The sequence below is a fragment of the Mesoplodon mirus genome, assembly GCF_964341445.2.
Source record: "Mesoplodon mirus genome assembly, chromosome: 5".
Taxonomy (NCBI): Eukaryota; Metazoa; Chordata; class Mammalia; order Artiodactyla; family Ziphiidae; genus Mesoplodon; species Mesoplodon mirus.
Genome location: NC_138980.1, coordinates 36,121,624 through 36,366,292, shown reverse-complemented (window position 1 = coordinate 36,366,292; position 244,669 = coordinate 36,121,624). Strand labels below are relative to the sequence as shown.

The window sequence follows — 244,669 nt, the reverse complement described above, 5'->3', positions numbered from 1 at the left end:
AAAGAATGTATGTTCTGTCCAAACACTAAGAGCCCATCGCCAAAAAAAGGACCATGAATTAGACCATGAAAAAAAAAAAAAAAGTTCAGGCTTCACTCACTAGCCACCATGCAATAAAATTATAAATCAGTGATGACATGTAGCTCCTCAAATTTACACAGGTGGAAGTGTTAAATGTGTTAAAGATAAGCCATATGTAAATTACAAAGCATTTAGAACGGAATAAGACAACTGCAAATTAAAACCTTTGGGATGTAACCAAAAATGTACTCAGAGGTAAATTCAAAGTTGTAAGTGCATTTATGGAGGGAGGGAGATCACTGCATATAAATGAAATATGTAGTCAAAGTACTCAGGGAAAATACGTAGCCTTATATGAATTTATGAGGAAAATAACTGAAAATAAACTAGTTAAGCTTTCAACTCAAGCACCCACAAAAGGACAAATAAACCCAAGGAAAGTCAAGGGAAAACATTAAGAAAATCTGAAATTAATGAAATGGGAAACTACAGTAACAATAACAAAATAATATAAAAAGCTGGATCTTTGGAAACACCCATAAAAGAGGAAAACCTTTGGCAAGAAGACAGCACAAATAAATGTTAAGGATGACAGAGGAACCAACAATTCTTACAAGGGAAATATTTTAAAGGATGAGCATATACTACATATATACAACTTTATACCACTAACTGTATAAATGATAAAATTGGAAAAAATCTAAGAAAACCAAGTCATTAAAAAGTGAATAACCTTCAAGAACATGGAAATGATGGTCAAAGATCTAGCCGCCGTACCAGACACCTTCCCAGATGGTTTTCCAGGTGAGTTTTGCCAAATCTTCAAGAAAAAGATGATTTGAATCTTTTATAAGCTATGTCAGCTTACAGAGGGAAAAAAAGAGATAGTACTCAAACTGTACAGGACAAGCCAAGAAAAAAAAATCTATCCCACTCATGTGCCTAGATTCAAAAAGGCTAAGAAAATACTAGCAATGCAAATCTAGCATCTCTTCAAAAGAATAGGATGTTATGACTCAATAGGGAAGGATTTATGGAATGCAAGGATGGTTTAACATTAGAAAGCCCACTCAGGGTTTCCCTGGTGGCACAGTGGTTGAGAGTCCGCCTGCCGATGCAGGGGACACGGGTTTGTGCCCCGATCTGGGAAGATCCCACATGCCGCTGAGTGGCTGGGCCCGTGAGCCATGGCCGCTGAGCCTGCGCGTCCGGAGCCTGTGCTCCGCAACGGGAGAGGCCACAACAGTGAGAGGTCCACATACCGCCAAAAAAAAAAAAAAAAACCCACTCAAACTAAAGTTAGAATAAATTGCTACCTTGGAGAGCAAATTGACAGTATCTAGTAAGCTGAAAATGTACATAATCTTTCGACTTAACAATTCCACTCCTACACATCTTACAGAGACTTGTCTTGGGCAGATATGGCCAAGGAGACATGTAGAGGTTTGTCCATAGTGGAATTATTTGTTTTTTTTTTTAAAAAGGACACTATAATACATTTTTATTATAAACAAAAAATAAATTTAAAACCTGGAAATAATATTTTTATTTTATAAAGGATTGGAATCAACTTAAATATCCACCAGCAGGAAGGGGGTGTGGAGAAAAGGGAACATTCCTACACTGCTGGTGGGAATGTAAACTGGTGCAGCCACTATGGAAAAACAGTATGGAGGTTCTTCAAAAAACTAAAAATAGAGTTGGCATATGATCCAGCAATCCCACTCCTGGGCATATACCCAGACAAAACTATAATTCGAAAAAATCATTCACCCCTATGCTCATAGCTGTACTAATTACAATAGCCAAGACATGGAAACAACCTAAATGTCCATCAACAGATGAATGGATAAAAAAGATGTGATACACACACACAAACCTAAATGTCCATCAACAGATGAATGGATAAAAAAGATGTGATACACACACACACACACACACACACAATCTAGAATATTACTCAGCCATAAAAAAGTGAAATAATGCCATTTGCAGCAACATGGATGGACCTAGAGATTGTCATCCTATGTGAAGTAAATCAGAAAGAGAAAGACATACTGTATGATATCACTTATATGTGCAATCTAAAATATAACACAGGGACTTCCCTGATAGTGCAGTGGTGAAGAATCTACGTGCCAATGCAGGGGACATAGGTTTGAGCCCTGGTCCGGGAAGATCCCACATGCCGCAGAGCAACTAAGCCTGTGCACCACAACTACTGAAGCCTGAGTGCCTAGAGCCTGTGCTCTGCAACAAGAGAACCCACCACAATGAGAAGCTCACACACTGCAACAAAGAGTAGCCCCTGCTCGCCACAAATAGAGAAGGGGTGCGTGCAACAAAAAAGACCCAACACAGCCAAAAATAAATAAATAAATAAATTGTAAAAATAAAATATAACAGGAGTGAACATGTCTGTGAAACAGAAACAAACTCACAGATGTAGAGAACAGGCCTGTGGTTGCCAAGGGGCAGGGGGGTGGAGGAGGGAAGGATTGGGAGTTTGGGATTAGCAGATGAAAACTATTATATATAGAATGGATAACAAGGTCCTACTGTATAGCACAGGGAATTATATTTAATATCCTGTGATACACCATAGTGGAAAAGGAAATGAAAAAGAATATATATATATAATAACTAAATCACTTTGCTCTACAGCAGAAATTAACACAACATTGCAAATCAAACTATACTCCAATAAAATTTTTTAAACATATCCACTAGCAGGAGAATGTATAAAAAACTCTTATTTGGTCATACAATGAAATACTATACAGCAATGAACACGAAGCAATTGGAACTCTGCACCACAATATAAACAAATCTCAAATACACTAAGCAAAAACAAGCAAGCCACAGGAAGAAAAGTTAGTGTAACTCCATTATAGAACATATTAAAACACATAAAGCAAGTATATATTAGAGAGAAATGCATAACCGGCAAATATATAAAAACTCATCTATATGGCAATACTACTCAAAGCAATCTACAGATCAATGCAATACCTATCAATATCCCAATGATGATTTTTTTTTGCAGAAATGGCAAAGCTAATCCTCAAATTTATATGGAAGTGCAGAGAAATCTGAAGAGTCAAAAGAGCCTTGAAAAGGGACAATAAAGTTGGAAGACTCACACTTCCCGATTTCAAAATTTACTACAAAGCTACAGTAATCAAAACACTGTGATAAAGCATAAGGATAGACATACAGATCAATGGAACAGAAATGACAATCCAGAAATCAACCCATACATCTGTGACCAACTGATTTTTGACCAGGGTGCCAAGACCATTCAATGAAAAAGGAAAAGTCTCTTCAGCTAATGGTGCTGGGACAACTGCAAATCCACATGCAAAAAATGAAACTTTACCCCACCTCACACAATATATGAAAATTAACTCAAAATGGATCAAAGACCTAAATGTAAAAGAGTTAAAACTATAAAACTCTTAGAAAAACTCATCTGTAAACAAATTCAGGGTAATTGTTCCCTCTGGGCAGGAGTAAGTGGAATGCATTCAGCAAAGGGTACACATGTATATCCAACTCAATGTATATGTTTTAATTTTTAACTTGGGTGTTAAGGATATGGCATCCATGATATCATTATATCACTTTTGTGTATCTGCAATAAGAAAATAATAAATCAATCCATAGAAAAAAGAAATATCACCCCAAAGCATTTGATTTAAAAAAAATAAACCACTGTTCCTTAATTTGATAAAGTAATTGACAATGCTGAAACTTTAGAACAAAAGTGGGCAAACAGTTTAGGTTTTGCAGGCCAGAAGGTCTCTGTTGCAACTACTCAGCTGGGCTGCTACAGCACACATGCAGCCCTAGACAAAACAAATGGGTGTGGCTCTGTTTCAATAAAACTTTATTTTTTAAAACAGGTAGTGAACTGGATTTGGCCCACAAGCCAGAGTGAGCTAGTCTCTGATCTAGAAACATATCCAGTGAACTTGGAAATGATTCAAGGAATTCAATTATCATAACAATCATTTCATATAATACTAGGGACCCCAGCCAGTGCAAAAAGACAAGAGCAAGAAATGAGTTACAAGTATGAATGGAAAACGACAAAGCTTTCATTACTGCAAGAAATATGACTGCCTACCAGACAACGTGAACGAATCATCTTAAACTGTACTATAAGTAAGAAGAAAATCCAACAAAATACCAGTTAACAAAGCCACCAGAAAAAGTCATTGGCCTGGGCTTTCCTGATGGCGCAGTGGTTGAGAGTCTGCCTGCCGATGCGTGGGACCCAGGTTCGTGCCCCAGTCCGGGAAGATCCCACATGCCACGGAGCAGCTAGGCCTGTGAGCCATGGCCACTGAGCCTTTGTGTCTGGAGCCTGTGCTCCACAACGGGAGAGGCCACAACAGTGAGAGGCCCGCATACCGTAAAAAAAAAAAAAAAAAAAAAAAAAAAAGTCATTGGCCTGGGACTTCCCTGGTGGCGCAGTGGTTAAGAATCCGCGTGCCAATACAGGGGACACGGGTTCGAGACCTGGTCCGGGAAGATCCCACATGCCGCAGAGCAACAAAGCCTGTGTGCCACAGCTACTGAGCCTGCACTCTAGAGCCTGCGAACCACAACTACTTAGCCGCATGCCACAACTACTGAAGCCCGCACGCCTAGAGCCTGCGCACCGCAACAAAACCCACCTCAATGAGGAGCCTGTGCACCGCAATGAAGTGTAGCCCCCACTCCCCACAACTAGAGAAAGCCCATGCACAGCAACAAAGACCCAACACAGCCAAAAAAAAAAAAAATTAATGGGTGAAAAGGATTAAAAATAGGGTATTTGCATAGTCTCAAAGTATCTCCACACATGTTATTTTTTTAATTACAAAGGGGAAAACAGTAACTTTACCATAGAGAAATCTGACCTACAGGACCTTAACCAAGTTATCAAGGTCAAGGCCCCCAGTGATGAGACATATCAACATCATATGCCTCCTGATACAGCGACTGAGAAGGACACAACATCACTTTTGTGACATTCTTGCCCCCAAATGCATAACCTCAATCTAATCATGAGAAAACAGACAAATTCAGCTTGAGGGACTTTCTACAAAATAACTGACCAGTACCCTTTCAGGTATGCAAGAACATAAAAGACAAAGAATGAGAATCTTATCTATCACTTAGGGAATATGATGACTAAATGCAACATGGGTCCTGGATTGATTATGGACCAGAAAAAGAACTTGAGAGTCAAAACTGCTTACATTTGGGGGCTTCCCTGGTGGCGCAGTGGTTAAGAATCCGCCTGCCAATGCAGGCGACACAGGTTCGAGCCCTGGTGTGGGAAGAGCCCACATGCCGCGGAGCAACTAAGCCCGTGTGCCACAACTACTGAGCCTGCTGTGCTCTAGAGCCAGTGAGCCACAACTACTGAGCCCATGAGCCACAACTACTGGGCCCCACGTGCCACAGCTACTGAAGCCCAAGTGCCTAGAGCCCATGCTCCACAACAAGAGAAGCCACCGCAATGAGAAGCCCGCGCACCGCAATGAAGAGTAGCCCCTGCTCGCCGCAACTAGAGAAAGCCCGTGGGCAACAATGGAGACCCAATGCAGCCACAAATAAATAAATAAATAATTTTTTTTTTTTAACTGCTTACATCTGAATAAGGTCTGTAAGTCAGTTGCTAGTGTTGTATCAATGTTAATTTCCTGGTTTTAATAAATGTACTGTGGTTATATAAGATGCTAACATTAGGAGAAGCTGGGTAAAGGTTACACAGGAATTTTTGCAACTTCTATGTGGGTCTAAATTTCAAAATAAGAAGTTATAATAATTTTTTAAAGTCATCAGCCAGTTGTACTATCAGCAATAACCAATTAGAAACTGTAAATTAAAAAAGACACTACATCATAATGGTGATTGCCAGGGGCTGGGAGGTGGGGAGAATGGGGAATTAGTGTTTATTAGGGTCAGAATTTCAGATTTACAAGATGAAAAGAGTTATGGGGATGTGCATATATTTCATGCCACTGAGCTGTACACTTTTTCTGAGATGCACACTTTAAAATTATTACAATGGTAAATTTTATGTTATTTTAACACAATAAGAAAAGAAAGATTGTAAATGAGGTCATATGAGGCTATCAGCTTCCACCTGGTTCCCTTGAGACATTCACTTCTTGGAAGCATCTTCTCAGGATGCTCTCTTGGATCCCCACCATACTGTGAGGAAGCCCAAGCCACACAGAGAGGCCACATATAGCTGCCCTGGTCTGCAGTCCTAGCCTCCTAGCTCAGGTCCCAGAGGTCATGTAATGGAAACAAGTCATCCCCACAACTCTTGGTCCAAATGACTGACCCATGAGCATAACAAAATGACTGATGCTTACAACAGGAGGTTGGGGGTGGAGGTTGTACAGCAATATAAACTAGAACAGAGGGCAAAGACCAGACTAGGATGAAAGATGAGTGAAAGAGAACTTTAGTTCTTATAACAATTCTGTTTTTTTTTTTGTTTTTTTTTTTTCTTTTTGCGGTATGCGGGCCTCTCACTGTTGTGGCCTCTCCCGTTGCGGAGCACAGGCTCCGGATGCGCAGGCCCAGCGGCCATGGCTCACGGGCCCAGCCGCTCCGCGGCATATGGGATCCTCCCAGACCGGGGCACGAACCCGTATCCCCTGCATTGGCAGGCGGACTCTCAACCACTGCGCCACCAGGGAGGCCCAACAATTCTGTTTTTATGATGGAAAATGCATTTATATAGTAATTGTGATTAAAATGAATTAAAAAAAAAATAAAGCCCTTCCATCCACTATCAGGTATTAGAGCTAAGGCTCATCGTGGGCTGACAGCAGCAGCCTGCAAACATGAGAGCACAGCTAAATCTTGCTTACTATGCCATCTCCCCTGGGGTCCCTGTCACAATCATAGAAAAACAGCTCCTGTTTATTGAGTGGTAACTGTGGTGTTTTTACACCACAGTGACAAAGTAGTACCATCACCCCCTTTTTGCAGATGAGAAAACTGAGGCACAGAGAGGTTAAGTAACGTGCCCAAGGTTACACAGCCTGAAAAATGGCAGGGCCAGGAATTGAACAAACATTGCACTGGGAACTGGATATTTAAGAATGCATAAGATATAACCCCTGCCTTCATAGGTTTGTTGCCAAGTTGGGGAGACAGACCCATAAACAGGACATTTCTGTTCTTTTCTGCCAGGTGGAATACATGGGGTCAATGGGTACATAGATGGGAGGGTGGTCAGGAAAGTCTTCCCAGAGGTCAAGGCGAGAAGGATTTTAATTTCTTCACTGTGGAGAGGAAAGGTTCCTGGAAGAAGGCACAACTCACGCAAGGACCAGTCAGAGAGCATGGCATTTGAAAACAGCATGGCAGATGCAACACATTTTGATTGATGTGAGGGGCCCAGACAGGCTCATAATGGGCCCTCCCCTCCAAAGGATAGTTTTAATGTTCATACACCCCGGCCGGGGTCTGGGGGAGCTGGACACAGACTCCTAGAGGAGGAAGAGGACTGGTGGCTGTGCCCTTGACTGACAGCTGTTATCCCAGCAATTCCGCTCAGGCCCAACTTGCAGGCTCCTCCACCAGATGAATCTTTGGGAGATAATAGAGCCATCTTGAGCCAGCTCCAGGGTGTGTCAACCTTCCCCCGCTATTCCATAGACTACAAACAGCTGCTTCTGGAGTGAGGGAAGTACTGCCAGGATGATTTGCCCCACCCACTTGGAGACTGCCCTTGCTCAAGCTTTTGTCCAGCCAGCTGAATCTTTCTTCTGGTTCTATACTGAGTTAAACCAGCTGGTTATGGGCTGAATTGTGTCCTTGCAAAGTCATACGTTGAAGTCCTAACCCCACAGGACCTCAGAATGTGGCTCTTTGGAGATACTGTCTTTAAAGAGGGGATTAGGTTAAAAATGAGGTTATTATGGTGGGCCCTACTCTAGTATGACTGGTGTCCATATAAGAAGAGGAGATGGAGAGCTAATCAATTAATTCGGTAAAGTAGCATGATACAAAAATTAATGCACAGAAATCTCCGGCATTCCTGTACACTAATGATGAAAAATCTGAAAGTGAAATCAAGAAAACACTCCCATTTACCATTGCAACAAAAAGAATAAAATATCTAGGAATAAACCTACCTAAGGAGACAAAATACCTGTATGCAGAAAATTATAAGACACTGATGAAAGAAATTAAAGATGATACAAATAGATGGAGAGATATACCATGTTCCTGGATTGGAAGAATCAATATTGTGAAAATGACTCTACTATCCAAAGCAATCTACAGATTCAATGCAATCCCTATCAAACTACCACTGGCATTTTTCACAGAACTACAACAAAAAATTTCAAAATTTGTTTGGAAAAACAAAAGACTCCGAATAGCCAAAGTAATCTTGAGAATGAAAAATGGAGCTGGAGGAATCAGGCTCCCTGACTTCAGACTATACTACAAAGCTACAGTAATCAAGACAGTGTGGTACTGGCACAAAAATAGAAAGATGGATCAATGGAACAGGATAGAAAGCTCAGAGATAAACCCACGCACATATGGTCAACTTATCTTTGATAAAGGAGGCAGGAATGTACAGTGGAGAAAGGACAGCCTCTTCAATAAGTGGTGCTGGGAAAACTGGGCAGGGACATGTAAAAGTATGAGATTAGATCATTCCCTAATACCATACACAAAAATAAGCTCAAAATGGATTAAAGACCTAAATGTAAGGCCAGAAACTATCAAACTCTTAGAGGAAAACATAGGCAGAACACTCTATGACATAAATCACAGCAAGATCCTTTTGAACCCACCTCCTAGAGAAATGGAAATAAAAACAAAGATAAACAAATGGGACCTAATGAAACTTCAAAGCTTTTGCACAGCAAAGGAAACCATAAACAAGACCAAAAGACAACCCTCAGAATGGGAGAAAATATTTGCAAATGAAGCAATTGACAAAGGATTAATCTCCAAAATTTATAAGCAGCTCATGCACTCAATAACAAAAAAACAAACAACCCAATCCAAAAATGGGCAGAAGACTTAAATAGGCATTTCTCCAAAGAAGATATACAGACTGCCAACAAACACATGAAAGAATGCTCAACATCATTAATCATTAGAGAAATGCAAATCAAAACTACAATGAGATATCATCTCACACCAGTCAGAATGGCCATCATCAAGAAATCTAGAAACAATAAATGCTGGAGAGGGTGTGGAGAAAAGGGAACCCTCTTGCACTGCTGGTGGGAATGTGAATTGGTACAGCCACTATGGAGAACAGTATGGAGGTTCCTTAAAAAACTACAAATAGAACTACCATATGACCCAGCAATCCCACTACTAGGCATATACCCTGAGAAAACCGTAACTCAAAAAGAGACATGTACCAAAATGTTCATTGCAGCTCTATTCACAATAGCCTGGAGATGGAAACAACCTAAGTGTCCATCATCGGATGAATGGATAAAGAAGATGTGGCACATATATACAATGGAATATTACTCAGTAATAAAAAGAAATGAAACTGAGCTATTTGTAATGAGGTGGATAGACCTAGAGTCTGTCATACAGAGTGAAGTAAGTCAGAAAGAGAAAGACAAATACCGTATGCTAACACATATATATGGAATTTAAGAAAAAAAAATGTCAGGAAGAACCTAGGGGTAAAACAGGAATAAAGACACAGACCTACTTGAGAATGGACTTGAGGATATGGGGAGGGGGAAGGGTAAGCTGTGACAAAGAGAGAGGCATGGACATATATACAGTACCAAACGTAAGGTAGATAGATAGTGGGAAGCAGCCGCATAGCACAGGGAGATCAGCTCGGTGCTTTGTGACCGCCTGGAGGGGTGGGATAGGGAGGGTGGGAGGGAGGGAGACGCAGGAGGGAGGGGATGTGGGAACAGATGTGTATGTATGACTGATTTACTTTGTTATAAAGCAGAAACTAATAATAAAAAAAAAAAAAAAGAAGAAGAGGAGATGGGCTTCCCTGGTGGCGCAGTGGTTGAGAGTCCACCTGCCGATGCAGGGGACACGGGTTCGTGCCCCAGTCCGGGAGGATCCCACATGCCGCGGAGCGGCTGGGCCCGTGAGCCATGGCCGCTGAGCCTGCGTGTCCAGAGCCTGTGCTCCGCAACGGGAGAGGCCACAACAGTGAGAGGCCCGCGAACCGCAAAAAAAAAAAAAAATATATATATATATATAAATAAATAAAAATTAAAAAAAGAAGAGGAAATTAGGACAGGGGTCCCCAACCCCCAGGCCACGGACCAGTACCAGTCCACGGCCTGTTAGGAACTGGGCCACACAGCAGAAGGTGCACAGCGGGTGAGCAAGCAAAGCTTCATCTGCTGCTCCCCATTGCTCCCCATTGCTCTCATTACTGTCTGAACCATCCCCCCCACCTCCACACTCCACCCCACCACCCACCCCATCCATGGAAAAATTGTCTTCCACGAACCTGGTCCCTGGTGCCCAAAAGGTTGGGGACCACTGGATTAGGATACAGACCCACACAGAGGGATGACCATGTGAGGACACAGGGAGAAGACAGCCATCTGCAAGCCAAGGAGAGAAGCAGCAGAGGGAACCAACCCTGCCAACAGCTTGATCTTGGACTTCCAGCCTCCAGACTGTGAGACAATAAATGTCTATTATTTAAGCTGCCCCATCACTGGGGCTTTGCTACAGCAGCACAAGCAAACCAGTGTACCTGGTTTCCCAAGTTTGGGAACCAAAGCACAGAAGGGAAGTAGAATCTGTGGGAAGGGGGATGATTTTAGATGGCCCAGGGAATGGCACTAGATACCTTTGAATTGAAAATAAGGACATTCTGTTTTAATTCTCTCTTAATTCTACTGTTCAGATCCAGGCAAAAAGACACAGTTGAGTGTTACTTATCACAACCACCTCACCTCTTGCTAACCTCCTCTTATCTTTTTTAAAAATTGAGGTATAATTTACACACCATCAAAGTCCAAATATTAAGTGTACAGTTGGATGAATGTTTATATCTACTTACCCACCCAGATCAAGATAATTAGAATGTTTCCAGCTTGCTATATAGTCTGTATGTGCCCCCTCCCTTGGTATACTGAACCCCACCCCAATGTGATGGTATGTGGAGGTGGAGCCTTTAGGAGGTGATTATATCATGAGGGTGGAACCCTCGTGTAGGGGATTAGTGCCCTTAAAAAGGAGACCCCAAGGGCTTCCCTGGTGGCGCAGTGGTTGAGAATCTGCCTGCCAATGCAGGGGGTACGGGTTCGAGCCCTGGTCTGGGAGGATCCCACATGCCGCGGAGCAACTGGGCCTGTGAGCCACAACTACTGAGCCTGCGTGTCTGGAGCCTGTGCTCTGCAACAAGAGAGGCCGCAACAGTGAGAGGCCCGCACACTGCGATGAAGAGTGGCCCCCACTCGCCGCAACTAGAGAAAGCCCTCGCACAGAAACGAAGACCCAATACAGCCAAAAAAAAAAAAAAAAAAAAAGGAGACCCCAGAGAGCTCCCTCGCTCCTTCTATCATATGAGGACACAGTGAGAGGATGGCCATCTATGAACCAGGAGGTAGGTTCTCACCAGGCACCAGTTCTGCCAGTGCCTTGATCTTGGACTTCCAGTCTTTTCTTTGGGCCATGACCAGGGAATCCTGTCTCCCTTGCCACCCCCATATCCAGCCCCTCACCACATCCTTCATCCCATGACTCTCCATCCCCACTCCTCCCTGGTAACTGCTCCTGCTTCCTGTTCCCAGCCTGCACCTCCTCCTGTACTTTATCCATGCAAAAGTCAGAATGATCTTTTAAAAACTGATTATATTTCTCTGTTGCTAGAATGTCAGCTTTAGGAGAGTAAGGATTTTGCTCTGATTTGACCACTGCTGATGTCAAGCGGCTGGTATACTAGTAGGAGCCTTGATCTTGGACTCCCACCCTCTAGAACTTTGAGGAATAAATGCCTGTTGTTTATAAGCCACCCAGCCTCTGGTATTCTGTGAGACAGCACTATCCCCAAGAAGGTTCCCTCACACCCCCTCCCAGGCAACGCTCCCACCCCAGGAAGAATGGCTGTTCTGATTTACATCACCATAAATTAGTCTTTCCTGTTCTTGAGATTCATAGAAATGAAATCATGTAGCACATTCTCCTTGGGGTCTGGCTTCTTTCTTTAGCATGCAGTTGTGTGTTGTTCTTATTATGTGATTCCTTCTTTTTTCTATTCATCATTGTAGTATCATCCAGAATAGTTTCACCATCCTAAAAACCCCATGCACTCCACCTATTCACCCCTCTTCATCTAACTCCCAGTAACCACTGATCTTCTTACTGTCTCCACAGTTTTGCCTTTTCTAGAATGTCCTATAGTTGGAATCACAGTGTATGTAGCCTTTTCAGATTGGTTTCTTTCACTTAGTAACGTGCATTTAAGGTTCCTCCATGTCTTTCCATGGCTTGATAGCTCATTTCTTTCTAGCACCGAATAACATTCCATTGTCTGGATGTCCCATTTATCCATTCACCAATTGAAGGACAACTTGGTAGCTTCAAGTTTTGGCAATTATGAACAAAGCTGCTATAAACATCCATGTGCAATTTTTTTGTGGACATACATTTTCAACTCATTCGGATAAATACCGAGGAACACGATGGATGGATCATGCAGTTGAGTATGTTTAGTTTTGTAACCTGCGTTCCAAAATGTCTGGAGCATTTTGCATTCCCACCAGCAATGAGTGAGAGTTTCTGTTGCTCCACATCCTCACCAGCATTTGGTGTTATCAGTGTTTTGGATTTTGGCCATTTCAATGGGTGTGTGGTGATACCTCATTGTGCATTTGATATGCATTTCCCTGATGACGTACAATGTGGAGCATCTTTTCATGTGCTGATTTGCCATCTGTGTATTTTCTTTGATGAGGTGTCTGTTCGGGTCTTTGGCCCAATTTTTAATTGGATTGTTTGTTTTCTTACTGTTTTTTCCCCCCCACATCTTTACTGAGGTATAATTGACAAATAAAGATTGTATATATTTAAGGTTACAACAGTGATGTTCTGATACAAGTTGCATTGTGAAATAATTACAACAATCAAGCTAATTTACATATCCAGCCCCTCACATGGTTACTTTTTCTTGTGTGTGGTGAGAACATTTGAACTTTGCTAAGAGGGTAAATCTTAAGTATCTGATACACTACTACTAATTATATTTGCCACTCTGTACATTAGATCCACAGAACCTATTCATCCTTAATGACTGAAACTTTGTACCCCTTCACCAGTATCTCCCCATCCCCCTCCCTGCCCCTGGCCCTGGCCACCACCATTCTACTCTGCTTTTGAGTTCAACTTTTTTTTTTTTATAAGTGAGATCATACAGTATTTGTCTTTCTGTGACTGGCTTATTTCATTCAGCATAATGCCCTCAAAGTCCATCCATATTGTTCCAGGGATCTGGAGCAAGATGGCAGAGTAGAAGGACCTTGAGCTCACCTTCTCTCATGAACACACCAAAATCACAACTAACTGCTGAACAACCATCAATAAGAAAAAGACCGGAACCATCCATGTTGTTCCAAATGGCAGGATATCCTTCCTTTTTAAGGTTGAATAATATTCCATTGTACTTATACACCACATTGTCTTTATCCATTCATCCATGATGGACACTTAGGTTGTTTCCATGCCTTGGTTATTGTAAATAATGCTGCAATGAACACTGGGGTGCAGATATCTCTTCAAGATCCTGTTTTTATTTTATTTCAATACATACCCACTTAGGATTGCTGGATCATAAGGTAGTTTTATTTTAATTTTTTTTGAGGAACCTCCATATTGTTTTCTATGGTGGCTGCAACCAATTGACATTCCCACCAACAGTGCACAAGGGTTCCCCTTTCTCCTCATCCTGGCCAACACTTGTTATCTCTTGGCTTTTTGATAATAGCTATTCTGATAGGTTTGAGGTGATATCTCATGGTTTAAATTTGCATTTCCCTGCTGACTAGTCATGTTGAGTGCCTTTTCATGTACCTGTTGGCCATGAGAAATGTCTATTCAGGTCCTTTGCCCATTTTTAAAGCGGGTTATTTAGGGGTTTTTGCTACTGAGCTAAGTTCCTCATATATTTTGGATATTAACCCATCAGATATATTTTTGGCAAATATTTTCTCCAATCCCATAGGTGGTTGCTTCACTCTGTTGATTAGTTCCTTCACTGGGTAAAAGCTTTTTAGTCTGATATAATCCCACTTGTCTATTTTTGCTTTTGGGGTCATATGGAAAAAAATCATCACCTAGACCAATGTCAAGAAGATTTTCCCCGGTGTTTCCTTCTGGTCTCTTACAATTTCAGGTCTTGTATTTAAGTTTTTAATCCATTTTGAGATGATTTTTATATGTGCTGTGAGATAAGAGTCCCATTTCATTCTTCTGCATTTGGACATCCAGCTTCCCAAAAACATTTATTGAAAAAACTGTCCTCTCCCCATTCTGTGTTATTAGCTCCCCTGTCAAAGATGAGTTAAGTCATTGTTGCGTGGACTTACTTCTGGGCTCTCCATTCCTTTATTTATTTATTATTATTATTATTTTTTTGCATTGTGCAGCATGTGGGATCTTAGTTCCTGAACAGGGATCAAACCAGTGCCCCGTGCAATGGAAGCACGGAGTCTTAACCACTGGACCACCAGGGAAGTCCCTGGGCTCTCCATTCTGTTCCATTGGTCTTTATGTCTGTTTTTATGCCAGTACCATATTGTTTTGATTACTGTAACTTTGTAATACAGTTTGAAATCATGAAGTGTGATATCTCCACCTTTGTTCTTCTGGTTCAAGATTGCTTCATTATTCAGGGTTTTTTGTGATTCCATATAAATATTAGGATTGTTTTTCCTATTTCTGAGAAAGATGCCACTGGAATTTTGATAGAGATTGCATTGAATCTATAGGTCATTTTAGGTAATATGGACATTTTAACAATATTAGTTCTTTTTTTAAAAAATAAATTTATTTATTTATTTTGGGCTGCATTGGGTCTCTGTTGCTGTGTGCAGGCTTTCTCTAGCTGCGGCGAGTGGGGGATACTCTTCATTGTGTTGGCAGGCAGATTCTTAACCACTGCACCACCAGAGAAGTCCCAGGACTATTTTAAACAGAGATGACAAAAGTGGGCACCCTTGTCTTGTTCCTGATCTTAGAGGAAAAGCTTTCAGCTTGTCACCATTGAGTCTGAGGTGAGCTTATTGTTGAGTTTTAAGAGTTCTTTGTATATTCTGGATAACAGTTCTTGATCAGCTGTGTCTTTTGCAAATATATTCTCCCATATATGTATTTTCCTGATGATTGTCTCATAAACAGACACAATTTGTGGCTCTTTAAGTCAGCTTATGAATTAGAAGGAGAAGGGAGTTGGTGGGTCGGAAAAGAGCTGCCCAGACCCCTAAACTTCGGAGGAACATTCTGCCGAATGAAGTTGAACGCGAGGACCAGCCTGGAGACAAAAATTGTTCTTTTGAAAAATATTTCAAAAGCCATTTTCTTCACCTGCTCGGCCTTTAACCACTGAATTCATTAAAATCCAGAAGAAAGAGGGGAAAGGAAGCTGGTGAATTCTAATTTTCTCTTTGCATTTCAATCAGGGCAAACAACAGGCGTCTGCAGCCAGAGGGCTTCAGGCGAGGCTGTCCCCACCCCCGCACTGCCCCAAGCAGAGAGCAGAGCTGGACCCTACAAAGGAAGGAATGAGGCCGCTCCATCTCAGAGTTTTGTTTGCACGGAGCAGCAGGGCCTCCTCCCTCTCTAGCCCTTTTAGAAAGGGGCTCCGGCTGAATGAGCCTCTTGAATAGCAAACCTTGCTGTCTTGGGGCCCTGCTGATGGTTCCCAGTCCTGGGAGGACTGGGTTGGCTTAACTCCCTCCCTCCCACCCACCCTCGGAGCCCTCACAATGGACACCAGGCAGAAGAGCACCCGAGAGCTGGGGGCACTTGCAAGTTGCATCCTCTCTCGGAGCCCAGTGGCTTTATCAACTAGATCTGAGCCCTCTCTGCAGTGACTTCCTACCTCCAATGTCCCTCTAGGCTTATAATAAACCCATGAGAACCACAGTGAGTGAACCCACACTACATACACTAGGACGGCTAACTTAAAAAAGAAAAATACAATAACAAGCATCGACGAGGATGGGGAGAAATTGGAGCCTTCATACGCTATTGGTGGGATATGAAAACGTGCAGCTACTTAGGAGAACAGTTTGGAAGTTCCTCCAAAGGTTAAACGTAGAGTTATCATAGAATCTAGCAATTCTCCTAGGTATCTACCCTAGAGAACTGAAAACATACGTTTGCACAAAAACGTATATGGAAATGTTTATAGCAGCATGATTCACAACAGCCAAAGGTGGAAATAACCATAATGTCCATCAATGCCAAATGGATAAACAAAATGTGGATAAACATACAATGCAGCATTATTCAGACATGAAAAGGAGAGAAGCACTGACACTCACTACGACATGGATAAACCTCGAAAACACGATGCTCAATGAGAGAAGCCAGACACATAAGGCCACACAGTGTGTGATTCCATTGATGGGAAACGTCCAGAACAGACAAATCCACAGAGACAGGAAGTGGATTCGTGGTTATCAGGGGCTGGGGAGAGGGAATGGGGACAGAGTTCCCTTTTGGGGTAATGAGAATATTCTGAAATCAGATACTGGTGATAGTTGCACAACTCTGTGACTATACTGAAAACCACTGAATTGTATAAAGCAGTGAGTTTTAGGCTATGTAATTAACTCAATTTTTTAAAAAATTATTTAATTTATTTATTTGGCTGCACCTGGTCTTAGTTGTGGTATGTGGGATCTTGTTCCCCGACCAGGGATCGAACCCAGGCCCCCTGCATTGGGAGCACAGAGCCTTAGCCACTGGACCATCAGAGAAGTCCCAGTAATTAACTCAATTTAAAAAACCTTTTTTTCTAGGGGTAAGACAGGAATAAAGACACAGACCTACTAGAGCATGGACTTGAGGATATGGGGAGGGGGAAGGGTAAGCTGTGACAAAGCGAAAGAGAGGCATGGACATATATACACTACCAAACGTAAAATAGACGGCTAGTGGGAAGCAGCCACGTAGCACAGGGAGATCAGCTCGGTGCTTTGTGACCGCCTGGAGGGGTGGGATAGGGAGGGTGGGAGGGAGGGAGACGCAAGAGGGAAGAGATATAGGAACATATGTATATGTATAGCTGATTCACTTTGTTATAAAGCAGAAACTAACACACCATTGTAAAGCAATTATACTCCAATAAAGATGTAAAAAAAAAACCCCAAAAAAACCTTTTTTTTAAAGACAAATACCATATGATATCACTTACATGTGGAATCTAAAATATGACACAAATGAATATATCTGTGAAACAGAAACAGATGCACAGACATAGAGAACAGACTTGTGGTTGCCAAGGGGGAGGAAGGGTGGGGAAGGGATGGATTGGGAGTTTGGGATTAGCAGATGCAAATTATTGTATATAGGATGGATAAACAAAAAGGTCCTACTGTATAGCACAGGAAACTATATTCAATATCCTGTGATAAACCATAATGGAAAAGAATATGAAAAAGAATGTATATATATGTATAACTGAGTCACTTTAATGTACAGCAGAAATTAACACAACATTGTAAGTCAACTATACTCCAATAAAACTACAAAAAAAGGGAATTCTCTGGTGGTCCAGTGGTTAGGACTCAGCACTTTCAGCACAATCACTGCTGAGGCCCTGGGTTCAATCCCTGGTCAGGGAGCTAGGATCCCACAAGCTGTGAGCAATGCAGCCAAAAAAGAAAAAAAAAAAAAATCACTTTTTTTAACCTTCAGGGCCTCCTGAGGCAAACTCCTAACTCTCGGCCTTCCTCCAGCCCCTCTTCCTGTCCCACCTCGGGGCCTTTGCCCAAGCTGTTCCCTCTGTCTGGCGTGCTCCTCTCTGGCCTGTCCGGCCCCATACCCCACACGCATCCTTCAGCTCCCAGCTCAAACTTCTTCCAGAAGTCTTCACCGACCCCCCAGACCAGGTCGAGCCCCCTTAAACCATCCTCCTAACTCGCTGTTCCTTCCCAGTGGTGATCACAGTTGTGATTTTATATTTCGGTGTGTGGTTATTTATTGAACGTTGACCTCCCCCTACTAGATCGTGAGGTGCCTAAAGGCAGGGATCTGGTCTCTCTTGGTCACTGCCGGGTCCTCAGCACCCAGCAGAGGCCTGGCACATAGTAGTTGCACAATAAGTATCTGTTGAATAGGCGAATGAATTGTTACTGAACGGACTTTGGGTCCACTCGCCTGTGCACAGCAAAGCCAGTCTACTGGGTTTTGGTTGAAACTGGCAGGACTCTGCAGGGCCCTCCTGTGTACAAAATCCCCTCTGTGTCCCCTGCTTCTTGTTTGGGAAAGCTCTAGTCTCCTAGGCTTTCCCTGAGTTCCAAAGAGCTGGCACAGCAGTTATTAATTAGGGAAGTGAGGGGATGCAGAAACAAAGGAAAAACAGTCAAGCAAGAAAAGTAATAATAGCTTAAACAATACTTCAGTGATAAAACAGTCTTAGTTTCTCCTCAAGGGATATACATAACAACCTGACACAATATCTTTGAGTTGTTTTGCAGAAACTAAGACCCCCACTCAGGTGGAGGATGGTGACTACATGCTGACCACAAGCACTAGACCCCAGACTGGTTGGAACCAGAAGGCTGATGACTGAAATTCCTGAAACATCACCCTGTTACCTCACCACCAACCAATCAGAAGAAGGTCCACAAGCTGATCATACACACCACAACCCACACCCCTAATGTTGCCTTTAAAAGCCCTTCCCCGAAAGCCACCGGGGAGTTCGGGTCTTTTGAGCATGAACTGCCCATTCTCCTCACTTGGCACCTACAATAAACACTGTACTCTCCTTGCCTCACCATGTTACCAAACTGACCATGGGTCCATTTGCCCGCCACACAGCAATGCCAATCTACTGACACCGGGTTGTGGCCCACAGCCAGCAAGGAACTGAGGCCCTCAGTCCCACAGCCCGTGAGGACTGAATCCTGCCAAGAGCCATGGAGGAAGCTTGGAAGCAGCTCCTTGCCAGTTGAGCCTTTAGATGAGGTGGCGGCCCCTGACCAACACCTTGTTATAACCTGTAAGACCCTCAAGCAGGGCACCTACTTGAGCTGCACCCAGAGTCCTGCCCACAGAGATTGTGAGATAAGAAATATTGTTTTTCAAGCTGTTAAGTTCTGGGATTACTGGTTATGCAGCAATAGCTGACTGATACACTGATCACAGTGTCAGATGCACAGAAGGGGGCTCAATGGTTTTGATTATTCCTGTCATTGTGGCAGTGATGAGCCCACTCTTGAGGAAAAGATGTTCTGACTGGGGATTCCAGACCACCACCACCCTCCACCACAACCCTCCCTTCAAAGAGCCTGCAGCAAGTCCCACAGCAGAGTCGTCATTTGGGGCCTAAGCAGTCATGTTTAATTGCACCTGGCTTCCATTTCAGGGAGCCTCTCGCTGCATGTGGCTTCAGGGTGCCATGATGCCCTCTTTTAGTGAAGGATCTGGTCCTCCCCTGACCCCGTACAAAGGTGTGTGAGGAGCAGTCCTGGGTTGAGGCTGGGTCACCCTCTCCTGGGGCTTTGAAACTGAAACAGGTGACAGGAGGGGAGGGAGACATCATGAGGCCATGCAGCAAACCTGACTGCCCCTTATTTCCATTCTGTAAGTCCCCCTCCAAAATCCTGTGAGATATAAGCCCATCCTAATCACAGGGCTCAGCGACCAGGAGACAGAAGCCAAGTGGACCCTAAATATTCCTGCACCGTGGGGCTGCAAGTGGCTCTGAGGGAGGCAGGGGGCCCTAAAGGATCCCAATCTGCAGAGAAGAAAGGGCATCCCCTGCACCAGCACCAGCCAGTCCCAAGTCCAAGAGGCTGGCTCAGAGCGGAATTGGACACAACGTCCTGCTATTACACTGTATTTTCTCATCTTGAACCCTCCTCCTTCAGCCTCCTACATTTATTTTTTTCTAAATTGACGTTACTATTGCACCAGCATAAAAACAACCCCTAATTGTGGCCCAGGCTTTTTTTTTTTTTTTTTAAATAATCTAAATAATGTTTTGGATTTTTTTTTTAAGTGGGAAGAAAAAAACTAATTACATCTTTGAAGGAGGAAAATCATAAATCACGGAGCTACAGTGACAACATGGGGGACTCAGGCCAGGACCACAAGACGGCAACAACTTCTTATCTCATTACAGTTTAATTAAGAATTATGTTTGAGCATCTTCTGTTTCATTATCATCGGGCCCAGCTTACTTCTAATCTTTTTTTTACCCGGCGTACAGGAGGGTCTGGTCCAAGATGCGCGCTAATGAATTTACAATTCTCTCTTTGGGGAACTTTAATAAAATTAGCCCGTGAAGAAGATGAACACAGATATGGTAAACTTCTGGAGGGAACATTTGCTTTCAATTACAGGAGTTCTGGAGTAAAGGGCCAAGGGGGTCCCCAGGGGGACTGTGGAAGCAGAAGGAAGGATGCCAGCGGGCCCTGCTGTGTGATCCGGGCCACACTTCACTCCCCTGGCAGAGGAAGGTCTGCACTCATGAGTTTCCCTGTAGACTGAGCATCTGCTGTATACCAGGCCCCAGGCTGGGTGCCCCAGATACACTGAGGCACCTTTGGGAAGCAGGCAGATGAGACAAACACTATATCAGGTACAAATAATTGTATAAATATAGCTATGAGAATTTCTCCAAAGGCGAGCACAGGAAGGATGCAGGAAGCTGGAACAGGGGGTTCAAACTGGATGGGGGCATCAGGAGAGGCTTCTGGAGGAGGTGGCATTTAAGCTGAGACCCAAAGGATGAACTGGAGTTGGCCAGGAGAAAGGGGGGTGGAAGGTGCTCCAGGGAAAGGCCTTCAAGGTGGAAGGGGCTTGGTGCCTTTGAAGAATTTGGGGGTGAAGAGTGTGGCGTGGAACAAGGTCCAAGAGGTGAAGGCAAGGGATGCTGGACCTTGAAACTGACACTGAGGAGTCTTTCCTAAGAAGAATAGGGGGCCTTGGAAGATGTCCACACCCTCGTGCTCATCTCAACATGCCAAAGGCTGCTGCATGTAAATCCCGGACGCTGCTGTGGGATTTTTCTCTGGCTGCCAGAGCAAGCTCAGCCCTGTGCAGGGTGAGCCTGGGTGTAGGGAGTTTACTGGCCCCCACCTGAAGCTCGCCTCTCATTCACCCCTCACTCACAAGGACAGTAGGATTTGGTAGATCAATTCCCCAGCTCCCTCGTCCTTTAGGTAGGACAACTCAGATTGTTCCCTGTACTGTCTCCAGGGACCCCAGTGGGACTGAGCCCCAGTTACCCATAGCTGTCATCTACTTATGCATGCATCCTGTATTGGCTCCATTCCCTCCCATCTAAGTTCTCCACCTCTCCCAGGGCTTCCTGGGATCACCTCCTACTTGCTCAGTACTTTATGTAGGAATATTACTCAGCCATAAAAAAGAATGAAATAATGCCATTTGCAGCAACTTGGATGGACCTAGAGATTATTATACTAAGTGAAATAAGTCAGACAAAGACAAATATCATATGATAGCACTTATATGTGGAATCTAAAAAATGATACAAATGAACTTACTTACAAAACAGAAACAGACTCATAGACATAGAAAACAAACTTACATTACCAAAGGGGAAAGGGGGGAGGGATAAATTAGGAGTTCGGGATTAACAGATACACACTACTATATATAAAAGAGATAAACTACAAGGACCTAGGGACTTCCCTGGCCGTCCAGTGGTTAGGACTCCATGCTTCCACTGTAGGGGGCATGGGTTTCATCCCTGGCTGGTGAACTAAGGTCCCACATGCCATGTGGCATGGTGCCCCCCCAAAAAATATTCATTCAGGGACAGTATGAGAAAGGAATATTAAAACAACAACAAGGACCTACTGTATAGCACAGGGAACTATATTCAGTAACTTGTAGTAACCTATAATGGAAAATCTGAATATATATATCTGAATATGTATATATTAATATATATATGAATCACTGTGCTGTATACCAGAAACACAAGACTGTAAATCAACTATACTTCAACTAAAACAAATTAAAGCCATAATGAGATACCTCTTCATCCTCACTAGAAAAGCACTATATATATATATATATTTTTTTTTTGGCTGCATTGGGTCCTCATTGCTGAGTGCTGGCTTTCTTCTAGTTGTGGCGAGCGGGGGCTACTCTTCGTTGCGGTGCACGGGCTTCTCACTGTGGTGGCTTCTCTTGTTGCAGAGCACAGGCTCTAGGCATGCAGGATTCAGTAGTTGTGGCACGCAGGCTCCAGTCGTTGTGGCTCGCAGGCCCTAGGGCACAGGTTCAGTAGTTGTGGTGCACAGGTTTAGTTGCTCCACGGTATGTGGGATCTTCCTGGACCAGGGCTTGAACCCGTGTCCCCTGCACTGGCAGGCTGATTCTTAACCACTGCACCACCAGGGAAGTCCCAAAAAGCACTATTTCCTAGAACTTTCTGCAGTGATGGAAATGGTCTCTATCTGTGCTGTTCAATACAGTAGCTTCTAGCTACACATGGCCATTGAACACATGAAACATGACCAGCATGACTGAAGAGCTGGATTTTCAATTCTATTTCATTTGAATTAATTTGTATTTATTTATTTATTTTTTAAGATGTTGGGGGTAGGAGTTTATTAATTAATTTATTTATTTTTGCTGCGTTGGGTCTTCGTTTTTGAGCGAGGGCTTTCTCTAGTTGTGGTAAGCGGGGGCCACTCTTCATCGTGGTGCACAGGCCTCTCACTATCGCAGCCTCTCCCATTGCGGAGCACAGGCTCCAGACGCACAGGCTCAGTAGTTGTGGCTCACGGGCCTAGTTGCTCCACGGCATGTGGGATCCTCCCAGACCAGGGCTCGAACCCGCGTCCCCTGCATTAGCAGGCAGACTCTCAACCACTGCGCCACCAGGGAAGCCCCTCATTTGAATTAATTGAATTTAAATAGTCACATGTGAGCACAGGGAATGGAGTCAATAGTTTATAGTAACTTTGTATGGAATATACTCTATAAAGATATCAAATTACTATGTGGTACACCTGAAACCAATATAGTATTTTAGGTCAACCATACTTCAATTAAAAATAAATAAATAGGTACTTCCCTGGTGGCACAGTGGTTAAGAATCTGCCTGCCAATGCAGGGGACACGGGCTTGAGCCCTGGTCCAGGAAGATCCCACATGTCGCGGAGCAACAAAGCCCATGCACCACAACTACTGAGCCTGCATTCTAGAGCCGGCAAGCCACAACTACTGCGCCCGTGTGCCACAACTACTGAGGCCTCAAGCCATAACTACTGAGCCTGCATGCCACAACTACTGAAGCCCATGTTCCACAACAAGAGAAGCCACCGCAATGAGAAGCCCGCACACTGTGACGAAGAGTAGCCCCCACTGGCTGCAACTAGAGAAAGTCCACGTGCAGAAACAAAGACCCAACACAGCCAAAAAATAAATAAATAAAAAGACACATTGAAGATATGCACTCTTTACTGTATGGAAAGCCTCAGTTAATTTTTTTTGTTTTTGGAAAAAGAGAATGATCTGATACCAAAAAAGCACATGAAAACATGTTCAGCATCATTAGACATTAGGGAAACGTAAACTAAAACCACAATGAGATACCATCACATGTATTAGAAGAGCTAAAACAGAAAATGGTGACGATACCAGATGCTAGGGAGGCTGCAGGAGAACTGGATCTCTCACTTGTTACTGGTGGGGATGTAAAATGGTAGAGCGACTTTGGACCTTGGATTGGCAATTCTTTAAAAACCAAACATGTAGCTGCCATACAACTTGACAAATGCATTCCTGGGCATTTATCCCAGAGCAATGAAAACATATGTTCATACAAAAAAGTGTACACAAATATTCATAACAGCTCCACTCATAAGAGCAAAATACTGGAAACCAAATGTCCTTCAGTGATTGAATGGGTGAACAAATGTTGGCAAACCAATACCTGGACTATTACTCAGCCATAAAAAGGGAAAAACTGGTCGATACACACAGCAACCTGCACAGACCTCAGGGCAGTCATGCAGAGCAAAGACAGTCGATCACGGAAGGTTATGTGGTGTCTGATTTCATTTATACAATATTCTCAAAATGACAAAGCCAAAGAGATGGAGAGCAGATTAGTGTTTCCTGGGGGCAGGGGAGCACAGGTGGGGTTAATACAAAGAACTAGCATGAGAATATGACCCAGCAATCCCACTCCTGGGCATTGACCCAGAGAAAACTATAATTCGAAAAGATACATGCACCCCTATGTTCAGAGCAAGACTGTTCACAATAGCCAAGACATGGAAACAACCTAAATGTCCATCGACAGATGAATGGATAAAGAAGATGTGGTACATATATACAATGGAATATTACTCAGCCATAAAAAAGAATGAAATAATGCCATTTGCAGCAACATGGATGGACCTAGAGATTCTCATACTAAGTGAAGTCAGAAGGAGAAAGACAAATACCATATGATATCACTTACATGTGGAATCTAAAATATGACACAAATGAACTTATCTATGAAACAGAAATAGACTCACACACATAGAGAACAGCCAAGGGGGAGAGGGGATGGGGAAGGGAAGGATTGGGAGTTTGGTGTTAGTAGATGCAAACTATTATATAGGATGGATAAACAACAAGGTCCTAGGGACTTTCCTGGTGGCGCAGTGGTTACGAATCCACCTGCCAGTGCAGGGGACGGGTTCGAGCCCTGGTCCAGGAAGATTCCACATGCCGCAGAGCAACTAAGCCCATGAGCCACAACTACTGAAGCCCATGCGCCTAGAGTCCATGCTCCACAACGAGAGAAGCCACCACAATAAGAAGCTCGCGCAATGCAATGAAGAGTAGCCCCCACTCACCGCAACTAGAGAAAGCCCGCGTGCAGCAACAGAGACCCAATGCAGCCAAAAAAAACACAAGGTCCTACTGTATAGCACAGTGAATTATATTCAATATCCTGTGATAAACCATAATGGAAAAGAATATGAAAAGAATATATATATGTATAAATGAGTCACTTTGCTGTACAGCAGAAATTAACACAATATTGTCAATCAACTATACTTCCATAAAATTAAAAAAAAAAGAAATAGCATGAGAGAATTGTTTTGTGGAGATGGAGAAGTAGAAGTCCTGGATCTTGACAGTGTTGATGGGTACAAAAATCCATCTATGGAATAAAACTGCATACACACACACACACACACACACACACACAGGTCAGAAAAACAATGAAATCTGAATATCATCATCTAATTAACAGTACTATCCCAATGTCAATTTCTTGGATTTGATATTGCCCTAGAGCCATAAAAGATGTCAGCACTGGGGGAAGCTGGGTGAAGGGTACACAGGACTCTATGTACTATTTTTGCAACTTCCTGCCCATCTATAATTATTATTAAAAAAAAAGGTAAAAACCCAAAAGATTAGATCTGATTAGCAATGGGTTAAGAGACAGAGGCTCTTGGCAAGACTAATAGAACCTCACGTGTGTGTGTGTGTGTGTGTGTGTGTGTGTGTGTGTGTGCAAAAAGCCTCTGTGATTATTAGCACCATAAAATCAAAGAGGCAGAGAGAGGTGTGTGTCATTCAGGGTGCAATATGTTGGGAGAAAAATATGCCAAAATTGTCCCCAACAGTTGATGGTTTCTTTTACTTTACTTAAAGATTCGCACATAGCTGCAAGACTAAAACTGTATGGACCACAGGATAAAATAAACAAATTGCATATTTTGTTTTTTAAGATAAATTCCTCAGTGAATGCTTGCAATTATGTGCTTCAAATTCTGGCACCTGATTTGTGTGGATGTTCTGTCTGGTGGTTGGTAGCATCTTGGATCCTATATTGCTTAGGAAGGCTCAGAGCTCCAGGGGCTGGGAGCTTTCCAACTTGTCCTAGTCGGCTTGAGCTGCCATAACAAAATACCATCGACTGGGTGGCTTAATTCCTCACAGTTTTGGAGGCTGGAAGTCCGAGATCAGGGTGCCAGCATGGTTGGGTTCTGGCAAGAGCCCTCTCCCTGGCTTGCAGATGGCCTCTTTCTTGCTGTGTCCTCACATGGCCCAGAGAGAGAGAGAGCTCTGGTCCCTTCAGCTCCTTAGAAGGACACTAATCCCATCATGGGGGCATCACCCTCATAACCTCATCCAAACCCAATTACCTCTAAAAGGCTCCACCTCCAAATACCATTACACTGGGGATTAGGGTTTCAAAATAGGGATTCAGGGGTTGGGGATGGACATATTCAGTCCATGGCAGAATTCACCCTGAAATAGAATCACAAGCCCACATTCCCCCACCCTCTTCCAAGGGCTGTCCCTGGGGCCCAGGAAACCACCTCTGAAAACAAAAACAAAGCAAAACAAAACAAAACAAAAAAACCCTGGGATGTGGGGCGTCCAGGACAAGCCTGAATGGAGATCAAAGCTGCTCTGAGGGCTTCCCTGGTGGCACAGTGGTTAAGAATCCGCCTGCCAATGCAGGGGACACGGGTTTGAGCCCTGGTCCAGGAAGATCCCACATGCCTCAGAGCAACTAAGCCCGTGCGCAACAGCTGCTGAGACTGCGCTCTAGAGGCCGCGAGCCACAACTACTGAGCCCACATGCCACAACTACTGAAGCCCGCATGCCTAGAGCCTGTGCTCTGCATGCAACAGAAGCCACTGCAATGAGAAGCCCGTGCAACGCAACGAAGAGTAGCCCCAACTCATCGCAACTAGAGAAAGACCCATGCACAGCAACGAAGACTCAATGCAGCCAAAATTAATTAATTAATTAATTAATTTTAAAAAAAAGTTTAAAAAAACAAAGCTGCTCTGAGTACAGAGAAATTGGATCTCATGTTCTGTTGGTGAGAATGTATAATGGTACAGCTCCTGTGGGACACAGCTTGGCAGTTTCTTAAAACACAAAACACTTACCATACGATCCAGCAATTGTACTCCTGGGCATTTATCCCAGAGAAATAAAAACTTATGTCCTTGCAAAAACCTGGACATGAGTGTTTGATGCTGCTTTATTCGTAATAGACAAAAACTGGGAACAACCCCGATGTCCTGCAACAGGGATTCACCTGTTAAGCAAACCATGGTCCATCCACACCAGGGAATACTACTCAGTAAAGAAAAGGCACAGACGCTTAGATGAACCTCAAGGGCATTACTATGAGTAAAAACAGCAATCTCAAAGCACAACGTACTGTACTGTTGCTATACAACATTCTTGAAATAACCAAAATTATAGAGATGGAGGAGAGATCTTTGAGGATATGGAACAGATTTGTATCCAGATGGTGGTTACAAGAGTCAACACACGTGTGTGATACAATTGCACAGAATGAGACACAATGTACCCATGTCAGTTTCCTGGTTTGGATATTATACTAAGGGTGGGTTATGTAAGATACATATAATCATATACATAATTGTATACCGTTTCTCTCTGTACAATCTTGGCAACTTCCTTTGGATCTAGAATCATTCCAAAATAAAAAGTTAAAAAAAAAAAAAAAGAATGGGCTGAGGTCTGTGGTCTTATATATGACAAATCTTCCCAGCAGCAAAGACTCACCCGAGATCACATGACTCCCTAGGAGACCCCAAGCACTAAGAGTGAGGCAGCTCGGGGACCTCTGCAGAAGCCACTGCCCCATCTGCTCATAATTGGCGCACGGCACTTCAAGAGTTAGGAACCGACGCCTCCTGCATTGCCCGTGACCCTGGCAGAAGCTGTATTGAAACAATCAGCCTTACCAACCACAGGGCGAGCAGAAGCACAATCTATATTCGCTGGTTGTTCTCACCATGCTCCGGGTCCCCGGAGAGCGGCCACAAGGCACAAGTGTGCAGTGTGATGGGGGCAGAGTGATGGGCACCTCCAATGATTCGCGCGTGCTGGGCCCAGACACACGGAGACCGTGGACCACTTGCCTGAAACCCTATTCTGGCAAGTCTTGCCTCCAGGCCTTTGGTCGGGCTGGTCCTTCTGCCTGACAGCCCTTCTCCTGTCCTGCCAAGCCTTTTCTGGCTTGCATCCTGGTCTACAGATGCATCTTCCTCTAAGGATTTCAGATTACCCTCGCACAGTCAATCAACACACCCACAGATTGAGAGCTAAGCAGTGAACACAGCTGTCCTTGACAACCAGGGCACACAGAGGGAAGGGTACATAACACAGCAAAATCAGGGGGCAGGGCAGGCTTCCTGGAGGAGGTGACCTCCAATTGAGAGCCAAAGGAGAAACAGGAGAGAGGTAGGTAAAGATGAGGGGCCCAGCTTCCCAGGCAGAGGGAAGAGCAAGTGCAAAGGTCCGGAGGAGGTGAGTTTCGGGGCCTGCAAGTCTTGCCTGGAGTGTAAAAGCAGAGAAACAGGGAGGTGATGCCACCCAGATGGTGACATAGTTCATTCCCGACTTTGCTCCCTGTCACAAGAACAACAACTAACAGCTATTCATGGACAAGGAACCACTGAGAATATCCTAGAACATGCAGTTAAGGTTGAGCATCTCCTGCGCCACAGAGACCAAGACAGGCTGCATCAGAGGGTAAGAGAAGCAGCGGCATACAAACCGCATTTCCTCTCCCCCCAGCCGGCGCAGTACCAACCGAGCGGTCTCCTCCAGTGGGCTCAGAGAGCCCAGGGTGGACATCCAGCTCCCCCAGCGTTGTGGGTTGCTTCTTGGGAGCCCCCGCTTTGGTCTCGCCCCCACGGAGAGTGCAGGGGCATCTTCAGGGCTTGACCACGGGGAATAGGACCAAGATGGAGAAGGGGGAGGGGCTTGCAACAATCAGCCCTGGGATCTTGGCAAACAGAGTTCCTACCTGCGGCGTCCAAGTAGTCATCTCAGCCAGCAGCTTTGCTCATCTGCAGAACCAGGATGGTGACAGTGTGACCAGGGAACTTGGCAGGATGCAGGTCTGCCTCATGTGGACCCTCAAAGGAGGAGCCCTGCGGGCCCCGAAGCCTCGTCTGGCCCCCTCCTGCTCAGGCAGGGACGCTAATTTAGAGCCCCGCCCACCCCTGCGTGGTGCTGGGGCTGGGGCCCTGTGGACCAGTAGGCCTGACTGGTAACAGCTGGGGGCTGTGAAGCCCAGCAAGGCTGGAGGGGAGGGTCTGGTAGGCAGAGCTGATGGTCTGCAGAGCAAAGCCAGTGGCCCCGTACATACATACAAGGGAACCACCATAACACTATAGGTGGATATCTCAACAAAAACTTTTCAAGCCAGGAGAGAATGGGATGACAGATTCAAAATATTGAAAGAAAAAAAAAAAAGTCAACCAAGAATTCTGTATCCGGCAAAGCTGTCCTTCAGAAATGAAGAAGAGAGAAAGACCCCCCAAAATGGACAACAGCTGCCTTACAAGAAATGTTAAAAGGAGTTAAGTGGCAACAAAAGATACTAATGAACATCATTAAAACATAAGGAGGTAGCATAAAACTCACTGGTAATGGTAAAAATATGGTCAAAGATTCTGTGATATGGTAAGGCTGTAAAAAGTTGAGTTTAAAAATTAAAAAGCAAACGTAAAAAAGGAATCACAACTATAATAATCTTTTATTGGATACACAATATAAAAAATATGTAAACTGTAACTTGAAAGGTGAAGGGGAAAGTAAAAGTAAAAGCTTAGGAATGCTATCGAGGTTCAGTTATTTTCAGTTTAAAAGTAGCTGTTACAATTTGAAGACACTTTATGTAAGCCTTGTGGTAATGAAAGGGGAAAAACCTGTAGTAGTTACACACAAGAACCGGATAAAGAAATCAAAGCATATTGATACCAAGGCCTCAAAACACACAAAAAGACAGCTGGATAAGAAGCAAGATCTAAAAAAAAGCTAGAAAACGATGAACAAAATGGCAATAGTAAGTCCTTACCTGTCAATAACGATTTTAAACAGAAATGGATTAAAAGCAGAGAGGTGGGGGGCACGGGAAGGCCAATAGGGACCAGATGCTGAAGGCCCTTTTAAGCCATGTTCATAATATAAATAGTTTGGACTTTATCCTGGGGGCAATGGAGAGCCAAGGAAGGTTATTGAGTAATGGAGGGGCACTACCAGCTCTGTGATTTCGATGGATCTCTGTCACTCTTGGGTTGTGGTGCACACGCTTGACAAGGGGTTCAAGATACAGCAGCATCTCTGGCTGCTTCAAGCTCTGATCGCCTCACCCCACCTGACACAGTGGTATCTTTGTACCTTTGACACCACTCTCCCCAGAGAACTCCTGTCCTCCAAAGCCTGGTTCCATCAGCAGCTCCCCAACCAGCCTTCTTGGGTCCCCACTGCAGCCCGCTCTGGCCTCCCCAAGCTCTGACCCCAAAGGACTAGAGGTGTCTGGTTCTAGCTTGATCTCCCCCAATCTGGGGGCTCCACAGAAGCCAGCCTGAGGCCCCAATTTCAACCAGCACAGGAAGGACATAGGAGGACATGGTTATATAACTATTGCATAAAGAAATGACTGACCAGAAGTTTGCCTATTATTGTGTGAGCCAAGGAGGAGAACATTGGCTTTGTGACCTTGGGCACAGCTCTTGACCTCTCTGAGCCTCAGAGCATGAAGGAGGCCCGCCCATTGGGGGTCAGCAAACATTTTTTGTAAAGAGCCAGAGAATAAATATTTTAGGCTTGATGGGCCAGAGGGTCTCTGTCACAACTCCTCAGCAATGTCCCTGTCATTTGAAGATAGCCACAGATAATACACAAATGAACGGGCATGGCCGTGTTTCAGTAAAACTTTATTTATGGCACAAAAATGGGAATTTCATACAATTGTCATGTGGGTGATGTATTTAGCCACCTCTTGGTTTTTAAAAATTCATTTAAGAATGTAAAAACAGGACTTGCCTGGCAGTTCGGTGGTTAAGACTCCGCACTTCCAATGCAAGGGGCGTGGTTTCGTTCCCTGGTCGGGGAACTAAGATCCCACATGCCAAGGGGCACGGCAAAAAAAAAAAAAATGTAAAAACACCCTTAGTCCCCAGGCCACACAAAAACAGGCTGGTGGGCCAGGGTTTGCCAACCCCTGTTCTACTTCTTTGGCTGGTGGTAACCCAGGTGTCTCTCTCTCTATGCAAAACCATCAAGTTGTACTCTTAAGGTTGTAGCATCATTTTAGAGTTAAGTGATAACTCAATTTGTAAAAGCAAAAGGGAAAAATAAATGCGGGTAATTCTACGGGGATTTTCTAGAAAAACAAACAAGGAACAAGGCCAAATTTCATTCGAACTGAGATTCCATCTTCGTGAAAACAGTCTCAAGACAGTGACTGCATCTCCCTGGGGACATGCGGACATCTGTCAACACACAGAGAACAGTGTGTAGGAGGGCCCCCCGCCAAAATGTGATAGGGTCTGACCTCTGAGAGGAGGGTCCTGGCTGAGGAAACAGGCAGGAGGTGGAGAAAGATTTAGCTTTATGCCTCGTGTTCAGTGGCATATTTGCATTTGATGTGTGCAATTAAAAATGAATACAGACCCAAGACAATTGAAAACATACATTCATTCATAAACTTGCCCACAAAAAGGAGAGGAGCCCTGACACTCGCTACCACGTGGATGGACCCTGAGAACACGATGCTCAGTGAGAGAAGCCAGACACAGGATACACAGTGTGTGATTCCATTGATGGGAAATGTCCAGAACAGGCAAATCCACAGAAGTGGAGAGTGGATTCGTGGTTGTCAGGGGCTGGGGGAGGGGGAAAGGGGATGATGCTAAATGGGGACAGGGTTTCTTTCTGGGGTGATAAAATATTTTGGAATTAGAGGCGATGGCTGCACAACCTTGTAAATACAATAAAAGCCACTGAACTGTACACTTTAAAAGGCTGAACTTGCTGACATGTGACATATCCCCATATAAACTCTAAAAGGAAAATGGTGAAATCAGAATAAGGCTTGTGCCTGAGTTAACTATAGGATGCCAATTTGGTTTGGATAAGGTAGAACAGCTGTGTAAAATAGGATTCTAGGGGAGCTTGGGTGAAGGGGACATAGGACTTCTCTGTACTATTTTTGGTAACTTCTTTTGTCTTAAGCTATTTCAAAATAAAAGGTAGTAAGAATTATTATTATTATGGAAATAGATCTGAGACTCGGCCAGGTCTGCCTGTTCCCTGGAACAGCCTCTGGGCAGCTGAGGGTGAACCAGATCAGGAGGACAAATGGCCCCCAGACACGCCCCGCTCACCTTGCCAACCCCACCCCCTGCCAGGAACAGAGGACCCAGGACCTTAAAATGGATACACTCAGACACGCAGCAAACACCTTCTAATTCAACAGCCCGAATGGCATGAGGAGATTATTAGTTTTCTGTAACATTTGATTCAATTAATTAGTTCCCAAATATCAGCCTATCCAGGCAAGCAAAGGCAAACAGAGATAAATCCCAGCCCGGCCTTGCTTCATCTTTTAAAGGCAATTAACTCTTCATTATTAGCTTTTAATTAGGGAGTAATAATGGCCTCATTAATACACTTTATTATACTTGTCACCAGGCAGCTGTTCGGAATGGATTCTGTTATCAGATGGTTGTGACCCTGGTGTCAATATGTTTAATCCAGCGGAGGCAGGAGTTTGAGGGCTGCCCTCCACCCCTTTCCTGGGGGAAGCAGGGCTAGTCCATCAGCCCCACCTAGTTTTATCATCGTGGCCCTTCAGGGGATTCACAGGGTCTCCTGACTTCCACTCTGGGCTGATCCTAACATTTCCCCACTCAGAATCCTTCCAGAGATCCCAGTCCTCTTCCAGCAAAATGCAGAAAAGCCCAGCTCCTCCCTGGGGCAAGCTCCCTCTGTCTCCTCCCGCTCTCCCATCACTCACCCTGTTCCAGCCACACTGGTGGCTGTGAATGTCCCTTGCCCGCCCATGCATTGTCCCTCCTCTGCTCTGCAATTAGATACAAGGTTAATCATTACAACTTTCTTTGCAAGAGCTCCATGCTGGAAACCCCAGCTGGAGAAGGTTCAGTAAGAAGCAGTGAAAGCTGAGAATAATAGTCTCATGAAATACCCACAAGCAGCTGTGGGTATGAATGAATTCACGTGGCTTCACTTGCAATCACATATGTCCACTGACTGGTGAGCATACAAAACAAACTGTGGTCCAGCCCTGCGTGGAATACTATACAGCTACGAAAAAGGAACTCCCTGCTGAAACACACAATGAGGGTGAATCTCAAGTGCACTGTGCTGAGACAAAGAAGCCAGACACACATGGCTACATTCTGCAGGATTCTGTTTACAGAAAGTTCTAGAACAGGTCACACTAATCTAGAGGAGTAGAAAACAGATCAACAGTTGCCTTGGAGCTTGGAGGGTGATAAGGCAATATTGTGGAGGGAGGGAGATGTTCTATATCATGTTTTGGGTGGTGGTTATTCATGAGGATGCATTTGCCAAACTTACAGAACTGTTAGAGTGAAGATATGTTTATGGTATGTAAATGATGGCTTAATAAAAAAAGTTTTTTTTAATTGTATCAGTGTCTTGGAAGTGGTTCATTGAGGTGTAAAAGCTGTGCTAAAATCGTAAGGTAAATACCTAGAAATATCCTGTTAGCATGAGTGGTAGTTACAGGTCAGCCCAAATAGGAAACAGAGAATCTGTATGTGCCGGGACTCATCAAGTTGTGAGCATGAGGACTTCTCACAAGCACTGAAAAGAGTGTGAATGGAAAGTACAGCAATCGATTGGCATTTATTAGCTCTGTGGTCACTCGAGCCCTGTTCCTGGTGTCAACAGTTAGGAAATGCTCTTGAAAGATGACGTGGCGCCCCTAGCAATCTGAGCCGCAAAAAAAAAATAACAGAACAGGACGAAATACTTTTCAAACAAAACTCAGTGACCTTTGGGCTCAACCAAACGTTTTTATCCCACTCTCAAACTTGAGCAAAATAAGGCAATTATTGTTGTGAACTGGTTGTTAAACACAGCCATTATGAAAAATAAAATTATATAAACTTCCAATGAAATAAATTGTATTAAAAACAAAGCAATAAATATTCAAAACTCATCACTTGCTACTTATTTTACTGTATTTTGCTATCATCTATGTTCTTCAGGTTTTTTATATTTATTGTATCTGGTGGAAATACTATATAATGGTGGGCTACTGTGCTTCTTTTTATGATTCTGCAATCAGTGACATCAGGTTGCTAGCTTGGATTCAACCATGGTGACAGTATTTACACCCTGTAAATAAGCAAATACTACCAATCCAAAGAATGAATGAATGAATGAAGGATGTCAAGGACGTCTCTCAGCCTCTCTCTTGTAAAATGGCTGCTGTGGCTCTGGCCATCACGCCCACATTCCATATGGGAGGAAGAGGTAAGAGGAATGGGAAAAAAGGGCAGCACCAGCCTTGACTGTCCCTTTCACGAGGAAGTAAAAAACTTCTCCAGAATTCCCTATGTCTCATTGCCCAGAACCATGTCATATGACCATATATAGCTGCAAGGGAGGCTGGGAAGGCAAGTACTTTGATTTCCCAGCCTTTAATGTAAAGGAGGAGGACAAGGGAGAAGCAGTTGGGGATGTCTGCTGGGTTTTTCTACCAACAGCATCTGCCTTGTTTAATCACTAAAACCTTTTTCTCTAAGGAAGGATCTTTACAATTAAGCATTTCTTTGTGAGCCACAGGGTAGCCAGGGGAAGGCGAGGTGGGGTGGGTACTCAAGGGCCACCAGCTTGGGGGACAACCAGGAGGAGCCATGGCTACATAAATATGTGGTTGCTCATAAACTACAAATTCCACACAGCTTTATATAGCAAAAACAGCCAGTAGCAGTGACTTGCCTTCTCATGGGGACACAGCAATGAAAATGATTATGAAACCAGTCCCATCACCCTCTTCAAGCTGAGCAGCAGCGACAAGACTTTGTCCACTGAAGGATGCAGGCATTCCTGGGAAAAAGTGCTCACATGCATTTTTGAAACATGCGTATTGAGATATTTCTCTGCAACACTGATCATGCTGCCCACGTCTGCGGCTGTTATTTCAGACGGCTGCTCACCAGGAGTGTGGCCAGGAGGTGTTCAGCCCCTCGGGAAGCCCGGGGCAATCCCTTTGGGGCTGCCATTCCTAACTCTGAGAACAAATTTGGGGTTTCTTAAGAAAACGGAGCTCCGTCACCAGAGGTCTGAGCCTTCAGTGATGATTTTCTTTTCCTGCTGGAGAAGAAGATGGATGATTCATCATGGGGGTATATTTTAAAACCATATCGAAACACTTCAGCAGAAACAAATGTGGGATTCTTTGCAGTGTTAACGCAACCAAACTTGGGGTGTGGAGTGTGTGGTCCTTCCCCAAATGGCAAGGACCAGTTTTCCAGCCTGCAGTGATGGACAGGGGTCTTTGGCAAGACATGCCTGCATTTCCCCAGTCCTAGTTTGAGCTGATGTCCAGCCACCAGCCATTTGCTGACAGTCTCACTACTCAGTAATTATGGGCTTGGTTCTTCTAATTTCACAGAATCAAATAAGAGAAGGGTAAGCCTGTGGGTGTGGCCCCTGACCCACAGCTCAGCCAGTGACGTGGGGCTGGGTGGCTACAGCATGGTGAAAGACTGAACATCAAATCAGCCCTCTCGCTGGCAGGAAATGGTCATCAGGGAATTTTAAAATACTGTGTTTCAAGACAGTTCTGACAAAAGGCTTTTAATCATCTGAAAGGATGTTCAACCTGACTCATTATAAAAGGAATAAATGTTAAGGCCATGATCAGATATAGCTTTTTACTGATCCGATAGATGGGGATCACAGGCTAGGTGAGAGCTTTCATCCTGGAAGGTATGGGGAGGAGGCATCCTCCTCCAACGCACGTCGGGGTGCACAAGGTATTGGGTGGGGGTCATCTGGCTGCAGGAATTAAAAGTAAAATGACAGAAGCTTCCACCCATCAGTCCTCCCCTCCCCACCCCCGTTTTTAGATATTTATTCTAGAGAAACATGCACACATGAATAATAACAAAACTGCTTTGCTATAGCATAGTTCATAATTGGGAAAAATTGGAAATAACCTCCGAGTCCATCAATAGGGTATTGATTAAACAAATTAACAGTCCATCTGCACTACGGAATATTTTTACCAATTTACCAAAGAACAGCGCAATTCTTTGTGTAAAAATGTGGACCCTTCTCCAACCAGGCATTCATGCCCCTGCTCTACCCTAACTGCCCCTTTTCAGGGTCAGCAGGGACCCCCACGCTGTTAAACCCAAAGAATGGTCATTCTGATTCCACCTGGTCCAGCCCCCATCATTACCTATCTGGACCAGCTCACTTGCCTCCACCCTGGTTCCAGGCTCCTGCCCTGGCCACCTACAGTCTGTTCTCCCCGCCACAGCCACCAGAGGGAGCTTGTGGGCACCTGAATAAGGTCCTGCCCCTCCTTTGCCCCAGCCCTCCAGGACTCCCACCTTCCTGGGGGTAAGCACCCGAGTCCTCCCCATGGCCCACAAGGCCCTGCATGACCTGCCCCGTCCCCTCCCTGCCCTCTCCTCCTCCCTCTCTCCCCCTCGCTCACTCTGCTCCAGATACACGGGCCTCCTCACTGTCCCTCCAATGAACCAGGTATGGTCCTGCCCCAGGGCCTTTGCACAGGCTATGCCCTGCAATGGAAGTTCTCTTCCCCTAGATGTACACCTGACTCACTCCCTCACTTCCTTCAGGTCTTTGCTCAAATGTCACCTTCTCAGTGAGACTCTGAACATTCTATTTAAAATAGTAACCTGACTCTCCACCCTCATCTCTCTTACTTTCTTTTCTTTATGTAGCATTTATAGTCTTCTAACCTGTTCCATAGTTTGGTTATTCACACTATCTGCCTCTCCTGAGAGGCAGTGAGCTCCCATGGACAGGAATTTTTTTGCCTATCTTCTTCCCCAGTGTAGCCCGAGCACGCAGAACAGAGCCAGGACAGCAAAGGCCCTCTGCCAGCATTTGCTGAGTGACTGAATGTAAACAGTTTGAATGTAAACTTTCACCCCTACATTAATTAATCAGAATTCATCTGTAAAGAAGAGCTGTCCCTTCTCCTCCAGTCCATTTATGTTTTAATTCAGTTACTTATAGCAGTTTGGATATTTATTTTATTCTATTAGGTTATAATCCAATACTATCATTTATTTTATTGTTCAAACTCTTCTAGTGTTGGTTATTGGGAGTGGCTTTGGTTTGGGTTCTGTGTCCCATATATATATAAATTTTTTTTTTAGTATTTCCTTCCTTTCTGGCAACTCAAGATGCACCAGACTTGTGTTTTCCCTGCCCCAGGCATAAAGTTAATGGCTTCTCCAAGGAGCTCTGGTTCCTTTTTTTAGAGAATGGTACTTAGAAACCAAAGTCCAGGTGCCAGGTGTGCTCGTTGCTATTGGGGCATCAGAGTATCCAAGCATACACACACACCTATATTTCCTTCTGTGTCTAACTGTACTATCTGACTCTATCTATCTATCTATCTGTCTATCTAATCTTTCTCCCTATATTGAGGACCATGAATTAATACTGGGACTTCTGATTCCAGCCTAGCACAAGGTTTGTTCTAGTTTCCCATCTTCTTGACTTACTTGTAATTGCTTTCTCTGACTGAAAGGAACCTGGCTCTCATCACATACAATTTATTTACTCATTTGTTCAACCCCGGGATTCAGATAAATGAGCTACAGCATAGCTTACCTGGGAGAACCAGTTTCTACTGGAATACAGTATGCGTGTATAGGTATCTTTGTTTCTAGCCTAACAGTATCCAGGCAAAACACTGTTTTCCAAGCTACTTTGATCAGCTCCTTTCTCTCTACCTCTGCCTTCATTTATAGCACAGTTGGGTTCATGTGTTACTGTTTTCCATTTTGGGGTTCTCACCACATCCTGGTTGACATTAGTTAGTTATTGTTTGGGGTATGTGAAACAGGACTGTGATTGTAAGAGTCAGAGCTATTTCAAAAAGGTGTACTCAGAGCGAGTCACCCCCTCTTCACTCCAGCTACTATGTTCCCCTTCCCCCCTCATTCTTTTATACCCTCTCCCACCAGCCCTTGTAGGTCACCAACCATGTTCTTCAGGACCCATCTGCCTGTCAGGCCCTAGGCCGAGCATGGGGGTTGCTGATGGGACTGAGACTGTATCCTTATGCTCACGGGGCTCACGATCAAGTAGGGGGATGGTCATGGGACCAGAGAGCTACAGCAGGGGTCCCTGGGGCTGTGGTGGGGGAGGAGACTGGAGTGGCTTGCCTGGGGCCTCCCCCCAACAAAATACTCTCACACCCTACTTCCCGGAACCTGTGACTATGACCTTCTTTGGGAAAAGTGTCTTTGCAGACGTAACTAAGTCAAGGGTTCTGAGGTGATGAGGCGGTCCTGGATTCCCCAGGTGGCCCTAAATCCAGCGACTGGTGTGCTTGTACGAGAAAGGCTGAGGGACATCGGAGACAGAGAAAAGACACAGACACACAGAGAGATGGCCATGTGAAGACATAGGGTGGAGGGATGCGGCCACAGCCAAGGGACACCTGGGGCAACCAGAAGCTGGAAGAGGCAGGAAGGATTCTCCCCTGGAGCATCCGGAGAGAGCGTGACCCTGTGACAGCTTGGTCTCGGACTTCCAACCTCCTCCAGGACAGGAAGGAATAAATGTCTGCTGTTTTAAGCCACCAGTTAATGGTCCTTTGAAACTAACCTGGGGGCAACAGAGCAGTTAAGTGTTCTGGGGCCAGTGGAGGCCACCTGGAAGAGGAGGGAGGGAGGCTGTCTTGCCTGGGAGGCCCCTCCCCATCCCCCAGAAGCTGCTGGGTGGGGAGCCATCTGTCCCCGTCACCTCAGGGAGACGCCAGGCACCCTAACACTCACTTCTCCCAGCCCCGCCTCCGCTGGCCACTGTGTCACCCCTCAGGCTGGCCGTCCGTGGCAGCAAATAATTCTTATTTTCTCCATTAAGGGAGCAAAAGCACTAAGTAAATCTAACCCATAGATAATGCTCCCTGGCACGGGTGCCGGAGCTCCGAGGTGAGTCTCCAAGCCCAGCCCAGAGCTGCAGGGCTCTCTGAGCCTGGCTTCCAGGCCTTGGGGTCTTTGGGAGATTTTCTCCCTGGTGGTGTTCTCGGGGCTGTGACTCTGTGTCCCTGAGCAGCCTCGCTGGGGCGGGGGGGCGGGGCAGCCAGGATGGGTGGCCAGGAGAGTGGGGGAGGGACAGCTGGTGACGGGGAGATGGGGCAGCAGGCACGCAGAGTCCAGCACCGTCATAAAAGCCGTGAATCGTGACAGCGGGGGTTAGAGCCAGGACTCGCAGACTGCAGGGGCCAAGGGAGGCCTAAATTCGCTGTCCTTCTCTGCATTGGGGTGACCTGAGGGGGTGGGGGCAGCCTAAGGGGTTGAACACAGTGGGTGTTTGGTCCTCCTGCCAGCAATCAGCAGGATGAGCAGAGATGCTCCAGGTGTGGAGGGCACAGCCCCCAGGGGATGAATGACGATTGGATAGAAGGGCCCAGGCCAAAGTCCCTTTCTTCCCACCAAGCTCTTTGTGGGGTGGGGGTGGGGGGAGGTTCACTAGGTACAGAAGGAGCCTCTGAGGGACAAGGTGGATCTGGGCACTGAGGGATGCCCCATGAGAGAATGATTCTGTCGTAGGAACAGAGTGGGTATATGGAGGCTGTCACCTCTCACTGGCTCTAAGTCTGAAATGAGCACAGTTTTTTTCTGTAAAGGGCCAAATACTCTATGTCTAGCTTTTGGGCTGCCAGGTGGTCTCTGCTGCTACTGCTCAGCCCTCCCCTGTAGAGCAAAAGCCACCATAGATGGTACTCAATGAATGGGTGTGCCTGTGCCAATAAAACTTTATTTATAAAAACAAGTGGCGGACCGGATTTGGACTGAGGGCTGTAGGTTGCGGGGGCCTTGCCCTAAGAGGCTGCGGTCTTCAACACCACGCACCCCTGGCCCAAATCTGATCGACCTCCCTTGAGGGGTCGGGTCTAAACATCACCTCTTTAGGATCCTGACATTCCATCTGACAGGTCTCTGAGACCACGGCTTACCCTCTGTCTCTGCCCTCCTTCTTGTCCGTTAGGACACGTGTGAAAGCTGCATATATGGTCCCTTACATTTCCATCGTTTGCCTGCTTTCCTGAACTCTAAATTCCAGAGAAGCAGTGACCGTGTGCCCCTCTTCCTCAGCCACCTTCCAGGTCCTGGCACAGGGCGGTTGATATTTGCCACCTGATAAATGACTCAAACTCCAGTGCTGGGCACAGAGCCCAGCACCACATGGACCCCACCGCTCCATGTGGCCGCACGGTTGGGGATCCAGCCTGGTGTCTTAGCCCTGGCCTCAGTCCACGATGGCCTGTCCCAAACTGCCTCCCCATTTTATGACGTTTCAGAGAGCGCTGGGAACAGCGGGCCATCTACAGCCCTGCTGAGATCACCTGGGCCAGCCACTTGCACTGCTGTTGTCTGTGGCCCCCTCCTTGGGGCTGAGGACCGACCATGTCCGCCAGGCCCCAGGCAGGCTCAGAAGATGCTGACTCACCTGGTCAATGTCACAGAGAATCCCCCGTAGCAATGGGGAAACTGAGTCCCGGTGGCTCTGTTGAGGGCGCTGGAAGCAGCATCTCTATGAAAGGGGGTCTGGGAAGTGGGGTGATGGTGGCAATGACTGGATGGAGATTTCAGGACACAGCACCCTGAAGAACATCCGTTCTGCAGAAGAAAAACCGAGGCCCAGGGGGGCGCCCTGTCCACAGCCCCATGCTCCTGACTTCCCCCACGTCACTGTCTTGCACAGACACTCCAGGGCCCACCTGTCCAGTAAGTATATCCCCTGGGTGCTGATGTCTCCTAAAGGCCCTCCTCTGGCCCTTGGCCCCATGTCCAGCCATGTACCTTCATATGGGGGGGGGGAATCGTGCTCAAAGCTGAGCTCCTGGCCTCTCCCCAGCCCGAGCCTACCCATCCCAGGTCATGGCAAAGGCCATCTATCCAGATGCTCAGCGCAGCCCCCTCTGCCCTGGTCCCCAGCTCCCACCTCACCACACAGTCTGTCCTCCTCTCAGTAGCCAGAGGGCACCTGTGAGCAACTAAGTCAGGCCCCGCCCCTCCTCCTCGGCCCACAGCCCTCCAGGGTCCCACCTCCCTGGGGGTGAAAACCACAAGTCCTCCCCGTGGCCCACAAGGCCCTGCACAGCCTGCCCCGTCCCCTCCCTGCCCTCCCCTCCTCCCTCTCTCCCCCTCACTCACTCTGCTCCAGACACACAGGCCTCCTGGCTGTTCCTCCAAACAGTCAGGCACGGTGCTGCCCCAGAGCCTCTGCACAGGCTGTGCCCCAAGAAGTCCCCATGGCTCAACCTCTCATCTCCTTCAGGACACCCCGTTCTCCATATCACAGCTGACATCCCATTTTACGTACTAACTCTCCCACTGGTGACACACCTACTGCTGTATCCCCAGTATTGGCTGGACAAGCGCCACGGTCATGAATACGGGGGTCCCAGCCTCACCCCACTGTGGGAGACCCCACTGTCTCGCATATGCCCAGTGGCCGCCCACCACAAGATACGCTCCCCAGCTCAGATGTCACAAGAACTGGGTTGAGGCTGGGAGGGCTGGGGGAGAGGGTGGCCACAGGCCCCTGACAAGCAAGGGGTGGGTCAGACGAAGAGGGTCCCTGACTGCCTCTGATGCGGGGGGTCTGTGTGGAGTCAAGCTTCAGATGTCCAGCTCAAGAAGGAAACTTCTTCCACCCTGGAGGCGGGGAGCAGGGGCTGCGGCGCCAGGCCGCGTGCCCCCCCACCCCGGCCCCCGCCTCCAGGGAGGCTCCACACCTGTTCCATCCTGGAGGGGGCGACCGGAGCCCACCCCTGCTGGAGACCGCCGACCGCCAACCGCCATCCCGGCGCCCACTCAGAAAAGAAGACACTGCAACGACCTGGAGCTGTAATTCGCAGTGCTCACGAGCCTTTAATTCATTATGAACCTAGAGGCAGGGGAATTAGGCAAAAATACAGCGCGCATCCTTAATCTCGGGTAGGAAAAAAACAGGGTGGGTGGGTTTGTTTTTTGCTTTCGCACACAGACACGGATGTATCTTCGTGGGGGAAGTGTGCGTTCCCCTTTGCTGTGAGACCATCTGTCTGCAAGAGTTGTCTGGGAACCCACGACCGACGGACGGGGTGCGACCCAGAGCGGCCACAGGGCCCGGCCCACCGCCCAACCCAGGGCCGCAGGGGCGTCTGCCCGCTTCTTTTTATTCTCTTTACAATATAAATAGCATTTTCAAACTACATATGAACACAGTGACAGCGCCCCGGGGCAGGGGCTGCTGCATGCAGAGGAAACCCCGACATTCCGCCGACTCCCCTGGCACCTCCCGCCCCGCCCGCCCCTCCAGGGCACCTGCCCCCTCCCCATCAAGGAAGTTGTTCTCCGCTCCCCTTACATAGTTCTCTCTGGCCTGGCAACCATTGGAGCCTCTTTTTTAAAATTAAAAAAATTCTATACAAGCAAATGATGCCCTCAATCCCTCTACAGGGGACAGCGGGGCAGCTGAGAGGCGGGGTGCTAAGAAGCACGTTTTTGCCTGGAAACTCAACCCACAACCCTTACGAGGCAGATTTCCTCTGAGCTGAAAGCGATTCCCTCTCGTGCTCTCTCCTGGACACACAAATCCACGCGTCACGGAGAGGATACAGGATGTGCCAGCCCCTCGGGTTCCGGGGAAGACCCCCTGCACACCTGGGCCACAGCCGGACCCCCTGAGGGCCACCCACCCAAGGCCTCAGCTGGGGGATGGGTCTCCCGAGGGGAAGAAGCAGAAGATGGAGCCACCAGAGGAGAGAGCGTTTATTTTGCAAAAGGCCACGCAGACAAGGGGCAGGCCACCCAGGGAGCTGCCGGTCTCCTCCTGTTGGGCGCTGGCGGCGGTGCCAGCCACCCGGACCTTCTCGATCTCACGATCGGGAGAGAGTGAGTGACCAGGCGCCACCGTCCGGGATCCCTGGGCGCCCCCAGGCCTCACCGCAGCTACAGTGCATCCCCGCCACTCACAGACCAGCGAGACCAGAAAACACAACAAACAAAAAGACGAGCTGCTTTCATCTCCCGCAGCAATCTTGGTTCTGAGAAAAAGGACATTTTGTTTTGTTGTTTTTAAAGCCACAAATCTAGAAAACAACTTTGGGGCTTGTTTTTCCTTTTCTTTCCTTTTTTTCTTGCATTTTTTTTAAACAATAGGTATTTATAGAAAGAACCTCACAAAGGTGATTTATGTACAGAAGTCACAATCTCAAAGGCTGCTCAGGAGGCAGGCAATGCAGTAGCACCTTTTCGAGAAGAAGAGCTTACGTGGTTTACGAATCTGGGTCGAGGGGGTGGCGCGTGCCCCCGCCGGCCCCCCAGAGCCCACGTGGCCCTGCTCCCTGAGTCCGGGGGCGCATGTGGCGTCCTGCTCGCTCCTGTCGCCGAGGTAGCCTCTCGGGCCACGGAGGCGAGGACAGGGATTCACAGCAAGCAAATGCCTGGGCCCGCCGCGCCTGCCTTGCTGGGCCAAGGGGTCGCCGGGCGGCCGGCTGTCCTAGAACGGGGCTCCAGGCCAGCACTGCGCCTGCAGGAGGCTCTCCATGAAGGCCGGGTAGTCCGGGTTCCGCCCCGAGTTCTCCACAGCGCGAGGGGTGCCCACCCGCGGGCGCTTGGCGGCCTTCACCTCTTCTCCCGAGAAGACATTTTCCTGCGGGGCCCCCGTGCTGACCGACTGCAGGAGATCAGACGGCACTGGGGTTAGTGCGGATGGGGTGCTGCGGCCTGAAGGTCTGTGTCCACCCCCAGAGTCCTGTGTTGAAGCCCTACCCTGCCACAGTGTGATGGTATCAGGAGGTGATGAGGTCATGAGGGTGCAGCCCTTGTGAATGGGATCAGTGCCCTTATAAAGGGATCCCAGAGAGCTCTCTCTCGCTCTCTCTCTCTCCACCATGTGAGCACACCAGAAGGCAGGTGTCTGTAAGCCAGGATCCGGCCCTCACCAGGCGCCGAATCTGCTGATACCTTGATCTTGGACTTCCAGCCTCCAGGACTCCAAGGTATCTGCTGATACCTTGATCTTGGACTTCCAGCCTCCAGGAGAGATAGTTTGTTGTGTAAGTTCCAGTCTGTGATATTTTGTTATCACAGCCAGAACAGATTGAAATATAGGCTCCACTCGGGGGCCTGGCTGGAGGAGATGCCTGCCCTGATGGGGGTCAAGGGCCCTGGGCTGCTGACCCTCAGCCAATGACAATGTTCTGAGAAACAACGCTCACTGGGGATGGCCCAGTCCTGCCTCTGCCTGGACCCCCCACCCTGTGAGTGAGCCCCCCATCAGGCAGAGGAGGGGCCCTAAGCTCCCAGTCACTGGCCCCCTAGCAGGACGGGCGCCCTGCCATCCACAGAGTGCAGGAGGCAAGGCCAGGCTGCACACAGGCCACTCGTCTGCCTGGCAGCTCCTGTCCGTCCCCCAAGGGAACCTGGCATCTGAGACCCCCACCAGCTCTGACTCAGCTCTTCCACCCATGGCCATGGCGCCCAATCCTCAAAACCTTGGATTAAACACAAAAGAAAGAAGACAGTGAAAGGCTGTGAGAAGAGGCCAGTCTCCCCCGTTCCTTTGTGCATCACCGACCTGCAGCTCAGATCCATGTGCAGGCGCTTCTGTCTCCTCCTCACCGGCTGGGCTGACCCTCCCGCCCCAGAACAGGCAAAGGCCGAGGCAGGAGGTCAAGGCCACCTGGACGGTTCACTCTCCCAGGCAGCAGCGCTCACCCCCACCCCCAGCCACTTACCAGCCGGGACCGGACCCTCTTGGGGAGCTCCTCGTCCAGGGTGAAGATGTCACCACGCTTCACCGTCAGCTGGGACCCATCCTCGAACTCCACCTGCCAAGGGGACACAGTTCAGCTTGCTGGCTGCTCAGCCTGGCCTGGCTGAGGCCCGACACCCGCACTCTCACGGCCTGCTTGCCAGACAAGCCACGGGAAATAGCACAGGGTCAGCAGCTGTCATCTTTCTCGCTGGGATACGGGTGGTTTCTCTTCAAAGATTCCACCCTTTTCAATAATTTCTTTTCCACAATCATGGTGAGAAACTCACAACCGACTTGGTTTTTAAAAAAAAACAAGGGCACTGAACTGTACGCTTAAAAATCGGTAAAACAGTAAATTTTGTGTTAGGTATGTTCTACCACACACACACATACACACACACAAATCGGGAAGACACCTCCAAAGGGGATAATACTGGACAGCTGGACAACCTTCCAGCTTGTGCTGACCTTCTCAGTTAGCGGGCAAACGCCATCATCCCCAGCAGGGCCTGGTCGAGGGCCCCGCCCCAGCCCATCCCTGTACCTGGTAGACAGGACCCCCTCACCTGGTAGATGTGACTGGTCACAGAAGAAATGAACTTGGCCCTGTAGATGTTGCCATCAGTCCACCGGAGCTCAACAAACTCGCCCTCGGGTGGGGGACCCAGCCGGGCACAGTCTCTACTCTGTGGAAGGAAGGACGGGCGGGGGGTAAGGGGCGCCCTCGGCCTCGGTCACCACGCTCGCCTGGGCTAAGAAAGGTCCCATTTGGTAGATTTTGCCGCCAGGAGGAAGGCAGTGCTCTCAGCTTGAACTATCAAGGTGAGCTGTGGGCAGGTGCCCAGGCCAGGGGTGCCATGACCACCACAGCCCTGGGGAATCGCCCACCTGCAGGCGTATCTAGACTGGCCTGGCTCTCTGCTGTTTCTACAGAAACAGGTGGCACTTTCCAGCAGGGGCCCTACAGCCTGGACCTGTCCAGCAGGGACAATGGTGACCCTGGATGCAGGGGACCTCTGTGAGGGATCCGGCCACCTCCCTTCCTAAGGGCAACGCTTGCCCTGCGCCTGCGCCCGCCCCTCGCCCTACCCACCGCCCCTGGCCCCGCCCCCTTCAGCCCTGCGCTGCTCACGGTGATGCTCTCTGGGTACAGGTTATCGCTGTAGGACCCGTCGTCAAAGTTCACTTCGTAGAAGGTCTGCGTGGTGGTGCCGATGACGCGGCACCGGTAGTAAAGCCCGTTGCGGTTCTTGGTGATGACCACCTGCCCTAAGGACACGGCCCTCAGGATCTGGACCTGGAGGCGGAGGGGGTGTTAGAACACAGCGGGGCGGGTGGGCGGGCAGGGGAACAGGGCGGAGGGCAGGCAGGCACTCACAGTGTGACCCCCCGACTTGTGCTTGAAGCAGGTGATGGAGACAACGTAGGGCCAGTCGTCTGGCTCCATGAGGACGCCAGCGGCGTGGGCGCAGGTCACGTGGAAGGAGGTGGAGCAGTGCTCGCAGGAGCACTGGATGCAGGCGCCCGACACCTTCTTCATCCGCTTCCGGCAGTACACACATTTCTGCGGGGACACGGCGGTGGGAATGGGGCTCTGGCCAGTGCCTCTGCCCCCGCCCCCTGGGGCTGGGAGGCCTCTGACCAGGCCCCCAGGTCTGTCTCCGGAGAGTGACTCTGAGACCCAGGGCTGGAGTGCAGAGGCCCGGCAGCCGGCCTTGAGTGGAGGCATCCTGGGAGAGTCTTGACCGCGATGTAGAGCCCCCCCCAAAACCACCCCAGGCCCACCAACCCGGCCTGCAGCTGCCCCCCAGGAGCACTTCCATGACTGGAATAGGCACCAACAATCACACAGTGAAACGTGATTCATCCATGAAAAGGAGAGAAGCACTGACACTCGCTACAACGTGGATGGACCCTGAGAACACGATGCTCAGTGAGAGAAGCCAGACACAGAAGGACACACAGGGTGTGATTCCACTGATGGGAAACATCCAGAACAAGCAGATAGATCCACAGAGACAGCCAGTGCATTAGGGGTTGTCAGGGGCTGAGGGAGGGAGATGGCAGCCACCCAATAGGGAGGGGGTTTCTTTCTGGGGTGATGGAATGTTCTAGAACTAGATAGAGGTGACGGTTGCCTAACTGTGAATGTAGTAAAAGGAAAATGTTCCCTTTAAAATGGGGGATTTTTTTAAAAGAAAATAAATAAATAAAATGGGGGATTTTATCTTAATTTTGAATGAAAGTCGCTGCAGTGTAACCCTTCATAAGGAGGGGCAGAGGGCCCACGCCGTGGGAACGCCCCGCCTGGGCAACCTGCTCTGCTGGGCGTCAGCTCCCAGGCTGCGGATGCTGCACCCATGGCCACGCCCTGCCACCACTCAGCAACCACCAGCCCGTCACTCTGGGCATTTAATAAGCGGGCCTTTACCGCTTTGTAAACCGCATTCAAAAGCCAGAGAAGCCCCACAGCAAAGGCGCCGCAGGAGTGCTGCCCGGCGACGATCGATGGCAATGATATCTCATTATCAGGCCGTCAATGCCCGATTCTCCGGCCCGCCCGCGGGGACAGGTGCAGAAGCACAATACCACCCTTGAGGGCTGGGCTCTGCGTGGCTCCACGGGGAGCGGAAGGTGGAGCACAGCCGCCCTGGAGACTGGGCCGCGACCCCACAGCCGAGGCCCAGGAGAAACCCGACAGCCCGGCCTGACATGCAGCTCGTTCAAGCCAGCCTCCGGTGGCAGCTCATTATTCTGAGTTTCCACGTCATGAGGAATACAGGCCAGGCCCCCATCGGGCCATTTGTCAAGGGCTGAGCTCAGGGCTGCCTTAAGGGTGAGTCCTGTGTCTAGGACTCCCTCACTGGAGGCAGTGAGGTGGGGGTGGGGGTGGGGGGTGGTACATGGTGGGGTGTGGACATCGGTGGAGAACAGCGGCCAGCGGGAGGCCAAGGGCTACGGCTGGGTGTGCCATCAGCCATGGAGGCCGCAAGACACCATGTCCTATGTCTCCGGCCTCCCCTCTTCCCCACCGGCCCCTGCCGTCATCCCTCACTGCCTGCCTGCCTGCCAGCCCACCCTCCCTCCCATCAGGCTGTGACACCAGCCTCTACACCTCAAGGCAGGGCCAACGAGAGGGCAGAGCTGGTTCAAGGCACCTGCCCCGGCAGCCTCGCCTCCACCGGCCCTCACAACCTGACGTGGCTTGGTGAGGGGGTAAGCACAAGGTTCCGGCCGCCGGCAGGCTGGGGCCACCCCCGCTCACCAGGACCAGTGGCCAGGGAGTCACGGGGACAGAAAGTTGGGCAGATGACCAGGTGTGACTGTCCCCGAGCCTGCGGCCTGCACATGGCCCCGGGAAGGCAGGCGGGCGGGTGGCCAGGCACGCAGGAGTTAACCGCTGGCTTCCTTGCGAGGCTCCATTAGGCGATACAAGCAAGCCTCGTGTAAAAGGATTTTTAATTCATCGTTACAAGTGCTGGTAATGAAGAGGCTGCAAGCTGGAAATGTCAGATGATCCATAAAGCATCTGAGAGGGAGGATCTATCACGGCACAGCGCACCGCACCATCATTCCACCTGAATAATGAGGCCTTTTCCGCCTGCGCTCCTGGAGGAATCACCCGCAGGCGCCAGCCTCTTCCTAACGCCCGTCCTCGCTGGGTGGGGCTGGCGCTGGCCCCAGTGCCCCGTCTCCTGACCAAGCCCCGTCCGTCCCCTCCCACACGGCTCCAGCTGGCTGCCCCCTCAGCCCTGCCCGGGGGCCCCGCACCTGTGGGCTCCGCGGTCGGTGTCTCTGTGCCTTCACTGGGACTCCCCGCTGGGTTCAGTGGCCGCAGCCCCATTTCTTTGCCTCCTGCCCACTAGAGGCCTGGAGGAGTGTCACTAGCCAGGCCTGCCCCAGGCAGCTGGGAAATAAACCAAGCAGGACAAGCAGCCAGGATGCTGTCCATACTCCTGGCCAAGGACCCAGCTCCCAGATGCCACAAGACACATCCCATCACCCACATGTCCCCCACACGGCCACCTGCAAACTCACAGGTGATGATGACCTGGAGCACACGCTGGTGCTCAGATGGCACGATTAGCGCTTTCTGTTGTGGCCCAGTTGATGCCCCCCACACAGGGGACTGCTAGCAGCCCCATTTTATGGAGGGGAAGGCTGAGGCACAGAGAGGTCAAGGAATCTGTCCAGAGTCACACAGCTGGCTGGTGGCCGAGCTGGGAAGGGAAGCCAGTGTTTGTTCACTGTCTGCCTACTGCCCACTGAGCCAAAGGCTCTCCCAGATGGGGGAGGGGTGTGTGTGTTACCAGCAAGAGCAGGAGGCGTGAGCCTTGCAAGACCACATCTGCCCACGGATGGCCGTGCTCCTTAGAGGGGCCAGTGATGGTACTCCTACAACTTAGGAGCAAAAAAGACACCAGCCCAGTTCAAAAATGGGCAAAGGACTTGAATAGACATTTCCCTAAAGAAAACATAGAGATGGGGCTTCCCTGGTGGCGCAGTGGTTAAGAATCCGCCTGCCAATGCAGGGGACACGGCTTCGAGCGCTGTCTGAGAAGATCCCACATGCCGTAGAGCAACTAAGCCCGTGCGCCACAACTACTGAGCCTGCCCTCTAGAGCCCGCGAGCCACAACTACTGAGCTTGCATACCACAACTACTGAGGCCCACGTACCTAGAGCCCGTGCTCCGCAACAAGAAGCCCGCACACCACAATGAAGAGCAGCCCCCGCTCGCTGCAGCTAGAGAAAGCCCGTGCGCAGCAACGAAGACCCAACGCAGCCAAAAATAAATTAATTAAAAAAAAAAAAAGAAAGAAGACATACAGATGGCCAACAGGTACATGAACAGATGTCAACATCGCTAATCATCAGGGAAATGCAAATCAAAACCACCTGTTAGAATGTCTATCCTCAAGAAGACAAGAGATATTGTTGAGGACAGAAAGAAAAGGAAACCCACGTGCACTGTTGGTGGGAATGTAAATTGGTGCAGCTGCTATGGAGAACAGTATGGTGGTTCCTCAAAAAATTAAGAATAGAACTACCATATCATCTGGCAATTTCACTCCTGGGTTTTTGTCTGAAGGAAACAAAATCACTATCTTGAAAAGACACCTGCACCCCCATGTTCACTGCAGCATCGTTTACAATAGCCAAGAACTGGAAGCAACCTAAGTGTCCCTCGACAGAAAATGGATACAGAAGATGTGGTGTAGAAATACAATGGAATATTACTCAGCTATGAAAAAGAAGGAAATCCTGCCATTTGCAGCAATATGGATGGATGTTGAGGACGTTATGCTCAGTGAAAAAAGCCAGACGCAGAAGGGCCCATGCTGCGTGATTCCACTTCCACGAGGCATAGGAAACAAACTCACAGAAGCAGAGAGCAGAGTGATGGTCGCAAGGGTGGAGGAGGGGAAATAGGGAGCTGCCATTTAACGTGTGAGAGTTTCAGTCAGGGCTGATGAAGACATTCTAGAGCCCTGTTCTATGACCACTGTAACTGGATTGGGTACTTCAAATTCTGTTTGGCAGCATATCGCAGGTTAGGCAGGAAAGAACTGGGCAGAGTGTGAGTGGCTTCCTCTGTGTGAAAAGCTGGAAATAGAGGCGGGGAGGGGAGCCTTGCTTTTCTCCGGGTACCCCCACGGCTATTCAAAGAGTAACGGCTGGCCAAACTGAAATCATAACTTCTGGCTCCCTGGCAGCTACCCTGCATCCCTGGGGCGTAGGGACTCCAGGGTCCCTACCAGCTTCCACCGCTGCTCGGGGATGGCGCTGATGTCCACGGGGTGGCGCTCCATCACGTTCAGGAACCGCACTTCCGGGACGGCGATGGCGCAGATCACGTGGATCCACCTGGGAGGGGCGGAACAGGTGGGGTCAGGGGTCACAGGGTGCACTCCGTCCCCTTGGGGTCATCTCACGATTGTACGCACCGGCTGGCCAGGCCGAGGGGACCTCATCAGCTCCTGCCGGTCCTGCCCCCGCGCCAAATCGCCCCTCAGGACCCCCCAGGAGGAGAGTCCCTTCTAACCCACCTCCTGTCAGTCGTCATCTGCAGGGCGCCTCCCCGGAGGTTGCACAGGCAGCACTCCTACAGGGACCAGACAACAGCTAGGTGAGGGGTGTGCAGGGCGGCGCCGCCCGCCTGCTGCTCCGGGACCGGCTCCGTCCCCCGCCCACGGTCCTTACATTTCAGACTAGCGGCCACAGGAAGCGATGGGCCGAGAGTGCGTCGGGCTCCACCCGAGACCCAGGGAGGTGAGGCCGCCAGCCCAAGGTCACCCTGCGGGATGGGGCGAGCCCGGGGCCCAGGACAGGCTCCCCCACGGGCCGCGCCGGCTTTCAGAGCACCACCCCAGCTGCAGGGGCGAGTTACCGCAGTCCAGGCGTGGGCCGCGCACCGGGAACACGTCCAGCCCTCGTTGACCAGCTCAGGGCGGATGCCGTAGCAACCTGGAAGACAGGGGCCGGCGCATCTGTCACTGCGGCTGCCTGCGGGCTGCACGGGGACCCCCCGGCGGGGGAAGGGCGGCTGCGGCACTGAGGGTAATTGTGCTCACCAACCGCTCTACCTCAATGCGGGCCACTGCACGCAGAGCCGGAGAAAGTCTGGAAACGGACGCGGGGAAGGAGAGCTGGCCCCCAAGCGGGAGCCCTGCCGGGTCTGGAGACTCAGCCTGGCCTTCGCCCCCCACCCCAGTCTGGGAGGCTCGCCCAGGCTCTTCTGAGCTGAGAGAGAGAGGAAGGTGGCCGAGCGGTGGTGTGAGATGCAAGGTGGGCCTCGGGGAGCCCGGAGTTCAGAGCAGCAGAGCTGGGCCCAGAGTCCACTGTTTCCGAAAGCGCAGTCGGAGGCTCTGGGTTACCAAGGTGTTGGCTTTGGGATGTGGTCCGGATTTACAGTCGCGGAGGGGGCATGGGGGAGGGGGCATGGAGGAGGGGCGGAGGACCGTGCCCCGGAGCGAGGGCAGAAGGCACAGCCTGCCCTAGGACCCTGCCTCACCCGGGGTCACTGCCCAGCAGTCCTGCGGGGACCCTGAGCCAGCTGGGGCTCGCTGCCTACCAAACGGGCTCTGTGGGCTAGAGGGGCCATTGGCCAGTGCTGAGAGGTCCCTGGGGGAAGGACAGGGAGAAAGCAAGGCAGCAGGAAGGGGGCGACCCGAGGGATAGCAAGGTACCCGAGAGCCCGCACCTGGCCCCCTGCTCCATCCCCTGGGGCCCTCAGCCAAGGTCAGGCCTGGGGGTGTCCCCCTCTGTCTGGCTCAAGGAAGATGCCTGTGCTGAGGATTCTGCCTCCCAAGGGCAATGAGGGAGGCTCCTCTCCCCCTGCGTGGCTGGACCTCAGGCCCCTCGAGAGCGGCAGGGTGGTGGGCTCAGCTGCTGCCCACCCCCTCCCCCCAACCCCGACCCCGGGGGGCCCGTCTGCCCAGGAGCATGTCTCACAGCCAGGCCCGGCCGGGCAGAGCAGACGGGCTCCCAGCCAAGAGACAGACTGAGCTCCGGGCAGGCCTCTGCAGGGCGGGCGCCGGACAGAGATGTACACACGCAAAATTAAGCGGCTCCAGGAAGCTTTCTCCCTGTCCTGGGATCTTAATCTCACATTCGCTGCCCCCTCCCACCCAAGAAGGGGACAGACATGCATCTTCCTGTCTCAGGCTATGGTTGGGCTTTCAGGGTTTGGGGGAGGGTAGTCACTGATGGCAGAGATAAATCAGACCCCTGGACCACTCTAGAACCTCAGCTCTACCATCAGTTCCAACTCCAGCCCCAAAGCGCGGAGTTTAAAAGCGTCACGGCCCCTGACGGGTACCTGATCTCCTGCTGCCTCCCAGGCCCTGGGCGGGGAGGGCAGGCCTTGGTGGAACCTCCCAGAAGGAGGCTGACCAGGACCAGGACACCTGCCCCCAAAGGTCAAGACCCCCACCCCATGACGCCAGGTCCCGCTATAGGCCCGAAGCAGCAGCCAGAGGAAGGGGCTTCCCTGCCCCGCAGACACGAGGGTGGCCGTCTCGGGAGGGTGAAGCGGGGCTGTGTGTGGCGGACCCCTCGGCTCTCCCCCCTCCAGCACTCACTGGCATGGACCTGCAGGCAGCACTTAGCACAGGAGATCAGCAGGCTGGTCCCGTCGTCGCCGATATAGGAATTGGCGGGGAGCGGCTCTGTGTTTTCCCCGCTGGAGGTGAAGCACATCTCGGGGATCAGCGGCCGCGTCTTCTGACCGCTTTTGGAAGGCGGTGTGGCTGAGGGGCCCTCCCCGAGGGAGGCCTGGGGAGTCTCCCTCTCGGTCTGTAGGGACTGCAGGAGGGGGGCCGCCATCATCAGTGGAGAGCCCAGCATGGGGCAGGCGGGGACCCCTGACATCCTTGACTCTATCCTCTGCTCCTCCGTCCCCAAGCAGCACACCCCGGGCTGCTGTTTGCCGCACTAGCACCCCTACCAGGACACCTGCAACTGCCCCACCATGGGTGTCCCTGACGTACCCTCCCAGCCCCCAACCCTGCTTCAGAAGCCCCCGAGAGATCCTCCCCAAAGGCAGTCAGACCCTGTCCCCCCCACCCACAAGCCCTCCCACTTAGGGTTACTTGCAGACACAGCACAGACACTGCCCTGCTGCCCTCATCCCTCTCGCCTTCATCCCACTGCCCCTGGCTCGCTCTGCTCCGGCCACGAGGGCCTCCTCGCTGTTCCTCCCAAACGCCAGGCATGGTCCTGCCCCGGGGCCTTTGCATGTGCCGTTTCACTGCCTGGGGCGCTCAGATCTCTGCTCACATAACCAGCGGCCCCCAGGCCTTCCTTGCTCTGTCTGTCCTCGTGGTCCTGACCATCACCTGATGCCGTGTTATCTGTGTATCTATGTGGGGCGTTCTCTCCACCTGTGACTCGCATGTGCCCCATGATGGCTGTACCCCAGTCCCCCCAAATCCAATCAGATGAAGAGACTGCGGTGAAAACATCCTGCCCATGGCACCGGGATCCAGCAACCCTGGGCCTGTCACAGGGTGGTGGGGCTCCCAGACGAGCCTCCCCAGCACCCAGAGTGACGGAAGGACTCTGACCGACTCAGGTCATAAGGAAAGAGGCCACCAGAGACCACTGGCCTGATGCACTGTGTGTGTGTGGTGGTGGGGCCCTGGGGCGCCCCACCTGGCAACTTGGATTAGGGGACCGGATGGTTTCCAAACAGGCAGAGTATCCAGCCACAGCCCTTCCCATGATATGGGACAAGCGAAGTCTGGTCCCCAACTCTGAGGGCTCCAGACTGCGGAAACGGCAGCCCCACAAGGCCCGCTGATACTGTTGACGTGATTAAGCTGAGTCACAATACTTCACTTAGCAACCGGGATTAAGGAGATTCGCCTCTTAAGCCAGTGTTCCCAGCGCTGACTTCCAGCGGCGCTGAGGAGGCGCGTGCCTAGAGAAGACATCTGGACGTTTCGTCTTACTTGTTTCCACGACCAGATGTTGGCTCACTTAGGGACCACAGGTCCTGGCAGCTCTGAGTGGCAGGGCCCTCGAGATGGGTGTGCCGCCCTCAGCACAGGGCACAGAGCTCAGCTAGCTCAGCTAATACGTGGAAGATGCCAGGCACTAGGCTGGAAGCCGGGGACCCCAAAACAAGTGAGACCCAGCCCTGTCCTCCAAGGGCTGATAAACAGAGGGCAGGGGCAAGAGCAGAGGCGGGTGGGGGAAGCTGGGGGGCATGCTGGAGTCGGCTTGGGATAGCAGGTCCAGGAAGGCTTCCTGGAAGAGGTGGCAGCTGGGTGGAATCAAAGAGTGAACAGAAATCCATCTGGCAAGGGAGAGGCCTGGGTGGGTGTGTGGGAGATGCTGGGGGACAGCACGGAGCGTGCTATGTGTGCGTGCAGATATCACAGGAGAGGGTGGCTGTGGGGCATGTGGAGAGGCTGGAGGCCGTGGTGAGCCTGGCGGGCTTTCCAGCTGGGCCATGCGTGGCTGTGATGAGGTGCTAACAGGAAGGGCAGGAGGCAGGCAGTGGTCAGGGTTAGGGGAGGGGGACACAGCATGGAACAGGTTAAGGAGGAAACCGGGAGGACCTGGCGGTGGATGGTACAGGGCAGAGTGCGGGGAAAGGCCACGATCACAACTTGGAAACTCAGGACAGAGCTGGGGGCCGCGTGGTGCCAGGCCATGCGTGGGTCTTCGCCCAGCTCCAGCCCCCCACCGCCAGCCCCTGTTCACCACGCAGGCGCCTACTCGGGCCCACCCCCGGGCCCCCTGCCTGCGCTGCCCCCTGGGCTGAGCTGAGGGCCTCTCAGAGGACAGCCATCTGAGATGCTTCCTTGCACTCTCATCCTCTTTGAGGCACATTGATAAATTACCTTCCACTGAAACGCAGACCCTGGGCTCTCTCCCCGCAGCCCTCACAGGGGCCTTCCGTCAGGCTCTCTACCGAGCCCACTGTGGCTCCAACAGCAAATGGGTTCTTGGTCCCCATCACCCTCCCTTCAGGGGGAAGGGATTCCCTTCAGGCAGAGCGAGCCCTGGTGCCATCGGGAGCAGGCAGACGCTGCCCAGCCCGGCATGGCCCGGGGGTCCCTCAGCACCGGCTCACCTGGCTGTACGGGTAGAAGAGGGTGCAGATGGCACAGTAGGGCTCCGTCAGGGCGGCCGCCGCGTTGAACTTCCTCTCGGCCTGGAAGCTGGCCGCCTTGTTCTTCCACTGCAGGGACAGCAGAGACCTCAAGGCCTCGGGGTCACCCACGTCCTCGTCCCCGGAGAAAGGGAAGGCTTCTGGAGTAAAGCGGGAGGGAGGAGGAGCTTCAGCACCCAGGACCCCACCCCACCCAGTGCGTGCTCCAGGGGATGGGTCCCCACTTCTCGGCCCCTGAGCCCTTCCACAGGGAGGTGCCCTGGCCCCCCTCTGCTCAGGGCTGATCCCATCTGGGGACAGGAGATGGGATGGTCAGGCCCTGGCAGATCAGGCACAGACTCCCCTGGGAGTCGGGCGGGGGCACTGTTGCCCCAATGTCCTGTAAGATGGAGGGCACTGACAGATGTCCCTCCCATTACCTGTCACCGGGCTGGCCTCCACCGGCCTCGACTCCCAGCTCACTGTCCCCAATCCCCCACATCCCATTCCTGCACTTCCTGAGGACACAGGGGTGCCACCTGCCCTGGCATCAACGTCAGCGGTCCCCAGGAACCTGCCCAAGGAGCGGGGTCCTCATCCCTGGGGCCCCAACCTTCCCAGGAGCTGGGCCAGCATGGCTGGTACCACAGCCGTCCCAGCTATAAGGCCAGAGGCTGCCTCAATGCACGGGGACCCTGGGGCCGCATCTGATCTCCAGAGAGGCCCCTCCTGCTCCCAGAGCTCCAGCCCGAGACCCGCTTCTAGAACCCTCCACGTCCTCGCCCTCAAATTAGTTTCAGAATTAAAGAAGCCACCCAGGCGCTTTTCACATTCCACGTGCGTCTCAAACGGAAGGCTGAAGCGGAAGACGATAAATGGGCTTAGCAGGATTTCTGCAGATAAGACAATCACTCCGACTTTCAGCCGAGTGTTAAATAGAAGCTTCTCCGTCTCTGCCCCTCCAGCTCCAGTGCCACCGCCTCTTATTCCAACTTCTCCCAGGCGCACGCTGGGTTCAGGCAGGGAGGGTCACTTCTGTTGGGACTGGCCGCTCCCCAGTCCGGCGCCGACTTTCCCTGCGGGCAGCTTGGCCTCAGGTCAGAGATCAGAGCCCGGAGCATCGTGAGTCACAGGTGTCTGCGGGGTGACGGCCAAGAGCGAGGTTTCCTCTGTTCTCGAAGCAGCTTCTCCCACTTCGGGGCCACGCAGCCCTGTCTCCAAGGACGGGTGCAGGGACCGCAGGGCCAGGACGTCTCTGCTGGAAATGGACTTGGAAATGGGCCAGCTCCAGGCCCCATGCTGCTCCGTGATCCTCTAACCCTGAATCCGTTTCTCAAGCCTCTCCCTGGGGGATGCGGCCAGCACCTCTACCATCGTTCGTTGCTGCCCTCTGGAAACGCTCTGCACCAGGCAACCAGGCATCCGAACAGATCCCGAGGCTGTGAGAGGATGAGGTGTGGTCCTCGCTCACCTGGAGGGCCAGGAAGGGACACAAACGCACAAGGGCCACAGCAAGTGTGCTGGGGGTCGTGGGCAGGAGCCTCTGCTGACGGCATCTTCTCAGTTCTCACAGGATAAGGAGGGGGCAGAGGTTACCACGGAGACTGTGAAAGCATCGCACCAGGAGCTCTGGGTGACAACTGGCCTCGGCGCTCCTGGCATTCCCAGCACCCACCGTGTGCCTGGCACCAGGCCACACGCTTTACAGGCCTCAGCCCCGTGCACCTCCCTGGCAGGACCCCTTGAGGGGGCCAGAAGACCCCATTTTACAGATGGGAAAACCGAGTCACAGAAAGGCAAATGGCACCACGGTCCCCGGCTCTGGGCAGTGGGCTAGGGTGTGAGCCCAGGTGGCTGCACCTGCCCCTCAGAGGCCCCACTGGACATCTGAGGCCCTGGGCCCAGTAGAGCAAGCGTCCCTGGGGAAATGGAGCAAACAAGGGCAGGGCAGAGGCCTGGGGGCAGCCAGGCCTGACCTCGGGAGCTGTGGGCTGGGCAGGGGCACCTCGGCCCCACGGCATTTGGGGAGAGGGTCTGAGGCTGTGCCGGGGCTGGGTCTGCAGGCCCGACCTTGGCTGGGGGTGGCGGGAGTGAGCAGGCCGGGCGGGTGGCAGAGGAAGACAGGGCAGGGGCGCAGCAGAGCCAGGGGCAGCCTTGCTCACCCTCGTCACTCGAGGCCTCCTGCTTGACCACAGACAGCGGGGACCGGGTGGGTGGCCTGCCCAGAGGGTGGCGCCGGCTCTTCTTGATCTCCATCTTCAACTTGGAAAAGGTCGACGGAGCCTAAAACAGCACAGGAGGCCTCTGTGGGAGCAGCTCTGGGGCCAGAAGCAGAGGCGGTGGAGCCCAGCTCAGAGGGACCCCAGTGTCCTCAGTCAGGGGCAAAAGACCCCAGGAAGGGGGCAGCCAACACCCACAGTGGTTTCTTTTCTTTTCTTTTTTAATATTCATTTGTTTATTTGGCTGCGCCGGGTCCTCGTTGTGGCATATGGGATCTAGTTCCCTGACCAGGATCAAACCCGGGCCCCCTGCACTGGGAGCGCAGAGTCTTAACCACTGGACTGCCAGGAAAGTCCCCCCATAGTGTTTTCTAAACCACATACGTGCCACTGGCCTCTGGGACAGGATCCATAGGGGCCGTTTGGGACGAGCGGGGCCGTGGCCAGCACGTGGGGCAGGGGGACCCCTGGCCCCAGGGACCCTCGCCGGCACCCACTGCCCCCTACCTGCACCTCGCCGGCTCCACTTTCCTCCTCGGGACCCGTCAGCTCCATGGGGGCCACCTGCTCCTTCCAGGTGGGGCCCTTCTGGGCAAAATGCTCAGAGGCCTGCTGGCAGGACACGCGGCCCTTGTCGCCTGCCGCCGGGCCGGGCCGCGGCACCACGAACAGCATGGGGATGATGGGGCGTGGCTTCACCTCTGGCTCCTCGCTGGGCGCTTCGGGGGGCACCACGTTGAGGGGCGGTGGCAGGGGGTTCTGCTCGGCGGCCTCAGGGCCAGTGACCGGTGCCGGGATCTCCAGCAGGGGCACCTCCTCGGTGGGGAACTGGGTGGGCGGGGGCGGCGGCAGCTGGGGCATGAGCGGGTGGTGGAGGTGCGGAGGGCCATAGCTCTTCTTCTTCCGGTCACTCTTGGCCTTGGCTGGCCGCAGCTTGCCCCTCCCGTCCTCTGTGGGGGCAGAAGAGAGATGAGTCAGAGGCGGGGGCCGGGGCACCCCCTTCGAGCCCCCCCAGCCCGAGTGGGAGCCAGCTGCACTAGTTGAGGGCCCCCTCTGGGCCAGAGAGGCCTTCCCCCAAGGAACCCAGGCTTCGGGCAGTTGTCACTGCTGCCAGGTCCCCCTGCCAGGCAGCCGAGCCCTGGAGCAGCAGCACCCTGGCCTCAAGAGTCCTGCCACACGCTCAGAGCACCTTCTGGAATGAGCACGGGGCGTCGAGGCGAGCTGTCCGAAAGCAGCTGGGAAGAGACCAGCGCTGAACATCCTTTCTGAGGGGAGGGGGGAGGAGGCGGGATGCATTTTCTTTTCATGTGTCTGAGTTTCCTTTATTTCTACAGTAAATGCACACAGTTTGTGCAATTTTTAAAAAGCATAACCTTAAACAACAAACCATAAACAAGTGGTTCTACTTGTGTGAAACAGAAGTGCCAGAGGGGCCTGCAGGGCCCGGAAGACACGAGGGCCGGCACTGGGGGGCTTCCTGACAGGTGACAGGGTGGGGAGGGAGGTGGACAGGGAGTGTCTTCAGCAGCATTTTAATTCAGGACCACAGTGGGCATGCAGTTCATCAAATAAACGGAGATGGGCGGTGTGGTTGGAGGGGTCATGTCCTCCAAAGACGCCCACACTGTAGCCCCGGGACCTGTGCGTGCGGAGCCTGACATGGCAGCGGGGATCCTGCAGATGAGGTTGAGCTGAGGATCCTGAGGCGGACACCATGTACTAACAGGGATCCTTAAAAGCAGGAGATCCAGCTGGGGCCAGGGGAGCCGTGACTACGGAAGAAGCCAGACAGATGCTGCGCTGCTGGCTGTGAGGATGGAGGATGGGGCCGAGAGCCAGGGATGCGGCACCTCTAGAAGCTGGAAAAGGCAGGGAATGATTCTCCCCTGGAGCCTCCAGAGGAGCCAGCCCTGCCCATGACTGGATTTTAGTCCGGTGGGACCCATGTCAGACTCTTGACCCCTAAAAATGTCGGAGAATAAGACTGTTGCTTTCAGCCACTGGGTCTCTGTGGTCACATCACACAGCCACTAGGGATGCATGCGGGCGGGGGGCTCCACGAGGCCTGTTGTGCTCAGGGCGAGGTGTGCACGGCCTCAGGGATGCCCGCCCACAAGGACCAGCGGCCCAGAGCACAGCCTTCGGGCCTTCCCTGCCCACCTGGAGAATGGGCACACGAGCTCAGGCCCTCACTGCCTGTCCCGGGTCCCCACAGGCTCAGGACGTCACAGGAGGTGGCGTCACAGCTGAGGTGAGACAGCAGCTGATGCCCGCGGATGGACCGTGGTCACCCTACTGATGGTGCCCGCGAACCATCGGCTCCAGTGCGTCACAGTTTGGGTCTCTGAGGGCCGGGAAAGTAAGGACAACTCGCAGAAAAGCAGTGGTCCTTCTCCTGGCTAAACCTCTTACAACGTGACACGTGACAGGGTCTGGTGGGCCCCGCGGCATCCACATTTACCTCTTGCTATAAAAACCTGTCCGTGTTTCACCCCCGTCCCTCAGCCAAAGATAACGACACAGGTGGGATGATGCTCCCAAGGGCAAGGCCATCACTTAGTCCTTGACCGGCCCTGACCCAGGAAGGGGTCAAGCAAGGGCCCTCCCTCCCTTCCTCCAGGCAGACCCCCCGCCCTGAGCGCTAGGAGGGAGCCGACCCCCACCCGCGGCCCCCACTGGGCGAGTGCAGAGGCTTGAGCCAGCCTGGCCTTCGTGGAGGTGCCCCTCTGGCCGCTGCAGCCCGCAGGGTCCTGAGCAGGCAGCCGAGCTTTTCCAAGAGATTCTCAGAGGAGGGAGTGCTTGCCAGCGCCCCCCATGCCCTCTGGCCCTGACCCTTCCCAGGGCACGGGCGCAGTCAGGATCCCTCCTGTGCCTCTGCCCACCTGGAGGAGCCCAGCACGCTCCCCAGGAACCCCCAACTGCCAGCACCCCAGGAACAGTTATCCGGCTGAGGAAAGGAAAACGGGCATTCCGCAGACAAAGCTGCTTCTCCCCTACAGATGCTGGACTTGGATGGTCCTGGCCACTAAAGGTCACCTCCCCGTCCCAGGAGACGTGGGAGAGGGGAGATGGGGGGGCGTTGAAAGGTGGGGGGCCGATGGGGGGCGGGGAGAGGTGTGGGGGAAGCACTGCTCTAAGGTTTGGTGACAGCAGCCTGGCCCCAGGAGGTGGCCTCTAGGGCCCAGGAGATCAGGCTCTTTCCTGCCGCTTCTACTGATTTATAGAAATGGTGCTGAGGCGGCCCAGAGCCCCGTTCTGACACGGCAGCAGGGACTTCCGGAGAAATGGCTTCGTTCTCTAAGGAAATCCACTATGCCCTCCTCCCTGACAGCACAGCCACCTGAACGGAAGTCCAACGACGGCCTCCTGGGCCTCAGGACAGCAGAGCCTGCGAGCTGCCCCGGCTCCAGATGCTGCTGGGGAAGGACACGTCCCTGGCTCCTTCCTCACGGTCACTAGGCCCTGGGAAGCTGACGGGGGCGCACCCAGAGGACCCTGTTAGGGGACAAGCCCAAGGGCACTAGGGACGCTGGGGGGCCCGGGCCCTGTCTGTCCTCACGCCGTGGGGACCACCGGAGGCCTAGGGCAGGCAGGCCGCACTTGGAAAGCCTGTTGGTTGGCCCGCCTGAAGGAGCCTCGAAATGGAGCTGGAACGGTGGCTCAGACCCGAGCCGGAGCCCTCCCCAGCACACAGGGCCTCTCACCGCCCCCGGTGTGCAAGGGGATGCAGAATGGCAGGGACCCCCTCTGCCCCAGCAGGGTTGCTGAGGCCCATCTGGCACTTGTGTTTTGTGGGGAGGCTCAGCCAAGAACGCCCCCCCACTGCCGATGGATGTTACAGCCGCGCCAGCTTCTGGGGCCCCCGTGCCTCCTCTCCCACCAAAGTTCTCCCAGGGGAGAGCAGGGGGCGCAGGGCTGCTGCCTGGCTTAGGGACCCTGCCCTGCCTGGCCCAGCCAGCCCGCATCCATCCTGAGCAGAGCCCAGGCCAGGGGACTGTGGCATGAGTGTCAATGCCCCGCCCAGCCTGCTGCTCACCGCTGGGTGCAGCCGCCCCCCTGGGGTCTTGTCCTAAAGCTGTCAAAAAAGGCGCATGAGGGAAGGGGAAGTGACCCAGGGCGGCTGCACACCCATCCCCGGCCCTGCTCTGCCCTGCGGGGGACCACGTGCTCTGGGACCAGCCCTCCTGGGGCCCTGCCACTGCCCCTGCCACCGCCAGCTCCAGAGCTGCCAGAAGGGACAGTGGCCGTGCTTGGCCAGAGCTGGCCAGGGCCAGGCAGGAGGAGGGAGCCCCTGCGGTCCCAGCAAGCCAGGTGGACACGGGCTGCCTTCCCGCCGGGACCAGGGCTTGCCGTGCCGGAGGCTGCTGGTCCCATCCTGGGCCAGGCCACGGGGCAGCTGCTCTTGCAGACCCCTGGCAGCGGGAGCTGGTGGGACCCGGCAGCCAGGAGGGGAAGCAGCCCCCCACCGCCAGGCCAAGGGACCTGCAGCCAGTCGGGCCCCCTCCTGCCCCTGTAGAGTCCAGGCACCTGCATCCTGCCCGCCTCCGCCTACTCCAGTCAGGGGGCTTCCTACGTGAGCAGCGGCGGCAAGCACACACCCTCCCGACGCAAACCTAAAACAAAATGTCCTGTCCTCGTGCCCGAACGCCCCTCACACTCACAGCTCTGAGGGGCATGAAGCTGGCATTAAAGGGAGTGTAGAAACCACTTTAACATCTTCCACTCGTTCCCCAGACGTGTTTGCTGTCACCCCCGACTGTGAGCACTTATTTATTTGATGCGTTCAGAGCGATCTTCCTCCAAGGGCTCGAGGGACAGCCCCCGACCGGGACGCGTGGCTCCCCAGCTGTGGCAGCCTCCTTCTGTCCCCTGAAGGGACCCCTTCCCCTCTAGAGGGGCTGGTGTTCCAGGAGATGTCCCAACACCCCAACTCCTCCTTTCTTGGGAACCAGGCTCTGGAGTGGAACAGGGACGGGGTGTCTGGAAAAAGGAAGCAGCCAGCTGTGAGCAGAGACGCCTCCCTGGGAACATCCCCGCTCTGCCTGGGGTCCACAGCCACGTGACACTGAGCCCACCACAGAGCAAGGAGCCTGCAGCCCTTTTGGAGAAGCCCTGGGGGTCCTGGGCTGAGGCCCTGGAAGGGGGACAGAGTGGCTGCAGATGCCAGGAAGGAGGGCACGCATCCTGCAGGGTTTGGTCTACAGCAGCATGTTTTACTCTCAGTGGGCACAGAGACCACCTCCCACCCCGCCCCATTTAGGTACCAATCTGCTTAGAAAAGGGAAAACTGGAGAGGAACCGGGCCTTCGCCGTGCATGAGCCTGAGGCCAGCTCTTGGGATCCCGAGACACCGAGGCACAGTGTCCCTGTGACGGGGCCGGGTCCAAGCAGGAGGTGACGGGGCATGGGGGGTGCGGCTGTCTCTATAAACAGTCGATGGGTTTGGGCGAAGGTTCATTTTAACTCAATTCAATTAATGAAAAGAGAACCATTATTCCTTTGCTAAGCAGTTGGGTAAACAGGGCATCTACTCTTGTTGGCTGCCCTGCATCCAGCCTCAGGCCGGCGGCCCCTTGCGCCTGCTCGAGAGGGAGGAGACATGCCCGTGGTCGCAAGGCATCCTTCCCACCCTTCCCAGGAGGGGTCCCGCTAAAACCCTTGTCTCTCGGGACCGTCTGAACTGGTCGGCCCAGGAGCACCCGCCCTGGCTGGCCCCCGACGGGCTGACTCCACTCCTGGGAAAAGCCACTTCGGGCTGAAGCCAAGACCCTTGGGACGCGCGTCCTCCCACAGGCCCCGAGCGGGGTGTGCGTCCTCTCCTTTAACCCTCCAACATCCCCACTGGCCTGCCGAGGTGGCGTCCAGGGCCCGGGTCCCCAGATTTCAACCTGGACTCTTTATTTCCACCTGCTTTTTCTCCCACTTACCCCACCCCCATGAGAGCACCGATGCCCCCTGGCAACTTTGCAAGGTGCCACCTGGGGCGGCCCGGGTACAGAGCCCAGCCTGCTCCTGTCCCGCTCCACACAGCCCACCCTGGGGCAGGGCGGTCACCACCCCAGTCCTTGCCAGTCACACCAGGGGCTCCCGCCGAGTCTCCCAACCTCTTGGGCCAGAACCCCAACCTAGCCATGTCAACCACTGTCCTAACCTCCCTACAGCTTAGCTCCATGGCCTCTGGAGTCAGATGCAAACGCCTCACCTGTCGATGGGACTCGGGGCCCTGGATCCCGGAGCCCACGGCAGAGGGTCCATCATTCATTCACCCACCGCAGCCCATGCTCCGACTCGCCCCACGGAACTGGGGCCCGGAGCACTCACGACACAGGCACAGAGCCGGAAGGACCACGTGCCCCTCCCAGCTGCAGACCATCCACTCCGAGGGAGCCCCTCTTGGTTTTGGCACGTTTACTCTGTTACAGGCTAAACTGTGTCCCCCAGATTCCTATGTGGAAGTCCTAACCCCGGGGCCTCAGAATGCAGCCACATTTGGAAATAGTTATTGCTAATGTCATGAGTTAATAAGATGAGGTCATTAGGGTGGGCCCTCATCCAATGTGACCGGTGTCCTTCTGAAAGGCAAAATGCAGACAGACTGGCACACAGGGAGAGGCCGTGTGAGCGTGAAGGTGGCCGTCTACGAGCCAAGGAGAGAAGCCTGGAACAGACCCTCCCTCGTGGTCTCAGAAGGAACCAGCCTTGCCCACACCCTGACCTCGGACTTCCGGCCTCCAGACTGAGAGACAATGAACCTCGGTTCCTGAAGCCCTGAGTCGGGTACTTTGTCACACGGCAGACCCAGCAGACTCGGATGCTTCCCTAAACAGCCCAGTGTCTGCCTGGCGTGTTTTCTGAACTTTAAGTAAACGGGACATGGGGCGTGGGTGCCCGTGTGACATTCGGGGCTGCATGTGAGGGTCACCCCAGGGAAGAGCAGTGGCCTTCACTGCAGCCCAGGACAGTGTCCTTGCTCCTGCCTGCAGGCCGCTGGCCGGTCACATAGCCCTGACCTCTCCCGACCCCTCTTCCTCGGGCCTTGCTCCCTCCGGCTGCATCGAAATCAACATCCCCCAAGGCCGCTGGCCAGCACCTTTGCAGGGAGCCCCCCTAACACGTGCAGCCCCGTTTATGTTACAGCGCCTCCTTGTCTTTCAAAAACATCTCTTTATTTTCTCCATAAAGGTATTTTATTTTCTGTTACGTCTGTTCCAGCCTGCATCACCCTCTGGATGCTTTCATTATAGGTAGGATATTCTTCAAAACCATGTGTTCTGTGAACACCCGTACGTGACAAGTGTGGTGCGGCTCTGTGTGTCCAGCCCGTTTCGGGCAACTCCGCTAGCTCCCTGTGTCACTAGGCCTCAGCCTCTGGGTCCATTTCCACGGGGTGATCGTGCCTGCGCACAGACTGTGCCGACGCACACCCCCTCCCCGCCCCCCGCCGCCTGTGTCTTGCCTCCCCAGACTGTCCAGACCCTCCCGTGTGGAGCGGGCTGTTGCGTGATGCCCACCAGGCAAGTGGCATGCCAGGCTGTCTGGGACAGGCCAGCACGCAATTTACCCGGGAAACTTTCCAGTCTTCCCTGCCTCCAGCTCCTGGGGGCCTCCCGCAGGGACACTCCCCCTTCCAGCCCGTGGGGACATCAGGGGCATGCGCCTACCCCTCTCGGTGCCTGGTGGACAGTCACCTCAAATGCCACATCATCTGTGACACCAGCCACGAGCACCCCAGGGAGAGCCTGACCCCAAGCCGGGCAGAGCTGTGCTGGCTCACCTGCTCCAAGACACAGTCCCGAAGAGGAACCCTCCAGCAACCTACGGCCCGTGATGGGGGCCTGAGGTACTGCTGCCTGGCAATCTGCCACCAGCCCCCCCAGCCCCGCCCAGCCCCTCCTTTACACCTGGGGGGCAGCTGCTAGGTGCAAACGTGTGAGCAGCTGAAGCTGCAAATTAGGAAAATGAAACCAGCCATGGAAAAGAGAAAGGAGCACCATAAAACATGGGAGTGGGGAACGTTCAAACGCTCATGGAGTGATATTCTGCGACTAACGGGCCCCAGGCAGTGTAAAGGGTACGGTTCTGAGACACACCCACCATGGTGCCCAGATACATTTTTTTTGTTCAACGCCAGCCTGCAGGTGGGGCATCCCCACCGCAGGCACGTCCAGCATCTGGCTGCAAACAGCAGGCCATCCCCTTTCCCAACCGAGCAGAGAACACCTCTGTTACGGACTCAGTGTGTGCGTCCCCTCAAGTTCATGCTGAAGCCCAGCCCTCAGTGGGCTGGTTGGGAGGTGACTGGGTCATGAGGGTTGGGCCCTGGCTAAGGATCAGTGACCTTAGAGGCCAGAGGGCTCACTGGCTCTCTCTTCCCCCTGAGGACATAGTGACAGAGGGTCACATGCAAACCGGCAGGTGGGCCCTCGCCAGCACCAGGCCACACCAGCACCCTGATCTCCCAGCCTCCAGCACCGAGGAATAAAGCCCATTGTTTCAAGCTGCCCACCTGTGGATTCTGTTTCAGCAGCTGGATGGACTGGGACAGCCTCTCTTCAGTTTCTGGGAGAAGAGGGACTTCTCACAGCACTCCCAGAGTGCACATTTTTAGAAAACACCCTCCCTGCCCACAAGGCACATGGATCGGATTCTGAAAGCACGGGGCCTGGCCAGCATAGGCACCAAGCAGGACTGACCTTCGGAGCCCTCGGCTTCCCGGCCCTGCGGCAGCGGCTGGGATTCCTCCTCCTCCTCCTCGGGGTCGGCCTCTGGTGTGGCCTCCTCCTTCATGCCGCCACCAGCCTCCTCCAGGAGGGCCGTCCCAGCTGCCCCCTCGCCAGGAGACTTGGGGTCGTCCGGCTTGGGCTTCTTGGGCTGGCTCCGCTTCCGGTGAGACCTGGAGAGGGAGGCTCATCAGACGGGAGGCGAAACAACGGAGGGGAGAAGCCCTGGGCTGTGCGCCCTGTCCAGCAGACAGAGCCCCCCAGGAGGCCCAGGGAAGCGGGGGCCCTGGGTGGGGTTGGCTCCTGGGGGCAGGGGCGGTGGAGGGAGAGAGGCCTGGGGGAGGGGAGGGGACGGCAAGGGGGGTGTCAAGCGCGTGCCGATGGCAGCTGGAGATGGGATGGCGGGACGGACGGGCTCCAGGAGCCTCTGTGTGGTAGGGCGGGAGACACGGGGAGCGTGGGCTCAGATGGAAACAGCAGCTCGTGGAAAATGCCTGCGCGACAGACAAAAGGTGCACTTACGACAGCCCCGGCCTCCTGGTCTGCTCTTTCTTCCTCTCTAGACTTGGTTTCCTCTCCTCCTCAGTCTTTTTCCAGTGTCTGTTTTCTTTCAGACTAATTTGTCTAGAACGTAAACGTCAGGGGGTTTTTCTCTAGGACTTGTGTTAACTCCCTAGACGCTTCGCCACAGGGCCTCGCGGGGCCCCGGGATCTCCCTGCGTCCTCTCCACCTGCAGGAGCTCCGAGCCCAGAGCCCAGAGCCCGCGGCGGCCCCTTCTCTAAGCTGCGCCCCGGCCCCCCTCACCTCCTGCCCACGCCAGCCTCCAGGGCGGGGCCCCGGTCTCAGGGGCTGCGACAGTCCCCGGACAGGATGGAGGGCGGTCCTCAGGCCCCAAGTGAGAATCCCCGCTGAAGCTGAGCTGTGGCTTCTTAGTGAAAACAAGGGGGAATTGGGGTTAAAAAGGAAGAAAGGAAAGCGACAAAGGGAGGGGGGCTGCAGGTTAGTGGCCAGGGCACCCCTGCCAGGTCCTGGGGGGACGTCCTTGCCGGTTCCTGGAAACTTTCCAGGGAGGGGACAGTGCAGCTTTGAGACCTCAGGAGGTATGTGACTGGCCCGGGAGCTGATGCAGGGGCCAGGGCGGTGAAGAAGCTCAGCCTTGGGCAGGGGATACCAGGACAGCCACAGGCTCCGGGTCTCACAGCCGAGGGATTGTTTTGGAGAGAGCTGTTGGCGCTGGCCGTGGCTTCCCTCCCCCAGGGAGCTCTCCATGTGGCCCCAGTGGGGTCAGACACCAAGACCTTATAAGGAGACCCTACAGGGTCCCTGGCAGCCGCACCTCCAAGGACCAAGCACTCACCAAGGGGAAGCAGGGCTGTCTGACTGGGGACGGGTGGGCAGGGAGGCCCCGAGGGCTCCAGATGCCAGGACCCCCATCTCCTCCCAGGGGCGTCTGCAGCAGGACGCTGGGGCCTCACGGCTTCCTTGCTGCCTCCCTGCCCGACGCTGCTGGCCCCGGGGGTGCCTCCTTCTAACTGTCCCCTGACGCTAACCGCTAACCACTGCCTGTCCCTTGCTGCTCAGCTGCCTAACTCGAGGGCCCCTGGCTCTGTGCCCTGAGCCCAGGCAATGCCTGGTACACGACAAGCTCTACTTGATGTCTGCAGCATGAACCACCCTGATGACCAAAGGTGGAAAGCAGGGAGCATTCCGGGGAGGGCACGTCATGGGCAGAGGCATGGCATCACACACAGCATGGCGTGCAAGGGCGCACTGTGAGGGGGAAGGGTGCAGGAGGACAGGCGGGCGGGGACAGGGCGGGGGAGTCGGCAACAGATGGGGGCGGGAGGGGGCACGAAAGACTCAGGCCTCCCCGGGTACACTCTCCACACCGAGTGAGTTTGGGAAATGCCGGGTGCAGCCCCAACGCGGACACAGGCGGGAAGCTCCGGGCTTTTCCCCAGCTGTCATCCGGAGGCTTCTCTTGGGGTCTGGGAATGCTGCAGGGCCGGGTGCCCACAAGCAAACCCCCATGCTGGCCCCAGCACCCAGCAGAGGGGCACCCTCCTACCGCCAACTCACCTGGCCTCGGTTTCCTGTAGCGGCCTCGGTTTCCTGTAGCTGCCCCGCTCTTCACCCCCTCTCCAGCCCTCCCCCACCCCCACCAACCCGGAACTGGGTTCTGCCCCTACCCGCCTCAGGGTCCCCAGTGAGCCCAGGCCTTCCTCGGCTTCCGACACACCAGTGGGCTCAGAGCTCTGCCCCCAGCACCAAACCCCCAGCAGCCACCGGGCTGCACTAACGCAGGGACCCACCCCCACCCCCAAATGGGTGGAACTAGGGGCAGAGACGTAGGCGAAGGGACAGGCCCTACTGCAGAGGGGAAAGCGAGGTGAACGTCGGCATGCAAAGGAGAATCTGTTTTGTGAGAACATAAGCTGGGAAATAACACCGGGGGAATCTGGGGTTGACTTGCTGACAGCTGTGGGGAGCTGTGCGCACACCCTAATCGCAGTCTGGCTGTAACAGCATCCCCTGGGCCCACTTCCCAGATGCGATGCCTTCCCCTCTTTTAGCCATTTCTTCTTGTATTGACTTGCATGTGTCTCCTCACGCTGCTGCTGTTTTTTGGTTCTGGCTTCTCTGATGAGTTGCCAGCACAGACACTTAGACTGTGGCCATCCTGCCCACCTCAACCCCTCCTGGCTTCTCTGCCATTTTGGTTGTGGTGAGATTCTATATTACATTTTTCTGATCCTGTAAATATAGTTCATCCGTGAGCAACAGAGCTGCTCACACTGCATTCTTTGCTCGCTCCTTCTGGAGTCAGTAACTGGCCCCCTCTCTTAGACGCTTAGCTTTCCTGGTTATCTCCAAGATCTTGGTGTGGCCTCCTAGGCAGGGGTCACATGCTCCTCAATGACACCCCGAGGCCCTCCTCTTATCTTGAGACTGCCTTGGACTCTCCTGAGTTGGACCTGGTTTCCTTGATCCCATGTCTTCCTTGGTTGATGCCCTTGTTTAGCTGGAACACATCCTCCAGCAGCTTTCTCAGAAAGGACGGGGAACCTGGTACTTTGCTTGTCCAGAAAGATCTTTATTCCCTTCCCATACGAAGTTGGTAATTTGGCTCGGTATTTCTGGGCTGAAATGATTGCTTTCCTGACCTTTAAGACCCTTGTCCTTTGTCTATTAGCTTGTAGCATCATGATCGCCAAGTCCAGTGCTGTTTGGGCCCTGCTGACCTGTTTGTTCCAGAGGCTTTGCAATCTTCTGTTTAACCTGAGTTGTGAAAAGTCTGCATTCTAGATTTCCTCAAGCTGGCTCCCAACCCACCTCTTACATTTCTTTGCTCTCTTTAAAATTTTTTTTTTTTAAGTTGCGTTGGGTCTTCATTGCTGTGCATGGGCTCCCTCTAGTTGCAGCGAGTGGGGGCCACTCCTCGCCACAGTGCGCAGGCCTCTCACCGCGGCAGCCCCCCCTCGTTGTGGAGCACAGGCTCCAGGCGTGTGGACCTCAGCACTTGTGGCTTGCAGGCTCCAGGGCACAGGCTCAGTAGTTGTGGCGCACAACAAGGCACAGCCTCAGCAGTTGTGGCTCAGCTGTTCCGTGGCATGTGGGATCCTCCCGGACCAGGGAACGAACCCATGCCCCCTGCATTGGCAGGCAGACTCCGAACCACTGCATCACCAGCGAAGTCCTTTGCTCTCTTTTAAATGTCCAAGAGCCATCTCTTTGCTAAAAGCCTTTTTGTTTATACAGCAGGTTCTTCCATAAATGCCAAATCACCTGCCCTCTCGCAGAAGTTAGTTTTCTTCTGCTCACTGCATGGCCTCTCCTGTGGGGTCCCACTTTTCTTTTATTTGAGACTCTTTCACACTGAGTTTCCTCAGGGGTTTAGGGACCCCTGGCTGTGATGTACAAGGGACTAACATGTTCGCTGGTAGCTGTGTGTGAGCAGGGCTCCTAGAAGGGGAGTGGGCAGGTGGGAGCCCTGTCACTTCACGGGGGACCCCCGATATCACATGTGTGGCTTTGTTCCGTTGGGCCACTCTGACCCGGCCTGCGGTTGGGGATGTGAGGCTGGCAGGTCTGATCTCCCCAGCAGTAGGGCCAGCGCCTTCTACTGGGGGATAGGGTGGAGGAGGAGGCCCTGAGCTCAGCGATGCCTCCAGCACACCGCGGTCCCCACTCCAGCAGGCGCCCATGCCTGAGTCCCAGGCCTTGTGGCGTGAACCAGCCCGCTCCCCGTCTGCAGGTCCATGGACTCGAGTTTTCTCTGTGCTGTAAAGTCAGGTGTCACTTGCCCCTCTTTTCCTTCCTTCGGAGTCTGCCGATGCTGCTCGTCCCCTCTCCTCTTCCCTGCCCCTCCTTTACAGTCGTTTTCATGGCGTTTCAGAGCAGGGTGGACACAAACGTGCACTTTACCTGCCAGGCTTAACGGGATGTCACTTGGCGAAGATGACAAGAAACGAGTATTGGTACTGAGTCCAAATCCCTACATTGATATTTCCAAGATGGGAGCAGGTGTCCTTGAACCTCAGGTGGCAGGAGAGGCAGGGTGAGGGGGCTCACTGAGGGACCCAGGGCACACAACCCCTTGGGCATCCCAAGGCGGGGCTGTTGCCCAGAACTCTGACTCCCCAGGGGGGACTTGGGGCTTCCTGGCCAGGAGTCGCAGCCCCTTCCTCCAGCGTGCCCTGACCCATGGCAAGTAGGTGTGGCGTTCGGTGGGTTTTCTGGTGAAGTCACAGGGACAACAAGCTCCTGGGGCTGCAGGGGCTGGCAGGCCCCATAGTCATGGCCCCTTCTGAGCGGACAGGAGCTGCACTGGGGGAAAGGGCTCAGGAGCGCGGCAGGGTCAGGGTGGCTGGAAGGAGTGGGTTGGAGGTGCAGTCGTGTACAGTCCGGCCAGGGCATCAGGCACAGGGGGAGAGGGGAGACCAGACTGGCTCCTCGCAGGTCTAGGGGCAGCAGAGGGGGCAGGGATGTGCTCCCTGGCTCCTTGTTTCCACGATGACCGAGGATGGGAGGTGGAGAGGTGGTGAGCGGGAGCTGCTGGGCTGGGCGAGCAGGGATAGCGGGCTCTAGCCTCCTGCGTGGGCAGCTGGAGGTCCCGCCAGGGGGAGCAGCAGAAGCTGGGGAGGGACGGGGCGCCGTGGGTCCGGAGAGGAGCACGCTTCCCCTCCCCCACTTCCCTCTAAGCCCGGCTGCTCAGATGCTCTGCACAGGGTGCGTGTGAGTGTCCAGCAGAGCGCACACCTGCTGGAACACATGGGCAACGCGGAGCATTCCTTGAAGCTCTCCTTGAAAATAATCAGGAGCCGAGAAGAAAACACAGCCTGCATATGGAGGAAGGCTGCACATGGAGGAAGGCTGCTCAGGCAGGCAGGAGCAGGGGAGGGGAGCAAGGTGAAGACGCCAGCTGGGCAGGGGTCCCGCCTGGCGGCGATGGCGAGGGGGCCACGCGGCACGGACAAGAAGGTCACAGGTTACGGGCCCTGTTTGGCACGAGGCGGGGTCAGTTCACCTGACAAGACCTAGGCGTGGAAGGTAAATCCACGGGAGGGCGTCCTTTTCTCCCAAAGGAGCCAACACCTGCCTCTGCTCTGAGGTGACATCTGGGGCGGGGTACAGGGGGCCGTCAGGAAGGCTGGGCCCTCGAGGGGCGGGGGCCTGGCTGAGCCTGTCTGAGTGAGGACCAAGGAACAGATGCAGCATCCCAGAGGAGAAGGCAAGGCTGCACAGGGAAGGGGGCGTGGGAGGGTGCCCACAGCAGGCAGACGAGGAGCCCACCCCAATGCCAAGCCCTCGGGAAGGGACACTGGGAGATGTCTGGGGACATCTGTGGTCGTCTCACTGGGGGGCTGCTCCTGGCATCAAGTGGGCGGGGGTGGGGATGCTGCTCAACCCCCCACGGTGCCTGGGACAGCCGCCCACAGAGGATGTCAGCAGTGCCGAGGGGAGACCCTGGTCTAGGGACAGAGCCAGATTTGCCCCCATCCCGTATCTGGCAGGAGTCAAGGATGCTACTAGGCTGGTGCCACCCCTCCCCCCAAACCAACTCTCCAACAAGGGAGGCTCAGGGGAGCTGGCAGCCCTGGAGACAAGGCACAGCTGGGCGAGGACAGGTTGGCCACGTGGCCAGGAGAGAAAGTCACAAGGGACTCCTGAGGGCCACTGCCACTGGCGGTGGGTGGGGCGGGGGCAGCGGCTTCCAGCTTGGCATTGGGCCTCCAAATGTGAGTCCCCAGTCAGCCTCTTAAGAGAAAGCCCCCCACAACCAATGACTTTTTTAAAAAGTGGGGGAAGCAGCCTTATTTACATACTAAAGGCTTTAAAGAAAATTGCATCCTTGGGAACATGACTTAATTTGTTATTCAGTCCCAGGTCTGGCACACAGGGAGGGGAGGTGGGAGAGAGGGACTTTCCAGAAAGGACGCCTGCGGTGCAACATGACGAGGGGACAGGGAGGGGGTATGGGGCTCTTTGTGCACAGAAGGTTCCGGCCAAGACCCGGCGGCCGGGTCCCCGTCCTCTGGGCAGGCTCCTCTGACAGCCTCTAATCCCATTCCATCCTGGAATGAGGCCCCAGTCCTTGGCTGTCACTCTGTTGACCAATTAGTCTGAGCCATCACCAGTCAACCATTATGCAAATGCAGGATCACTCCGCTCCCTCCCTCGGGAAAGAGCGGGAAAGAGCGGGAGCTGCAGCGGATCAGCCTCACCAAGAAGGTGCTTTTCGTGAGGAACACACAGGAGAGCGGAAAGTCAAAAGGAGAGACAACAAAAGAAATCAGAAAAGAGAGACACCTTCACGCGGGCTGTCAGGAGCAGATGGGAAAGCACCCAGGAGCTGAGAGAACATTCTCAGAGAGGGGCCTCGGGTGGGGAAAACACAAGGATGAGGGCGCGCAGAAAGAAGAACAGGCCCAGCGGGGAGAAGTTTCTGGGCTGGGCGTGACCTCTTGGCCAGGATGATTTCTCCCAGTTTCTGCAGAGCGCTGGGGTGCCACCAAGGATGCACTGCCCAAGGAACACACTGGCCAAGGCCCCACCCCTCAGGGACCAGGTTCTGGGGGAGGCGCCGCCCTTGACCAATGGGGACAAGACCCGCCAGCAGTGACCAAGGGCTACAGATGGAAACCTCACCCGAGGCTCAGATCCGACTGCAGTCTGTTTGTGCCGCCCACAAGCTAAGCAGGATGTTTACGTTTTTAAATGGTTCAAAAGTTAAAAGAATAATAACATTTTGTGGCATGTGAAAATGATATGAAATTCCCCCTCCAGTGTCCATAGATAAAGTTTTATTGAGACTCGCCACGCTCATTGTTTACGGAATGTCTTACTGTCCAGGGCGACCGCCGTGGAGCCAAGTGCTCAAGGAAGAGCCTGCTGAGCCCTTGAAACCCTAACACCAACACGAGGATGCTCTGGGCCGCCCCGCCCGCTCCAGCCATACCCCAGGCCCAGCGAGGACCTGCCGACCGTTCCTTGGGCACCAAGAAGGAATCTGTTTGAACCCTGTCCACAGACAGCTCAGGCCCTGAGAGCCTGGACGTTTCCCAGAGAAAGAGCATGATGGAGTCGGACGCTTCCGAGGCCGCATGGCACTGCCCCTCACTCCCCAGCTCCGCCACCCACATCCCAGTGGCCTCGGCGCAGATGCCAAGAGGGGGCGGCCACTCTGCCCTCTCCTTCCCCGCCGGACACCAGGCAGCGGCTGGGCAGGGACCACGCTGGGTGGAAGGTGGGCCAGAAGGGGGGCCTCTGAGATGGAATGGGGTGGCAGAGGGCGTCCGGGGGACAGGTCTCTGTAGTCACCTCCGTGCCCGCGGATTCAAGCAACACGTTATCCAAGGCACCAGAACAAGCATCTACAGCAGAGGAGGGGGAGGAAGGACCCATGCAAAGGGGCAGGGGCGTGGCTCTCATGGTGGGAGCTCGGGGCCTGTGCCCCATGGCTCCTGCCATAGCTCAGAGTCAAGAAGGGCCACGCGGCCCCAGAAACGGGGCTCTCACACCGGGGATGGCGCGATAGTGAGCCGGAAGCCTGAGAGGGACGGTGTGTGGGGTCCTGAGAGGGCAGAAAGGGCCCACCTCCCAGGAGCTGGTAGACAAGGAGTGGGTGGGAGCCTGAGTCCCCTGACAACACAGGCAGCGATGGCAGTGGGTCCCCAACAGCCCGCGGAGGAAGTCAGGCCCGAGAAATACTCTGCCTCTGAAAGAGGGAGAAGTGGAGGAGGGAGAGGATGGGGAGGGGGAGGGATAGGAGAGGGGAGAGGGTGGGGGGGACAGCCTGCAGCCCGGCCAGCAGGGAGCCGTGGGCCGGGCTCGCTGGGTGGCTCACCTGCGGAGGAGCTTGGCCTTGAGCGAGGCCCGGGAGGCGCTCCAGGTGCTCAGCTCGGGGCTGCTCAGGGCCGTGGGCCGTGTGTGGTCCAGCACCGTGAGGTCCTTGCCCTGCTTCCACATCTCGTAGCGCTCCGGCTGCAGGATGCGCACAAAGACGTCCATGGAGATCTTGACCATGTCCTTCCGGCATGTGCACTGCGTGCGGGCAGGAGAAAGACCACTGAGCCCGCGGGCCAGTCACCCCACACCACGCAGGGTGCCTCGAGCCTACCTCATCCTCCCTAGAAATTCTCTCACGAGACAGGAAAGGGGGTCTTCTCATCCCGATGCGGGGGAAGGTGAGGCTGCTGCATCCCCCCAGTGGGAGCCTCTGGCCTCCCCAACGGAGTCGCAGCCCCCCACCTGACCGTGGTCCACCACAGTGCCCCCAGCCGCTCAGGAGCCGAGGCCACATGCTCTGAGCTTCGGCCGCCTCCAGTCAGTTCAAACCAAAATCTCCCTCCTGTCAGTTATGCGTACCCCCGACCAGGTAAAATGAACGTGGAATGTCTTCTAACAGCGGTAATTCCAAAGGTTAGTTAGGAAGAGGGAAAAAGCTGTCAGCCCCCAAAGAGCAAACAAGGAAACAAATGTGATCTGAAGAAGGTGCTCCCCCGCCGCCAAGTCCCTGCCTTGGGCTTTGGGAGAGGAGGCTGGGGACCCAGGAGACTCACTCAGCACCTGGCCCCAGGGCGGCCGGAACTCGCCTGAAGCCAATGCTGGCCTGGCTAGTAGAGTCCCTTGTGCCTGGGACCTTCAAGCGTGGGACAAACAAGCGTAATGAGGACGGGCTGAACTGGGGTCCTTCCTCCCCCTCCTCTGCTGTCTAGACCCTGAAGACGTCTCCACATGCAAACCCCGCATTCCGGGAGCCTGTCCCTCTATGCCACAGGGTCACGGTGGCCCCCAGGACTGGGCCCCGTGCAGAAGGCGCTGCAGCCGTCCCAGAGGAGTTGGGGGCCGGAGAAGCCAGGCAAGGGCTGCAGAAGCCAGGCTCGGGACGGCAAGCCCTCAGTCAAGGGGAAGAAATCAGACAGCCCTGGTGTCCTAGTTACCTGCGGGCTAAGGCCAAGAGCGAGAGGGAAGGAGAGACCGAGGGGACCACTGGTCTAGGGCAGGGCTAGCGAGCTGCCCACAAAGGACGAAGCAGGATAGATGCTTCCAGCTGTGCGGGTCACTGATCTCTGTTAACAATCTCTCAGCTCTGTCGTCACTTGGGAGCAGCAAGACGGACTCGTAAACAAATGGGTGTAGACGAGTGCAGATAAAACTTTATTTACAAAAAAGGCAGAGGGCCGGATGCGGCACAGGCTGAGGTTTGCCGGCTCTTGGTCTAGACTCTAGAGGACAAAGCAGCACCTGGCGGTGGGCAGCCACCTTCTGGGAGATGAGCTTCCCCAGGGATGGCTCCACGAGGGACCTCGGGGTGGGCCCGACCCTGGGGGGCCGAGCACGCCTCCCTCTGAAGGGGCACTGTCCTTGCCTCCTTAGGGGGACGAACCTGTCCTGAGCATTGCGACAGGAGGCCGCGGGGCAGTCACCCCTCAGAGACACCCGCACTGCAGCCCTTGCAGCTCTGACTCTAAACACCCCCCTGTCAGATAAACAGGCTTATCCCTTTTTACGCCGTTCCCCAAACCACAGCTTAAAAAGTGTCTCTGGATTTTTTTTTTCCAGGCTGCGTGTGTGTGTGTGTGTGTGCGCGCGTGCGTATGTATTTAGAATTGCGTATGCGTTCATTTTTCATCCCATGCAATTTCAAAGGACGTTATGAACGTGTCTCCGTTTTAAATGCACATCTCGCCTCTGTTTACAACCACCCGTCACTGCCACTTTCTCAAAGGAAATGAAGGAAGCGGAAGGAAAAGACTTAATCGAATGCAGCGATTATGTATCTTGCCCCCACGAGCCCCTCCCGACTTCCCTCAATTGGCTCAGAAACAGCGAGATATTTATGACCCGGAGCCTGAGGCTGCTGGGGGCGGGTCCCATGGCATCTCCTGCAGCCCCAGCGCCCCCATCCTGCCCGCCCCCAGGCCACATCCGGGAGCTCCGCTTGGGGACAGCAGTAGCCTGACCACACCAAGTGGGAGGGAATATTTATGACCCAGCGACTCCCCACAAACTCAATTCAGTTAATGAGAAACTGCGCAGCAGAGAAAGGCTGGCGGTGTGATTTGGCCGTGGATGGCGAGAGCACAGATGGCGCCTGGGTTCCAGATTCCTGGCTGGCTGCAGCCTCCCCAGCGTCGACACCAACGGCAGCTTAAGGCATTTGTATCAAGCGGCCTTGCAATTGCTTTTCCTTCAGTAATTAAAAAAAGCACCTGTGTGTACCGTGGAGGGGACGGAGGGGGCCCGGAGCACATTGCCTGTGTCCCGGAGCCCGGCCCGCGCCCCTCGCCCAGCCAGGGCACAGGGCTGGGAACACCCACCCTCACGTCTCCGTGGGGTTCTGGTTGTGGTGGGGTTTGTTGCTGGTGGGGACCAAGGTGTGGGGGGCATGGGCACCAGGGAGGAAACGGTGGGAAGAAGGCAAGGCCCCTTGGGTCGTGGGGGACAGGAGGGACAGCCCCCGTTTCAGGACACAGCAACAGTCACCTCCGTGGGCTAAGCAGCTGAGCACCACAGCCCCATCGCCTTGTTTCAGCTCACAGTTTGGCAAAAGAATTTGCTAAGACCAGCGAAAAGATCCGGCTATTTAAAAGCAACTTCCAGGGGCTGAGCACGCCAGACCGTCCCCACGGACCCTGCACCACTGTCTTCTGATCTGTGGCCCCTGCCCAGCAGAACTGCCCGCGCCGCTGTTTCACTTTGGGCCTGCGAGTAGGCACGGGGGCTCTGAGCTGCAGGGCCGTCCTGGAAATGGGGCTCAGGGAGGGCGGGAGGCCGGAGGCTTGGGGCACAACCCTCAGGGCAACGCCCAGGGAGGGACTGCGTCCTCCCCTCCAGCCCGGCGGGCTCCCAGACCTTCCTGAGGACCTGCTGGAGTCACTGCGGCTGTGTCTGCTGCTTGCTCTCCAGCTCCTGAGCTCAGCAGCCCCATCAGCCGGAGACCAGCCGCAGTGGGCTCTCCCCGGGACCCGGCCTGGCCATTAGTTCTGATGGGGAAACCGGGCTCGAAGGGGAGGGAGGAGGCCTGAGGGCCCCCTGCAGCCTGAGCGCACCCCGGGGCCCTCTGTACCTTCAAGACTCAGCCACCAGAACGGCGTGGGGCAGGGCTCGCGCTCCACGAGCAACTAGGTAATGAGGACGCTGAGCATCCTGCTCAAATCAGCCAAGGCGGGGTGGCTGGTGATCCCATTAGTGCCGAGGGAACATCTGGGGACAGAAGGAGTAAAGGAAGAGGCGGGGGGCTGGGGGGCGGACATGCACTGCGCATGGCCTGGGTCCCAGCACCAGCCTCTATGGATGCGAGACAGGCTGCGCTCTCTGTGGGTCCCCACCCTGGGCCTGCCCGCCTGGCTGGGGGTCGGCCTCCCGCCCACAGGGCTCTTGGCCCCCATTGGCTCAGCCCCACCCCCAGATTCTGGGCCTGGAACTGTGGTCTCCCCAGGTGATGCAAGCAGAGGGAGGTGGCACCCCGACACTCAGAGTAGAACTGGCTCTCTGACGCAGCCTCTCATCAAGGCGGGGCCTGACAGCCCCGAAAAGTGCACCTCAAAAAGCCCCTAACAGGGCACCTGGTGGAGCTGCTGGCGCCAAGTTAATTAACGAGGGAGGAACGAGCTGTTTAAAGTGACAGCGGAGAGGAGACACGAGCTCCGCCCCCGCCCCCCCCCAAGAAGAGGGGGGACAGGATGCCCCCCAGAAGGAGACACCAGTTGCCTGCCGAGCAAAAGGCTGGCAAGGAGGGCAAGGGTGCAGCCCTGACAAGCCACGGGCGAGCCAGCGAGGCCCTTTCCTCCCCTCCCAGGGATCCCACCCAAGGATGTGAGAAATCGAGACAAAGACCGTCTCTGCTTCATCACAGAGAGAAAAACGTGCGCATGCGCACACGCATGCACAGGCCTCAGGAAAACTTTAACCACAGGTCAACCTCTGTGGACCCCCTGGGTAGGTGACAAGAGCCACCCTACGGCCCTGTGCGGGGCTGGTGAACCTTGGTCCTAAGCACCAATTCAACTACAGAAACGGTCTTACAATGGATCTGTTTTCAGAAGAAATACAAAACTCACAGTCAAGAATACATTAAAGCCTCAACTGCGACCAAAAACCTTTAGGGAAAGTCAAGGTTATTCATCAAAACCAACCACGGGGGCTTTCCGGGTGGCGCAGTGGTTGAGAGTCCGCCTGCCGATGCAGGGGACACGGGTTCGTGCCCCGGTCCAGGAGGATCCCGCGTGCCGCGGAGCAGCTGCGCCCGTGAGCCATGGCCTCTGGGCTTGCGCGTCCGGAGCCTGTGCTCCGCAACACGAGAGGCCACAGCAGTGAGAGGCCCGCATACCGCAAAAAGAAAACCAAAACAACCACGGTTCTTTCAATGGGGGGAGGGGGGTGTCAAACAATTTTGTAGTATTTGTTTTTCTAAATCTCTTTACTGAGCAAGTATATCATTTAAGTTGGTTGGGGGTGGGCAGACTGTGAAATCTGGCCCGCCACCTGTTTTTATAAATAAAGTTTTATTGGCACACAGCCCAGCACACGGCCCTGCCCACGGCCACACTGGTGCTGCTACAGCAGAGCTGAGCAATTACACAGCAACTGGATGGCCCCCAAATCCACAAATATCCACTATCTTGTCCTTTACAGAGTTTGCCAAACCTTGATTAAGTCACAGAATAATTTTCACAAGGTATCTTGAAGCCCTGAGCCCCCCAGTGTGTCTGTATCTGCAGAGAAGGAATTAGGTGATGAAGGTTAAATGAGGTCATAGGGTGGAGCCCTAATCCTAGAGGACTAGTGTCCTTTTCAGAAGAGTAACAGAGACAGATCTGACCCCTGCCCCCGCTGCCCCCATGTGAGGACACAGCAGGAAGCTGGCGGTCCACATACCAGGACTAGAGTCCTCACAGGAAGCTGACCCCAGAGGCACCCTGATCTCATGCTCCCAGCCTCCAGAAGTGTGAGGAATAAATGCCTGTTGTTTAAGCCGCCCAGTCCCTGGTACCATATTTCTGCAGCCTGAGCCGACAGAAGACAGGTGTCAGCCTGGAAACTTACTGCAGTCCCGCTTTTTACTGAGCATAGCAAGCTGCACATCCCCACCACCTGCTGCCAGAATCTGACTCTCACCAGGTGCCAGGAAGCACCCAGAACCTGGCACACAGAGGCCTGGCCTTGGGCTCCACCTCCTCAAGGCTGCACCTGCTTTCACAGCTGCAGCCCAAGCCGACCACTCTCGGGGGAACGTGCCCCCCACCAGAACCCCTGGGGACCTGAGCAGTGGGCCTAGGCCAGCTATGAACACCCCCAGCCGGGCCAGGCCCGGACCCCACTTCAAAAGAGACTCGGGGGCCCAACAAAGGGACCAGCCCCATGCTGTCTGGGGTCGCCAAGTCTCCTTCCTACAGAGGTACCAGCTTCTAAACCCGAGCCACGGATCTCACACGTTGTGCCGGGGACGGCCATAGGTTTTCTGGTTTGTTTTGTTCTGTTTTGGCCATGCCGCAGCATGTGAGATCTTAGTTCCCTGACCAGGGATCGAACCCGTGCCCCCTGCAGTGGAAGCATGGAGTCTTAAACACTGGACTGCCAGGGAAGTCCCGGTTTTCCGTTTTAATGAACTCAGGCGCTCATAAATGGAGGAACGTGGTAATGAAGTTCCCTGAAATGACACCTAAGGAATGAAGGGGTCAGATCCTTGGTCACCTCGCCAGGGCCTATGGCAGGAGATGCAAAAGGGCCAGGCTTGGGGGTGACTTTCTCTTCTATTTTTTGTGGTGGTAGGTGTGCAGGTGGGCCCTTTTTCTTACTGAACACATCCCAATACGCTACACCTACCTGCAGTCACATGCTGTATGCAGCTCAGAGACACGTCTAAGATGTGGCCCAAGTTCCAGGTAGGATGGATATAAGACTTCCTAGAGCTTCCAAACAGCCTGGCCCGCAGTGGAAGCATACTTTAAGGGCTTCAATTTCCCAAGGTTTTAGTTGTTTAAAAAGAAAGGCACTGATCTTAGATTAGATCCAGCAACTGAAGCCATAAAATCCCAGAGCAAAATGGTTTCTCACTTTTAGCTCACAGAGTCTGTCTTCCACGGCTGAACCATTACATGCTCCGAGCTAATCAGGCTGAAGGGCTGTGGCCTCACGGCCCAGCGCCTGGCCCGGCCCTGCAGCAGCTGACAGTGAGATGGGGAGAAATAAACACACGCGAGGGGGCAGGAACATGGGGGCAGAGAAGGGCCACGCCCACCCGAGGTCCGCCCGAGCCTTCCTCTTGGCTGCCAGGAACAAGCACCTACTGTGTGCTCTTCAGGTCCTGCCCCTCCAGCTCCAGGCGCTCTTTACCCAGCTAAGGCCCTGGGGGGGGGGACCCTCCTCCCGCCTCCTCACACCCCAGTAACTGACCCTCATGGACTCGCCAGGGTCCCCAAGGACCCCGGTGTGCACATGGCTGTCCTACTGCAGTTCTGCACGAGGAGGGGGTGCAGAGAGGGAAGGGGGGAGAATACGGGGGGTGGGGGGGGAGAGAACAGACAGAGGCGGGTGGGAAGGAGGGGGCAGGGAGGGGTCGGGGGCAGCAGGAGCCTCACAGGGCAGCACCCCGGCCGCTGGGGCCTGGGCCATTACCCAGGGAGCCTCCTGTGACATAAATGCCAGCCTATGTGAGGCCCCACCCATGGCTTCATCCCATCACAGTCCCATACAGAAGGCTGAGGGTCCTGACAGCACCCGCCAGGGGCTCAATAAGACGCACACTTGTCACTTCCAAATGACGAATGGCGAGAGTTACAACCGTGGAGCTCAGGGACTCTGGGCCTAATCTGAGCACCCAGCCGGGAGCCGGGAGCCGGGAGGCTGTCGCCCGTGTTAGAAGACTGACACATCAAACCGGCGACATTCATGCCTGGGTCTCCCAGGACCCGATTCTAAGTTTGAAGAAAATGAGAAAACAGGGTAGGGCGGAGGTTTGTCGCTGGTTATCAAAGCAGGGGCCCCACGCAAAGACAACAGAGGTTTTTTCTCACCAAAGCATGAAAAAATAGAAATTAGAATGTCGCGGGGCTCAGGGCGGGTGGCCCCTGGGCCCAGGAGCGCTCGGCTCGAGCTGGGGGGCCCCTGGCAACCAGTGGACGGGCACCGGGTGCCCCACACCAAGGGTATGGGGCAGTGGCACCTCTCAGGGACTCCCGAATCCTCTGGGGAAGGAGCCTCGCAGCCTCTGAGCCCCCGGGCCCATTCCTCTGTTCCCCTCACCCACTCCCACTCATCCCCGGCCTTGATCCTTGGTGACATCCACCTCCACCTGCTGACCCTTCCAGGGGCCCACGGAGGCCCTCACCCTTGAGCCACCCCGCACCCATGGCTGCAGGGCAGGAGGACGGCACCGTGGGGACAGGCAAGCACCACGGGCCAGCTGTTTGGGGTCTAAATGGGGCTGCACACAGCTGCCACCTCCTCTTCTCCTGAAACCACAGCTCAGGGACTTGTAAGAAAGGCGCATCATCAAGCACAGGCCGAGGGAAAGGAGACAAAGAAATGCTCCCAGGCTGGACAGGGTGAGCGGCCAGCAAGGGGTGGGATGCAGGCGCAGGGGAGCTGGACCAGCAGAGAAACTGGCCACCACAGCCAACGCACACCCGGGTCCTCTGAAAATGGGGGGTTGGGGGCACTAAACTACGGAGGTCGGGGCGAGGGCCACGGGAAGATGCTAACCCCTGCTCCCCTACCCACCTTGCCCACATGGGGACGCCAGGCAGGGGGAGGATGTGGGCGCCACCCCCGGAACCAGGGGGAAGGGGTCACGTCCATACGGAACCTGGTGGCACAGGCTCCGGCCGCCCTCTGCACCCCCTTCCACATCCTCCCCCGAGGCAGGAGGCCGGGAAGCCCTTCCCTGCACAACCTGGCCAGTCCAAGGGGAGGGACCCAAAGATGCTGATATTGGGAGACCCCAGCCCCCCCTGGTCACCCCACAGCATAGCCTCAAGCGAAAAAGACCTGCCCTGTGTCCAGAGCTGCCACCAGCTTCAGAGTCCCAACCCACCATCACCCCCACCAAGTGTCACAGTCCCCACTCACAATCATTACTGCCAAGCTCCATAGCCCCCACTCATAATTATTAGTGTCAAGCATCTACTGTGGTCTGTGGAGACTGAAACAAATGGAAAATACAATGGGAAAGAAAAGACAAAGAAGCCAATTTCCAGAAGAGTTTAAAATACTCATTGATATCCTCAGAAATAAAAGACACGGCCTCGGGACTTCCCTGGCGGTCCAGTGGTTAAGACTCTGCACATCCACTGCAGGGGGTGTGGATTTGATCCCTGGCCAGGAACTAAGATCCCACATGCCGCACAGTGGGGGCCGAATAAATTAATTTTTGAAAAAAAGTTAAAAAAAAAAGACATGGCCTCATGAAACAAGAACAGAGTCTACAAAACAGAATATACAGAAGACAAAAAAGGGCAGACATTAAAAACACCCAGCAAAAAAAAAGCACTGATAGAAAGTCAAGGAATTCCCTCAGGAAACAGATAAAAAAGACAAGACAGGGAATTCCCTGATGGTCCAGCGGTTAGAACTCGGCGCTTCCACTGCCGGGGGCCCGGGTTCAATTCCTGGTCAGGGAACTAAGATCCTGTGGCAAAACAAAACAAAACAAAACAAAACAAGACAAAGCAGAAAAGAGGGAGGAAAAGATAAAGAAAGGGGATCATGGGATCTGAAAATCCACCTAAATGACAGGAGTTTGAAACAGAAGAGAGACTGGAAAGAAAGCCACCTATGAAGTAATTTAGGAAAATTTCCCAGAATCACTAGTTTCCAGGCCGAAAGGGCCCAAGGAATGTCAGGTGGCTAAAATCAGGCTCACACCAAGTACATAATAAAGAAACTTCAGAACACAAAGAGAGGATCTGAGGAGCTTCTTGAAGGGAGAAAGGCACATCACCTGCCCAGGGTCGGGAATCGGAAAACCAGCTGGCTTTCTGCCATAGCAGGGAATGAAGACCACAGGCGGGCCAGGCCCTCGAAGTTCTGAGGGAAAACCATCACCCAAGGAGATGTCGATACCCAGCCAAACTGTCAGCCCCTGTCCGCAGCAGAGATTTCTGGGAGAGCACCTCAAATTCCATGGTCAGCCTTTCCATTGAGGTGTTTTTCTCTTTTTTTGTTCCCTATTTTCAGACGTGGAAAGTCTCAGAAAATGTCATTGCCCTGCTCTTTTCTTGGAAGTCCCCAGAGGATGTGTCCCTCCAACACAAGGTCAGAGCAGGGCCTTTAAAGAGAAAGGGAGCGAATGCTCTATCACCCCACCATCCTCTTTGCTTCCCAGGAAGCGCCCAGATGCTGATGGCGCTGGAGTTGGTCCCACTGGATCCAGGGGCCCCTCTGCAAGCATTCTGCTACCTGTAAAGAAACTATCAACCCACTGGCTCAGGTATGAGCCCTGCGTCTTCCCTGGGAGGCAGGGCTGGGGCAAGATGTGAGAAAGTCATCATAACAGACCCTTCTAGGGGAAGAGGTCCAGCCTCATGCAATCAGGGTTTGAAATGAGCTAACGCCCGGAAAGCTCCCAGTACTGGAGCATCCCGATCATAAAGCAAGACCCCTCCCTCCTATTTCTCCGGCCCCTTCCCCTCCCACTCACCCGGACAGTGAAAGGCAGCTGGGCTGTTCTCTGTGTCTGATTCCCCAGCCTGTTACTCTATTCTCAATGCCTAAGGAATTATGCTTTACAAACCATAATAATCCCATGCAAAACTGAAATCACATAAAACGGTGTGCTTTGGGAAAGTGTGTGCTTTGGGAAAGAGACAAAATGAAAACCACGTTGAAAGCCAGACCTTCCTTTAACATCTCAGCTCAAAAGGAAAACTCGCCCAAATTCCAAGCCCAAACAGTGGGGAAAGGGGACTCCACTGACCACCCACCCCTCTCCCCGAGCAACCCTCCCCTCCCCCCCAACCCCGGCCTGTCCCCAGTGACCTTGAGGGCTCAGTCTGCGGGTCTCCCTGGGCGGGGCTTCAAACAAGATCCTCCGAAGGCACGGCCGGGGGCTCTTTGGGGAGCAAACACACAAAAACCTTCCACAGAGCCTAACAACTCCAGACTGACACCTGGGCCCCCCAGTGCCTGAGATGTAAGGAACGTGGAAGCCTGGGGAGTTGGGGGGACCCTCACCAGAGGAGAGCGAGGGCCCCCATCCCCTAGCAGCTGTTCACCCCCAGAGCCACACACACAGACAGAGCTCAGGACAGACTGCACGGTGGGCGCGCAGAGTCTGGGGAACAAAGGGCAGCAGATCCCCCCTCCCACCCCCGCTGTTCCCACTTTCTGGAGTCTCCTTCCGGGCCATCCCAACACACGATGCAGATGTCTTTTCCTCTCCAGAGAAGAGCCCCTCCAGTCACTGCTTACATGGTGCCTTCCCCAGAGATGCAGGGCGTAACCAGCCCCCGCACCCCTCTCGGGGGTGCACGGTGTTCCAGTGCCCAGATGGCCCATCCCGCACGTGGGCATTTAGGTTGTTTCTAGTCTCCTACTACCTGTTTAAGCACCCACATATATTAAGTTAATACAAACCTGGCTGCAGTGACCACTAACTTTGCTTCCCTCGGTTCCTGATGGACGTGACCTGCTTTTTCCTTTTCGTTCTACTTTCCTGACTGTTGAGTCCACAGTCTTCAAAACACCAATTCTGATAGAAAACCCCTCAACATCCTTACGGTTCTCCCCACCACAAGCTATGTGCACTCGGCTCAGGGTTCCCTCGGCCACTGGGCTGCAGGAGCCATCACAGAAGGGAGAGGAACTTCCACGGCTTCACTGACGACCAAAGTCACCCCCGACGCCAGGTACAGGAATGCCCCATCTCACGGAGGTGGAGAACTGGGGTCTGGGGCTGCAGCAGGAGCAGGAAGCCGGCAGCCCCAGGTCCCCCCAGATCCTCCGTGGAGGGTAAGACCCCTCCGCGCTGCCGGAAGCCGGGCGGGAAGGACCCTGGGGGCACTTTGCGAAGACTCACTGTGCAAACACTTACGACATGGGCGTTTCAGGAGGTATTCTCTGCCTCCATAAAATGTTTACCAGCCCCTACAAAAAGCTCGCTGGGGACCACTCCACGCAGCCTGGAACGCGAGCCTGCCTTTGCAGGCAACTGCCCTGCCCTCTTCCACCAGGGGCCAGTGGCTAGGGGTCTGGGGAACCTGCTGGAATCTGATTCCTAGGGGAATGCACACATTCTACGGTACATCTGTCGGGGGCAACCAGGCCCCCAGGATCCCCAGGTCGAGAAGCCCTGCTCCAGGCTGAGCAGGGCTGGTAGCTTCCTTGGAGTGCCCGTGTCACATCCCTGGCTCCTCTGCCCACCCCCCCACCCCTCCATCCCCAGGCCCCCTTCCCTCCCAGCAGGGCTCTGCCACACCCATCGCTCCCCCTCCCCTGCCCCCGTGCTCTGATCTGAGCCAAGGCACGTGGCACTGACGGCTGGTCACCCCAGCAAAGGTGGAAGTGTCACTGCTGGACCAACGACAATGCCAGGAACACCCTTGCTCCCCCTCGGGAACTGCACTCTACCCGGGGCCACTCGGCACACACAGGCAGCTGGGTACAGAGTACAAGGCCGGGAGGACCTGGAGCCTGGGGGGCTCATCTGCCATGCTTCCCCTGATTTAAACAGCACCAAGCTTTAGGAGACCACCTCTTCCTAAAAGGTTGAACAGACATTAGAGTTTGCTCATGTCAGATGGCAAAGCGGGACAGAGGAGGCACAGCAACCAGCCTGAAGACTATTAAACGGGGTTCACTGAGATCATCCCCAACAGCTTTGTGGCACCGACTCCCTGCCCTCGGGGCTCCTGCCTGCCCTGCTGTGTGCACCGGAGGAGGCCTCAGGATCGCAGACCCGATGTGGGGAGGCCGGGCCAGGCGCGGGCCTGTCTTCCAGCCCACGGCTCGCTTTGGCTGTGCCCCGAGTTGCAGACCCCCGAATGTTCACTGCCCGAGGCACCTCCACGAGGGGCTTCCTCGCACAGTGGAAACGTCCTACATCTATGTTGTCCCCGAGATCACCACCGGCCCACGTGGCTATGAACTAGCACTTGCTGGTGTGACTGAGGTACAGCACACGTAATTACTTCACTTTAACTAACTTATGGTTAAAGGGCTGTGCGGGCCGGTGGCTTCGTGCTGACAGCGCGGCCGGGCAGCCCCACATCCCTTCTACTGCCAGCCCCGCAGGCACTGCACCTAAAACCCAGACCCAAACCATCCCTTCCGTCCACCCCACTTTCTGCTCCTGGGTGTGGACTCACGCTCCTCCCCCACTGCTCCGCAGGGGGGAGGGCTCAACAGTGTCCCCCAATGCATGTCTGCCAGGGACCTCAGAATGAGACCTTATTTGGAAAGAGGGTCTCTGCAGACAAGTTGGCCGAGGTGAGGTCATGCTGGAGCAGGGTGGGTTCTAAATCCAGTGACCGAGGCCTTTGTAAGAAGAGGGCAAGCTGGACCCGGACATGGGGACAGGGTCACATGAAGATGGGCAGAGACTGGAGGGATGTGTCTACAAACCAGGGACACCAAGGATTACCGGCCACGCCAGAGGCTGGAAGGGGCAGGAAGGACCGTCCCCTGGAGCCTTCAGCCATGCCACACTTCCACGTCAGACTTCTGGCCTCCAGGGCAGGGCGGGGACGCCTTCCTGTTGCTTTCAGCACCCCTCCCCTGTTGATGGCATTTTGTGACCTGAATACACCAAGGTCTAGAACCACCCCGCCCCCTAAGAAGCCCCTGCTGGTTGACGCTGCCTGCCTGCCCGCCGTGCCCTTCGCGGTCTCCCTGGGTCGGAGCGCTCCTGGGCGTCCTGTCCCTCATCTGTGTCCTCCTCTGCACCTCGCCGACTTGTTCCCGTCTCCCAGCAACTTGCAGATGACCGGTGCTGAGCAGATGCTGATGTGGGAGCGACACGTGTGCTTCCTAGGGAACAATCCCGGGGCCGGGGGCGCTTCAGCCCACAAAGTGTTAAGCACCCAGAGACGGGGCAGAAACCACCCTCCCAGGAGCCTGCATCTGTCAGGACCAGAGCTGGCCCCCTGTTTCTGATGTAATTACCCGCACTGCAGCGGGGAACACGATAACAAACCAGTTCATTAGGAAATCCACTGGAAGCCCTTGGAAGTGCTTCATAAACAAAACCATTAGGCGCAGGGCTCCCGGGGCTCCCCCATCCTGGCTGGCGGAGCTGCTTCCCAGGGCTGGGCAAAGTCACAGGCCTTTGATCTGCAGGATGCTGCCCCCCTCCCCAAGGTCACTCTCTTTCTTCCTCCACATAAAGGAAGCCTCTTCCGTGGGGCACTGTGGCTGCAGCCCTGCAGCCTAGACAGTTCTCCCGCCTGCTGTGAAGGGCCCTCCCACCTCCCCCTCTGTGCGGAGGATGATGAACCCAGGCCCTAGGTGCCAGGCATTTCCCAAGGGTGCTCTGCCCGAGGGCCCCACCAGCCCCTCAGCCCTCTCCCTTCACCCACAGCCCCTCCTGCTGACCAGGACCCATGGAGTCCCTCTCCCTCTGTTCTCCAGGCTCCGAGGGGAGCCAGCCTGCCTGACCTCTGTAACAACCTCGTCATCCAAAGCCGCAAGGCGTTTTCCAGGCCAAGAAACAAACCCCATTCACAGGCAGGATAGCAGAAAAGCCCAGATTGAGACTGTGGACTCAACACATGTGGTGTAAGGAAAGTAGAACGAAAAGGGAAAAGCAGGTCACTGCCCTCTGGAGCGGACCCGCAGGTGGCATCCCCAGGCAACACGCGCTGGAGATTGTGGCAGGGCGAAGGTGACCCTCGAGGAACCTCGGCAGCCCAGGGCTCTCACCCAGGGGGAAGCCATTCCAGGGGACACTGGGCGATGTCTGGGGACACCTGTGGCTGTCACGCGAGGGGGTGGGGGGCTCCTGGCCTTGAGTGGGTGGGGCAGGGAGGCTGTTCCACACCCCGCAGCACCCAGGACGGCCCCCAGAGATGGTTCAGCCCCAGGGTCCACAGTGCCGAGGGGGAGAAACTCTGATGTGTGGATTTGAATCACAAGCTCCCAGTTCCACCAGGAAAAGCAGCAAAGCCATGCGACAAGGGGCAGCAGGCCCATCAGTGTGAGCGAGCCTGGCAGTGGCCAGCACCCTTCTCCCAGAGCTGTGTGGCCACGTGTCTGCCAGTGGGGACCCCACCAGGGAGGCGGCCGGGGGAAGCTGTACCGTGATGAGCGGGCAGCACCCCCTCCAGAGAGACTGAGGTGCGAGCACTCGCACTCTGTGCATTTCCAGGGCCCACCCTCTGGGCGGGAAGCCTGAACACAGTTGCCTGCCACCCAGGCAGACAACCCCAGGCGCGGGGACAGGAGGGGAAGTAGGAAGGAAGAGACAGGGGCTTTGGGCCGAGGGGGCTGGGATGCCTGCCCATCGCCCACCTGGGGAGAGCCGAGGTCGGCCACATGCTGAGCCACCGGCTCTCCAGAACCACGGCGGGCGCCAGCGCTCTGCGGATGCACTCAGAACCCGGAGAAGCCAGGGGAGCAGGGAAGACGCGACGGGCTGGTGTGTTCAGTTGCAGGGGAGGGGGAGGCCTGCAACTACGCTTGAGATTCTTTGCAAGCATTTCCCAAAGAGACAGACAGGAGGTTCATCAGCTGCAAAGTTGTATTGGAGTGGCTTGGGCCACGGGCAACTCCCACCAGCCCTCCCAGCCACAGCAGTGGGGAGCAGGGTGGCCTCTGAACCCCGGCCCGGGGGAAGTCCCTCCCCAAGGGGGCCCACCAAGCACTCAAGTCCTGTCCACGTCTGAGCTGGCAGGGGCCCCTCTCTCTGCTCCCAAGGCTGCTCCCCTAGACCTGTCCTCTAGGGTGTTTTCACTTGGGGGACACTGCCCCTAAGGGGGTGAAAACTCCTTCTTGGGGGCAGAAAAGCCTCACTGTCTTTGAACAGACATGTGGTGTATCCACGGTGTTAGAATCTCACAGAGGGGCAATGAGGAAGAAAGTGTAAAAGTGTTCTATGGGTGGGGGGGTGGGTGACAGTGAAAAAGAAGGCGGAAGAACGGCCTGCGACCCGCCCTCTAGACCAGGCTCTCATCCAGGACCTGCCCCAGGGGGCACCAGGCCACGACTGGGGAAGCGAAGGGGCTCCTGGCATTGGGAGGGGGTGGGCCCGGGGATGCCAATGCTCAGGCCGCACGAGGCTGCTGTGCCGTGGGGAGACCTTGCCTGAGACCCATCCCTCCAGATCCGGTGGCACCTGTTCTAGATGGTCCGAGTTTAAGCCAACACAAAACCGGGCCGGAAGGCAGAGCGATGGCACCGTGCTCTCCGCTCCGAGCCTCCCCGCTATGCGACTGTGTGCACCTGGGCTTGAAGCCGCTGCCAGGGACACAGTGACAGGAAGCTCTGGGGGAGGCTCCAGGGGAAGCACGTTTTATACGGCAATTGACTGCGAACCCCGCGCACCGGCCACCACCAGCGCCATAAATCAGGGAGCCAGCGAGGCGCAGCAGTGCGCAGGCTGGCACCGCGGAGGCAGGTGGGCCCAAGGAGCGTCCGGGCTGCAGCTCTGTTCCTGCCCTCCTCTGCCCGGCCCCCACCGTCACCCCACCTTCTGTCACCTCCCCCTGGGCTCCAAGTTAATCGCCCAGAGCAGGCGGCAGCATTACTGAACAGAAGGCACGCGTTCTGGAGCAGCGGAAACAGTTTAGTTCACATTTCACAGCAGTGAAGTTCAAGGTGGCCCAGGTGGAGCGGGGGGGGCGAGTTTCAGGAAAGGCCCCCCGCCCTGGATGCGGGAGTGGGGGGACGTGGGGGCTGCCCCTGGAAGCGGTGCATCTGGGGACGGGCCTCCCCGCCTTCCACGTTCAGCAGAAGCCATGGGGGCGCAGACTTTCCCGGAGGCTGAGGGCTGGCAGGCGGTGGCCCAGACAGCTGGCGGAAAACCAGCTAAGTGTGCCGGGCTTCCGGCCATTCAAGCCAGCTTCTAAATCTCTCTTGCTCCGTTTAATCCGAAGTCTTCTCCTGTACCCTGTGGGGTGGCCAGGACACCAGTGCGCCCTCAGTGGAGGAAAGAGGCCCTTGTCAGGCTTCACCCGGCGCCACCCAACCAGGGGAGCTGGGAGGGACTCGTGAGCTAATCCAACATGGCATGCGGTCTTACAGGACTCATTTGAGCTCAGACCTAAAAAGGCTGATGTGTGCACACTTTATTTTCTCCAGTGAAGCTGGAGCATCCCTCTGATCTCTCTGGCTAGTAATCCCACTACAAAGCTTGCCCGGCTGAGCACGTGCCCGGGGAATTCTGTTCTTGGAAACGGAGGCACAGGCCTCTGGAGGTGGCCCCTGCAGCCACAGCCGAGCCCCGGACACCCGCCTGGGGGAGGCCGCAAGCCTGCGAGACACGTGCGGATAGAGAGAGCATCTCCCAGAACCCCTGGCGGATTCATTTGACCTCTCTCTGGTCCTTGCAAGGTCACGAGGCCCAGAGTCAGAGCTTGATGCAGGCAAGAGCATCAGTAAAGCTGGAGAGAGACAGAGCGGGGTGGGGGAGCCCAGGGAGCGGGGATAGAGGGAGGGGACCGCTCAAAACAAAAGCAGCAGCATGTGACCAGAGGCAGGCGTGAGGATGCACATGGCCGGTCGGGGACTTGCCCACTGCCGGCTCTGATCTCAGGCCCTGTAGAGTCCTTGTTTTTAAGGTATCCCCAATTCTACCCCACAGACCTAATATTGACCAACATTTGGGCAAATCCCCCACCACACACACACACAATGGGATTATACATTCATGATCGAAAACCTAGCTTTTCCACCCAAAATGCCGTGCCCATCTTTCCACACCAATAAATAGTGAAACCATTTTTGTGGCTGCGTAATATTACACGGTTCACCCAGACCCCCAGCCATGGGTATAAATTTTCCACTGTGAAAATCAACGATGCGACGACTGTCCCCGTATGAGGAAGGCCTGAGGACCGGCAGAGAGAGACTCACGTGTCCCACTGACGGCAGACACCCTCCGGGAGCTGCCCCCACGGGTCCCCCCAGTGGCCCACAAAGGGGCCTCCCGGTTCCAAAACCCCTTTCCCAATGCTGTCTCCTGCTTCACAGGCTCCCTAGTGTTTGTGGACCAAGGAAGGGAGGTCTGCTTGGTGAGCATGGCATCCCCCGTGCACCCCGTGGACCCACCCACACCCTGTGCGCTGATAATCTGGTAATCCAGGCGGTAGGATTTCTTTAACAGCTTCACTGAGCTATAATTCGCATGCCCTACACTCCACCTCCACTCACAGAGCTGTGCATCCATTGCCACAATCCATTTTCGAACCTTTTCATCACCCCAAAAAGAAACCCTGTACCACTTAGCAGTCCTCCCCAGTGCCTGGCAACCACTAACCCACTGTCTCTGTGGATCTGCCGGTTGTGGACAATTCCCGTCGATGGAATCACACACTACGTGGCCTTCTGTGTCTGCTTCTCTCACTGAGCATCATGTGTTCGAGGTCCATCCACGGGGCAGCACCGTTCCGGACCAAGGGGGTGGGAATGGAAGGCCAAGTCGTGTGTGTTCTTCTTCCCACATCTCCGAAACTGGAGGATGAAGCCAGCAGGGAGTCCCCGCCCCCTCCTAGAGTCTGTAAAAGCCTCCATCTGCCATCCTGTCCCTATAGCTACCGCCTCCTCCTCTGAGGCCCAGAGCAGCTCTGCAGCCTCGCCCCTCGCCCTCCCCCCACAGACTCGGGCGGTCTCTGCCTGCCCAGGCCCCATGGGCTTGGGTTCTAATTCCTTCCACCGACCTCCACTCCGCATGGAGGCCCAGCCCCAGCTCCACTACCAGCTCCGCCATGTGTCCAGAAGCCCAGGAAGCAAGGGGCTCATCCACGTGCCATGGGGCTAGGGCCATGCGGTCCAGAACCCTTGGCGGGAGTCCAGGAGGAAGAAACGGGCAGCCCTGCCATCAGGGTGCGCTTTCCCAGGAGCTGCTGGGCGCTGGTTTGGGCGTGAGTGTGGATGCCGCCCAGCCCCGAGGATGCTCAGGGTCCACTCGGGACACGGCGCCCCTCCTACCCACGGGGGCAGGGGCCCAGCTCCCTTAAACCCCGAACGACCCCAGGATTGGGGGCCTCTCTGCCCACGGGCTTGGTAGAGAACTTCAGATTCCTCGGGGGCAGTGACCTCTCCAACATCTAGTTCCTAAAAGAGGACCAGTTCCTATAGAGCAGATACATCGACGCCCTGCAGAGTCCTGGTTCCCACAGCCCTGCTGTCGGCCCAGCCCCCCAACCCCTGCCCCGGAGAAGAGAGGCACATGGAGGTAACGTACCCACAGCCCCAGAGGTCCATCCCTCGCTCCCTGTTAAGCGCGGTTTCGCGGCTCTGGCAATAGCTAGCATCTGTCGTGCTTAAGGGACTCCAAACCCCGAGGCTGTGGACCACGGCCACGAAAACTGCCTTTCAGTAGGAAAAGGTGGCGGGCAGATGCGAGGTCTCGCACACATGCCCGAGGGAGAGGAACTAAACTGAGCTGACGAAGCCTCACTACCAGAGTCCACCAGAGTCCAAAAAGTACAGCCGTACTAACCAACCACCCTTTGCGCCGAAGAGAGAAAGGTCAGCCAGGGCCCTCAGCCGGGGCTGATCCTGTCCCCAGGAGGCACATGGCAATGCCTGGGGATGTCTGTGGCTGTCACACTGGGCATTGAGGGGGTGGGGCCAGGGAGTCTGCTCCACACCCCACAGCGCCCAGGACGGCCCCCCAGAGGGTGACCTGGTCCCAAGTGTCACAGCGCCGCAGGGGGTGGGAGTGAGGGTGGGGAGGGGGCCCTGGATTGGGCTGGGCCAGAGCCCGAGGGGCCAGGGCCATTTGCACCCAGAGCTCTGCTGGATCCTTATCCATTTCACCCCCTTTATAGGCGGGGATAGTCGCTGGCCAAGAGGAAGTCAGGGCCGCTCCCCCTGGCGCCGAGGCAGGGACACGGCGGGCGCCCCCTACTGCAGGTTGCGTCAGGCAGGGAGCAGGTGGCCACGAGGCTTTCCTCCCATGCACAGAGGACTGATGAGGGTTAGCGTCAGCGACGGGGAAGGAAGACCATCCCGGAGAAGAAACTCTCCCTCAACTTGACAGTGAACACAGAGCGCAGACTGCAAGTGGGACGAGCGTGCTGTGCTCAGCGGAGAGGGCGGGAGAGGGCAGCCGTCTGCAGCCTCTGTCGGGTAGACGGGGACCAGAGGTGCTCCCTCCAAGGGGCTCTGGCAAGAGGCCACAAGCCTATTTTCTCCAGAGTTTTAGAGCCAGGAGGATGCTGGGCGACCCTGTGGCCTGCAGGGCAGACCTGGGCCCGAGGGCTGGGCACCCTGCCCGCAGTGGGGAAGTTGGGTGGGCTCTGCAGGGGGCCGGCAGTGGCACATCGGCATTTGGCCTGGCCTGCCGGGCACCAAAGCCACCAGCGCCCTCACTGGACCCTCCGGAACCTCCAGAGACAGTGGCTGGGAGCCAACCTGCTGGGGGGAACAGCCCCTCAGATGCCGGAGACTCTGTGGGCTGCAAAGAAAAGAGCAAAGGAGGTGACCTTCAGCCCTGACGAGCTGGAGCCAGAGCGCCCGCACCCTCGATTCTCTAGACCAGGGACTGCAAACTTCCTAGTAAGGACCAAACGGCAAATATTTTCCACTTTGCAGGCCAGACGGTCCTGTTACAACTACTCAATTCCACCGCTGTAGGCAAGGAGCCCTGCAGGGCACGTCAACGAATGGGCGCATCTGTGCCAATAAAACTACTTATCAACGTGAAATGTGAGTTTCATCTAGTTTTCAATTGTCACACACTCTTCCTTTGATTTTTTTCTCCCCCAGCTCTTTAAAAATCTAAAAATCATTGTTTGCAGACCATACAAAAATAGCCGACCTGCCAGGTTTGGCCCGTGGGCCCCTGCTTGCCGACCCTGCTCTAGAAGAAAGAACAGGAACACCTGAAATTCACACAGGCTGGCGAGCGTGAGAGCTTAGCCTTTAATGCGTCAGCAGAGGGAGAGTGACAGAAACAGACGCTGCGGGGAGTGAGGGGCTCGCTGGGTGCCAGAAGAGGTAACGAACCAACAAGTACAGAAGTCTCTAGAATCTGGGAAGTGGACGTTCTCCCCCTTGGCTGCATTCTGAGGAATGTGCTGGAAGGGGATGCAGACGGGACGGGGGCACTCAGGCTGCAGGGAGAGGCCCCTGCTCAGCGGGAAGGGGCCCTGGGTCCCCCCGTGCCCCACCCCACCCCCCTCCCTTAAGTCCACAGGCCCAGCACCCCGGGACCCGAACAGTCCCCTGCCGTCAATGCCCTCAGCTTGTCACTTGCGAGGCCAGGCGCCCAGGCGGCCTCTCCAGCCCGGACTCGTTACGGGGGCAATGGAGCTTGGAGGTCGGGACCTGCTGTCCCGTTCCACCACCGAAAGGCCTGGAGGCTGACATCAGGTGGCAACCGACGGGTGGCCCTTGGCCAGTGGCCACTCCTGGCAGAAGCCGCCGGGCACCCCAGAACCCGGGCCGGCTCAGAGCAACGCTCATCACTTGTTCAGTAATTTCACGCTCCGCCGCCTGGCGATGTGAGCGTGGAGCCCCATCTAAGGCTGCGCTTCCCAAGTGCCACTTGTTTGTGAACACATGGCTGAACCCAAAATTGCTTTTAATATCCGGGAAACCCCCGCCGGCCCCGCAGCAGGGTCGGCTCCAGCAGCACCTCTGGGACCAGCCCTGGGCCACGCTGATAACTCAATCGCAGCCGCGGCTGGGTGGTCCCTGCGCACACAAAACTCCCTGCAAATATACCCCGGGAGGTGTAATTACCCCTGTGGATCTAAATGGACAATCCTGACGCCCCCGTCCCTCCTCTTGCAGCGAAGCCAGAGGCTCTGCCAAAGACAATCCCCCCACAGTTTCCTGAATTAAGTATAAAAAACCCAGCACTTTAAATCCCGGGGCGCCTCTCCAGTCTTCCTGGCTACAAAGCCCATTTCCTTTTCTCAACTGCACTGACACAGGGAAGTCACAGAAACAGATCATTAGAAAGACAGAGACGAGCCAGCCCGTCTAGACCGCGCTGCCCAGCGGAGATGTGACACAAAGCCACCTGTGAAGCTTAATTTTCTTCATCTTAATTTTTCACCCCATTCAAACGTGGAAAGAAGCAGGTGACATTTGCTTTAAGGATGGATCTTGTTTAACCCCACCTGTTCAAAAGCATCAGTCTGTAACCCCCCTGAACACCCCTGGTGTGGGGTTTCCTGCTCTTTGCCACGTGCCCTGCCGTGGGCTCGCAGTGTTGCACGCCACCGGCTCCCCTCCACTCCATCGGGCCACGGCTCCAGGCTGTGACACCCGATCGTCACGGCCTAGACCCTCTTTTGCAAGGGTCCAAGGTCTGGGAAACGCTGAACGAATCAGGATCCAGGCTCCAAGTCCTCCGGGTCCACACTGCCCCCACTTCCGGGCCTGGGAGAAACCCACCATCTGTCCCAACCCTGGGTCCTGACTCATGACGGCTGAGAAATTCCGCGTTGGAACCCCAGGGCTCTGGCTTGGGAGGCTGTTAAGAAGCCCAGCAGCAGAGGCCTCTCCTGTCCCATGACCCAAGTACCAGAGTGCATGCTTGTGAACAGCCGGGCCCCCTTTTGCAGTGGAGAGAAGGTTAAAGGGACTGAAACCTGAGAGCTGGGGCCGCTTGGTCTGAGCCTAGCTCAGAGCTGGGCAGAGCTCACCGGCTTCCTCCGCGGCACCCGTGGTACCAGTCCTGGGTAGAAGGCCCCTGGTCCCGGCAGCCAAGGAAGGGCTGGGCCTGCTGCCTGCCCGACAGCCCTCCTAGCATCTTCTCCCTCCCAGGGCCCTGCCCAGTGCTCAGCCGCTCCCTGGACTCGCCACTACGGGGCCTCATGCCCCCAAAGCTGCCCATCAAAACCACAGACAGGGGCTTCCCTGGTGGCGCAGTGGTTGAGAGTCCGCCTGCTGATGCAGGGGACACTGGTTCGTGCCCCGGTCCGGGAAGATCCCACATGCCACAGAGCGGCTGGGCGCGTGAGCCATGGCCCCTGAGCCTGCGCGTCTGGAGCCTGTGCTCCGCAACGGGAGGGGCCACAACAGTGAGAGGCCCGCATACCGCAAAAAAAAAAAAAAAAAACCACAGACAGGTGAGTGCAGGAGAAAAGGAACCTGAGAACAAGCGCTTGGCTCAGATGTCAAATCTGTTGACCAATAATCGGCCCTCTGGGACCAGAACGGCAAATTACTGAGGAAAATCAAAGGAGTGTTCCGGCCTTTTAGTGACCTCTGAATGTGGATGGCGAGGCAGCAAGAAGCCCTCAGGCTCGAGCGCAGGGTCTGCTCTACCAGGGTTCTGCACCCTCTCTCTCTCTCTCTCTCTCCCGCTGTCTTTCTTGCACCCCACAGCAGAAAAGCCCAGATGGGGAAGCTGGAGGGGGGCAAAGGCGCTGGGGCCCAAGGAGACCCCACGCCCGGCCAGGTGGCCTCCAAGGGGTCAACTAACAAGGAACAAATCTTCCCTGATCCGCAGACGATGGGGAACACACCTGGGGTCTGCCAGGAGGAGGGGAGACCCGACCCCAGGCCTGCCCAGACCCCCTTCCCCTGCCTCCAGGTGAGGAACATTCTGGGGACAAGTTTGCTGAGGATCCAGAAACAGACCCTGATGGAGAATCCGAGCCTCCGGTTGAATATAAACGGCTGCCGCCCAGGCCCTGGGCTGGGTGAGCACGTGGGGGCCAGCCCCGTTTAGACCCTTCCCCAGGGTCTGCGGGCACTCACCTGAGTGGCCACCTTGCCGTAATCAATCCACCGCAGGGTGGCAAAGTTGGTAGATTCCGCACAGTTGAATCCGTGGTTGAATCCGGCGTGGTAGCCGTAGGGGAACGTGATCATGAACTCCCCAGCTTCCTGCGTGATCTGAGGGGCAAGAGGCCAACAGGTGAGGGGCGAGGCCTGACCAGAAGCAACGCCCAACACAGGGCATCATGGGCTGATGGCAAAGCCACAAGAAGCCACCGAGGAGCACAGCAGGGGAACGTGGGCTTGAGGATGTCCCACCGAGTGCCAGGGAGCCTAACTTTAGGAGCCAAAGGAGTCGGCCAAGTGACAGGCTGTGGCCTGGTTCTCACATGGCTTGGAAAGTAGGTGAGGCGAGTGGCCAGGGCGGCAGCTGGGCTCCCAGCCCCGCCGCTCACTGAGACCCCGCCAGGCCCCGAGGGGACAGACAGTCTGCACTCTCCAGACAGGCGAGCAGCAATGCTAGGATTCTAGGTACTTCTCGTTTGGCGGCGGGGGGCGGGTCCTCCTGCTTTGCGGGTAGGTGGCCTGTTGAGCCTCCATCCACTGTGAGATGTTCCCACACGGCTCCAGGGCTGGCGAGGAGGGCCGGTCGGCACTGGCGGAGCTCAGAGCCCTTGGAGCCTTTGGAGCCCGTGGAGCCCAGGGTGGGTTCGAGTCAGCAGCACAGCGCCCGGCCCTCGTGTGAGGAAGGAGCAGGCCCACCTCCAAAACGTCCCCAGAAGCTGGCCTAAGCGGCCCCGCCACCGCGAGCAGGGAATCTGTCCACTACATCCCAAGACATGGGTCCCTCCAAGTGAGGGCAAAGAGACCAAAGTGACACGTCAGTGGGCCGGGAGGACTCGTGTCAAGGTCACGACACTGCAGGACGAGCGCGTGTTTCCAGGCCTATTCAAAATGGTCTGGACGGCCAGACTCTGGTCCGGCCTCTGCGACAGAGACCCCAAACCAAGAAGTTGGGCATGAGGGACCAGGGTGGGGGACCCACAGTGACGCCAGACAGAGGCTTCCAGAGGTGCCAGCCCGAGGCCTGGAGAAGGAGGCTGCAGCCTCCTCCCCGGGCCCCTCCCCACTCTGCACTGACTACCCCTGGCCATCAGCAAGCGCTCCAACAGACCAGTGTTCCGGAAGACGGATGACAAATAGCAGCGGCCACCATCCCTACTCGCCGTGTCCCGGGATGTGAGGCGGGGCTGTTGGACTAGAGGCTATGACACAGGAGTGACCCTCTGGGGTCAGGAGGGCCAGTCTTCTCCTAGGCTGAGCATGTGGTGCACATCAGGCTGTCTGGAGTTCTGAGGACGGGGCCCCAAACGCACCCGCCCCCCCGCCCCCTGATAACGTTTCTCTCTAGGGTTTCACAGACACGGACCGCACCGCCCATGCTCTGCGTCTGGCCTCTTCCGCTCGGCACATCCTCGGGGTTTATCCGTCCCACTGGGCACACCAGTCGTCTGCTCCTTTTCGTTCCTAAAGGGGTCTCCTGCTATGAGGATGTGTTGCTACGTGCTCATCTAGCCTCCTGTTCACAGGCCTGTGGCTGTTCCTGGTCTGAGGCTCTGTGAGCAGAGCTGGGGGCACCTGTGGATTCATCTTCTCCCGGCGGTTGCTTGCATTTCTCTGGAGTAAACAGACTCCGGAAGGGGCACCGTGGGGCCCCAAGAAACTGCCCAGCGGCTCTTCGCAGTGGCCGCCCGTTTGCACCCACGTGGTGGGAAGGGCGAGTTCCCCCTGCCCCCTCGGCGGCATATGGGGTATGGGGTATTCGCACACAGCGGCCCTGCGGGGTGGGCGTGATGCTCCGGCTCCCTCCCTGAGGTCTGTGGATGCCGCCCACCGCGTCCTGCCGGCGCCTGCGCACGCCTCCTTCTGCAAAGTGTGTCTGCTCAAGCCTTCTGCCCCACTTAGAGGCTCTTCAGCACTCTGTCACTGATTTGTAGTTTTCAGGGCCTGCTAATAACCCCAGAGAGAGGAGCAGAAATCGCTGGATTCATCTAAGTAACCAACGAGGAGTCAAACCCTGGCAGGGGAGGGTGGGTGGCGGGAGGTAGCGACCGGGGGTGGGGGGGGTGGAGGTGGGGAGACTTCCAGAAGCCAACCACAGAGTCAGAAATCAATCAAAACTGACGTAGCCTGGAGAAAAGCCAGTCCTTAAGAACACGGAGATATTTTTCTTTTCAAATAATGAATTGTACCCATCAAGGGAAGTCAGTGTGCATTAAGTTATATTTTTAAATTCCTGTCCAAGTGACAGCCAGCCGCGTGCGGGGATAAAGCGACGGCAGCAGACGTGGGAGGAGGGGACATGTAGTGTCCCCAGGGCCCAGCGGCCAGCATCCTCGTTCTCAGGAAGGGTCCCCTGGGCCAGCTTCTGCTGCAGGACTCGGAGCCTCGTCAAATGAGATAAATAAAATTCGGGTTTGGGGATGTGCTTTTAAATGCAATTACTGATGTTCTTATCCTACTTGAGCTGATTCTGTAAAGCGCTATCTCGCTTTCCAGAACGGCTTCGTGCGTGCACTGGCCTGCGTGAGCCTCAGGGACGCAGCAGGGTCCCCGTCACGGAGCTGGAGCCCCCGTGGGGAGAGGCACACTGAGGGCCTGGTCCCCCGCCCGATCCCGCCCATACATCAAGGCCCAGAACAGAAGATGTGCTCACTTAGAGCAACAAGAAGATTACGTCCCTGTCAGAAAATCTACATCCTGGTGGCTCCATTTCAAACCCACGGTGTCTGTCCTCCGTGTCACCACCGTCAACGTTATCCCGACAATAAATTAGAGGGCGCTTGGGATGACGGATAGGCCGTGACGCAAAGCAGTCAGTAGTGGAGGCAGCGCCAGCCCCAGACGCCAGTCACCAAGGAAGCCCGGCAGTCGGCTGCCTGTGCGAGCTCTCCAAGAATAAATGAGGAAGTCCGTGGCAGATCACAGAAAGACACACTTTTAATTATTAAAAAGCTCTGCTATCGATCTGCTTTTTCTTCTAGAAGTAAATACCATTACAAAGATTTATAAGCGGAGTGCGGGGCGTCACTCTGAAGGCCGCCAGGAATTCAGACGAGGGGCTCCATGTGTAGCCTGATGCCACAGGGCCTGGAGCCTGGTCCTGAGGCCGGCGGCCCACAGAGGGCTCCCTGCTGCTAGACAAGGGCCTTGGGACGAAGCTCTGCCTGGACCCCGTGGACAGCCGCTGTGGCTGCGGAGCCCGGCCTCTCTCCAGTCACCAGCAGCCCCTCCGGGCCAGGAGGCTGCCGCTGCCGCCTTTGGGTCACGCTCAGGCATTTCGTATACAGGCTGCAGGGCCACACGGGCACTGACCCAGGAGAACAAGGGTGCCCGCCAGCTGACTCCCGCGACCAGCATCCCTCTCCAGGGAGCACGACTCTGGAGAAGGTCCGCGGCAAAGGGACAGGAGAGCAAGCACCTCTCACTCCCGTGAGCAACGCCGCGACCTGTCTGCGAGGTTCCCGGCAAAGAATGACGTTCCAACCAGAAGACAGGGGCGGGGGCGGTGGGTGGGAAGAGGGAAGCATGAAAAGCTGCGTTTCTCAGAGCGAAATATCCCGCTACCTAATAAGCATGAGCAGCAGCTGCGGCCCCGACAGAAAGGCGGATCCCCGATCTGTGTGCTGATGCTGCAGGCGGTTTGACTGAAACGTCAGAACCATTTCTGACCTGCTGACGCCCTTGGCCAGAGAGAGGCATGAAGGTCCGCCCCCAGAACTCGCTCCTGCACCTGACGAAGCACTCTTCGGGGAAACCTGCAGAAGCCGGGTTCCCGGACAGTCCCCTCTGCCCCCTGCCCTCAGCGCCACGGCCCACACACCTGTCCGGTAAGTTCCGGCCGGGCACAGGCCTCTCGCCTGGACCCACGCAGGGACCGGGGCGCAGACTCTCCCGTCCAGGAGGGCTGTCTGCGGGGAAGGACTGGCCTGGAGTGACGACAGCTGGGCCCACTCCCGGGGCAGAGGCGGCCTGGCCCCGGTGCTCAGCCCCCACGCGCCTGCCCTCCGCAGGCAGTGGGGTCCCTGCCAACCCGGCTCCTAGCGCGGCCTCACCCCTCACAGCCCTACGCGGACCAGTGGAGCAGCCTCTGGAGCAGGAAACTGCATGAGTTCACGGCCTTCACACTGCGAGGGAGCCAGGCGTCTCATTTCTAAACAGGTATTTGCTCACTCAAAGGCGTCTGCCTGGGCACGGGTGGGCGGGAAGGGACTCCCACGGGGAGCGCCGGCTCCTCAGCGCTTCCTGCCAGGTCAGCAGGAGCTGCCCCGACCGTCCACTCCCCAGCCCAGCCTGCAGGACCTGCCGACATTTGGGTTTGGGCTGGAAGGAAAGTCAAGGCCCCTCCTGACTGCCCCTCTTCCATCCTCACTCCCCACCCTGGAAGAGCTGGAGGCTGATGGCCCGGCCCTGGCTTGCCATCGTCCTAGAACCTTCTCCAGGGTTAAGACGCCAGTTTCCTGGGGCACTCGTGGTCACCAGGGCACAGGCCCCAGAAGCCCCTCCACGAGCAGGTGGTCTGTGCCCAGCCCCTACGTACCCGGCTGAACGGGATCCCATACTTCTTGAGGATGATGGGCGAGATGAGGGTCATCTTGTGCCGAAGGAAAGCGTCACAGCCCTGGGAGCTCCCGGGGAAGAAGCCTAGAGCAGAGAAGACCAGCATCAGCCTGGCAGGACAGGGCGGGGCCTGCCCGGCGGGATGGGGCGGCGGGGCAGCCGGGACGCCTCTCTCCGGGCAGCCCTTTCCTCCGAGGCCCCGAGGGAACGAAACACACAGGGGACTGCGGGACGGGGTCCTGGGTGACAAGGCGCGCACCCACAGCACACACCCGCGGTCGCAGACAGGGTGCGGCTGCCTAGAGACCGCCGCCCACCCCAAGCTCCCCCAAGACAAAAGCTGCTACGTTGCTTCCACACGGTCACTCGGCCATGTGAGAGCGCAGCCCGGAGACAGGACAGGGGAGCTGCTGCTCTTGACCAGACACACGGTGACCATGAGGAGTGAGTGGGGTCCCCCGCCGCCCCCCAACACTGACGAGTCCGCAACAAAGAGGGGGGCTGCCTGAGTGGCGCAGGCTCTCCACCCACGTGGTCCTACCGCCACCAGGCAGGTGAGGACACGGAGGCCCGGGAGACAACCCGCCCACCCTCAGCCCCAGACACACGGGGCCAACGCAGGCCGCGCCCACAGCCCCTATGCTCTCTGCCCCACGATGCACCACGTAACTAATTTAAAACAGGGATAGCCTCTGCAAGCCTACAGAAAGCCCATCAGCTCTACCTGCCCAGAAACCGTGCTTCACTAACACAGTTCAGGGACGTTCCCAAATCACCTGTTGGCTGAAACTCAAGTCAATGACACGTGTGTCTTGTGGTTAAGGAAAAGCCTGTCCCAGGTTCTGCCCATGGCGGCCAGGCGCCTCCGCTCAAACCCGCACGGAGAGCGGGCACAGGACGGCTGCCACACGGCTCCTCGAGGTGTGGGATGAGTCCCCACGGCAGTGGCACCAGCACGCGCTCCCGAGCGGCCACCTCCCTCTGGGACTGATCCCCAGACGCAGGCAGCCCCAGGACCCTTCTGGAAGCCGATCCAGACCGGGCCCAGCCTCCAGGCCAGCGCGCACCCTCGAGGGGCTGCTGGTTAAAGAGGGCACGTGTGTGTGTATGCGTGCGTGTGTGTATGCACGTGTGCACCCGCGTGGTCCCACCCACACGACAAGGCTGGAGGAGGCTCCTAACCGCAAGGACACAACGGCAAGGCTCTGGAAGGTGCCAGGGATGACTGAATCCAGCAACTCCGCTCTGCACTAAAAGCATTTCAATGAGAGTTATGGCTGCCTGACGCCCGGCCCTCCGGCCTCTCCGCAGTTCCTCTTTTTAATGCACAGTTTAAGTGGCTCTCATTAAAACTCTAATAAAGAAGCACATTTTAAGTGATTAGCACCAATAACGCGCCAACACATTAGTGCTCTCCCTGTGGGCCGCACAACTCTCCCAGCGAGCCCATTCGGAGCACGGCTATTCATTTTCCGTATTAATCGCAAACCCGTTCCACCCATCTCAGTAATGGAGCCCCTGATGCACGCCCCCAAAAAGTTTGGAAGGGACGCCTAGGAGGGCAGTGAGTCACTTGCCCTGGAGCCTCCCCCATCCTTCCTCCAAGGAGGGGTGAGCAGTCCTGAGTGAGGGGGCTGCAGAGGAAGCAGGAGGCTCCTGCCACCCCTCCAGAGCTGACAGCCCCTTTCCTGAATTCCAGGAGCCACATGACTTAGTGAGTCTGGATTTTTCAAGAAGCAAGGACGGGGCAGCCTCCCTGCTAGCCGACTCTTCCTCTCCCAGCCCCGGCCACTAAGCCTCCTCAGATGCCCAGGAAGTGAGCCAGCATCCAGGTCCGGGCATCAGTAAGGACCCGGCAGCAGCCCCAGCTGCGGGAATGGAGCACAGGGCGAGCTCCAGGGAGAGAGGCTGTGGCACTGTCTGAGGTCGGCGGGGGGCCCCAGAGGATCCCGCATCCGGCCTCTCTAGTTGGCGCTCCAATCACCCAAAACTTTTCTAGTAGAAAAGGCATACTGAGGGAGAACAGCGGGCATGGCTAAGCGTGGTTCTGCAGGTATGGGGTGCTGAGCAGTGGCCCCCAAGACATCCATGTCCCGATCCCCTCAATCTGTGGAACGTCCCCTCAGTGGTAAGAAGAACTCTGCAGACGGGATAAAGTTCAGGCCCCTGAGATGGGGATGGGCCTGGACCACCCAGGGGGGCTGGTGTCATCCGGAGGGTCCTTATAAGAGGAGGCCAGAGGGAGACTCGACCACAGACCAGGGAGACAGAAATGAGAGCGATGCGGCCCCACGCCCAGGATGCAGCTCCTCCAAAAGCCATAGAAGCCAGGAACTGGGTTCTTCTCCGGGGCTTCCTGAAGGAGCCAGCCCTGCTGATGCCTTGATTTTAGCCCCTAGAGGCTCACTGTGGACTTCTGACCTCCAGAAGTGTAAGAAAATAAATCTGTGGCGTTTTTTAATTAGGTTTTTTTTGAGTAGTTTAAGGTTCACAGCAAAACTGAGAGGATGTGTGTTGTTTTAAGCCACTGGGTTTGTGGTAACTTGTTACATCAACAGGAAGCTAATACAATAGGAAAAGACATTTTTAATTTGCATTTTTAAAAACATAATGGGAAAAAAATTAATTTGGTTTTACTTTCGAGCTCAGTAAGTAAGTTAAATCGGCCTTTGCCATGCCCGCCTGCACTGGAATTTCTCCCGGGAGAAGCATGTTCCTGAGAGCGGCTCCAGACCTGTCCATGAGGTCAAGGTCCAAGTTTCCAACATAAAAGGTGACATGACGATGGCCTCTGCATAGGAACTGGGCCCGGGGGCATCTGCCCAACTCACCTGACGGCCTCCCTCCCACCTGGGACCTTGTCGACCCCGCCAACCCGCAGCGAGAATCTGCTGGGCAGAAAAGATGGGCCGTTCCCACCCCCAAGTCAAGTGCAGGCAGGGAGGCGCCCACAGAGGCCGGCAGCCGGCTGGCAGGGAGCCTCACCAACACCAGGCCATGGCTCCGGAAGGTTCCATGGCCACCTGGGGGTGCCGGCTGCCTACGGCTGCCACTGGGGTCGGGGTGGCCTGAGGCCCCGTGCTATCTGCACAGCAGACTCTCACCCTCACCCGGGTGCTGCCTGAGAAGGAGGGGCTGTTCTTGGCTGCACAGCGAGGGCCCACCCGCTGGGCCAGTGGGGTCTGTGAACGTCTGTCCAGGCACTGACAGCCGTCCGCACTCAGGACACGGGTCTCCATGGGGACAGGACAGGTTCGAGATGAGAGCGATGGGGGGCCACAGCCCGGCCCCCCATTGGGGCACACAGAGGCCTCCGCGCCCCCCAGCCTGGGTGTCTGGCTTGTCTCTAAGGATCCCATGCCCTGAGGGCCGGCCTTTACCCGGGTGGTCAGAGCCCCGGACGCAGCCCAGGAGCCTCTCCGACAAATCCTGTCAGCCCAAGAGGCCCTAGCGAGGGTCTCAATCCAGGTGGTGGAGGGAGCCCGGGTGACCCGACCCTGCACGGGATTAGCAGATGGCCCTGCAGTCCCCATGCGGCCGCACGGAACAGCTGCAGACCTCCGAACTGGACTTCTCGTGTTCTAGACTGAGCAAAGACTCCATAAAGACAGAAAAGTGTGGATGCAGCACCAGGTGCTGGGGGGCGGGGGGAGCACGGGCTGCCCCCAGCTGGCAAAGCCTGCCGTCCTGTCCCAAACTCTGGGCCAAGAGGCTAGAAAACAAGAGTGTTGAAGCGATGGCATCCGTGTGGCTTTCGTGAAGTGACAGACCCACAGTGGGGGTCCACGACCTGACCGCCAGGGAAGGGAGTGGAACACAGCCAGGACACCTGGAGCACATCACCCTCCGGGACACCGACCCCCAGACAATAGTGTGAAGCCAGGGAGGGAGAGGCTGCCAGCCCACCGCCCACCCTGGCCCCAGTGGGCCCCAGGCACCTACCGATTGCCAGACGCTCCAGGCGCTTGCCATGCTCTGGGGGGATGGCGTACCTACGAGAGAAGGGAGGCACGTCAGAGGGGAGAGTGGGTGGCCACTGCACAGCTGAGGGCCCCAGGAGACACGCGGGCCCGGCACAGGGCAGAGCTGGGCGGCTGTGGTCGGTGTAGGGGAGGGGCTGTCAGGGTCGGGGGATGCCACATGGATGGGAGGAGGGGTGAGGTGCAGGACCCAGGACTTGGGGGGCAGTGACACACCCTCAGAATGCCAGGAGTGGAGACATTCCCAGTGGCATGGTAGGGCCACTGTCCAGAGGAGGAGGGAGGGTGGTAAACTGTCCAACGGTACAGCTACTAGAGCATCCGAGTCCCGTCCCATCTGGGAGAAACTCCAGGATCCAGCAATCCTGCCCCCTGGGAACACTGGGCCACGTCTGACACATTTCTAGTTGTCACGACTGGGGGAGTGGTCCTGGCATCGAGGCAGGGGGGGAGGGATGCTGCTCCACGCCCCACAGCGCCCAGGATGCGCCCCAGTAGAGAATGACCCACCCGATGTCAGCAGTGCTGCAGGGGGCGGGGAGCATGCTCCAGAATAACAACGGCAGTCTCTGGAATTCTAGAACGAGTCCACAGCAGGATGTTCCCCACAGCTGCTCCCTCCTCCCCCACAGGGCAGGAAGCCAAATGGGGAGGGACACGGAACGTGGAAGATCGCCCAGGCTCGGTAGCTGGCTGAGTCCACTCCAGCTGAAAGGTTTATCGTTACTTTTAATAAAATAAAAGGGGACAAGGGTAGGAGATAAGGTGAACATTGTGCTGTCTCTAATCTAACAGGATAAAAATAATTAATTTCTGGGCATGTTTCAGGGCCCTGGAGGTGGCCATGGCACCTTTAATTCTGCTGTCGTCAGAGAGCTGCCCATTATCTGGACAAAGAGGAGGTGACTCTTTTTTAAATGGCCTTTTATCACTTACATAAAGATGATAAAAATTAATCCCAATCCAAAGCACCTCTGTGGGATTAACATCCCCCCACCAAACAGGGAAATGGAACATTCCGTCCCTTCTGGGAAGATGCCCGAGGACAGGAAGGAACTAACTTATGGCTCCAAGGCTGTGATGATTAATGCAATATCACCAGTCTACAATGCTGCTTTCACTTAATTACCGCCTGTAATTGGGAGTTGTAAAGATAAGATTAATTGAATCTGGTGGATGTTAAAAGTTTAATACATTGGAACGTGGCTCCTCTGTTATCGGAAAGTACAAACTGCAGGACGCTGGGCTGAGTGTTCAGAAGAGCAGCCCCTGGAGAGATTAGAAAGGACTCGTGGACGGGAAGCCGGCAGTCACGGGGGACGTCTGCACTCCGACAGCCAAGAGCACACTGCGCCTCCCACGGCTTGGAACGACCCGGCGACAGCCTGGGAGGTGCTGAGAAGCCCCTGTGCTCCCCCAGCCCACACCCAGGGACTCAGCAAGCTGAAAACCTCAGTCTTCAGGGGAAGGCGGGCAGAACTGGGGTCCTGGTCCTTAACGAAACAAGCGCTGAGCGTAGGCCGTCCATTCAAAGGAGGCAGGGAGGGCAGCAGAGGCTCCATCTGTGCAGTTTTAACGGCTCCCCGAGCTCCGCTGGCCTGCCAGCGATGTGGGCGGCAGGTGCCCATAGAGCCCCCTCCCTGCCACGGCCCTCCCCTCCAGGGCCCCAGGCAAGCCCAGAGCAATGAAGGCCCAGGTGAGCCGGCCTCCCAGCAGGGCTGACATTCACCACTGAAGGAAAGTCCCAGACCGAGGGGCCCCCATGGCAGAGCCATGCATAGTCTCCAGCCTGGGACCAGGGCGCGCTAACCTTGTTACAGCCCCGCCTGGCGTCACGCCACTGGGTCGGGGCATCCCTGACTCCCAGGCTTGGCTCTGGGAGGAAAAAAAAGAAGGCAAAGCAGCTCTTTAGGTTGAGCAGGGCTGCTCGCTAACTCTCGAAGTAGGCAAGCATCTGTCTGGCCATTAGTGAGCAGGTTCTGGGGCCGTAAAACAGAGTCGGTTTTATTGGTCGCCGATATGGAGGCAGTTTGTCTTGCTCCCTGGGAACTCCGTCCCCATCACAAGGTCAAACCTCACGGCCAAAATCAATCTGCTTTGCCCGCCTGCAACCCCAGGCAGCTGCTCTCTGGACGTGGCAGCCCGGGTCGCCTGGGCGGCAAAGGGTGCTTGCATGTTTCCTTGGACAGACGGCCCGCCCGGGTCCACATCCATCTCACGACTGGGCCGGTGCGAGGTTTCCCAGCTGGCGGTCAGCCCTGCCCAAGCCCACACAGAGCCCCCCTGGCTCCCCCATCCCACTCTCCGCCAGCACGAGGCTGGTTTCCCATGTGCCCTGCTACACAGTGGCCGTCTCCTTGGTCCACCAGCCCCCGCCTCCTCCTGGGCTGACCACATCCCACCCGCAGACGGCCCCCGTCACCATGCTCCTCCCCAGACACTGGGCTGTGGCTGGGTGCCTCCTGGTGGTCAACTCACTCCAGGCCAGCACAGAAGTCATGGCAGAAGAATCTGGACGTGTCGGATACAGGAACGGGCAGAGCCACTCCCAGAATCCAGGGAGGGATGGGAGGGACAACAGACCAGGGGCTTCAGGGGGCAGAGTCAGAAATGGGGGAAACCCCTTGGGGGAGTCTGCAGAGGGTCGGGCTGCCCACGCGGGGTCACACAGGTCCCTCCGGCCATAGCACACGAGCCCCAGTCCTGAGACTGGCCAGGCAGGCCCCTTTGGACCTTCTCCACGTATTTTACCAGCCCATCATGTGCGCCCCTCCCCCTGCCCTTTCTCTCCTCTGGTCAACATTTTACACAAAGCACTTCTGGATGACACTCAACCAGAAAGTCGTGGAAAATTCGGCACTGTCAGCTCGGTGTCCCTAGCAACCGCTCCAGGTGACCCCGCGGAGGCTGCAGCAGGATTGGACAGGCTCCATAACTCCGGGTTTAATGTTGTGGAATCGCCGAGGAGGCCGAGAGTGACGAATTCAGGCATCGTTTGCCAGACGCCTTTTTCAGAAAGGCAGTCGTCTGCAAATACCAGGGGCTTCGGCGAGAAAATAAAGCAATTTTAGATCCGCTATACAGCCCAGGAGGTAACGGCAGAGGACATGAGACGCATGCAAAGCCACACAATGGTAAAGAGACCGTCCCAGTCCAGCAGTTTCACTGTTCAAACGATCGGCTGACGGGAAGGCTTCCGGCAGTGACCAGAGTCCAGAGGCCACTTTCCAGAAGGAAGTGACCCCCTGGTCTGGGGAGAGATGGGCGGGCTGGCCCTGCCAGGTGGGCGTCTCCCAGCCTCTCCTTTCCAGGTTTCTTCTTTTACACTTGACGTCTGGAGTAGTGGATGTACCCCCTCCAATCACGGCCACCCCCAAAAAGGCAACGTGGAAACCCGCACACCTGGCATAGGTCAAGAGGGAGGCCTGGGGCCGGAGCGGCCAGTGATTGCGTCCAAGACCTGCGTCCTGACACGTGTGCAGGGGTCGGATGTGCTTACGGGGGGCCAGGGACGGACTGAGACTGGACGCTGGAGGGGTGCACCCCTGGCCAGAGTGGGGCGTCCCGTGGACCTTGCTGTGGCCAGGCCAGAGTCCAGTCAAGAAGCTCTGGAAGCCGGGGGCTGTGGGTGCTGGTTGGGCAGAGGCCTCAGTCCAGTGGGAGGGCAGCTCTTGGGCCCAGAGGCAGAGGTAGTTGAAAGGAAACACATCCTCTGCGGGCAGGCTCTCGCCTTGGGCAGGGGACAGGCTGCGTCCATCCTCCCAAGACGCTGACCCGGGAAAGGCTTCCTGTCTGCAGTGAAGGATGCTATTAATGGTGTCATTTTCTTGGTGTTTTGTTTATTCCCCTGGAATGGCTTGATGGATGTGAATAATTATCAGACTATAAAAGCCAGCAAATGTGCTATTTTCTATTGCTCTAAATCATCAAACAAATAAAGTGTGAAACAGCATTTTTGAATATAATTTTCCCCTCTAATGGCTTAGAATTATTATCAAGAACAATGAAAATAAATAAGCAAATGCCTTGTGAGTTAAAAATTAAATGAGTGTGTCAGGAAGAGGAACATGGGCCATCGTGGAGAGCAGGGACCTGCTCGGGGCCATTGGTTCTGCAGAAGCAGCAAGGGGCTTCAGGCCACACAGGAGCCCGGGCCTCTGGGTGTGGACTCCCACTGCCCAGTGCCCTCTGGCCCAGGGAGTGGGTGTCTGGGACCACCTCCCAGCGGGGAGGGCTGTGCTGAGTGAGGGGTGTTCACCACGGTACCTTGTGCCCAGCTGACCCCCGGGAGGTCCAGGGAGCCCGTGTACCATTGTCCTGGGACGGCCACATGAGACCTCGGGAGGCAAGGTGGGTGGGGCTGGCCGCTGCCCTCCCTCTCCCGGGCCAGGGACAGACAATGCCAGATGGGCCGCTGCCTCTCAGCCCAGCAAGAAAACCTGTGGTCCCAGGGCAAGTTGTCAAGACGAGGAACGGGACGCTCCAGTGGAAGGCGTCGCACCCCCAACGGGGCCCAGTTGCTCGGCTGGCCGGCCACCCTGGGCTACAGGACCCGTCAGAGTGGACGGAGTTCCCTGTGAGGAGGGCGCGTTGCCACGGTAACGAGGTAATTCCCACACGCTCCCGCCAGCTGCAAGGGTAATGAGAGGTGATGGGGTCCTGACTCTCAAACCCTGCTGCCCATCCCCAAGAGGCCCCCTTGGCCTCTGCCAGGGCCCTGCAGAACCGTTTTGCTCGGAGCCAGGTATGAAGCGCTATAATTCGGACTGTATCTGCTCCCCGAGATCTGTGTGACTCTCCCCCGGGTGACAAGAGCGCTCAGGATTTCTTCCATCGCCCAGCCTGACAGCTTCCAGCTTCCACCGGCACGAGGCTCGGCTCCCCGCCCTTCCTCTCTGCTGAGGAGAGCGTGCCAAGAGCAGGGGTCCAGCCAGGAGCCCTTTGGAAATGTCAGTTCAGCCCGACGCGAGTTGGAGGGTGAGGAAGTTAATTTCACAGTGTCTGCACAAGGCCGGGGCAGACAGGCCCCTCGCCGTTTAACATGCTATAATGACAGCGACGGAAACAAGAAGGCAGAGTCCACGGGAAGTGCCGAGACCACATGTCACGTTGGAGGCCACCTGGCACAAGTGAGCCGCCGGCACGGGCCCAGGAGGCCATGGCAGCTCCGAATGCCAGCGGCCCCCAGCGCCCTGTGTGCTGGGCATAGGGAAAAGCCGTTTTTTATTGCAATCCTCAAACACACGCCCTCTCTAGCCACGCGTCAGTGGGACAGTCCTGGCGCGGTGCCCCGTGGTCTGGGCAGCCAAGCAGAACGAGCTGGTCACGGAGCAGGCTTCCCCTCGCCCCCGAGTTGCCCAGGCGCCATCTCTGCACTGGTTAGAGATGAGCTGGGCCAGAGCAGCCTCTCACTCTGCTCCTCCGCAGTGAGGAGTGAAAGGGCCCAGAGAAGCACAGTCACAGGCGGTCTCCCCTAATGTGATCACCATGGAGACGAGCCACAACACGTCCAAGCACTGCAGGTGACTTTTACGTGCAGCATTTACATTAAATTCCAAACCATTCTGCATAAAAAATTCTTAGGACTGCCCTGGTGGCATGGTGGTTGGGAGTCCACCTGCCAATGCAAGGGACACGGGTTCGAGCCTTGGTCCAGGAAGATCCTATATGCTACGGAGCAACTAAGCCCATGCGCCACAGCTACTGAGCCTGCGAGCCACAACTAGAGCCAGCCCACGCATAGCAATGAAGACCCAAAGCAGCCAAAGATAATAAATTTAAAAAAAAAACTTTTTTTTAAAAAGAAATATATTTTAAAAAAATTCTTAGCCATCCAGGACTAGGAGGGACCTTCCCCGGTCACAGTTCAATGTGAGGCAGGAGAGGTACTCTGGAAAGCTGGGGGCAAGGCAATCCACAGCACCGCGCTGAAGACACTAGCCAGTGTAATAAGTCAAGAAAAAGATGGGGCTTCCCTGGTGGCGCAGTGGTTGGGAATCTGCCTGCCAATGCAGGGGACACGGGTTTGAGCCCTGGTCTGGGAAGATCCCACATGCCACGGAGCAACTAAGCCCGTGAGCCACAACTACTGAGCCTGCGCATCTGGAGCCTGTGCTCCGCAAAAAGAGAGGCCGCGACAATGAGAGGCCCGCGCACCGCGATGAAGAGTGGCCCCCGCTCACTGCAACTGGAGAAAGCCCTCGCACGGAGACGAAGACCCAACACAGCCAAAAATAAATAAATAATTAAAAAAAAAAAAAAAAAAAAAAAAAAAGAAAAAGATATAAGGGGAGTAACAATCAAAAGGGAGAGACAAACTTTTTCATGTCAAGTAATATAACCTTCTACCAGGGAAAACTAAGAGAATGAGCTGGTGAATTAAGAACTAAACAGTCCAGCGAGGATGCAGAATTAAAAAAAAAAAAAATCAACAGACAGCCAGGCTTCCTCTGCACCAGAAAGACATTCACAGAAGACTATAAAACCCACTAAGGTGAACCCTATCCCTTGTCTAGCGGTCCAGAGGCAGGAATTCCTCACCAAAAACGAAGGCAAACATAAACCTGGGCATGTACTGGCCACTGACACAATCGCAGAGTTTGGTCCAGAGATGGAAGTGCTCTCCGGGAGGCTGACACCGCCAGGAGATGCAGCCCCTCGGTGTCTCTGTCTGGAGTAGGACAGGGCAACAAATACACAGGCAGGCCTCGGAGTTGTGGTGGGCTCAGTTCCAGACCACCACAATAAAGTGAATACCACAATAAAGCGAGTCACACTAAGTTTTTGGTTTCCCAGTGCATAAAAAAAGTTACGTTCACGGTACTGTACTGTACCATAGTCCAACAGTGTGCAATAACAGCATTATGTCTAAAAAAAGAGTGCATATACCTTAATTTTAAAATGCTTTACTGCTATAAAGTGCTAACCATCATCTGACAAGGCAGGGTTGCCACAAACCTTCAATTTGTAAAAAATGAAGCATCTAAGAAGCACAATAAAACAAGGCGTACCTGTACAGCAAAAAGCCCCCTTGCCCCTGCCCACATCTTTCAGTAAAGGAGGTAACAGGTGTGACCGTGACATCGCCGGGTGACTCCAGGTACACACGTGGCAAGACTAGTTTGTCAGGTACGAGCAGGCCTCATCATGACAGTTCAAACGTGAAAGACGGACTACTAACAGTCATGCTGACGGCAGGGTCAAAGGGGGACGAGTGGTCACCCGGTACCAGGCTGGAGAAATAAAAGATGTTAGAAAAAGCAGACAGGCTCGCCCTTGAAACACGAGGGAGCAGGTCCAAAGGCCGGGCAGGACAGCCCTGGAACCACCAAGATATCCCACAGTCCCCTGCCCCACTGGGAGGGGAGGAAGAAGAGCTGTCACCTGCCCAGTTTGCCCGGGAGGGGAGGCTGCAGGGCACCTGGCCCGGGGGAAGGAGGGGAGACTGAGCCCTTCCCTAAATACTCAGGAGAGCAATCCAGCCTGGTGGGGTGGGTCCCCTCCGCGTCCCCCCACCCCGTGCACCCCCATCTGGCCACCACTGCACAAAGGAGCTCGACCTGGGTGGCATGGCTCCCTCCCTGAGAGCGACTGAAACTGCCTGACAGCAAAAGGATGCCTGCCCTGTTTCTATCAGGAAATCCCATCTCACCCTCCGAGGAGGCTGTTCCACAGGGGGCCGCCTCCCTCATTTATCCAAGTGCCGGGGCCCTTTATGTGACAGATACGAACACTTGCTGGGGAGATAGGATCAGCCCAGGACCAGGGTGGCTTGTCTCTAGGATAGAACCTTATTGAACTGCAGTGGTTTTATCTTTAATGGATCGTTTTACGGGACAATAGGTGATGGAATTTGGTATCTCACACCAGCAGTGTCAATGATTTCAAGTAATGACATTTTTATTGAAACGTGCAAGAGATAAACAAAGTTCAGGGAGCATCCACTCAGAGAAAATGGGGCGTCTCAGATGGGGATGCCGGCTGACGGGGATGCCAAAGGACCAGCCTGCTGGCAGGACCAGGAGCTCTGCAGCCAGAGGGGCCGCCCAGGCTTCTCAGGGGGCTGGGGAAGTGGGGACGCGCCCTGGGCTCCACACTTGCTCGCCCGCAGGCTGCCCCCACCTCCCCGAGGTTCCCAGGGAAACGGAGTGGGTGAGCATCCTGAAGGCCCCCCAGCTCTAGGGCCCGGTTCACGGGAGCCCATAAGCCCACTTTAATTAAGGAACAGACTTTACAAGGTGAGCAGTGTTGAGCTGCAATTAAATGCTGAAGTGGAGGTACCTGATCCCTGGCCCGGGTTTATTTCAGGCCCATGAATTCTTTTTGTTATAGACAGGACCAAAAATGCCAAGTCACTCGTGGGCTGGGGTTTGACGTTGCTTTTGAAGCTGTGGGGGGTCCTTCTCAGGTGAGGTTTTAAAAGGCAGGCGGGGGCTTCCCTGGTGGCGCAGAGGCTGGGAACCCGCCTGCCAATGCGGGGGACACGGGTTCGAGCCCTGGTCCAGGAAGTACCCACATGCCGCGGACCAACTAAGCCTGCGAGCCACAACTACTGAGCCTGCGCTCTAGAGCCCGCGAGCCACAACTACTGAAGCCCACGTGCCTCAAGCCCGCGCTCCGCAACAGGAGAAGCCACCGCACCACAACGAAGAGGAGCCCCCGCTCGCCACAACTAGAGAAAGCCCGCGCGCAGCAACGAGGACCCAATGCAGCCAAAAATAAATAAATGAATAAATTTTTTTAAAAAGGCAGGCGCCCATCAACATAATCAACGCAGCCTCTAGTGGGAGCTGGGGAAGGGCCTTGTGCTGCCAGCGGCGGGGTGGGGGGGTTGCGTGCAGGGGGTCGATTTGTGGGGATGCAGTGCTGGGAGCGCCCGGTGCTGCTGGTAAAGCCACCGCTACTTCCCCCTCTTCGAACTGGCCTCAATTTCCACCTGTAAGTTGAAGGGCAGGCAGCTCCCATTTCGCCCAGGACCCACGGCCTGCTTATGCTCCCCCGCCCCCGATTTGTTTCTGCTGAAACACACAGGAGGGCGGGAACAGGAAAGAACAGAGGGTGGTCCGCTGAGAGTGCACGAGCAAGACTTAAACAGCAGGGGCCACGCCGGGACATGGAGGCTAGCTGCGGGGAGCTGGGGAGGGTGGCTGGGAGTCCAGGTCTGCCCTCGGGCTGAGAGAGCCGGGGCAGCTTCAGTGCGGGGAGGCGCCAGGCCTATCAAATCACTTCCCGTGTCCTTGATGCTTTTGTGCTCATCAGCATGCACACCCACAGATGCGTGAGGCCGCTGAACCTCATGTGGACACACATTGACAATGGAGGCCCCCGGCGATTGGGAGGACAGGCCCGGAACTCTCCCTGCCCCACCAGAGGGGGCCCTGGGTGACCGTGACTTGCCCCTTAGCTATGGGACTGGCTCTGGAGAGCATTCAGGTGACGGCATCTTTACAAGCAGGTCCCGTGACCAGCAGTTCCAGTCTCCGCGTGTAAGACCATCAGGGTCTCAGCTGACTACCCAGAAGGTGAAGGGCACAGGGCCCTCGGGGTCACTCTCGGGGTGGCTCTGGGCCCTGGCGCTTTGAGAAGGGTTAAGCTCACACATAGGTTAAGCAGGGGAGAGCAAACAGACCAAGCTGGAGGGGAGCTGCTGCAAGAGGGCCTTCAGCACGTCTCATCCCGGGGATGAGCCTGCTGGTCCCCGCTCCCCAGCTCCCGCTGCCGTGCCCACGTGAGAGGAAAACACAGCCTTAGCCAGATTTTGAAGCAAAGCTAACAAAGACTCCCTCAACTCACAGATTTGCAGGAATCTCCCTTCTGGGGAGCTGAAATCGGCCGACAGCAACCTCTCCAATACGGGAGAGATCTGCCATGGAAACCAGACCCTGCACACAGAGCAGGAATCTACAGAACGATGGGGAGGGTGAGTGACTCCAGGCCAGGACCGCATTGGCCACAGACCCCCGATGCTTCAAGCAACCCCTCATCCAAACACAGCCAGTGGGAGGATCTCAAGATGGGAACAATGCCCGGCGAAGCCACTTCTCTCAGAAGAACTGACAGTTTCTTAGAGCGGTGGGATGGGGAAGGATTCTGGCGACCGGCCTGGCGCTCCAGACTGGAACCAGGAACGCCGGGGGGGCTGATTTGGCTCCTGCTGCCCTAAAGCAAAAGTCCTGCAGTCTCGCAAGCGGCCTGAGCCAGCAGAGCGCTATATCGTTCCAACCCCAAAGCGCCCACTTTGAACAAAAGACTCCAAAATGAAGGGCCATCTGCTCCTGCCAGACCAAGCCAGCAGGCTGTGTGACAGGCCAGCCACGCCTGCGGCCACGAGTAACACACAGACAGGAGATGACTGCGCCCACAGAGGCAGGCTGGCCTGCCCAGGCAGCGAGGGCTACCCCGACCTGCCTGCCCAGGGCTCCCACACCCATGCCCTGGACCTTCCCTCCCGCGGCTAACATCCCCCTGGAACGGTGGAGTAATTAGCGTCTCCCTGCTCCTGGCCTGGCCACCTGCCCTCCAGCGGAGCCCTCCATGGGCTGCCCTGCTGCCTCTCCTCCCACAGGTCTCAGCCCAGCGCCTTCCCTGCCTCCATCTCAGGGGTCCCGCTGCCGCGTGCCACCCACATGGCCCTCCATGCCCACTCGGGGGGCACACCATAAGCTCCTGCCCTGACACACGGTGTCTGGCCTGGAGTGGTTCACGCTGGGTCCAGAGCGGGCACTTGGCCAGGGTTTGAGCTGACCCATCTCCTTCTACAACCTTGAAGCCACCTTCGTCCATGGTAGCAAAGCTACGGCTCACCTGCCCCTTTCCAGCCCTCTGCCCCCGTACACGCAGTCAGACTACGTTTCCCAGGCTCCCGTGCCGGAAGGTGTGGCCACGTGACCTGGCGCTGGCCAATGAGATGTGGGCAGAAGCCACGGACCTGCCTCCCTGGCCCGCCCGTCAAAGTTTCGGGAAAACGGCCTCCCCCTGCCCCACCTAGACGCCTACGCCCAGGGTGACCTCAGAAGCCGTGCACTGAAGGTGGCTGAGCCTCTGGTGGCCTGGGTCCCTGGGTTTGTGCAGCATCTCCTCCATCTCCCACAAGAACCTGCCGGCTTTGATTTCAGCTCAGCAGGGCTTCGCTCAGTGATGTTTTGGGGACTCTAAGAAAAGGGTCCACCCTCTCCCACGCCTGCAAGCTCAGTCCACCTTTGCCAACTGGGACGCCCCCTGTCCCCACGGGGGAGCGCCTGCCTGGGCACGCACTCCCAGAACCCGCCGCCCCTTCTGATTTGCAGGAGGACACTCCGAGGGGCAGGGCGGAGCAGTGGTTAGGAATGCAGGCTCACACCCGTAGCCTGGGCCCAGCCCTACCACTCCCCAGCTCTGCGGTCTCAAACCACGGCCTCGCCAATCTGGTCCCACGTGTGAAGGAGGACGGCGTGGGGCAGTGGGCGAGACCAGGAGTCACTCCAAGCATAGCCTGGCACACAAGAAGCATCGGAACGTGGCCACTGCTACCACTATGTCTTCTCACATTGTCACACTGTCACGTACAGTGACAGATTCTTACACGAGCAGCAGGTAAAAGATGACACGATGTTTGCCCCAGCCCCAAACTGGAAACAGCCCAAATGTCCACCAACAGTGGAACAGATAAACAGGTGGAGGCGTGGTCACACAACAGAAAACGCTGCAGCGTGAAAATGGATAAACTATCACCACACACGGCAGGGACGAATCCTCCTCGCAGACAGAGCAGAAACGCAAGAGACAAATCAGTCCGTGTGCGTGGGGTTCAAACCCAGCCATCACTCAGCCGTGTCTCCCAGAGACACAGACACACAAAGAAAACGGCCCAGAGAAGCAGTGACACACGGGCCATCAGAAGCAGGAGGACGGTCCCAGCTCTGCGGGGTTGGGGGAACAGGGCCACAAAGGAAGGGGGCCCAGGACAGAAAACGAGGGGGTTCATTTCTCAGCAGCGTTGACTGGAGAGTCATTCGATAAACTGTATGTATGTATCCATCTTTCGGCCACATACAATATTTCACGTATTTTTCTGTACCATGTAACGTCTTAGGATAAAAACATTTACTGAAAAGGGAACACACCATGACAGACATAGTCCTCAGGTGCCCCTGAGGCTCACATCCCTGCTCTCGGTCATTCCAACATCCCTCTTGGTGCTGCTGGGAGGGGATCTAGCTGTTATAATTAAGGCCCCAAATCAGCAGATCCTATAATTGGTGGGTGGGCCTGACCTAATCTGGTGGGCCCTGGAAAGGCATCGGTCCCTAAGTCAGAGGGGCCAAGTATGAGGGGACCCTCGGTACCAAATGGACCTTCCCCAGAGCTCCGGGTATGGGTCCGGCCCGCCGACACTCCACTCTGCCTCTGAGGCCGTAAACCGAGGCCCCGGCAGGCCCATGCGGGGGCGCTGAGAGCCGGTCACCTCAAGCCATCTGTCTACGGGATCAGCTATGCAGCAGTGGAGAACTAAGACTGCCCAGCTGGAGGGAGGAGCAAAGAGATCAAAACTGTCTGACAGAAGGACGCCAGATCGTCCACATCTGTCCGATTTGGGTACTGGGCTGTTCTGTTCATTGTTCTCTTTCCTTTTAATTTGAAGTATTAAAAAAAAAAAAAAGAAAGAAAGAGTACACTCCAAAGAGGACAGTACAGAAAGGGGGGAGGTGTGACTTTCCAGTAGAGACACCTGAGCAGCACGACCTCAGCCAGGGGACCAAGGTCGACACCAGCAGTGATGAGCCCTGTTGACGGCAGGCACCCCGAGACAATGGACGAGATGGCCCCTCATGCGTGGTCCTCCTCCCGGCACCCAGAGCCCCAGCTGTGGGAGAAAAACACCAGACAAGTTCCCACTGAGGAAGATTCTACAAAATCTCTGACCACAGTCCTCCTCAAACCCATCAAGGGCATCAAGAACAAGGAAAGTCTGGGAACCCTCCTACACAGTTGGTGGGAATGTAAACTGGTGCAGTCACTATGGAAAACAGTATGGAGGTTCCTCAAAAAACTAAAAGTAGAACTACCATATGATCCTGCAATCCCACTCCTGGGCATATATCCAGAGAAAACTCTAATTCAAAAAGATACATGCACCCCTATGTTCATAGCAGCACTATTCACAATAGCCAGGACATGGAAACAATCTGAATATCCATCGACAGATGAATGGATAAAGAAGATGTGGTACATATACACAATGGAATATTACTCAGCCATACAAAAGAATGAAATAATGTCATTTTCAGCAACATGGACGCAACTAGACATTATCATACCAAGTTAAGTAAGTCAGAAAGATAAAGACATACCATACGCTATCACTTGTATGTGGAATCTAAAATACGACACAAATGAACTTATCTGTGAAACAAAAACAGACTCACAGACATAGAGAACAGACTGGTGGCTGCCGGGGGTGGGTGGGGGCGGGGAGGGAAAGATTGGGAGTTTGGGGTTAGCAGATGCAAACTATTACATATAGAATGGATAAACAACAAGGTCCTACTCTATAGCACAGGGAACTATATTCAATACCCTGTGATACACCATAGTGGAAAAGAATATGAAAAAGAGCATATATATGTATAACTGAATCACTTTGCTATACAGCAGAAAGTAACACAACATTGTAAATCAACCATACTTCAATAAAATAAATTTTAAAAAATTAAAAAGAACAAGGAAAGTCTGAGGAACCATCACAGCCCAGAGAAGCCTGAGGAGATGGGATGCCTGAATGTCACAGGGGACCTGGACAGGGTCCTGGGACAGAAGGGGACACCAGGGACAAACAAGGCAAACTGAATGAAGCAGGACCCTAGTCAACAAGAATGTACCCATAAGGTTCATTAACTGCAACAAATGTCCCAGCCTCATGTAAACTAATAAGGAGGCTGGGTGTGGGGTGCATGGGAACTCTCTGTACTGTCTTCTCAGTTTTGCTGTAAAATCTAAAACAGTTCTGAAAAATAAACTCTTTCAAAAAGAGAGAGAGGGAGTACACCACCAAAACAGTGGATAAACAGACCAGCCTGTGACAAACACAGAAGGAACAAGGAAACAGTGGACCGTTTGCACCAGGCACCCTCCGTCATGAACCCTCCCACCCCTGCTCACCAAGAAGCCAATTTCCAAATCCATCAGCTGCACTGCTGCCCGGCTGCCCAGGCTCACGGCAAGGCATGAGATCATTGGGAATATCAGCAGATCCCCCCACTCAGCCTCATCAGCTCTGGAGGAGAGCATATGGTGAGATTTTCCTTCGCAGAAGGCTGACCTTCCTCTGCCGAGCGTGATGTTAAAATCACTTTGCACTCCCTGAACAAACACCAACTGTGCCTGTCCCCGCCAGCACTGCGAGATTCAAGGAAGCAGCCTGCGGAACGGACCCTGCTGCCCGGTGAGCGGGAGCCCCTGGGGGAGCACTGGGATTCCCAGGTCTACGATCTGCCCCGAGCTGCACGCAGCACAGGTTGTCACCTGACGCAACTGTCTGGCTTTGCTGGGGCAGCACCAGGCTACTGAGTTTAGTGCGGGCGAGGCTGGCAAGAAGCAGTCAGATGTTTGGGCTGATCTGTGGTTCAAACCATGCTGTGTCACGCTGCACAAAAATCCTCTGAAGTTGCCTGTTGTCGCACCCGCCAGGTTAATTAATGATGCCATCCTATCCTCGTAGCCTGATGACACGATGCCCCAATTTGAGACTCCAGCATCAGGAGTTAATTTTCAAATGCCAAAGCCAGCTTCTGGTTTCAGATTTCCGGCACAATCCTGACAAGCAGAAAGGCTGGGCTGTTGGCATCGGGGACGACAGTGTGGTCCCGACAAGAGTGGACCGAGGGCTCTATGAGGAGGGCGGGGAGGGGTCCCGGGGTGGGGGGGTAGTAACACGGCTGTGCTTGCCATAAGCCCCTGGGTGCTCAGGCCCTCCTGGGCATGTGCTAAACCACTTCTCCCAGCGCTGCGCCAGCATCCCCGTGCTGCTGAGCTCCAGGGTGTGTGCGCGGCTGCAAAGCCCAGCTGGAAGAGACAGCTCCCGGCAGGGGCTCTAGGTCACCTCGCAGAACGCCAGGTCTCCAGTCTTCTGGGCATGGTCCCCGGGGGTGGTGGGCAGGACCCTGTGGAGGCCAGACTCACGAACTGCCTGAGTGAGAAGACACACTGTCCTTTCCTGACTAGATGCATGCATGTATGCTGCCACACACGCAACTCGAGTGCACAAGCGTGCACACTCCAGGGTGACCCGGCACCGAGGTCCCCCCGGGTCTGAGAGGGTTTCCAGGATGCGAGGCTTCCGGCTCCAAAGCTAGGAAAGTTGCGCTGGTCACCCTAACGCCAAGGTCACCATGCACCCTGGAAGGAGGCAGTGGGCACACGGGTCAGGCACACAGGGAATAAATGACAAGCAGGCCTGCTGCTGTGGCCAGAGCCACCATCAAAAGAGGTGACGGAGAAGGCGCCCCCTGCTGCCCACAGCCCTTTGCGTCAAACAGTGAGTGCACAGCGAGCTCCGGACCAAGGACCCACGAGCCGGGAAGACAGGCCTCGGCTGGTCGTGCTGTTTAGGACAACAGCCATCTTCTCTCAGAAGGAGGATCCTTCTGCAGAGACACGACCACCGCCATCATAAAACCTCCGACAAGCAGCTTCAGGCAAGGCTGCGTGGACTGAGGACAGACTCCGCCAGGGCTGCTAGGTCCAGTATCTCCGCAAACAGATTCAAGAAAGCTTGGGGCCTTGGACAGCAGGACCCTGCCACCTATCTGTTGTCTTTTAATAAACAGGGGTCCTAACACCTCTCTACTCTCTCTCTGGCAGTCTGCTCTCAGGAAGAGCTCTCTGCTCAAAAACATTCTTTTTGTTGCTGGATTTCTGGTCACCATGGCCCAGGAGGCAGGGCAGAGGAAGCAGGAGCCTGCTGGTTTCCCCAGTGTATTCACAAGGTACACACCGAGACTCCCTGCATCATCCCGGTGGGTCTCTTCCCCTGGCCCCCCAGGTGCTGCGGCCATGTGGAGCTGCTGAGCGAAGCTGCTTGGCTGAGCTGCGGCGCCTCTCTCCCCAGAGACTCAGGAGGAAAGGAGGCAGCGCCTCTATCTCACGCTGGCATCCTGTACAGGGATGGGGCGCAGTGCTGGGAAGCTAAGTTACCAAAGCCAATCTGTGCAGCCGTCACACTCCTACCAATCTCCACTCCAGATGGTGCCCAGCCAGCCCTCCCGCCACCGTGGGGCAAGGCGGGGCCGCACCTGAGTCAGGGAATGGCCCCTGCTCCCCGCCGTGCCAGGCTCTCAGAAGCCACGAGGTCACCCAGGGACCTCCTCCGGGAGTCACCAGCGCTCTCCACCACGGGCCTTCGGAGCTGCTGCCTGCGGTCGCTTTGCTCGGCTCCATCAATCACCAGAATTCCCAATTCTGCCACCGGGGACAAAGCAGAGGCCCTGGCAGCCGCCTGGCATTGTGGTCCAGCAGTGCCACCTGTAGCCAGAGCCAGGGAGCCTGTGGCCGGGAGGAGGGCGGGAGGCGCCTGTCCCCTGGGGCTCACTGGGGTGACTATTCAATACCGACAGGGAGCACGTCTGGGCAGTGGGCTGAAGCCGCCTGGGGTGGGCCTGCAGGGAGGTCCCGAGGGGCTGGGAGGGTGCCCATCAAGGGGGAAGGGAGCAGCCCAGCAGCCCCACCCCGCCCCCGAAGGAGCAATAGACCCCAGACCCCTGAATCCTGAGCCCAGCACGCCCAGCCTCTCTCCCAAGCTGCAGTCAGAGAGAGAGAGCAGGAAACACAGGAGCTGGGCCACATCTGCACACCAGCTCACGCCCCTCCTGTGCCCCACGGCAGGGGGCACATGCCCTCAAACGTGCACGTGCGCACACACACACATACCCATGCCCACGCATGCACACACACTCACACACGCGCAGGCACACCTCCGGAGTACCAAGTGCAGGCCGAGATGACTGCCTGCTGGGTGTCAAGTTTCCCGGCAGCAAAAGAAAGGCTGCCCGTTCCCTCTCCTGTGAAAGCCCCTGAGTGAAAATGCCGAAGAAAAACTGCAGGTGCAATGGAATCAAAAGGAGAAATTCTCAATGCACCCTGGTGCAGCGCTCAGGCTTCTTAAAGGTCAGGGAGGGAGCGAAGCTCTGGAAAAGGCTCCCCGGCCCCCTCACCAGCAGCCCCTCCACCGACTGCCCTCAGGGATCCACCCATCACACCCCAGGACCATCCACGAGCCAGGGGGGCTCCGTGCCCTTTGTGGGAGCACAATCCAAGAGACCCTATCTCCCCTGCCCCCGCCTTGGGGCACCTGACACCCAGGCCAACAGAAGCCAGAGGGTGGGAGGGGCTGGGGAAGCCGAGAGAAAACCAACTGCAGGACCTGCCTGATGGCCAAGGTCACGGCCCAGACAATCCCCACGGGGAACACTGTCTGTCCCATCCTGGGGCCCTCTGGTGGCATGTCCTCCACCCACCCGCATGTGGGCACACGGCAGTTGCTGCGTGTGGATAGAGCCCTGCATCTGGGCAACAGCGTGAAACGACCCCAGGTGGGTGTGTCACACGCTCATCTATGGATACAGTTCCTGGTGACAGGCTGCCCACAGGGACCCAAAGGGGCCGTACCAGGGGTGGGTATCGAGGGAGGCCCGGCAGACAGAGCAGCCCCGGGACGGCTGACCCAGCGCCACCCACGGGCTCCAGGGGGTCCTCTGGATGCTGAGCCCGGTGCCCTGCACCCAGGCCCGGCCCTGCGGGAGGAGGCACCCTGAACCAGGCAGAGCTGCTCTGCCTGCCTCCCCAGGCCCACGACCTCCTGGCCTCGATGACCAACCGTCCGGGCCGCTGCAAGGCTGGGTCTATTTTAAATACCCGTCTCTAAAGGGATCTGAAGCCCTCACGTGCTGCGGATATTCTTAGCCTTGCTGCCAGAGAGCGCCGCACAATGCCGGCCTTTCGGAGCAAATTCCATGCTTTTATCGACACAAGGCTGTGAGCGTCACTCTGACACACAAATCACACCACCAAAGTAGCAACAGACCCAGAAAGGCTCCAGAAGACGCCGTAAACCTGAGTAAGTTGACACTTTCCAAAAAAAAAGTGCTACTGAAATACCCCGAAATGGTTGCGATCAAGTTACTGCAGACACAAGAGCACGGTGTGATTCGGGAGACAGACGTGGGGACAGCTCTGCCAGAGACCCCGCCCCACAGGGCCCAGGGGAAGGCAGGGAGCAGGGGCACCACCTTCCCAGGGATCCTGAGTGGCTCCCTGCACCCCCAGCCCAGGGACAAGAGGACACCAAACCAGCCCCCGCACCCCACCCCTGCAGAGGTCCACGGTGACCCAAGAGGGAGTGCGGCCTCCACACAACGTAAACCTCCGTGCACGGGGGCTCCCAGGGGCTACGGGGTCGCTGTGCTCTCAGAACCCTGGTCTCCTGACAGCGTCCATCCCCACCCTGTGCCAGGCCCCTGCTGGTGATGGGGACATTGGGTGGAGGGGAGGGACACCGAGGGCCCTGCCCCATGGGGTCCGAGTCTGGCAGGGAAAGACTGACACCAACCTCAGACACGGCCAGCACGTGGTCACTCTGAAGGACGAGCATGGGGTGTCCTGCCAACATCTGGGGTCCCCACCCCAGTCCCGGGGAGAGAGCAGGAAGGGCTCCAGCACAGTGGCTCAGCTGAGCTGGCCGGGCACCAGGGGTGGGACAACAGGGCAGGTGGCGCGGAGCCCCTGCAGCCTCACTCGGGCATCATGAGGGACCCCCACGTGCAATCCCACCCCTTCACGACCAGAAACCGAGATCCAGGTCAAGTGCCTTCCGGAATGTTCCTCCCATAAGGAATCACCACTGTGGTCAATGTGACCCTTCTGGCTGCTTCCCCAGCACTCTCAGGAATCGGGTTGTGGGGCAGGGGGAGGCGGGTGGTGGGTGGATAGCAGGGGCCACCCGAGCAAACCAGGGGTGCAGCTCCGGGGGCAGGGGTGCTGCGGGCTGTCCTGGGGGACAGGCAAGCGAGGAGAGCAAGGCGCTGGCCCTGTCACCCGGGGGCTGCTGGTCCTCATGTTCCCAGCATCCTGTCTCTGGGGGACATTCCTCAAACCCAGTCCCACTGTCTTCCATCTGCCCTCGATCCCAGCCGCTTCTCAAGAGGCCCCCAGCCGCTCACTCCTCCCTGCCCCCCCAGGCCACGTGTCCCCAGAGAACACACTAGGGCCCCAGTCTCCCAAGGCCTCCCCATCCCCAGGCAGGCCTGCATCTGAAAGCTCAACCTTCCTTGCCCAGCAAGTGCGGGGACCCAGCAGGTGCGGGGACCCAGCAGCGGCTGCTTGCTTACTTTTTCTGTTTTCTTTCTTTCCTTTTTTTTTTAAGGAAAAGGTGGGTTTTCTCCCCTTCGGACCCCTCTGGCTGGGCGGCCCTGACCAAACCCAGGGCTAAGAGTTCCCACCGCCCAAGGGCAGAGGCTCCCTCACCCCCTGCTGCTGCTTCCAGGGGGCCTTCGGAATATCACTGCCACAGCCGCTCGGAGGAGTCTACAAAAGGATGAAAGAACCTGGGAAATTTCCAGCAGCCCACAGAGCCAAGCCAGAGGGAAGGGCGGGAGCGCCATCTAGCGGCCCTCGGGGCAGCCGCGCTGGGGCAGGGCTGGGACACGGCCACTCAGAGACCAGGGCAGACGTCCCTCCCACCACCACCCCACCCCATGAGACACGGCCCAGGCCAGCGAGCTGGGCCCAGCAGTGCGCATGCGCACACACACACACACGCACGCACACACACACAGGTACCTGACAAATACACACACACACAGATATCTGACACTCGTTGCACATTGGTACCTGATCCACACACATACATACGCTCATATGCATACTCAGACACACACACGTGTATACACTCACATACACTCATATACACTGACACACATTTGTATACACACATACACACAAACACACACACACATACATATACGTAGAAACATACACTCACACACCCCCTCGGACACTCACTCACACACACACACACACACACACACACACACACACACACACCCTCACACGCACGCATGCAGCCCCAGCCTGCGGCTCTATCTGCACAGGGAGCCTGAAGGCCACTCACCTGCACTCAGCCCGCCAGGCCCACGGGGAGGACGCTGCTGTGTGGAGTGGTGGGCAGAGCCCCCAGGGAAGGGGCAGGTCTACTGCACCCCACAGGTGTGGGCCTGGCGCAGAGCAAGGGCCCCTCCCACAAGGCCTGGACTGGGGCCTCCATGCAGTCCCGGCCCAGCCTTGCCGTGAGGAGTCGGGAGGGATGGGGCAGCCACGCAGTCACTGGGGCCTCCCGGGCAGCTTGGGGACAGCACCCTGACCAGGAAACCCCTCCACTCGGTGCGCAGGGCCACACTGCAGGCGTGAGGCTCAGGCCTTTGTTCAACCACCATCACCAAATACGTCAATCTCTCTCCAAATCTTTCCCCAAAGGCAAATACCTCCCCCACAGAGGTTCCAATGATCAAGGGCTCACGTAAAGCCACAGAAGGCCACAAAAGGGAGAGGAGTGGATTGAAAACAGGAAGCCCGTGGAATTGTAACAGGATCCCAGCAAACACACAAAGTAGCACCACGCGAAGGCCAGAGGGCCTGTGGCCAGCAGAATAACGGCCCCAAAGATGGCCATGGCCTAATCCCGAGACCTGTGGACATATCACCTCATGTGGCAAAGGGGACTTTGCAGAAGGGATTAAGTTAAGGTCCCTGAGACAGGGATGACCCTGGATTCCCCGGGGAGCCCGGTGTCATCACAGGGTCCCTCATAAGAGGAGGCGGGAGGGTCAGAGGCAGAGAGAGACGGGAGATGCTGCGCTGCTGGCCGTGAGGATGGAAGACGGGACTGCGAACCAGGGATGTGGCACCTCTAGAAGCTGGAAAAGGCGGGAACCGATGCTCCCCTGGAGCCCCCGGAGAGACCAGCCCTGCCCACACCCGGATTTAGCCCCGTGAGGCAGAGTCAGCCTCCTGGCTCCAGAACTGTCGGAGAATAAATGCGAGCTGAGTTAAAGCCACCAGATCTGCAGTCCTTTGTTACAGCATCCCTGGGAAACTCACACATGTCCCCAGCCTTCCCCGCCCATCTGAGTGGGGAACCGCTGCCAGACAGCGGGGCAGGGGCTTCACTCGGTCCACGGCAGAGGCGAGGAGAGGGTGGTCACACGGCCGACGGCCGACAGGGAGACCTGGCTTCCCACCCGGGTCTGCTGCTCAGAGGGCCTGCTCCCGCCCCGCAGCAAAGGGCCCCAGAATGTCCCTGTTGACTTAAGGGGGTAGGGGGCCCTCCCCCAGGCCGGCAGGCACAGGCTCAGCCACGTGGGGCTCAGCTCTCTGTTGGGACAAGGCAGGGGCGCCTTGGCCAGCGTCCGCCTGGGTCCCTGCTGGGTGGCCCCCCCCAATACAAAGGTGAGGGTTCACTGGCTGAGCTGAACACCTGTCTCTGCTCCCCTGAGCTGCGATGATTACTGTGACAACAGAACCTTCTAACAGCTGGGGAGAGGCAGGGCGATGCGAAGCCCCCAGCTCAGAAGTCTCTGCTGAAAACACAGCGAACAGGGGCCTCCCTGGGGGCGCGGTGGTTGGGAGTCCGCCTGCCGATGCAGGGGATATGGGTTTGTGCCCCGGTCCGGGAGGATCCCATATGCCGCGGAGCGGCTGGGCCCGTGGGCCATGGCCGCTGGGCCTGCGCGTCCGGAGCCTGTGCTCCGCAACGGGAGAGGCCACGACAGTGAGAGGCCCGCATACCGCAAAAAAAAAACAAGAAAACACAGCGAACAAAGACGGCCTCCTGCTGGCCCCCTGGCAGAAGCTGCGTGTCAGGGGAGTGCTCAGCTGGGAGATTCCAGAACACGACCACCTTGGCAATCTGACCCAGCCTGGGGGACCCGTTGCTCACAGAGTGCCCTGCAGGGCCCAGCATGCCCGCCCACACCCTGCAAACAGCTAACCCCATCCCCCAATCTGGGGGCCAAGAGGGAGGTGAGGGGAGGCTCAGGCACAAGGACGCCCGCTCCCCAGGCCCGCGGCCCTGGGAGGCGCTACCGGAAGCCTGGCAGCAGCCACGTTCAGTGTAAGGTGCTCTGAGCACAAACCACAAGCTCTGGGGATCTGGAAGCACGTTTCTGGGGGGCGTGTGTGCCCTCATCTAGCGGGGGCTGGGCCGGCGGAGCCCCCCACCCCGACCTCTGCCTGCCCCGCCCGACAGCCCCAGGTGCAGCCCCAGGAGCCACGTGCAAGGCCTCCCCCCCATCCCCACCCATCGGGCAGCCCTGCCCCCCTCAGCAGCGGCCGCCCCTCACCAGGACTTGGGCTCCCCGAAGTGCAGGTAGTTGATGCTGTACAGGTCCATGTCCTCCGTGTGCCAGGCGAAGGTGGTCTTCCACATGCCGAAGTACAGGTAGGGGGTGTTGACGCCCTCGATGATGGTGCCACACTCGCGCTCCACCATGTCCAGGATGGTCCGCAGGTTCCCGATGTTCCACTGGGCCACGTCCTGCATGGCGGCGAGCACACGGTCAGCCTGCCGGCCACCCCAGGCACCCAGCCTCCCCCACCGTCACTCGTCCCCAGACGCCGGCAGTGAGACACCTGCGTCATTCCCTCCGAGCCCGGGCCATGGTGTGACCCCTGCCCAGGGCCCAAACAGCATTCTGCCCCACACCTGCCTGCTTCCAAGCTTCGCCCACCCCAGGGTCCAAAACCCACCCTGGGCTGCGCACACCCCACAGGCACAGGCCCCCTGCCCCGGGCCAGGCGGTCAGGTGAGGCTTCCCTTGGATCCCACGTCGAGCTGTGCGTGAATCATGGGCGGGGAAGGCCACGCTGTGGCCATGGTTGGTGGTGAATAATTCACGTGCCTTGAAGTCAGTGACACAGAAGGAGGAAAAACATGCCGAGCGGGGCTCCCAGCAACGTGCCAGACAGGCCTTCCCGCACCTTCCCACAGCGGAGACAGGGACGGCACTCAGAGCCAGGCAAACCAGCGAGGGATCCCCACCCACCAGGCTCATCTATTCCTAACGCCACAAGCAAACAAACCTTATCTTGTCATAAGAGCTCGTAAAACATGCTTTCATTGACTTCCAGTGCCCGGGGAAGCCTCGGGGCTGCTGAGATGCTGCGTGCACGGCAGCGTTCCTGCATGCCCCAGATCCACCCAGTGCCACCCACCACATCCACGTTTTAGGCCCGACTTGGCAGGTCGGTCTTTGCAAGGTGAGCTGTGGCCAGAGCCCAGGACACGGAGGAGGGCCACGATCAGACCCCCACCGCGAGCACGAGAAGCCCAGGGTCGCCTCAAGTGGAAGATGCCCAAGACTGGGGGCACCAGCAACCAGTCGCCTCCCCAAAGCCCTGTCCATTTGCCACCCGCCCCCATCCAGCCCACATGGACAGGGGACCCGGGGTCTAGACTAAGCTGGGCGATAACTCATCATGGGCCAAGTCATTCTCTGCTCTGGGCCTCAGTTTCCCCTCAGTACAAGAAGACTGTTGTACTAGGTCAGGCACGGCAAACACATGGCGCCAAAGCCCCAAATCCTCTTCCAGAACCCAGGGCAGGCTCACCCACTGAGCTCTGCCTCGGCCCCGCTGAGCCTGCACTGGGCCTTGGAGCCCTTCGTGGGGCCGTCACTACAACCGTCGGCAGCACGGGAGAGCAAAGCCAGAGGTTCTCAAGGGACAAGCCTCCAATTTTTGAATTTTTATTTAAAAACAAAAATTTGGGGTCCTCAAGGGAATGAGAATATAAGCCATAGACTTGGAGAAAATATTTGTAAAACATAAACAACTGTTAACCAAAATATACAAAGAACTCTTAAAACTCAACAATGAGAAAGCGAACAATCCATATAAAAACTGGGCCAAAGACCTGAACAGACACTTCACCCAAGAAGATACACTGATGGCAAATCAGCACATGAAAAGACGCTCCACATCATCAGGGAAATGCATATCGAAACCACAATGAGGTACCACCACACACAGATAAGAATGGCCCAAATCCAGAACACTGACACCACCAAATGCTGGCGAGGATGTGGAGCAACAGGAACTCTCATTCATTGCTGGTGGGAATGCAAAATGCTCCAGCCACTCCGGAAGGCAGGTTACAAAACTAAACATACTCTTACCATACGCTGCAGCAATTACGCTCCTTGGTATTTACCCAAAGGAGTCGAACGAAAACTTATGTCCACACAAAAGTCTGCAATGGCTGTTTACAGCAGCCTTATTCGTAATTGCCCAATCTTGGAAGCAACCAAGATGTCCTTCAGTAGGTGAACGGTTAGATAAACCATGATATATCCAGACAATGGAATGTTATTCAGATCTAAAAAGACATGAGCTGTCAAGCCATGACAAGACACAGAGGACCCGTAAACATTGGGTTGGCCAAAAAGTTCGTTTGGGTTTTTCCGTAAGATGTTACATGTGACTAAGTGGAAAAAGCCAATCTGAAAAGATTATATACTGTATGATTCCAATTATAGGACATTCTGAAAAAAGGCAAAACTATGGAGACAGTAAAAAGATCAGTGGCTGCCAGGGCTTGGGGGAAGTGGAGTGATGAACAGCTGGAGCACAGAGGCTTTTTAGGGCAGTGACACTATTCTGTATGACACCGTTAATGGTGGATACTTGCCATTATACACTTGTCCAAAGCCATAGAAGGTATGACACCAAGAGTGAACCTGAATGTCAACTACGGACCCTGGGATCAGAGTCCCAGACAAGGGACTCAATGTAACAAACGCGCGGACAAGGCATCAATGTAGCAAACGCATGGCTCTGGTGGGGACGCTGACAGAGAGCGAGGCTGAGGGCGCAGGGGAGCAAAGCACGTATGGGGACTCTCTGTATCCTCCTCTCAATTGCGCCGTGAATCTGAAACTGCCCTAAAAAAGATACCTATTTAAAACGGTAACAACAATTATCATTATGACTATTGTTATTCAGGACCCCACCCAGCACCAAGACTACACGGTGGGGGAAAGAATAGCCTTTTCAATAAATAGTGTTGCAACAACTGGTTGTCCACATGAAAAAGAATGAACTTGGACTCCCTCTTCATACCATATAAAAAAACTAACTCAAAATGGACCATAGACCTAAATGTAAGAGCCAAAATTATAAAATTCTTCGAAGAAAACATAGGGGCAAATCTTCACGACCTTGGAATTGGCAAAGGACTCTTAAATAAGACACCCAAAGCACAAGAAATAAAAGAAAAAATAACAGAAAAATTGGACTTTATTAAAATAAAAACTGCCGCGCTTCAAAGAACACAACCAAGAAGGTAAAAAGACAACCCACAGAACGGGAGAAAATACTCACAAATCATTTATCAAGTAAGGGACTTGTATCCTGAATGCATGAAGAATTCTTACAACTCAATAATGAGAAGACAAATAACCCAATTAAATATGGGCAAAAGATCTGAATGGACATTTCTCCAAAGAAGATAAACAAATGGTCAATCAGCACATGAAAAGACCCTCGACATCATTACCACCAGGAAATGCAAATCAAAGCTACAATGAGATACTACTTCACACCCGCCAGGATGGCTAAAATAAAAAAATACAGAATATGACAAGTGTGGGTGAGGATATGGAAAAATCAGAACCCTCATGCTTGCCTGGTAGAAATGGAAAATGGGGCAGCTGCTTTGGAAAAAATCTGGCAGGTCCTCAAAAAGTTAAACACGGAGTTACCATGTGACCTGCAATTCACCCCTGGGTAGCTGTCCAAGAGAAATGAAAACACATGTCCACACACAGACTTGTAAGTGAATATTCAAAGCAACATTATTCCTAATAGCTAAAAAGTGGAAACAATCCAAATGTCCATCAACTGGTGAATGGATAAAGAATATACGGTCCATCCGTACAGTGGCATATTATTTGGCCATGAAAAGGAGAGAAGCACTGATACTCACTACAGCGTGAACAGACCCTGAGAACACGATGCTCAGTGAGGAAGCCAGACACAGAAGGACACACAGTGTGTGATTCCATTCATATGAAACGTCCAGAGCAGGCAAATCCACAGAGACAGACAGTGGGTTCGTCATTGTCAGGGGCTGAGGAGGCAGATGGGAGTGACTGCTAATGGGGATGGGGCTTCTTTTGGGGATGATAAGAATGTTCTAAAATTGACTGTGGTGATGGCTGTACAACTCCGTGAATATACAAAAAAACACTGAATTACACACTTTAAATGGGTAAATTGTATGGTATGTGAATTATATCTCAATAATGCTTTAAAAAAAACAGTAAGTCTGATAATCAACAAATAAATAAACCAATCCAACTAGCACTAACTTTCTAAAACTCTCCATGGAAAAGGACAGTTCATTTGACAATCAGGCGTCTGACTCCACACCCACCTGTACACGAGCACATGAACTTCAGTTATTCCATCCCATCAGGCTGCTGGGGTCTAATTCCCTTCACGATCCATAAACCGAGCAGCAGAGCCGCAAGCTGGGATCGGGCTGGCGGGTGGAGCTGGGCAACACCAACCCCCAGGCACCAAGGTCCACACTGTGGCCAAGTCAAGAGGACAGCTGGCCGAGGTCACAGGGCATAGCCAGCTGGGGCCACCGGTCAGACAGCCTAGATTCTAACACCTGCTTGGGACTGGACACAGGGAGTGGGACTCGGCAAGTTTCCCAGCCACGGAGCCTCGACGTCCCCGCTTGGAGTTGCGGGGAAATCGCCTGGTTCTCTAAGGACTAAACGTGGTGTTTAAAGAACAGAAGCGCAGGACTTCCCTGGTGGCGCAGGGGTTAAGAATCCTCCTGAAAATGCAGGGGACATGGGTTTGAGCCCTGGTCCGGGAAGATCCCACAAGCCTCGGGGCAACTAAGCCAGTGCACCACAACTACTGAGCCTGTGCTCTAGAGCCCGCAAGTCGCAACTACTGAGCCTGCAAGCCACAACTACTGAGCCTGTGTGCTGCAACTACTGAGCCCACACGCTGCAACTGCGCACCTAGAGCTCGTGCTCCGCAGTGAGAAGCCACCGCAATGAGAAGCCCGCACACCACAACCAAGAGTAGCCCCTGCTCACCACAACTGGAGAAAGCCCGTGCACAGCAACGAAGACCCAACGCAGCCAAAAATAAATTAATTAAATTAAATTTTAAAAAAAGAACAGAGGTGCCTTCCTGCCCAGGACCACGCCAGGCCCTGCCTGCAGAGGCCCAGGGGAAACAGCCCTCCTTGTGTTCAGAGACCAGACGTGTCCCCAGGGACACCCACCGCGGTCCTCCTGCCCGAGCAGCTTCCAGGAGGAGCCGCAAACACAATGAAACCAGAGAGGGTTGGAGGCCCAGCACTGATCCTGGGCTGCCAGGGAGGGTGGTCTGGGCCTCGGCGGCCTGGCGTGGGAAATGGGGGCCCTGGAGGTTGGCCCCTCTCCCCGGGCCTGGAGGCCCTCGAAGAAAGCAGAGAAGCAGGGGGAGCAGTAGACAGGCCGCAACGGGCTCCAGGAAGCCCTGGGGCCACAGCCCCGCCAGGCCCCCGTCAACCCGACCCAGGAACTTCTGCACTAGCCCAAGGGCGAGCTGGCCCACAGTGCTAAAACACACCTGTATAACCACAAAACCTGCCACGAACAAGGTGACCAATCCTGGCATTCAGAGGTGCGCAGCCGGGAGACGGCGAGGTGCGCCCAGGGGCGAGTGCCAGCGGGAGTCGACGGTTAGGGACCTGGGCTGCAGCGCGTGCGATAGGGCCTCTGCGGCCACGACCTCCGAGCAGGCGCAGCCCTGCTCCCAGGGGCTGCGTGCTCGCTGGGAGAAGGCCTGGCCTTGCAGGTCATCTGACCCTTTGGGATCAAGGCCAAGAATGTGAGCTCAGGGTCCGGGACACGCCCACTGAAGGACTGCCATGTGCCCGCCAGGCCCCATGTTATTGATGGGGAAACCGAGGCCCAGGAAGGAGGAAGCAGGACAGGGGCAAACTCGGTCTGGACCCCCGGGGCGAGGGCGTCTCCCTGTGGTTCTGGGGGCAGTGGGTGAGCTCACTTCGAGCTTGACCTGCATCTTCCAGGTAACAAACTAACGCCCTCGGCACCATGCACCACAAAGCGGACCCACTAGTGGAAGGTCCGGGCCCAGGTCAGCTGGGCTCCGTGAAGCCAGTGAAGCGAAACACTGGCAGCGACTGGTGTTGGGACCTGAGCGGCAGTCGTTTGCTTCCCACGCCTTTTGGGAATCACAAGCCGCCTCTTCTAACAGGCTCCTCCCCTGGGCACCAAGGAGGGTCCCAACCCTTCTCAGAGGGGGACTTTATTCCTGCCCCGACCTCCGTGCTGCCCTCAGGGGAGAAGGGCTGAGTGGACAAGAGTCTTCCCCCCAGATGACCTTCAGAGGAACGACCGGGGGCAGCACACAGGGAGGCAGAGGGGGCCCCCAGGGAGTGGAGAGGGCCAGGTCCTAGCCCAGGGCACCCCATGCAGCACACACCCAGGAGAGAGTCAGGCTTCGGAGCTTTGAAATTAACCCCAGTAGATCCAACCCAGGGTTATCCGAGGTCCCATAAATATTTATAAATTGTCCCCCGCAAAACACGATCCCACTCAAACCTCCCTCCGTTTGACACCAGCACCCTCGGGGACCTCGGCATCAAGCCTCGACCAGGGCCTGTCTTGCCCTTGGACAGGCCGTGGGCAGCAGAGGCCCAAAGGCCAAGGAGCGGGGTCCTGCCAGCCCAGCACAGGGACTGGACGTGAGTGGACCCAGGGGTGGCCTGGAGGGCTGAGAACTCGGGCTTCCAGGTTTCCAGGAAGATGGAGTGATAGAAACTTGAGAAGAAAAGCATTCAAACATCCGAGAATTCAGAGAGGCCCCTGGGAGAAGGGACAGAATGCTCGATGTCATCTTTTTAGAACCGCTTTGTGGCCAGGCCGCTAGGTCAGCGGCCGAGCGTGGAATCAGGGCAGGGGGGCAGCACTATGACCTGGCAGGGAAGATTCTACAAACCTCTGGCTTCTTCTTTTCATCCTAAGCTGGCACGTGCCTGCAACCAGAGCCCAAACAGAAGGCCCCGTGGAGCTTTCCGTGTCATCCCAGCCTCTGTGGTCCAAGATGGAGCCCGCTCGCCCCCCTCCACACCTCCACATCCACGGGGACACCTAGGGGCCTCAGTACTTACCTCATCGTACAAGGAGCCACTGATGTCAGCCCCATAGATGGGCGACACGAAGGTGAGGTTCTTCCAGTACTTGCGCTCCAGGTCATCGAAGTCCTGGTGCCGGGGGGTGCAGTACCTGGGGACAAACCGAGCGTGTGGGGCTCAGGGCACCTGCCGGACACACCAAGGGAAGGGCTCTGCTCAGATACCCGCCCTCCTGGCAAGGGCACGGCCCCGGAGCCCACGGATGAGCTGTGGTGACTGCCAGGCGGTGAGGTGAATGGACGGCGGGGGGGCAGCCCTGCCTGGAACGGTGCCCAGGGGTCCCGTCTCGCCAGCTATCGGGGCCCGGGGCCCCCAGGTCAGACCGCATGCCAGGGCCACGGGAGCCGGAGGAGGGACCTGGGTTTTGACTGTTCTTGTCTTCCTACCACCCTGCAGACACCGACAGGCACCGTGGTGGCCAGGGGCAGCGCAGGAGGGGACAGACAACGCCTGCCCTTACAGGACGCTTGTTTGAGAGAAAAGAGACTGCCAGAGATGCACAGATGATTTCAGCGACTGAGGGGGGCTGGGAGCTACACAGAACAGGGGGAGTGAACAGCGGTGCTGTGTGCCAGGGAGCGTGCCCGCGTGCCATGAGTGCCCACGACGCGCCTGTGAGCTCCCGGGAGTGTGTGTGCATGCCTGAGTGTGCCATGGCGAACCAGGCACTTGGGGAGACGTGCCAGGGAGCCCCTCTCTGGGGAGGTGCTGTCAGAGCCGAGACGTCCTGGGGGAGGGGGGAGGCGCTCTGGGGACGGGGGACACAGGCAGGCCCTGAAGGGCCAGCCCCGCAGCCAGCGCTGAGGGCAGCGTGAGGTGGACAGCACAGCCCTGGGTCGGGTGAGGGTCTGGATTTTGCCCCTAAGAACCGGGGGTGCTGAGGCCCACCCAGGGCACACAGAGAGGGATTTGTGGGGGCTGCGTGCGCCCCTCCCTCCGCACCCCGAGCTGGCATTTTGCCCGCCACGCCACCCAGGCCCGCGTACTTCTCGCTATTGGCCAGGCGTCGGTACTCCCCAACCGTCATGGCCTTCTTCTGGATGTTATACTGCGTGAAGAGGCCCGACTGGCCCGTCACCACCTGCTGGATGGGCGCCGGGATGACCACATCGTCAATGTCGTCGTACGTCTGCCGCGGCTTCCACTCCTTCGGGGGGATGATCTGCGAGACGGAGTGGGAGGGTGGTCAGCGGCGCCTCCCCTGGGCTCGGCCACTTGGGACTGGGTGAGGGGCAGGGAGAGCCTGGGGGCACCTAGCACCCCCTGTCCGTGTCACCAAGCTCCCAGGAGACCCGGAGCCAGGCCTATCTGGGCACCACGCAGCAGGGTGGGGGGCTGTGCCTGCCTCTGCACAGGGCCAGGGCCTGGAGAGGTGGGAGCGGCCCCAGAGGACGTGCGCGATCACAGAGTGAGCAGACGTGGGCAGGCTGGGCTGTGTGCGCCCCTCGGCCCAGGATGCACTCGCTGTGTCCCAGGGGCTCTGCTACCGCGCCCTCTGGCCACCATGTGCCCGGCTCGGGACTCCGCGCGGATGAGGCCCCAGAGCAGAGACCCTGGTGCCACAGTGCACACTCATTCCAGCGCCCTCGCTCCAGTGACACCTACTGGGGGCGATCGCAGCTCTAGGTGCTGAGGAGACATGGGCACACAAAGGACTCAGGCGAGGGTCTGAGTCCTGACTGGAGGGCGCAGGTGATAAATCCCGGCGAGAAGAAGGAAATTGTAGGACAGTAATAAGGGTAAAGCGGGGCTGGGTGAGCCACCCAGAGGCAGGAGGTGGGGGGCAGGCAGTGGGGGGTGACAATTCCAAGTGGGAGGAGGCCTGAGAAGGTCACACTGCAGCCCCCACCCCAGCAGGCACCACCACGCCCCTCCCCCAGCAGGTGGCGGCACCCCGGCCCACCCGCCCCACTCCAGGAGGGGACACGGAGGGCGCCACGGATGGGGATGGACCTCCCCCTCCACGTTTCCTCTCTGCCGGTCGGGGGTGACCTCTGCGCAAGCCCCACGGGCCTGGGTGGGTGTTTGCAAGCCCCGAACCTCCTTCCAGGGCGTCCAGTGGGCCACCCACCCAACAGCTCTGGGAAAAGGAACTAAACCAACCCGTTTTTGGTGCATCAGCCATGCACCCTGGGGTGGCCGAACCCTCTCCCGGCTCAGGGCCACCAGGGAAGCACACGGCGCTGAGGCCCGAGTTTGCCGACAGCTCGGGGGTGGCTAAGTCCACTCACCATCCCCAGGATCCCGCTGTCACATGGGTGCAAAGAAATGTTCTGCTTGGCGACGAAAACACTGACTCTCCAGTTGCCTGCTAAAAAGGGTGCTGCCCACCCACGACTAGCACGCATGGGGGTGTCCACCCACATAAATCAGTAACAACGACAGCAGCGACGATGAGAAAGTCAGCGCTCCTCACCCGGGCAGTCCCGCCCCACAAGGGACACTGGGTCATGTCTGGGGACGTCTGTGGTTGTCAGGACTTGGGGGGCTCCTGGCATCGAGGGGGTGGGGGCAGGGAGGCTGCTCCACACCCCACAGTGCCCAGGATGGCCCCCCAGAGAATGACCTGGCCCCCATGTCAGCAGTGCCAGCAGGACCATCATTTAGAGTTAGATGGGGACGAGCCCCCTCCCGGAAGACACAGCTGTTCAGTCACAATGCCATGGGCGCCTGGCGTGGCAACAGGGTGCTGGGCTCAGCCTGCCGGTCGACGGTTTTGTTAGCTTCGCAGTGAGAAATCTGAGGAGTCAGGTGATGAACTAAAACACTCAAGGCTAGAAATGCAAAAAATAAAAAGAAGAGAGGGGGACTTCCCCCGTGGTACAGTGGTTAAGACTCCACGCTCCCAATGCAGGGGGCCTGGGTTCAATCCCTGATCGGGGAACTAAGATCCCACATGCATGCTTCAACTAAGAGTTCGCATGCCACAACTAAGGAGCCCGCCTGCTGCAACTAAGACCCGGCACAACCAAATAAATGAATATTTAAAAAAAAAAAGAAAAGAAAAGGAGAAGAGGGCCCATGCCTCCAGGATACGGGATGTTCTTGCAGGGAAACGGGTGGTGGGGTGAGGGATCTGGGACCCCGAGCTGCTCTTTTAACTACGTGGCTGATGCCTCCTCGTTGCAGAAAAGCCTGAGTTTCCTCCTGGGGGAAAGCGCAGTGACCCTGCACCGGCTCCCCCGCCCCAAGTCTGTTGGAGAAACGCCTCCCTAACCAGGCTGTGGGATGAATGGACCACTCCTCAGCCCTCCGCTCTCAGGGGAGAGCCTTGGGCTCAGTCCTGTTCCCTCGGGCTCTGCTGTGTGACACCTGGACACTGGGGAGATGCTCCCGACAGACGCTCCCGACACCTGGCTCACACATGTGACCGCACTTTCCCAGGCACATGCTAAGCAGGTTCTGGAAAGGCGCATGAACAGAAGGCCACTGGTCTGGAACACGAAGCTTCTGGAAAAATCCCTCAGCAAAGCACCACGGCCTAACACCCTCAAGTCTCTGCAGAGCAGGATTTGAAAGGAGGCTCTCCAAGCAGAGGACACCTGAAGGACGCCCCCTAAAGGCCTGTGAGCATCCTGACTGCGTGGCCCTGGACGGACCCTGACTCGAAGCTCCTGGGGGGCAAGACTCAGCCAAGGCCAGGAGGATGGAGAGGCCACACACCCAAGGGAACGGCGTGACACCAGGGAGGTGGCCAGCTTGGCGGGCAGCTGGGGCAGGTGTGGGAGACCCTTCTAGAGGGAAGGAAGTGAGGGGCCAGCCTCTGCCTCCCAGAACCAGCTGGACCCAAAGCCATTCTGCTGGCAGCAGGCCTGGAGGCTAAGAAGAGCCAGGGCACCGCCTGGCAGCAGGGCACTGAGGGCACTGACGCCCCTTGACCCCTTCCCCAGGACCCTAAGCCATGCCCCTTCCTGGCTCCCTCCCTCCCCCAGCCCTTCCCAAGCAGCCTGAGGGGGAAGGAGCCCAGCTGGACACTGGTCCCAGAGCACACTCAGGGTGGGTGAGGAATGTGACCCGCCACCCCGATGGCCTCAGGGTGGGAGCCCCCGTACCCAGAGCCCCCTCAGCTCCGGGCCCTGGCCCAGCTGTGCCTGCTGAGTGTCCACCCTGACCTAGCTGCCCCGGGCCCGACAGAGCTTTTGTCGGGGGTCCATCAAATGTAGCTTTGATGAAAAAAGAAAGCTCAACACCACACACACACACACACACACACACACACACACACACACACACACACACACACAGAAGGGCGGTCAAGGCTGATGAGACCAGGGTGAGGGGGACCCCAGTGACTACAGAACTCATTCAGGCCAGCAGGACACTGTGTCCCTTCTCCAAAGAGGCTGGCAGCCCTCAGGGCTGACAGCCTGCGTCGGAAGGAACTGGGGGCACCGAGGGCCGTGGCACATGCCTCCCTGGACCCATCTGTCCCCACAGTGGCAGGGAGGCCCCAAGGGGCTAGAGGCACCTACACGCCGTCCCTGCCTGACGGGAGCAGGGATGCAGGTGCACGTGTGTGTGTCGGCGTGACTGTCCCCACAGGATCTCTCAGCGACAGCGGGGGAGCTGCTCCCAGGAGCCCCTGCCCACCCTCACCGTGCCCTTCCAGAGAGAACTGCCCTTGCCAGAGAGAAAACAGCAAAGAAAACACCACTTAAGAAGAGTGGAATGGAACATGCAAACAAAGGGCAGAGGGGGACTTGCCTGGTGGCGCAGTGGTTAAGAATCCGCCTGCCAATGCAGGGGACACGGGTTCGAGCCCTGGTCCGGGAAGATCCCACGTGCTGCAGAGCAACTAAGCCCGTGAGCCACAACTACTGAGCCCTCGTGCCACAACTACTGAAGCCCGCATGCCTGTGCTCCGTAATAAGAGAAGCCACTGCAAGGAGAAGCCCGCACACCTCAGCGAAGAGTAGCCCCCACTCGCCACAACTAGAGAAAAGCCCACGCGCAGCAACGAAGACCCAACACAGCCAAAAAAACCCACAAAGGGCAGAGTGAAAACGTGCCCTGAAAACATATGCCTCACAAAAACATCCAGTCCGAATGGTTTCCCATCGATCAAGTAAGTTAGCGGAAAACTGGTCCACGGGAATTAAAGGCTTAAAAGCAGAGGCATGGGGCTCAAAGGAAAGGCAGGAGCCGGAAAGGAGAAGAAAAGGGAAGGAACAGAGCCGGGGCGAGGACGTGCAGGGGAGACTCGGTCACGCCCCACGAGGCTGCACCCAAAGCAGCCCCAGGACAGAAGGTGCTGGAAACAGCCCGGAAGCCGGAGCCGGAGATGACAGAGGAGGAAGGAAAGGAGAGGGGCCAGGGGAAGTGGCAGGTGCTGCCAATGGAGCACTCCACGAGGTTACCAAGATTCCTGGCACAGGGGACAACTTGGATCCAAAAACAGAACTGGCGCTGCGTCCCGGCAAATGCGGAGTGAGGTGAGGGACAGGACACGTTCCAGATGAAGGGAGGGCCCCCCACGCCCAGCCCCACGGGCACCAGGCCTCAGAGTCCCCCGCACCGCCCCCAGCTGGGGCACCTGAGGGAAAGGGGCACCTGACAACCAACCCCAGCCAATCGGTCCAGCCCAGAGGGAGGCTCCGAACCTGCAAGAACCCAGGCCCGGGGCTTCCAGAGCCACAGACCTCGATGAGAAGGTTCTGCTGGGTGTGTGCTATCATGGGGCCCAAGGAACGAAAACCAAGGAGAGGGGACAGGAGGGACGATGTCGCAGACCCACCTCTCTCCTCATCTGCACAGCTGAGATTAAAGGCATGGATGTCACACAGCCAACCAAACCCGGCAGGGGAGGTGGGCAGAGGAAGGCCAGCACACCTGTCCCCTCACTGCAGACACCGTCTGGGGGACAGACCACCGTGACCCGCAGCCCAATACCACCCACCACCTGCTTCCGTCCAGCCACAGAGCTGACGCCGGCATTCTTTCTGTTTTTTTTTTTTTTTCATTTTTTGAAAAAAATTTTTAAAATTCTTTTTGACTTTTTAAAATTTTACTTATTTATTTATTTTTTGGCCACCCCACATGGCTTGTGGGATCCTAGTACCACAACCAGGGATCGAACCCAGGCCCTCGGCAGTGAAAGTGCAGAGCCCTCTCCACTAAACCACCAGGGAATTCCTTTTTAAAAAATTTTAAATGGTTGAGGGAAAATAACAAACGAAGACTTTCAGGACAGGTGAAAATTCTACGAAATGCATATTTCGGTGTCTATAAATCAGGTTTCATGTGCTCACAGCCATGGTTGTGGGGTTATGGGTCATCCCCCGCCGCAGAGCTGAGTGGTGGCCACAGACAGTCCAGCCCAAGAAGCTGAAAATATTTACTATCTGGCTCTTTGCAGAAAAGGCTTAGCGACCCCCAGCTTAAATAATAGAGGGCTGGGTATTAGATAAAGTGCCGGTCATACAGGAAGCAACTAGAAGAACCCAAATCAGGTGACGAATCTCCCAGATTATGTGGTGAGCAGACCCTCACACACACAGGTTCACGGGCACATGAAGAAACTCGGCACCTGTCCCCAAGGTCTGTTCCCCGCACAGAAGAGGCGTACGTAGGCAGGCATGCTATCTGCCGGTGTTCACACACGCACACACGCACGTGCACGTCCGTGTGTGATGCTCCATGAAAAGAGACACGAGGAATCAGTGCTGTGCCACTCCAGGCAGAGGAGCCGGGGTCAGGGTGGGTGAAGGGGGCACTCATTCTCCCTCCTACCCTGTCGCAATGCTTGAACTCGCTTCATACGTGCGCTACAGTCTCAAAAAAATGTGTTTAAGTAGGAATATAAAGGCAAAATGTAAGCCCTCCCCGGCACCGACTCCCCTGGGACCCCCCTGACAGGGTGAGACAGCTGCTGGTCCCACCATGATGCTCTGTGTCCCACCCAGGATCAGTGTCCTCGGGGACCCCGGTGCCCAGAACTGTGCCTGACTTGGGGAAAGAACATATGTTCATGGATAAATTAGGTCAGAGGGGCTCAATGAGCAGATTAATGGGTGCCTCTCGGGCCCCTTGCCCCTGGGTGGGCACAGGGCAGGGGCCAGGGAGAGCTGCACGGGGGCCTGGGGCATCACCCACCTTGGCCAGGCCCGCCCGGTGGGCCCCCTGGGACTCAATGTAGGCCACGTATTTGTTGAAGTCCTTAAACTCCTCCATCGTTGGGCGAAACGTCATGATTTTACAACTCGGGTTCTGGGCCCCGTGATCCTCGGACCCCATGGCTGCAGTGGAGAGACGGCCACACCTGCAAGGGAGACAAGAGAGCATCAGCACCTCCATCACCGCCATGGGCCGGTTCCCTTCTCCCCAGGAGGCGCCCAAACCACCCGGCCCCGAGGACAGAGGCCGTGCAGCCGAGCAGGGCCAAGGGGACCCTGGGGGCCACTGCATCACTCACTCTGGCACAAAAGACCAAATGACTGCAATGAATTACTAACAGAGGTAGCCCGTTCTAAGAGCCCATGCGATGCTGGAGGCCAGAGCACCCATTTCAAACAAGGGGCCTCGGAAATAAAACCTTTTCTTATCAGGGCCTCATCCAGATTCACTGGCATTGACCTCACAGCTGGAATCCAGAGGCAGAAGCATGGGAGGGGCTGGGAAGGTGAGTGAGGTCCTGTGTGTTTCCTCCTCAGGCGGGGCCGCCACAAGCAGGGGAGCAGTGTGTGGGTCCCTCCAGCACTGGCCCGGCTGCTGTCAGCGAACCCAGGCCCCAGTGACCCACGGGCTGCCCGAGGCCAGGACCTGGAACCAGGAGAGCAGGAGGTCCGGCCAGAGAGGCTCGTTTCCCGCCGTGTCACCCTGGGCTATAACCACACCTGGCCAATCCAGCACAGAGCGTGGCACAGAGCGTGGTGGGGATCAGGCTCCTCTAGGGGACAAGGCTGCAGGCTGGAGAGGCCCCCGCCCGTCCCAAGAGTTACGAGAGTTAGGGGGGCCCAGTGGGGTGGCTGGTGACCCACCCCAATGAGGAAGAGGCTTGGGGGACAGACTCTGGGGAAGGGTCCCTACTGGGACAAGAGGAGACCAGACTCCCTCCAGGACTGGAAAGAGGTCAGAACCCAAGTGCATGCAGACCCAGAACTTGGAGGACAATTAACCAAGGCCACCTCCCCCCACCCCAAAGTGAGCTGGGGAGTGAGAAAGGTAGGAAGCCCGCCAGACCGGGAAGTAGAGAGTTGGGGGGGGTCCATGTCGCCAAGACGCAGCCACTAGCTCCCCAAAGGCGCTCCCCCGGTGGGCGCTAGAGGGCAGCACGAGCCCGGGAACGGGAGCCGAGGCGAGCAGTTGCCTGGGACAGACCTGGAGGCCCAGGCAGATACTAGACCAGGTCCAGGTCCTGCCCTCAACCACCCCATGCCTGGGCGCACAGGGCAGCGGGGTCGGCAGCTAAGGCCACGCTCTGAAGGTCACACTCACGGCTGGACTGCTGAGGACCCCGGAGGTCCTGGCACACACGGGGTCACCACTGCATCCGGGCTGGGACCCCTGGGCCCCTCCGCCCTCTGCACAGGAACCTGTGTCACTCCTCCTCGCAGGGCAACCGAAGCCGCGGTCCACAGGACAGGCCACGGGTGCCCGGGACCGTGTGACAACAGCTCTGAGGGGGATCACAGGGAACCACCGAGGTCACACGGGTTTATAAAGGGGAAGGGTCATCACAAACCCCCCTGTGGACCAGCAGGCACCAGAGGGCCCAGGCCGCGGCCAGGCTGACCAGCCCTCGGGATGGACCACCACGCCGTCCCCCACCTGCTCCCCACCCCACAGCCGGGGCCTGGCGCCTGACTCCCCACCTGAGCCCCCAGAAGCCAGCTGCCCTCTCCCCTCCAGCCCAGACCCAGCCACACAGGGCTCACCCGGGGCCTCCTGAAGGAGCTCAAGGCCCCAGGGGGACAGGCCCAACCCCGATGATCTGGGAACATGGGTGTGGACCTGAGCTGGGCTAAGGGCTGTGGAGGGAGGCACAGGGGCGTAGGGAGGGAGGCCTCCCGGGGCAGGGACCTGGGACAGGACACAGCGGGGACAGGACAGACGACTGGCCACAGCCATCGCTCGCCAGCCTTCCTTGTGTGCCTGCCACCCGAGCCGCCCCGTCCTGTCAACCCCACCTCCCCACCCGCCCAGATTCCCTGCACCCATCGCCCCTGCCCGCACAGAGCAGCGGAGGGGGTCCCTGCTGCCCACCCATCTTGCATGGCCATCAAATCCGTCCTCTGAGGCCTGCAGCCGGAACACGATCACCAGGGTCTCAGCTCCTTGTCCCAAGCCCCCGACGGCCGGGCAAAGGGCCAGAGGCCAGCTCCGCAGCCCACCACAGATGGTGCCCAGATTCGGAAGCGGTGGACACATCAGCGCTTAACAGCCCCGGCCCTGTTCTCCACATTTTATGTGGGTGGTGTGTCCACTCTGCACAGTTCACGAGGGGGTGTCGCGTGCCTGGAAGCCCGGCTCTGCTGCGACCACGCCAGTCTCCCAACACACCGCCACCCGCTGTGGGTGACGGGCACCAGGACCACCCGCAACAGCAACTCTCCTCTTGGCCAGGCCGGTCCCAGCAGGGGAGGAGGACACAGGCTCCCCCTCAAGGCCAGCTGTGTCACCACGAGAGAAGCCCACCCTGCCACGAGTGCTGCCCCCTGCCCTCCCACAAGGCATTGTTGGTGGGAAATGAGGAGAGGCAGGACACCCGTCTCCCCCCAAGACCAGCCTGTCCTGGGCAGGGGCAGGGCAGCCCCGGGGTCCTGCCCACACGAGTTCTCTCGCCCATTAAACATAACTGCAGGAGCGCTTTTTCCATGGGGGGCAGGGGGAGCAAGCAGGTGATATGACAGCAGGTAGAGTTTCCTGCACTGCACCTGGCAAGATATGCTTCTCCAATCACCGCTGTCATCCAGATTCAGCTCAGCAGTGGATCATGTGCGATTTTCTTTTTCTTTTTTTTTTTTTGTCTTATTCGTGCCGGTTGCAGTAAAGTTTTTAGTAGGTAAATATAAAGAAGAAAATTAAAATGGTTTATAATCCCAACACTCCATAACCCTTGACACGTTTTTTGAAGGAGGGCAAATAAAAATCAGACGTGCACATACTTAAAAAATAACAAAAGGAATGTGCTCTTTACCAGACAGTGCCGCGCCCAAAATGCGAGGTTCTAACGACTTCATCGTAAAAAGACAAACAGCACAATTAAAAAGTGGGCCAACGACTTGAATAGACATTTCTCCAAAGAGAAGACTCAAACGGCCAGTAAGCACGTGAAAAGATGCTTGAGGCGATCAGCCATCAGAGGAATGCAAATCTAGAGTGACACACACCTCCCCCAACTGGGGCACCTAGAGTGAAAAAGCAGATAACAACAAGTGTTGGTGAGAAACTGGAACCCTGACTCCCACCTGGGGGGAACGTAAAATGGGGCAGCCCCCCAAAAAGTTAAACATGGAACTGACCACACAAGCCAGCAATCTCACTCCTAGGTATACACCCAAGAGAAATGAAAACATACGTCCACACAAAAACTTGTACACAAATGTTCACAGCAGCATGATTCACAACAGCCAAAAGGTGGAAACAACCCGAGTGTCCATCAAAAGATGATGGTACACAAACTGGTCCCTCCACACATGGGCACATCACTCAGCCACGGAAGGGAGAGAAGCCCTGACGTGATCACTACAACGTGGATGGACCCTGAGAACACGATGCTCAGCGAGAGAAGCCAGACACAGGAGGCCACCGTAGGCTAAGAGGTCTGGGTTTCTTTATGGAGTGATGGAAATGTTCCAAAGTTGATTGTGGTGAAGGCTGCAGGACTCTGAATTCGCTAAACACTTTGGAATCGTGCGCTGTAAGTGGGAGACCTGGTTGGCGGGTGGATTCTATCTCAATACAGCTGCTACCCCCAGAAAGGAAACAGAGATTAGGGTAGGGGAGGAAGAAAGAAGAAAGTTCTGCACTTGCCAAAAATAATAATAATAAATAAACAAAACCTCCGGCTGCCTGGCAGGGTGGGCGCCTGGAGCCTTCAACTCCTCAGCCCACAGAAGGGCTCCCCCAGAGCCAAGCCCCCACCCCATGAGAGACGGAGGACACCCCGCAGCCCAGCCACAGAGGAGGCGTCTGCTGGGTTCCTTCTCTAACAGGAAGTGCGGCCTCCAGAGACACTTGGTGGGTCCCTGTCCCTGCCCCCGCCCCGGCCCAGCCCTTGAAGCCTCTAACAGGAAAGAGAGCATCCCTTTCCCACTCCTGATTCTGAGGCTGAGAGCAGGCATGCCTATAGGCTGCAACCACTGAATTACACATTCTAAATGGATGGAACTGTCTGCTTTGTGAATTACCTCTCAATAAAGCGATGATTTTTCTCAAGTCCTGTGTTCGGGGAGGCCCTACAACGCCTTGGCCTTCCTGGCCTGATGCTCGCCCAGCCCTTGCAGCCCGCAGCCTGGGACCGATGAGCATGATCACGCGTGGAGGGGCGGTTCCCCAGCTGTCCTGGATGGCTCCTCCTCACCCAGAGACGGATGACAGGAGGGGTCCACCCGCTCTCTGGGTCCCAACGAATGAGTCCGGCCCAGAGAGGCCCTCCTGGGCTGCTGCACCGGCACCTCCCCCAGCGGCCTTCAAACTGGGGGACTCACGGGCTGGGCCGTTGGGGACACTGGCCACCCCCGTGGAGGCTACCATCCAACCTGTGCTGCAGCACGGTGACCAGGTGGGGGGTCTTTCCCGCCCCACCCTGACAGCTGCTCCTCTCGGGGGCAGAAGGCTCTTCAGATCTGGACTCCGGCCTGGGGCTGATGCCCGCCCGCCAGGAGCCCGACAGAGCGGGGTGCGCTGAGCCTGCGAGCCTCGGGGGGGGGGGGTGAGAGACACCCCAAGGCGTGGGTCTCCCACAGCCGGGTGCACTCTGTCTGTCCATCTGTGAGCCAGAATTCAGAAATAAGATGACTGGTAAAGGACGCCATTTCCCCAACAGGCAGCCTCATCTTCCTGACTGAGGGGCTCTGGGGACTAAGGGTTTCTGAGGTCCAATGGCAGATGTTTTCCAGAAACTGGATGGCTGGAATCTGCAACTCTGGGGTTCTGAAAAGAATACAGTATTCAACATGCGGGAAGGTGGGCTTCCCTGGTGGTGCGGTGGTTGAGAGTCCGCCCGCCGATGCAGGGGACACGGGTTCGTGCCCTGGTCTGGGAAGATCCCACATGCCGTGGAGCGGCTGGGCCCGTGAGCCATGGCCAAAAAAAAAAAAAAAATATGCGGGAAGGTACGTCCTCTGAAAAAAATGTCACCCTACTAAAAGCTTTACTCTGAGGGGTGCACTGTTTTTGAAAAGGATTCGGGGGCTCTCTGAGCACAGAGTGCCCTCAGTTCTTCTCTGCAGGGCCCGTGCCCCAGCCCCGGGGGGTGTCTCTCCCCCAGCTCTCTCCTCCCAGGCCCTCCCCTCCACCTGCCATCAGGTGAAGCCCCAAGCCTCCCCATGACTCCCAGCCAGCCCTCGGCCCTGCTCCCATCTCGGCCCAGTTCCTGCCACCACAGCCCAGTTCCCAACAGGAGACGATGACTGAGGGGCCCCTGAGCGGGCTCAGGCCCCAGGAGGAGCCAGCACCCCTCCACCAAGACTCAAGAGGAAACCCACCGTGAAGGCAGCACGAGAGCCCCCCAGCCCCTGTCCCCCGCCCCCGGGTGTGGGCCTGGCACTCCATCACCGTGTCCCGAGAGCAGCTCATCAGGTGCCCTCATACAGGGAAAAGCTTGGCGGTAGAACGTCCTCCACTTCCTCCTCCTCTGCTGGGAGCACCCCCTACGTCCCAGGTTCCCTGCAAGCTGGGCATGCTCCCTGATCACACAGAGCCTGAAGCCCAGGGGGCGCTCGGGGCAACTAGTGCTGCCCCACCGTACCCACCAGCCCCAGTGTCAGAGAACCCTTTGTCCCCCCTGCCCCCTGGCCTGTGGAGCCAGATCGGCATTGGGGGGGTCATCGTGCTGGCCCCACGGAGCAGGAGATCCCGGGCCGGGGGGAGCACAGGCTCCAGGAGCAGCCCACGAAGGACGCAAGGATGCCAGCCTTGATCTGGCTCCACCCCATGGAACTGGCTGGACTGAAACAGCCACAGTGACGAGAGGGACGAAGCAGGCAGAGAGCCCAGAGCCAGGAAGGCGGGAGGCCAAGGTCAGAAGGGCCAACTGAGAAATGTGAGGACAAGAGACGTGAGGAAGGCAGCTTGGCTGGACGGGGCTGTGTGGGCACGGGGTGGGGGTGGGGGGGCACGGATGCGTAGCCCCGCGCACAAGGCCAGGACCATGCTAACGTTTATCTGAGCGACGCCAACTCCGAAAGGCACAAAGGAAGAATCACCCGCAGCCCTGCACGTTCATTCCCTACTGCTGCCGAACGAATCTCCACAAACCTAGTGGCTGAAACAGCACAACTTTATCTTCAAGTTCTGGAGGCCAGGAGTCCCTCCCGGATCTCAAGTGGGCTGTGCTCTTTCTGGAGGTTTCCTGACTTTTCCAGCTTCTAGAGGCACGGCATCCCTGGCTCGAGGCCCCTTCCTGCATACTCACAGCATCTCCGGTCTCTCTCTGCCTCTCTTCTCTGACCACTGCTTCCATCACCACGTCCCCTTCTCTGACTCTGACCCCCCTGCCTCCCTCTTAGAAGGACCCCTGTGATGACACTGGACCGCCTGGCTAATCCAGGGTGAGCACCCATCTCCAGATCTTTAACTTCATCCCAGCTGCAGAGTCCCTCTCATGTCAGGGAGCATCTTCACAGGTTCCACAATTAGGGTGTGGGCACCTCAAGGAGCGCTGTTCCCTCTGCCTCAAAAGCCACGTGAAAAATCCATCACACAAAGAGATAAGTAACAGTCACCATGCCCCTCCCACCGGGGACCGCTGCTGTGAGATGCGTCCTGGAAAGACAAGCACATCTGCCTACTCGCTCAGACAAAAGCACAGTTTTAAGAAGAGGACAAAGGGGACCAAGCGATACCCAGTGGGCTGCAACATGACCCCCGCGTCCTCCCCACGACTCAGACATGCACAGCGCCCCAGAGCACAGAGCTTGGAGCCACCCTCTGGCCGCAGAGCTGACTCATGGGCACAGCCAGAGGGCCCAGTGATGCCAAAGCAGCCCTTTCTGGCCGCTCGCGCCCCAGACAACCTTGGCCTGCATCTTCACGTTGGTGCCAGTGCTCCCACGGGCCGACTCCCAGGTTAAGAGGCTCACACCTCGTCAGCCCCCAAGACACTCGGCTGAGCTGTGGGGAGGAGCCAGGAGGCGTGAACCGTAAGCTGGGCTGCATGATGGCCTGGGGAGCCCCCGGGAGCCCCATCCCCAGGAGGCCTGAGCATGGGAAGGGCAGGCCCTGGGAATCCCCAGGGGCCCGGCTCGGCCCCATCCCCCCACACCGCCAGAGCCCCTTCGCTAATCCCAGAGCAAGCGTGCGACACCTGGGGACCGCGACAATCAGGGCCACGCTTTCGGAAGATGCCACGGGGCCCACAACGCTGGCCACGGAAGCCTCAAGAAGCCACATGGGGCAAAGTCCCGTGAATATGGTGGTCTGAGTCACAACCTCGCGTGACTCTAAAATGACAGTGTCCTGGTTCAACACCCAATCCTTCCACCTAGGTACCCCCCAAACTGCAGAGAGAAAATGAATGAATAAATAGCAACATGTCCCCCGTGGTCGGGGGCCTTGCTCAAAACAGACGGAGGCAAACGAGGAACGTTTATCACGCCTCTCCTCCTAAAAACCGGCGCTAAGGCCACCTTCTTCTCTTGATCTTTAGTATACCTTTGAACTTTAAAGAAAAAAAGCTCTCTCTGTCACAACCCTCCCGGAGGAAGTGCCCACGGCGGGGCCGCCCACAGCCCATGACAGGGGCATCTTTTATTAGCCCGGAGACGTCACCTGTCTGTGCCCACAGATGCAAAACTGGGTGCTTTTTTCACCAAAAAAAAAAAAAAAGGCAGGAATAAGCTACCAGACCTGAAAAAACAGGCCAAGCAATATGTTGAGGAGGAAGAAATCCTTACAATGAAGTAAATGAGCGAAAAAGCAAAGAACCGGGAGGGTGGGGGGGCAGGAAGAAGGCTGGGTGAGAAGCCCACCCACAGCCTGGGTCGGCCTTGCACTCTCCCTCCCGCGTGGAGCTATTCTGCTTGGAACTGAACCCACGTGTCTCCAGCTCAGATCCTGCTCCTAACGAGACAGGGTGGAGCGGGACCTGCTGGCAGAGGCTTCTTCACACACACAGGAACCCAACCACGGCGGCCAGGAGCGTGAAAGGCGAAGCGTGGAGCCGCCATCTGACCCAGCCATCCCACCCCTAGGTGTCAACCCAAGGGAAACAAAACCACACGTCCACCAAGACACCTGAACGTTCACAGCAGCATCATTCATAAAACCCCAAAAGCGGAAACAACATGACCGCCCATCAACGGATGACAGATACACCAAAGGTGGTCCCTCCACACACGGGCACATCACTCAGCCATGAAAAGGAGAGAAGCCCTGACACTCGCTACCACGTGGATGGAGCCTGAGAACACGATGCTCAGTGAGAGAAGCCAGACGGAGGAGGACACACAGGGTGTGATTCCAATGATGGGAAACGTCCAGAACAGGCCGATCCACAGACACAGAGAGTGGATTCCTGGTTGTCAGGGCCTGAGGGAGGGAGAGGGAGTGCCTGCTTAATGTACAGTGGTTTGGGGGAGTTGATAATGGTGTTCTGGAGTTAGATGGAGTTAGATGGTGGGGTGGCGGCACAGCTCTGTGAACGTACTAAAAACCACTAAATTGCATACTTTATTTTAATTAATTAACTAATTAATTTGTCTACTCCACTGTGCAGCTTATGAGATCTTAGTTCCCTGACCAGGGATTGAACCTGTGCCCAAGGCAGTGAAAGTGCGGAGTCATAACCACTGGGCCGCCAGGGAATTCCCTGAATTGTATACTTTGAGGTGTGACCATTATGGCATGTAATTACATCTCTATAAAACTTAATTTTTTTGAAGTCCAAGGCAGCCTGTTTGGGACCTGCCAGACCGCAGTCAACCTGTCCCGTTTGTCACGAGCACCCTGATCTCTGCGAACGCCCGAGGCCTTTTGGGGAAGGTGTCCGTGACCTCACTCATTTCCGTCTCCCACTCTTCCCCCAGCCCAGAACATTCTCACACCTTCCAGGGCTGGCGCTCAGTTTCTCCAGCTATAAAATGGGTTGATAGAGGGAGATGATTAGCATCCTTGTCAGGGATTACTAAAAAGTTAACTGCAGAGGGCGAGCTACGTACGCAGAACGTGTCGTGCAGATGGGGATACAAAGAGGGTAACCGAGTTTCAGGGACTTGACTGTCTTGTAAGAAAGCATGAGCTTTAAGGGTAAAGCAACGCTTTGGGACACACAGTCAGAATTGACCATTTCTAAACCAGTCGACGAGGGCCTGGTCCACCCAGCCCCAGACAGTGACAAGCTGGCAGGGACTGGGGACGGCCCACCTTCTCTGTGCAGGACCACATGGTAAACGTTTGCAGCTTTGCAGGCACGAGGCCTCTGTCACAACCACGCAATTCCACCACCGTGAGGAGGAAGGTGCAAGTGAACAGAAGCAGCTCTGCGCCGATAAGGCTTTATTTACAAGAACACACAATGGGCCGAGTGGGCCGAGTGGTCCTCGGGCCGCAGCTTGCCGGCCCCGGACCCAGATGCCTGAAATCTCCCCTTTAAGGAACAAAACCTGCACTCCACCGCTTGTAAAGGGGAACCTGAGCTCCACGGCCCAATTCCTGGGTTTCTAAATCGTGGCAGAACAGACAACGCCACGTTCTAGTCCACACTGAGCCCTCATGAGCCTCGTGGCCCTGGGAGGAGGCTTCGTCCAAGGTCAACACTGAACACGAGCCCTTCTCGCCCAGCCAGCTTTCCTCGCTGTGGCCAAGAGCACGGGAACTGCTCGTCCCACACTGAGCGCCCCTCCACCCGGGTGCCCCTGCCCGTGGGTGCCAGCCACGAGGGGCTCAGGCTGCTCCCTCTTTTCTTACCAGTGACCCCCACCGGGCTACCTCCAGAGGCCACCTCTGTGAACCCTCTGTCCCTGGTTAATTAGAAAAGTCCAGGAGAAGGGGGACATCCTGGAGCTGAAACCCAGAAGCAGCTGGGTCATGGGATTCTTTTCAAAGCATTTAAAAATAATCCTCCAGGGTTTCCCTGGTGGTGCAGTGGTTAAGAACCCGCCTGCCAATGCAGGGGACACGGGTTCAAACCCTGGTCCGGGAAGATCTCACATGCCACGGAGCAACTAAGCCCGTGAGCCACAACTACTGGAGCCTGCGAGCCACAACTACTGAAGCCCGCGCACCTAGAGCCCGTGCTCCACAACAAGAGAAGCCACCGCAATGAGAAGCCCACGCACCGCAACAAAGAGTAGTCCCTGCTCGCCTCAACTAGAGAAAGCCCGCGCGCAGCAACAAAGACCCAATGCAACCAAAAATAATTAATTAATTAATTTTAAAAAATAATAATAATCCTCCATTTTTGAAGACCCTCCCCTCTCCCTGTGACTGATCATCATCTCCCGCAGGGTGTGAGGTGGGGTGAATATGCCCCTCGGTGAAGTCAGAAGTGGTGTCCTGCCCAGGGACACGATACAGATAGGGCAGCTCATCCTGGGCCATCCTGGAGTCCCCCCAAACCCACTATGGTTCTCAGGGCTTCTAGAAGTGAGGGGTAGGTGTTCAGATGCCGAGGGGCCAGAGTGCAGACGCGGAGAGAAGTCACATCCAGCAGAACCATGCTGAGGGGTCCAGGCTCCTCTAGGGGCATCTGGCCCCTGGACACCCCAGGAACTCAGAACCAAACAGGGCTACCTTCTCCACCAGCAGCCTTGGGGCCGAGGGCCCGCACACGTACTTACTGCAAGGTTCCTGGTACGCAGTGGGGAGCGAGGCTACAGGGAGATGGTCCAGTAACTGGCTTCTGTTAGGGTTTCTGTCAGGTTCCAGCAATGGCGATGGTTCCTAAAATGTGCAAAACAAAAGCACACTTAACTAAACCGATGGCCTGATTAAGTCTCAACTCCAAATTACACTCCTGGCAACAGCATGCAGCCCAGGGATGCCTCTGCCTCTGTCCCCGTGTGTTCAAATCCTCGCCACTTTCCAGGAACATGAAAACCCACAACCATGAGCACCTGCCCCACTAGAGCCTTTCAGTGACAGCCCATTTTTTTTTTTTTTTTTTTTTTTTTTGCTGTACGCGGGCCTCTCATTGCTGTGGCCTCTCCCGTTGCGGAGAACAGGCTCCGGACACACAGGCTCCGCGGCCATGGCTCGCGGGCCCAGCCGCTCCGCGGCATGTGGGATCTTCCGGGATCGGGGCACGAACCCGCGTCCCCTGCATCGGCAGGCGGACTCTCAACCACTGCGCCACCAGGGAAGCCCTGACAGCCCATTTTAAGCTCAGCTCCTAAGCATCAGTAGCTGAGGAAGCAAGAGCCTCCAAAAACAATCAAATCAGACCAGTGATGCTTCTGGAAACCTTAAGGTACAGGCACTCCTGGGAGGTTTACAAGAAGTTCTGCCTCTTCCAAACCCCCGCAGGCAGGGAAGGTGCCCCTCCAAAGAGGACAGTCAGACAGGAACTGCCGCGTGGTGACCGCCATGTACACCCCCAGGGGGCAGAGAGCACAGGGCAGAGCGCGGCAGGCGCCGTGCAGCTGAGACCCCACGGGGGGCAGGGTCCCCACCACGGCATTCACAGCCAGGCTCAGGGTCACTTGCTGAATGGACACAGGACAAGACTCTAAACGTGGGGTGTGGCCCCAGGGCCTCTGACAGTCTGGGCTCCAGCTGCCCCGACTCACTGGGCTCCCTGCCCCTACCTCCCAGACACCTGAGCTGAGCTGACGGCTCGGCGTCTGCCGGACCCTCCCTGCCCCTGTGCCTTTGCACATGCTGCCTGAAACTGGACTAGCTGCTGGGGGCCGACCTGGCTGCAGGGCAGCTCAGCCAGGGTGCCCTGGGGGTGTGGAACTTGGTCCTGCACACCTTCCCTAGCTCACCAGGAGCTTTAAATAGAACAAGTCCCACAAACTCCCTTTCAACAGGCAACGTGTGCTGACCTTTTCTATCTTTTTTTTTAATCAGGTTTTTAAAATTACTGGGCACGACCCACTACATTGATTTCACTGTCTTCTAACAGGTGCCAGCCCCTGGGCTGAAAGGCCACACCGAGCTGTGGAATGACCGGCCCTGGGGCATTCGCCTCTTCCTCTGGACCAGCTAAGCCGCCCGGGGCCACGTGTAGTCCCAAGGGCTCCTCGGCCGCTGCCACCTGCCCCGCTCTGCAGCCCCACCAGCCTGACAGCGACGAGAGCAGAAGTCCGGGGGTTTGATTACTCTGGCATGTCTCAACATGGCTGTGGCTGGTGGAAAAATGGCCCCCAAGGATGTCCCCATCCTAATCCCCGGGAGCTGTGACTATGCTCTCCTTGGTGGCAAGAGACTGCGGATGGGATGAAGTTAAGGATCTTTTTTTTCTACATCTTTTTTCTTCTTTTTTTTAGTCGCGCCGCACATGGGATCTTAGCTTCCCGACCAGGGATCGAACCCGGGCCCCCTGCACTGGAAGTGCGGAGTCTTATTCGCTGGCCCGCTGGGAAGTCCAAGTTAAGGATCTTGAGATGGAAGATGATCCTGGGTTATTAGGGGGCCCAGTGTCATCCCCAGAGTCCTTCTAAGAGGGAGGCGAGAGGGTAAGAGTCAGAGAAGAACTGATAACAGAGGCAGAGGTCAGAGCGATGTGCTCTGAAGACGGAGGAGGGGCCACCAGCCGAGGATGCGGCGCCTTAGAAGCTGGTCTTCCCTGGCGCCTCCAGGAGGATCAATCAGCCGTGCCCACACCTTGATCCTAGCCCAGTGAGACCCGTGTCGGACTTCTGGCCGCCAGGGCGGTGAGATGATAAATGCGCATTGTTTTAAGTCACTGAGTCTGTGGTCGTTTGTTACCGCAGCAAAGGGAGACTGATCCGGTAGTTTCCACGTACATCTACCCAATGACAGAGGAGAGGGACCTTCTCACCCCCACTGCCCGCAGGCCTCCCTGCTGAGAATACCTGGCCTGACTTTCACTCACATCTGATGGGGTCATGTGTCTCCCTGGTCACTTGTCACTACCTCTTTGCACACTGTCTCCCCAGATGGACGATGGGCCACCCCACACACAGCACGTGGTCTGCAAGGCAAAGACCACCCGAGCCTGTGGTCCTCGGCTGGACAGACCCCAGTCTGCTGCTGCCCATGGCTGTGGGGTCCTCCTGCCCTCGTGCTCTGGGGGATGACAGCAATGACCCCAAAATAGGAGGCTGGAAGCTCTGGGGCTGAGGTTAAGGCTCAGCCCTCAGGCCACAGCCAAGGCAAGGCCTCTGTCCACCCTGACCTATGTCCACACGGGGCTAGGTTCACCCGCTTCCCCTGCTCCCGCAAGGACTGAGGGCTCCCCGTAGCCAGTCTGTCACCACCCTGGAGGCCCTGAGACACCAGGGGCCTGGCCACAGCCCACTCGGCACAGGGCAGCCAGGGCTGAGGGATCAGGGGGCCCTTAAGTGTGGGCTGGGCACAGTGACTTCCTTTCAAGAGGGAGAGTATGGAAAGGGGGGAGGTGTGGCCTTCCAGTGGAGACACCTGAGCAGCACGACCTCAGCCAGGGGACCGAGGTCAACACCAGCAGTGATGAGTCCTGTTGACGGCAGGCACCCCGAGATGAAGGATGAGACGGCCCTTCACAGGTGGTCCTCCTCCCAGCACCCAGCGCCCCAGTGTAACTGTGAGAAAAACACCGGACAAGTTCCCACTGAGGGAGATTCTACAAAATCTCTGGCCACAGTCCTCCTCAAACCTGTCAGGGACGTCGAGAACAAGGAAAGTCTGAGGAACCGTCACAGCCCAGAGGACCCCGAGGAGACGAGACACCTGAATGTCATGGGGGTCCCAGACGGGGTCCTGGGACAGACGAGGACAACAGGGGCAAACAAGGCAAACTGAATGAAGCAGGACCCTAGTCAATGAGAATGTACTCATAAGGTTCACTGACTGCAACAAACGTACCTGCCTCGTGTAAAACAGAATAACAGGAGACTGGGTGTCGGGGTCAGGGGTGTAGGGAACTCTCCCTAGAACTCTCAATTTCTCTATAAATCTACAGCTGTTTAAACGATAAAGTGTATGTAATTTTTAAAAGGAAAACAAAACAGAAAGGCCCTGGTGCCTCCTGCTGCCCAGGCTGGCAGGGCTGGGCCGCTAGCCTGGTAGCGGTTCCCAGGAAAGCCGGGCGCTGAGAAGAGAACTCAGGGTGGCAGGGGGCGTCCAGCTGGAGTGAGGGGACAGACTGAGCGGCGACCCAAGGCCTCAGACACCACCACCCCAAAGAGGCACACTCTGACCATTTCTCCTTTAAAAAAGCGCCCTCTGACAATCAGATGATGTCGCTCTTCCGAGGTGCCTGCCCCACAGACGCTGATGGCTCCTCCACCCTCTGCAAAGGGCAGGCAGGTGGGCCGGGAAGAAGCAGCAGGAACAGGGGGAAAAGCCAGCTGTCTCCACACGCTGAGGCACCAGGAACTGCCACCGGCTGCTGGCACCTCTGGGACCGACCCCACAGGCCTGGCCTCCCCACCCCGGGCAGGGGTAGCTGGGCCCCTGGTCTTATCAGCTCTGGGCCACCTAGGGCTGGCCCTCGCGACGGGTCCACCCACACCACCCACACTGCCCACGGTGGCCCGGGAGCTGGGCCCAGGGTCCGAGAGGCAGAGAGCTGATGAGCATCTTCCGCCCACAAAGGCAGGGAGCCCTCGCCTGTGTGTGTTATCTGATCCAGGAGGGCTCAGCGCCCAACTCGGCCTGCTCCCCGCTGCTCCCAAGGTGAGCTGGAGCCCCTCGTGGGAGCAGGGAGGGCGGGGACTCCCAGGAGGACATGAGCGCAGTGAAGGGGCACCGGACGACCAAAGTGAGGACAGCGAGGACAACAAGATGAACAGTGACAGTCCCAACTACAAACCCACAGAGTACCATAAACACATGCCGGTCCTTACTGGTACGAAATTCAACATGTAATGTAAATGGGGGAGAAGGGATAGCTCTCTTCCACAAAAAATTCTAGATCATAATGCAGAAGGAGTGAGGGCAACATAAATGCACCGTGAGATCTGTACGGTAATCCCTGCTGCAGGAAAGATCCACCGCAGACGCTGAAACTGACAGGCAAATGTTTATGAGAAGCAGGTGTGCTGTCGCGAGGTCCCAGAGGAAGAACCCGCAACCTTCCGGCAGAGACTCCAAGCAGCTGCCACCTTAACGGAGGGGTGAAGGTTGACCCCACAGGCAAAGAGACATATCAGCACATCGCCCTGGGGCAGCCTCCCTCAAATGCATAACCTGCGTGTCACCATGAGAAACAAAGCCAAGGAGAGGGACACTACAAAACCCCCCACCAGGGCTCTCCGGAAGTGTCAAGGTCACGACACACAAGGAAAGACTAAGACACGGCCCCAGTCGGGAGGAGCCTAAGGAGCCTGACACCTGCACCGTGTGGTCCCATGTTGGGTCCTGGGCAGAAAAGGGGCTGAGACGGATACCCGGTGGGATCCTAATAAAATCTGTTGTTATTACTTCAGGTCATCCTTCTGCAGTTACGTTAGGCATTCCATTCGTACCAGGGGAACACGGCTGAAAGGTACATGGGAATTCTTTGTACTGTCTCGGCAACATTTCAATGCCTCTTAAATTATTTCAAAATAAAATATCAAAAGCAAAAAAAACTAAAACAAAACAAACAGAAAAACACAACAACCTCTATCTCCGTCCTCTGAAGTTCACTGCACAGCAGGTTTTAGCTGGAAGAGGAGAGTCTGGCTGTAAAAAGATCCAAACCGATAAGAAAAGAGAAGGCAAGTTGACGCCAGCCTGCAGTCCAGTTTCAGGACTGATTAAAGACCCGACCTGCTGAGCACAAGTTTCAGATGCTTCCTGTCTGAGAGACCTGAAGAGCTGACATTTTCATCAGTCTTTACAGACTGGGAAACAGCCTCTCGTTTACAAATATCTCACCAAATCCTCTGTATCCTCACAGACAACAAAATCCAACTGAGGAAGTGGCAATGGCTCAGCTAGGGAGGTGGCGGGCACCCTGGGTTGTCTGGATCCCAACCCCAGGAAGGCTCTGATCTCATCTCCTGGAAATGTAAGAACCATATCATTTTTCTTTAACGTCCACCCCAGAGACTAGATATAAAATAACTCGGGGTGACAAAGCTACAGGGATCAAGCCAATGTGGTCCTGGCCTCAGGATGTACAGAGAGCTCAATGGACAAGAGTGGGCAGTCCAGAAATAAACCTGCACATTTAAAGTTAGTTGGTTTTCAGTGAGGTTCCCGAGACTGTCCGAGGGGTAAAGAGCAGTCTTTACCACATGGCGCTGGCACAACTGGATGTCCACGTGCAAAAGAATAAAGCTGGACCCCTACCTCACACCAGGCAGAAATTAACTCAAAATTAACTCACATATCTGAATGTTAGAGCTAAACCTCTAAAACTCCTAGAAGAAAACACATGAATTAATCTTTGTGACCTGGGATTAGGCAACGGTTTCTAGATACAACACCACAAGAACAAGCAACAAAAGAAAAAATAAATGAACTGACTTTGTGCTTCGAAGGACATAATCAAGAAAGTAAAGACAACCCACAGGATAGGTGAAGATATCTGCAAACCTTAGATCTCAAAAGGGACTTGTATCCAGAACAGATAAAGAACTCTTATGGGTCAACAACAATAAAGACAACCTAATTCACAAGTGGGTAAAGGAACTGAATGGACACCTCCCTACAGGAGATATACAAACAGCCAGCAAGCACCTGAGAAGACGCTCGACGTTACAGCAATGGAGTGAGGGACAAAAAGAGGCTAAACCCCAGAGAAGGGGCCTCCTGAGCCCGCTCCCCAGTGGCAGAGCCTCACACACAGTTCTGTGATCACATTTCCCATGGTACATCCTACTCCATTCTCTGGAGACCGTGGTGGGGCTGCAGAGACCAGCACAGATGCCCCCGAGGGGTCCCAGCCGGCCGTGTGACCTGGGGCAAGTTCCTAACCTCTGCACCTCGGTTTCTTCATCTGTCAAGTGTGGGTCACCGTGCCCTATTGTGGGGTTGCAGGAGGTTAAACAAGGCCACAGACAAAAGCACCGGAAGGAGACCCTGGCACACGGTAAACCCTCGTAAATGGCAGCTGTCATGGGCTTTGTCATTTAAGACCTTCACTCGGGCAAGGAAGGCAGATCTGGTGACATGCCCCCAGTGGCCACCCAGGACTGCTCCCAAGGGCAGTCTGGCAATGTCTCTTTTTTAAAAAATACCTGCTTTCTTCCACCGGCTGTTCTTCGGCCTTTGTGCTCTGGACACACAGCCCACCTGTCCACCCCAACTCCTCTGCAGGACCTGCCTCTGCAGGGTCGGGAGCACCGGGACAGGAAGGTTCCAGCTGGATCTTGAGAACCTGAGATGCCTGGAAGCAATCAACCATGTCCTGCGGGGCACACTTCGGATCAACCATGTCCTGTGAGGCACACCTAGCACGCTGGAAAGGAAAGCGTGTGCATGTCTCTTTCTAGAGCCTGAGCTCCTCCAGGGGCTGGGGGAATCACAGATCAGGGAGTGGGGGGAGACTAGGGTGGCATCTCAAAGCACTGGGTAAGGGTGGAATTGAATCAATGAGGAAAGGTCAAAAATCCAACTGAAAAGTGGGTGAAAAGCATAAACAGACTATTCACAGAAAAGATATCAAACTGGCTTTTAACACATGAAATGATGCTCGACCTCACCCCTAATTTCAGAAATGCTCATTGAAACTACACTGAGACCCCGGGACCACCCTGGTGGTGCAGTGGTTAAGAATCCGCTTGTCAATGCAGGGGACACGGGTTCGAGCCCTGGTCCAGGAAGATCCCACATGCCACGGAGCAACTAAGCCCGTGTGCCACAACTACTGAGCCTGTGCTTTAGAGCCCGTGAGCACAACTACTGAGCCTGCGTGCCACAACTACTGAAGCCCGCACGCCTAGAGCCCATGCTCCGCAACAAGAGAAGCCACCACAATGAGAAGCCCGTGCACTGCAATGAAGAGTAGCCCCCGCTCGCCGCAACTAGAGACAGCCTGCGCACAGCAACAAAGACCCAAGGCAGCCAAAAATAAATTTAAAAAAAAAAGTAAATAAAAAAATAAAAGTAACTACACTGAGACCCCATCTCTCACGGCTCAGATCAGCAAGTATGTTTCCACTAGAACAGCACACCCTGCTAGTGAGCCTGTGGGACCAGCCCCTCTCAGTGCTAGTGAGAGTAAACCCATCTGCCCCCCGAGGAGGGAACGTGCCAGAAGCTAACACACATCTTGGCACTTATCTTTTGAGCCAGCAATCCCACTTCTAGAAATCGACCCTGAAGATACTCTTCCAAGAATATGAAGATACCTCTACACCAGGGCATTCACTGCTGCACCGTTTGTACCAGCAAGATACTGGAAACAAACCCAATGCACGTACAGGGGAGAGGCTGGGTTAACTGTGCTGCAGCCCCCAGTGGACACCACGCAGCTGTGCAGGAGGGCGGGCACATCTCCATGGCCAGATGAAGCTGCTTCCAGGACACGCTGCGCAGTGAAAAGAGAAAAGTGCAAGAGTGATCCCCACCGTGCCACCTTCCATGTATAAGAAAATATACTCGGGACTTCAATGGCAGTCCAGTGGTTAGGACTCCATGCTTTCACTGCCGGAGGCATGGTTTCAATCCCTGGTTGGGGAACTAAGATCCACAAGCCGCAAGGCGTGGCCAAAAAAAAAAAAAAAATATATATATATATATATACACACACACACACACACAATTCTGCATTTCTGAGACATAAACTAATGAGATCATTCTCTGCAGGAGGGAGGGCGAGGAAGGGTGATGATGCATCTCTCCAGACACCTTTCTGACCCTTGAACCATGCTAATGTCCCACATACTAAATGAATGAGGGAATGAATGAAATCAACAAGAACTGTGGTGGGAGGGAGAAGAATCCTACAATGAAATACAAACAGAAGCAAACCAAACGGTATTTCAAGTACATAATACAACCACAATAAAGAGGAAAAGAAAGAACTAAGCCATGTCACTTTTAAGCATGGTTTTGGAACTATGTGCCTTTGAGATAAAGATAAAGCAAATATTGACTTACTCCAGGGGCTTATTTTACTGTGGGTGACGAAGGGCTCTCACTGACAGAGACAGGGTTACAGAAAAGGGAAGGGGAGGCCGGCAAGCAGCCTGCACGAACAAAGGGCTGGAAGTGGAGGTGTCGGTGTGAACTCGTGGGCACTAGTGTGTATAGGTAGAAGCAGAAATGGATGTGGGTGTCTGTGCGATACATGTACACACAGACACACTAATGTATGCACATGTGTACTTATTTACACACCTATTTCCCGGGCAAAAGGGCCCAGAGGCAAAGACACCCCCTTGGCAATGAGCAACTGAACACCCAGATCTTGGTTTCTAAATGCACTGTCCACAAGAAGAACCAGGGCTCCTTGGAGAAGCAGTCAAGCCTGGAGCTGAGGTGCGAGTGCACAGCATGGGCCTGGAACACCTCACTGTGCCCGAAAGTAGGGAAGTGCCCAGAGACTGGTGGGCACATGCCTGAAGGACACGAGGAGCCAGCGGGCGGGAGCTCTACCTCTGGATAAATCTGGGACCACTAGAGCAACCGAAAACAATGACAGCAATGGATTACAATCTACTGAATCAGTTAAGGACCCATGCGTCCTCGCTGATATAAATAAACAGATGGGGAAGAAGAGACAGCTGTTCTTCACAGTAGAAAGCCAACTAATAAATGCAGAAGGAATGGTGGAATTAGACAATCCCTACTTGGCAAGAATCAACAATGGCTGCCCAAACAAACAGTGAATGTTGGGGGAACAACGGGGTGTTTACATCGTCCCCAAGGACCTCCCGCAAGAAACTTACCAATTACAAATGGTAAAATTGTAACTTCAGGGTGGAGAAATCTGCAAGACACCCCCTTACCCAAGTGGGCCAGGTTGATGCCACCAGACGTGGGCTCCAGAGGCAATGCTCCGAGAAGGACACCAGACTGCTTCTGGGATGTTCCTGCCAGACGTGAGAGGACCGTCAGACAAACCCACACCGAGCAACGCCCCATGGGATAACGGGCCTGTACTCTCCCAACGTCCAAGCCACGAGCCAGAAGGACAGACTCAGACACTGATCCACATGAACAGAAACAAAAGCGACGTGACCTATTAATGCAGTGTGTGAGCCCGGACTCTGAGAATTTTGAGAATTAACTTCCTGGTTTTGATAATTTGATAAGAGAATCCCTTGTTCAGAAGAGATGCCCACTGAGGTATTTAGAGGTAAAGAGGCATGTATGTGGAACAGTTCAGGAAGAAATGCGCAGAGAGAGAGGATGAGAGAGAGAAAAGGAACAAGAGCAGCTGCGGTGAAAGGTTAACTCCTAGGGAGCCAGGTGAAAGGTGTCTGGGAATTCTTCGTGCCATTCTTGCAAATTTTCTGGAAGTCTGAAATTACGTCTCCAAAATTTTTTATTCAAAAAGGAAAAAAAAGAGAAAGGAAGCATTTGGATTGAAAGGACAAAAAAAAAAAAAAAAAAAAAAAAGGAAGCACGTGGGTGAAAGGCCAGGGAGCCAAGGAGGCTGCCAGCACCTGCTTTTGGAACATCGTGGACAAGAACAGGGCCTGCCAGCCCACCTACGTCTTTACTAGGCTCGGGGGGTCAGGGACACAGCCTGGGCAAAGGCTACCACCTGTCCCCCAGCCCACAGCCCAGGCAAGGGGCTGGTGCCACACAGAGAGCAGGGCGGACAACGGCACCCTGGGAGGGGGTGTGGCACCCCAGCAAGCTCCCCACACGGCCAGAAGGCCACCCCTGCAGACGCTCAAGACACCAGCCCATTCTCTACTCGTGTGTACAGGTCTTCAATGTTCCATGACTAACCATTTAAAACCATAATCATTGACAAAATAATCTTCCTATTTCTCTGCAAAGGTACCTCGTAATTTTGTGGGGCCGGACGACGCACGTGTGCACAGGTTCTGAGCCCAGAGAGGACCCTGCCTCTCACCCATGGCTCTGGGGACCCTGGACAGGTTCCCTGACCTCCCCAAACAGCGTCGTCCTTCTAGAGCTTGCCTGGAGCTTCCCCTGGAGCTAGTGTGAGGGTCAGGGATGACCAGGACAGATAAAAAGGCCGATGATGGGGGCACAGTTCACCATGTGCAGGCCCGGCTCTAAGCACCTGGCACGTCTGATCAGCCCCAAAACCCTAGGAAGCAGGTACTGCTCTCACAGCCCATTTCACAGATGAGCAAGCTGAGGCATGGGGCAGTGATCACACAGCTAGCAACAGGGGAGGCCAGCTCGAGATCTGTGTCCTAACCACGAGCCTCACCCTCCTGTGCAGACTACAGGAGAGCCGCGTGGAAAACACAAAGCTCTGTCCCCCTCCCGGGGCCTCCAGACTGTGGGTCCTTCTAAAACCCATAAAAATGCAGGAGAAAAAAAAAGTGGGCCAGTGTTTTGGTAATCTCAGGGAAGGGAAGACCTCTCTAGACAGGTCACAAGACCAGGCGCTTTAAAGGAAATGACAAATTTGGCAATAAGCTTTAAAATATTCTATGTAACAACACATCAAAAATAAAGCCGGGAGATAAATGAGAAACTGAGAAAAAACATATAATGCTGAAGATGCTAACAGCCCTAATATAGAAAGGGTTATAATAAAACACTGGTTCTCAACCAGAGGCGAGTCTGTCTCCCAGCGGACACCTGGTGACATCTGGGGACATCTGTGCTTGTCAGGACTGGGGGAGGGAAGGGGCTCCTGGCATCAAGGGGGTGGGTCAGGGATGCTGCTCAACACCTCCCTGTGCCCGGGGCGGCCCCCCCAGAACGATCCAGCTCAGAAATATCAATAGTGCTGAGGGTGAGAAACCCTGTTATAAGTCAAGAAAAAAAACAAACACCCCAGTGTAACACATGGGCGAGGGCTATGAACTGGCATTTCAAAAAAAAAGCAGCGACTAGGAGGTGACAGATTAGAAGGAGGCACAAAAGCTGGGGCTGTCGCCAGGACGATGAGAGCCCCCAGCTGTCGTAGGAGCATCCAAGCAGACCACCTTTCTGGGGACAACTGAAAAACACCCTTCAGGATAGAAGGGTGTCCGCTGGGGAGTGTGGAGTCAACAAACTAGAAAGACCTCCACCTGACACACGGCGATGACCAGAGAGCCTTCACCACGATGTCAAGAATGGTTCTATCCGGGTGGCAGGATCTGGGGACATCTGTAATTCACACAGGCTTCTGTCTCTGCTGACAACACTTATGTACCACTTTTATAAAAACAAAGGGGACGCAGAGCCGCCTCGAGAGCCGTGCCAGGACCCAGAGGTCCCATCCCTTCAGCTCCATTCCCAGAGGTCCCATTCCCAGCAGCTCCCTGGCTGGTCCGTCTGGGTGGACGGGAGCTGATCTCAGGGCAAAGAGGCCACGCGTACTGGTAAACCATCACCAAAATGATTACGGTCCCCAACCTAATTCAAATTTAAAAATACCAAGCCACGCTGGAACCCTCGTACACTGCTGGTAGGATTATATCACAGTGTAGCCACTGTGAAAGACAATTTGGCAGTTTCCTAAAGCGTCAAACATGGACCTTCCATCTGGCCCAGCAATTCCACTCCTAGGTATCTACCCAAGAGAAATGAAACGTGTCCACATAGAAACTTGTACATGAATGTCCATATTATGCATCATAGGTATTATTCACAATAGACAAAAAAAAGTGGAAACAGCCCTAATGTCCATCGATGGATGAACAGATAAAATGTGGTCCATTCATACAGTGGAATATTATGCAGCCATGGAAGGAGTAAAGTACTGACCCTCGCTATAACACAGATCCTCTGAGAACATGATGGTCAGTGAACATGATGGTCAGTGAGAGAAGCCAGACACTGAAGGCCACACAGTGTGTGATTCCCTTTATATAAAGCATCCAGAACAGGCAAATCCACAGAGACACTACAACATTTGGTTGTCTGGGCTGGGGAATGGAGAGTGATTTTTTTTTTTTTTTTTTTTTTTTTTTTTGCGGTATGTGAGCCTCTCACTGCTGTGGCCTCTCCCGCCACGGAGCACAGGCTCCGGATGCGCAGGCCCAGCGGCCATTGCTCACAGGCCCAGCCGCTCCGCGGCATGTGGTATCCCCCTGGGCCGGGGCACGAACCCGTGTCCCCTGCATCGGCAGGCGGACTCCCAACCACTGCGCCACCAGGGAAGCCCGAGAGTGATTATTTAATAGGTATGGGGTTTCCTTCTGGAGTGATGAAAATGTTCTAGAATTCAATGGTGGTGATGGCTGCACATCCCTGTAAATATAGTAACAACCACTGAATTGTACACTTTAAAAGGGTGAACTTTATGGCACGTGAATTATACTTAATAAAGTTGCTATTAAAAAAAATACCAAGCCAGAAAAAAAATAGCACGAGAGCTCCCCGACGTTTGATCAAAACTCTGATGCTGTTTTGAAGCTTCAACTAAATATATCCAGAATACTGGGGCTGCTCATGCTGTTGGTGACCAGAGGCACCCACTCGGTCTGCTCCTGGTTCTCTGCCCAGTGCCATCCTGACCACCACCCCTCAGGCCGCCCACCTGGGCTCTCACAAAAAGAGTGACAGCTAACAACCAAGTCACAGCCCAACCATCTTGCTGGCCTTCGCAGACTTATCTCGAGGCTGCCCTGGGCCTCCCTGCACCGGGCACTCCTTAACCCCAAAGACCTGCCTCCAAGTGGGCATGACACACTGACCCAGATTTGGAATCCTGAGGCAGGATCAGGGCTACAAACCAGTCAGCTTAGATGGGGCAAAGGAGAAGAAAACAAGGCCAAAACTACAAGGAGAGTGATGACTCAGGAGTCGAGGCCTTCCCAAGCCTGATCCTGAGAAGGTAGAGCTTCACAAATATTTTTGATCATTACAGGTCCTTTGAGACGTTCATTTCACCAAATGTGAAAAGGAATAAACAAAAGAAGGGCACCACTGAGGCCAACAGATGCATCAGCATCCTTGAAAAACCCAAGTCACCCAAGCCATTTCATTGATCAAATGAGTTTAATCCTAATTAATCCTGATCAGTATAAGCTTGCTTCAAATAATACTGGGAATCAGAAGTAGATTCTGGTAAGTTAAGATGTGTATGATAAGACCTAGAACAACCACTAAGAATATACTTCCAAAAATATAATGAAAAAATCATTAAAGGAATTAAAATGTTACACTAGAAAATATTCACTTAATGCAAAAGAAAGCAGTAAAGGAGGAAGAGAGAAACAAAAGATGTTGGGCAGAAAGCAAAAAGGAAAATGGAAGACGTAAATCCAACTATATCAATAATGACTTAAATGTGACTAAACAATCCAATCAAAAAACAGAGATTATCAGATTGGAAGAAGAAAAAGATCTTACTATATGTTGTCTATAGTCTTCAGATTCAAAAACATAAATAGGCTGAAAATAAAAGGACAGAAAGGGGTATAACATGCAAATAGCAACCATAAGAAAGCGGGAGTGGTTATACTAATATCACACAAAATAGACTTCAGAATAAAAGTGTCATTAGAGATAAAGATGGCCAGTTTATAAAGATAAAAGGGCCACTCCATCAGGAAGATATAACAATTATAAACACATACGAACCTAATAACAGAGCCCCAAAATAGATGAAGCAAAAACTGACAGAAATGAAGGGGAAAATAGACAATTCAATAATAGTTGGGGACAGCAATATCTCACTTTCAATAATGAATAAAACAAGGAAGATCAACAAAGAAACAGAAGACTTGAACAACACTACAAACCAACAGACACCTATAGAAATCCCCACCCAAGAGCAGCAAAATATCCTTTCTTCTCAGGACATATGGAACATTTTCCAGGATACACCAAACATTAGGCTACAAAACAAGCCTCATCAAATTAACAAGAATTCAAATCATACACAGTAGGTTCTCTGACCTCAATGGAAATTAGAGGTCAATAACAGAAGGAAATGTGGGGAGTCACAAATATGTGAAAATTAAACAACACACTCCTAAATAACCAATGGGTCACAGAAGAAATCAAAAGTGAAATTAAAAAATACTTTGAGGTGAATGAAAATGAAGACACAACAAACCAGAACTTATACAGTGCAGCTAAATCAGAACTGAGAGGTAAATTTATAGCTGCCTATATGAAAAAAAGATGAAAGCACTCAAATCAATAATCTCAACATCTACCTTATGGCACTGGAAAGAGAAGAGCAAACTGAACCTAAAGCAAGCAGAAGGAAGGAAATAATAAAGATCAGAGCAGAAATTAACAAAATAGAAATAGAAAAAAAATTAACTAAACCAAAAGCTGGTTCTTTGAAAAGATCAACAAAATGGACAAACCTTTAAGGTAGAATGATCAAGAAAAACAACAGAGAAGACTCAAAGCGCTAAAATCAGGAATGCCAAATGGGACATTACTACTACTACCCACCTTATAGAAATAAAAAGGATGATAAAATAATATTGGATAATTAGAGTTACTACTGAGCAAAAAAAAGGAATAAACTGTTGATACACACAACAGTTCAGATGGATCTTATGTGAAAAAGCCAATCCCATAAGGTTACATATGATTCCCTAACTGTCAAAATGACAAGGTTATAGAGCTGGAAAACAGATCAGTCGTTGCCAGGGGCTAAGGGTGGGAGGTGGGGGTGACTTTAAAGGGGGATCACGAGGTAATTGGTCTGTGTTGACAAGACAGCTCTGTATCTTTTTTTTTTTGACAGTTCTGTATTTTTATTGTGATAGTGGTTACACAAGTCTACACAGCTGATAAGAGATCACACAGACATACCAAAAAATGAGTGCATACTAAAACTAGTGAAATCTGAGTGAGGCCTGTAGTGTACTGTGCCAACATCAACTTCCTAGTTTTGACAGTGGACTGTGGTCGTGTAAAATGTTACCACTGGGAGAAGAGCACATGGGACTTCTCCATACTATTTTTGCAACTTCTTGGGAGTCTGCAATTCTTTAAAAACAAAATGTTTTGGGAATTCCCTGGCAGTCCCGTGGTTAAGACTCAGTGCTTCCAGGACTTACCTGGTGGTCCAATGGTAAAGAATCCACCTTACAATGCAGGGGACACAGGTTTTTTTTGTGTTTTTTTTTTGCAGTACGCGGGCCCCTCTCACTGTTGTGGCCTCTCCCATTGCGGAGCACAGGCTCTGGATGCACAGGCTCAGCAGCCATGGCTCACGGGCCCAACCGCTCCATGGCACGTGGGATCCTCCCGGACCGGGGCACAAAGCCGTGTCCCTTGCATCGGCAGGCGGACTCTCAACCACCGCGCCACCAGGGAAGCCCGGGGGACACAGGTTTTTTGTGGGTTTTTTTTGCAGTACGCGGGCCCCTCTCACTGTTGTGGCCTCTCCCGTTGTGGAGCACAGGCTCTGGATGCACAGGCTCAGCAGCCATGGCTCACGGGCCCAGCCGCTCCACGGCACGTGGGATCCTCCCGGACCGGGGCACGAAGCCGTGTCCCTTGCATCGGCAGGCGGACTCTCAACCACCGCGCCACCAGGGAAGCCCAGGGGACACAGGTTTGATCCCTGGTCAGGGAACTAAGATCCCACATGCTGCAGGGCATCTAAGCCTGTGCACCGATCTCACGCACCTCAACTGGAGCCCGCATGATGCTAACTACAGAGCCCACGTGCTCTGGAACTCACGTGCCACAACTAGAGAAGAGAAAAAAACTCACACAACACAACTAAAGAGAAGTCCGCACACCGCAACAAAGAGGCCCGCGTGCCACAACTAAAACTTGACGCAGCCAAAAATAAATAAAATAAATAATAATAAATCTTAAAAAAAAAAAAAAAAAACCTCAGTGCTTCCACTGCAGGGGGCCCAGGTTCAATCCTCCCACAGCCGTGAGGCCTAAATAACTTTAAAAATAAAAAAACTAAACCCAAAATATATAAAAAACAATATGGGGGATATTTCATCATGGACAGGAGGGCATTCTGCCATATGGGCTGATGGTTTGGGGCTGGGTGATGAGTATGTGGGGTTCTTTACCCTATTTTGTCTACCTTTGCGTGTGTTCAAATTCCCCGTAATGAAAAGTTCAAAAAATAAAACAAAGGGAACCAGCACAAGGATGGCCACTGACAAGTGCCTTCGCCATCCAGATTTACAAATATGCTTCAGAATGTTCCACCGTCAGGACTGCATGCCATCTTGTCTGATACCCTCCCCAAAACGATGGCCAGAGAGGAGACCAGGGCCGCCTGAGTGTTTTCACAACACAGATCATAACAAGATGCGCGATTGTCCAAATACCACCTTGAAGAATGACAGTATTACAAAAAGCATTTGAGATGGGGCGGCGGGTGGGGGGGCACCCTGGGTTCTACAAGAGGTTTCTCCATTTCAAAGCCCTTGTTTCCGGGTGGAAATGATCTGCTGCAATACCAAGGTCTTAACTCTTCCAAACGGGAAGCTTAAAAAGGCAGAACAATAAAGAAAGAGAAGACCAGTTGACACAACCAACAGAACGAGCTAACACGGTCCAAGAACCGGTGCTCCCCCCGGACCTTCTACGCTGGGCCAGGCACCCGAAACACAACACGACCACTCAAGGGAGCTGAGCCCATCGCTTCACACGTACTCACTCTCTTCCACTCACAGCAATCCTCTCCGGCATTTCCACCTCAGGACCTTTGCACGTGCTCCTTGTGCTTCCATGTGGAGCTTCTTGTCCCTTCGAGTCATTCAGACCTCTGCTCAAACGTCCCCTGGGAGGGGCCTTCCCTGTCCGCCCGTGAAGGAAGCACTGCTCCCCCAGTTCTGCGATCACACCCCTCTCCGGTCCCCATCACACAGGGGCCATGGCTCCTTGCTGGCTCCTGGGCTCCTGGCCTGCAGGATAAACACGGAGCTGGCTGACAGCGTAGAGCCCAGGCTTTGGGGGCTGCGGTGAGCCTGCTGTCTTCTCTGCCGCAGCCCGCTGTAAGCTGAAGCTTCTAGCTGGCAGCGGAGTGCGAGCCGAGCACTTATTAACATACGTGCCCCGTTTACAGCTCGCTGGCCCCTAACAAGGAGAGCAGGTGAGGACACCGAGGCCCCAAGTCGGTGGCAGTGACAGGGTTCGGGAGCTCAGGTCCCATTCTGAGCTCTGGTTCTAGACCCCAAACCAAGTGCTGCCTGGGGCAGAGGCCTGGGAGGGCCCTGGAGGCTGTGGAGAGGCTGGTCACACCCAAAGTCCCCTGGCCTTCCTGAGTGCCCAGATGGCTGGGGGGGGGGTCCCTGTAAGGCAGTACTAGGGGACCCCAGAGCAGCCCTGCTTTCCAGGGAAGCCTGTATTTGCCAGCAATGCCTCCCGTGCCAGCCTCCGCCGATAGCTGCAAGGGGGTGAGCACCTGAGGGTGCGACGCCGGCACTTAGGGGACCCAGGCAAGGCGCTCCCTACCCCAGGGGAGGGCTGTGGAACCGCTCCACACCCAGCGGGGACATCCCGAATGCAGATCCATGGAGGCAGACACCCGAGGGTTCTGGCAGGTGCCCGAGACACCCATTCTAGCCAGGCCCATCTCCACAGTCCCAACCCAAGTTCACAGGCTGAGCCCCGAGCCCGGCGGGGCTCAGATGAAACCACGGGTCTGGGGGACAAACGTTCTCAGCCGACACTGCAGGCAGACGAAGGGGAGCGTGGGTTCAGGCTCTCTCCCCTGTGCGGGGCGGGGTGGGTCACTTAGCAACGCCCACTCCCTCGCCCTTGACCGATCCCGACCACGTTGGGCTCCCAGCCCTCCCAGGCTCCCAGCCTGTGTGACAGGACCCCTGCCTGTCGGTCACAGGGCCACATTGCAGGTCCCACACTGGGGTCCTTGAGTCCCCGACTACTGCATCAGCCTCTCGGGGCCCTATCACCCCCGAGCCGACCGCTGGACCCCAGGAGCACTGAGACCCTCACGAATTCCACACGTCAGGGGCTCAGCAGGGACCACAAGCAGCCTTCACTGTCTTGGTTTTGCCTCCGGTAACTGCTGGTTTTTACACCGGGAGGATAAATTATTTTTACAATGAATATCCCTCTAGGAGGCTTGTTAGGAAAACAGCCACTGCAGCTCGGTCGATCCAAAGTTTTCAGGCCTTCTTTTGGCTAAAGGCCAAATTAACAAACACAGGGCCTCGGGAGCACAGGTGCTGGAACCCAAGGCAGCAGCTCCGGGTCCCCCTGTCTCGGTGGCTGCACGGAGGACACCTAACCCAGTCCTCCTCCCCACCCGGAGCTGATCGGCAAACTCCACTGTCCCGCCAGGGCCCTGGCGAGGGCCTGGGGCACCGCTCACCCCAGGACCACGGTCCTCCAGCAGGTGGCCCACAGCAGACCCCAAGTCACCAGAGGAGGACCCCAAACGAGGCATGCAGAACAGGCCGCGAGGCTCTGAGCTCTGGACTGGCTGCTCCAGTCCAGCCACCCCCAGGACCACCACCCTGGCAGCCTGGTCCACAAAACCCCAGCCAAACCCTCCGACCCACCCCTTTAAAATAAAGAAGCTCCAGGAGAAGAAGAAACCAGCTTATTTTCAAGGTGCCTTCTAATAACCTTGCTTGTTCCCCAACTTCCTTCCCTGGACAAATATGGAACAGCAGCGTAAAAACCGCGGGCTATTCTGGAATGCAGTGATTTCAGAAACTTCTCTTGCAACATCTTGATTCACATTCAAGGAAAGACAGAAGCCCAGAGAAAAATCGCCCCTGTAATCTCTGAACGCTCTCCCTGGGCCAGGGAGACATTGGGACATCAGAGCCAGGTCACTCTCCTTGCGGGGCCATCCTGGGCGCTGTGGGGTGCTGAGCAACTGCCCCAGCACCACCACCCCGATTCCAGGAGCCGCCCCCCCCAGGTTGTGACAACCGCAGATGTCCCCAGACACTGCCCAGTGTCCCCTGGGGACAGAATTACCCCCGGGGTGGGAACTACTTCACTCAGGGGTTTTCACGGATTAACTCAGTTAATCTCATCCACCCTTGAAGCAGAGATCTCCACTGTCATCCCCATTTCGGAGATAAGGACACACACCCAGCAGAGGCAGGCTCTGAGCCCAGGCAGGCCAGGCACGTGGGTACCGGCCTCCAACTGCCGATCCCACTGGCCATCCTACCTTGAGACCTCAGGCCATTTTAGACTGTCTGCAGCTGTGGGATGTTATTTCCAAACTATGCTTGTACACGGGTCTCAGCTTTCCTATAGCCAAAGAAGCATCCCAAGTTCCTGCAAGTCGCTTCACAGAAACATCTCGGGTCCCAAATTCAGAGCCCCCCAGAACGGCCAGCATCCGTGCCACAAATGCACCGCCCTGAGCTCAGCCACAGGACCCATCAGCCTTCACAGCCAGGCCAAGGTTTCAAGCTCCCGTTAAAGATGAGAGGCTGCGTACAAGCCTCCACAAGAAGGATTGAGGCCACGGCCACGCCACCCTGCCCATTGGGGCTGGCCCTCCAGCTGACATCCTGCAGGCCAGGCTGGTGCACTCACCCCTCACATGGCCCTAGCTGCTTCACGTTGCATCTGTCTCGTCTCCCCAGCTAGAGGCTAACAGATCCAGAACTTCTGATGGGCTGGGCAGGCAGGCGGGAATGGGATGGGGAGATGGCGGGGGCCAGCCTCCACTGAGCACCGGGCATCCCCTTTATAGCATCCCCGGCCCCAGTACAGCACTCAGCTCACCCAGGACCAGCGCTAGGTGTGAAATGCACATAGGATGTCAAAGACAGCGCCACACACACACAAAAAAAAGAGTGGAAAATAACTCATTAACAACTTTTATAATGATTACACGTTGAAATGATAACATTTTGGGTATACTGGGTTCAATAAAATACATTACTCAAATTAATTTCCCCTGCTTCTTTTCACCTTCTAGAAAACTTTAAAGGACACACGGGGCTTGCTTTGCGTCTTTACTGGGCAGCGCTGCCTTAGAAAAGCTGTCAGTTTACACTTTCACCTGTTTTCTTCTGAGGGTTTTGTCATCTCAGTTCTCATATTCAGGTCTTAGATCCACTGGAGTTTGTTTTGGTGCCTGGCGGGGCGGCGGGGGGGCACCGTACAGAGCCTGACGTTTCACCAGGTGACATTCCATTAGCGTCCACGTGTGTCTCCCCTGGTGTCCTCCCGGTGCCACGAGCAGCTCCCTGGCACTTGGGACCCCCCCCCCCAGGTCTCCTGTATCCTCTGCTAAGGGGACAGCAAGTCTCTCACACACGTCACTGTCCTCAACACCAGTGGGAGGACCAGAGCTGGCTGGGCTCTGCCCTGCTATGAGGCCACACCCCCTCTGTCCCCTCACGGTCCCTGAAGAGCCCAGCTGCATTTCCAAACGGCCCGGCATGGTGACGGCACTTCCCCTGGAGGGCAAGGGGGCACCCGACTGCCTCTTTATCCACTGAGGATGCTGGATGCCTGGGCAGGAGCCATGGCCACCTGCAGAACTCTGCTCGGTGGCTCTGTGGGGATGTTCACAACCCGGTGGCTGCCTTCTAAGGTACAACCCACAACCCTGTCAGGGCCGGGGCCAGGCAGACCAGGGAAGGGAAGTGGCCCAGGAAGCAGCTCGAGTTCAAACCTACTGGCCTGACACGTGGGGGCTTGCGGGGGGGTGGGGCTTGGAAAGGAGGGCACGTGTGGTCTAATCCCGAGCCACGTGAAGCTCTCGGGGAGCCCGCTCAGGGCTTGGACCACACTCAGCCAATCAGGCCAGCAGCGAGGCAGGCAGCAAACAGGACACCCCCTTTCTAGCCCTGGTGGACTCTGGGGCAGGGAGCCCCAGCGCTGCCCACCGGGAGGAGAATGCACAGGAAACAGACAAGTCCAGGCGGCGGGGGCCGGGGCCACGCTGCTCCACGGAGCGGACGCACAGAAAGGTACTACAGGGGACCGAGCCACCAAGCGAGGCAGGGCCAGCACAGCCCACCCCCTGGGGGCCCTGCCCAGCACCAGCTGGAGGCAACAGAGGGCAGAGAGGTGAGGATCACTAGTGAACGCTGGAGTCCAGAACCTGCGTATGCAAAAGGCGGCCTGAGCTCCTCCTGCAGGTGAGTGGGGGCAGCACGCCTGACGGTTGGGCCTCCTGACTCTGGCCTCCCTCTCTGACCCCTCCCCCACCCCAGCCCTCAGGCTGTAGCCCCACAAAAGGTTTTAGTGCTGCCTCTGCTGTGGGCCGACTGGGTGAGCATTCTGCACGCCACAGCCCTGGAATTCTGGAACTCTGAGACAGTGCGGGAAAAGAAGGGGCAGGAAAACGCAGAAACTACTAGATCCCCACAGCAGGTAGTGGAGACACAGCGTGTCCGCCCACACGCGGGCACATCACTCCGCCATGAAGAGGAGAGAAGCACTGACACTCGCTACAACGTGGATGGACCTTGAGGACACGATGCTCAGTGAGAGAAGCCAGACACAGAAGGACACACAGGGTGTGATCCCATTCACATGAAACATCCAGAACAGGCAAATCCACAGACACAGAGAGTGGGTTCATGGTTGCCAAGGAGGACGGGAAATGGTGACTGTTAAACAGGTATGGGGGTTTCCTTTGGGGGTAAGGGAAATGTTCTGGAATTTGATAAAGGTGATGGTTGCACAACTCTGTAAATGTTCTAAAAACCACTGAACTGTCCCCTTTAAAAGGATGAATTGTATGGTATATGAATATTATTATACAATTAAAAATATATTTTTAAAAAGGCAGGGCAGGAGCATTTGAAGAGGGGCTGTCCTAGAGAACGTGGGATCTAGTCGTCAGCACACCAGAGCCGACCTCTGGGCAGCCGTCCATGGCTCCCACGTGACTTGAACACCTCTGGTCTGGCCTTGCTGACTAGACTCTACGCTCCTTGAGGGCAGAGCTGCTGGCCCCTTCCACTTTACCCCTTGGAGCCTGGCACAGGGGGTGCCCAAAGCTGCCCGAGAGACAGACTGGAGGGCTACCCCGGCTTCCCCTGCTTCCTCCGCGAGGGTATCCCAGGCAGGGCGCCGAGTGTCCCCTCCAAGTCCTTGCTCCTCTGCCTGCTGTTCACCTCGCCCATGACAAGGCTCGGCCCAGGTGGCAACTCTTCTGCAGCTCCCGGGCCACCACCCGAGCCAGCAAGCACGGCCCCGGCCCTGTGCTTGGTTTGCATCTGTCTCGGCAGTTCTGCTCCCCCAGGCCCTGCCGTCCCCGCTGCTCTTGGGAGCCCGGCTCTAGGCTTTCATCACGGGCTGGGACCCACTGCGGGCAAAAGACACTGAGCCGCTGGCCTCGTGCATGCGGGCCAGATGACTGGCGCTCTCCGCTGGGTGACAGCAGACGCATGGATGGGCCCAGGCTCGGCGCACGCCCGACGGCGGCAGCCCTGGTGGATCGCGCAACCAAGCTGCTGACCACCTGGCCGAGAGCCACATGGGGGGCCTGCTGGCGGTTCCCGATTTCGTATCTTCACCTCGAGGCTGGCGGACGGCATGGCTGGGCATTTACAGAGGCCACTCCACCCCTGCTCCCCGCCACGGCCAGCCTGGACCTACCCACACCACACCCCTCCCCAGCCGCAGCTTGTCCACCGGCTGGCTGACCACCCTTCCTTCCGTGGGGCCCGGCACGGGGGTCTGGACGTGCAGAGAAGCCCATTTCGAGGACAGCGCTGCCCCTCAGTCTCCAGCTCAGAATGGGCTCGGGTTGCCTGTGGAGCGCCCAGGACACAAAGAGGCGGGCAAACCAGACGTCTTCCTTCCCGAGAGGGTGTCAGAGAGCTCGCTTTCTTCACCGGCTCCCTCCTCTTCCTTGGGGGAAGGAGCTGGAACGAAGCGGTGAATCCAGAGTTTCAACTCCAGGGCCTTCACTCACACGCAAGCTGGAGACAGCAAGGCTCTCTCCCGACCCGTGCGGAGATAATCAGATCCATGCAGCTCCCGAGCCGCCGAGGTAGGAAGCCGGCCCGCGGACGCTGGCCTTTCTGATGCAGGGGATTTAAAGCACAGAACGGAGGACTTCCCTGGCGGTCCAGTGGTTAGGACTCCACGCTTCCATACCAGGGGCCCGGGTTCAATCCCTAGTTAGGAGACTAAGATCCCACAAGCCGAGAGGCGTGGCCAAAAAAATAAGAAATGAAAAAAAGGATAGGACGGGCAAAGAGCGGGGATCTGAAGGGCCCAGCAGCAACTCCCAGTCCTGCTGCCTGGCCAGGGTCCTGAATGCATCCTGGGGGCAGCTCCCAGGCTGCCGCCTTCCCAAGTGGGCCGCCCAGCACACAGCCCCTCTCCACCCGACGCGTGGTCTGGGGCACCCCCAGCACAGCCCTGTCGCCGTCACTGCGCCGGCTGGCGGCTTCAGGCTGGCTCCTGCTCAAAGGAGGCCTCCGGGATCCCTGTTCTCCTGCACAAAGCACAATTCCGGATCCCCTGCCAGCTCGTCCTCCACGAATCACTTCTCTCCACGTTCTCTCCCCTGAGACGGGAGCGAGCAGCCACGAAACCATGAAGGTGGGCCCACCTCCACCCCTACCTGCCCAGGAGGTGCCGTCACTTGGGTCCAACTGCAAACACAGGAGGGAAGTGGGTCCTGGGGCAGATCCTGCCGCCCCACCCGCAGATCACCTCTTCACAGCTCGCTGCACAGGTTCATCTGAGAATGGGAGCCATGATCGCTAGTGCTGGCAGCCGGGGCCAAACCCACATTAGCTCTGGTTCCGCTCTGTACCCAGAGACCCATTCGGGGTGCAGCAGCCCTTGGCACCTTGCTTTCTGATTCTTACTCTTTGTCCACTGAACAAAACACACCCGAGGCCCAGAGCGACTCCGCTTGACCAGAGCCACAGGCCTCCCGTGGGGCAAAGACGGCAGAGCAAACTTTTCATCAATGCCCTCGGGTCCACGGGAGCCACTGAGGTGGGATGAGAAAAGAAAAGAGGGGAGGGAAGGAAGGAGGAAGGGGGAGATGGCGGAGGAACAAAGAAAGACAGAGACCAGCAAAAAAAAAAAAAAAGGACAGCAACTTTGGAAAGCCAAGAAGTTCTGAGTAATCCTCTCCAGGTTGTTTATCTCAATCAGCTAGAGAAGGCATGACCGTAAATTAACGGTATGCTTCCCTGACAAGTCAGAACACTCCTGGGACAGACCCAGATCTAAGACGCTAACAATCTGCCTGGCTGGGAAATCACTCGTCAGCCAGTCTCCACGGTGGGGAGCAAGGCCAAGGGCACGAGGTCGGCACAATCCCACTCCCGACACGGGCCGGCGCACAGCCCCACAGCCGTCTCCCATCCACTCGCCCCACAAAGCTCAGCTCTCACACACACGAGAGCCACCTCTCCACGAGTGTTCCCGGGCAGGCCAGCGGCCAGATGGCTGCAGCAACCTCCTCCCAGGACTCCGCTGCCCCTTCGGAAGGGGCGCTGGTGTTGGTAAAGAGGATGGGCCAGATGCTTACAAAACAAGAGGATTGGGAAACAGTGTCTTCCTTTTAAACCCTCAGCTTCTGTGAGGTCAAAACAAACTCCTTAGGCCCAGAACGCTCCTTCTCAATCTTCTGCTGCCTGCAGAGATGCAATGCAAAGGGGGCATCACGGAAAGGTGGGGCATTGCCAGCAATGAAGTATTTGCCCCTGTTTACATCTACTTTTTTTTTTTTTTTTTTGACCGCACCGTGTGGCATGAGGGATTTTAGTTCCCCGACCAGGGATCGAACCGGCACCCCCAGCAGTTGAAGCGCGGAGTACTAACCACTGGACCACCAGGGAAGTCCCTACATCTACTCTTTTTTCAATTTTGAGATTGTTTTGGTGAATGGGATCAGAACATTTTCTTATATTCCCTGCATTTTAAATTTCCTCAAAACAACCCAGGATCCATTTTTTAACATACAGAGTATGATTCTAAATACTTTGATGTAGGAAAGATGGAAATTCATTCATCCAACAAATGAATGCTTACTGAACACCCATTGTGGGCAGGAACTGCCTGAGGTGCTGGGGATACACACAGCGACCAAGACAGATGTCGCTCCCACAGCAGGAACCTCACACCCTACTGCAGGTGCTCCCACACTATGTCCCACAGGTCAAATCCAGCCCACTGCCTGTTTCTGTATGGCCCACCAGCCCAGAATGGTTCTGACGGTTTTTAATGGTTCAGTGGGGGGAAAACAAAAATCAAAAGAAGGAAAATAGTTCATCATATGTGAAAAGTATGTGAAATTCACATTTCCGTGTCCATAAATAAAGTTTTATTGGAACAAAGGCACAGCTGTTGGTTTCTGTACTTTTGTATTACAACAGCAGAGCGGAGAGGTCAGGACAGAGACAGTCCAGCCTACAAAGAGGAAAATAGTTACTTTCTAACCCTTTACAGGAAAAGCTGCTGCCCTAGTGGATGAGATGGACAATAAGTACATAAACAGATTAATACAAATTTCTGGTAGTGCTGAATACAAAGAAGAAAAAGCAGGTTGGGGAGAGAGAGTGGATGGAAGGGTGAATTTGGGCAGTGAGGTCAGGGATGGCCCCTCTGAGCCAAGACCTGAATGACAAACAGACCTGAGGAGACAGCACTCTGGCAGAGGGAACAGCAAGTGCAAAGGCCCTGAGGTGGGGAAAAGTAGGCAGGTAAAGTGGTTTCGACTGAAGGGAGCAGGCACAGGGCGGGGGGGGGGCGGGGTGGAGAGCACCTCATAGGACAGAACAGGGAGGCCATGGAAAGGGTCTGCAACTTTTCCCAAGGACAACAGGAAGCCACTGGAGGGTCCCAAGCAAAGGAAGACCGTTTTTCAAGTTTTTCAAAGCCCCTTGAGGGAGCAGTAGTGAGAACTGACAGATTAGTCGGGACACGTTATCCAGCCCCCAAGATGCTCCCAGAACAAATCAAAGCAGGGAGTAAACTCAAAAACCAATCCATGGGACTTCCCTGGTGGTGCAGTGCTTAAGAATCCACCTGCCAATGTAGGGACACAGGTTCAAGCCCTGGTCTGGGAAGATCCCACATGCCGCGGAGCAACTAAGCCCATGCGCCACAACTACTGAGCCTGCGCTCTAGAGCCCACGAGCCACAACTACTGAGCCCACGTGCCATAACTACTGAAGCCCCTGCACCTAGAGCCCATGCTCCCCAACAAAGACAAGCTACCTCAATGAGAAGCCTGCGCACTGCAAGGAAGAACAGCCCCCACTCACCGCAACTAGAGAAAGCCCACATGCAGCAACGAAGACCCAATGCAGGCAAAACTCAATCAATCAATAAATATAAATAAATAAATAAAATATATGATCGCCTTAAAAAAAAATCCATCCAACCCCACAATCATCAGTTCATGGATCCACTCAGGCCTTAGTCTTGAGGTGGCACAGGCTTTTTTAAGTATCGTAGTTAAATTCATTTCATTGTGTAAAAGTACCTGCACCTGGCACAGTAACAGTCCCGTGACCTCAGGCATCATTGCTCATGAAGAGGGAAGATGAAAGGGGTGAGCCACCTCAAAGTCGACTTGAAGCAAACTGTTAAAGCCAATGGACAGGCAGAGGTCACACAGCTCTAAACCTGCCCACCATGCTTCCAGATCCCGGGAGCGTGTGGAAGCCTGTGGGGGGCCCTGCAGGGGCTCAGGAGACCCCCACACCATGTGGATGGCCAGTGGTGGGCACGTTTGCAGGCGAGCACCTCTCCTCCAGGGGACAGAGTAGGAAAGACCTGGACAGCCAGGCCGAGGAGTGTGCACCGGACATAGCTTGCAAATATGAGCCCCTCCCTTTTAGATGGGGGAGGGGAGGACAGGGACAAACGGACCTGGAACTTGAGGTCAATCAGGGTCATGGCCAAATATCAGGCTGCTGTGGTGTTAAAGGTTAAGTGAGAGAGGGTCACCTGGGGGCAACTGCACCCTCCAGGAGACACTGGGCGATGTCTGGGGACATCGGTGGTTGTCACAACTGTGGGGGTAAGGGTGCTCCTGACATCAACGGGGTGGGAGCCAGGGATGCTGCTCCACACCCCACAGTGCCTGGGACAGACCCCCCCTGAGAATGACCCAGCCCTGAACGTGAACGGGGCAGAGTAGGAAGGGACCTGACGTTAGTAAGAAATCAGTGCCAGGTTCAGAGCAACCTGGCACTGTGTGAAGCCACAGTGACTCTCATCCCCTTTGACCCCCTCAATGACCCAGCATGGGCTTTTATTATACCCATTTTACAGATGAGGAAAGCGAGGCCCAGAGTCATGCCCCAGAGGAGGGATGTGAACCCGGATCTTTCAGACTCTGTTTGGGGAATGGAGTCAAGGACAGGAATCCAGGGGCACCAACAAGAACACAGGTCAGAAAGGAGTCCAGCTTCAGCCCCTCTCCTCCGTCCGGTGTCCTCATTCAGAAGTGGAGGGACTGGGGCAGGGCAGGTCAGAGCTGTGGGGGTGAGGTCCCACTGAGCAGCCCGGGGGGTGGGGGAACAGGTATCTGGAGCATAGCCAGGAACCCTCCGGGGCTGGCAGAGAGGAATGGGGTGGGGGCGGGGGGGTGTGACCTCACAGTCGTGCAGTCTACCCGCAGTTCCTTTCCTTTCCACGCCCTTCCCCCAGCCCCTGCCCAGTGGGCTTAGGGAAGGTTTAGTGACTGCCCCCCCGCCCCCCCCGCAAGCTTTGTTCTTGAGCAAGTGACTGGCGCAGGGTCTCACAGCTCTGAACCTGCCCCCCACACTTCCAGATCCCGGGAAGAGAGACAGCCGGAAATGGTCATTTGCCCACACCTCGGCCCTCACCCCTCTCACCCCGTGCTGCCCACTCGCCGAGCCAGGCCCCTCGGGGCAGTGGGCACCACACCGCCAGCACAGTTGTGCCCACACCTCGGGACACCCATCTCTCCCATTCCCCCACTAGACCCAAAGTCCCCTGAAGTTAGGGACTCCCTGCAACCTGCCCCAGTGCTCAAAACCCAATGTCCGCAGGCCAGGTGAGTGTCAGATGGAACCAAGGAACAGATGGGCTCCCCAGGGCTGAGGTTCCGGCTGGGCCCGGCCAGGGGAAGGGGCGGGGCTTATGAGGGCAGGGGCAAGACACCACAGAGGAGGAGGGGAAATGCAGGGTCAAGTATAGCAGAGCGGCCAGGCAAGGAGAGAGGGGCATGGAGGGCCCCCCGACCACCCCAGAGGGACTGGGGAAGGGTCTTTACTAGGAGACAGAAAAGTACAACAAAGGCAGGGCGGGGTCCTAAATGACTGATCAGCCACACCTTTAAGCTCTTAACACCTCCTCAGCAGCCCAATTCCCAAAGTGGCAAGGATTAGAAAATGCAAGAAAAACAATGTTACTAAGACCTGTATAGAAATTGTCTCAACAACGACACACTCGCACGCACGCGCGCGCACACACACACACACATGCACACACGTACATGCAGCGCGTGACACAGTATCTGCTTGAATCACCGCAAAACCTGGGAGCATTTATGCAACTGCACCTCTGCTCGCGGAGGTGACTTCCCCCAGGGCAGGGCGGTCTGACCGCGGAGGTGCCCCCGGCACAAAAGGGGAGCACCAACGTTTGACAAGCGTCCAATCAGAAACACGGAAAGAGGGCCAGCGAGTTTCAGAAACCCTCCCCTCAGATGATCACAAGTTGACTCCAGACTTTTACACTCTGTCCTTTGGGATTCCAAAAAGCAAACTACAAAGACCACAGAGGCTGCCCACTGCTTTTGCGAGGGTGGTGAGGAAAAGCTGACCGGGGAGTTGACAAACCCTCCCGACGCCTCATAAGGAAGCTATTATTGGAGAATTAGGGGAGTCACCGGCTCTTGCACGGCAGCGCGGAAAGCCCAGAGGAGTCATGTAGTGAGCCCCTTTTAGGGGCTTTCTCCAGCCTGGGGACAGCCGGATAAATGGCTGCTGAGGCAGAGGGGTGAGGCAGGCAACCTCAGACCCTAAGACAGCGCTGGCAGCCAGTGGGAGCCACAGGAGCTTGCTGAATAAATGCCACGGACAGAAACACATGGAAAAGGACACACTCTTTACATATCACAGGATTGTTAGGCTCCATTGCACAGAACAACCTTCTCACTAGTTTCATAACTCGGGAAACAGTTCCCAGGTGCACCTGAATCATTAAAACAAAAGCATCCTCCCCCAACCAAACAGATGGGACACACCAAGAAGCACTCCACGTCTCCCCAGCCCCCAAGGGAAAAAAATCCCCTATAAAACCTTCCACCCTGGCCCCGGCAGACGCGCACCCCATTCTGCCTGGTGTCATTGCGCCCACTGGGCGGAAACCCAGGCCCTTGCAGATCTGGGGCAGGTCCCTTTCAGAATGAATCCGTCCCCCAGATCCCACGGGGCTGGAGAGGACAGCCCAAGGGGTCCCCGCGGGAGCGACACCAGGATTTATTTCTACAGAGAAGGGGCCTTCGAGATGGCGATCAGGCAGAGAGGGGAAGGCCGTGGGGGCACGCGTCTGGAAACTGCTATGTGCATATCAAGTGATAATTTTTTATAGGAAATTCTGATTGCTTGCTTATTTTAGGGGGGCTTAGGGAAATGGGGTGCAAGTTTGGACGCCGCGATGGCACGGTGGTTGACTCGGGCAGTGGGGTGGGATGCAGTGATGGACATTTCGGGGGGCACCGCTGGGAAGCGCCCCGTTACCACCAGTGCCCAAAGGGCCGGAAATGGAGGCGGGTTTCACCCAGGGCCTGGGATATCTCTCTCTCTTTCTCTTTACTATTATTATTTCTTTTAATTATTAGGATTGTTGTGAATAATGGAAGGGGAGGGCCCCGCCAGGCAGGGCCAGCCGGGCCGGGCCACCCACGCTGTCATCTTTTGTGCGGGGCCGGCGGGGACGCCCCGGCCCAGCCCCCGCTCGCCCCCGGCCCGGGCAGGGCGCCCCCGCCTCCCGCCCCCGGCCCCGCCATTGTCCGGCCGCGCCGCCCCCGCCCGAGGCCCGGCGAGCGCCCGGGACCGGGCGGTTAACGCCCCCAACCGCCTCGCGGGCCGGGACAAAGCACTGCGGCCGCGGCCCAAGCAGGCCGCGCCCGAGGCCTGGGCCTCGAGTCCCGGGCGCCCGCCCGCCCGCAGCCCCAGGCGCGGCGCGGGGGCGGCGGCGGCGACGGGGCCCGCGATCGGACGCGGCGGCCGCCTCCCTGCGGGCTCACCTGAGGCGGCGCGCGCGGCCCAGTCCGGAGCTGCGGAGCGCGCTCCCCCGCCCTCGGCGTCGCACCCCCAGGCCCTGCTCGGGCCGGGCCCCGCTCGGTCGCTGGCGGCCGAGCCCTCCGCGAGCGCCCCGGGCGGGGCTTATAAGGCCGCGCGCCAGCTCCGCCCCGGCTGCCATTGGCCACCGAGCCCACGCCCGCGCACCCATTGGCTGACGCTGACAGCTCCGCCCCTCCCCTCCGCGGGGCCCACCAACACCGCACGGCCCGCCCCCTGCGCGCCTCGATTGGGCGGGCGCAGGCACCGGTCTCGCCTCGCCACTGGCCGGCCGGCTAGGACACGCCGGCGCCCACCCACGTGCCCGCTGACCGGCTTGGTTCTCATTGCAGGCTGCGCACGCCAGGCAAGAGGCCGCGACCAACAGGACGGCGCTAGGCCTCAGATTGACAAGGGCGCCTCGGGGACCGCCCAACGACCGCACGGGGGCAAGAGAATATTGGCTTACGGGGTCAGCCCCAGGCGCGGACTGGCTGGGGCGGATGCCAATCACGGTCCGGGCCCCGCCCTGGTTATCAGGCTGCAACTGAGTACGTGAGATCCAGCACAACATCAGCACCGCGCCTGGCAGGCTCGGAGACTGGGTTCGAGACCCAGAGCCGGAAATTGGGTTCAGCGTTCTCCAATTCGCAAAGTCCCGAGTTAGGAAACATAGCTCCAACGTAACTCAATTTGCAAAGGAGGAGAACTGAGAACTGGTGAAATAAAAGTCAAGCAGCAAGCGCCCCTGCCTCCCCTTGCCCCCTCCCCCCAAAAAATTCCAAGTTCACTTCCGTTGCAATCGACAAAACTTTGCAAAGACGCCAGGTCTTCAGGATAAAGCTAGGTGACCTTCGCCGACTTCCCTAAAACGTAAGGGAGGCAAGGAGTTTGGTGCCTCCTGACTTAGGTTCAAAGCTCAGCTGGGCCCACATGCCTCAGTGTGGTTGGCCTCCAGCGAAGTAACCTCGCTGGGCCGCAGTCCCCTCTGTGAAATGGATATGACGGCGATACAACCCCTCACCGTCGGCCCCTCTCCTGGGAAGTTTGCGCGAATTGGTGAGAGGAGGCACGTAAAGCCTTTGACCCTGTGACTTCGCGAAGTGAGCATTTAATTAAGGTTTGCCATTATCATCATCATGATTATTAATTGCATACCAGGCAGTAGGCTGGGCACGCTCCCATTTCGTCGGCAGGAATGTAAATCGGACAATTCGATATTTCCTAATAACGTGGCGAGTGCATCTACGCTCTATTCCTGGAGGTCCTGTACCCTGAGAAAGGGTCCGGAGCGTGGAGCTTGCCTGGTTCAAGTATGCGGCTGCAGCGCTGTACACAGCTGTTTCCAGATTATATAAAGAGCTTGTGGCACAGGGTACTCTGGAATACTTTTAACTATGTAGCAATTGAAAAGGGGGTAGATCTACATGTACTGTCATGGAATGATTCCCCTACAAGCCACGTGGAGAGCTGCAGAATGGACCAGAATTCTGAACAATACTGTTATGGAAAGGAACGCAGAGCAACTGTCCTGTGGTTTCTAAGAGCCCCATACCTGTGGCAACGCGCAGAACAAGGCCATCCCCAAACTGAGTAAACTAAATCTTTGTGGAGAGGAGGGATCCACGTTGGTAAAAAGTGTCGTTGGTGAGTTTAATCTGCTCTAGGGTGACTTACATCGTCATGGGGCCATATTCAGATATTCCCTCAAGCAGTTAAAATTTAACTTAAAAAGTAGGAACCAGTAACTGCTCCCAAGGAACTCCCTAACCCGTGGGAAAGACAGAAATGTAATCTGGTAGCAGTAATATAGACTCAAAAGTACAATCGTGTGGGGATCCCCCTACCCCAAGCCTTTTTTTTCTCTACTTCCCAGTTAACCCCGTTAGACAGTGAATTCCAGGTGTTTGGATTTCACAGACTCTGGAATTTTTTTTTTAATTGGGGGACCTAAATAGGTTGTCAGCTTTCCAATTTTGCTTAGAGGGACTTTTTATAATTTTTTCTCAAGTTCCTTTTTTTTTTTTTAATCCCAGTATAGTTGATTTACAATGTTATATTAGTTTCTGGTGTACAGGGAAATGATTCAGTTTTAATGTGTATACATACATAAATATATATATATATTCTTTTTCATATTCTTTTCCATTATGGTTTATTACAGCATATTGAATATAGTTTCCTGTGCTATACGGTAGGACCTTGTTGTTTATCTATTTTATATATAATAGCTTGTATCTGCTAATCCCAAACTCCTAATTTACCCCTCCCCCACCCCCTTTTCCCTTTGGTAACCATAAATTTGTTTTCTAAATCTGTGAGTCTGTTTCTGTTTTGTGAATAAGTTCATTTGTAGCATATTTTAGATTTCACATATAAGTGATATCATATGTTATTTGTCTTTGTCTGGTTTACTTCACTCAGTATGAGAATCTCTAGGTCCATCATGTTGCTGCAAATGGCATTATTTCATACTTTTTTATGGCTAATACCCCATTGTATATATGTACCACATCTTCTTTATCCATTCACCTGTCAGTGGACATTTAGGTTGCTTCCATGTCTTGGCTATTGTAAATAGTGCTGCTATGAACATTGGGGTGCATGTATATTTTCAAATTAGAGTTTTCTCTGGATATATGCCCAGGAGTGGGATTGCTGGATCATATGGTAACTCTATTTTTAGCTTTTTAAGGAACCTCTGTACTGTTCACCACAGTGGTACACCAATTCACCAATTTACATTCCCACCAGCAGTGTAGCAGGGTTCTTAGGGGGACTTTTTAAAATGCCATCTATATGTTAAGAAACTTCACAGTTGTAGAATCCAGACAGGAAGTATATTTGACGGTTCACCATACAGTCCTTTCAATTTTTCTACGTTTGAGAGTTTTCATAACAAAATGTTAGGAAAGAAAACTATAATCACTGTCATTTAATTAAAAGGTGTCCTATGCAAAGCAGGAAGGACTCAGTCTCAGAATTTTCAAATGGACAAATTGAGAACAACTCACTAATCATTTTCCAGTCTTTGCAGACAGGCGCAGATCTCACAAAGGGCTGGGGCTGGGAATCACAGGCATCTGTCCCTAAGTAAGGTCAGGAGGACCTCTGGCACTGGCCTTCAGATGACCCAAGGCCAGCTCATTTCTAACTGTTCTTCACATTCCTCTGCTTTCCCAAAACTCCCCTCCAGCTTCCGCTTATAGGCTAGTCTGATGCATAAAAGATAGAGATGGACAGAAAAATAGATCCTCCTATGTCTTTATTTTTATCTTTTGGCTGCACCACATGGCTTGCGGCTTAGTTCCCCGAGCAGGGATCGAACCCGTGGCCCCCTGCAGTGGAAGCACACAGTCTTAACCACTGGACTGCCAGGGAAGTCCCTAGATCTTCCTATATCTCTAAAAAATAAATTTTTAGAAATACATTTGGCGGGTAGATCCTTGGCGGTCCAATGGTTAGGACTCAGCACTTTCGTCGCCGTGGCCCGGGTTCAATCCCTGGTCAGGGAACTATGATCCTGCAAGACACGTGGTGCAGCCAAAATAAACATAAAAATTTAAAAAAAATTTTTAATAAAAAAATTTTTTTAGAAAACAAATACATTTGGAGGAGGAATTCTAACATTCCATTTCACGCCAAGCAGATATCGCTAGACACATGTGTAGTATACGTTTCACTTTTATGAGCACAGACACATAAAGCAAACACCAGACCACGGCTCATGTGTTTGTTTAGGTACTAGACAAAGCGGGTTACCCCATCAATGAACTGAATAGAAAAGAAAAACCGGCACAAAATAGTATATACACTACTGTCCGAATGTCATTCTTAAATTTGTATATAAAACAAATACTTGGGGCTTCCCTGGTGGCGCAGTGGTTGAGAGTCTGCCTGCCGATGCAGGGGACACGGGTTCGTGCCCCGGTCTGGGAAGATCCCACATGACGCGGAGCGGCTGGGCCCGTGAGCCATGGCTGCTGAGCCTGCGCGTCCGGAGCCTGTGCTCCGCAATGGGAGAGGCCGCAACAGTGACAGGCCCGCGTACCACAAAAAAAAAAACAAAAAAACAAAAAAACAAATACTTGGAGGGAATTCCCCCGTGGCACAGTGGATAGGACTCCTCTATCCCAATGCAGGGGGCCTGGGTTCGATCCCTGGTCAGGGAACTAGATCCCATATGCATGCTGCAGCTGAGAGTTCGCACGCCACAACTAAGGAGCCCGCCTGTTGCAACTAAGACCCCACGCAACCAAATAAATAAATAAATATTTAAAAAGTAATAAATACATGGAGAAACATCTGTAAACAAATATGTACCATGGCTTTGCCATATCCTCTAGTAAGCCACTTAACCTGTCTATGCCTCAGTTGTTCTGAGGTTGAATGCTGCAGTACCAACACACATGTATAAATAAAGCCTAAAAATATTAACCCTCTCAGGGGCAGGATTATGTGCTTTGGCTTTTTCTTCATATATTGTTTCCAAATGTTCTGAAGGGATTATGTATTAATTTTATAACGTGGGGTGGAGGGAGAGAAGGAAGTTTTACATTAAGAAAAAAAAACCCAACCGGGTAGATTTTAAAAGGTGGTCCATCCACACCCTGGAATATTACTCAGCCATAAAAAGGAGTGAAGTGCTGACACTTGCTACAACGTTGGATGGACCTTGGAAATACTAGGGTCAGTGAGAGAAGCCAGACACAAAAAAACTATGTGTTGTATTAATTTATTTATATGAAACATCCAGAACAGGCAAATCCACAGACAGAAAGTAGGTTAATGGTTGCCAGAGGATGGGGAAGGGTGGGAAGTGACTGCTAACAGGGATCGGGCTTCTTTTGAGGGGGGATGAAATTCTGGAACTAGACAGAGGTGATGATTGCACAACTGTGCAAATATGCTAAAACCCACTGAACTGTATACTTTAAGTGGGTGTTATGGCATGTGCAATATATCTCAATAAAACTGCTTTAAAAAATTAAAACTACCAAAAGTCTACCAGGAAATGAATACACCTTACATTGTGATTATTTCTGCACAGCAGTGCACCTACACTTTTCTGGGGTTTGCTCGTTTTTAACAATGACATTGTTCTTAACTTTTATGTGAGAAAAAAAATTCCACAATCTCCACAATCTCCACACCTCAGGGTGTTCTACCCCTGTGTGCGGCCCACTTGGGGACATTTATGGAGTTTCCTCTGATCCTCATAGCTGGGCATCTTTCCTATTTTTATTTCATGTTCACACTGATAATTTTTTTTTGAGATATAACTCGTATACTGTACAGTTCAAAGGATTTTAGTACATCCACAGGTATGTGCAATCGTCACCAAATTTAGAACATTTTCATCTCCCCAAAAAGAACCCTGCACCCTCTAGCTCTCACCCCCTCTCCCTCCCTACTGGCTAAGCATCACTACACTAATCTGCTTTGTGTCCCTACAGATTCCTGTGTTGAGCATTTCATGTGAATGAGATCATATCATATACGATCTTTTGTGATTGCCCTCTTTCACTTAGCATAATGTTTTCAAGGACACACTTGGACATATTTGAAGGTCCAAAAGAGGCAGAGATTTATTGTTTTTAAGATTTTTTTTTGACGTGGACCATTTTTAAAGTCTTTATTGAATTCACTACAATATTGCTTCTGTTTTACGTTTTAGTTTTTTGGCCACGAGGCAAGCGGGATCTTAGTTCCCCAACCAGGGATCAAACCTACATCCCCTGCATTGGAAGGCGAAGTCCCAACCACCCGACTGCCAGGGAAATCCCTGTTTCTTAAATCAGATCTGCCCACGTCATTGTCTAACCATCCATACAAGGTGCCAGTGATGGGTTGGTGTGAGTAATGGCATCTGCAGAACTCGGCACTATCACCTTCCCTGGGGTTGATTGTTAAACTCGCCTCGCCCTTGGGGAATTCCCTGGTGGTCCAGTGGTTAGGACTTCACACTTCTATTGCAGAGGGCATGAGTTTGATGCCTGGTCAGGGAACTAAGATCCTGCAAGCCAAACCATGCAGCATGGCCAAAAAAAAAGAATGAAAGAAACAAAGACAACAAACAAAAAAACAAACAAAAACCAAAAAAAAGCCATACACGAGACAAAAAGACAACCCTCAGAATGGGAGAAAATATTTGCAAACGAAGCAACGGACAAACGATTACTCTCCAAAATATACAAGCAGCTCATACAGCTCAATATCAAAAAAAACAAACAACCCAATCAAAAAATGAGAAGACCTAAATAGAAATTTCTCCAAAGAAGACATACAGATGGCCAAGAGACACATGAAAAGATGCTCAACATCACTAATTATTAGAGAAATACAAATCAAAACTACCATGAGGTATCACCTCACACCAGTCAGAATGGCCATCATCAAAAAATCTACAAACAATAAATGCTAGAGAGGGTGTGGAGAAAAGGGAACACTCTTACACTGTTGGTGGGGATGTAAGTTGGTACAGCCACCATGGAGAACAGTATGGAGGTTCCTTAAAAAACTAAAAATAGAACTACCATATGATCCAGCAATCCCACTACTGGGCATATACCCTGAGAAAACCATAATTCAAAAAAACACATGCACCCCAATGTTCATAGCAGCACTATTTACAATAGCCAGGGCATGGAAGCAACCTAAATGCCCATCAACAGAGGAATGGATCAAGAAGATATGGTATATATATACGATGGAATATTACTCAGCCATAAAAAGGAATGAAATTGGGTCATTTATAGAGATGTGGATGGACCTAGAGAGTGTCATACAGAGTGAAGTAAGTCAGAAAGAGAAAAGCAAATATCATAAAATAGCACACATATGTGGAATCTAGAAAAAGGTACAGATGATCTTATTTGCAAAGCAGAAATGGAGACACAGATGTAGAGAACAAATGTATGGATACCAAGGGGGAAAGGGGTGGGGTGAGAGGAACTGGGAGACTGGGATTGACACATATACACTATTGATACTATGTATAAAATAGACAAATGATGGGAACATGCTGTATAGCACAGGGAACTCTGCCTAATGCACTGTGGTAAATGGGAGGGAAATCCAAAAAGGATGGGATATCTCTACGTGTGTGGCTGATTCATTTTCTTGTGCAGCGGAGGCTAACACACCATTGTAAAGCAACCATACTCCAATAAAAATTAATTAAAAAAATAAAAACAAAAAAACCTTGCCTCATCCTTGGTCTCTGACTCCTGCTGGAAACAGCATTTCAGGTCCAGCCTCCACACCCCCATGTACCCCCATCTCCCCAGGCCTGCAGAGGGCCCCCTGGGGTCAAGCAGCTCCTTAGCCGATGATTCAGGCTGCTGACACCCACTCAAGGCAGAGCCAGTCTCCTAGTGGGGGACCACAACAGCCTCCGTTTCTTCTAATGTAAATGGGGACAGTGCCACCCACCTTGGTGACACTAAGTGACATCTGGCTCCAAGCTAGAAGGCCTGGTTTGGCCCCTATGGACCACTGCACGTCACTTGGACCTTGTGGGCCTCAGTTTTCTCATCTGCAAAGTGGGAATGATGCCACCTGCCTAGTCTGACTCCCTGGGTTTTTGTAAGGAGAAAATGTGTTACTAGCTATAAAAGTGCCTGGTGGGCTACAAAGCACTTTGCAAATAGAAGACACAACCAAATTCATCTGTAAAAGGCATTTATTCTGAGAATCTAAAACCTGGACAGAGAATATTGAACTTCATAGAAAAAGCCTACACAGGATTTCGTCGTTTATTCCTAATACATTAACCACCTAATAATAAGGAAAAAAAGAGAAACTTTTAAAACAATATCGCTCCAGTTTGTCTGCAGTTATGTGATTTAAAATATCCCTGTTCTGTTGAGGTATAAGCTGCAAACTTTGGTCAAGTTAGAAACATTAACAAATCATTCCAAAAAACACAAAACTCCCCCCCCCAAAAAAAACACAACCAAACCCTAAGTTATTAGCTTTCTCGGTACATATACAGTAACTACAAAAAAAATTTCATTTAGAAAGGTTTTTTTTTTTTTTTAAAACGTTTCCCTCTTGTAATTCCCAATTGGCGAGTTGAAAATTCAACTTCGAGGATCGACAAAAGTCCCATCGTCCCCACTCGCTCACCCGGGGTCTCCAGGGAGGCGTTGGAGGACCACAGTGTGAGATTCTGGTTGGCACTGTCAACAATCCAGTGCTGAGAAAGAGCCCCGCGTTGAAGAAGGAAGGAGGGACCAAAGGCACTTGAACGTGGCCCCAGGCGTTTGCTTCCATGGCGTCCAGAGGGGACGTCGCTGGGCCGCCCATCGGCCCCCATGGAGGGGAAGAGTCCAGCGGAGGTAGCTTCGGTGTGGCCCCAGCTCTCTGCTCGGGTGGCCGGTGGGGACGCAGAAGCAGCCCAGTGGGGGATGGCTTGGAGGCAGGGGGGTTCAACTGGGCCCAACGGGACTTCTCCACTTTTCCTTTGAACAGCTTTTCCTTTGAACACTTTCCTGCCGGCAATGCAGGGCCAACACCACACCCAGGGCCACCGCCAGGCGGGATTTCACCTCTGGGGGCCTGACCCACCAACCTTGAAAAGATTGTTCTAGGCAGCCTGGCGCCGTCTTGTGAGTCGGCGGCCAGAACAGCTGAGAACCTGATGCTGGGAATTTCAGTGGCCTTCACGCCAAGTTGTTCCTAATTCCATCCTCAGAAGAAAAACAATTTTTTTTTTTTTTTTTTTGGTTTTTGGGGGTTTTTTTCCCACTGATAAATTGCAGGCTTTTTATTTATTTATTTATTTTTAAAACCAAAATAAAAACACGGAGAAGTCCGACTTTCTTCCTTCCTTTGAGCCACAATACAAATTCCTGAAAATTTTATAGATCAAAAAAAAAAAAAAAACCCAAACCGGGAAGACGAGGCTTTTTTTTTTTAGGGAGTGGAGGAAAAACTACATGTTTAAGTTAAGCTCACTAAAAACAAAATGGGGGCCACAGACCCCCCCGATAACGTTTTTTTAAAAAAACACCCGGCGAGAAGTGCTTGAGGATCACCGTCCGCTCCCGTAGCCAGGGAAGAGCTGGTTGAGGACAGCCTGCAGCGGCTGGTTCACGTGCATGGTGTAGCTCCGGCCCAGGTCATAGCGGCAGGCCGGGCAGCTGAACACCTGGGCCCTGAAGGACCTGTCCAGGCAATCCTGCGGGAGAGCGGGTGGTGAGAGGTGCTCCTGGCCACCCACTGTCCCCCTGGGGCGGTGTCAGGAGCCCAGAGGCCCCTCCTGAACCTCAGTCTCACTTGCCATTGCTGGCTGCCCATCACCAGCCCAGCTGCCCCAGGCTCAAAGACTCCAAGGTCGGGAATTCCCTGGCGGTCCAGTGGTTAGGACTCCGCACTTTCACTGCTATGGGAGCGGGTTCAGTCCTTGGTCAGGGAACTAAGATCCCACAAGCCGAGCGGTGTGGCAAAAAAAAAAAAAAAAAAAAAAAAAAGAAAAAAAGACTCCAAGGTCATCCCGGCCACCAGGCCCCTGTACCTGCAGGTCACACCACCTGACAGGTCCGTGCCCTGGCTTGTCACCCGTGCCTCGGCTCAAGTCCCCTCCTCAGAGGACCCCTCCTCGAAGCCCCTGGAACATCCCCGCCTCACCTCACCCTGTCTGCTTTCCAAACAGCACCTTCCGCCTTCTGGAATCATCTTGTCGACTAACCTGCTGGCGTGTAACACACCAGACACTCCCCAAGATGGGGGCTGTGTCTCCCTGAATCTCCCGGCACCAAGCACAGGACCCAATCCAGAGTAGGTGCTCAATGAACACGTGTTGGTGAGAAGATGGGAGAGGGAGGAAGGAGGGAGTCTGGACGCTGAGCCAGACTTCTGGGTTTGAACGCACTTATCAACCCAGCGATGCCAGGGGAAGAGCCAGGTGGAGCCCGAGCTGTGAGGCTGACAGGCCCTACCTCCCCGTTGGAGCAACAGGCTGAAGACCCCATGGGGAGCAGGCACCTGCACAGGCGCACACACCTGAAGGACAGCGCCAGGCAGGTGGGTGAGGGGCAACACCAAGCTGGTGAAAACCTGCTGCTGCCACGGCACGCTACTGCTGGACGCAGGTGGCTGTTTTTGATCCCTATATTTAAAAAGTCCTGGACTTCCCTGGTGGTCCAGTAGTTAAAAATCCACCTGTCAATGCAGGGGACACAGGTTCGAGTCCTGGTCCGGGAAGATCCCACATGCCGCGGAGCAACTAAGCCCGTGTGCCACAACTACTGAGCCTGTGCTCTAGAGCCCGCGAGCCACAACTACTGAGCCCGCGCTCCTAGAGCCCGTGCTCTGAAACAAAAGAAGCCATAGCCCCCGCTCGCCACAACTAGAGAAAGTGCAAGCACAGCAACGAAGACCCAGCACAGTCAAAAAAATACAACAAAGACAAAAGTAAATAAATAAATAAACTCCTGTGTTCTTTTCCAATATAAAGTCTATAGCCTGATCCCAGGCACAAGAGAGAGTGCTTTCTGCTCAACACACTAAGACCTGGGTTCAGAATCAGGTTCTGGACCGCTGCACGATTCACAATGGCCAAAAGGTGGAAACACCACGAGTCCATCCACGGATGATGGCTAAACACAACGTGGTCCATCCACACGCTGCCATGTGACTCAGCCTTCAAAAGGAAAGAGGTTCTGACACACGTGACAACATGGATGAGCCTGAACACGATGCTCAGTGAGAGAAACCAGACACAGAAGGACAGATACTGTCTGACTCCACTCATGCAAGGTCCCTAGAGAGTGAGATCCACAGAGACAGGAAGTAGATGGTGGGGGCCAGGGGCTGGGGGAGGGGCTGGGGAGTCAGTGTTTAATGGGGACAGAGTTTCAGTCTGGGAGGGTGAGAAAGTTCTGGAGATGATGGTGGGGATGGTTGTATAACAATGTGAATGTACTTAATGCCACTGAGCTGTGCACCTAAAAAATAGTTAAAACGGTAAAGGTTATGTTATCTGTATATTACCACAGTAAAAATATTTTAATAGAGTAAAAACAAAATCAAATGCTGGGACATCAGGGTGGAGGGTCAAAGCCATTTCCCCACAGCCCCTCAGACGCTGAGCTCACTGGAGACGAACGACAGTCGTGAGGATGCCCAGGACAGACACGCACTCGCCAGGGCCACCTCTTTCACACTGGCGGCACGGCGGTCGCAGGTGTGGTGACTCCCTGAGCCGCTCGGCCTGACCTCACACGTGCCCCGCATCTCAGTGTCCGGCTGCGCGCTGGCCGGGTACACCTCAGAGCCAGAAGGGTGCTGCAATGCCCCTTTCCACGGGGCAAAGGGGCTCAGCACGGTTACAGCCTTTCCAAGGTCACACGGCCAGAAAGGGCAAAGCCGGGGGTCAAAGCCACACTGCCGACCCCAACGATGTGTTCTCACCCCGCTCCGCCAAGCCTCTGAGCCCCCTCGGGCTCCACATGGCCTCAGACACCCAGGGGCATCTCTCCCGGCCACACAGCTGAAGGGCCTCGGTCAGGCCACATGGCACGACTGCTGCCCAAGTGTCCATGTTCTCAAGAGTCCATCCCCTGGTCTGATAAGTGACCCGACGCCCTGGACCAAGATGGCCCCGAGGCGAGAGAGCAGCTCAGAGACCCAGGGTGACCGGGAGGCAGGGACAGTCCCTTCTAAATTACGTGCCTGCACTGCCCATGAGTTCCTACTGATCGACTCTGGCCAGAAGGCACTGCAAAGACACCATACACGCAGACCAGCGCTTCCCAAGTTGGGGGACCCCTGGGACCGAGTGGGTGGGTTCTCGGATGCTGCTCAGCCCCCCAGCACCCAGGACACCCCATGGTGTGTTCACTCTGGTGTCGTTCACCCCAAGACAGAGAACGACCCGGCCCCAAAGGTCAGCACTGCTTGGCGAGACCCTGGTCTGGCCCAATCTCAGCCCCTCCCAATCTCTTCTTTCAAAAGCATCAGATCGGGTACTGTTTCCCTCCCAAGACTGACCACTGGCCAGAGCCCTCCAGCCCCGCCACCCGGCCGCCCTCCCCTGCCCTTTTCCCCAACAGGCCCTGGCTACTCCAACATGCCTGTGGGTCTAAGCTTCTGCACAGGTCACTCTGCCTACCTGGGATGCTGCCCCAAGGCCCGCCTCAGGTGGCAGGTTAATGCCACCACCTCCAGGAAGCCTTCCTCCCTGCTCCTCTAGGGGATAAGCGCCTCATGCCTCACCAGCCCAGCCCACTTAATCATTTAGTATGACCAGATCCCAGGCCAGGACAATAGCCCATCCTCTCCCACACCGGACCTCCAGGCACCTAAGAGGCTGGAGAGGACCAGTGCGTGGCCCCTAAGGAAAGCAGGCGCCGACCTGTTGAAGGCACAGCAGAGGGCAGGTGTGGCTGGCGGTTCGGGACGATGGGAGGGTGGGCAGTGGCTGGGTGAGGAGTTTGAGTTGGGTTCCGGGGCACCAGGAGGGTGGGGAGCAGGAAGCAAATGACGGGCGCCTGTGATTAAGGCTGGGGTGCTACTGTAACCCAGGTCGCCTGGAAAGGAGACCCTCAAGCCCCTCCAAGGGCCGGGGGCGGGAGGTGCAGAAGCAAAGCCGGCAAGCCCAGGTTGGCAGCGGGGGTCCGATCGCCCCTCCAGGACCTCCCGTCCGGGGCCCTCGGTGCCCACTCACCTTGCACACGGTGTGCTGGCACACGGTCGTGATCGGGCGGTACACCAACTCCTGGCAACAAATACACTGGAACGCCTCCTCCACTTTGCTCAGGAATTTCTGGAAGCAGAGGAGAGGGTGCATGAGCCCCGCAAAGGCTCAGTTCCCCAGAGTGAACGAGCACGACGGGTCCCCAGACTCCCTGCTTAGCCCTCGCCCTGGCCCGAATCTCATCCTCTGGCACCAGAGCACACGCAGGCTGGAGATCAAGACCGCACTCCATCAGCGCTTCTCTCAGCACAGAGCCCAGCCCTGCGACACACAGCACTGCCTGCCTGCTGCCCACTGCTCAGACCCCGGGCTCCAGCGGTGGATGAGACAGAGAAACGCCTGCCTTCTTGGAGCCTGGGGCCCAGCAGGGAAGACCAGAGATTAAGCAGGTGAAAGACAGAAAGGTCATAGCAATGCTGGGAAAAGGATAGCAGGGAGCCCCAGAAGGAGGGCGGTCAGAGTCCCCCCGTGGAGAAGGTGACCTGTCAGCAGAGAGACCCGAAGGACGCGGGGCGGCTGAATCACAGCCTCCTAAGATGTCCACGTTCGAATCCCGGGACCTGTGGACGTGTCACCTCATGGGGCAGAGGGGACTTCGCAGGTGGGGTTAAGGCCCTTGAGACAGGGATGACCCTGGAATCCCCAGGGGAGCCCAGCGTCATCACAGGGTCCTTATAAGAGGGAGGCAGGAGGGTCAGAGACAGAGAGAGACGGGAGATGCTGCGCTGCTGGCTGTGAGGATGCAGGAGGGGCCGCGAACCAGGGATGTGGTGCCTCTAGAAGCTGGAAAAGGCGGGAACCGATGCTCCCCTGGAGCCTCCAGAAGGACCAGCCCTGCCCACACTTGGATTTTACCCCTAAAGGCTCACCTGTTAGGGCAGCCAGTGATTTCATGCCGGAGGGAGACTGAGCCAGGAGGGCTGGGGTGGAAGGTACTTCCCCAAAGAGAAACCCACGAGGGCAGAGGCCGTGCAATGGCATGACCAGGAGGAAGAGTCCAGAAGGAGAGGACGTCAGCAGTAACGGGCCGCTCGCCCAGGGCTCAGAGGATCTTGGTTTGACCCTGACCGTGAGCCATGGAGAGCCAATCCCCACCAGGCAGGGGCAGCCAGAGGACGCTGAGCCACTCACTTCCAGTGACCCATCAATGTCACTCACCCCACTAAGGCAGGAGGATCAAAAAAAAGACAGCGCCGGTTTGGCGGTTCCTCAGAAATTTGAACACAGAATGACTTTATGATCCGGCAATCCCACTTCTGGGTTTATGCCCAAGAGAACTGAAGACAGGGCCGCAGAGACTTGCCCACCTGTGTTCACAGCAGCACTGTTCACAACAGCCAAAAGCTGGAAGCAACCCAAGGGTCCACTGAGAGATGATGGATAAACAAATTCCATCTGTACAGTGGAATATTACGCAGTCTTAAAAAGGAAGGAGAGTCTGACACCTGCCACAACACGGATGGACCGTGAGGACATGATGCTCAGTGAGAGAAACCAGACACAGAAGGACACACACTGTCTGATTCCACTCAATGTGAGGTCCCTAGAGGAGTCGGATCCACTGAGACAGAAAGTAGATGGTGGAGGCCAGGGGCTGGGGAGTCAGCGTTTCATGGGGACAGAGTTTGTTTGGGAAGATGAGAAAGTTCTGGAGACAATGGTGGGGATGGTTGCACGACAGGCTTAATGCCACTGAGCTGTGCACTTTAAATAGTTCAGATGGTCAGTTTCATGTTTTCTCTATTTTATCACAATGGAAAGAAAGAGGCCCCGGCCAGGCCCCGGGGAGGGTAGGGGGGCTCACCGGCCCGTCCTTGAGTGACTTCAGGATCTCCGTCCACAGCTTTGTGTTGCTCTTGTCCTCCTTGATGAGGCTGCTCTGCTGGGTGGTGAGGCTGTAGGGCTCCACCTTGGTCTTCTTGGGTGCCCCTCGCGAGGACCCGTCACCTGGGACAGAGCAGGGCAGGTGAGGGTGGAGCCCCCCCGCACCGAGCACGAGGATGGGGTCCCAAGTACGAGGACGGCCGTGGAGACACCCACCAGCCGACTTGCTTTTCCGCTTGCCCTTCCTGGGGGACGTGAAGTCCTCCTCTCCGTCGTCCTCTTTCTCCAGGGCTTCCCTCTTGCTGTTTTCCTTCTCCTTCTCCCTCCTGGCCAGGGCCTCCAGGTAGCCTTCTGGGTACTGCGAGGAGGAGAAGACAGGACAGTCACCCCTACCCGGTCCCCAGCCGGGCCCCAGAGACAGACTCTGTGCTCCCTTGGCCTCAGCTCAGAGGCCTCCACCAACTTAACTCTGGAGCAGTAACTAAGCACAGAAACTCACAGGAACAAACGTTAATGGCACAGCGGCAGTGAGCGAGATAACGCGAGATAACGCACGATAACGCACGGTAGAGGCCCACCATCAGATCAAGCAAAGAAGACAGTCTTTTTCCTTTTGTTTTATTTTTTGGGTTTTTTTGGCCGTGCCCCGCAGCTTGTAGGATAGGATCTTGGTTCCCTGACCAGGGATTGAACCCTTGGCCTCAGCAGTGAAAGCACCGAGTCCTAACCACTGGACAGCCAGGGAACTCCCAAGACAGTCTTGGTATCTTTCCATTTCGATGAGAAACAGGCAAACTTTTCCAGCCAGGGGTCAGGCAGTAAAAGTTTCGGGCTCTGTGGGGACAAAAGCCGGCCCAGCCCCTGTGGGATTGAATGGGCATGGCTCGGCCCCAGGAAGATTTTGTTTACCCGCCACTGGCCCAGGGCCTTAGCTCCACAACCCGATTCTGATGGGTCTTGGACTCCTCTGAGCCTCATCAGGCATTATCTAATTAGAAATGGGGTTCTAAGGCACCTACAACCACATCCGATTCTCCAGTGTTTCATCAAGAAACCCTCAAGCTTTTCTAGCAACACAAACTTGCAACGAAGACGTAAGTTCTAAATAAAACAGTGTGCCTGACCCACGGCTCTCTCTCCCCAGTTCCTCCGCGTCTAAAAGTCCCTGTGTTTGTGACCACCTAGAGGGGTGGGATAGGGAGGGTGGGAGGGAGACGCAAGAGGGAGGAGATATGGGGACATATGTGTATGTATAGCTGCTTCACTTTGTTATAAGGCAGAAACTAACACACCATTGTAAAGCAGTTATACTCCAATAAAGATGTTAAAAAAAATGAAAAAATAAATAAAATAAAATTCCCTGTGGAACAACCAGTGTGTTCAAAAGGCAACTCTCTGTGGCCTCCCGGGGCGGGGTAGGTGCTATCAGACTCTCAACCGCAATTAAGATTCCTTAAATAGTCCCACCATGACTTATCAGCTGGAAATCGGATCACCAGGAGGAACAGAAAACACCATAATTATAGTGCAAAAAAGCCGTACTCTGCACACACTGGGTGAACTCTTGAAGATGGAGGATTCTGCTGCTATAAAGAGGTGAGTGATTGCTCCGGGGAATCAGTCCACCCTATCTTTACATTTAGACCTTGCTCTATTCTATATTTAGACCAATTTTATTGGTTTGTCTGCTTTGGGGGTAGGGAGAGGTGATGGACAGACAGGAGAAAGAGAGATGGGGGACTTCCCTGGAGGTCCAGTGGTTAAGACTCCACCTTTCAAAGAAGGGGGCACAGGTTCAATCCCTGGTCAGGGAGATCCTGCATGCTGCAAGGTACGGTCAAAAAACCCAAAAAAACAAAAAAACAAAGAGACAGGGAAGAGGGGGAGGAGGAGAGGGGATGGGAGGGGACTGGCCAAGAGAGAGGAGACAGGACTCCAGATTGATTTCGGATAAGCTCTTCAAACACAGCTCAGATAAGGAAGCCCAGCTCTCAGCTCTAACATCACAAAAGCAAAGAGGCGAACCTGCCCTCCCCTATATCCACTGGCTGAAGGACAGGGATGGTACAGCCAGCGAGGTGTCACCAGCTCACAGCCTGGAAATCGTCCGGGATGAGAAAAACCCCAGAGAGCATGGCTCCCCGCTCAGGCCCTGGGCACAAGCTCCAGCTGTGAGCACAGGCCTGGACGCACCTGCATGGTCAGCCCCAGCTTCTTGATCCTGTCCTTCCCCTCCTTGGTCCAGGGTCCCGGCTCGACGTCATCCCTGCGCAGGAGGAAGCGCCACACCAGGAAGCCGGACTTGCCTTTCTCGGGCCAGTACCTCACGACCTGCGGGAAGAAGCGTGGGGTCAGTGACCTGGGGGCCAGGGGCGGGGGACAGGCACGGGGGCCCCCACTCACCTTGTAGATGCCGTCGTACCGGTTGCCCTCGATGGGGGCGTACTTGCTGTGCTTGCGGCCCTTGACATTCCGCACCACCCGGACCGGCTTCCCTGACCGCCAGTCCTTGGCCTCAGCCCCTTTGAGGTCGTTGATGGGGGCAAAGCAGTTCAGAGCCAGCGCCCTGTGGGGAGAGCCGGGCCCACACGCTGGACTGCGTCCCCCAGAGAGAAGGGGTCGCGTCCCAAGCCCCCCGCCCCATGAACATGTGACCTTCTTTGGAAAGACAGTGTTTGCAGATGAAGTCAAGTTCGGAGGCAGTCAGAATGGATTAGAGTGGGCCCTGAACCCAATGACCAGTGTCCTTATAAGGAAAGGGAAACTGAGGGAGTTCCCTGGTGGGAATTCAGCGCTCTCACTGTCGAGGGCCCGGGTTCGACCCCACATCGGGGAACTAAGATCCCACATCCCACAAGCCGCACCGAGACATGGCCCAAAAAAAAGAAGAAATTTTTTTTTTTTTTTTTTTGCGGTACGCGGGCCTTTCACTGCCGTGGCCTCTCCCATTGTGGAGCGCAGGCTCCGGACGCCCAGGCTCAGCGGCCATGGCTCACGGGCCCAGCCGCTCCGCGGCACGTGGGATCCTCCCGGACCGGGGCACGAACCCGTGTCCCCTGCATCAGCAGGCGGACTCTCAACCACTGCACCACCAGGGAAGCCCCAAGAAGAAAATTTTTTAAAAATAAATAATTTAAAAATAAAAATTAGGACTTCCCTGGTGGCACAGTGGTTAAGGATCTGCCTGCCGATTCAGGGGACACGGGTTCGAGCCCTGGTCTGGGAAGATCCCACATGCCGTAGAGCAACTAAGCCCGTGCGCCACAACTACTGAGCCTGTTCTCTGGAGCCTGCAGGCCACAACTACTGAAGCCTGCATGCCACAACTACTGAAGCCCGCACACCTAGAGCCCGTGCTCCGCAACAAGGGAAGCCACTGCAATGAGAAGCCCGCACACCACAACGAAGAGTAGCCTCCGCTCGCCGCAACTAGAGAAAGCCCGCGTGCAGCAACGAAGACCCAACGCAGCCAAAAGTAAATAAATAAATTTATTTTTAAAAAAATAATAAATAAATAAAATAAAAATTAAAAATAATAAAAAAATAAAACAGACACACTAGGGGACAGGGCCCCATGAAGACTGAGGCAGGGGTTGGAGTGGCACATCTACAAGCCAAGGGACACCAAGGAAGGACCCTCCTCTGGAGGTTCCAGATGGAGGACGGCCCCGAGACATCTTGACTTTGGACTCTGGGCCTCCAGAATTAGGCAAGAATAAATTCCTGTTGTTCTAAACCACCCAGTTTGCAGTGTTTTGGTACTAGAGCCACAGGACACTAACAACGATGTGGGGGATGATGTCACCCAGGAGAAAGCAGGTGGCACACAAACGCGGGCTGGGCCGGCAGGCCTGTCCTGACAAAGGGCACAGCGGCCTGGGGTCGGTGGACCGGAGGTCAGCTCAGCATCTGATGCAACGCCGCCACCTTCCTCAGGTGAACAAGAAAGAGAGCTGCCACCGCACAGCTGTTCTCCCGTGCAGATGGCAGTTGTTAAAGAACGGATTTCTTAGAGTGTTAAGTCCGGACTTTTATCACTGCTCATGAGCAGTTCCTCACACTATTAAATCTCCTCCGAAAATGAGATTTTTTTTTTCTTGGCTGCACCACATGGCACGCGGGATCTTAGTTTCCCAACCAGGGATCGAACCCGCGCCCCCTGCAGTGGAAGCACGGAGTCTTAACCACTGGATCACCAGAGAAGTCCCCAAAATGAGATTTTTTAAATGGCTAGTGCAATTTAAATATTCTACTAGACTAATACGTGCACGAAAATGAACCCTTCCCTCTTTCTTAAAAAAAGATATTTAGGCAAAGAGCTTTCTGGAAAGTAAGAAATACGAATTTGTATTTCTACCAACAGTGGAACGCTAGTCTATGCCTTGGCATTTCTCAACACTGGAGAATTTGGGGCCAACTTTACAGGGTAAATAAATAGTATCTCATCATTACTTCAATGTGTATTTCTTTGATCACTAAAGGTGAACAAATTTTCATGGCCACTGTAGATCTGTGTTACTTGGCAGAATGATTTGCATGTCCTTTGCTTTTTTCTGTTAGTTTTTCTTATTGATTTGCAACACAGCTCTTTACATATAAGGGCATAACCATCATCAGGTGTCATGTTTGTGGCAGACTTTTCCCCCAAGAGTCACCTGCCTTTTCATTGTACTTATGGGTTTTATTGGTGTAATTTATAATACTTAGGTCATCAAATCTCTGTCTTTTCCTCTGGGCTCTGTGATGCTGTTTATGCTTTATCCCATCCTGTAATCGAGGCTCAGCAAACTCCTGCCCACCTCGTGGTGTTGCAGATAAAAGTTCTACTACAACAGGGCTGTCCACACTCTTTTACATGTGCTCTGTGGCTGCTCACATGCTATGACGGCAGAGTTGAGTGGTTGCCACAGAGACCGTGCGGCCCGCAAAGCCAAATACGTTTACTATCTGGCCTTTTGGGGGAAAAGTTTGCTTCAGTGCATCTGAATGACTCACAGGTGGACAGAGTAGGGAAGAGATGGACATTCGTGGTCCCTACGTTCCATCACACTGTTAATGGGAATCTAACTTCCTGCACATGAAAGCCCCAAACGGGACCCATTCCCTCCCCTGTGAAGCCACCAGAGGACAAGGCAGACAGACATGTGCTGGTGAAGAAATAGGAACACTCGATTCTGCAAACCTGTTGGTGTTGGTGAGTTTCTGATCACAGGACTGTTCTGCAGTCCGCTTGTTACCGGAAAGGTCTCGTCCACCGCTACCTGTGTATGTGAACGAGTTCCCGTGGTCCTGAAACAGATACGGAGGGCAAGCTGAACCCTCCGCGCAGAGGAGAGGAGAGACCCACTCAAAACAAACCCACACACACCCGTCAGGATGTCAACCGTCAAAGAATCAGGATGTCAGGATCAACTACCAAAGACACAGATAATAACAAGTGTCGGTGACAATGTGGAGAAACTGGAACCCTGTGCACAGCTGGTGGGGATGGAAAATGGTACAGCTGCTGTGGAAAACGGTATGGAGGTTCCTCAACAAACTAAAAACAGAATCACCATGTGATCCGGCAATTGCACTTCTTTATACCCAGAAGAACTGAAAACAGGGACTTAAAGAGATTTTTGCAGATCCAGGTTCATAGCATTCCTCACAGTAGCTAAAATGTGGAAACAACCCAGGCATCCGCTGATGCATGACTGGATAAACAAAAATGTGGTCCGTCCACACACTGGAATATTGTTAAGCCTTAAAAGGGAAGGAGAGGGCTTCCCTGGTGGCGCAGTGGTTGAGAGTCCGCCTGCCGATGCAGGGGACATGGGTTCGTGCCCTGGTCCGGGAAGATCCCACGTGCCGCGGAGCGGCTGGGCCCGTGAGCCATGGCCGCTGAGCCTGCGCGTCCGGAGCCTGTGCTCCGCAACGGGAGAGGCCACAACAGTGAGAGGCCCGCGTACCTCAAAAAAAAAAAAAAAAAAAAAAAAAGGAAGGAGATTCTGACACGCTACACCGTGGATGGACCTTGAGGACATGATGCTCAGTGAGATAATCCAGACACAAAAGGACGAATACTGTGATCCCACTCACAGGAGGTCCCTAGAGAAATCAGATCCACAGAGACAGGAAGTAGATGGTAAGGACAGGGGCTGGGGGAGGGAATGGAGAGTCAGCATTTCCTGGGGACAGAGTCTCAGTTTGGGAAAGTTCTGGAGATGACAGTGGGGATGGTTGCATGACAGTGTGAATGTGCTTAATGCCACTGAGCTGTGCTCTTAAAAATAATTAAGATGGTTCAGTTTTACACTGAGTATTTGCCACAATTACATAAAAGCAAAACCAGCTTCCCACACTCACCACATCATCCTCATACCCTCCAGCCAGGACCAGGGAGTACGCCCCATCGTTGCTCCGGCCATGGATGCCTGCCACGTGAGGTCGATGGACCCCAGACTCGCTGACCTGTGAACACCACCGAGAAATAAGCGGCACCTCCTGGACCAGCCGCTGCTCGACGGCCCTCCTCGCTCCTGCCTTTGGAGCCAGCGCCTGACTCTTCCACTTAAAGCATCGCTCCTGTTATGAGAACCTCTGCCCCCGAGAGACCAAGTCCTGGACACACCAGGGAAGGACCTGGCGTGAATCCCCAGCCTCCTGCCCTTGGGACAGCCCTCCCCAGTGGAGGGGCTCCTGGAAGGCCGGGGCCCGACGTCTGCAGGTACCTGGACTCTGAACCTCCACATGGTGCCCACGGGGATGCCTGGGATGGGGCCAAAGTGGTTGGACGGCACGATGGTGCACTCCTTGGTGCGGCCCACGCACGCCATGCCCTGTCCATTCCAAAACAGAGGGGAGAGCAGCGTGAACGGTCGCGGGGGCGTGGGGGGCGGCAGGGGCGCACGGGGTGCGGGGCCCCCTCACCTTGCCCCAGTCCCGCTGCGAGGACGACGTGGCCGACGCCATCTTCGCCTTCTTCTTACTCTCCTTCAGCTTCTCGCCTGCCTGCACCACCTCGCTGGAGTCGATCCGGCACTCGGGGCAGTACCTGCGACCACAGGGACGTCACCCTCTGCCCGTGACGGCACGGCCCCTCTGCCCGTGACGGCACGGCCACCTCCTTCCGGCCCCCTGCCGTCCTGTGCGTCCGAGACCGGAATCCACGAGCGTGACATAAGAAAGCGAGTTCCTCGGTCACACGGACCACATCTGAAGTAGCCGCGTGTGGCGGGTGGCGCCCGTGGTGGACGGCGGACCCTGACCGCCTCCCGCTGGTAACGGCAGTGCCTCCCACAGTGAGGCCAAGTCCAGCCGGCACGTGGCAAACACACAGGGCAGCTCGACGGCACCTGCTCCCTGCCGTGGACTCCGTTTCCCCATCTCCACGGGGAGGGGACAGTGCAAACGACAGCCACTGCCGTTAGCAGGTCGGGGTCCTCAGACCACAGCCGAGCGTCACAACCGTCCCCTCCAGCGCCGGGGACACCCACTGCGTTCCTGCCCGCCTTGCCTCCTCCCTGCAGGGAGCCAGGGCCCAGGCCTCGCACCCGCCCCCCACCGTCATCGCGTGGTCACCGGCAGCCTCCGGGCACTCACCACTCCTCCTCGGTGGGGATGCTGCTGAGCGGCGGGCACAGGCAGTACGTGTGGAAGGCCATGTCGCACTCGTCGCACAGCAGCTGCTTGTCGGGGTCCTGCTTGCCCCCGCACAGGTGGCAGGCGCACATGCGGCACGGCTTCCGCTCATCGTCCTTGCAGTGCTTGCAGGAGGGCCCGCTCTTCCCTGGACACAGGAGGATGGGGTCAGTTCGGGCAAGACCCCACCACACTGGGCGCCCTGCCCGCCCACCGCAGAGGGGCGGGATCGGAACTCACTTCTTGTCGGGTTTTCCACCATGGGGTTCCCCTCGCCAGGGCGTTCAATCTTGAAAACCTCGTCCACAAAGATGATCCGACAGTCGTTGAGAGAATCGTCCCTGTGAGAGACGGGCCGTTAGGACATCCCACGGGGCCGGCCCTGCCAAAGCGCCCGCCCGAGAAGACTTCGCCACGTCAACACAGTTCTCAGAGCCCGTGAACAGCTCCGCCTCTAATTGCATCAGAGAAGAGGCTTTTGCAGGGCACTGTGAACTCGATTAGCTACTCCCCTTGCAAATTCAAGTCCTACCAAATCAGGAACAAGGTGAAAACAACAGACAAACCAGAGTTTCATCACGCGATGCATTTGAGAGAATCATTTCTAACCTGCGGGTAGACAAGGCCCATTTAACAAGGCCCAACAGGCAAAAGCAATAAAGTAAGGCCTGATCAAAATACAAAATCTCCTCTAAGTTAAAACGACCCCAGGGATCATCTCACCACCTCCATCAGATCATCCCACCACCTACATCATCGGCAACCATCTAGGGAAAGCAAATGCAAGTCAGGTGTATAATTTCACACTGTCTGAGAACCACATTCAAAAAGTAAAAGCAGATGGAATCAATTTGAGGATGTTTTATGTAACCCAATGTATACAAAATATCATTTCAACATGTAATGAACATTAAGGAATTATTAACAAGCTAGTTTGCATTCTTTTTCAGCGCTAAATCTTTGAAATCCATTGTGCATTTTACACTCACGACGCATCTTAATGTGTCCTGGCCACATTTCAAGGGCTAGGCAGCACGTGTGGCTCGTGGCTGTGAAGCCAGATGGGAAGGTCCAGATCTACCCACCAGTTCACAGGAAACACAGGGACAGAGGAACAGAGGAAATGACACTGTGAGGATGCCGGTGGGAAATCCAGACTGTGCAGATTCTGTGGGACAAACAACCAGGCTTCCCCAACAAATAAATTAGTACGCCTGCCAATGCAGGGGACAAGGGTTTGAGCCCTGGTCCGGAAGGATCCCACATGCCGCAGAGCAACTAAGCCCATGCACCACAACTACTGAGCCTGTGCTCTAGAGCCCGCGAGCCACAACTACCGAGGCCCGCGTGCCTAGAGCCCGTGCTCTGCAACCATAGAGGCCACCACGGTGAGAAGCCCGTGCTCGCTGCAACCAGAGAAAAGCCCGCGCACAGCAGTGAAGACCCAACGCAGCCAAAAATAAAATAAATAAATTTTTTTAAAAAAGAGAGAAATATCTGCCAACCTAACTGAAATCTGTGGACATTACTTAGATCTTAAACAAATAATTTTAAAAAAGAGTGAGCTAATTGGAAGGCTGAACAATGACTGGCTATATGTTAAGAAATTAGTTAATTTTTATGTTGTAATAATAGCATTAAAACTATGTCCCTTTAAAAGAGTCATTTTGAAGAAATATACTTGAAAATATTAACAGATACAATGAGTCGATGCTTGGGAGTTACTTCAATATAACGGCGGTGGTCATAATCTCAGATGAAGGAAAATTAAAAGAATTCATTGCTAGCCAACACACCTTTATAGAATAATGAAGGAAGTTCTTCAAATAGATAGGAAATTAAAAAGGAAAGCGTCTTGGAGGAAAAAGAAGGAAGAAAGAATAGAAAGAGCAGAAATATGGGTCCATACAATAAATTATGCTCCTTACAGCTTTTCTAAATCATATATGATGATTGAAATAAAAACCGTAACACCATCTGATGCTCAAGACAGTGACTATAAAGGAATGTGAATGGAAGAAAGATTTCCACACTTCCCTCAAAGTGGGAAAAGAGATACCAGTATGTCACACGTTTATATGGGAAAATCCAGAGAAACCACTAAGAAAACCGTATAAAGCAATACACTCCAAAAGACCATCAATAAATCAAGATAAACTCCTAAAAAATGCTTACATAACCCACAGGAAGGACAGAAAAAGAGCAACAGGAAAAAGAAACAGAGAAAACAAATAGAAAACAAATAACAAAATGCCAGGCTCAAGCCCTAACATACTAATAATTACCTTAAATGTAAATGGTCTAAATACAACTGACCCTTGACCAACATGAATTTGAACTGCACGAATCCAGTTATAGGCAGATTTTTTTCAATAGTAAATATGGCAGTACCACACAATCCCCAGTCGGTTGAATCCTCAGATGCGGAACCACGGATACAATGAACCGCAGAGATGGAAGGCAGACTGTAAGTTAATGCTCAGGTTCTTATTAACTGCACAGGGGTCAGCATCTGTAACCCCCGAGTTGTTCAAGGGTCAATAATGTATGCCAAGTGGGACTTCCCTGGCGGTCCAGTAGTTAAGACTCTGGCTTCCACTGCAGGGGGCACAGGTTCGATCCCTGGTCAGGGAACTAGATCCCACACGCATGCCACAACTAAGAGTCCACAGGCCGCAACTAAGAAGTCCGCACGCCACAACTAAACGATCCCGCATGCCACAACTAAGACCCAGCACCGCCAAAATAAATAAATAAATGTTTAAAAATAAATAAATAAATAAATGTTTATAGCAGACCTACAATAATCTAAGTTGCTACCTCAAAGAAAAAAAAAAAACTAGAAAAAGAAAAGCAAAATCAACCCAAAGAAAGGAGAAGGGAGAAAATTACAAAGATGAGACCAGGGAATTCCCTGGTGGTCCGGTCCAGTCCAGTGGTTAGGACTCCGCACTTGCACTGCAGGGGGCATGGGTTCGATCCCTGGTCGGGAAGCTAAGATCCCACATGCTGCAGCCATAACTAACTAACTACATAAATAAAAATATTAAAGGAAAAAAAAGAGCAGAAATCAAAGAAATGGAAAACAAGAAAACATAAAAAAGAAACAAAACAAAAAGCAGGTTACTTCTTAACAATCACATCACTGTACCAGGGCCGAGCCCTGGGCCCTTGCCCCTCAACGCCCCTATCGGCCTCCTCCCTGGTCTCCCTGCCGCTATGCTGCCCCCTGCAGTCCATTCCCAGCTCGGCTGCCCGAGTGATGATTCCTAATCATAGGTCGAAGCCTGTGGCTCCAGTGCTTTCAGCTCTGATGGCTGCCAGCAACAGAGAATACACACCACCAGTTCCACACCACTCCCGGCCATGCCCTGAATGCTTCCTTCCTCCCTTCTCTCCCTCCACTCCAGCCCACTGGCCTCCTCGCAATGCCACAAATGCACCAGGAATGGTCCTGCCCCAGGGCCTTTGCACTTGCTGTACCTATGCTCAGGACACTGTTGCCCCAGTAATCACGTCTATATACAATACATACAATGGAGTATTACTCAGCCACCAAAAAAGACGTTCATCACGAAACATGGATGAGCCTTGAGAACATTATACTCGGTGAAAAAAGCCAGACACAAAAGGACAAGTCCTGTGTGATCCCACTCATAGGAGGTGCCTAGAGTCATCACATCCATAGAGACAGGAAGTAGATGGTGGGGGCTGGGGGCTGGGGGAGGGGCTGGGGAGTCAGTGTTTCCTGGGGACAGAGTTTCAGTTTGGGAAGATGAGAAAGTTCTGGAGATGGATGGTGGGGATGGTTGTCCAGCAATACATATGTACTTAATGCCATCAAGCTGTGCACTTAAAAACGGGTAAGATGGTAAGTTTTCTACACACGCAGAGGCAAGGAAGAACAGGGCTCAGCAAACATTTTCTGCAAAGGGCCAGATGGTAAATATTATCGGCTTTGTGGGCCACACGGTTTGTTTCACAGTTACCCAGCTGTCCTCTCGGTATCCTTCTAACACTGAGCAGCCACAGTGATTCAGTGAACAGATGGGCGTGGCCTGGTGCCAATAAAACTTTATTTGCCAATCAGGGGCGGGGCCGGCTCCAGCCTGCGGCCAGCAGCCTGCTGATTCCTGATGTGAAGGGCACCTCCATGTGGGTGTATGTAGTTCGGTGTACGTTCACGCCTGTTTGTGCACAGAGTAGCCCTGGAAGGTGCCGGGAACCATCATGTCTCCAGAAAGAGGAGAACCAGGTGACCAGGGGACAGAAGAGAAGGGAGAATATTAACTGTGTGGCCTTCAGTACTTTCTGAATTTTGCCCCTTTTAGACTTTTCACCTGTTTGCCAAATTCAAAACGACAAACAAAAAAGAACAAGGAAGGGCTTCCCTGGTGGCACAGTGGTTGAGAGTCCGCCTGCCAATGCAGGGGACACGGGTTCGTGCCCCGGTCCGGGAAGATCCCACATGCCGCGGAGTGGCTGGGCCCGTGAGCCATGGCCGCTGAGCCTGCGCGTCCGGAGCCTGTGCTCCGCAACGGGAGAGGCCACGACAGTGAGAGGCCCGCATATGGCAAAAAAAAAAAAAAAGAGAACAAGGAAGCTTGAAATCTCTGCCTGGGGCCCAGAGACAGCCCCCTAGGCGGGGTGAGCAGGTGGGGCGTGGAGACCCAGAGAGGAGGCAGAGACCAGGCGGAGGCCAGGCAGAGGCTGGGTGGAGGCCAGGCAGAGGCCGGCAGGCACTGACTCACCCGATCCTGACGTTGGCGTGCAGCTCCCGCACCGTCCGGGTCTCACGTTTCCGCAGGATCTCCGCGTCGTACCAGAAGCCGCGATCCTTGGGGTTGTCAGGGTTGTAGTTGACCATGACCATCTGGCCCACCTCCAGGTCCTGCCATTTGATGATGTGTCGGGCGCGAGCCCGGACGTTCCGTGAGTTCATCTGCACCACTCCGTTCTCCGGGTAGCTGGGGGAGGGGGGGGAAAGCCCCACGCTCAGACCCCAGGTGCCAGGGGACCTCACTCCCTTGACGAGAGAGAGAAGCCAGGCAGAGAGGGCCGCCTGGTATACAGGTTTGGGTTGTGCTCATCACAGCAGCCTGGAAAGCCCCCTCCCCATGATCTCATTTGCTGGTGTCAAAAACACACAGCTAGAATGACACGTTCCAATTACAGAAGGTGTTGTGGGTTGAACTACATCCTCTAAAAACCTATGTTATGATTCCAACCCCTGGCACCTTGGAGTGGGACCTAATTTGGAAATAGGGTCGTTGCAGATATAAGGAGTTCAGATGACGTCCTAATAGAGTGGCCCTAAACCTAGTGACTGATGTCCTTACAAGAAGAGAGGATGAGACGCAGACAGAGGAGAACGACACAGGAAGAGGAGGCAGAGGCTGGCGGGATGTGGCCACATGCCAAGGACTGCCGGTCCCACCAGAAGCTGGAAGAGGCAGCAAGGATTCTCCCCGTCAGGTTCCAGAAGATTCACAGCCCTGTCACCACCTCAGTTTTGGACTTCTGGCCTCCAGGACTGAGAGAATAAAGCTGCCAGAGCAATGTTAGTGGTACTTTATTACAGCAGCCATCGGGAACTGAGAGAGCAGGAAATGCGGGGGGGGAGAACTCAACTTCTTCCACATACGTGTGTTGAAAGTGACGTTTGTAGAGGGAGGTACATTATTTCGTTTATGTAAATACAACATACTAGAGATTAGAAAATGATAGGAAGTCATTATTCTGGATACGCAGGAATATTCCAGCAGCCTCAAAAAAGGCATAAAATAATTGAGCTAAAAGTAGCATATTCTATTAGCAACAGAGTTAAGCCTCAGCTGTGAGGGGGACAACCCCAAATCTATTGAGACTAGCTCTATAGCCTGGTACTCATTATTTTTGCTAATAAACCACCAAGTACAAGGGCTGCCCAGCTTTTCCTGTGAAGGACCAGACAGTCAATATTTTCGGCTTTGTCATCGGTAGGTGTCTGTTGTGAATATTCAACTCGGCTGCTATTACCACGAGAGCAGTCACAGACAAGGTGTAAACGAATGGGTATTGGTGTGTTTCAATAAAGCTTTATTTACAAAAACAGGCTGTGGGCCAGATTTGGTCTGAGAACTAGAGTTTGCAACCCCTGACCAAGAGGATGGGAATGTTGCAAAAACTGTGATTCGCTCATCCAATTACTCCCATAATTCTTCGATTTAAGCTTAGGATGTGCCAGAAACCGATGTAGACAGCAGGGACCGAGCAGAGAACCACAGAATGTGAGCTCCCTGTAGGCAGACATGCTTGCCCTCTGTTAGGTACTGAACTGTATCCCCCAAATTCATACACTGAAGCCCTAACACCCAATGTGACTGTATATGGAGACAGGGCCTTTAGGGGGTGTCATCAAAGTTAAATGAGGTAAAAAAGGCAGGGCCCTAATCTAAGGGGATTGGTGTCCTTATCAGAGGATCAGAGGAGGAAAAGATACCAGAGCTCGCTAGCTCTCTCTCTCTCTCTCTCTCTCTCCCCGTGCACACAGAGAAAAGGCCATGTGAGGATGCAGTGAGAAGACAGCCGTCTACAAGCCAGGAAGAGAGCCCTCACCGGAAACTAACCCTGACAGCACACTGATCTTGGGACTCTCAGCCTCCAGAACCGTGAGAAAATAAACGTCTGAGGTTGAAGCCACTCAGCCTGTGCTACGGTATGTTGTTACAGCTGCCAGAGCCCACTCAGACACCCTCTGCGTTCACAGACAGGAATCCCCCATGCCTATCGCAGGGCCTGGCACACAGTGAGTGCCCCATAAGTACTGTGTATTCCGGCGAAGGAGAGAGAGGACACCGAAGATGGTTTCACACAGTGCTATGTGGTATGAAGAAGATGGCACAGGAAACAGGGAGACTGCAACCCTGAGGAGACGACTGGGCAGGGTTCTCCGACGAGGTCCCCCCGATGCTGGTCCTCAGGGTGGGGGGGCCTCTGTGTGCTTTGGGAGCACGAGGGTGGGGTCTTGGATCCCGATCATCACCTCCAAGGCAGTTCCAAACTCCAGGTCCCACATCCATGGAGCCGCCACCCCAGGCCCCCCTGCCCCGCAGATACTCACTCGTCGTATTTCACATGATAGACGATGTTGTCCTCCGGCTTCGGGCTGGAGGTGGAGCTGCAGGGCTCATCCTGGGCCGGCACCTTCCTCGTCACCCTGATGACCTTGGCCTCAAACCACGCGCCCATGTTCGTGTCCCTCGCGTCCACGTACTCGCCAGCCTGCGGGGGCAGAGAGCTCTCACTCGGCCCAGGGTAGGGATGCCTGACGAGCAAACCGCCAAGAGCCTGCTTTGGTTCCTGGGCCCGGATGCTTCTCACTGTGGCACTGAGGACACGGGGCCTGGGTCGTTCTCCAGAGGGAGGCGGTCCCGGGCCCACCCACTCGATGCCAGGCGACCCCCAGTCATGAAAACCACAGATGTCCCCAGGCACCGCCCAGTGTCCCTGGGGGCAGAGCACCCCTGCTGCGTGGCCCAGGGAGGCCAGAGCTGCCCATCTTTCCACAGAAGCTGGGAATCCAGATCCTTCCGTGAAACGCCATCATCTTAGGGGGAGGATGGCAGCGGATGAGGACTTTGTCAGCCCCTGCGAGGACCACAGGGAAGACACCCACAGGCCCGGACATGGGATTCTACTTTAGGGGTTACGAAGGAATCCCTGAGTACCTATGTTTCCGCCAAGGAACCCTGGGGAGATGGTCACAACAGGACAGGGGTGCCCAGCCTCGGGGACGGAGGGCTGGGGGGGAGCTCCCGGGGTACAGACGCCAACCGGGCGGAGCACACCGACCCCAGCCTCCGCAGGAGCCCCACCTTGTAGAGGCCCAGCTCCGTCTCATCCCACTCATCCTCGTCGGCCTTCCCTTCCGGCTCGGCCGCGGCCTCGCCACTGTTGGAGGACTTGTCAGACTCGCTCTGGGCCAGGCAGCAGCCGGAGTCCGTGTCGGAGAGTTCAGAGTCCCTCTCCTTGCTGCCACCGGTGCCACCGCCGCTGGGGGCAGGCAGCACGAGGCTCTGCCGGACCAGCAGCTGGATGGTGTCATTCAGGCGGACGTCGTAGTCAAACAGCGTGTGGCCGTCCTCCATCTGCAGGGACACGGGACTAGGTCAGCAGACACAGAGAGCTCACCATGGGCGAAGGACCGCACCAGCCCTCGCGGAGGCCCCGCCCTGGAACAGACCACCGGCAAGTGAAGCCTGCCCACGCCCCGGGGTGCCCACTGACCCCTTCCTCAGGGTCCCCAGGCCCTCTCAAGTGAGGACGGCTGCTGCCAGTCGGGGAACGTTGCCCGGGAGCACACCGCCTAACCCCGCTGTGCCGTGGCTACGCATCGGGTATCAGGGGTGGTGTTAATACTTTATGTGCTCTGGAACTTCTGTTACAGTAAACACGCATCACCTGTACCCCTGGCTCTCAATCGAGGGTGATCCTGCCCCCAGGGGACGTTGGGCGATGCCTTAGGGACATTTTTGGTTGTCATGACGGGGTTGGGGGCACTAAGGATCCCCAGGACGGCCCCCACAGAGAATGACCTGCCCTGATGTTTGCAGTGCCAGGGAGGGCGAGGCGGGGGAAGCTGGCCTGCGTGAACCAAAGGGTGGGTGCCCCGTGACATCCATCAGGTGCCTTATAAGGCTCTAGCTCCAACCTCATCCACTCAGGCCGCCTCTCTATTAACTCCTTTGTGCTAATGAATTCCACCCACACTAGTCACTGGCTGATGGGGAGCTGGGGAGCCGGGGAGCCGGCAGGGCTCTACAATCTGCACCAGGCGTGACTCATCAGGTGTGTGAAGGAGTTTGTCTTCTGAGCTACATCTCTAGGGCGCCCCTAGGACACAAAAGTCTTTGTACTGGGGCTTTTATTAGAAACTGCCCCAGGGCACTCTACCAACACCCAACGAGGACCCTCAGCCTCCAGAAGACCCTAAGGCAGGCTCTGCTGACCTCTGGTGATCACTCTATGTTGGGGGGGGGGCCCTCATGGACACCGCAGAGGGTGAAGGCTGAGCAGCACCCCTGCCCCACCCCCTGGATGCTGGGAGCACCCCCCCACCCCAGTCGTGACCACCAACTGATGGCCTCAGACATCACCCAGTGTCCCCAGGCAGAACAACCTGGCTCAGAAGCGGTGCCCTAAAGGAAGGAAGAACACACAAAAGATCGACTTTCCCTCCTTCCCACTTTTTAACCCAAAGCTGGTGGTTCAAAGGGCTGATTGCCATTAATATGCAAACAGCACCCGGGGTCACAGGGAAGACAAGTTCCAGGGCACTCGCTGCAGTAGCTGTTAATCCTTATTCATCTTATTCATTGCTAACCTGAGAATCAGATGGCTGATTGACCCCTCTTCTGGAGAAAGGCACATCTGAACACACCAACACTTGGCTGCAGCTGCAGGGGCCACCAGGGTCCCTCCAAAGCCCACCCTGGACATCCGGGCCCACGCTACCTGTTTACCTGGAGCCCAGCAAGAGCCTCCAATGTGCCCACCACTGCCCAGATGTCAGAGGGGGCCAGGGAGTGAGAAAGCGCCAGCCCTCCAACAGGGGGCCGACCCAGGACAGCCGTGACAGCGGGGAGAGATGACACGTGTGGTCACAGCAGCATGACAGCACAGAAGACCAAGGGTGGAGCAACCCATTGACGGACGAATGGATCAACACAGTGTGGCCATCCTCCCTAAAAAGGGGTGAAGCACTGACACTTGCTACACTGTGGATGGACCTTGAGAACACGATGCTCAGAGACAGAAGCCAGACACCAAAGGCCAAATACTGCCAGAATCCACGGATAGGATGTCCCTAGAGGAATCAAACAGAAATTGGATTCGCGGTGGCCACGGGCTGGGGCGGGGGGGGGGGGGGTAAGGGAGTGATCAATAAACGGCACAGGACTTTCTTTGAAGGTGATGCAAATGTCCCCAAATTGACTGTGGTGATGGTTCAAGGCCCCGTGAATACGCTGAAAACCAGTGAATTGCACACTTTAAATGGGTACATTGTATGGTATGCAAATTATATCCCAATAAAGATTTTTTTTTTAAGAAGAATTTGAAAAGGCTACAGACTGTATGATGCCAACTATAAGACGTTCTGGAAGAGGCACGACTATGGAGACATTAAAAGGATGAGCGGCAGCCAGGAGGTAAAGGGAGGGAGGGAGGGAGGGACGAACAGGCGAAACCCAGAGGCTTTTTAGGGCAGTGACACTATTCTCTATGACACCATAACGGATACACATCATTACACATTTGTCCAAACCCATAGAGTGTACAACACCAAGAGTGAACCCAAATGTAATCTATGGACTCTGGGTGATGTTAATACGTCAACATAGGTTTATCAGTTATACCAAATGCACCATCTGGTGAGAGACAGGTGTGCACAGTGGGCGGGGGGGCGGGCAGGGCAGGGGGTATATGGGCAATCTCTGTACCTTCCTCTTAATTCTGCTGTGAACCTAAAACTGCTCTAAAAATATGAAGTTTGTTAATTTCTAAAAAAAAAAAAAAAAATAGATGGACAAAATAAAATAGATGGAGAAAGACAAGTGTCTCCAGCACCACTATCATAAGGAAACCAGCAGAGTAAACCAAATGTCATTAAAAACGATGACAGGATGCAGGCACCCGGTGCCCAGTGCCTCCACAGCTAGGGAGACACCCCTCAGCACTGTGGACATTCGGGGCCGGTCATCCTCTGTGTGGGGCCATCCTGTGCACCATGGGGTGTGGAGCAGCCTCCCTGGCCCCATCCACTCGATGCCAGGAGCAGCCTCCCAGTCGTGACAACCACAGACGTCCCCAGACACCGCCCAGTGTCACCAGCGGGGCCGCACGGCCCCTGGTGAGAACCACTGAGCTAGAGGCCCTCAGGTGGGCACCGGAGGGACAGGTAGCCCAGCGCCCACTATGCTCACGGCAGCATCGTTTGCAAGCAAAACCGTAACTCATTCCTACCAAGGCATGTTACACAGCTGCGTGTGACAGTTAAACGCAGGAAAGTAGATGCGTCTACCACACACGTCAAGGGAGGGAGGATGGTTTCAGAGAGTGGGAAATAAACGGAAGCACCCAGACGGGGCGGGGGGTGGGGTGGGGGCGCCGTGGAGGGGAGAGCCGGGGCCAGGGAGGGAGCGCGGTCGGGCTTCTGTTTTGCAAGGAGCACTGGAACGGAGATCAAGCAGGAGATGGGGCAGCAGAGCAAAGGGGGGAAGCGGAATGCACCAGAATGGCAGCGGGGCTGTGCAGGGAGCAGCGGGGAGCAGCGGTGGTCAGGACCGGGCCAAGGACCTGCGGCTAAAGATGGGGGGGGGGGGGGGGGGGGGGGGAGGAATCCTGAGGGAGCCGTGGAGGAGCCGGGTTGCATACCCAATCGTCTCCTCTCTCCCGGCATTTTCTACCCACGATGCCAGCCCCACACGTCTGTGACGGGTCTGAGAGCCAGAGAGACAAGAGGCACTCACACCCGCACACCCGCACACACACACACTCCCCCTCCCAGTGCAAGGGCACAGAGGATAGAGGCACAAGCAGGGTGGGCTGGGTACGGAAGGGGCCACGCGCTGGGCCAGGCTGGCCCCGGGCTCTGCCTACAGGACAGAATGCACGGGCTGGTCTGACTGCTTCCTGGGACCACCTCTGGAACATTCCAGAAGGGCCCCGCAGTGGGCAGGAAGGCGCTCGCACAACCGCTTGCCATGGTGAGAGGGTGTGTGTCGGGTGCCGCTCTGGCCCGAAGCTGTGCACAGCCGGTCGGTAAGTGCGGGGGGGAGGGCTGGCCCCAGGCAAGGGGACCAAATGTGCGGAGTCTAGGTTCCTTCTAAGACGCTAAAACTCCAACTGAGGCTACAGGCATTAATAAAAGCTGCGCAGAGTGAATGACAGGCGAGCTGTACCTGAGGTTGCAGGTTCTCACATTAAAATTAAACGTGCGGTTAAAATCCTGCATAACCAAAATTCCAGGTGAAAATCCCTTAAACTGCCTGTAGTAAAACATATACACATGGTTTGGGGCAGGTGACCCTGCTAGGCAGATTCAGGTGTAAAGGCAAAGCCGCCCAGGGCATTTAGATCACATCCCTCTCTTTTAATCAGGAAGCTTCCCGGACATTGGGAATTCTGGGCACACGCGTGGCACAAAGTGAAATAAAACACAGAGACCGCTAGACAACACAGCTTCCTCTCCGAAGCCTGGATTCAAAGCTCACCACAGTGACACGTCCGGCTCACTTTCTGCCCCCTCCGGCTCACTTTCTGCCCCCTCGGGGCATTTTGTGGGGATACTTTTCAGGCGCTGATTGCTGCCCAGAGGCAAAGAGCACAGGCTATAAACACCCCTGGGCTTGGCAAGGGGTGGTTCTCCTGCAGGCTTAGAGGCGGCCATCAGGAGCAGTGGAGGGTGTAAACCAGACCGCAGGCCCCCGATGAGGGCGCGTGAGCTCCAGGCCGAGACGGACCTCCGGCCAGAGGAGGGCAGGGGGGTCTGTAACGCCCGATGGCCGGGCTGGGAGAGAAAGCAATTGAGACACCACGCAGCCTCCCGTCCTGGGGCTATGGCCCCAGCCCACACCTTCCCATCTAGGCCTCCAGGCCTCCGCAGCAACCTGGGGTTCAGGCCAGACAGACCGATGGATGGACAGAGAGGGGAGGGAAGAAAAGGCACGAAGCAGGATCCCGGCCATGGCACAGGGGCACATTTCTCACCAGGGCGGGGTGGCGGTGTCGGGGCGGGGGGGACACTACACAGAGGCACAACCCTCTCTGACCCTCTCTTCACGTCCCAGCCCATCCACGGGTAGGTCCTGACAAGTGAACTCTGCTCTCTGACCCCGCCAGGCCACAGCCGAGGCTATGCCCTGGAGTGGCATTTCGGGGGTCTGCAAGGCCTAGGCTATCTATCGTGTGGTGACATTGTGATGTCACTGGCCATCTTCGGCCTCCAGATCCTGCAGGGGTACCAAAGCCTGTGCCTAAGGGAACGTGCCCTCACGTTCTCTCGAGCTGTGAACTTTTCTCAGCTTCCAATTTCTAATAGGATAAAAAACGACAAGACACGGTGAACGTCCACAACACTCTTTGGGGTCCTCTATCGCTTTGGAGAGTGGAAAGGGGTCCTCAGTCCAAACAGCGTGAGCATCCGTGCCCTGGAGAGAGACGCGGTCCAGCACATCCCACATGCCGCTCTGCGGCATGTGGGATCTTCCTGGACAGGGGCACGAACGCAGGTGGACTCTCAACCACTGCACCACCAGGGAAGCCTGCAGCTGTCCCTGTTTTGTAAATAAAGTTCTACTACGACCTGATCGGAACACACCCATTCATTTGCCCTCGGTGTTCAGTTCAGGACTTTCGATGGCAGAGGTGAGCAGACAGACCGCACAGCCCACATTACCACTGGGTCCTTAACAGAAAGGGTTTGCTAATCTCTGACCTGGAGGGCATGTCTCCAGCCAGGAGGTCTGGGGGTGGGGAGGAAGGGACCCTCCCTCATGCAGCCCAGCCGGAAGGACAGGTCTCCAGGAGGAGACTGTCTTATTTGCCGCCTAACCCTGTCCTTTGGGAAAACGGGCTGACATTCAGGAAAAGCCAATCCAGCAGGGACATCTGGTGAGGCACTGTGACATGAGTGACCCTCCAAAGGCCATTCCTAGGATGCCATTTCACCTGATCTTTCAGACTGCTTTCCTTAAGTAAATTACCTACTAAATCATCAGTTCTCAACTGGGGACAATTTTGCCCCCAGGGAGCACTTGGCAACATCTGGGGACTTTGTGATCTTTTATGACTGGGGGAGGGCCCCTGGCATCAAGTGGGTTAGACCAGGGAGGCTGCTCCACACCCCACAGCGCCCAGGACGGCCCCCCAACGGAGGATGATCCGGCCCTGATGTCAGCAGTGCCCAGGGGAAGGCCCTGAACCAAATGATTTATTGCTCCTTTACCGTGAATCAGGCGCAGAGCTCAAACACCAGCCCCCTCCCCGCACATCCCTGCATCCATGACTCTCACTGAATTCTCACCGTGCACATGTGGTGGGTCCGCAATTAGCCCCACCTGATGGGAAAGCACAGAGACTGTCCCTGGCCAGAGACACTTGGCCAGGGCACTTGGGAAGATTAAGCGCAACCACTGTACCTGACTGCGTTAAAGGCACCACAAACGACAGCTACTGCTATTTTTCCGGGCAGCCAAAAAAAAAAAGAGGCGCCAGATGCCTCTTGCCTTTGCCCAGGCTGGGCCCGCCGCCTGGCGTCCCTTCCCCCATTCGGCTCCCTGCATTTCCGCCAATTAAGTGACATAACCGCCAACCTATTCAGCCTAAGCAAGCCGCCACGAAACCCTCCCATATCCTGAAGAAAGACTCAACTCTTGTTCTGCTTTACTGGCTCCGTCGACCTCACTGCAGACCTTGGACTGAGATGCCATTTCTTTATAAAGGAAAAACAAAAGAAGGGAAAGGATCTCGAACACTCTCTAGAACATTCCGTAAAAACAACAGCTCTCTTGCACCCGCTGGAAATTGCACTGCTTCCTATCATGATTAGCCCAGTCTGTTTGTAGACCTGACTTGCTTCAAGGTGCTATTGCTGGGTGCCTTTGTTCCCCACCCTCCTGGCACTGTCCACACCTCCTGTGAGGCTGGGCCACTTCCTGGTCGCGGAACCTTGGGGAAATTGCATCACGGCTGAGGCCTGGCCTCCTTACCCGGAAGACAGAACCGGCTACGCATCGGCCCGCTGAGCGGGCTGAACGCAGAGTGAGCGCAGGGAAGGGGGTGAGCAGCAGTTAGAGGTCCCGTGGGAACGTGGAACCTTCTGAGAACTTCAAAAGCTGTGCTGCGAGAAGAAAGGCAGGGTTCAGAGCTGTCTCTCAGCGCCGATATACTGATTAGAGGCACAATGCTTATCATCACACTTTTTAACTCACACAGACGTTACGAAGGCTTTCATAAGCCTTCATGTGGATCACCTATTATGTTCCTGATGCAGGGAGACAGCGGTTTGGTTACATGAGTGTAGACATTTGTCAAAACTCCAAAAAGTCCACTTAAGACGTGTCTCTCACTATATGCAAATTACATCTAAAGAAACAAGAACCACAAACAAACACTGTACTCTAGTTAAGGACAGGCAATGATGAAGGGTTTAGGGGGTGACGTGAACCAGTGCCTGGAACTTTCTCTGCAATGCATCCCCCAAAATAAGATGGATTGGTGGACGGATAGAGGCAAGGAAGACAGCTGCAGTGATAAAGCAAACGTGGGAAATGTCAGTGCTAAAAGCCATGGGTAGGTGTTTAGGTGTTCATGGCTCTTTGAACTTTTCTGCATGTCTTTGAATGTAAAGATTAAAATGCACGGTGCCCAGCCCACCCAGAAATATCCACTGCCTTGTACTTAAGAGGACTCGATTCAACCCGCCTTTGGATGATGCCACGAACTGTTTAGCCAGTGCCCACAGGCGGTCTTCAGAAACTCGGTGGAAGGACCTTCTGCTGAACACAAAGACTGAGAGGCAAATTGAAATCAGTTTGGATGCTGCAAAAATGAGCCCCCGCTGCAGGAGAGGGGAGAGAAACAGCATCCCAGGGGAGCTCCACTCACGGCCCTGCCTTTTCTCCACCCGCGCCACGCACATGACCGCGGTCAAATCCCCGAGTTCGCCAGCTCGTCTTTCCCTCCCCAGGCAGGGCGCGTTAACTCAGATGCTTAAGACATTCAAGTCCTCGTATCTCGCACAGGAAGGAGGCTAAAGGTCTCGGAGGGCGCCTCGAGCCCAAGAAATTAATCATCAGGTCTCATTTCCAGGAGGCAGGCAGGATCCTCCCAGCCCCCAAAAAATCCTGGCCAGGCGGGGAGCATTTATTTTTCAATCTAGACACCAGATGGCGGCAGCACCCAGTTCAAAACGCGACAACAAAGTCAGAGCCCGACTGAACACTTTTAATCCCATGCGCTGTCTATGCCGAGGTCCCTACAGGCCACCCAACTCCAGGGTGGCCCCAGCAGATGGGAACAACACTTTCTGTCAGACCATCTCCCACTCAGGGAAATCCCACTCACAGCCTGGCCTGCCGTCCCCCCTGCCCACGCACCAACAAGAATGGACACCCTCAGGGGCGCCACTAGAGAATACGTCCCCAAAGTGGGCAGCCCACAAACCAAGGGTGGCCATTTTCAATTGCTACAGGGGCTGGGGGTGGGGTGGGGGAATCTCGAAGAAAGGAAACCTAGGAGCAGGGCCAGCTGAGCCCGCGGAAAGCACAAACCCCTGATCAGGGGCGGCCCCGCTGCCGCCAGAGAGGAGGCCCAGAAGTGGCGGAAATTCCTGATTAGCAAGCGCCATCTCCGACTCTGAATAAGCTGATCCAAATTTCTAGAAAACCCTGTGGGGGTCGAAAGCTAAATAGGTGCAGACCGTGGGCCATCAGTGTGCGTGTTTCAAAGAAAAACCTGGTCCCTTCCGTCCTAGCGTCTGAGTATTGATTCTAGGCTCTTCCTCGAATTCATCAGACCTCCATCGGCCACCTCCAATTTATTTTTTCTAGAAATTATTTTGAGGGGAGGGTCCAAAAAAATGCGGGGGTGGGTGGGCTGGGAGTTTAAAAGCCCCCAGACGCAACAGATTCGAGTGCCTGATGTGTCAGTCTAGGAGTCGAGAGCCTTTGTTCCTCGCTCAGACACTGGAGGTTTCTGTGGAGAAGCGGACCGGACGAGGGGGGAAGAGTGTGTGTGCGGTGCCTGGATTGAGGCAAGAACAAAGGTGCTGGGCGGGCAGGCGGGCAAGCGGGCGGGCAGCCTGCAGGGCGTGTTTACCTGCTTGCCCCGGTAGAAAAGCCTCTGCAGGCCTGGCTCCACATGGAACAGCTCCTGGATCTTCTTCCTCAGCTCTTCCACTTTAGTCAGCCTGGACAAGGAGTCCACAGTGTGGGCCACCTTCCCATCCATGGTGCGAACCTGGATCCACATGGTGCCTGCTGGTGGTAGGAGGACAAGAGAGCAGGACCCCTCGGTCAGTTCTGCCGTCACCACCACCACTGGGCTGTGCCACACTCAGGTCATCCTTGCTATTATTGTCCAGACTGTGGACACCAGGCAACTCCTGGAACGCCCTCCCAGCCCCGTAATCCCCCTAGACTGCCACGGCTGGCCTGGGCCTGGCTGAGTGAATTAAGGAGTTAATGCATTAATGAGTAGCACCGGTTGAGGATTGAGGAGGGAGGGGAAATTAGCGGAGAGGAAAAAGCATCCTGGACCACTCAGTCAACCCACCCTGCCTTTCAGAGGGGAAAAAAAACCCACCAGCGTCCAGAGGAGGAAGGGGGACACAGCCAAACGGTCAGGAGCCGAGTTTGTTCATTCATCCATTCATTCATTCCCTGGATGAATACTGACGCAAGAGGAACCCAAAAGTCCGGCTCGGGTTGGAACTTCAGAAGTCCCAGGGAACTCAACTAAGTGTGACCGAAGAGGAAGGAGACCACCAGAGACCCGGGAGCTTGGGACCCCCGGTGCTCGCGGCCCCCCGCCGCCGCCCCCGCGCGCGTGCGCGACGCACCCGCCCCGCGGTGGCCATGGCAACCGGCCGCCCCGTCCCGGTCGCCCCCGCGCGCGCAGCGCTACTCACCTCGGCCCCACGGCTGTCCCGAGCTCCAGCCTGCGTTTCCCGGACCCCGACACACGACCCCGGAGCCCCTCTTGTTCTCCCGCCCGCCCGCGCGGGCCAAGCCGGCGAGCCCACGCCCACCCCCACCGCCAGGACCTGCCGAGGGGCCCGCGCGCCAAGTCCCGCCCCCCTTCACTTGAGCCGCCTCGATCATTGGCTCCGCCGCGGCCGGCCGCCCCGCCCTGCTCGCTCCCCATTGGCCCAGACGCGCCCGGGGAACTAAGGGCGCGCGAAATCGGGCTCGGGCGCGACAATTGAATCGCGGGGCACCCCGCGCGCAGGCGCGGAGCCTGACATCCTCCCCCGCGGCTCGCCGGGCCCTCCCCCACCCAGCCGGCGCGACCCCCGCGGGGCGCCAGGGATGTTCCGCTCGCCCTTGCCCGAGCCCGGGCTGCCAGGGGCGACTCCTAAAGGCCGGCAGGGCTGGGGGCAGAGCCCGAGACCGCGTGTAGGGCAGCCCTGGCGCGGGAGACGCGTGCGCCCGTGCTGGCCGAGAGTCCCGGAAAGTTTTGCAAAGTCAAGGCGCCGGGTGCGCCGAGTCCTGCCCGCCCCCACCGCCCACCCGCGCCCTGGCCCGGGCTGGCACCCCAATCCGCCTGACTGCTCACGATCCACTCGCCTGATTGTGCGCCGGCCCTTCTGAGGATGGCAAAGGAACCGCGTGTGTGGCTGGGACCCCGCGCGGACGTGCGTGCGATCCCGAGCCCCCGGACAGCCACCACTGCCCGCTGCGCTGCCAGCTGCTCTGATTTTTTTCCCGCGAAAACTTGGCGTTTGGGAGTTGCGGGGCCACAGGAGGCCGCGCCGGGGGCGGGCGCCTGCCTGGTGATTGGCCGCCGCAGTGGCGGGAAGCGAGAAAGGGGGTGGGGGGCGCCCCCGCCTCTGTCCACCCCCCCCCCGCCCAGCGGGCCACGGCCCCGCCCAGCCCTGCGCGCTCTGCTGGGCGCGCCCAGCGTGTAATGGGGTCGGGTGGCGGGACCTGAGTCCCCCCCACCATGGGTGCCCTTCAGGAGCCCTAGGGATACCCCGGGGGCAGGGGCCCCCAGCGTAGAGACCCCCGACCTCCTAAGTCCTTTGCTTCAGCCCCTCTCCCCAGGCATGCACTGACCAGTAGGGCAGAAAGGCGGGAATCAATGTCTAAATTCTGCAGGAGAATTTGGGGGAACTCCCCCCAGGAGACCGCCTGCACCCGATGACGGGCCTCATCGCCCCAGCCTGATTTCCTAGCGTCAGGGCTCGCCAGCGCTCCCCACCCTACCCACCCGCAGGGCTTGTTTGCTGGTTTTTCCCGCCTCGTTTTCCCGCCTTCTCCGGGCTGTCCAGGCGGGCAGAGCTGCCCTCCCCCCTCCGCCCTGCCTGCTCTGCTCTGGCCAGTCTTGGCGGGCATACAGTGACCCATGCTAGACACCTACAAACTGCCTGAACAGGGTGCTCAGAGCTGGGAGCGCAAGAGTGGGCAAGGTCGACCCTGTTGGTGGTCTCCCGGGACGTTACATTCTTATCTGGGGAGACCAGCAAGAAATGAATAAATAAAGCAAATCATTTCAGATACCGCACATGCAATGAAGACAGGACAAGAGCTGGAGAGTGACCAGCGGCCATATGGGGGGTGGGGAGAGAGGGTACTCTGGTTAGGGTGGAGAGGTGGGCCTGTCTGAGCAGATGACATTTGAGCTGAGATCTGAGATGAGAAACCAAGGACAGATGGGTCAAGGCGGGAAGAGCAAACTCAGAGGCCGGAAAAGGCTTAGCGATGGACGGAGAGCAGGGCAGACACAGCAAAGGGGAGGCAGGCGGGAGCTGAGGAGGTCAGAGGGGTGTCTATAAGACCTTGCAGGCCACCAGGAGGACTTTGGTCTTTCTCCTGAGAGCAGTGGGTAGCATGGGAGGGCTGTGAGCAGAAAAGCGATGAGCTCCAATTTATGTTTTTACAAGGTTTCTCTCGCCACATGTAGAGTTCCTTCTGTCTTGGAGCTTGTACTTCTGCTTTTGTTTCCCCTGGCGGTAGACAGATTAATGGCCCCCCAAAGATGTCCACATCTTAATCCCTGGAGCCTGTGAATATAGAACCTTCCATGGCAAAAGGGACTTTGCAGAGGGGATTAAATTAAAGATCGTCAGATGGGGAGATTAACCTAGATTATCTGGGCTGGCCCAATGTCATCACAAGGGTCCTAATAAATGACAAAGGGCGGGAGGGTCGGGCCAGAGACATAATGATGGAAAGAGAGGATGGAGTGATGAAACCAAAAGGCAAGGAATGTGAGAAGCCTCTAGAAGCTAGAAAAGGCAAGGGACAGATTCCCTCCTAGAACCCTAGAATGTAATCCTGCCAACACCTTGATTTTAGCTCCATTTCAGACTTCTGACCTCCAGAACTGTAAGAGAATTAATTTGTGCTGTTTTAAAGCATGGACTTTGTGGACATTTGTTATAGCCGCCAGAGGAAACTAATACACACCAATTCACGAAGTCCAGGTGCTCCTGTTAATTTTCTCCACCTTCAGGACTTCCTCAATGCAACTGATTGCATTTCTGGATGCCCAGCCATCAGCCACGTCACAGGTGTGAACAGGTGGGCAGGCCTCCTGGAGCTTGTGAGGCAGATGAAATCTTCCACATTGACAACACCTGCCCCAGGAACCCAGCCTGTTCCTGGCGAGAGCATAGCATCCATTTGTGCCTGCTGTTGCTAAAACTCAACGTGGCCGAAAGAAGAAATAGACCGTATATTCTTCATGTACATTTGGTGCAGGGCACAGCCCAGGCTCCTTGGATGCCTGAGGTTAAGTGACACAGAAAGAAGTGTCTGGCTTTCCCTGAAGAAAAGACCTGGAGTGACGGGGATGCGGGCCCCCATTTCTCTAGTCATTTCGAGAAAGTCAGAGGGGTTGCTTGGGTTAATTAACTATGAGCAAGAGACTATGCCAAGCATCTCCAAAAGAAGCTTAGTAACCAGTTAGGAAGACAAGACATCGATGTCCGCAAAAGACATCACATCCAATAAAGCAAGATACAACAAAGAGTAAATGAGGCCTGCCAGAGCCTGGAGAACAGATACTTTGTAGAGCCTCTTCTGCTTCAGACCCTCCCCCCGCTTAGGCACCGGCCCACGTGTGAATTGGGCAACATGAATAACTGCTAGGGTGCCAAGGGCCCCAGTTTCCCTTTTGCAGAACAATATGCTCTCGACAGCCATTAAGTCATTCGACAAACTTTAATTGTCCTCCCTTGCCTGAACCAGGCTCTGGGTTCGGCAAACAAAGTCCTGCCCTAGAGGGACTTCCCAGCCAGTGGAGGAGACACTGGCATAAAGACAAGTGTCAGCTGTGCAGAGAGAATGCTTCGTGGTGGTATCCACATTCACATGGAGCCCACCGTGCTCTGAGCATCTTCAAGACACAGCAGATTCCATGTCCTGGCCATGGCTATCATTTTCCTTCTAACACACACTGATATAAATCTAGAGCTATTAAGGTGGAAATGACGGAATTCCCTGGCAGTCCAGTGGTTAAGACTCCAAGATTTCACTGCTGAGGGCACGGGTTCAATCCCTGGTCTGGGAGCTAAGATCCCACAAGCTTCATGGTGTGGCCAAACAAACAAACAAACAAAAGGTGAAAACGATTATCTGTGTAGGACCCAGCATCAATCTGTGAACCCTGAGAAGGGGGTGCACACACCCACATTTGGGGGCCATCGGATGGGGCAGAAAATACCCCTGGGCTCAGGCCCTGTGCCTCTCCATCTGTAAATAGAGCTCATGATGCCTGCCTCACCCCAGGGCCTGGAAGAATTCTTCGCACCCAGGGCCCTAGACCTCTGGCAGGATGACCGTTGTTCCCTAGTCGGCAGCAATGTTGGGATCTTGTGGTTTTCTTGTTCGTTATTTCCTAGGAAAAAGAGGTCAGGCTACCATTTCACCAACCAGTGAGGACTTTGGGATTCCCAAGCGGCCGCCCACTCCCAACAGCCTTGCCTCTCATCCTGGCCATTGGGAACCCCTTCCCGGAACCCTGGCTGGATGATGTCACAGACGGATGACATCACTGCAGCCAAGGAACCGGGGATCTCAGTGACACAGGGGAGGGGGGAGGATGTTCTCACTCCAAACCCCTATGTCTGTGGTGAAGTCCATTGAATTAGTGCTGCCCAAGGATGCGGTCTACCTGGCCGGCTCCAGCATAAAAGGGCAGGTGGTTCTAACTCTGAACAGCACCCTGGTGGACCCCATCGTGAAGGTGGAGCTCGTGGGAAGAGGTTATGTGGAGTGGAATGAAGAAATTGGGGCATCCCGCGATTATAGCCGAGATGTTATTTGCAACAACAAGGCTGACTATGTGCACAAGACAAAGACATTCCCAGTGGAGGGTAAGGACAAGGTCGGCCGCCAACCTTAGCCAGAATAGGAACCGGGGTCTGAAAGGTAAACACGTCTGTTAGTCAATCAACAACCCCCCGAGGATATCAGAAATGGGCAGAGGCCTGGTTCCCGTGGTCACGGGGAAAGAGACAGGAGGGAGAAGGCTAGGAAAGCTCTCCGTGGGAAGGACTGACTAGTCCCCAACTCTGCCAGGTTCAAATCTAAAGTCTGGACAGACATCAGGAGGCCTGAGCTGCCAGAAAACTATATGTCCTTTCCAAAATGTGTCCATGGGGGTGTTTCCGGGTAGTCCACAGTCAAGCAGAATACTTGGCCAATGCTTGGCTGAATGAAGTTCAATTGTAGGTTTTTTTTTTTTTTAATTTTAGATAGGGTAGCCTGGGAAGGTCTCTCCAAAGAGGTGACTACCAAGCTCAGATCTAGCGATGGGAGGGGGACCTGCCAGATATCCAAGGGAGGAACGGCAACCTGCTGGGCCTTCATACTCAGCAATTAGGCTGCCTCTCTGTGTCCCAGTTAACCCACCTGGAAAATGGGAATAGGAAAAAGCCCTGCCCCCTAAGACAGTCTTGAGGACTTAATGATTTAATGGCATGTCGAGGGGAGGGCTCAGAATAGCGGGGTGGTGGGGGGGAGGGGTATACAGTAAGTGCTTGTTAGGTGTTCGTTTTTTCAACCAAAACACTCCCCCGCCCCTCACCACCCACATTATCAGCTATCACCCTTCTCCATTTCCAAGGGAAGCATCCTTTCCCCTCAGAAGCATCAGCCCCAAGCCTGCGATGGGTTCACTCATTTACTTCACAAACATGTATTAAGCACCTACTGTGCACAACAACCATGCCAGAGGCTGGGGATACAACAGCAAAGAAAACAGACAGAGTCCCTGGCGTCGCTGGAGTTGCCATCAGGCAGGGAAAACACTCTAATAAGAGGGTTTTGGAGAAGTGCAAAAAAAAAAAATAAAACTGGGAGGTCACAGAGATGGGGGGGCAGTGTGAGTCCCTCCCTGGTCTTCTGTCACCACTCAGTCAATCAACAAATATTAAGCACCTACTGTATGCTGTGCACTGAAGGCCAAGCTCTGCCAGGGCAGGGAGATTTGCCTGCCTTGGGACCCAAGATGTGTTTGTTGAATGAACATGCGATCGAATCCTGCAGCCGGGCCTCCAGTTTCCCAGGCCCAGAGCAGGGGTGAGCAAGTCCTGGTCGGTGGTTTTGGGTGACCACCCCAGTCACATCACCTACCCAGGGCATCAGTCTCCAGCCCAGCTGAGACCTAATATTTATGGGCCTAGGCTTTTTAGATCCCTAAAAATCACAGAGCTAAGCCTAGCTCAGGGACAAACAGGCCAGGTCCAGAACAAGCTCCCTGCCAAAACAATAAAGAAAGAAAAGAGGGAAGAAAAGATTCTAGAACCTTCTGATGGCATCGGTGTGTTTTGCTTTCAGATAATTGGTTAAGTGCAGGCAGCCGCACCTTTGACTTCCATTTCAACTTACCTCCCGGGCTGCCTTCTACCTTCACCAGCAAAATTGGCCACGTCTTTTACTACGTGCAGGCCTCCTGCATGGGTCGGGAGCACATTCTAGCCAAGAAGAGAAGGTACTTGTTGGTTCAAGGGACTTCTTCGGATTTCCACGCAGAAAACCCATTGCAGGTAGTGATGTAGAAGGAGCAGGGGTTGGGCATGTCCTCAAAGCTCCCCGGAGGCAGGGGGAGGCGGGCAGCCAGGAGACAGGGGAGGCCGTGACCCGGAAGAAGGGAAGGTGTTGGCCGCTCCTCCGGCCCAGTGATTTTGCAAATGGGGACTCAGAAACCAGGGCAGGAACTAAACCAGCAGCTCTCAACTGGGGTGATTCTGCCCCTGTGGGGGACACTGGGAGACGTCTGGGAACATTTTGGGTTTTCTCAACTGGGGAGGGGGGATGAGTGGGATCAAGAGAGTGTGGGCCAGGCATGATGCTCCACACCCTGCAGTGCCCCCCACAGAGAATGACATGAGCCCTGAATGTCCTTGACATTCGAGAAACAAGAGTGAGCAGAGGGACTTCACTGGTGGTGCAGTGGTTAAGAATCCGCCTGCCAATGCAGGGGACACAAGTTCGAGCCCTGTTCCAGGAAGATCCCACATGCCGCAGAGCAGCTAAGCCCGTGCGCCACTACTAGCCTGCACGCCACAACTACTGAAGCCCTTGAGCCTAGAGCCCGTGCTCCGCAACAAAGAGAAGCCACCACAGTGAGAAACCCGTGCACCACGATGAAGAGTAGCCCCCGCTCGCCCCAACTAGAGAAAACCCGCGTGCAGCAACGAGGACCAAACGCAGCCAAAAATAAGTAAATAAATAAATGTATTTAGGGAAAAAAAAAAAAAAGTGAGCAGAGGCCCCGCTGTGACCCCTGACTGAGGGTCCTGGGTGCTCGGTGACTCTCCAGGCGCTGATAATGGAGGTGGTGCCCCCCACCAAGAAGCACGGAAAGGGGATGTCCTCCATTCAGGCGGAAGGAAGGGCCTTGTGGCATCAGTCACCTGAGCGGAGGAAGTTTTTGGACAGCTTCTGGAGGCCAGGTGCAGAGGTGGAAGTAAGGGAGGGTGGACTTACATTGGCCAAAGTCACTTCACCTCCCTGGGGACCCATCTGTCATCAGAGTGTTGTGGCTGAGAGGGCTGGCATTTTAGTTTTCAAGGTCCAAGTTAAAAAGCCCAGCATCTCCACCTACATACTGTGTGACCCTCTGCAAGCGATGTGGCCTCTCTGTGCCTGCATTGCCTCATCTGTCAAATGGGCACAGAGATGGTGCCTATCCCCTAGATCTCAGAAGGAGCAGTGAGTGGACTTCGTGCAAGTTCTGGACCTTGCACTGTGGCTGGCAGTGGTGGTAGGAGGGAGCCCCAGAATGTTTAGGCCCCATAAATCTTGTCACTGCTGCTGCTGCCATAAGTAGCCTTTTTTTTTTTTTTTTGGCTGCACCATATGGCATGTGGGATCTTAATTCCCTGGCCAGGGATCAGACGCGCACCCCCTGCATTGGAAGCATGGAGTCTTAACCACTGGACTGCCAGGGAAGTCCCGGGTTGTCTTATCTGTGTAACAGGGACCATCTCTAGCCCGGCCTACTTCAGGGGGGTAGATGCTTACAGGGATGGATCAGATGAAGCAGACCTGAGTTCAAGGCCTGCTTGGCCACCTGCTCCCTGTGTGACCCTGAGCGGGCTCTGGTCCTTCTCTGGCTCTTCCCTCAAGAGTTAATCTAGGGTGCAGGGGGCACAAGGTAGGAATTGGGGCAAAATGCTGGTATGGGACCAGACCTAGCTTGAGATCTCTGCCCCCAGATCTTTCACTAGCCGATGGCCTTGGGCAATGAACAGCACCTCCCAGACCCTTGATTGTCCTGATCTATACAATAGGAATACTACTACTACTAATAATAATAATCTTTCCTCGATTGTGGGGATCACAAAGCACCCAGCACAGTGTGTACACATAGGGGATGCCTGGTAAGTGGGAAGAGCTCAAATCGTTATTATAGTGGCAAAGGGAGTTATTACAGATATGTTTTCTTATTTATTTATTTATTTATTTATTTATTTATGGCTGCATTGGGTCTTCGTTGCTGCGCATGGGCTTTCTCTAGTTGCGGCGAGCGAGGGGCTACTCTTCAGTGTGGTGTGCGGGCTTCTTATTGCGGTGGCTTCTCTTGTCGCTGAGCACGGGCTTTAGGCGTGCGTGCTTCAGTAGTGTGGCGCGCGGGCACCATAGCTGCGGCTCTAGAGCGCGGGCTCTTGAGTGCAGGCTCAGTAGTTGTGGCACACTGGCTTAGTTGCTCCATGGCATGTGGCATCTTCCCGGACCAGGGCTCAAACCCGTGCCCCGTGCACTGGCAGGTGGATTCTTAACCACTGCACCACCAGGGAAGTTCCTACAGATATGTTTTGAGAGTACAAAAATATGGTGTTTTCTTCAGTTACTCAGTACTGTTTTAATCAGATTGTAGGGGGCAGGGTGAGGGCAGGAGCTGGTGGACCAGGGCAGAAGCTACTGCTCTGGTCCAAGTAGACACAGAGTCTTGACTCCTACAATCTGTCCTTCTCATAGCAGCTGAAAGGATTCAGGTGATGACACTGCTCGGCCTTCCAGGGCTCCCACCTCCCACGGGGTAAAAGCTCAAGGCCTCCCTGCGGCCCCCAAGGCCCTGCACCACCTGCCCCATGCCCTCCCTGCCCTCCCCTCCTCCCTCTCCCCACCTCACTCACTCTGCTCCAGCCACACAGGCCTCCTGGCTGTTCCTCCAACACGCCAGTCATGGTGCTGCCCCAGGGCCTTTGCACAGGCTGTGCCCTCTGCCTGGAACCCTGTGATAGGATCTTCCTATCCCTCCCCCTCATCCTTCAGATCTTTGCTCGGAAGCCAGGTCTTCAATCACCGGCATTGCTGATGCCCCAATGAACCGCCACAACCCCCACAGAAGGCAATATCCATATTAAAATGAACACGCACTTTGCCCCATCTATTTCCCTTCTAGAAAATTCTCCCATCGCTATCCTTTCACGTGTGTGACATGACCTCTCACTGCACTGTTTGTGGTGGCCAGAAACTGGCAACAGCTTAAATGTTTGTTGCTAAGTCAATTAAAGTAGCAGTACACAAAGGTCAACCCTACAGATACAGCAAAGAGAGAAAGAGAGACCAAGACACAGACAGAGACAGAGAATGAGGCAGCTCTCCCTCTCAGCACCTCCAAGTTACTGGGTTGAATGAATAAAGCAAAGTTCAGAACAGCATGTCTAGCCTGCACCGTTGGTGGTAAAAACAAAAAGTGCACAGAACTTCCTTGCAGGTGTAACAAACAAACGTCTCTTTCCAGAGACCAGAGAAACCAGCAACAGACACTGCCTCCTGGGAGGGAGCAAGGGAGGGGCAAAACTTTTCCCCTTCCACTTTTTTTTTTAAACATCTTTATTGATATACAGCTCACATACCTTATAATTCACCCCTTTAAAATGTCCAAATCAGGACTTCCCTGGCAGTCCAGTGGTTAAGGTTCCATGCTTCCAACGCAAGGGGTGTGGGTTTGATCCCTCGTGGGGGAACTACGATCCCATGTGCTAAGCGGTGCGGCCAAATAAAAAATAAATAAAAATAAAATAAAATGTCCAAATCAATGGCTTTTAGTGCATTCACACAGTTGTACAGCCCTCACCACCGTCAGTTTTAGAACACTTTTATTATCCCCCAAAGAAGTCTTGCACCCCTTAGCTGTCACCCCCAAACCTCTCTGTCCCCTCCCCCAGCCACCACTAAATCCATTCTCTGTCTCTGTGGATTTGCCTGGTCTGGACGTCCCTCCCTTCACCTCTTGATGGACCTTGGATTGTTTCCACATTTTGGCTATTAGAAACCATGGTACTAACGTACGTGTGCAAGTTTTTACACGGACGCAAGTTTTCATTTCTCTTGGGTAGACACCTAGGAGTGGAACTGGGAAAGATGGTAACTCTATGTTTTACCTTTCGAGGAGCGGCCAGAATCTTCTCCACAGCGGCCACCCCATTTTACATTCCCACCAGCCATGAACGAGGGTTCCAGTTTTTCCACATTCACTCCTATCTGTGTACCTTTAGAATTTTGAAAGACGTGACCTATTGCCTTTTCCAACAAGCAGTACCACTGTGTAGAGGACATGTCCCCAAGACCTTTCCTAACCAAGAAGTCTGAAAGAGTCGGAGTCCTGACTCCCCTTACCTCACCCCCTTGCCTAACCACATAGCTTATCCCTATCAGAAATGTACCATTAGGGCTTCCCTGGTGGAGCAGTGGTTAAGAATCCACCTGCCAATGTAGGACACCTGGGTTCAAGCCCTGGTCCGGGAAGATCCCACATGCCGCGGAGCAACTAAGCCTGTGTGCCACAACTACTGAATCTGCGCTCTAGAGCCCATGAGCCACAACTATGGAGCCCGTGTGCCTAGAGCCCATGCTCCGCAACAAGCCACCGCAATGAGAAGCACGCGCACCACAACGAAGAGTAGCCCCCGCTCGCCGCAACTAGAGAAATCCCGTGTGCAGCAACAAAAACCCAACGCAGCCAAAAATAAATAAATAAATAAACAACAACGACAACAGAAGAAATGTACCATTAAAAAAAAGGAATGTACCATTTATATGTCCATCTCCAGACCAGAGCAGGGACTGGACTGGTCTTCACTGCTATGGGTTTTCCTTGAACTTTGCACCAAGTTGATACAAACGAATATTGGTTGAATGAATGAATCCCCCCAAAGTTTCATATATGCCAAAGGAATATGAGGTCCCAAAAAACTCCTGGGTATGGAAAATCAATGTTGAGTTTTTGCCCTAATATTCTTGGAAATCAGAGCCCTGTGGCCACCCCACCTGGCCTGGCGCGGGGGTCTCTCTGATAGGCCACCCCTGATGCCTCTCGGCACCTCCTTCAGGACCAGGACAGAACTGCTGGCTTGGCCTTGAGTTAGAGCAGTGAGTCCTTTAATGCCTGCAGGGTCCTAACGCATGCAACGAATTTTCGAATAAGACTGGAGGGGTTTAGAATGAAATGGGCTGCAATTAGCCTTCCAAGAGGAGGGAAAGAGTGGGAAGGCTGAAGGTAGGCAGGAGCCAGAGGCAGAGCGTAGGAGGTGAGGCTGAAGGGGTCGGGGGGTCAGCCTGAGGTCTCCAAGAGGAAAGGCATTGGACCTAGAACAGTGTTTTTCAAACCTCAGGTCATGACCTGCTAGTGGGGTGCAAAATCCATTTAGCAAGTTGCAAAGCATATTTCTACAAAATGAAAGGATAGGCAGGACCAAAATAGAAAAATATCAAAAAATATCAATTTTGTGGGTTGCAAACGTTGTTGTTCTTAACATAAAATAAGAAAACAGAACAGAGAATAAAATAAGTAGAATAGAAAATATCAGAAAAACTCCACTTGGTGGTTTGCCATTAATTTTTTTTAATGAAAACATAGAATAGAATATGTCAGAAAATATAAATTTGGTGGGTTGCAACAGACTTTGTTTTTATAAAATCAATGTGTAGGACTGAATAGAATAGTATTGAATAAGTAAAAGGGGATAGAATTTACCAGAAAAAAAAAATTTGGTGGGTTACAACATTTTCGATTTATATAAAACAAAATGATAGAGTAGAATAGTGTAAGTAGACTAGAAATAACAGAAAAATCAATTCAGAGGGTCCAATCAACAGTTTTTAAAAGAATAGATTAAATAGAATAGAATAGGATAGAAGAGGAATTCTCAGCAGACATGTAGCAAGGATAAGCATTATTTCATGAAACTTATTTCTCTTTCATAGATTTAGATGTCGATGGATATATAGATTTGTGTTTTTCGCCACAATATTAAAATCTACGTTTTAACTATGAGTTGTGTTTTTTAAAAAAAGAATAATATGTAACAAATACTCTGTGTGGCCTGTAGAGTCTAAAAGATTTATTATCATCAGGCTCTTTACAGAAAAAAATTCATCAACTCTATGCCCTAGACCAACTCTTTCTTTTAAATTGTAGTATAGTTGATTTACAATATTATATTCATTTCTGGTGAAATATTTTTATATTTCAATATAAAAGTGATTCAATATTTTTATAGACTGTACTCCATTTAAAGTTATTACAAAATAATGGCTATATTTCCCTGTGCTGTATAATATATCCTTGTTCATCATTTACTTTATATATAGTAGCTTGTGTCTCTCTCTTTTTTTCTAATTGGAGTATAGTTGCTTTACAATGTTGTGTTAGTTTCTGCTGTACAGCAATGTGAATCAGCCACATGTATACATGTATCCCCTCTTCCTTGGATTTCCCTCCCATTTAGGTCACCACAGAGCATTGAGTAGAGTTCCCTGTGCTATACAGTAGGTTCTCATTAGTTATCTATCTTATACCTAGTAGAGTATATATGTCACCCCTAATCTCCCAATCCGTCCCACCCTCCCCTTCCCCCCTTGGTATCCATATGTCTGTTCTCTACGTCTGTGTCTCCATTTCTGCTCTGCAAATAAGTTCATCTATACCATTTTTCTAGATTCCACATATATGCATTAATATATGATATTTGTTTTTCTCCTACTGACTTACTTCACTCTGTATGACAGTCTCTATGTCCATCCACGTCTCTGCAAATGGTGCAGTTTTATTCCTTTCTATGACTGAGTAATATTCCATTGTATATATGTACCACATCTTCTTTATCCATCCCTCTGTTGATGGACATTTAGGTTGCTTCCATGACCTGGTTATTGTGAGTAGTGCTGCAATGAACATTGGGGTGCATGTATCTTTTTGAATTATGGCTTTCTCCAGGTATATGCCCAGGAGTGGAATTGCTGGGTCATATGGTAGTTATATTTTTGGTTTTTTAAGGAATATCCATACTGTTCTCCATAGTGACTGTATCAATTTACCTTCCCACCAACAGTGTAAGAGTGTTCCCTTTTCTCCACACCCTCTCTAGCATTTATTGTTTGTAGACTTTTTAATGATAGCCATTCTGACTGGTGTGAGGTGATACCTCATTGTAGTTTTGATTTGCATTTCTCTAGTAATTAGCGATGTTGAGCATCTTTTCATGTGTTTGTTGGCCATCTGTATGTCTTCTTTGGAGAAATGTCTATTTAGGAATAGACTATAGAATAGAAATGTCTATTCTGCCCATTTTTTGATTGGGTTGTTTATTTTTTTGATATTGAGCTGCATGAGCTGTTTGTATATTTTGGAGATTAATCCCTTGTGAGTCGCTTTGTTTGCAAATATTTTCTCCCATTATGTGGGTTATCTTTTCGTTTTGTTTATGGTTTCCTTTGCTGTGCAAAAGTTTTGAGTTTCATTAGGTCCCATTTGTCTATTTTTGCTTTTATTTCATTACTCTAGGAGGTGGGTCACAAAAGATCTTGCTGCGATTTACGTCAAAGAGTTTTCTTCCTATGTTTTCTTCTAAGAGTTTTATTGTGTCTGGTCTTACATTTAGGTCTTTAATCCATTTTGAGTTTATTTTCGTGTATGGTGTTGGGGAGTGTTCTAATTTCATTCTTTTACATGTAGCTGTCCAGTTTTCCCAGCACCACTTATTGAAGAGGCTGTCTCTCCTCCACTGTATATTCTTTTTTTAAAATTAATTAATTATTTTATTTATTGGCTGCATTGGGTCTTCGTTGCTGCGCGCGGGCTTTCTCTAGTTGCGGCGAGCAGGGGCTACTCTTTGTTGCGGTGTGCGGGCTTCTCACTGCGGTGGCTTCTCTTTGTTGCAGAGCACGGGCTCTAGGCACGTGGGCTCAGTAGTTGTGGCTTGCAGGCCCTAGCATGCAGGCTCCGTGTAGGTAGTTGTGGCACATGGGCTTAGTTGCTCCGTGGCATGTGGGATCTTCCCGGGCCAGGGCTCAAACCTGCGTCCCCTGCATTGGAAGGCGGATTCTTAACCACTGCACCACCAGGGAAGTCCCTCTCCATTGTATATTCTTGCCACCTTTGTCATAGATAAGGTGACCATAGGTTTGTTTGTGTCTCTTAATCCAATACCCCTATCTTGTCCCTCCCCTCTTCCCTCTGCTTACTGGTAACCACTAGGTTTTTTTGGGTTTATTTATTTATTTTATTTATTTACTTTTGGCTGCATTGGGTCTTCGTTGCTGCCTGCGGACTTTCTCGAGCTGTGTTGAGCGGGGGCTACTCTTCGTTGCAGTGTGCGGGCTTCTCATTGTGGTGGCTTCTCTTGTTGTGGAGCATAGGCTCTAGGCGTGTGGGCTTGGTAGTTGTGTCACGGGCTCTAGAGCACAGGCCCATTAGTTGTGGTGCTCTGGCTCAGTTGCTCTGCGGCATGTGGGATCTTCCTGGACCAGAGCTTGAACCCGTGTCCCCTGCATTGGCAGGTGGATTCTTAACCACTGTGCCACCAAGGAAGCCCAACCACTAGTTTTTAAGATTCCATATATAAGTGATAATATAGAGTGTCTGTCTTTCTCTTTCTGACTTATTTCACTAAGTGTGATACCCTCTAGGTTCATCTACGTTGTTGCAAATAGCAGAATTTCATTCTTTTTATGACTAAGTAGTACTCCATTCCATTCCCTATATATGACACATCTTCTTTATCCATTCATCTGTTGATGGACGCTTAAGTTGCTTCCATAGCTTGGCAATTGCAAATAATGCTGCTATGAACTTTGGGATGCATATATCTTTTCAAATTAGTGTTTTTGTTTTCTTCGGCTATATACCCAGGAGTGAGATTGCTGGATCATACGGCGACTTTACTTTTAGTTTTTTGAGGAACCTCCATACTGTTCTCCACAGCGGCTGCACCAATTTACATTCCCACCAACAGTGTACGAGGGTTCCCTTTTCTCCACATCCTGGCCAGTATTTGTCATTTGTAGAATTTTTTTTTTTTTTTTTTTTTTTTTTTTTCAGTACACGGGCCTCTCACTGTTGTGGCCTCTCCCATTGTGGAGCACAGGCTCCGGATGCGCAGGCTCAGCGGCCATGGCTCACGGGCCTAGCCGCTCCGCGGCATGTGGGATCTTCCCAGACCAGGGCACGAACCCGTGTCCCCTGCATCGGCAGGCAGACTCTCAACCACTGCGCCACCAGGGAAGCCCTGTAGAATTTTTGATGATACCCATTCTGACAGGTGTGAGGTGCTATCTCATTGTGGTTCTGATTTGTATTTCTCTGATGCCTAGCCACACTGAGTCTTTTTTCATGTGCCTATTGGCCATCTGTACATCTTCTTTGGTAGAGCAACTCTTTCTTGTATGTAAGCCCAAGAAGTGTCTTCAGATGCTCCTTCCAGCTCTTTTATGATGTCAAACACACATGGAAACAATATAAATGTCTATCCTTCCCTAGCGGTCCAGTGGTTAGGACTCTGTGCTTCCACTGCAGGGGGCATGGGTTCAATCCCTGGTCAGGGAACTAGGATCCTGCATGCCGCACAGCACGGCAAAAAAAAAAAAAAAAAAAAAACTATATATATACATAAAATATACATATTATATGTGTGTGTGTGTGTATGTGTGTGTGTGTGTCTATCATGGAGAGGGAAGGGTAAATTAACTATTTTGCAGCACATTCCATTGCCATCGTGGAAACAAATGAATCAGAATGACAGGCACCAACATGAATGCCTTTCAAACACAGAATGTTAAGCTAGAAAAGCAGGTTGCTGGAAACGATATGAGGCTTGATTTATTTAAAGCATTCAAATATGTCAAACAATACTGTGTACTTCTACCACAAATAAATAAATGTATTCCTAAACAATACAAGCATTTGCATGAGCATGACAAATGCCACACACACACACACACACACACACACACACACGCCTGTAAAAGTATCAAGTTCCTTTGGAAGAAGATACAGGAAGTCAGCAGAAGCGGACAGCAAATCATTGTAAGCGCACCCCACGTCACATCAAATCTTTTGTTTTATTTTATTTCATTTATTTATTTATCTTTTGGTCACATGGCTTGCAGGATCTTAGTTCCCTGACCAGGGATCAAACCTGGGCCTCGGCAGTGAAAGCACCAAGTCCTAGCCCCTGGACGGCCAGAGAATTCCCTCGAATCTTTCACAGTGGTATCCACAAATAAAAAGCCAAATGTTACCCAAGCCACACATTAAACATAACGTATATGTGACTTTATTTGCAATCCAGCAGCTAACCAATTGATATAAAGGCTGCTTTTTGAAGCTTCTATTTAAACACGTTACATAATTTCAACTCTACAGTTTTCATGATTCAGAGCCCATAATATTTTCTCCTTAAGTCTGAACTACTTGGGTAAACCCTAGGTCTGGGCTTAGACCATAAGACATTCTCTGTCTTCCAGAAAACTAAGACTCAGAGAAGTCAAGGCACTGGTTCAAGGTCACACAGCAAGTGAGTTATGGAGCTGGGGATAAAGCCAGGGTCTTGTGAATTTCTTAGGTCTATTTTACAGACAAGGAAATTGACAATCAGAATGGCAAAGGATTTTGATTAAATGGCAAAGCTGGGAATGACTTTGGACTGCAAAATCCCCAAGACTCCAGATTCCACCCCAGTGCCTCTTACTAGGAGAGTTCCAAAGGCTCAAGGTTTTGGTGGACTGTTGGGTGAGCAAGTGGCTCTTGTGGCCGCAATGCCTCACAACTGTCCATTCCCCCCAACCCCTTCTAGAATCCTCTGTTCGTGGAGGCCGAGAAAAAGATCTCCTACAATTGCTGCAGCCGGGGCACCATCTGCCTGCAGATTCAGATGGAAAAGAACACCTTCACGCCAGGGGAGAGGGTCATTTTCACCACGGAAATCAACAACCAGACCAGCAAGTGCATCAAGACGGTCATCTTCGCCCTCTACGCCCACGTGCAGTATGAGGGCTTCACACCCAATGCAGAGCGACACTCAAGGGTGGACAGCAGTGAGCTGCTTCGGCAGGAGGCCAACACCCAAATCACACCCTTCAACACCACCAAGATCATCAGCACTTTCCACCTCCCGCCTGTGCTGTCCGTGAGCGGCGGCACACAGGGCAGCGAGATCATGAACACCCACTACGAGCTGGTCAGCACCGTCCACCTGCCCTGGTCCCTGACCACTGTCAAGGTCAAGGTGCCCATCATTATCACCAGAGCCCCCGTGGACTCAGACGGCTGCGGGCTGCTAGACGGGAGCAGTGTTACTGTGAGCCTGGATCATCAGAATTAAATGCCCAAACGTCTAAATATTTAAAGTTTTATCAGACTCTAAGGCAGTTCCTTCCTTTGCCTTGTGCAGATGGCCTTCAGATGAGTCCAGGCTTGGGCAGCATGTAGTCTGAAACTTGCCAAGCTCCAGCCGTGCGGTCATCCATTTCTCCCATCCCAAGAAAGATCACTCAGTACCGGTAGAGGACAAAGCCTCCCAGACTGACAAAGCCTTCCAGGTCCGCACCCCAGTTAGCACCCCAGACCCATCTGCTTGCTGGCTCTTACAGTGCCAAGACCAGGGATCCCCAACTGGGAGCGACTCTGCCCTCCAGAGGACACTGGCACAGCCTGGTTGTATTGGCTATCCCAACTGAGGGGAGCAGAGTGCGCTCCTGGCATCCAGGGGGTGGGGGCCAGGGATGCTGCTCCGTGCCGCACAGTGCCCAGGACGGTCTCCCACAGAGAATGGCCCAGCTCCAGATGTCAGCAGTGCCGAGGTGGGGAGACCCGGGCTGGGGCCATTTATGGGGACAGATGGTTGTTGAGTCCCCAGGCTGGGTCTGGGAGCCTCTTATCCAAGTCGTATCCCTCCTCCACTCAGTCCCCCTCCCCGGCTCCCCCACCTCATTCAGGGTAAAAGCCCAAGTCCTCCCAGCACATCCACCCACGTCCAATCCATCAGCAAGCCATAGGGGCCCCTCTCCAAAATCTCCCCAGAATCCTCCTATTTCTCTGCCCTCCTCTGCATCCAGCTTTCCTCCCATCCATCCCCTGGACCAGGGCGGTCACCTGCACCTGGGTCTCCTGACCCCTGACCTGGATCCCCACGTTCTGTCCTTCCTGCAAATAAAAATCCAGGACCCCCAATTAGACTTGAATTTCAGAAGAATAATTTTTTAGCATAAGTATGTCCCTCACCATAGTTGGTATCTACTTATGCTTTAAAAAATCATTCGTTGTTTATCTGATATGCCAGTTTAACTGAACATCCTGTGTTTTATCTGGTCATCCGATTCCCCAAACAACTAAAAGACTCTCCGCACAAATCGGGCCACCATACTCCTCGGCTTAAAATCTTTTAAACCTCCGTCGGGTCCCCAAAGCACCCGCTGCGGCCCACCAGGTCCTGGGCGGTCAGGAATGAAGGAATGGGCCAGAGTGCTTCTTCTGGGCTAATGACTCTAAAATATTTCTCCAAGCACCCGCAGGGGACAAAATACCCATACCTGCCTCACCCCTGCCGCAGGCCCTCCATAAACCATGCAGACAGACGAGAGGCATATACACTTGAATGGCGGGCCCAAGGCATCCCGGAACATTCTGAGATGCTGTTTCAGATCAAACTTTTTTGAGGGGAGGTGGTGCAGATAGAATGCACAGATTTAATTTGCTATTTCTCTCTTTAAAAAAATTTTTTTCACAAGAGAGATCTCTCACTTTCAGCCACGTTTACAGGGTGTCTCCAAAAGAGCTTCTGTGGCAGTCCTGGCTCCCTGGAAGGGGTTACTGCTGGGCCTGGGTGGGGATGTACCCCTGCTGATGTGGGTATGGAATCTTCCTTTTGCAGTGGACAAAAGGATCCAACCCTGAGGCAGTGTCATTGCGCTGCCCTGCTTCCCAAAAATTCAAAAAGGTTTATTTTAGGGAGGAAGAGGATGATATTGCTTGCCATAATGTCCTTGGCCCCAGCCTGAGCATCCTTGAGGCTCTGAAGACCAGGTCGGGGCCATCCCCACCTCCCCAGAACTAGATCCAGAAGGGCTGTGTTCTTCAAAGCTGCAGAGCCAATGTCGCCTCCTCCAGGAAGCCTTCCAGCCATGCCTCTTGCCCTCCAAAGAGCTCCCCAGTCCCAGACACTTCCTCCATCTGGTCCTGACCTCATACACCACAGAGGCCTTTGTCCAGCTCTGTTCCATGTGGGGGGGAAATTAAGGTGGGGATATCACAGCAGAGTCCTCCTCAGGGCCCCAGCACCACTCCAGCCCCCAAGTGGTTGTTAAAGATATAACAAGCGATTGTTAATGTATAACAACAGTGTTCGTGACTCTGCTGCTCTTGGATGGTGGGACAGAGCGTTTCAAGAATCCCAGAGGTGGGTCATAAGCCAGCTGGTGACTGCCCCTCACAGCTGGGGTGTCATCAGGCCGGAAGGGGGCGTCTGTGAACCCGGCGGGGGGGCCTCCGATTCTTTCCCACCATACTATCCTTACTTCCTTCTGTTTGGGACAAGGGATTTCTCCTCTCTGGGCCTCAGTTTCCCCATCTGTAAAATGGAAAAAACAAAAGTTGTTACCCCTAGAGTTTGGAGAAGATTAAAAGGATTAGGGACTTCCCTGGCAGTCCAGTGGTTAAGACTCCGCGCTTCCACTGCAGGGGGCAAGGGTTCCATCCTGGTTGGGGAACTAAGATCCCATATTGCTGTGCGGCCAAAAACTTAAAATAAAAGGGCTAGTACGTGCACCGCTTTTAGGAGAACTTCTGGAACACAGTAAGTGCCAGCCAGATGCTAATGATGAGTTTTAGGATTTATTTCCCTTCCATGGACTTCTCCAACTCCAAGAGCTCACCAGTCAGGTCTCAGTGACCTCCAGGTCACTGCGCCTAGGGTCACCTCACTGCCCTTGTCCTTCTTAGACTTTTTATTTGGAAAAATTCCAATTCCTATGGAAAAAGCTTGAAAGAATGATACAATAGACAGGTGATCATCCACCTCGAGCCTCCTGTTGTTGATTTTGGCCATATTTGCTCTTTTCCTCTTTTTCTCTCTCCCAGATTGTTTTGCAGTAAATTGTAGCATCACGGTGCTGGGCCCCTGTACTTTGCACTTCTTCCAGTACCCTGAGAATTAGAAGCATCTAGATAATCACAATAACACGATCACTCCCAGGGCAGTTCCATCCTCTCACCTATATGTACTCCATATTCCAATATCCTCACTCTTCCAATATGTATCTTTTTTATTGTGGTAAAATACACACAGCATAAGATTTACCATCTTCACCATTTTTTTTTTTTTTTTTTTTTTTTTTTTTTTGCTGTACGCGGGCCTCTCACTGCTGTGGCCTCTCCCGTTGCGGAGCACAGGCTCCGGACACACAGGCTCCGCGGCCATGGCTCGCGGGCCCAGCCGCTCCGCGGCATGTGGGATCTTCCGGGATCGGGGCACGAACCCGTGTCCCCTGCATCAGCAGGCGGACTCTCAACCACTGCGCCACCAGGGAAGCCCTTCACCATTTTTTTAGATGTACAGCTCAGTGGCATTAAGCACATTCACACTGTAGTGCAACCACAACTAGCTTTCCTAGCTTCCCAAACTGAAGCTCTGTCTCCATTAACCATTAACTCCCCATTCCCCTCACCACCAGCCCCCCCCCTTTTTTAAAGGCTGAATAATATTCCATTGTCTGTATACGTCACATTTTGTTTATCCATTCACCCATCGGTGGACATCTGTTTCCATCTTTGGGCTACTGTGAAAAACGCTGCTACGAACACGGTACACACATAAATATCTCTGAGACCCTGCTTTCCATTATTTTGTGTATATACGCAGAAGTGGCCTTGCTGGATCATATGGCAA

At 54.3% G+C, this 244,669-nt stretch overlaps 3 protein-coding genes across 8 annotated transcripts; 1 reads left to right on the top strand and 2 right to left on the bottom strand.

Moving 5' to 3' along the window:
- Window positions 1-43,031: 43,031 nt before the first annotated feature.
- Window positions 43,032-184,225, bottom strand: KDM4B (lysine demethylase 4B). Its single transcript, XM_082621824.1, is given in 25 exon segments — window positions 43,032-43,957; window positions 45,021-45,113; window positions 45,607-45,726; window positions 46,173-46,354; window positions 46,357-46,411; window positions 46,413-46,604; window positions 50,799-50,907; window positions 51,090-51,145; window positions 51,431-51,507; window positions 53,124-53,346; window positions 55,625-55,803; window positions 57,805-57,925; window positions 58,369-58,811; window positions 66,555-66,754; window positions 67,104-67,205; window positions 74,930-75,126; window positions 97,903-98,040; window positions 102,464-102,567; window positions 106,426-106,475; window positions 128,831-129,024; window positions 135,694-135,808; window positions 136,704-136,879; window positions 142,810-142,975; window positions 153,653-153,759; window positions 184,103-184,225. Coding segments are annotated over 23 exon segments (3,444 nt in total). The 5' UTR covers window positions 142,951-142,975; window positions 153,653-153,759; window positions 184,103-184,225; the 3' UTR covers window positions 43,032-43,780.
- A 7,577-nt stretch (window positions 184,226-191,802) lies between these two features.
- On the bottom strand, window positions 191,803-224,787 carry UHRF1 (ubiquitin like with PHD and ring finger domains 1). 6 transcript variants are annotated; one of them, XM_082622112.1, is made up of 17 exons: window positions 223,958-224,070; window positions 223,147-223,307; window positions 214,143-214,415; window positions 213,389-213,549; window positions 211,038-211,253; window positions 206,527-206,627; window positions 206,248-206,434; window positions 205,576-205,699; window positions 205,377-205,484; window positions 205,012-205,116; window positions 203,846-203,952; window positions 201,067-201,229; window positions 200,857-200,994; window positions 198,880-199,021; window positions 198,644-198,786; window positions 196,810-196,908; window positions 191,803-193,320 (listed from the first exon to the last, which is right to left on the bottom strand). In XM_082622112.1, the coding sequence occupies exons 2-17, from the start codon at window positions 223,297-223,299 to the stop codon at window positions 193,174-193,176; spliced, it is 2,367 nt and encodes a 788-aa protein (XP_082478238.1). In that variant the 5' UTR covers window positions 223,300-223,307; window positions 223,958-224,070; the 3' UTR covers window positions 191,803-193,173. The 6 variants fall into 6 exon arrangements, with proteins under 6 accessions (XP_082478238.1, XP_082478234.1, XP_082478235.1 ...); XM_082622108.1 differs by lacking the exon at window positions 223,958-224,070 and adding an exon at window positions 224,616-224,787 and having other exon boundaries at window positions 198,644-199,021; XM_082622109.1 differs by lacking the exon at window positions 223,958-224,070 and adding an exon at window positions 224,616-224,787 and having other exon boundaries at window positions 198,644-199,021; window positions 223,147-223,304.
- A 3,327-nt stretch (window positions 224,788-228,114) lies between these two features.
- On the top strand, window positions 228,115-241,108 carry ARRDC5 (arrestin domain containing 5; the record flags this gene model as incomplete). Its single annotated transcript, XM_082623221.1, has 3 exons — window positions 228,115-228,367; window positions 229,833-230,041; window positions 240,581-241,108. 3 exons carry the CDS (start codon window positions 228,115-228,117, stop codon window positions 241,106-241,108), a joined length of 990 nt encoding a protein of 329 aa, XP_082479347.1.
- Between the last annotated feature and the right edge of the window lie 3,561 nt (window positions 241,109-244,669).

Coding starts and splice junctions, on each gene's coding strand:
- UHRF1 (XM_082622108.1), bottom strand. CDS start 223,299: ATGTGGATCCAGGTTCGCACCATGGATGGGAAGGTGGCCCACACTGTG. Junction 213,550..214,142: donor CGGAGCTGGGCCTCTACAAG/GTGGGGCTCCTG, acceptor CTGCCCCCGCAG/GCTGGCGAGTACGTGGACGC. Junction 196,909..198,643: donor AGTCACTCAAGGACGGGCCG/GTGAGCCCCCCT, acceptor CTCTGCTTCCAG/AAATTCCTGAGCAAAGTGGA.